This window comes from Equus przewalskii, chromosome 6 (genome assembly GCF_037783145.1).
Source record: "Equus przewalskii isolate Varuska chromosome 6, EquPr2, whole genome shotgun sequence".
Lineage (NCBI taxonomy): Eukaryota > Metazoa > Chordata > Mammalia > Perissodactyla > Equidae > Equus > Equus przewalskii.
Window position 1 is genome coordinate 28,023,693 of NC_091836.1, and position 286,811 is coordinate 28,310,503.

Here is a 286,811-nt window from a genome sequence, read left to right on the forward strand (position 1 = left end):
TGACTGTGCAGAGGTCCGGGTGGGGATAGGAAGGAGTGGGCCACCCCATTTCTCCTACGGCCCAGCCTCGAGATGCATTTCTTCCTCCGTAAGGATGAGCGGAGGAATGCTGGTCCTGTGTTAACTTGGGTATGGCAAAAACATCTTGGGAAAGGAGGCATTCCTTGGATGCTGGCCATCATCCCGTGTGGGTGACTGTCTGAGAAAAACTGAAGATTTTTCAGAAAACTTCCCCAATCTTCACTCAGCTGATATCTTATAGCAACAAGTTGGAAAGCTATCATTGTCTCCATGTTGCAGACACCAACCCAAGGCTTTGGGAGGTCATGTGACTAGCCCGTCACCAGGTAAGATGTTCCAGAGCCAGGACTTCAAACCAGGTCCTCGAATTCCACATCCCGTGCCCTTTCCAGCACACCTGCTCTCTCTTGGAAGCTGCCGGGGACAGGCTCTGGCCATGAGTGGTCCAGCCCTGCTGTGGTCAGTTTCTCGCCCTCCCCTTTCACACAGCCTCTCACGCACGGCCACACGAGTGGCTTGAGGCCTCGAGGATGGTATTTCATTTGGCTCCATCTTGTGCTGGCTGACACCACGCATTTCCTCTGGGGAACTTCTTTTGCTTACCGGATTTCCTCATTTCCCATCCCAGCTCCTAAGGCAGTCAGGTTCCCTGTGGAATCCTGTCTGGAGCCGTGATGGTCCCCGGACAGGCTGGCCAAACCGCAGGGTGACTGTCCTCCAGGACAAGCCTGGTGGTTGAACTGATGTGGGCAGCACGGAAAGGCTCTCTCTGCTTCTGCATTATCTTGCCCTGCTGCCACGGGGCCCGTTATAGACTCCCTCCTGAGTTATTCCCTATTTATTGTTGTTATTACTATTGATCCATCCTCTAAATAGCAGAGACCCCAAGGCTCAATTGAACCCATCAATCACATTGATAATTCCTTTATTTGTAATTTTGTTACTTCTAGACTCTTTGGATGTCTCCCAATACCCTAGAGAGGTGGAGGAACTGGACAAGAGTTCCCCAAGGGAAACTGAGGCACCAAGAGATGGGGAGGTTGGCTAAAGGCCACAGAGCAGAACAGGCCCCAGGCTCCAGACTCTTTGCTCCGTTGCTGAGCTCCTGATGCTCCATCTCCCCTCCCGCTATGGGATACTCTCAGTTTGGTTGAGAATCTTAGCTCAGTGGAAGATTCCCCAGGGCCCAACGAAGAAAGGGCACCCTTAACAACGGGGTGTCAGCCTTCTGTACCTGCCATTCTTCTCCCAAGGCCCTGGAGACCTCAGTCCCACCCATCCCACTTTGTGCTCCAGCCTCAAAGGGATACAGTGAAGAGCTTTTCTATTTTCCTCCATCCCCATCCCCCAGGTATTGAGATCTGCTCTATGAAAGCTGAAAGAATCTTTTTTGTAAATGGAGGGGGGTTTTGGGGGTGGATGTAACATCACAGATGCTTGCCTTTTCCATTCTGAGCATATTGGCAGGAGAAGAGGGATTAAGGTGGTACGTGGGTACCCGAGTTTCCTTATATGCACAGAACAATGTGTCTTCCGGTGGGAGCATAACAACCTCTTTCGGCAGCCAGTGGGGAGCAGTTCTCTTTTCTCAGGGTCCACAGGCTGGCGGCAGTAGCACCCTCCGCACCCTTCTGTCGTGCGGTAGAAGGTGGTGGCGAGTGTGGGCAGTGTTCGTGCTGGTTATTCAGCTCCAAAAGTGTTTATAGTAGCAGCATCCAGGACAGCCTCTATGGGCACGACAACCACCAAGTACACACCTCCTCCCTGACAATACTACCTCATTCTTCCTGAGTCCTGTTGGTGTGGGCTTCAGGGGTGCTCGTGCCCCTTCCCAGCAGCCACACTCTCCCTGTACCCTTCTTTTGACTTCATGGCGAGGCGACCTCACCTGTTGACAGAAGTGAGTGTGAATCAAGCCCCTGTTTCCAATCTTCCAGGCTCATAAAACTTGCCACCTCTGCACGATGGGGTGGTTCATTCCCTATTTCATCTCTGGGGGAGAGCAGGCACAGGTGCTGCTGATGGATGGGAAGTTTAGAAAACAAAGTCTTGGAAATCGATAGAAGAATATACAAGCTATGTATCATGTGAGTGCCTCTTGTCTGCTCTGCAGTAAATCAAAAGTAATGAATGGCCAGCTTCTGCGACCTGGGACCCCGGCCTTTCCCCGAAGGTGGGGTTGGCTTCACGGTTGGTTTTTCATAGTCCGAACAGATGTTTTCTACTTCAGTAGGCCTCAAAATAAGGCCCGATACTGATTTTTTTCTCTTAATATCTCTGCCCCCACCTCAACCCTTTCCCTCTGTAATTTCCATCGCATAGGCACTTGGCACCCCTTGTAGAGGAGCGATCTATTGCAAGATAAGCGGCCTCGGTGGCTTCGCAAATGAACGGCTCATCCCCAGAGCTGTGTTACTGCGATATTAGCAAACTCGGATCCTGCCGCAGTTTGAACACCTCAGTGCCTCCAAGATGATTATCTCTGAGGTTCCTCAGACACGGGCTGTGGGCAGCACTTGGCTAAGGCACAGCTGCTTTGAGGAGATTTGCACGGGAGTTGGAGAAAAGGGGGCAGCCAGGGGGCTGGGGCCACGCTTTCTCCTGGACACCTTCATGCCAGGTATGTGCCTCTGCCTCAGCCATCAGCAGCCTCCACCTGCCTCTGCTCTGCTCCCTTCACCTGCTTGCTCTCACTGAACCCTGCTCTCCCCTGCACCCTCCCCACAGCCCAGCCATAGGGGGCTGTTTTCTCCCCCTCTTCTCTGGGGCTGGAGGCGGTGTGGGGTACTCCTGGCTCCTCCTTGCTCAGCTTCCTGCCAATATCCTGCCTCATTCGTCCTCCTGAAAAATACCCAGATTTGAGTCTAGAGTCAAAAGCTCCACCACCCGCCACCCCTCCGTGCTACAGTCATCTACCTCGGGTCCACCCTCATTTCTTGAGCATTTTGGATCCCAGTGAGTCTCTCCAATTCACCCAGCATAATTAGCGGGGATCCTTCCAACAGCCTGGCCCCTCGGCATTTTGATTTCCTCTCCTCCAATCAGCTGGTCTTCAGCCAGCCCCCCGCCATCCCTCACGGACTTAGCCTGGACTCTGTCATCATCAGCAATTTCCATCTGTCCACAACTTCCACCTCAAGCCGTCCGCTCGCCAGCCCCCATGACTAGTCCCTTCAGTTCACTCCCTCAGCTTTCACCTGCCGGTCCCACTAGGACCTATAATTTGTTGGTCCTAATACCTCTTCACCTTTCTCCCTCATGTCCCAGCCTGCCTCCTAACCCAGCTTCAGTTTCCCAATCAGTCTTCCCAATCATCCCTCGCCCCTCTTTCACTTCCTGTTCATTTAGCAAAACCTCCCACTTTCCCCTCTTGGGTGCCTTCACCTTCGTGAGCAGTGTGGCTGGAGAGGAGCACACTGAGGATGCTGACCGTCTCGCTTAAAATTGATGATCCCTAAACTCGAGTGGGCGTTGGTTGCCAGCTGGCATCATACATCATTTCTCTGGTCCATTCATTCTTGAACTCTCCCAGATGAGCATTTCATACCTTCTCCTTGAACCTCCAGCATCTCCACTGATAACCTTGCTATCTAGTCACTGAAAAGGTGGGAAGAATTGAAGAGAATTTCCACAAACTCCCACCCCCACAACTGCCCTCCCACTGCATCTGCTTTCAAATTCTCTACCTCTCTCTTGTGCTGTGGATGGGCGGTCCCTGCTCCTGGCCAAGGCCAGCGCCCACCAACTGGTGCACCAGATCCCGCCCTCCTCACCTGCTCAGGGACATGACCTGGACCCTCTCCTGCATCATGAGTTTTTCATTCTCTCCTGGTCCCCTCTTATCAGCATGCAAACCTGCTGTTATTTCCCTTATCTTAAAAAAGAAAAAGAAAAGAAAAAACGTTCTGTGCCCCACTTCCTCCTCCAGCTACTTACAGCAACACTCCTTGAAAGAGTGGTCCACCCTCGCTCCCTCCAATTCCTTTCCTCCATCCTCTTCTAAACCACTGAGAGTCTCTGCCTCGGTTCTGCCCTCCCCAGGTGTCCTTGTCAAGTTGTCCTTGCCTTCCATAGTGCTGAATGTGACACGGAGCTCTCGGTCCCGTCCTTCCTGACCCAGCAGCAGCATTTGGCGGTGTTGATCACTCCCTTCTTACGGAAATATTTTGTTCACAAGAAGCCAGGACCCCACAACTTCCTGGTTTTCCTCCTGCCTCCCTGGCTTCTCCCATCTCTTCTGCTGGCTCCCCTTCATCTCACCAACTTCTTGACATTGGAAGCACCTGTGTACCTCTTCTATTTTTCTCTCTACACACAGCCCCTTGGTAATCTCATCCAGATACACAGCTTTAAATTGGCTTTAAATGCATCTATATGGTGACAACTCCAAATTTATATCTCCTTTGAAAGCTAAGGCACATCCTTAACATGTCACTCCCCAACCTAAGCCCTTCGGCGACTCTCCTCTACCTGAGGGATAAAGTACCAAATCCTGAATGGGGCATAAAAGCTCTTTGACGCTCTGCCCCACTCCCTTTATTTTCCACACTTGCAGTCTGGCACTTCCTTGCCCTCCTGTGATCCTCTGATTCTGCAAACACGCCACGCTGCCACGCCCCTCAGCCATCGCACATTGTCGTCCCCGCCAAGGACCGCAACGACTCTCCCTCTCCTCCTTTGCTGGGCTGACTCCCACTTCTTCAGGTCCCAGGGACCTCTGGGATGCTCTTCCTGCCACCCCATCCCAAGGTGAGGGTAGATGTCCCTCCTAACGCTCCAACAGCACCCTGTGCTTAACTCTGCCACAAAAATGACCAACTGCATGTCCACCCACTGGACTGTGGGCTCCTCCAGGGCAGATGCTCTCCCACCACTGTGGCCTCTCAGGGAAAATTCTGCATATTGCCCATCCACCATCCATTCCCTATTCTTTCCTGTAACATAACCCCAGCTGCCTCTTCAGCTTCCTATGGGCAGGAATGGCCATGCCACCAGTCCTGGCCAGTGGGGTGGAGGCCGAGGGCTCCGGGGAAAGCTTTGCCCTCCTAAGATGACCACTGCCACTTCTGTTTTCCTTCCCATGACATGAAGACACAGATGAAGTGGCCATTTGTGACCATAAACAGTAATCCACATGCTAAAGGCAGAGGAGCAGAACAGAAGGAAGCTGGGGCGTCACAGAACCTGTGGGCCTAGACTCTGGATTCTGGTGATGTAGAAACGAACAAACACGCACCTCCCATTAGGCTAACCTCTGGTTATGCTTCTGTGACCCTCTGCTGCACACGATCCTAACTGAAACCAGTCCCAGTGCTGGCAGAGCTCCTGGCACCTGGCAGACGTGATGGTGTGATGAAGGATGGAAAGGACGCCCGCCGTTCTCAAGCCCACGCTGCACTTGCCACCTTCACCTGCACTGCCCTCCCCAGCGCCCCTCTACCACCCCATTCTCCTCTATCAAAAGGAAATTTCTCTCCCAAATCCCAGTGTGAATGCCCCCTTTGTAAGTTGGCACTGGCCCCTTCAATCCTATATACCCCTACGTTTATTAGTGTTTATCATCCATCTGCCATTCAAACCCTGTGACTGGTATTATAGCCATTCACGGTTGATCCTGAACTCCCCCACTTAGAAGGCCCTGGGGAGTAGGTGGATATGTTTATTTCCCTTCCTGCCACACCCCCTACATCCTCCCATCCCATACAGACCCTAAAACACCCCCTTATACATCATAGATAATCAACAAATATTTTTTGGATGAAAGCTATGGCTGCTCAATAGCCCAACCCACCTCTTCAGGGAAGTCATTCTGACCACACCACCCACTTTCCACACCACTCTTCTGGTGACTGGTTCACGTTGCCTTGTCTTGTTTCTGTTGCCTAGAAATCCATTGAAAGCTCAAGTTTGGCAGGAAGCACATCCAAATCCATCTCCACTCTCTCCTCCCCATTCCGGAGATACTGTCAGTACCTTGTCAACAGTGAGGGTAAAGCATGTGCTGATCCAGTGCTTGATTTAGGGCTGAAGCTGCTGATTGCTGCTGGCGTCGGTGGCATAATGCCTGCCTCCCTTTCTCTCTGAAGGCCTTCCAAACATAGAGGGTGCTTTTCAGAGCCTTGCTTCCCAAGACCCCATGCCGAGATTCCAGAAGCACTCCAGGGGGCTGGCTTTTATTTCCTAAAGCAGATTTCCCAGAGCTCATCCAAGTTCTTGGTGACACAGTCTCTTTTAACCCATCGTACCTCCCCCACCTCCTCTCCAAGTCTCTCTTCTCTCGTCTGCTTCCTTTTGGCCCCTTCTTTTCTCAGATGATTTCTAGGTATGAAGGAGCTTCCCATTTGGGAGCAGATTCATTCTAGGAATCTCTGTAGGGGACTCCCCAAAACGCAGTTCAAGACAAACTGAAACCCCAGGGCCTCATCCTTTAGAGCTCAAAGGCAGGACATAGTCACCAGGGAACAGAAGCATTTGCCCAGTGAATTTGTGTAAGAAACTGTACCCTTGATTCTTGGAAATATAAGCCCATAGATGGACTGAGCAGAGTATCTAAGAGATCATTTCGGTCAGGGGCCCAAACTCAGCTGCTGTAGGAACCAGGAAGGTGATGTAAATGAATAATGTGGAGTTCAGATGATAAACAACAACTGACACCCACCGTTAATGTTGGAGATTGTCTGCCTGGGTCCCCCAGAAAGCAGAGCCTGATGGCACAAAGTGATGTGCCATCATTTTGTCAAGGAGGGCAAGAGAAAGGGGCAATGAGAGTGAGGCAGGGAAGGACAGAGAGACAACACGAGGATGCGTTATCAAGCTGACTACCACCCAGGGCTACTTATCGCTCAGTCTTATGGAACCACACCCCAGAAACTGCAAAAATGATCTGTCCAAGGGGAGAAAGAGGGAAGATTTAGCTACCAGCTCCAAGGTCCCATTTGTCAAAGGTTGGCCCACTAAGCACTAACTTCTCTTCCATTCTGGATTGCAAGCTTTGAGTGCCAAAATATATCACTCAAAATCCCATGTCTTGGTGTCAACAGTGTGGGAGGTGAGATGTGTGCAGTAGGCAACACACCACGAGGCAAGGCCTTCTCAGGTAGTACCTGCATGACGCCTGTTGGAGCCCAAGCTCCGTGGAGCTCACCACTGCAGCAGGCAAAGGGGTGGGTCAGGCCAAGGGCATTTGAAATGGTGCCTAAGAGATGTCCACACAGTCTTGCCCTGGCCTGACCCACCTTGACTTTCCATCATACCTGGCACTCGAAATACAAAACAAGGCCTACTTTTACGTGAGCAGAGAACTTCACCTCTTTTCTGAAAGGGGTGGTACAAACACTATCAGTCACGGAGTCCCCTTCAAGATGGTAGCCACATATAATTTTAAAGAGACAAGGCAAAAGGATTAGTGAAACAAGCTACAGTCCTCACTGCTGGGTCTGGTCCCGAGGCTGTAACTTACATTCACCATCTTCTTTCCCCGCCCTCCATCCTAGATTTCCCTCACCCTTGGCCAGCACTTTGGCTGCTCTGTGTTGCTTGCCTTGTGGGAACGGGCCTTTCATCCTTGAAGAGTCTGGGCTCCTAATGGCCTTGCCCTTCCTGAGCCATGGTTATCATTATCAAGAGGCACCAAGAGATGTTCTAGTGAATCTTCTGAGTTCCAGACTTACTTCTCCTGCTCCCATGGTATAGCAAGAACCCTAGCCCCTCATGGTTAATGTCAGGGTTAATAACCTTGCCAACATAATGACTACTTTCTTTACTTGCTGGTCCACTGGCATGAAGAGTCTAGAGTGTCGACGTAGTTGTTGCAACTTCAAGTTCAATGGTACCCTTACTTTGTCCTCTGGCAGAAGCATTCATCACCAGGAACCAGGACCTCTAACCTAGAAGAGCTTAAGTTTACAGGGAAAGGAGGTACAAATTTGTTAAGTGGGTCACTAGGAATAATGGTGAGGGGACTGACTTCTAGCGCTTGATTCCCAGTTCCGTGCATTCTAGCGACTGGGGACACGGCATCATGTTTGGGTCGTTATTTCAGCACATGTACTGCCTCCTAGAGGACAGCACTCCAAGCCTCAGTATATTGTCCCTACGCTGGTGCTTTAGCTTTACAGGACATTTCATCATTCTCTTAGGCGGGCTGCTTCAGGGTGAAGAGGCCCATGATAAGACCGTGGATCCCATGACTATGAGCCTATTGGTACACCTCCTGGGGTGACTTGGGTTTCTTGGTTTGAGACAATGTCATATGGGATATCAGGTATTTTGTACACCCTCAGATGCTGGTACTAGTGGAGGCTCTGTGACAGGGGTGCCAGACCAGAGCAGTGTCAGCTCTGGTAAGGGTGAATTGCTGCCCCTCCCCGGGATGAAGGAATCTGATACAATCCACCTACCACCAAGTGGCTGACTAGTCTCCTCAAGGAATGGTGCCATATGAAGGGCTCAGTGTCAGTCTCTGCTGCTGACAGTTTGCATACTCAGCTGTGGCAGTTGCATGAGTCAGTCTTGGTGAGAGGGAGCCCATGCTGTTGGCTCATGCATAGCCTCCATTCCTGCCATCATTGTCACTCTGCACCTGCACTAGGGTGACTGATGAGAGAGGCTGGCTGAAATCCCCAGGATGAATCATCCTTTCAACCTGATTGGTGAAAACCAACTCTACCATGGATGCTTCTGGTGGCATTAATGGGAGACAAAAGGACCTGCATGCTCTGTGCCCACCACCTTCAGTCCATCCATGTACCTCTTCTCAAGACTTCCTCGTCCCTGATCTTCCAATACTATTCTTTCTAAGTCCCTGACTTAGAAGCCAGGCCACTTGTCACCATCCAGGAGTCCACGTACGTCCACACTTCAGGCCACCTTTTCCTCCATAAGAAGCAGACAACGAAGTGTACCACTCATGGCTCTGCTCACTGTTAGGATTTTCCATCACTACTGATCTTCAGGGCTATTTTCTGTTATCGCCAACATGATGTGCTGGCCTCTTTGTTATCCAGGCCCCAGTTCTTTCTCCCTCTGTTGGTTAGTGATAGGGAGCCCCGCTGAGTCCATAGGTGTGAGGTGAGGGAGAGGGGTTGGTACGATAAAAGTAAATGACATGGGGGTGTGTTTATCTGTGCCTTTTGATCCTCTGTGGGCCTCTTCCTGGATGAGCCATTTCCGCCATACAATGGACTCTGCCCACTTGACTCCATGACTCAGAGGATCTGGTAAGAAGCCAGCCCCGGATGACAAGCTCAGGTCTCACAGTCACTTGCCGCTGGGTGGACTCAGTCTCTATCAGGGCCCAGGATCATACCAAAAGGAGCTTCAGAAGGTAGGGCCGTGTTCCAGAACTCCAGGGACTGTGCACCGCAACCCTCCCCATGAAGCTTTGCCAAAGGCTCCTCCCAGCGTCCTTATCTACCACACATACCTGCAGCGCCCTCTGTCTGCTGGGACACACAATCGCAGGGCCAGGGCAGCTTGCCCCAGAGGCAGAACCCTCTTTTGCTTTGGGCCCCACTCAAAACTGGTAGCTTTTCAAGTCACCCAACACATGGATAGGAGCACTATTCCCAAATGTGCTGTACACTGCCTCAAACACCCACAGGGGTCCACTAAGCCCTGGGCTCTTTCTTAGTGGCCAGAGCTGTGAGATGCAACAATTTGTCTTTTACCTTAGAGGGGATGTCCTGGAATGCTACAGACCACTGGACCCCTGAAAACATCAGCAATGTGGCAGGTCCCTAGATTTTCAAGTGATTATCTCCCACTTCTGGTTCACAAGTGTCTTACTAGAGCGTCCACAGTTTTCCATTTCGTGGTCACCGGGTACGATCTGCGTGGAATCATCACTGTCGTGAATCAGTGTGGTGTTCTGCAGAATTCAAGGGGTCCCTTTGGACTACACTATGACAGAGAGCATGAGAATTAGCATAGCCCCAGGGGAAGACAACAAATGTGTCCCCACCACGTGAAAATGAACTGCTTTTGATCCTCCCTATGGATGAAGAAAAAGGCATTTGCTTGATCAATAGCCTCATACAAATGCCAGAGGCTGCTTGACCTGCTCTAGGAAAATGACCGCATCTGGCACGGAAGCTGCAATCAGGGTTGCCACCTGGTTAAGTCTGCGCTCCTCCGTGGTCATTCCCCATCATCTATTTGGTTTTAGTGGGGCCAGAATGGTGAGCCAAATGAGGATGTGATGGGGAGCACCACCTCTACATGCTCTAAGTTTTTAATGGTGGCACTAATCTCTGCAGTTTCTCCCAGAATGTGGCAATAGTTCTGATTTACTGCCTTGGCTGGGACCAAGCTGGGTAGTTTCAGGGCCTCCCACTTGGCCCATCCTACCCATAATGGCCCTTCATCCACATTCATGGAACCAAATGTGAAGCTTCTGCCAGTTCCTTAGTATATCTATCCCAATTACACACTCAGGGGCTGGGGAAATAACCACAGGGTTGGCCCCTGGATCCACTGCAAGACAGACTTGGACCAAAGGCCCTTTGCCAACTAGGCTCCAGAATCCCCCACACTACCTGGAAGGCCACGATGGCAGGTCAGATCCCTCTTGTCAGTGTCGGGTCAGATCCCGTATCTAACAGCCCTTAAAAATGTGGCGATTGCCCTTCCCTCCATGCGCGGTTGCTCCAGCAAATGGCTGTAGGTCGTTCGGGAAGGGACTGGAGGAATATCTATCATACGAACTTACGGTGGCCTTGGATGGTCCTTTGTCAAGAGGGCCCTCTTCCCTTTCTATCAATGGATGCTGGTCTGTGAACTGACTTAGATCTGGAAACCAAGTGAGGATCTGATGTCATCCTTCTGCTTACCATTCCTTGATATTTAAAAAAAAATTCAAGTGCAGCAACAACCTTTCCAGCTGTCCCTTTTCTCATTCATGGTGGATGAGCTATGGCCAAGTGCTCCTGCAGGTCAAGACACCCCGAGCACCACTCAAGTCTTGCTGCCCATGCTCCCTCTAATGCTAAAGTGCCACCACCTGGCCTCTGCTACTGCACAATCCGATCGTGCCCCTTGGGAACAGGGAGCCCAGTTCCACCGTCAGCCCCAGCCCGCTGGGGCAGTCACCACAGAACTTCTCAAATTGCTTGTGCCTCCCCCCATTATTGCCTTAGTGATGGGGTTCCTCTGGGCACTCCTGGAGAAAACAGCTGTATTCATTTCCTGGGACTGCTATAAAATTCCACAGCTGGATGGCTTAAAGTAACAGAAATTTCTTCTCTCACAATTATGGAAGCCGGAAGTCTGAAGTCAAGGTGTGGCAGGGCCCTGCTCCCTCCGAAGGACCTAGGGGAAGATTCTTCCTGGCCTCTTCCAGCTTCTGGTAGCCTGAGAACTTCCTCGAATTGTGGAAACATAACAAATATCTCCCTCCTCTTCTCTGTGTGTGCTCTCCTCTTCTTGTAAGGATACCATTGTGTTAGGACTCATCCTAATGACCTCGTTTTAACTTGATCACACCTCCAAAGACCCTATTTCCACACAAGGTCACATTCACAAGTCCTGGGAGTTAGGACTTCAACGTATCTTTTTGGGAGACACAACTCAACCTATAAAAATAGTCAACTGGTAAGTTCCCAAGTCCCACAGAGAAAATCCATTCTGAAAAATCTCGCCTTCCAACCCCTTCTTCAGAGCTATGCCGAGGCAGTTCTGGCATTTCTACTCATTTTCTGTAGCCCATTGTCGTGGCCAAGCTCTAGGGAGCCACCCCACCAGACTGTTAGGACCAGCTGGGTCTTAACACTCGATCCTGAGTCTAGGGCGAATGTTTCCAGGTCAATAAATGCCCCCCTCTGTAGCCTCCTTTCCCCACCTCCCTCCTCTACCCAATAGCCCCGAGTCCACGCCCCCTGTGCTTGTCTAGTCCTGGCCGCTCCCACTAGTCGGGACCTGCCATTCCTTCTGTGTGTAAGCTGTTTCCTCCTGGAGCAGGACTGTGGTTTCCAGCTCTGGCTGTAGCGAGACTTGACCTTGGTCGTTGGCCTGGAGGCAACAAATGGGGTGGGGGCGTATTTTGAAAAGAACAGGAATCATCTTGTGAGGCACCTGCCTCAGGTGAAGTCACTGCGTGCTCTCCAGGCCAGGGGAGGCTCTTCCCTCTGTCACAGGAAAGGTGACTGCATTTACTAGCCTGGAGGGTTCAGGACCCTGGAGATCGAAGACTCTCAGGTCACCCACCCATACACCCCCATCCCAGATTTCAAGGTCCCACTCTTGACTTAGTGAGAGCTATCTTTTCCTTTTTCTAAGGCTTTCAAAACACAGTTGACAATGAGTATCCCGCTCCACAATCATATTATCATCACTCCTGTACTGTCTGGATACCACGGCCACTGCTTATCCCGATGTCTCATCTTCCACCTGCACCTCTGCCCAGGATTCCACAGGTGAGAGCTTTAATAATTGTGATGCCTGGGTTATTACCACCCAACTGATCCCCAGCAATGAGGTTCTTGATACCAGAACCCCAGTGAGTACCCCAACTCCAAAATCCTACCTTCAGGGGCTGCCACCTGGGTCCTCTCCTGATACCAGCATCTTCACCTGGGTTTCCAGAAGGCAGAGCCTGAGGCAAAGACCCGTGCGCTCCTCCTTTATTAGGGGATGTAATCGCAGGGAGGAGAGGGAGGCAGGGAGAAGAGAGCTACTATGAGGACACATTACTGAGCTGGCTGCTGCCAAGCGCGACTGATTGCTCAATCTTGCAAGACCATTTCAAGAAGCTATATGTCTCAGGAGCATCTGCTGGGAGGGAGAAAGAGGGAAGAATTTTCCACTAGCTCCCATTTTCCATTGATCAAGGTTTTGCCTCTTGGAGCATTCACTCCCCAGCACCTGTAGGTTGCACACGTGTGAATACTGGTGGGGTTCTGCAGGGTCCACACCTCGACATCAAAAGGGAAGCCCAGGGGCCCACAGCACACAGCGCCGGCATCAAGCACAGCTCTGTCTAGTTTTACCTGCGTGAAGTCAGCGAAGCCCGCCCAGGGCTGGGAGCAGCAAAGACTGGAGACTGAGAACAGATGAGGCTCAGAGGATCTGAGGCGGTACACAAGCAGGGTGATATCGGCAAGGTTGATGGCAAAGTGGAGAGCAGCCATACTCAGCCCCAACAAACTGCTAGATCTGATTTTTTTTCAGGGAAGCTGGTTATCTGAGTTTTCTTTTAAAGTTGACAACAAATTCAGATTTAAAACATGATGTGGGCCAACACTGCACAGACCCAAGAAAACGTTCTGAATATTAACGAAAGGGCCCACCGGTTTGCAATTTTTGATCTACTCGTCTTATGAAACTGGGGCCAGGAGGGGAGAGGGTCTCCTGACTCCCAGACCGGTGTTCCTTTCTTTGCTTTTGGAAGGTACTCACCTTAGCATGCATGGCCTCTAGCAAGATCCCTTGTCTGCCCAGAGGCAGGCATTCCCCTCTCCAGGGTCTAACTGCACAGGGGGGAGGGCATTTTCTGGCAAAGTGAATCCGTTCACCAGGCTGCCCCTCATTGTGACTGCCCTTGACATCGAATGGTGCCAGGTCCTCAGGTCTCAGTGATTCTTGGCCTTGTTGGCCTGGCTAATGAGATGGAACTAGTGGATTCCCGCCATATTGCCAACCTGAGACCAAGGACCCATCAATTCTGCTTCCCCATCGCTGAGGATGCCCCAAGTGACAGATGAAGTGTCCTGGCCATGAATCATCTCCCTTACCTTTCCCCATTGCCCAGCCAACTTCACAGAGCTGGGAAGATGAATGTCTGCAGAATCTCACCTGCTCTCGTGAATAATTTCCCTTTAAAAGAGGCCACTTATCAGTAATTCATTACTCGTCCTTGTTAGCATAAACAAGGCCTGGGAAGTGAGGAGGGGTGCAGAAATGCTGCCCGCTCCTGCTCTTGGCTGCCGCCCCCTCTGCCTCCATCACTCCTCTGTCACATGGGTTGGCCTCCAACCTCAGTTCTGCCTTCCTGCTGTGGAGAAATGCAAAGCCAGGGTCTTAGGGACAGCTGCTCCAGCTGGTGGTACCCACTCTGGCAGATGGCATACAGCTGTCTCTGGTGACATCTGGATGAGCATAATCCTCTCCAATTGACGATTTCCTTTAATCTTGAATTAAATGTCACATGTTGCCTCTTTCTTTTATGGCCCGTATACCCCCCTGTCTGTGTTGTCTATAATACAGAATAAGATATGTCTGGCCAGGGACCACTTCTTGGAAAGCCAATCTTGTCCCTCTGTAGTCTCTGTTTGTCGTTAGGAGAGTGGGGAAGTGACTGGAACAGTACTGAGATGACCCTGGGAAGGAGGAACGTCTGAACATCCGAATGAGAAAGCAAGGACCATGGTAAATGGAGGTGGATCTGGGCTGGTCCTGCTCCTCCTGGGTCCTTCTTGGCCAGGGATATGTGTGGCGCTAGGATGGGTAACTGGAGGTGGTGGTGGTTTCCGCCATACATGACAGAGGTGCGATTCCAGAGGTGCCCTGTAGGGGGAGAACTGGCAGGAAGCAGGGCAGGGGGCCAGATAGGCAGGGAAGACGAAGCAGGAGCAAAGAAGACGAAGAGGACAGCAGATGCACCTTAGTTTGTCCCCTGGTTAGAGGTGGTGGCTAACTGTTTTATGCTGCCACCAGGGGATTGGAAAGAAGGGATTTTTCTCAGGACCTCATTCCTAACATCCAAGTGCTTTTGTCATTTCTCGTATCCAGCAGTACATCATCCCACGATGAACACGGCAGCATCACATAGGCCATTCAAGGACACAACTTTTATAGCTCTCCCATCCACCATCCATTCTCCAGAAGCTATAGGGACATCTTGAAGTCATAAATCTGATCATGTCACCCCCTTGATTTAAACCCTTGAATGGCTTACCATTGCCTTCAGGATCAAGCCCAAAGTCCTGAGCATGGCCTATAGTATGCCCTGGCCTCTACCCACCCTTCACCCTCATCCTGCACCCACTCCCCTTGTTCATGCCACACAGGTCCTCTTTCACCCTCTAGGGAGCCTTCTGCTTCTTCCTACCCCAGGATCTTTGCACTTGCTACTCCCTCTGCCTGGAATGGCCTCCCATCAGATCCCCAACCCCAGCCTCCCATTTAGTTAACTCCTATGTATCTTTCAGGTCCTAGCTTAAGTCTCAGGTCCCCCAAGAAGGCTTTCTTGCCACTCCAGACTAGGTTAGACATGCCATGTTCCCCCGTAGCACCCCGACCTTCCCTTTAGTCAGTGCAGCCAAAATGATTTGCTTAACATCCATTCTCCCCACTAGACCACGTGTCCATGAGATGAGGGACTGCATCCCGTTTGCTGCTCCTTCCGCATTGGTGAGTACGAAGACTGCCACAGAAGGGCCGTTTGTGGAGTAAATTAATGAGGGAGCGAGTGCATGTGAAGGAGTCCCAGGCCCGACCGTTATCTGCATGGAGGGTCTCACTGCAGACTCACGTCTCCCAGGCTCTGCCATCTCCACCTCTGGCTCTCCCTCCACCATTGGAGGTCTCCGTCCTCCACCAAGGCTCTCTCAGCTACAGCCGTCTCTCATCTTTTCTGGTCTCTGGAAGTACAGGGTGCTGGCTCTGATCTCAAGCCCACTTCCTCTTTGGTTTCAGGGTGAAATGGTTCTCGAAAGCCCAGGACCCCCTAGCCTCACTGTCCTCTTCCTCTGGGGAGGATGTCTGACTGGAGCCTCCCCCAGTGGTGTCTCCTCCTCCAGAGCTCCGGGACCTCCAAGCCCCCAGCTTCTACCTACCCTCAAGGAAAGGCCCAGAGCTCACTCTGCCATGGCTGGCTCTGCAGACCTCCGTTTGGGGTCACAGTCTCATCTCAGGCAATGCTAGCATAGATAAAACAATACAGCACATTTGCAAGTTAATTGCTCTGCCATCCTCTGTCTCCAGGAGCCTGAAGTGAGACCCAAATCCAGTATGATTTTAGGGAGGTTTGGAGATGTCTGTCACAGGATGGTAGTGTAATGACTGAAATCCTTGCTGCCCAAAGGCCAGCTGTCCAGTGGTGGAACTTAAAATCCTTTCTTTGGGAACCCTGAGAGCATGTCTGTGACATCATTTGCATAGATTTGCATATCCAATGTTGCCATCTATCCCAGGGTCTGTAACCTCTGGCTGGGGACCAAGCTGGCCAGCAGGCTGGTTTTCTTTGGCCAGCAGCCTGGCAGTCCCCCCAACCCCGGCCATCCTTGCCACGGACACTGCGACTGCATCCTCCAACCCTCATAGTCCCCGCAGGACGGAGGCTCTGCTTCTTGCTCATCGGGAGTCAGCCAGCCAATGCTGCTTCTCAACTGTTCAACCTCTTCTCACAGCTCCCTCCCCACTCGGGGCAGAGTCTGCAGTGGATCCTGCTCCCACTTCCCCCCTCCAGTCCCTTCCCAAGTGGAAGGGGCTTGGGAATCTGGGATTTGTTCATTCATTCATTCAATAGATTTATTGAGCATTTACTAAGTGCTAGGACTGGGGAATATAAAGAAAGCAGAGGGGGCATCCTGAGATGCTGGCTCCCTCACTCACCGTGCCTGGGGACCCAATCACCTGGAGCTGGTTCTTCCCATTGCCCTCACACTACCATCCACTGAGCTGGGCCTGAACTTTCAGCCCTTGGCCCTTCAACGGCTCCACCTTCAGTGACGACCACTGTTGGTGGTACCCTCGACCTCTCCCAGCCGGGTGAGAGCCCTTCTTCTTTGGGGGACAATGTGGGTAGAGCCAGAGGCCACACTCCAATGAGCTTCCTCAGCCTAGCCCCTGCATTTCCTTGGGGCTGAAAGGGGCTTCTCACTCTGGTGGGCAGGTTGGGGTCTCAATAATGGTTTTCCTTTATTGGCTTCTGATCCAAAAATGCAAAAGGCGGACAGCACAGCACAGAGCAAAAAGTGACGCCTGGGTTACATGGATGAAACACAGGGTTAGCGGTGGGAAAGCCAAGTTCCCAACTGGGCCTGCCCTGGAGGACGCCTGGGGGACTCTGGTCACGGCCCAACCTCTGGGAGCAGGACCGTCCTTCTGTCAATTCCCTGGAGGCCAAGACTCCTGAGAACAGTCAAAGGCTTGGGCGGGCCAGAGCAGCTCCTGCTTCCTATTGCACAGAGGTAAGGATTCCTCAGCATCTTTCCTCCCGGGGTCTCGCCTCCTCTGTGCCCTGTTTCTTTGGTGGCTCCTGAGTTCTCCCTATCCTCCAGGCTGGAAGCCTTGCTCTTCTAGGACACTGCTCTCCCCAATATGGCAGCCCGAGTCCAATAAGTTGCCACATCCTGTCCTGTCCTGTCCTGCTGTCTATGCCACCAGACTCGCTGAGGCTGCAGTGACCTCTTGTTGGCCCTATTGCTGCAGCCTCTTGGCCAGTCTCCCTGTCCTTTGATCCAACTTATCCTACAGCCAGATTAAAATTCCTAAAACAGAATCCCATCAGCACCCCTTCATTCAAAACCCTTTAGTGCCTCCCTAAGGCCCATGATATAGTCGCTTATCATTCTTGTGCTGTAGTTTTTTTGGCACCACCTGGCACAGTGCCTGGGACAGGGAATAACAATGATGGCTAATTTTGCAAGTGATTTTGGTATAATTACTATGTGCGCACACTGTTTTAAATGTGTTACCTCATTTAATCCATTCGCCGCCCTGGGAGGTAGCTGCTATTATTACGTTTTACAAATGAGTAAACTAAGGTGCAAAATGAGTAACGGATTTGTCCAAAGTCCCTCAGCGAGTAAGTGGTGGAGCCGGGATTTGAGCTCTTGTGGTCTGACCCCAGAGTCCACACGCTCAGCCACCATGCAGAAATATACCCCTAGATGTATAGTCAATGTCACATGAATCAATAGATGGATTCGTGAACCAGTAAATGAAAAAAATGAGTGAATGAATAAATGATGTTACTCCACACTATAGACGGTACCAGAAAATTGTACTAATGCCTTCGAAAATACTTTTATTCTGCCTTCTGAGTAGGGACAGTATACCACAATGGTTAAGGACATGGGCTATGGAGTCAGACAGACCTGGGTTTGAATCCTGGTGCCACCATTTATTGGCCATGTAGGTCTGGGCACGTGATTTAAGCTCTGCAGGCCTCCATTCTACATCTGAAAGTGGAAATAATAATGGAACTTATTGTGGAGGAAATGAAATCCCATGTAGCCAGGACACCACACAGTGCTTGAAACAGGCAGGACCTCGATACTCAGCCGCCATCATTCCTGCGGGAGGCTGTCCCTTGCTCCCACTGCTCCTGTGGACAGTCTGAGCAGGAAGGTTGAAATGTGCAAAGAGTGATTTGCTCTCTGTTGGCTAGAGAATGGAGGTGTGATGGGCAATAAGGATTGAAGAGGAGGGAACCTGCAAGCTGCAGGTGCACAGAGGGTTGTAGGGAGAGGGGGACCGAGCGAGGTCCAGGACAGGGCTCCGGCTTGGAGGGAGGGTCGATAGGCAGCAGAGAGGAAGTGCCCACCACCCAGTGCACCCCACGCACAAAGAGTGTTCTGCAGAGACAGCTTCACTCTCTCTCCCCTGTTTAAAGATTTTATTTTTTTCCTTTTTCTCCCCAAAGCCCCCCGGTACATAGTTGTATATTCTTTGTTGTGGGTTCCTCCAGTTGTGGCATGTGGGACGCTGCCTCAGCGTGGTTCGACGAGCAGTGTCATGTCCGCGCCCAGGATTCGAACCAACGAAACACTGGGCCGCCTGCAGCGGAGCGCGCGAACCTAACCGCTCGGCCACGGGGCCAGCCCCTCTCTCCCCTGTTTAACAGGAAACACAGTGAGAACTGATGAAGTCATTTTTTAAACCATAAAGCACTGCAAACACATTTGTAATATTTTTCTTCTGTGCCATGGGCAGTGGGGTTTTTCTGTTTTTTTGTTTTTTTCAGATTCTATGCTGTTTAGTGAACACAGACTATCTTCCAAAAAATGTACTTTTGTGGAAGGCTACATTTTCAAATGTAATGCTCTGGTCAAATCTGTAATGGCTATCTTTCTCTACTGATGACTTCTCATTTCAGTGGGTCACTGCCAAAAAAACTCACCCGGAGGCCAGAATCGTCTCTAACAGCAGGTCCGAGACAAGCCCTCCAGGGAAACTACCCAGGAATAAGGATCGGGTCTTCCTCATCTTTTCTCTCCAGGGCCCAGCAGAGTGTCTGGCACAGGTAGGATACTCAGTGACAGCAGAGGGGACTCTGCTTCTGGATCTCTACCACTCCCTATGTGAACTTGGGGAAGTTATTTCCCACCTTTGTGGCTCAGTTTTCTCATCTGTAAAATGAGAATAATCTCAGTAACCTATTTTATAGGGTTATTATGGCAGTTTCTCCCTTCCTCCCTCTCTCCTTCCCTTCCCTTCTCTCTCTCTCTCTCTCTCTGTCTTCAAATTGGGCCCAAACAGTCATTTTTGTAGTAAAAATCCTAGATGTTCATATAGCACTCTGCAGCCCACAAGGCCCTCTCAAATACATTATCTCATTTTTTTCTGAAATAAGGAAATATTAGCATGCCCATCTTTCAGATGAGGAAACTGAGCTCAAAGATTTGTCCAGGAGCATACACTGCTGGTGGGAATGGAGACTGGTGCAGCCTCTGTGGAAAGCAGAATGGAGATTCCTCAAAAAGTTAAGACTAGAAATATCATATGATCCAGCTATTCCACTTTTGGGTATTTATCCAAAGAACACATAAACGTGAATGGTTAAAGATATATGCACCCTCATGTTCACTGCAGCATTATTCACAACAGCCAAGACTAGGAAACAAGTTGAGTGCCCACCAACGGATGAATGGATCAAGAAGATGCAGTATACACACACACAATGGAATACTACTCAGCTATAAAAAGATGATATCTTGCCATTTTCGACAACCTGGATGGACCTTGAGGATATTATGCTGAGCAAAATAAGTCAGGTGGAAAGAGTCAAATACCATATAATTTCACTCATAAGTGGAAGAACAAAACAACAACAACAAACAAATAGACACGTAGAGACAGAGATTGGATTGGTGGTTACCGGAGGGGGAGGGGGAGGGAGAAGGGAGGAAGGGGTGACTGGGTACATGTGTAGGATGACGGATGGTAATTAGTCTTTGGGTGGTGAACATGATGTAAGCTACACAGGAATCCAAATACAATGATGTACACCTGAAATTCATATAATGTTACAAACCAATGCTACTTCAAAAAAAAAAGGTTTGGTCAGGAGCATATAGCTAGTAGTTAGAGGAACTAAGACTCAAACCAGGTTTTCTGACACCAAGTCTAGATTCCTCTGGGTTAAAAGAAACCAGCCCATAGTTCCAAAATAAAAGACGTTTACTCAAGCTGAGTCTAATACAGCTCCCAGATAGCCAGTCACTCCATGTGGAGAGAAATCAGTCAAACTAAGTGTTTGACATCAAAGGAAGCAAACAACCAACTAAGAGGCTGGATTTTCCCTTTTCCTCGGGCTGCTTTTTGTGACAGGGATGGGGGGCAGCCTGTGGAGGCAGGGGCTCCGTCTGATTTCCTCAGGAAAGAGCTATGGGTATGTCTGCAGTGACCTCTGGGGATCTGCTGTCTCCAGGTGCTGGGTTCCCAATGGACCCACGAAGGAAGGGATGTTCACCAAGGGACCTCCCTGTGCCAGGACTATACCCATGTGTGAGCCACTCTCATCACCTTAGTGGCTTTGTAAGGAGTGAAGACCATCACCACTGTTATTTTTTCCCATTTTTAAGATGCATAAACTGCGGCTTGGATTGTTCGAGGTCATGCAGCTAGTAAGTAATGGCACCAAGATTCAAAGGCATAGCTGTCTCATTTAGAAGTCTATTTTCTTTCCACTAAGGCAAATGAGGTGGCATAGGGGACAGCAAAAAGAGATGGGTGGCTTGGGGAGGGGAATTAGGAGAAGAGGGAGGGAGGCACGGGGGCAGAGTATCAGTTTGGAGAGCCATGTTATGTAGAAAACCATTTCCATGTGAGGCAAAAACCCACTCTCCTCTTTGCTTATTCTAGCCTATGTGTTTCCGGCTGCAGGAGCCAGTCTCCAATGATGCCTGCCAGCATTCATGCCCTGGTGTGGCCCCTTCCCATGAATCTGAGCTACCCCGTAATGTGCTTTTGACCCAAAGAATTGTGGTGCAGTGATGCTGTGTGACTTCTGAAGCTGAGTCATAAGCAGTCTTGCAGATTCCTCTGGGCCTCTTGGAGTGCTCACTCTGGGGGAAGCCAGGCTCCATGTAAGTAGTGTGACCACCCTAAGACTGCCACGCTGTGAGGAAGCCCGAGCCAGCTGTGTGGAGAAGCTGTGTGGAACGAGGGAGAAGCCCAGCCAAGTCCCAGTTGTTCCAGCCATCCTGACTGAGGCACCAGACATGGGCATGAGAAACCATCTTGGATGGCCAGCCCCAGCCCGCCTTCAGACGACTCTGGGCCCAGCCTCCATAAAACTGTAACTGTGTGAGGGTACCCAGGCTCCGGTTGAGCCTAGTCAACACACAGAACTGTAAAAAATAATAATAAATTATTGTTTTAAGCCACTGTTTTTGGGGTGAGATGTGATGAACACTTGCCATAAATCTCCATGAATCTGAGCATCTCTCCTGACCTGGAGAAGTTTAAGGATATGCTGAGCCTGGCGTGTCCATATGGCCACTCTACATTCCTCTGCTGGAAATGATCCACTGTGCCGTGAGAACCAGCCCTGAGCAAATGGCCCTGAGTTTGTTTCTTGGTTCCTCCACACTAGATGTGTGACTTTAGACAAGTCAGTGCTCTCTCTAAGCCTTGTTTTTCTCATCTACAAAATTGGGTAGTGGAATTATTGAGCATTGAAGACCCTTCTACTTCTCTGATCTCTTGAGATAACACTCTGTGCCTGAGAAATGAACATGTCACCAGCTGGGTGTGTCCTTTCTTGTTCTGCAGTAGAAAGGAGCCCATCCTGGCTGTTTCTGGCTTTAGAAGGGGCTACGTGGACGCCAGGTATTTCGAGTCACCAAGCAAGTCTGTGAAGGGCCGAGCACGCGAGCTGGGCTCCCAGCTCCACGCTGCCTCTTCAGCCTCCCTTGAGAGTTTTCAGCACTGGAGGGTGAGCACCGGCTGCAAGACCCAAGGAGTCCTGGAATCCCAGCTCTGCCTGAGCAGGAGAAGTTGCCGCCTGCCGAGGAAGAAGGGGACTCCGGAGAGAACCAAGATTCTGGGGCGGCTGTGAAACGTCTGGTGACAATATTTGTGTCTAAAAATACAGCAGCTGAGAACCAGATAATTACAGCCTCTGGAGTCATTCATAATTTGGCGTTTCCCCACCGTACCTGCTCTCTCTCAGTGTTCCTCATCAACAGCCGCAAAGGAGTCGGCTTGCAGGTGGAAAACCCAGGTGGGAGGGCCCAGGACTGGACCTGTAGTCCATCCATCCTTCTGCCTCAGGAGCCCAGCCTGGTACCTGGTATGTAGCTGGCACCTGTGAATAAAATGCAAGAGAGCAAGACTTTCTGGAGTCAGCTGAATACCCCCGCCCATGCATACACAGATGCCCTTGGCCACCTGCCCATCAGGAATCACTCAGACCTGCTGGGACCTTCCAAAGGTCAATGGTGCAGGTGTGACCTCATGATGGGTATTTATTCAGGAGAGATGCTCAGGGCCCAGGCATTATGGTGCTGGCGGGCCTCTCTACTGGGCCTGTGGCAGGTGCTAAAGCTCTGGCCAGCACCTCTGCTGGACTGGGACAGGAGCTAAGCCGGCATCCGGATCCCACACCTCCCTGCTCTGGACCCGCCTCTCTCCCAGGGCCTCTCAGATCACTTGAGTCTCTTCTACCAGGAGGAAGGCCGTGCCTCAAGATTGCGGGAGGGCTGACTGATCTGAGGAGCCCCCAGGCACAGTCCCTGCTGTGCCCCCATTCCTGCCCGAACACTCGCAGTGGACAGGGTCATGGCAAAAGCGGGAGAAGGAATCTCGCATGGGGAATGTCCTCACGCCACTCCAGGAGAAGGGAATTTCTTTTAATGAGGGGGGCATTTTGAAAGTACTAGGCCTAACTAACATTTGGATAGTATATTTCACTTGGCAGGCTGCTGACACATACATGGTGCTGTGTGATTCCCATACTAATTAGACCAAGTAGTGTTTATTATTATGTCCACTTTATAGATAATTAAACCGAGATTTAGAGATGCTAAGTCATTTTCCCAAGGTTACCCAAGTAATGACTAGCCTTGAACTCAAGGCTCAACCTCAGCTCCAGGAATGGTCCAGCTGAGTCAGCAGACCCAGGCACTACCTCCCTTGCCCACATCAGAAGCTAGGATAGCAAGGCCATGGGGGCTCCAGATCGTAGAAAATGCCACACTTGCTATTCCCTCCACACAGCACTGAATTCAACCTAAATCCAGCTCCACTTCGCCCTCTCTGGCTTCTGAAATACATTTTAATCTCACTCTGAGTCTGAATCCATTAGCCTTTGACCCACAAGAAATAAGTCAGAGCCTAAGAGAAAGCAGGCAACAAGAGAATATGCAGGGAGAGAAAAACAGCAGAGTTTTCCAGGGCGGGGGCCATCTGCTTGTTGGTCAGCACCTCCTATGCACCTGGGCCAGATCAGCTAGGGCTCTGAGGGGTCAAGAGAGGCCAGGGCCTCCGGCTGCGAGAGGCCAGGGCCATGGACAAGACCCGACTGCACATCTGTCTCCAACCTGCACCCAGGAGAGCATCGACTCAGAAACAGGCTGTTCCCCACCTTCTTGCTAATCACCGCCGGGCGTGATTGAACACCTTGACATTCTTTAGTGAAAGTTCAGCTCAGCTTCGAGTCGGGGCGCTGCATGAGGAATGAGGTTTCTGTGGGATCCCAGCATCACAGAAATTACAGATGCAAAAGGACGCTGAGGGCAGAGGCAGCCCGTCCCCGGGGGCCGCGCGCAGGTTCTTCTCTGTAGTATACTCCCCCTTATTCCTCCAGTCCAGGCTGCTGTCTCCCCAAAGACCACTCACCGCTGTTTCCCAGAGAAGACATTGTTTATAGAAATGAGACGTCTGTGCCGATCCCTACATGATTTGCTTTGAAATTTATTAATCATTCAAAAGCCGGTGAAGAGGGAAGAAGCAAGAATGTCAAGTCCCCTTGTAGCCAGAGTGCCTGAGCAGGGCGGGGAGGAGAGCTGGAACACCCTGGAGCTGGCTGTAGCTCTGGAGCAGTGTGACACAGTGCAGTCTGACCACCTATTTGCTGTGTAATGTTTGGCAAGATTTTGACCTCTCTGAGCCTCAATTTCCTCATCTGTCAAAATGAGAGCTAATGACGCCTACTCAGAGGGCTGTTGGAAGATCAGAGGAATTAATGCTGGAGGAGCAGCTCACATTGTGGCTGGCCCAACAATTACTCCACAGATTATTATCATCACCACTCTTCCCTCTCCAGATCCATCTCCCAGTCTATAAAAGGGCCAAGCAGGTTCTCTGGCCACTGGGCTTCTTGCACGCAGCATTCCACCAACATCTGCAGAGCCGCTACTGCCTTCACAGTCACAGGGTGATGATGACCAAAACAAACAGGTTACTGTCTGTGGGCTTCCTGGGAAGAGGTGCCAAGAGGCTAATAAGGATGCTCACCATCTGATTCGTTAGTTCTCCTGCACAGGTTGTGACCCTGTGACTCACTGGGGACACAGAGGTCACAGGAACAGGACGGCACTGCAAAGACAGTGTGGGACTCTGGTTGTGCAGCTTCTCCCCCTCTGGTGGCATGACTTCAGCTCCATCTTATCCCACCTGGTTTGCCCCCAGGCCCGAGGTCACTGTATCCCCTAGCTACACCTCTGCTCCTGTCAGCCTGGGAAGGTGCTCTATACACACACACACACACACACCCCTCCCTTCAAATGGCTTCTAAACCAGTCACTCTTACCCTTGCTGCAGATTAGTGGTTCCTACACACGGCTGATGCCCAGCGACACCCAAATCAATTAAGTCTGAACGTCTGAGTGGGACCTGGGCACCAGAATTACTTATATGGCCCCAGGTTGAGAGCCAGTGCTCTAAGCAGATGTGGTTGTGAGGGGGAAAGGGCACTGGACCTCTGCTCTTCACTCCTTTTTGATATCGCTGAACAGCCTCAGTTTCCCTGTCTGGGCAAAGAGGGTCTAATAACTCCCTAAATGGGCTGCACTGAGGTGAACCCAGACTCTGTGATGGCGCTTTGGGAAAGGCCTGCCCAGGCGGGCGGTCTCAGGCCCATGACCCTCTGGGAGGATGTTGGCTGGAGACAAGGCGGTGGGTGCGAATGTTTCCTTGGGGGCTCAGCGCTGAGCGCACCGGGGTTTGCTCTGCCCAAGAGGCACTGGGAGGATCCCCTTGGTAAATGCCCCACTCACCTGTCCATCTCACTCAACAGTCATCCTGGATCTGAACCGCCAGCCCTGACACCTCCCCTCCCCGACCTCCTTGCCTCGTCCTTTCTCTCCTTCTCCTTCCAGGTCTGAGTTCCACTATCTCTGGATGCTGCATTTCCAGTACCTTCTGCCTGATAAACATTTGGCGCCGGCAGGTGTCAGGGTTTGCAAAGGGCCTAGATTAATCACAGTGAGATACACACCTGTCGAGTGTCCGGCCAAGGTCCTTCAAAGAGCCCTGGAGGAGAGCTGGAGAGGTGGGGCTGGTCTGTGGCTGGGGGGCATGCTGAGGATGGGGAGGGGCCAGCGCCCCCAGACCAGCGCATGGAGCCCTCTCTGTGGGCCCAGCCCTGGCCTGGCCTCGCGAGGGGCCACAGGGACAGTATAGAACAGTCCCTGACCTCACCGTGTTTATAACCTATATTGGGAGTGACACACCAGCCTTTAAAGTGCTTGCAAAGCAACACACAGACAAGTGCAAAGTAGTGAATCAGGGTTGAGGAAGGGGGTGAGGAGGAAAAAAGCTCAGGTGAGAAGCAGAGCTGGGGGGGGCGGGTAGGATGAGCCCCAGATATGGAGTAAAACAGGAGGTTATGCCCTATTAGCGGGGAGAGAACAGACAGGGAAGGAAGAGGAGGGGAGGGAGAGGAGGCGAGGGGGAGGAGGGGAGGACACTTTGCATGTAGTAAGGGAAGCACTGTTTTATGAACTTTTATTTCGGTTTTGTGGGGTGTGTGTGTGTGTGTGTGTGTGTGTGTGCTGGGCCCTGATATAAAATTCACTTCTCACTGCGACTTGTGGTCTAAAAAGTCTGTGCATCACAGGAGTCGAGGCTCTGGGTTTGGGATCAGTGCCGTCACTGACTTCAGCCCGTGTGATTTGGGCAAAGGCACTTGACCTTTCAGAAACTCTCTTCAGTGTCAGAAAAATGTGACTGGCATGCCCTGCCCCAGCTCTTTGCCTTCCCAGACTTGCTGTGAGGCTGAAATAAGAGAATACATGTGCAAGTGCTGTGTGTACTGAAAATCCCAAATAAGAATAATCCACTATTATGAGGTGAAGTCAATCAGAAACCTGTGAGGAAGAGGTGAATTTAGATCTGGATTTTGAAGATGATGATGAGATGATGATCTTGTCAACTCACCCCTAGATGGTGCTTGCTATATGCCAGGCACTGTTCTATGATGGAGCAACACATGACTGAGGGCAAGGAGGGGGCCGCTCTCCGTGGCCGGGGCATTGGAATCAAGACAGGTGACAAGAAAGCCTGGTTGCTGGACCAGCAGCACGTGGCAAGTCACACCAAACAGAAATGGTAAGGTTGGCTCCTGGGTGCCCCATGGCACAAGGACACCTACTCTGGTGTATGAATCAGCTACATTTGGGTGTCCCCAGAGTCCCCAGCAGAGATGTATTGAATGTGTCCATCTGGTTTCCTTGGTGCAGGAGAGAGCATAGCAGCCTTGCCTTGAAACATGGTGTTGTCCCTCTGTAAGCGGGGAAGGACCTGTTAGATGTGAATGTGCTTTTATCCAGAGCCTGTGCTGAGATGTGCCAGCCTCTCCTGTCTTCAGAGAAACCAGAGGCCTCGCTCTGGGCAGGGCGGCCCAACCTGTGCCCCAGGAGGCACTCCCGTTCCTAGACAGAAGCCTGTGCCCGCTTCCCACGAGCGTGTGAAGGAGAAATCCCAGACCCCAGCTGGAAGGTTGGGATCAGGGAGCAATTGAAGACTTGCCGCAGGAAATCGGAGCTGCCAATCTCCTAACAATTGGGATTTTTTTACACTATGCATTTCAGGAACGTACGGTAAGTGCTTGGGAACCACAAAGGTCCTCTAAGTGCTCCGTATTACAAGTCAAATCCTGTTACCGCAAGGACCATTGCAATGAGACTTTCTGTATGACAAAAGCAATTTCCATGTCCTAGTCAATGGCCCACTTATTTCAAACAATATTCAATATACTGACAGTGATAGCTCCCTTCTCTGAACCTCAGCTCGCTGATTGTCCGTCCTGCTCAATCTGTAGGGCACGCACGCACCATCTTGTATCTTTCACCATTGTTTGATGCTTAGTATTCTTGCCTTCTCATCTGGATGAAGAAATCCTCCAGGACAGGGCTGGTCCTGCCCTGGGGACCAGCATGCATGGACGTGAAGCCTGCTGGGCCTTCGGTGGTTCCTGCACCAAATGTTTCCTGCTCACCTGATACAGGTGTTGGACCGGGTCTGCGACAGCCTGCCAGGAAGAGGCAGGTCCTGCTCGCAAGGGGCTTACCAGCCAGCAGAGGGAGCAGACAAGTACACTGCCATGGGGATTCAGTGTGAGCAGCCCCTCCTATAATAGACTCCAAGCAGGGGTCCATGCAAGTGGCACCTAACACAGACTGAAGGGGCTCAGGAAGCCTTCCTGGAGGAAGTGACATCTAAAATAAGACTTGAAAGATGAGCAGGAAGTATTCAGGCAGATGGAGGAGGGGATGGTTCAAAGCAATGGTGGGAGCTGGACTAGATTTCCAAGTGGTTGGCTCAGCACTATAGCAAGAGCTCACTTATTGAGTATTTGCCATTTCCGGGCATGAAACAGGCTCTACAGACACCATTTCCTTGAAGCCTCACATCAACCCTGATATCTCCATTCTACAGATGAGGAAACTGAGGGTTTGAGAGGTTAAACATTTTGCTTAATTAATTTGAACAATCTAAGCGTTAGCTGTCATTATTATTATCATGATCACATTTATTACTGTTATCTTCAAACTCCAAGTCTAAATTCACCTCTTCTAGTAAATTAGGTTTCTGATTATCCACATACATGACAAGGTCGCACTGCTAGTAATGGGCAGCGTCAGGATTTGAACCCAGTACGTAACACTCCAGAAGTGAGAGAAAGCACCAAGTCTGGGGTGGGAGGAGGCATGGCTCACTCGGGCCCAGCATGGTGCAGGAATGGGGAGAGAGTGGTGAGGTGAACCGGGCTGGTCAGGGGTGGTCTGAGGCCATGGGAAGATAGCCGTCCAAGTGGTGCAGGTGGGGAAGGACACGCCAGCCTGCGGTTTTAGGAGGATTCCTCCAGCTTCATTATAAAGAATGTATTCCAGGGACACAGCAGGAAGCTGGGAGATGAGTTAGGGGCTGTTTTCTAATCTAAGCAAGAGATGTGGGCAGTGTGGATTCATCGTGTGCATCAAGAAGAGAAAGATGAGACAGAATTTTAGAAGATGGACTGAAAGGGACCGCAGCCATATAGGCTGATGGGGAAGAGAAAGAGGCAGAGGCCACAGGGTGAGGCAGAGAAGGGACCAGTTGTAGAGGCTGGCTCTAGGCGGGTGGGGAGCGCATCTGGAGATCCCACTGTCCATGCGCAAGGGGGCTGGAGAGGCGGGAGGGGCTCTGGTGGTGTGGCGGCTGTTCGGACGGCAGGTGAGGCTTGGAGCCAAGCAACAATGGCCTGATGGTTCTACAGGGGCTGCCCTTTCACCACAGGAGAAGCACCCAGCCCCCTGAGGAGGGTCAGATGCAGCCAGGCGGTCTGGTTTCCAAATAGTAGGGAGGCAGAGGGTTAGGTCCAGAAAAAAAAGACTAACTTGACGACCACGGGCAAGTTGGGGTAGGAAGCGTCAGGTTTGCAACTCATGGTGCACCTGAGCCAGCTGACCTCCTTACTGAGGGCATCAGTGATTCCATCTGGTGGGTGGCAGGGCAGCATCCCTGTCCTGTGTGGTTTTGCTTCCTTCCCCAGGGCCCAGGCCAGAGGTGGGGAAGTGGTGGGCACTTGGCAAACATTGGTCAAGATCAGAGTTCAGCATCATGTTCCAATTCACATCCCCGCCCCAACCTTTTGAAGTCTGTGCTCTTGACACTGTGTAGAGTTTGGAAATCCTAGAAGGAGACAAAGCGCTCGGGGGATGATTCTAAAATAGGTAGTGACGCTCCCCAGCCAATATTTTGTGTGTTGTGGGAAGAGAAATATTTCTAGAGACAGCGACATCAGAATGCAACAGGAAAGCTCCAGAGAATTTAGTGCCTCTGCGTCTCCTCTCTCTCTCATTAGGAGAGAGCAGTGATGTTTTAAATTCTTTAAAGTGGCTCTTCAGTCAAGGAGGAGTTTATAAAAATAATTTCTGCAGCAGGGAGGACAAAGGGTGACAGGCAGCAGCTGGGTGTGGGGTTGAGAGGCCGGAAAGGGAAACCAAGGGTTTGGGGGCAGTTTCTGGGGGGTAAAGAGAGCAGCGCCCTTAACTCCAGAGTTAAGCAGAGGAGGCTCCACCACGTGTAATTGTTGGCTGCTAACAGTCCAGAGCAGGAAGGGGCTCAGAGGGCTGGTCCCTGGGCTGATGGCTGGCCCCTCAAGTCGTAATCAGGGCCGGCACCAGGTATGGTCACTCCTAGTCCATACAGAGGCTCTGCAAGCATGAGGGTGAGGAGAGCCCTCTAGGCACGTGCAGCTCTGCCCTGGGAAGCAAGGCTCAGCAGGCAGGACACAGCCAGATCCCAGGCCCTAAGTGCCCCTTGTCCACGTGTCCTGGGCAGCGGTCCAGGGGAGAGACAGCGATGCATCTGGTGAAGCACTGCAAAGTAGAGCCTGAAAGCAAAACTGGAAATCATGGCAACCCAAGAGGAATGAAGGCATTTGAAATGGAGAAAAGAAAACAGCGTATTTTAAGATACAGAAGCAGAGAAGGCTCCTGATCGGCCAAGGCAATAGAGGGGCATGGGGCATCGGGGGTGGGGAAGGCCATAGCAATCCCTTCCCCATCTAGAGCAGGCTGTCATTGGCCAAGTGCTTTGCCGCGCATAGTCTCACTAAATCTGCACTCATGAACACCTGGTGGAGGGAAGGTTCTAGAAGAAGGAGCCACAACTCAGAGGTCTCAGGACTCTCCCAAGTTTTCTCAACAAGGAAGGGCAGAAATGGGACTCAAACTCGGATCCTCTGACTTCAAACCCAACCCTTTTCTGAGGCAGGCTCAGAATGGCAGATTGTCTACAAAGATGGCCACAAAAATATTTCCCATCCCTGTACATTTCTGCCCCTTCTCCATTGAGGGGTGGAATTTATTTTCCCACTGCTTGAACTGGGCTGCCCCTGTGACTTGCTCTGGCCAAGGGAATGTGGCAGAAGTGACACCCTGCCGGGTCCTGGCGTAGGATCCAGCAGCCATGTAGAGACACTTGGGTTGGACCACTGGCTGCCAACAGATCACGAGGCTCAGTGGGCACATGGAGAGGGAGATGAGCGGCAGCCCTCCAGCCATCCCCAGCACCGGACATGGCAGTGAAGCCATTTTGGATGTTCCAGCCCCAGCTAAGCAAAGCCTCATGAATGAACCAATCTGACACCACGTGGAGTAAGAGTCACCCAGCAGAGTGCAGCTATCCCAGGGAAACACCGAAAATAACGTCACTGTTATTTCTCGCACTGCACTATGTAACCGAGACACCCAATTAGTGCCAGACTCTCCTCTGGGCTCCTGATATTGGAAGGACTTGACCAGTCCATCTTCATGGCTCTAATAACTGAACGACACCAACCAGGATAGACTTATAGCAACTCGGCTGCCATTCACATGTCCTCGTTCACCTAGAGAGGCCCGGCTCCATATCCAGGACTGTGCTGCCTGCCCTTCTCCCTCTATGTCCTGTCATCCACCGGCAATTGGGAATTCCAAGAGGACAGGACAGTGTTCCACTTTGCTTTCTCTCCAGACTTAGGGACGATTCTCTACACATAATGGTTGCTTATTTGTGATGTTGGTCCATCCGTTCGCCTGTCTAACCGGCTGACTATTAGGTTAAAATGCCCAAATCAGATCATTCCACTGATAATCTACTGGAAGAGGCTCTCTAGTGGGTGACTTATTTCAGTGGGATAATTCAGTTTCATTTTATATTTTGTTGCTAGCTGGGAGAGCTTGGTCCAGCTGAGGAGAGCGGGCTTTTCGGCTGTTGCTGTATGTATTGGTCTTTGCTCCATGGAAGCCATCATAGGCAACTCAGAGGTTCCAGAATATACCCCCACCCCCACCCCACCACCCCCTAACTGGCTGTACCTTGTAACGCACACTGTGCCCCAGCTAATAATGTGTTGTTGTATAAATTAATTATGGAATGACTAACGTCAATTTCCCTTTCATCAGGGAAGGCAGAAGGGCTGGGGACCTGGGGCGGAGAGAGGAGGACTGTAAACGGAGCCACATCTTTTCCTTGAAGAGAAAACTCTGCAGGATCTGGGCACTCCCTACATTTCCCCACCTCCAGCCGCCTCCGTGAGCCTCTGCAGGGAGATTTTTCTGAATAATGGAACATTTTCCTGTTTTAATCAGATGCAATTTTGCAAGCAGTTTTTATGATTTAGCAAGTCCATTAAAACTGGCATTTGTTCTGCTCTGACACTCGAAAGGGGCTCCACAGAGCATAAACACTGGAAATTACTTGTAGGGAAAGACAATATTAAAATTCCCCAGCCTGGGCCTGTTGTCTGAGAAATTCTGTTATCAAGCATCATGCCAGCTACCATCAGAGACACTTGAGATATATGCTGCTTCCTCTTTACGCGCTGGCTGGGGGCACTGGAGCTCAGGCAGCAATAAAGACTGGATGTTGTTATCTTTCAGCACTTTTAGCATCAGGAGGCGAGTGAGTCTTAAAGAGAACTCACTGGAAGCACAGGTCACAAAGCGCAAAGTCTCAAGGAAAAGGGTAGGTGACCACATGCATAAGGGTGAGCCTAGAAACCGCTTTCCTGCCCACAGTGAAGGATAGGGTACATGGGTACGTAATTAAGAAGGTCAGCTTATCAATTTCACGTGCAGTCAGTTCTCAATTATCCATGTACTGACAGACGACCGGGTCACATGAGAACTGTAATGAAACTCTCCTGTTTCTCTCTCTGCCTCTCATCAGGGCCTTCTCTCCCCATAGAACCAAACAATAGTAGTAGCAGGTGAGTCTTCCAGGAGAATTTCCACTCTTTTAATCAACGCAGAAACAATGGAAGAAATCACGAAAGGTAAAACTTGGCAGATCGAACCACATAAAATTCAGAATTTATGTGAATAACAAAACTAATAAAATACTTTTGTGAAAAATATTTGCTTCCAACCTATCAGGCCAAGTGTTAATGTTTTAAATAAATAATTGATATATAAATCGAAAGGAACATCCTAAGAGTCAAGATGGGGTGAAGCAGGGTGAGAAGAACAAACGCAACACAGGTAAAGGATGTGAACAGCAACTGACGCCACAAAAAGACTTTTTAAAATGAGCATGTGAGAAAGTGCAACCTGGCTTGTAATTAAAGAAACAAGAAGATGATATTATGTGGACTTCCAGCGACGTGGGGAGGATTGAACATGAGTTTATTTCCTCTCCTTTCCAAATCTCCACCAAAATAAATCTAAAGAATAAAAGAGAGGCATAAACGCTCAAGAACCCAAAGAACAGAAGAGGAGACAGCAGCACACAGAGCATGTTTGACCAATTTCCTAAGACAGAGGGCAGATGGAGGAGAGGTGACTGGTGGAGGAAAGCAAACACTGAGGGTCTGCAGGAGGATAGACAGGGAGCCTAGGGGTTCCCCACACAGCCCCAAAGGCTCTGGAACTAGAGGGCCCTGGGGCTCAGGAACGGGCCAGGAGAGACTCAGGGGCAGATCACAAGCTTTGTGTGCTGGGGAGAAGGATGCAGGGGGTGAGTTATAGTGGCTTCAAGGCTGAGGAAGAAGGGGCAGGACTTTCAGTTCAGAAGTGTGGCGGCCTAGATAAACAGGGTGCATTCCCAGGACAAAGATCCAGAAAGGCAAGAATTCTATAAATGCCTAACTGACCTTTAAAAAAGTAAGAAAATTCACCCAGGAGCCAAACACAAAGAATCTGGAGCAGGAAGCACTGAATCAGCCCTGCAGCGGCTGCACGATTTTGCAGCTTTGGTAACCCAGCGTGTGGGGTTAGTGATCACGTAGGGGCCCAAGGATGAGGTTTGGGCCTTCTGAGGAGCCATGTTGGAACTGAGATCTTTGTGTAGAGCCTTGACCCTCAAATGGTTACATTCCAACCAAAGAATGGGATAGAAAAAGTCCACTGCTAGTCCAGGAAGACGACACAGAAGTTTGTCTGTCTCAGGAAGAGTGGGATAAAGGTCTCACCTGGTTTATTATAATTTATTATAATTATAATTTATAACCATGGACCAACTCCTCATGCAGAATTGGTCTTTGACTTTACAGTAGCTTCGTGGTACAAAAACAAGCAAGTTGATAATTTTATATTGAAAAAGTGGTCCTGGGTTAGTGGGTACATTTCAGCCTCCTAACATAAGCAAACTCAAGATGTCCTTAGACGAACGTGTTCTCACCTTTGTTTGCTCAGGATCCTAGAGATAAAATCCTGTTGAAGACGAATTTACAACCCAATTTAAAAACACATGAAGAGCTTAGGTGGTAAAGAAGGCAGAAAAGGAAAGACAATCACCACAGAAGTCAGGACAATGATTTTCTTTGAAAGGGGAGTGGTTGTGACTGGGAAGGGCATAAAGAGGACTTCTGGGTGCTGGAAATAGTCTATTTCCTGAAATAATTGAAGACATAAAAGAAGGAACTGAAAACATAAAAATCATTAAGAAAACATAAGAGGTAGATTTGACCCCCCCAAAAGTTCTAGAAATGAAATACATAGTTATGGAAGTTAAAAATTCAATGGAAAGCTTAAACAGTATATTAGACATAGCTGAAGAATTAGTGAACAAAAAGTAAATCTTAATAAATTACCCACATTAGTATATATTAGCAACGCAGAATATAAAGAGAGATTAAGAGACATGGAGACAGAATGAGAATGTTCGACACACGTCTAATAGATAAAGAAAGACAGAATAGGGAGACTAAGGACGAGGCACTATTCCAAGAGATAACGACTGAGAATTTGCCAGAATTGGAAAGCTTCATATTTATGAAGAATCCCAAGTAGGACAGATAAAACCAAATGTACACCAAGGAGCATTACTGTGAAATTTCAGAGCACCAAAGGCAAAGAAAGTCTTTGAAGCAAGCAGAGATAAAATACACAGATTACCTAAAAGAACATTTGTAGTGACTCTGGAAAATAGTGGAAAATAGATCTAAAATTCTGAGAGAAAGTAATGGTCAATCTTGAATTTTATACATAGCTAAATCATTTTTTTGAGAGGGAGGGTGAAATAAAGACATTTTCAGATATAAAATGATTGAGAGTTCTTGACTAAAGAGCTTTATTGAAGGTCCTGCTATGAAATAATTGCAAGAAAGCACAGCAAAATCACGGTAAAAAGCATGGCACATGTCAGTAAATTGAAACAAACCTGGCTATTAAAAAAAAAGACCAAACACATAGTAATAATGACAAATTGGGAGTATAAATCAAAGTGGAATTGAAATATGAACAATAGAATATATTAGTTGGGAAAGGGATGATAGGAATTAAAATGAGGAGTTCCGAGATCCTTATTTTGTTTGAGAGGAAAACAGATACACTGATTGACTTCAGATTTTGTATTATTTATAGATGCAAAACATTTAAGGATACACACTTTAAAAAAATAGAAGGTATAACTTCCAAAACTATAGGCAGAATAAGAGATTAATTCTTTACAAGCCTCAATTGTTCCAATAGAAGGCAAGAAAGAAGAAAAATGAAGCAAATAAAAAGCAAGCTGTGGTAGATTGTATTCCCCGAAAATGCCTACAACAATATTTCTAATCCCACATGCTCTTCCATCCTGCCACTCACCACGAAGAGGTAAAGTCTACTATTCCTCCGCTTGAACCTGGGCAGGACCTAGTTACTACCTTGACAAGTAGAATGTGGTGGAAGTAATGCTGTGTGATTTCTGAGGCTGGAGCGTAAAAGGCAATATGGCTTCCACCTGGCACTCTCCCTCTCAAGGTTCTTGCCCTTGGCACTTGGCCACCACATTGTGAGGAACCCCTAACCATATGGAGAGGCTACGTGTAGGTTGTTTGGACCGGCAGTCAGAGCTAAGGGTCAGTAGACAGCCAGCATCAACCCCCAGACATGTAAGTGGGTGAGTCCTGAGATGAGTCCAGCTTCATGTCTTCAGATGAGGCCCCAGACATGGCGGAGCTGCGCCCTGTCCAGTTCGTGACCCACAGAATCTGTGAGCATAATAAATGTCCGCTTTATCCCGCCAAGTTTTGGAAAAATTTGTTATACATATGTAGTAATAGAAATACAGAGTAAGTTAAAAAGCACAAATTAAAATGGGAGCATTAAATCCAATACATAAATAATCATAAAAATGTAAACTGACTAAACTTACTTGTTAAAGATTGTCAGAGTGGATTTTTTTTAAAGCTTTGTGTTGCTTATAAGAAATGAAACTTAAAAGAAAGGACACAGAAAAGTTGAACATAAAAAAATTGAAAAAGTTACGCTAGTCATATACCAATCCAAAGAATGCTAGTGTAGAAGTATTTTGCTGTATATCAATATAGCTTTTATTATTAAGAACAGTGATGGCACTACATAATATTAAAAGGAATCATTTCTAAACCAATTCTAAATCTGCATGAAGCTGATAATATGGCCTTAAAATATGTAAAGTCAAAATTGACGGAATTTTAAGGAGAAATTTACATATCTAAATCGTAAAGACAATTGTAACATTGCTCTCAGCAATTGATAGATTAAGCAGATCAAAATGAGTGAGAACAAAAGGTTTGAAAAATGCAAAGAAGATTGAGCTGCATCTAACAACTGGAGACTGCACATTCTTTTCAAGTACACATGGCACGTCTACAAAAATCAACCACGTACAACGTCCTAAAACAAGTCGCAACAAACACAAAGGAACTAATATCATAAAAACCATGCACTCGAGCCACAGTGTAATTAAGTTAGAAATACATTTTTTAAATCTTTTTAGAATATTCCATACAGTCATAAATTTTAAAACACACTTTTAAATAATTCACGGGTCAAAGAAGAAATAAAAATGGAATATAGAAAACATTTAGTCCTAAAAGATAATAAAAATATGACGTATCAAAACATGTAAGACACAACTACAGTGGTAATTAATGGGAAACATACAGCCTGAAATGCTTAAATCATAAAAGAGAAACATTAAAAAGTTAATAAGCTAAGAGTTCAACTCAGAAAGTTGGAAAAGGGAGACAGGGTGAACCCAAAGAAGGTAGAAAGGAGAAAATAATAAAGATACAGGCAGAAAACAATGAAATAGAAAATGTTATAAGAAAAGAGTTTAATAAAACCAGAACGTGATCCTTTGAAAAGACTAATAAAACAGACAAACCTCTGGCAGGATTGTTGGGGGCAGGGGGCACACAAACAAACAGTGTTAAGATGGAAAAAGGAGAGAGAACTCCAGATGCAGCAGAGAGCTATAAATCATAAGATTAATGTGAATATCTTTTTATAAATATGCTAAAAACCGTAGATAAAATACACAGTTTTCTAGAAAAATACAACTTACTAAAACTTAGAAGAAAATTAAAAATCAGAATGGGTCTATAATGATTAAAGAAATTGAATAAGTAACTGAAAATTTACCAACATCGACAACAATAGCTATGACTAACAAAACATCAGTCTTACGTGGTTTTATAGGGAACTTTTACCAAATAGTCAACAGACAGAGAATCCCAGTCTTATACAAAATGTTCTAAACCAGAGCCTCTCAAACTTAAATGTACAATCAAATCACCTGAATCTTGGTCAAACGAAGATTCCAATCCAGTGGGTCTAGGGTGGGGATTGAGATTCTGTTTCTAACAAGCTCTGAGGTTATGCCAGATACTGACTTCTACAAATCATTGAGATAAAGACAGAGACCCGGTAGAAAACAGGGCAAAAGTTATATACACTGAATCCAGAAAAGAAGCAGCTGGAATGCCAATAACAAGATGCCCAACTTAATTGTTATAAACAAACGCAAACTAAAAGCAAGATACAGTTCACACACGTCAGGTTGACAGATCTGGTTTGCTGACAGTGTGGACTACTGGCAAATGTGTGGAGCAAGGAAAACCTCTAAAGCTACTGATGAGCGGGGGGATAAATTCATTTATCTACTTTGGAGAGCAGTTTGCCAGCATGTGGTGAAGGTGAAGAAGCATAGATGCTAAGACACAGCATATAAGTCTAGAAAAATTTTTGCCTCTGTCCTCGGGGAGAAAAGTACAAGAAAGTTCAGATTAGCACTGTGTGTAACAGGGAGCAATTAGCAACAATCTACATCTCCATTAACAGGAGAATGATGGAATAATTACACATTACATAGCCGTAAGGCTACATGTGCAACATTGATAGACCTCAAAAGAATGTTGAAAGAAGTCATTTGATGATTAATAAGTAGACTTTGATACCTTTATATAGAAATACAAAACATGTAATGCATAAAGTATATCACATTTGTGTAGCAAAGGCATAAAAATATGCACGGGAGTGAAAAATATCAAAGTCAGAACAGTTGTCACAACTGGGGAGAGTAGAAAATAGGATGAGATGGAGTGTGTGTCAACTGAATCTACCACATTTTATTTCTTTAAAAAAAAGATAGGAAGAAAATATAGCAAAATCTTAAGGCTGAATGATTTTACAGAACTGAGGGGATAGATACATAAATATTTTGACATTATCCCCCATACTTTCCAGGATGTTTATAATTAATAATAATAATAATAATAATATAGAAAGCTTATGACAAAGAGAATGAGAGAGGGTATATCAGCCAGTGAGAGGTACCTTTAAATGTCTTAAAGACAGTGGATGTGTGATGGTCACTGCTGAAGCTAGGAAAAGAGGGGCCTCTATTGAGCTGGCAGCCAACCTGCCCAGGGACACAGATTTTCATCTCAGATAGAAGGTACCGCAGAGAGTGGGAGTGATATTTGGAGCTGGAATCAGGGAGGCTGACTGAAAATCCATGTACCAAACCATAGCTGCCTGTCCCCACACTTTGTAATTCCTGAAAGCCAGATTTATACCCCCTAGACAACAAAAATACTTTTAAAGTTTCTTCTAAAAGGAAATTGAATAGCCCTAAAGCCAAGACCCTGCTCTGTTCTGACATTCAGGTGGCTCCCAGTGAAATGGCTGGCTCTCATCCAGTCACCCCAGGATGACGTCCACCAGTCAACCAGTCCTGCCCGTGAACACAAAACTTTTTGTTGTCTTATCCTCACATATGAAAGAATATCCAAGAATCCCAAATACTTGAGATTTAAAAAAAAAAAAAACCCAGAAAAACTGATCCTGGAAGAAGATAATTCAGGAAATAGAAGATAATTGAAAGACAGACTCTAAAAAGACTGTAATTATATCCTTAGAGAAATTAAGAAAATATTGTATACATACAACAAGAACAGGGTGCTATGAAAAAAGAACAATCAAAACACAGAGGGCCTCTTGAAAATTCATTTTTATATATATTTAAGATTTTCTAAATTTAAAAAATGTAATAGAAAGTTAAGAAGATAAGGTCAAGGAAATCTTCCTGCAAGAAAACAAAAAGAAACAGAAAATATGGCAGGAAAAAAAAGACATAGAAGATCAAGTCAGGCTGAGCATCATCTAGTTAAGAGAATCCCAGAAAGAGAACAGAGAAAATAGAGGGAGGGAAAATTTCAGAACAACACTACAAAAGAATTTCGCAGAATTGAATAGAATGTTCAGACTGAATGGTTCTATGGGCTGCTCAAGAAAATGAGCGAAAATTGAGAACCCCAAGGCGAAAGAAAGATGTGTGGGGAGAATGATGACACGGTGGGAGGAGACAGTGACAGCTCGTCTACTAAGAACTGGAATGAGGCTGGCCTCACACTTTTCATCCATAACACTGGATGTGGGAAGACACTGGAGCAAGCCTTCAGAGATCTGAATGAGAATAATTTTCAACCCGGAACCCTAGAATCCTATACTTAATTGAGTAGTACAACAGCAGGGCAAATACATTTGCAGGTACACAGGACTTGGATAATTTATCCTTCATGCATTCTTTCTTAGGAAGTTACTTGAGGATGTGCTTCTGAAAAACAGAATAAATCAAGAGAGAGGACGATATGGGCTGAGGAAAACATCCTCTTGGATCCAACCCAAGAAAGCACTAAGGGGCAATCCTGGGACTGATGGCAGTCCTGGTCATCCAAACAGCAGCCAGTCCAGAGGGGGACGGGACTGAGGTCTCCGGGGAGAGGTTTCCAGGAAAAACAAAAGAGAGGCTTACAGAATGCTTGACGTGATGGAACATTGGAAAATAAAAAATAGAAGGCCTTCTCTTAAGCTAATAATGCAAGACAAAAAGAAAGGAATTAGAAACTCTAGGGAAAAGAAAAAGCCATACAAAAAAGATGTGTGACTAACTTGATGAGGCAGTAAACAAAATTTGTGTAAGCAAGCGATAACCATTTATTTATTATTTATTGATTACTTACTGATTATTACCAAAAATAGTAATAGTGGAAGGATGAGGGAAGGGGAGGTGGGAGTGGTGTAAGAAAGTTAAATACTCAGCCGTCATCACAGGGAATCAGTAGATAAAGTGTAAAGTACATAAATCAAGATGTGTTGGTAAAAACATATTGTTTAGAGATATGAAAGTAATTACCAGAATAAATCAATCGAACAGATAAAAATGGTGATCCCCGAGAAGGAGAAGGACTGAAACTGCTGAAAGCGGATAGAACCAGAGACTTGTATGTTATTATAAGCCTTTTGGTACTTTTGGCTTTTAAATCATTGGTCCCACTTTGGTTTTTAATGGCAGCCTCTTCTTTCGGGTCCTGGCAGGCTTCGAATGCCTCCAGACGGGACAGACTGTATTCTGTTCTGTACGCACAGGGAGCTGTGGGAGGTCTGGGAAGCTAGGAGGGGTGTAGTTGGACCCAGACCCTGGGACAGCAGAGTCCCTCTTGAAACGGGACTTCCAGGGCTGGCCGTGCTGCACCCAGCGTTGGCGTATCCCACGCACAAGCTAACCAAAGCCCTACAGCTACAACAAAGCAGAGGCACTAACTTTTTTAAATCTAATCCTTTACACTTCCTGCATAATCAAAACAATCTTCACAGGAAAAGGTAGAATTTCTGGACTTTACCTCCTCTTGTTTTATGGCCTACTATTGATTTATTTTGAGTTTTGTAAGAGAGTTGGGGGATGGGTCCACCATTATACTTTTTGGTACTTCGAGTCTCCAAAGGTTGTAGTTCACCTCGGCCTCTAGACGAGTCTGGGTCGTGTCTACCTCTTGTCTTCCAAGCCCCATAGTGCCATTAACGAAGCCTAAGATTGTATTGACCTTATCAGCAGGCACACATATCATTCTATGACTCGAGGTGAGCTTGCGGTCAGCTAAGACCTCAGGTGTGTCTCCCCCATTCCACCATTTCATTAAGTGCTATCAAGTCATACCATCACTGTTCTGTTCTTGGTCTTTTGGGGTTTTTTGGCGAGGAAGGTTGGCCTTGAGCTAACATCTGTTGCCAATCTTCCTCTTTTTGCTTGAGGAAGATTGTCACTGAGCTAACGTCTGTGCCCATCTTCCTCTGTTTTGTATGTAGGATGCCACCACAACATGGCTTGATGAGCGGTGTGTAGGTCCGCGCCCAGGATCCAAACCTGTGACCTGAGAACCCCAGGCCGCCGAAGTGGAGTGCGTGAACTTAACCACTACAGCACCGGGCCAGCCCTCACTCTTCTGGTTTTTGCAATTCGTTTTTAAATTCAGGTAAGGGATTATACGTGCTACTGTAAAATCATTCCTTGGTTTCTGTCCTGTGTTATAATCTAGTCAGATAGTTTAAAATCTTGACTCTATCATCTTTCCCTCCCAACCTTAAGTCATCTGTAAATCTGATACACGTGTTTTCTAGGTTTTCATTCCAAATCATTGATAAATATGCTGAACAGGATTGAGTAACAAGTGGTCCTGTGGCACGTGCCTGACACTTCCCTAAAAGTCAAGGGTGGCTAATAGGTTTCCACTGGTATGTCTGCCTGACTGATGGCTAATGGCTGCTTGGCGCCCTATACAGAGGATTCTGAAGCTCCATCTGGATTTGGAGAAAAAGAGTCATACCACTGATTAGGGGTGGGGGTTCGGGCAATGATGGCCTAAATGTCGCAAATCACCATCCCTGCTCCAGAACAGCCTCAAACCTGTTAAACTGCATTATTTGCATTTGTTGCTCAATCTTCTTCAAGTCTACCTTACAGTGCTGTCTGCCAGCCCACATTTCTCCACCTTGTTCAGGAGGCCAGGAGAGGCTTTGTCAGATATATGGCAGAATCGATACACATTATGTCCATAACATTCTCCTTATCTACCAGGCTGGTAATCCCATCAAGAGGAAAATGAGGTGAGTTTGGAACGCTTCATTCTTGGTGAACCCGAGGCAGAGTTCCTAATGACCACTACTTTATTTTCTAAAATTGGGTGCAACATCTTTAGATTGCCTGTCTCCTGGATGTTTTCCCAGCCTCCAGGAGCGCTCCAGGTTTTTAGACAGTGACTCTGACGTCCTATTAGTAAGTTTTCAGCTCCAAAGAAGTAAGTCACTTGACCCTGGAGATGTGAACTGTGAAAGTGTGTAATAACTCCCTTAATGTCTCCGTCTGTATTGATTACTACTTTTGTTGCTATTATACTCATTATAAAAATAATACCTGTCTATTACAGAAAATGTAGAGACTGTGGAAAGATGGAGGGAAGAAAAATCATCCACTATCTCAACTTCTTTTTCCTTGCATGATTTTTTTTGTATTTTTTTTGGAGATTATTTTCTCTACGTGCATATCCTTCTTTTTTTTTTTTCTTAAAGATTGGCACCTGGGCTAACAACTGTTGCCAATCTTTTTTTTTTTTTCCTGCTTTATCTCCCTAAACCCCCCTGCACACAGCTGCCTATCTTAGTTGCATGTCCTTCTAGTTGTGGGATGTGGGACGCCGCCTCAACGTGGCCTGACGAGCGGTGCCATGTCCGCACCCAGGATCCGAACCCTGGGCCGCTGCAGCAGAGCGCGCGAACTTAACCACTCGGCCACAGAGCCGGCCCCCCTTGCATGATTTTTGAGAGTTTGCTTTTGTCGTTTCATACAGCTATGACCATAATGTATGTGCAATTCTGTAGCTGGGCTTTCACATAACATTCTAGCTTAAGAACTGTTCAAGTCAATATTAATTTTTCATCAGCAGAATTTTTAATACCTGCATAATATTCCATCTAGGGGATGTATCATGGTTTATTTAACCATTCCGCTACTACTGTTGGCCACTTAGGCTGTTTCCATCATTTCTCTATTTAAAAAGTCCATTCTGTTACATATTCATTATTTAATAAATGTGGATATGTGGATTATGTGCCAGGCTCTATGGGAGATGCTGGAGAGGCAGAGATGAGCAGAGCCCTCAGGGAGTAAGCAAATAATGACAATGGAAGCAGAGCACCCGAAGAGAAGGAGGCAGTGGGCACCCCCCCTCCCCGTGGGCGAGTTAGGGAAGCCTTCGGAGTAGAGGGAAGTGGGTGCAGGTCACTACAACTGGTAAGGAGCTGAGACTCAAACCTGAGGGAGCTACCGAAGGACTTCCAGCAGCCGTCAGAAGCTCCAGGTGCGTTCCAGCTCTGCTCTTACTAGCTGGTGCCCTTAGGCAAATCACTTAGGTCCTGAGTCTCATTTTCTGTTTTGGGGAAATTAAGGATACTAATTTATCTGCCACCTGCCTTTGTGATGTCATGCTACGGTGAGAATCAAAGGGAGGTAATCAACATGAAAGAGTGTTGTCAACTAGAGAGCCCCATAAAAAATGTGAAGCGCTATAGGTGAGGCTGGATAAATCCTTATGGAATTGAGTTCATTTCTCTCCTTCTCAGAAACCCAGCTGAGAGGGGGTGGGGAAGGGGAGAGAGAGGACAGGGCGCAGGTGGGCAGTGTCTGCTCCTCTTGGCCACCTTTAGTATGGCAACCAGGAGTTAGAGGAAGCTGGTGGAAGCAGGGCAGTGGCGGGGGGGCGGGGGGGGCTCCTTTCCAGGTGCACCTTCCAGGCACAGGCCCTGCCCCACCCACCCTCCCCCAGCCAGGTGTTAGAGCCTACACGTCTGGTCTCTCCCTCTCCTTTCTGATATCTGGGCACAGTTCCTTCGAAGGCTGGCCTTCCTCCTGATCCCCTTCCTAAACGGATTAATTTCACCAGAAGGTATTTGAACTCTTCTGATTTTCTCCGGTCCCAGGGAGTAGCAATTTACATGGGAACCTTGGAATGACACCCAGTGGGAGCCAGTTCTCTTTCTGCCTCAGTGGATCACATGCAATACATGCACTCATGCACACACACACAACACATACCTTGGAAACTTTTTTGAAAAGCATTTATCACTTCACAGGGATTTTTTTTTCTTTTTTCTTTTTTTTTTGTGCTGAGGAAGATTCACCCTGAGCTAGCATCCGTGCCAGTCTTCCTCTATTTTTTAGTATGTGGGCCACCAGCACAGTATGGCCACTAACAAAGCAGTGTAGGTCCACATCCAGGAACCAAACCTGGGCCGCTGAAGTGAAGTGTGCCAAACTTCACCACTAGGCCACTAGGGCTGACCCATAGGGCTTTTTATAGGTATTATCTCATTTGAGCCTCACCACCACCATGAGAGGAGAATAAATGAGATATTATTATCCCATTTCACATAGGAGGAAACAGAGGCTCAGAGTATGGAAATACCCTGTCCAAGAGCGGACAAGGGTTCATAAGCAGAGGTCAGTCTTCCAGCAGGATGCCCTGGGTTTTCTTTGCACCCCTCCAGGCCACATCTGAGCAGACAGGATTAAAGCAGGCAGCCTCAAGCTGGGATAAAAGGATGATGGGAGATGACCCCAGCCCCAGGTCAGCAGCCTCTCCCCAGTGTCTTTCTTCTCCTGTTTCCCAGCCACCTGCCCCAAGGCCTGTGGAAGGCTGGGAAGCCTTGCAGCAACCCCAGAAAGCTGGAAGGGCCAGCTCCCCCTTCTGAGTTGGACTTTGCACGGCCCTAGAAGCTAGCAGATGAAAGGAAACCTTAGAATATTTGATGTGTTGCAACAGTGTAACAGACTCCAAATTGTCTTGGCAAGATCAAACCCCAAGGCTACGCAGGTAATTCCATCCTGAGGAATGTCTGTTGTTTCTTTGTTCTGGTTTTCACCTCTAATTTGAGGCAACAGGATAAATAAGCAAACAAAAGTGTTCATGCAGATCTCAGGGTCTCAGGGAAGGGAAAGCCTGGGGCTCTGACATTCTCTGCGTTTTTGTCCCTAAACTCTTGGAAGCTGCAATTGCCCATTGAGGGGACTTGGGCTGCAGGTGCCAAAAGGACCAGATTGTCTTTGTCCAGCACACAGCCATCCCTGTGGGGTCTGGATTCTGGACAGAAGGACCAGGGATGTTGGTGGAGTGCTGAACCCCACCTCTGCCCGAACTCCCTGCTCTGATTGTTTCAGGGTCAGGGAAGAGCTCCGGAGCCCATCATTCTCTCTCCCCTCCCCCCAGGTGCCCGTGGAAAGGCACCTGGACACACCAAAAGCCCTGGTGTCCTGTCCAGTGCCCCACATTCAAATTCCCTCTTTGCCCCTGTCAAGCTGCAGAGAATTAAAAAAATTACTGTATCCCTCTGTGCTCTACCGTCTGCAAAAGAAAGCAATCCCTTGTTAATAACTGGATCCTTCTTTTGCTGGGACTATTCGTGCTGCTGTCATCGAGCTAAGCTATGGGAGATGCCTGAAAGAAGGTGGGATCTTACCAGAAGAGGGTGGGTAATGTTGCTATCAAAGAAAGAGGGTCTTCCCACAAGAACCCTGCAATTGTGAGGGAGAATTAGGTGCACGCGATGGGCCTGGATATGGAGGATCGTATATGTCTTACCTGGGCTCTGCTAGGTGATGGTCGCTAAAATGGTATCTGCCCCATGGAGGAAAATCCAGAGATATGAAACTCTGGGACCAATGGCGATGGGATAGGGCCTTCAAGCTCTGGTGGATCAGTCACAGCTGGTAAACCAGATGGCCCAGCTGCGTCACATTCTAGAACCATGTTCCTTTTGCTATTCCCTAGCTTCTTGTAAAGTATCATTTAAACCCAGTTCCATCTTTGTCTTCCCTATGGCATGGGGAATAGAGCAGAGGATTCCACCCCTCCCCTGAGACCGAGTGTTGGGAGAGAGCAGGCTAGTGTGAGCAGCAGTCCTACAGAAAGACACCAAAGGGAAGAGGACTCTTAGACACAGAGATAAGACACACGGGCCATCTACCCATTGTAACAAGAAAATCCCTTCCCATAGCCACCTTAAAGGTTCTTGGTCTCATTTTTATTAAAGGAAGATGACACTTCTTTGTAGTAATAAAATGTGTAGAAGTTCATTCAGAATGATTTTGTCCTTGAACAAAGGGACAATGGGAGGTAGACAGCCAGCCATGAGAGATTGCCCTGGTAAACACACTGGTTTTCAAATTCTATGCTAGCAGTAAAAGCCTCTCTTTTTACCAAAATCTGTCATGGGATATCAATATCTAAAACGGATAAAAGTGGAGGGGTGCTGGGTGAAGAGGGAGGTGAGAAAAGCCTTCCCATTTGGACCCTTTCTATTTCTACTCCATCCCAAATTATCCCCTGAGGCACTTCCCCAGAATCCTAGGGATCCCTGACAAGCACTTGATAAGCATTAGTTTTATTCGAACTCCTCATTTATGGATGGAGAAACCCAAGTTCAGAGAAGTGAGGTGACCTGCTCAAGGACACACAGCTGGCTAGTATACAAGTGGGACACCAGCACAAGGATTCCAAAGCAAGCTTCTCAAAAAGTGTGCCATGGACAATGATGTGCTGCCACTGGGCCTCGAAGTTCTACAGACGTGCTGTCAGGGCAGGGGGCTGTTGGAGGCCCTTGCCGAGCTTCCCTGGAGAAGAGTGGCAGTGGAGCAGGGTATGACAGCGTGTGGCATGGCCCCCTTCAGCAGTGACCCCGAGCAACTCCATCATACTCTGCTGCTCTGTGAGGTGCTAAACATGGCCCAGGAGATGCTCCTGTGCCTGGATGTCTACCTGAATTGCTGGCTCAGAACAGGCCACTGCCCCTTAGTTGCTGGAAAACTTTTGGTTCTGGAGGCCTAGCACATGGAACAGAACCCAAGGCGCTGCTGGAAAGGGGTTGGGGTAGAGAGGCTGGGTGGGGTTGCTGGAAGATGCAGCTCCAGGCAGTGGCCCATCTCGCTATCTTCACAAATATCAAACGCTTCTAAACATTTCCAGCTCCTGTGCCCTTTAGTGGCATCCAAGCTCATTGCAGAGTGACTGCTGTGACAATGCCCACACCTGCTGCAAATTAGAGCCTCAGCATCATTTTGCAATACCTGATACGGAAAAGGGATAGCATTCAAGTCCATTAGCGTTATCACGAGATATTTTAACATTACGTTTGTCAATGAAAGAAAAGGAAGGGCTCTTCATCTTTAAACATAATTTCAGTTGCTGTCAGATTTTGAATGTGTGGCTGACTTTCGCACATAAACTTTCTTCTTAATGGAGAGTATCAAGAATTTGAAGAGATCAGTATTAAAAACCCGGAATAAGAATTACACAGAGCCATTTTAAACATAAAACCAGATACAAAAAGTTATGTTCATGGAAACAATATTGTCATCATCTAAAAATTAGAAAATGTTTTCTAACTTCCCAAATCTAAATTCTGTGCAAATTGAAAATTTTAATGTCATCCTTAATGCTTTGCATTTTTATACACTCCTTCAACAAATAGGATCCGAGAGCCTGGCAATATTCTAGCTCCGGGGAATACATCCCTGATCAGACTGACAGAGACCGCCATCCTTGTGGCATTGACATTCTAGTGGAGAGAGGCAAAGAACAAATGATAATATAATAAATTTAGCATGTGAGGTGATAAGTACTATGGAAAAAATTGAGCAGAGTAAAACAGATTAAGAAAATAAGGTGGTCGTGGTAGGCCTTGTTGAGAAGGTGACATTTGGGCAAAGATTTGGAGGAGGTGAGGAAGTAAGCCATGCAGACATCCAGGGACAAGGGCTGTCAGGCAGGGGAAGGGCAAGTGCAGAGGCCGGGAGGCAGAGCAAGCTTGGCATGTTCAAAGAACAGCAAGGAGGCCTCTGCGGCTGGAGAGGCGTGAGCTTGGAAGAGAGTAGTGGAAGATGAGGTCACGGAGGTGTTGGAGACCAGACTTCCAACCAGCTTCAAGGACATTTCAAAAACTTTGCTCTTGACTCTGAATGAATTGGAGTACTATGCAGGGTTTGCAGCAGAAGAGTGACATTATCTGACGCTTTTAAAGGACCACTCTGGCCATTGTAGTGAGAAAAGCCTGAAGGAGTAGAGGTCAGAATAGAGGAACTTGCTAGAAGGCTATTGTAAGAACCCACGGCAGAGGTGTCCGCCGTTTAGAACAAAATGATAGCAGTGAGGGTGGTCAGTCTGTGAATATATTTTTTTTTTTTTTAAAGCTTGGCACCTGAGCTTACAACTGTTGCCAATCTTTTTTTTTTTTTTCCTGCTTTTTCTCCCCAAATTCCCCCAGTACATAGTTGTATATTTTAGTTGTGGGTCCTTCTAGTTGTGGCATGTGGGATGCCGCCTCAGCATGATCTGATGAGCGGTGCCATGACCACACCCAGGATCCAAACCAGCAAAACCCTGGGCCGTCGAAGTGGAGCGCACAAACTCAACCGCTCGGCCACGGGGCCGGCTGTATGAATATATTCTAAAGTTAGAGGCCAGAGGATTTTCTGATGTAGAATATGGACATATATATTACATAATACATATGTAGAGGATGTAGATTATGAAAGAAAGAGTCAAGGATGACTCCAAAGATTTTGACCTGAGCAACTCGAAGGATAAACAAGACGTTGCTGAACTGGGAGAGACTGCAGGCAGAGCAAGCTTTCGGTGATGGTGGGGAGACCAGGTGTGCAGATCGAGATACGCTGTTTTTGAGACATCTATTGTATGTCTAAGTGGAGGTGTCAAGTAGGCAGTTGGATATAGAAGGCTGGAGTTCAGCAGGGTTTTATTTTTATTATAATAATATAACGTAATGGGCTTTCCCCCCAAACCATACGTCATTTCACATATCTATATTTATATCCATATCCATCTTTCTCTTTTTCTCTCTCCCTCTCTCTCAATTCTCTCATTTACCCCAGTGAGTAAAGTGTTATCACTTTCTATGGAAAAGTTTGGGAGTCGTGATCCTAACAGCAAGAGCCTCTGGCCAAGGCAGTCCAGGAGCCCTGAGTTCTAATTTTTGTTTTTTCGTGTCTAGAACTGATACTCAGCTGGTGGACAGTGTCATGGCTGAACCCACTGTTTCTGGCGGCATCTGTTCAGATTGGCCAGAGTCAGAACCTTACCGGTTGTTAACTATTTTGAACTTCACCCCTGCTTGCCCTGGTTGTGGCAGGAAGAGCCCATGATTTGGAGCCAGGAAGACCTGGCTCTGCGTTGCTCAGCCTCTCACCCTCTGTGCGATGGCTGGGAACATTGGCCTGGTTTGCTAGTTCACTGGGTGTTGACTGTCTGGGTTTGGAACCCCCTTTCTGTATTTGGGAACCCATCAAGGGATTCCTCATAGGAGCCAGGATCCACTAAATGTGGCCTTCCCGCTGGCCAGTGAGGGTGTGAGCACATGGCCTACTAACCCTCAGATGACACCACCTTGGAACCTGGATTTTAACATAGGGATATAAAGGCGCAGGAGAAGTTTGAAATGCATTTTAGCAGTAGCCAAACTGACATCCAGTGTCCACTGCGCTCCCCTAACAGACTCTTCCTGGTGTGGTCTTGGCCCTCATTCTGCCACCTGGTTCACACATGTGTTCTAAGCTTCCCATACATTCTGTGAGCTATCAATATCTTTCTCCAAATTTCCTTTTCTGTGTAAGTTAGCTAGAGTCAGCGTTCTTGCTAGCAATCATGAACTCTGATTGATACACTGACCTAGAGCAGGCTACTTGCCTCCTCTGAGTCTCTGGTTTCTCTTATTCTCAGTTATCTCTAAATGGAGATAATATCTATTTCACAGAATAAACGACACAATAAAGTTTCGAGCACCCAGAACAGTACTTGGTAAACAGCAGATACTTCAACAATGTTATTTCCCAATGATGGAGCTCTCTTTCCCTTGGCTGGCCTTGTTGCTTCACCATGGAAGTGGAGCTGACAGAGAATGCTAATTCGTTTCATTCTCTTTAAATCTCTTAAGAGGACAGTAGACTGGTCCATAGGGTCATATGACAGGGGCCTGCTTAAAAGGCTAGCGAATTGGGAAAAGGGCAGTTGAGGGCTTGCTGGCGTCAGGAGTCTCATTAGCTAGTCCACAACTCAGCAGATCACAGTGTATGCGCCCCTGGTTCCTGAGAGTTCTGCAGTGCGGGGATGCGGCCTCATCCATCAGCCCGCAGTGCTAGCACGCAGACAGGAGCGACCACAGAGACGCCTGAGTCAGCCGCCAAGTAGTTAGTTCTGGGATGGAGGCTGAGGCAGAGTGAGGTGTCAGTTCCTCCAGCACCTGGCGTCTCCAAGGCTGTATTAGCAGGGGGCTGTCAATCTCCAGACAGAAAAACAAGAGACAGAAAGGAGAAGAAACAATCAAGGATCAGACGGCAACAAGAGAGAGGGAGCAAGAGGCTGGAGGACTATTTTAAGTAATGTTTGATAAATTACCTGCCTGTCCTGGCCTCCCCATAAAGGAGATGCTGTGGAGTTGATGCTTGCGTTTGACAACTCACCAGAACAGCAAGCAGCAGAGAGAAGACAGACCGGAGCTGAAGGAGGCAGCTGTGCGCTCCCTGAGCAGGGGCCTGGGTAGTGGCCCGTGTCCATTGGTCACAGGTTCACATGTGACCACACATGAGGTACTGCGCACACACACGGAAATGTCTATGCACACAGGGAACACGACGGCAATGCTCAATCTTATGCACAGATACACACAAGGCACACAGGCATGACCAATCCATGCTCCACACACTACACATGTGACCTTGCTCCTCACCAGGTCAAGGATGATGGCAAAATGCATTCATTGGCTAGGGTGCTGTTTCTAGGGAGGCAAGAGAAGACACCCAAAATGTGAGTAGGCGCCTTAATTGACGTGGAGGGGAGAAGGGGCGTTGCAATTTTCCAGAAGTTAGCTGCTCCCTCTTGCATCTTGTCTAGATGTTTGTGCTGCCCTAGGGAACCCCCCAAAGCCTATTTAACAGGGATAATTAATTTAATTAACAGCCCTCTATGAATGTAGTAAGACTGCTATAGTAAGGATGTTTCTAAATAGGATAGCTAGGCCTGGCTGGACGCACAGCTCTGCCCTCTCCTGTGTTTCCTGACATCTAACCCACCCTCGCTGCTTCCCCCAATAGAACTATCTGGCACAGGCTGAGCAGGTCAGATTCTCCATATACAAAATGGGGATTATATTACCTACTTTTGTCTGCTTCACAGGGTTGTTATGAAATTAAGACGAGGGGCCAGCCCCGTGGCGAAGTGGTTAAGTTCAGGAGCTCTGCTTTGGCGGCCCAGGGTTTCGCTGGTTCGGATCCTGGGCACGGACATGGCACCGCTAGTCAAGCCATGCTGAGGCAGCTTTCTACATGCTACAACTAGAGGGACCCACAACTAAAATATACAACTATATTTTATATAAAAGTACCGGGGGCACTTGGGGAGAAAAAGCAGGAAAAAAAAAAAAAAAAGACGAAGAAGAAGATTGGCAACAGTTGTTAGCTCAAGTGCCAATCTTTAAAAAAAAAAAAAGAAAGAAATTAAGATGAAATCATATCCATGAACATGTTTCGCATTTGGTCAGGTATCCTGGGGAACTACAAGTTAACTGTTAAGAGAAGCTGCAGGCAGTCACGCAAATTTGCAAGTCCTCACTTTCTTGTGACTTAGGTAGACTGCCTAACATCTGCTCCTCAGTTTTCTCCACACGTCCCCTACTCTGCCTCGTGTTTTGAGGATCCAGTGAGACCACACACGTAAAGTGCATGCCAGACCAGACTGGTGTGTTGACAATGGGACCTGGAGAACCGGCCCTTCCGCAGGGTGGTACTGGAACTAGCTAGGGAATGGGCTGACAGCTGGGGTGCTAGCACTCTAAGATTGTAGGGGTGCCTGCTGCCCAGCCAAAGTCATGCCCTTCTAGTGGAATATTCCAGAAGTCTAGTGGCAGTTATCTCCTTACCTACTGGAAGGGGTTCAGCGGGGCTATGATATCCCTTTCCTGGACCTCATGTCCAGAAAGGGGAAAGACTGGATATTTCTTCTAGAAATCCCACCAATCCCACTGACTTTACAACCACTCCAGTCTTTATCTTTCCTTCCTTTCCCATGAATCTTGGGGATTCCCTATAAATAAGGTACAGAAGACTCTAGACGTTCTTGAGGAATACAATCTCTAGAGCCTCATGCATGTCCAATTTTCCAATTGCACAACGCCATGAAGTGCTTCCATTTCCTCATCTGTGAAACAGGACAGCGTCAACCTCTTGGGGAAGTTGTGAGAACTCATCAAGAAAAGTCATGCCAGACTGAGAGGGAAGGCAGGGCTTCAGCTGAGCCGAGGGGCTCAGGCTGCTCACCAGCCTCACAGCACTTTCCTGCCTCGGCAAAAGGACAAAAGGCTCCATGTGGAGGGCCTTTGGGGACACTCACAAACGGCTGAAATGGAAATGTTAAATCCAGGAATGCCATCTGGAATTCCCTTATGACAAGTAACCCAATTGGAATCAGGGGCCTTGACTGGAACAGGGCTCAACTCCAAAATGTGATGTCGTCCACAAGGTCATCTCCCTGGACTAGGAATCGAATGTGCCCTCTGAGACTTCTGGCCTCCCTTGGCTTTGCTGATTGAGCACCCTTGGCCAACAAGATTGAGAACTGTGCAATGGGAATGCCCTGGGCAGGTGAATGAAATGATGTGTAAGAGGCGCCAGGAGCCCAGACCAGTTTTTCTGGGCCTCGTCCAGCGCAGGAGAGCAGGGCAACTGAGAGGCTGTGGCCGACATGTGGTGGGGAGGGCTGGGGAGGAAGGGAAGAATGTGCTGAGCTGTTCCAGCCTCCTCAGAGCTGTGGCAGCCAGATGTGGGGCCTGGCCAGGGGTCCCTCCTATTCTCTTCTCCAAGCCCTGCCTATAGGGATGTCTCTGTGAGCTGAGGTCAGGGAGAGGAGACGACCCGAGTCACCAAGAAGACAGTAGAAACACTTCCTTTTATCTCGGATCCACTTGCTTTCTTGCCTGGGGGCGGGGGGGGGGGGGGGGGCGGGCGGAACGGGGAGTCGGGGGAAGGGGACGGTCCAAGCATTTGTTCTTTCCTGAAATGCCTGTTGAGATCAATGTGCAGGCAGGCCTGGAGGGGAGCCGTGTAATGGGAACATTGTCTTCCAAGTCGCAAGCTCTCTCCCAGGACTCCAGAAGGCCAGCCGTGGCTGCCTGCCCAGCGAGAGCCTCGCACAGACTTCTACAGTTTTGTTGGGATTTTCATCATCAGTATCAACTTGCTCCTCATCTAGCGGTCACGTAAATCTCCAATCTGACTGGGAAGGAATGTGCTGCGGTGGGAAGGACACTGAGCTTGGGGCAGGAATCCCAGGTTCTAGTCCCCCTCAGCCACTAACCCGCCGTGGAGGGACTCCTCCTCTGTAAAATGGAATGAGCACTGCCTGCTACGCTTGCTTCATGGGCTCAAATGAGACAGTGCAAAATCACCTTGAATGAGGGTAGAAGACACTGAGCCCCTGCTCTGGGCAGGGTGTGTCCCCCACCGACGGAGCACTTTACACATGTTCTTTCATCAGCCCCCTTTGGCCGCCCTGCAGGTAGCTGGTTTCATCTCCATTTTACGGAGGAGTCGATGTCTTGGAGGGGTTAAATAATACGCTCCAGGTCTCCCAGCAACTAAATGGTGAAGCTAAATGGTGCCCTGGACCCACAGCACCAGCACCACATGGGAGCGTGTAAGAAAGGCAGACTCTCAGGCCCCACAGGCGATCCATGAGTCAGTCTGCATTTGAACAACATCCCAAGCTACCTGCTCTATGGCACGTCAATTTTTTCCCAAGTGTTCAAATGCAAGCCCAAATAGAAGGCATTATGAATACTATAATAATGGTAATAATAACTTCTGGACAAACTCACCCTCCAGAAGGATTTCTTGGGATCAAATCCTACTTTCCACGGCAATTGCTCAGGAAGTCAGAAGCCACAGGCCCAACCAGGCTGCCCCGCAGGATGTGTTCTGCGGGGCAGCCTGGACAGCTGTACACGGCCCCACCCTGAGCCTGGGGCCGCTTCTCCTTCCTGGAAGTGAGGCGAAGAGATCCTGCCTCATTAGTTCTGGAACTTGCTTCCCCAGCCGGGAAGGACGCTGGAGTTCCTCGGGCCTAGGCGACTTTGGAGTGGCTTTCCTCCCCACTTACCCGGGGGCCCCCCACCGCGCGGTGACTGGCTGCAGCCGGCCTTGCGCAGGAAACGCTCCGCCAGGGCACCCTGGTAAGGGACTTGAGGTGGGCGCAGGCGCGCGGCACGCTGTCGAGCTGCAGCTTTGGCCTGGCGTGCACCCCTCTCGGGAGCTTGCCAGCCGTTTACCTCCACCACGGACTTGGAGCCAAAATTAATGGAGTCTCCTGGGGGCCCTCAAAGCTGTCCACCCACCCAAACACTCTGGCTCACTGTTGTTCAACAGATAACCAGTAGGGGGTGGTCCTTGGCTCATCCTCCCTTCCAGCCGCCTTCCTGCACCTCCCTCCAGCCCGGCCGACTGGGCTGCTCCCAGGAAGAAGCCAGCGGGGACTGGAGAAGAAGGCTCCTTCTGCTGTTTGGTGCCGGGGGTGTCTGCACTGAGGGACAGTGACCAAAGAGCACCACAGAGGCCAAGGTTTAGCTAGGGGGCTGGGGCACCTGAACCTCTCCCACCTGAAGCTGGCTCCCCAGGAGTCCGGGCCAGGTAGATTAATCCATGGTGGCAGTGTAGCCCAGTGGTTAAGTGTTGAACCACTGGAGTGACACCAGGATTCAAGTGTAGGTGTTAGCAGTTAACCTCTCTGAGCCTCAGTTTCCCTATCTGTAAAATGGAGATAATAATGCTCAATAGTACCTACCTCATATCATGAGGATTTAATGAGATAAAGAATGTTAAGAATTTAGCAAACGCTTGACAAATAGTAAGCACTTAATAAATCATAGCTGTCATTCAGTAGTCCTGACCCTGCTACAGAGCATACAAGTTAAAAAGAAACTTAAAAATAGAGAAAAAGCTTTTAAACAGGAGCCAAAGTGTATAGTCATTCATTCAAAAATGTTTGAGACCCTACTGAGCGTGGGGCATTGGAAAGATGATGAGACACAAAATGTGGCCCTGCCTCGAGTTCTCTCAGAGGGGAGGGGGACCGGTGGGCCACATGCTTAGACTACAGGGTGACAAGTCGTGCCATGCCTGGTGACTTGAGGAAGGGTTCTTGGGGGAGGTGACGCCAGAACTGAGTCTTAGAAGATGAGTAAATGAAGCCACGAGGGACTGGTGGAGCAAGGCGGGAAGGAGGAGTGTCACAGGAAGGCGGTGGAGGGCACGCGCACAGGAGTGTGGGAGCGCTTGGCACCCAGGGGACGGCAAGCAGCTCTGGTGCCTGGAGCCCCAGGAAGGCGGCGACAGGGTAGGGCCAGGTCGTGAAGGACCTGCTGTGTCTGCACGAGTTAGGACTTTACCCAGAGTGCCTGGTGCCCAGCAGGTACTCGATAAATATTTACTGTCGCTGAAGAAAAGATCATGTTAAGCCTCTGAAGGATTGTATGCCAGGGCATCACGTGGTCATTTGTCAGTTCAGAGAGCTCTTCTGGGCGGCAGGGAGAGAGGCTGGCTGGAAGGGGACCTGTGCTGGAAGCCCATGCATGAGTCCAGGAGAGTGCCAATGGGTGGGGGGGTGAGCGCACAGGGGCCTGGTGGGCGGGGTGCTGCCATTCCCAAGAGATGGACACGTGGAGCGGGAGGAACCAGCACAGAGGAACAGCGTGGTGGGACCGGTGGGGTCAAACAAGACAGGTCTAACACACAGTCGTGGAGACACAGAAGAACACCAGAACACCAACTTGATAGAGAAGAGACAGCAGGTGGCTGCAGGTCTGTTCCCCGGGGGAGAAGGGGGAGCAAGCCAAGGTGGGCTGTTGGGTGGGGAGCAGGCTAGTGGGAAAGGCAGATTTGCGGACAACTCGGGAATGTCCAGAATAGAAGAAGGACCATTGAGGGAAACACAGACCAGGGCAGGAAGGACTCCCTCGTGTCTGTGGAGTCCTGGAGGGCGTGCAGACTCCCCCAGGGTTCAGCTTCTGGGCCTCTCTTGATAATCCTTCATCCATTCAGCACTTCCCCTGGGTCAGGCGCTGGGCAGAGACCGAGGAAGCAGAAGCGGAGAGGAAACGCCAGGGCCCCTGCTCTGCAGGCACTCCTGGGCCAGGAATGTCAATGGAGCAAATTATAGGTATGCCCCCGAGTTATAGAAGGAAAGACTGAGTCTGTGACTAGTGCAGAGAGCTAGTTTGCGGACAGCTGCAGCTCAAAACTCAACTCGGTGTTTTGTTGATAAATGTGGCAAGGCTTTCACTATACCGTTCCACGTCCCTGGAGGAGGCCCCCACAGAGCAAATTTGTGCTGGCCAGACCCTCCCGGAGGTCACCAAGTGGCCAGACATCCAGTGACAGAGCGCCGAGGGGAGGACAGAGGACGTCATGATGTGGGAGCGGGAGGGCCGTGGGCAGTGGAGGATCGGCCTCCTGTCCAGAGGCAATTACCTTGCCGGGACAGCAGCTTGTATGAATTCAAATTCAAAACCCGTTTGATGGTGCGAGGTTGCATTTCATCCTCAAGTCTTCCGGTAGAGGACTTTTGCCTCCTAACAGCTCCCTGGAGTCCCCCTGCCCTTCAGGAAGTCCTTGATTTCCTCCATAATGATCCCCAGAACAGTTTGAAACCCATTCCCAGGGGACAGCAGCAAGTGAGGGAAACGTGGCACCACCGGCCCCTCCTCCATGTTTGGCACAGTGGAGGGAAATCCAGCAGGAGAGGCTTCAGTGCCTCAGCCCCGTGGCAAGCATGTTTTTCACATGGCTGGGATGGACCAGCACATGCCCTCTCCATCCTCCCAGGCCCAGACAGGCGCCACGAGCAAAAGGAGGGCCAGGTCCCTCCCACCCACAGTTAGTCAGAGAATGAGGGGGCTGAGTGGGAGGTTGAGATGCTATGAGACCAGAGCTGGGGAGGACTGAGCACCAGACAGAAGTGGGGGGGTCCTTCATCTCTATCTTCTGCTCCTGCCTTCGTCTCCACTCCACCCAAGAGACCCCGAGTGGACACTGACTGCCGTATAGGTCCATGATTCATTCCTGAGATGACAGAGCCCAGTGGGGGAGGAGCTTTGTAATTCTTTATGTTTCTGGTGCAGGAGCCAGAGTCCCCCGAGGGAGTCCCAGGAGGCCAGGGAGGATGAGCTCTTCTTCTTGTAGACATCCCCTGGGTCATTGTCCCTCTGAGGGAAAGGATGGGCACTGCTGCTCCCTCCAGAGAGTGGGGTCAGAAGGAGAGAGATCGTTCCATCTAGTGCAACAAACACTTGTTCATTCATTCATCACTCCTTTGACAATTACTTAGCACTGACTCTGTGCCTGGCACTGGGTTAGCCTATGGGAGAGAACAGAACAGGCATGGCCCTGCCCTCAGGAAGCTTGCAGTTCGCGTTATTGCACACCTGCTCTGTGCACTTCTTGGAGCTGGGCAGTAGGGGGGATCCTGGGATGAGTATGATAGAATTCCTGCCCTGGCAAACATGCAGCCCCATAGCAGGCTGGTATATATGGCCCAGCTGCCAGCGTGGACCTGGAGAGGCCGTGCCCACAGCACATGGAAGCCTCTATGTTCTGAAAGGGAAGGGTCCACGCAGCCTCCCTCAGCCACTTCTTTTCTTCCAATACCAATGCAATGTATTTCTTCCAATACATCAAGATGATCTTCCTGATATCAGACCGGAACCTTTCTAGCCATATTTTGAAATAGTACACTGCTATTTTTTATTGCAATGGCAGTCCTGCTTCCTCCAGGGAACTTCCGTTTATGGGTGTATACTGAGGAAAGGGTGCCAGGACTGGGGGCTGGAAGGTGGCCCTGGGGCTGTCACTCAGCTCCACCATCTGGAGTATGACCGTGGGGCGGCACTTCACCTCTCCAGGCCTTTGTTTCTCCATGGGGACAATGACACCAAGCATATGTGCCACACAGGGTTGTGAGAACCTCATAAGTTAATAGACGCAGAGTAATAGCAATAATGGTAATATCTGACATTTAATGAGTGCTTGCTGGATACCAAGCTCTGGACAAAGGGCTTTGCTTGTGTTCTCTCGGACTTCTCTGCCGAGGCTTGGAAAGGCTAACTAATTTCCCAAGATCACACAGGTGGGAAGTAGCAAGTCCCAGATTTGAACCCAGGTCAGTTCCAGAGTCAGAGTCACAAACATGACCCAGCACCAGCCCTCATCAAAGCTCTTCACGGAATTGAAAAGGGACTGAAAGCTGCATGCGATGATGACTCTCCTCGGAAAGCAAAGTCGTGCGTGGAAACGCTTCAGTCAAGGAGTTCCAAAGCCCAGCCTCCTCTTCCCTCACCTCGTCCATCCGTCCCAGGCGGATGGCGGCCCCTCCCACACTCCTCTGGCCTCTCCCCATTCCCTCCCCTGCTGGGGGCGGGACGCCCAGGACAGCCACGCTGTTGTCACAAGAGTCATTTATTTTAATAAAAGTTAAATCCCCTCAGCTACATTGCCACCCACAAACCATCAATATTTCAGGACTATTGCTCAGCCCAGGGTGGCAGAGATGGCCCCCTTCGTGTCTGAGCAGCGGCTTCCAGTTAAAAGTTCACTGCAGAAAATTTGATGCCTAATAAATTCGAGTCTTCCCTGCTTTAAATCATTTTTAAACCTCGATTGCCGCAGAAAATATAATTAGTAACAACTGGTCATTTGTACCAGAGAAGTCTCATTAAAACGATTCCATGCTGGAAAGGCAGGTGGGAGGGGGAGGCAGGAGGGTGGTGGGGGTGGTGTAGGCAGGCACCGAAGGATCGGGAGGCCTGAGGAAGGCTTGGAAAGGGCTGGGGGATGCTCTTAATTACAGATTGATTATTTCTGGTGATTGAGCACAGAATATAATCAACTCGACATTTCCAGACTGGACCAGAACGGGTGGGGACAGGCAGGATGACAAGGATTGAGGAATCTTCCAGATCTTCTGTTCTAAGCTGAGCAGCTGGCTAAGGGGTGGGCCTGCGGGTGGGTTGGAGGGGCACGAGTGGAGGGCCACGAGGCCTCCCCCATCGGACTTCTGGCTAGCCCCTGGCCCGGGGAGGTGGCTGCAGAGTTTCCCAGGGGCTGTCGAGCTGTTTACCCCATCCATACAGGAGAGCGACTGCACTCTTATTGGGGCTGTGGTCAGTTACCAGGAGGACTTGAAATCAAAGATTGGAATCCCAGCTCTGACCCTTGGGAGATGGTCCCTGTGGGGAATGACTCACCTAAAGCACCCAGTTTCCTAGTGACTGAAGTGGGCATTGTCCCACCCCCCAGCCCTGTGGGGCCTCGGGGAGGATCGCCTGAGATGCTATATATGGAAATTACCTTACCTGGCATAGAACAGGTTGGGGAAAATCGGTCCAGTCTGAATTTCCTGACAAAGAAGTTGTCAAGAAATTGAAAAGCAGTTGCCAGAGTGAAATTTTCTTCCTGGGAGAATGCTAAGAACAAGAGAGATGCTGCTCTCCCAGGGAAGGTGTGTGTGTAGGGGGGTGGAGGGGGCCTGGGTGGTCCTTCTCTGAGGCAGGGGTGGGGTTTCGGCCTCCCAGGGAACCAGCTGGGTGGGCTGCACGGTCACTGCTCTGGAGCCAGTGTTGGGCTCTGGTGTGTTCGTGGGTTGGCATCTTCACTTGCCAGAGGCTGCCCCTGGGATTTTCACCCTCTTCCATCACCTCTCCAGGAACCTTCGGTAGGTGCTAGAGACAGCCACAGGCCTCTGTCCTCTCTGCTTGCCTGGGAGGCGGCCGAGGAATCCCGCCTGGGAGAGCAGAAGGAGAAGCTGAACCAGCCTCCCTGTCCCAGTGCTCAGCTCCAAGCCTGCTGAGACAGTGCCTTGAGCTCCTGCCCTTCCTTGTCCCAGCATCTCTGCTCTCCAGCCCAGCCTCTGTGGTGGAGTCCAGCGTAGCCCAGGGTACCCCCTCTGGTTTCTTAGGCTTCACCTCTCATCTCAAGGTCAGCTCAGCTCAGTTCTTGGGGATCTTGACCAGGGAATTCCTTGCTCCCTCCTGATTCTGAGGAGCCCCTACTGGAAGGAGTTCAGGGCTGCTGCCTTGTGATGGGAACTGTAGAGAATATGGGCAGTGTCTTAGTCCATTCAGGCTGCTATAGCAAAATGCTATAGACTGGGAGCTGAAACAACACCCATTTACTTCTCACAGTTCCAGAGGCTGAGCAGTCCGAGATTAAGGTGCTGGCAGATTTGGTTCTTGGTGAGGGCTCTCTCCTTGGCTTATGGACGGCCGCCTTCTCGCTGGGTCCTCACATGGTGGAGATAGAGAGAGCGCTCTGGTCTCTTCCTCTTCTAAAAAGGGCACTAATCTCATTAAGGGGCTCCATCCTCATGACCTCATGTAAACCTAATTACCTCCTAATCCTAATGCCATTACATCAGGGGTTAGGGCCTCAACATATGAATGGGGGGAGCAAAAATGTTCAGCCCATAACAGGTAGTCTTGGTCATCCTTGCAGGGTTCTGGGGAGCAGGTGAAACTGAATCCCAGGGGACAGTAGCTTTCACAACTCCAGGCCCCCGCAGCAGATGATCAATCCCCTTGCAAGGGAGGCCTCTCCTCCCCCACTGTCTGTGAGGCCACAGAACATGGGAAGACAGCGTGTGGTCATGCACATAAGCACCGGTGTGCACACAGCTGCACATGTCCTGTATCCTCCGGAAGTTTCCTGAGGGCAGAGCCACAATTTCTTTCTACTCCCTGACCCTAACCCCCATCCTGCCTACCCACAACAAGACCAACACACTGGGGACAAAGATCTTCCCAGGCACCCTTAGCTGAGACATTCTGTGGCACTCTAGGTTTGAGATTGCTACTTCCAGCTGTGTGGCCTTGAGTAGGTCAATCAACCTCTCTGGGGCTCAGCTTCCACTTCTAAAATTTGAGATGATAATGGTAATAACTGTTCTGCATACTTAAGGAGGACGAAAGATGTGCAAGGTGGGGTTATTATGATCGTGTTCATCATAAACCATATTCCTGATGGTCCAGGGTTGTGGGGGGAGCATGGGAGAGGGAAAGTATCCTCTTAGTTAGAGCTCTTGCCTCAGATTTCTTCAGCCTTCCCTGAGGCGTGGGGGAGGAGGTGTCTAGGGGTCTCGCCTCCCGCACGCAGCCCCCAAACTTGGATCTGTGATTGGCCAGGCAGCCCAGCCCCCACGAGCTGGACAGGTTCAGGGTGGGTGCCGTGGGTGGATGGGCAGCCAGGAGCCCCCATGAGGAGGCAGGAGTGCCCAGAAGGGCACCTGTGTGCGTGTTGGTGGGATTGTGGGTGGCTCTGCAGGCAAAGGCCTCCATTTCTCCAAAATAGCTCGGCAGCGCAGCAGTGGCGGGGACAAACCAGTGTGTACAGTCCAGGGTGGGCTGCCACCTGAGGGTTGCCGGGGAAACCATGGCTGCAGAAGCCCCCAACCATTTGCCTCTTCACCATGGAGACAGCGAGATGGAGGCAGCAAGGGGAACAGAACAGGTGGCCCCCACCACGGGCTTCGGGAACCACAGCGGCCCCCGCGCCTATCACTGGGGGAGGCAGCGACTTTGGGATCAATTTTCCGATTACAAAGCCATGTTCAAATGTCAAGTCCTTCTCTCCTGCTTGTGGCCCCCACCCCATTTCGTCAATCTATCCCCCTCCTCTCTCCTGTTGCTGGCTTGTATTTCATGTTAGCGCAAGGCTGATCTTCGAAGAATGAAATTTGGCAGCAAGTGAATGCCTAATATGACCTCATCCTGTCTGGTGTTTTCGGGAAAGGGCGCCTCCTGAAAGGCGGGGGAGGTAGAGGGTGGGGTGCACGGGGTGACTGCACGCCGCTCTCTAGATTTAAACAGGCCTCCTACCCAGGCAAAGGGGTGTGGGGCTCTTCTCCTCAGTCAGACCCCTGGAGCCCAGCTCATTACCCTCTCTAAGGAAGACCATTAGCGTGGGCCAACTCTGGCAGTTTCCAGAAAACTCTTCACACTTCTCTTGTAGCACCAGCGTGTGGGTTCCCTTCCGGGCCTTCTGGGGTACCGGGAGGTGGCAAGTTAAAAACGGGGCTAGGAGGGCTCTGCCGAGGTCATCCTACCCAGGGCCGCTCTCCAGACAGGCCTCCCTGCAGGGTCTAGGACAAATGGCTGCCTTCTCCAGGGCCCACCAACCCTCTCTCGCTGCAGTGTCAGCCCTGCCTCTGGGAGTCTGGGCTCATCGGAGAGGGAGAGAGGTGCTCAGCATCTCCTCAAAAAAGATGCTCAGGCCTGTGGAGGAAGAATGACCTTTCAGTCTTCTCCTGTCCCTGCCCTTTACATTGGGCTTTTCCCATTTCCCAGGCCCTTACGACTTCATTTGTTTTTGATTGTTTATCTGTATCATGAGTCAGGGGTTACTTCTCCAGGTAAGCAGACAATTGAAAGCCACTGACTCTTAGAACTCACCAACTTATAGGGAACAGTTCCCCTCATCCACTCCTCAAGCCCTGACCTCTCAGCTGTCACCACACCCAGCCACCCCCTCCTCCTGCACAGGCTACCCCCAGTTCAGTTCCTCACCACACCAACGTCCATACCCCTTCCCCTCCTACTCTGGGCACCAGGTTGGCTTGGCAGCCAGTATACCTTGCCCACTGCCCCCACTCCACCCCATCCCGGCCATCTGTCCAACTCTTAGGCTCTCTGACTTGTCTCTGCCTGTTTGATGTTCGAGCCGTCGGCTGTGACAATCATATCTGATCATTAATAATGCAATAATGGAATAGTGACTGGAGAGACACTTGGATAATCAGCTAGCACAGGCTCATTAGTGGTACAGAACAATCACAGCGATGTAATAACAGATCCCAGGAAATTTCAATTAAACCTGGAACTTTGTTAGGGTTTCATTTTATTTTCAGCACAGCAAAGGACAGCGTAATTGCAATCAACTAAAGCCAATGCAAATCTCTTCCAAAGAGACCCCTTCCCCTGGGTCTGCCAGGGAATTAAGTCTCGCTCTTCCTGAGCTCCTGCCTGTCTTAATTCTGAGCCATTTAATGATCTCCTTCTCTGCCCTGAAGAATGTTCCGCTGGCGTCTCTGGCTCCTCTTAACGACAGGATCATTCTGGCTTCTGGCCACAATGATAAAGATGATGAGGCTAAGAATTAGCATTCACTGAGAGCTCAACTTGTGCCAGGCACTGTGCTGAGCCCCTTACACGGGTACCTGCGCCTAACCCTCACTGCAACCTACAGAGGTACTGATTAACATTATCATCGTCTTACCTGTGAGCTCACTGAGTCTCACAGTGAGGAAGACGCTCCGGGTAATACATCTTGTCAATTTCAGGGGCGCAACCAGAACTCTAAGCCGGACCTGCCCAGGTCCGAAGCCCACCATTGTTGCTCACACTGGCTCTCTCTCCTCCTCTCCCTTCTTCCTTCTTTCTCTCTTTCTCCCTGTCTCTCTCCTTTCTCTCTCTCTCTCTCCCTGGATTAGGTACCGGGGGAGCCTAGAAAGTGCTAAAGAGGGATGGGGTAACCCATGTCATATCCTTGGTCTCCAGTCTAGGGTGGGCAGCTGGGGAGACATTTAAAGAAAAGTTTTCCTGAATCTTGCCCCCAAATCAAACCACCTAATCAGAATCTCTCAGGATAGGGCCCAGGCATCTATATATATTTTTTAAGCTCCTTGGGTATTTTTGAAGTCACTGTGCTTAAAACCTTGCCCAGTGCTTCTCTGGGCCATTGGCCCAGCCCTGCACCCCTTGGGTCTGAAAGAGAAAGGGAATCAGAACAAGGCTCCTTCTGAGACGGTATGTGCTGACTCTCCCATCTATGGTCTATGACCTCAGCTCTGGCTTCGATTTCCTCATCCCCGATGTGGAGCATTGACCCAGGTGGTCCCTACTATGCGACTTGATCAGAGGTTTCCTAAAATGGACAACGCCTTGTCTCAAGTCCATGATTTGCCACAGGCTTGTGGGGGAGATAATTTAGAGCCAGGACTACCTTTTCAGAATCCCTTAAGTCACTGTTTGTCTAAAGTCAAATCACATTATTTCATACTCGCCTTTAAATTGACTCACTTCATTTCCTTAAATGTTTTTAAAAACTTAATTTTAGGGGCTGGCCCGGTGGTGTAGTGGTTGAGCTCGCTCATTCCACTTCAGTGGCCTGGGGTTCGTGGGTTCAGATCCCAGGTGCGAACATATACATACACACCACTCATCAAGCCATGCAGTGGCAGCATTCCACATACAAATAGAGGAAGATGGGCATAGATGTTCGCTCAGGGCCAATCTGCTTCACCAAAAAAAAAAAAAAAAAAAAGCAACAACAACAACAAAAAACAGCTAAATTTTACATCATTATCAAATATGGAAGACTATATTTCCTGCCACAAACCAAAGGTAACCATAAAAATGTTACCATCTAAATTCATCTCCTACATCTTCAAGGCTGTGCAGACTGCACTGGCTCAGATCCTCTTGCCCAGTCAGCTCGTCCTTTCCTCAAGTGGGATCTTGATGGCTAACAGCCCCTGGTGGAAGTGCAGACCCACACGGCTCCCTCCCATGGGGAAGAAACAGGGGGTCTAAGTCTTGAAGGGTCGAGCTGTCTCTTCAGTCTCATTGTTTGGGGAGCTTGTCCCTCTTGTGAGACTGAGTTCTAAATCTATAGCATCGCCCTTCTGAACCTCAGTTTTGACACCTGCAAAGTGGGTGTCAGGAGACAGAAGGCACAACTTGGGCTTGATTGTGGTGGGCGCTTGCTCCTACTTCCTCCACTCTTCTCATCACAGGGGCAGGGGCAGAACCGACCGATGGAGTGGGGGAGAAGTCAGATGACCACGTGGTGATCAGAGGGACTTTAGGAAGGTTCTTGGACTTCAGGGTGGCAACCTCTCCAAACTCACATGAGACACCGGATCTGCCACCGTGGACAGCTCAGAGCTCCGGGTTTAGGGACCACTTAGACCATATGGGCCTCATTTCCTCATTTGTAAACACTTGTTAAACCTCAGCTAGGCGCTAAAAGGACTATCACCCAGCCCTGCCCTCATGGAGCTCCACTGCAGCCAGAGGGCAGACACATGAACAAATGTGTATGCGGCACTGTGCTAGGTGCTGACGCCAACAGGGTGAGCCCAGGGCAGGAAGGGAGGCACTCAGCGCATGCTCCCTCCCCAGATTCCCTCCTTTCGCCCCTCAACCCAGACGGTGCCTGCACCTGTCCTGCATAAAAGGTGAGCACTCGGTCGCGTCCACTTGGGGTCCATTTATGAGTGGTAGCTCGTCTACAGGCTAAGAGCACAGGCTTCGGGCCTGGCCCTGACTTAAGATTTGTGTCACTCATGGCAAAGTATTAACCTTTCTCAGCTTCAGTTTCCTTATCTGCGAAATAGGAACCGTGTAAGGACTGCGTGAGATGGTGTCTGCAAAGTGCTTGGCAGAGAGTGTGAGAGAGTTAGCCCTCCAAAAACATCACTTGTAGTTACTCTTTTTTCAAGTAGGAATTCTAGTTTGGGAATGGGACACACTTGGAGGCAAATGCCAGCTCTACACCTCGCTGTGCATACAAACTTTGAGCCTGTGTTCTCCTCCATAAGGGGGATGATAGTGGCCTCTCAGGCAAGGATATGGATGCAAGGTCCCTAATGCTGCCCACCCCCATCCACTGCCTGGGTCTGAGGGGAGGCCACATGCCCAGCCAGCACAGGGCAAGTCCAGGCTGAAGGTTCAGGGTTCACCCGTATGCCCCCAATTCCCCTCACCCCGCCCAGAGTGGCCCCTCTGAGGTGCTCTTGCTTTTTTGATGATCAGTCTCATCATCATCCTGAGCCCCAAGTCACAGAGAAGACAGACCCATCCCCCACTGCCAGATCACAGCTGGCCACCCAGTGTGGACAACATTGCTGCTGACCATGACAAGGAGCATGTGCGGTCCAGAGACTGGGGAAGCTGCCCCAGTGAGGTCAGGGTGAAAGGCTGTGGGAGGGAGAGGACGGGAAAAGGAAAGAGAAAAATACCCCTCCCTTCTCCTTTTCTTGAACCTCATTCTCTCCCTGCTCATCTAAATCCTCACCAGCTCCTTGAAACTCCTCCAGCGGCAGCCATGGCACAGAGGAGAGATCCAAAACTTCTCGAAGAAGACATGCATTTGAGTTCTATTTCTGCCATTGCCAGGTGAACTTGGGCCTCCCTACTCAGAGTTGCTTTATCTATAAAGGGGATGGCAATGCTCTCCTCCGAGGGTCACCGGGAGGAGCAAATGAGAGGTTTGCAGAGGGGCAGGTTTCTATTCTTCTGCCCTTCCTCCTCTTGGAACCCACAGCTTTTCAGAAGCTGCAAGATTTTTCATCTACTCTTTCCTCCCACCTCTAAGCTCCTCCCTGCCTCCCAGGCCAGGACACCCTCTCCACCACCACCTGGGTGATGCAGAAGCCCATATTTTCAAGTGTCGTGAGTTCCTGAAACATTAGGACATTGACGATGTAATTAATCATCCCTTCTCTGGGCTCAGGCCAGCGCAGACCTGAAGGCCCCTTTCTCAACCACTGGAGAAGGAGGAGGTGATTCCTGCCCCGGGAACGCTTACATCTGAGCACAGAAATGAAGACGTGATGCCTCGGAAGGGCTCGCCGTCCTGCCCCCTGCTCCTGGGCCAGGAGATGCCCTCTCCTGACCCCATTAGAGCTGACATCTTTACCACCTGGCATTTCTGGCCAGAAGCTGGCCAGTCCTCAGCCCACTCTTCAACACCCTGCACTCCATACAAATAAGAATGTGTTTGAAGCAAAAATCCTTCAGCAATTACCTGCAGAAACGGGATGGAGGACGCTGGGGGCAGAAAGGGGAATTTATTTATTTGTGCTGTGAGTTTTTAAATTGTCCTTCTGTAGATAGAGGCATCTCTCCAGCAGCTCAGCCCCAGATCACGGCAGCTAATCTGCATCCGGCGGATGAAAATAGCCTCCAAACCAGATGGAGACCCAGAGCACACCAGGAGCGCAGAACCGGTTCTGAGCGCTGAGAGTGGGGACTTAAACAGAGTCACATGAAGCCTTCTTGGGATTTTCTAGGGTGAGAGGGAGTAGAGAAGGGGACAGGACTGCCACGACTAGGAAGGTGCAGGGAGGAGAGAGGCGGAAGCTAAGAAAGGGAAGCGAGAGTTCACTCCGGCATTTTCCCTGTAATTTTCTTCAAAGCCTTGAGTGGGAGCAATCTTCCAGGCGGTCAGGGTGTTTGCGCATCTGTCGTGCTCGGACGGGAGCAGGAGGATGGAGGTTTTGCATGTTTCCCAGAGACAGCAGGGTGCCGTGGAAAAGGCATGGGCTCTGAGGCCAGACCTGGTTCCGTACTACCCATGGGAACTTTGGATGGCGTAACTTGCTCCCTTGAGCCTCAGTTTCTTGCTCTGTAAAGTGTACTTATGATATTTACCTCTTAGGGCTTTGCTGAGGCTTCATTAAGATAAGGAATGTGAAGTGCTGTGCTGTGGACTGAATGTTTGTGTGTCCCCAAATTCGTATGTTGAAATCCTAACCCCCAATGCAATGATACTGGAAGATTAGGCCATAAGGGCAGAGCCCTCAGGAACGAGATTAGTGTCCTTATAAAAGAGACCCCAGAGAGCTCTCTTGCCCCTTCTTGTCCCTTGCTGTGCTGAGGACACAGCAAGATGGCTGTCTAGGAACCAAGAAGGGAGCCCTCGCCAGACACCGAATCTGCTGGCATTTTAATCTTGAACTTCTCAGCCTCTGTAACTGTGAGAAATAAATGTCTATTGTTTATAAGCCACCCAGTCTATGGCATTTTTATTATAGTAGCCTGAATGGACTGCACACTGGCCTGGTACCTGGCACTTTGAGAACTAGACAAATGTTCGCCCTCTACCCCTACACCTCTTCCCTGAGTCCACCTCGGGGAAGGGTGTTTAGGGGGATGGTGGAACTTTGCCTGTAGAAGAAGAGGTTCCGTTTGGGTCCCCACACAGTCTTGACACAAATTTCATTCTTCTCTGGACCAGCCTAGCCCATCCCGGAGCTCCAGTGTGGTTTGGGGCTGACAAACAGCTGCTCACTTCCAGGTTCAGAGTCCTCTAGAGGGAAGGGCCCTGTCTGTTTTGCTCACACTGTATTCGCAGGGCCAAGCACAGTGCCTGGCACATAGTGGGTACTCAGAAAACACCTGCTGAGGGAAAGACTGAGCGAATGAGCGGTTACAGAAGAGGAGTGTTGCCGTGAGTGCAGACTCTGACCACAGCCAACAACGAACTTTGGAACAAGGGAAGTGACTCTTACATGGCGTTGCAAATGCCAAATGCTCCCGTCCCCAGCTGCCCCAGCCCCAGGTCTGTGTAAGTCCCTGGCTTAGGGGGTCACTCAGAAATGAACACGAGCCAGCCTGTGCTGTCTGAGGCTGTGTCAATCTGCTCTCCTCAGCAAGACCACAGGTCCTGAATGGTGAAGGAGCCGATCTTCAACCTCTGGAACCACCTCCGCTGAACACAGGCAGGTCCCCGGGGCAGGGGCTGAGGGCTAGGGAGGGGCTCCACTGGCGCCTGCAATCTTGGTTTGCTGCCTGACCTAGGGCTTCCCCTGGCCACCTGCGGCTCCCATAGACCCTGGGGAGTTGACCTTCCATTTCCCCAGTCCTCAGGATGAGGAAGTGAAAAGAGGAAGGGACCCCAAGCCATTTACTTCCCTAGAAAATGCTCTCATGTGAGTGCTCACATTTAACATGAGTTGGGCCAGTGAGAACAAATGGGAAACGAAGGGGGCTGGGAGCTCAGGAGGAGAAAGTGCAGGGCGAGGGGTGGAGGCCTCTGGGCACTGCAGCAGACCGGCCCCACACCATCTCATGTCACCCTCCCCGCTGGATGAAACTGTCAGCCTGAGGACACAGGGCCAAGCCCATCCGGGTGCTTTCTGCTCTACTGCTCCACCTCCTGACCAGGCACGGGGAAGGGAAGCTGGAAAAGTCAGCAAGTCCTGATCCGGGCAAAGTCCATTTTCTACTATATGCTCCAAGGTCTGTATCATCCAGAATTTCTCCAATGAATGAGTCACTTTGAAAGGCAGGAACACAAAATTAGGGGAAATGTCTTAATTGAAACACCCCTGCCTGCAGCAAACTTAATCCCTAGGTTGGGGATAATTCTGAAGGTCTACCCCAGAGAACACAGCGTGGGAATCACCTGGTGTGCGGGTCTGCGTTACTCCTGCAACGGAGCTCCTAGAAAGCTGGGTAGCCTTGGGAAGCTCTAATCCTGGGGGCCCAGCACCAGCCTGGCAGGTATTTGATAGGGGTCCAGGCAGGAAAATGGCAGGGAGGGTGGGTGAAAGCCAGGTGCTGCCTCAGGAGGCACAGGGTTCCTGCTGGTCCTCGGAGGGCCCCCAAACCCAGCTCCTTCTCCTTCCGCCATCCTCTCCACTTGTCCACATCCAGCCCGGCTGTCCACACCCTGTGCATCCTGAAGCAGCTGCCCTCTCAGCCCTGACCTGGCCTCTGGCTCACATGTTTAACCGCAGCCAATCCCCTGCGACATTCTGGACTCAATGAACTTCCGAGTTGCCGCAGCTGCCTTTGATGCCAGCAGTTCAGCAGAGAAAATCGATACCATTAATGGAGAAAATCTGGGCTGTGATGTGGTGATTTGGAATGGGCCTGGTGACCATGTCACTGCTTGCCCCCCTGCTAGGGATGGAGCGGGGATGAGCCCTGTCAGGGAGCCAGGAGGGCAGGCAGGCCCTCAGGGGGCTCCCAGGCCGGGACTGTGTCAGGGTCTGAGATCAGAGTGACAACCTGAAAAGGCACAGAAAGCTAGAAGGGAGAGCCTAAGTCAGTGCAGCACAGTTTAAGGTGTGCTTGGGAAGGGAGAGAGGACAGAAGAGAGGAGACGGCAGAGGCTGGTTGTCAGCAAGAATTCGAGGAGGAGCTACGGGAGGACATTGGCATTGAACAGCCCAGGGAAAGGAGCACGAGATGCACGGAGAGCTGGTGAGCAAGCTGATGTGGCTTCAGCAGATTCCGTGCTGATGAGCAACGAGGCTGGATGAGGAGTCTGAAATGGATGGAATCTCAGCATGGGGCATGTTGGGGTCAACTGGTGAAGAGGAACCTGAGCAACACACCGCAGCCCTGGGAGAAAGAGCAACACGGAGGGAACCCCCACGTGGTCCTGTCTCACCCTGCGGTGCCTGCTTATTACACTCTGCATTCGGCTGATGTGTTCAGTCGCTGCCTCCCACCCAGGGGCAGGACCAGGGCATGGGCTCGGTCAATATTTGCATTGGCACCAACTGGCTCTGTTTTGCTAGGCACTGTGTTTCTGTCTCCCTGCTCCCTCCGCTTTGGTGCTTAACGTGACATGGTGGTGACAAGGCCAGCAAATAGCTCTGGTATCCGTTTTAATGCTGAGTAGCAGCCTGTACTGAACCAGCTCCTTCCCCGGCCCGCTGGCTGTGCACCGTGGGGTTCCAGGGCCTCCCGCTGCTCTGGGCTCCTCTGAGGCCAGCACCCCACAGGCTTCTCAGCCGTCCAGCCCTCCCTGTGGGCTCAGGGCTGGCACACAACTGCTCACCTTCACAGTCTCCTGGTTCCCAGGTTAGACTCAAGGAGCCCACGGTGGGAGGGAGCCTGTGATTTCTGCAGACAGGGACGAGGCCTGCACAGGGAGGCATGGCCTTGCCCTATGCCTGCTCTGGGCCTGACATTGGGAAGTGACTGCCCCTCCTGGCTCCCGGTTTCCTCACTTCTAGGGGATGGGGTGGTAACACTTGCCACCTCACAGGACTCCACGGAATCCTCCAGTGAGAAAACAGATGTGAAAATACCACACGAGGTTCTAGATATATGCAGTTTTTAATGCCACGTGGACACAATTTGCTTGGCTTCTTAGTCAGACTGCACCATATGGGAGCTGCTGCCTACGGGCCAGGATGACCGGATGCTCTGTGAGAGGCACCTCTGATCCCGAGGGCATTTATGGGCCAGGGTAGGGGGTAGGGCAGGTTCAGAGTGAAGTCACGGGAGGAAACATCACACATGTACACAGAAATGTGTGAAATTGCTCTGTGGCCCCCTCCATCCCTGAGGGTGAAGTTTCACAGCTCCTCCTTGGACAAACAGATGCTGGGGCTCTGCCCGGTGATCCCCTGGGACAGCAGACACCGGGATCTTGGTTGGAGGCTGGTGTCTAAGTCAAGGGGGGCTGGTGATGTGCTGTGTCCTTGGCCTCGTCGGGGGCAGGGGGCAGCAGGTTGGGAGGAAACGGTCCCTGCACTATTAGGAGAACAGGGTCCCTCTGCCTCTCCTCAGGCCCTCAGACATTAGGGGCAGACTCCCCTGTGGGGTGTGGACAGCCTCGACCCAGCCACAGTCCAAACCAGGAGCACCCACGTGTGTCCCCTCCTGGCACTCTGCAGGCCGACCAGCTCACACCTGGGAGAGGCGAGGTGCGAGCTCAGGGTGCTGGCACACCCTGACAGCAGCCCTGAAGAACAAGTCTGAGTAGGGAAATGATCCCCATCCTTCCTTGTTCTCCCATTCCAGTTGCAGTTGGCCCCTCGCTAAGAAGCAGGAACCACTGCCGCCATGTTGGGGGAGGGAGGGAGCAGGTGTTCCCAGGCCTGGAGCCAGCGAGCTGATCTCAGAGGGGGCAGGGCAGGAGAGTTCATGCCAAGGAGACTCACTGGGTGCAAGTCTCAGCAGGGCTATTTGCTCAACAGCCTGGAACAAGCAGTCCCAGCCTCCTCCCCAGCTCTGACCCAGGAGAGCTCCCTTGGGGTTCCCACCCAACCCCCCCCCCCAACACCTACTCTTTCTAGTGACCCAGGGCTCAGGGTCAAGCAACGGCCAGAGAGCAGCAGCTCCATATAGCACACTCATGTCAGATGTCCCCGCAGTGGCAGAGGCAGCCTCTACCCAGCCTCTGATAGCCTCCTCCTGTCTCGAGGCCTCTCTTGCTGCCTGTCCCTCAGGGTCCTGGGCTGGGCTCCACAGGGGCCAAGTGGTCAGCTGAGCAGTCAGGGGCCAAGACGACGGACTCCATGCAGTGCTACCTAGGAGACGTGACTCCTGAAAGAGTGGGAGGGCCTCTCGGGACTGGTGACAGCAGCAAGACTAGACGAGGGGCCAGCTGGAGCTACCATAGCCCCGGCCAGGGCTGCCCAGCTCATTCTCCCAGGAGCTGTAAAGTCACAGAGGGAGCACTGGCCTCAGGTCAAGAAACCTCATCTGCTACTTGGAGCTGCATGACCTTGGAGCTGCAAATTCTGGAATCTCTCCAAGCCTCAGTTTCCTCATCTGGAAAGGGGGCATGCGGAATCTATTTCCCAGATTCACTGTGAGCGCAAACAATCGCCCACATAGAGAGCGTGTAGCAAGGTGTGCGGCTCCTGGTAGGCACCGTGCTCCTCCTCTTTGCTCATCCCCTCTTCCTTTCTAGATTTCAATGTGCTGAGCTGTAAAAGGGAGAAGTGAATTAAAATGGTTTCTATTGTATCTATGACCACCATCTCCAACCCCTAAGGCATATTTTAAAATTTCTAGTGACTCAGCGAAGCTGGCACACACACTCTGTAAAACACCCCTTCCCCATATACACACACGACGACACAGCAGGCACGCTGACTCTGTGTCGCAAAAGAGAATTTCAATCCTGGGTTACAAATGCCCTGTGAATATGGTATTCATAGGTTTTCAAGAACAGTCCTGATTTATGCCTGCTTGTCATCCACGCTGGGACATTTTTAGAATGAAAGTGTTGCCAGGACAACGTGTATAAACCAGGAATGCCCTGGGAATCCTATGAATACTCACTGGGGCCTCGATCTCTTAGGGTAAAGACGCTGTCTGACCCACGCCCCTGCCTGGGATGCTAATGGCTCTGGTCTCTGCTGTGGGAAGTCTCCTGAAACCCTAGGCGGGTCCCTGGATTCTCCTCTGAGCATCGCAGACCCTCTGCTTCTTCCCTCTTCACAACAAACTGCTGTCCTGTCATCACCTAATTGTTTCTCTGCCTTTCACATTCACCGCGAGCAACTCAGTCATCGCAACCCCCATACCCAACACTGCCCGGCATAGAGTAGATGCTCAATAAATGGGTTAGGGAAGAAAGAACAGATGAATGCCCAACTAGAAGAGGAAAACCAGGCAGCAGGGAGGGGGTTAACGCAGCTCCCCGTGGAAGCTGGAAGAAGTCAGCCTAGCAATAAAGAAGGCTGTTGTTTCCTACCCGGGCAAGCCAGAGCAGGCTTCTGTGCGCTGCCTTCCATCCCCCACGCACACATTTGTGTGAATGGCACCTGAGTGGTTGGCCAGGGAGCTGACATCTTCATGCCCACAGGTGACGGGCTGAGAGGACAGCCAGTGCTTTGTTGAAAGGCTTTCAGAGTCCGAGGCTCTGCCCCTGGAAGAGGAAAGGCGATTCAGAACCCTGCTGGGACGCTCCCTCCCACTCCAGACAGGGCCCAACCGGGCCACACTGTCCACAGTGGGTCCCCTGTGCACTCGAGCAGGCTGCCTGGGTGCTGTCACTTGTCACTTGACAATGGAGAAGGATGTTTCTCTATTTTCCAGCTCAGATGAGCTTTCGAAGATGCTATCTGGCTGTGATATAAATCCATTGAGAAAGCCCTGGAGGGAGCCCTTGCAAAGCCCTAAATTGGACACTAAAAACAGATAAAAGCTGATGGTTTAAAGGCTTTATGTGAGCTCCATTTGGGGGAAGGAATGAAAACAGGGATTTAGTTTGTCCTCTCCCACCAACACACTTAGGGCAGCTGTGGCCTGAGATTTTAAATCTTTTGTGTCCTGTTGCATGGAGCCCAGTGGCCAATGAGCCCCTGCTGGAGGGGAGGGCCTGGAGCTGAACGGCCTCAAAGGGCCTGCTCCCAGGGCCTCTCCACCACCACCATCCCACAACCTTGCTCGGACGACAGCCAAGCCCAGGGCCCAGCCTAAGAGCTGCCAGGGATTACCAAGGTCCAGGTAAGCGACTTGTCCTTAGGGCGAGCTGGTCAAGTCTGCACCCGCCACTTGTGGAGCCCCAGGCCCTCATCTCCCTGGGCCGAGTCAGGCAGGGGCACGTTAATGAAGACAGTGCTGTGGCCTGCCTGGACAGCGCCTTCTCACACACCTCTGTCTTTCTTGGCTGCCTCCCTGCAGCCAGCAAACCTGGAATTTAGGAAGATAGAAGGGCCAAAATGAAAATTCCAAGAGGGTTTTGGCCCCACACAGAGCATACAGTGCGACCTGGAGGGACCAGGGGCAACGGCAATCCTGCAGCCCTTCTCTGGGGTAAGCAATGAAAGAGCAGCTATTCCAATCAAAAGGATAGGCCATCACTTCTCAAGACGTTGCCATGCAGGGGGAAGGGGTCATGTTAATCTTAGTCTAACTCAGTGGTTCCCAAACTACACGTTAGAATAGAATACACGTTAGGAAGCTTTTAAAAATCCCACTGTCCAGGCCATACCCCAGACCACTTAAATCAGGATCTCAGGGGTGAGACTGGGGCATCAACGGTTTTCTAAGCTCCCAGGTGGTTCCAAGGCACAGCCAAAGTGGCGAACCACTGTTCTAATTGGCTAGACCTACTGCCAAACATGTAGAGGCTGGGGGTCAAGGACTCTCATTTTTCTCAAGACCCTCCTTGAGGAGGCCCTCAAGCTCTCTCCTGCCTTCACCCCTACCCTTTAATTTAGATCTGAAGTCGGGGTACTCGAAGGATAACCAGTGATGAAGGTGAAGTTGAGAATGCTACTGTTTCTTTCCCCAGGCACGGTGAGCCTGACCCTGGTATGGTCTGCATCAGGACTTGCAGGGTATGGAAGCAGCCCACGGGGGTCTGGGATCATGTCAGATCTAGAAGGATGTTGGCAGTCATACAGGTCATACAGTCATACAGTCATACAGGAGCATCCCTCCAATTTTACACATGAAGACACAAAGGAGCGTGGGGTGTGACCCAACTAGGGTCACTGAGCCCTGGTCTGAGTCCTGGGCCCTATCCTTTCTGTAATAATGCCTATCTTGGGGCTTCCAGATCTGTAGGACTTCCAGCTCTGCCACTGAGTGGTGGGGGCCTGAGGCAGTAAAACCTTCTGGCTTCTGGCAGCTTCTCCCTGAATGCATTCCTCAAGACAGAGAGGAGAGGAGGTGTTACGGCACTGAGTTGAACAGACCTGGTCTTGAATCTTGGCCCTGCCGTTTAGAAGCTGTGTGACTTTGAAGACCCTTTTAGCCTCTCCGAGCTTCTGTTTTACCTGTCTACAGGATGAGGGTACTAATAACTATCACACAAAATTGTTAGGCAAAGATTAAGTGAAATAATGTGTCTAAAGTACCTGAGCCATACTAAGAGTTTAGCAAAAGTTACTTTCCACTCCTCCCTTCCCTCCTTCTAATCTTGTCCTAGAATTCAGATGATGCTTCCTGCAGATAGAATCACTGCCCTTGACCCCTGGATGATGCACTGTCCTGGGTCAATTTGTCTCCAAAGTGATAGGATGGGAGCTTAAGGACCTTGCTCTGTCCCCAAGAGAATTCCTTGGGTTATAGCTGATAGGGCAGGTCAAGTTCTTTCAAGTTTCGCAGGAACATTCCTGGGAGGTCAAGCCTCTGAGCAGAAGGTTCAGAGTTCCCGGCCGGTGCCTTCAGCCCCAGATGTGGCATCCTGCATGGCCACTGACCTAACTGACCTGAAATTAAATGAAATAATTAATTAACTAAGTCATCAACAAGTGCCAACTGAGTGCCTGCTCTGGGAGTGGCAGGACAGACATGGCTGCTGCTCTCATGGAGCCTCCAGGTGAAGACAGACCTTAGACAAGTAGTTTCAGTCGGGAGGTACGTGCTATGATAGGGGAAGAGAGGGACCTTTGGGAGCACTAATCAAGAGACCTTACCCAGGCTAGGGGGAGGCCAGGAGAACTTCCTGGAGGAGGTGATCGCTAGGCTGAGAACCGAAGGATCAGTAGGAATTGTTTATGAGAATTTCCAGGGGGCCGTATGATCCTCTAGGAAAGGGGAAGAACAAACATATGGTGACGATGGCAGGTGAGAGAGAACCTTGTGCCTTTGAATGGCTGATGAGCTGTTGAGAGATGAACAAGCAGGAGCCAGATCGTGAAAGACCTTCAGGCCCAGTGGTTCTCAAATCTGAGCATGCGTCAGAGTCACCAAGAAGGCTTGTCAAGCACAGGCTGTGGGGCCTCTCCCAGAGTGTCTGATTCAGCAGTTCTGGGGTGAGACCCACTGTGTGGCCTGAGAATGTGCATTTCTCACAGCTCCCAGGGGATGCTGATCTGCTGGTCCCTGCGCTGCTCGGTTCTCGGCCAAGTTAAGTAGTGAAGACCTTACTCGAAGAGAAAGGAGAGTAATGGAGCATTTTCAGCTGAGAAGTACTCAGAAGTGCCTTTCAGAGATCCCCCGGGCTGCAATGAAAGAAGGATTATTGTGAAATGAGTGGGTGCCTGCTGGGAGCTGCTGGGCCCCCAGTGTCTCCTGTTGCTCCCCATTGCATCAGGATAGACTCTCAGCTCAGAACGCTTCTGCGCTCATTCGAGAGCGAGCACTCTGTGGGAAGACAATTCTCCATAGGCCTCTCACATTTCTGCACGTCTTGCTATTAACTGACTTTGTTATGAACCATCTTCTCAAGAATGTTTGTATAGTGAACAGCCTTGAAGAAGAGATGGTGTCTCTCCAGAGCCATGGAAAAGTTAGGTTAGTGTAAATAAGGTAAATAAGTACTAGGGATGTGATGTGCAACATGGTGACCCTAGTTAGCACTGCTGTATGATATGCAGGAAAGCTTTTAAGAGAGTAGATCATAAGAGGTCTCATTACAAGGAGAAAATTTTTTTATTATATCTATATGAGATGATGGATATTAACTGAACCTACTATATAATCATTGCTCAAGATATGTAAATCAAACCATCATGTTGTACACCTTAAACTTACACAGTGATGTATGTCAATTATTTCTCAATAACACTGGAGAAAAAAGATAACGTCTCCTCTAGGGCACAGGTCAACAGGCTTACTTCCCATCGTAAAAGATTCAGGTTCCCTAAGTCAGGATTCCTCTCCAGCAGAGCAATCTACGGCATGTGCAGGTGTCACCTGGCCCTCTTCCAGTCACCCTGTGGGGCTGGGGGACCACACAAATGCTGACACTCTGGCTTCTTCAGTTGCTGTGGGTCATGACCTTTGTCTCTGACCCACAAGTCTCGTGTACTCTGCCAGCACCCAGGAAACTGGCAGACTAACTCGTTAGCTGGCAGGTAGGGTAAAGTACCAGATCCTTCACAGTTCTCCACACCCTCCCCCCCTCTGCCTCCTTCAGTGGCCTCTCCTTATGGCTGCACCAGCGCAGCCTCCAATTGGCGTTCTGGAGGATCCAGCTCTCACAGGCTCCTCACCAGCGCTTTGCACCAGTGTTTTCTGCATCCACCCTCCACGTTCGTCTGCAGGTGGGTTTTCTCTCGAAGCCTCCCATCCCCAGGAATCCAGTGCTCAGCGGCGGCAGTAGCATTTTTCCTCCGACTTGGGCTTTTACAGATGGTTGGGTACCGACACATCCATCCTTGTATTTGACCTTTCCGACAACACTGTGGAGGAGGGCTGCTTTCGTCCCCATTCTGCGGACTGGGAAACTGAGATGCTCAGATACCGAGACTCATCGTTAGCAGGGCAGGACCAGCTCCAAATCCTGTACTTTTTTCACGACACCACAGTTGCCACTCCTTTTCTGTTTTAATGTCGACCTGAGCCAAGAGTAATTAGGTAGGTAAGGGCTGATGGAAGAAAAAAAAGAAAAAGAAGAAAATCCTACAAAGCCAAAGCCAAAGCGAAATGGCTCGGGAATTATATTAGCGTTAATAATTGAGGGCTGACTGCTGGTACATTTAAACATTTGCAGGCCTAGCTTTTACCACAGCTGGGAACAAGAGTGCGGCCTCATCACTTGCCCTTACACAAGGATGTGGTTCTAGGTAGCCGGTTTTTCCCTTTTAACAGCCCTGGAGGAGAAGCTGCACTTCCAGGGTGGTGGAGGGCAGGCTGCAGGCTCACTCCGGGCAGCCTGGTTTGTTTTTGAATTGTAGATTGCCTGGTTTGATTGGAAAGTCAGAAGTCTAGCCAGGCCCCCTGCAGACCTATTTATGTGGAGCTGGTCTCCTCTCTGAGACTGAATAAACATCAGAAACTACCCAGCCTGTCATCAAAGCAGGTGCCAATTTCAAGCTAACGCGAACACTTTGGGGGCGCCGCAACGCGGACCAGCCCCCGCCCCGCCCCGCGTGCTCTCAGAATTTCCTTTTCCTGCTTCCAGTCTGCGTCTAGCCACATGAAACGTTCAGCATCTGCCTCCTCCTCAGGTCCTGTTAAGCCCCATCCCTTCTTTCTCCTCCACCACTTCCATTTCATCTCTAAACGATCTAATACTAATGTTCTCGTCATTACAGTGTTCTGAGGAAAAGAACGGGTTTTGTCCACAGAGAGAGGGAGTGGAGAAATTAATATAATATTTGTTGGGGATTGATTTCGAGCTGTAATCCCTGCTGCCAGAGAGACCCATCTGTTTAAAACTATCAGACACTAATTACCCAGAGCTCGAACACAATAGCAGGATTGAGGAGCGATGTCCTGATACTCCCACACACACTTGCAATTTAGCATTGTTATTTATTAAGGGAAAAAAAATCTCTTAGTGAAGATGGATCTCCCATCCACTTGACTGGCAGAGGTTCCCAGAGGATGGAGCACAGCAGGGAAGCAGCCTGTGGAATTTCTTGATCAAAGACTGCCAGGAATTGCATTCCTCTGGATACAAAGGCCAAATGCATTCCGAATTCTTTTCCTGTCACCTCTCCACCTCTGTCGGACTCCCCACCAAACCACCTCTTTGGTGACTGGTAATACAGATACCATCATCCTCGGTGGGGGGGGGGGGGGGGGGACCGGGGTTGAAACCGCTGACTCATCTTTGAGCGTTCTCTTTCTTTCATCCTCCAGAAATCAGGTGCCAGGTCCTACGAAGCCTGTTTCTACCACTTCTCCCACATCTGACTCTGCGCCTTTACTTTCAAGGCTAACACCCAAGTACTTGGACAAGAGTCCAAGTCAGAGGTGTCCAACTCCGGTCTCTGTCTCCTTCTAACCTTTGTTAAGCTTCACTGCTACAGTGATTCCTGCCACTGAGAAAGCAGGAGGAGGAGGAGGGAAATAAGAGAGGGAGATCAGCAGCAGCATAGCTAATTAAGCCAATCACCTATTCAAAAACCCTCAGCGGCCCCCAGGCCACCAAATAATGGGATATTAACACCCTCCAATGCCTCAAGGCATTTCCAGTCTTCCTTCTTCCTACTCTTCATCCTGCAAATGTATAATCTGGAAGAAGTGGACTGCTCTATTCTCCACATTCCTGTAGACTTTCTGTGTCTTCTCCTTCGTTGAGTTCATTCTTACTATAGAAATGCCTGCCCCAGCTCCCTGCACCCTTTCCTCCGTCAGGCCCTTCCCTATTCCACAGCCACATCTCTCTCCCTTCTCTTCTCAGCCACTGTGGTGTTTTATTTGGACCATGCTTTACAGCACCTATCATTTGCCTAATAGTTGTATTTGTGTCCCTGTCATTGGTCCTAGTGGACCAAACACTCCTTGAGTTGGTAGCCAATATTTATGGAACTCCTGTTCTGTAGCAGAGACTGAGTAAGGCATGGGGAAGTCGTAGTAAATGAAACAGACACGGTTCTTTCACGAACAGTACAGTCTGATGGGATGACAGACAGTAAATTTGCCACGAACGTAGCATTTATGAGAGCACAAACTGCTACTAAGGAGGAGTTGCAGGTGCTGGTAGGGAGACGTAACTAAGTCCCCAGTTGGGCTTGGGGAATGTTTCTGAAAAAGCAATGTTTATTGTAGGGATTGTCTAGACAAAGAAAAGAGAAGAACATTTTAGTTTCTATTTTTTATCTAGAAGAAAAACATGTATTAAGGCCCTTCAGAGATCACACACAAGTTCTAGAAAGCTTCCCCTAGAAGCAGTGTAGAGGACGGATGCTATGGGAGGTTTTAACAAAAAAAAAAAAGGGATGAGAATGGGAACAGGGCAGCGAGACTGGAAACTGGGCACCCAGTTAGGAGGCTATGGAAATAGTTCAGATATGAGGCAATAATGACCTAAACTAGGCTGGAAAGGAGGGATCAAATTTCAGAGACGGTAAGGAAAGAGAATCGCCAGAACTTAAAATTTCCCATTGGCTGTTGGCGGAAGAAGGGGAAAAGTCTGGCAGCTCTCAGGGTTCTAGGTTCTGAGTGACAGCAAGGCCCCTAACTGGAGAGGCTGTGTGAGGAGCAAGAGCGAATCTGAGGTAGGTCACGCGAGCTCCAGTTTGGAGACACTGAGTCTGAGGAACTGGAGATGTTAGGGGGAAACGTCCCGCCCTTTCATAGGGCATCCCATGGTATTACTGTAACAGCTTTGTTGAGGTACAACTGACATACAATAAACTGAACATATTTAATATGTACGGTTTGATAACTTTTGACATATCTGCACCTTTGAAACCATCACCACAATCAAAATAGTGAACATATCCCCCACCCCAGAAGGTTCCTCCTGCCTCACTCTAACTCCTTCCCACCCTCCCCGCCTGTCCTCCTAGGCAACCACTGACCTATCTTCTGTCACTATAGATTAGTTTGTGTTGTCTAGAGTTTTATGTAAATGAAAGTGTACAGTATATATTCATTTTTGTGTGGCTTCTTTCATCCAGCATAATTACCTTGAGACTCATCCACGTTGTTGCATGTGTCATTAATTCATTCCTTTTTATTAATGAGTAGTATTCCATCAGCTGGATATACCACAATTTGTTCATCTAGTCACTTGTTTGATGGACATTTGGATTGAGTCCAGTTCGGCACTATTAAGAATAAAGCTGCTATAAACATTTGTATACAAACCTGTCACCTGATGAAAAACCATATATTTCCTTTTCTCTTGAGTAAATATCCAGAGTGGAATGACTGGGTCGTATGCATGGTTCCAATATGGCAGTGCGATTCTGGCACTAACCATCTGAGTTCATGCAGACTCCACAGATTAAGTCCCTAGTACCCAATAAGACTGTTCTCACTTCACATGCCAGCTACAAGTTTGGGGATCCCCAGGCCACCTGCACTTCTGACCAACTGGTGGCAAATTCAGAGGTTCTTACAATTTCCTCAGGTTTGATAATTCACTAGACCAACTCACAGAACTCTGGAAAGCACTATACTTCCAATTAGAATTTCTGATAAAGGATACAGTCGGGACCAGCCAAATGAAGGGATACATGGAGCAATGTCTGGGAGGGTCCCCAGTACAAAGCCTCCATGACTTCTCTTTCCACAATCAGGACATGTCGCCCTCCTGGCACATCAATGTGTTTACCAACCAAGAGGCTCCACTGAGCTTTGGTGCCCAGAGTTTTTACGGGGGTTTCGTTACGTAGGCATGATTGATCGAATCATTGGCCATGTGACTGCACTCAATCTCCAAATACCCTCCCCTCTCCGGAGGAGGTCTGGCCAATATCACCTGGCTCAAATCCCAACCCTCCAATCACATGGTTTCTCTCTCCAGCATGACCGGCCCCCTCCTGAGTCATCGCCTTAGCATAAACTCAGGTGTGGTCCAAGGGCCCCCGTGAATAACAAAGGCACTCCTTCCAAGAGTTTAGAAGCTCCCTCCCAGAAACCAGGGACAAAGATCAGTCAGTCAAATTCTTTGTTACGCAACAATGGTGTTTTATAGTCAATAAATCTTTGTTAAATATATTAATGACTAAATTAATAAATGAATGACTAGGAATAAATCTTTTCAGTTACTTACGAATGAAAACCATCTCAAACTAATTATGCAAAATCTTGGCTTGCAAAGTGGAAAATAACTAAGAGTGTTCAAAGAATGAAGAGCTCCAGGTGTCCAATAGTCAGGAGCCAGAACCAGGGCCGTCAGAAATCTGCCCCTCACCAGCATATCTCATTTCTGTTTGTCTATTTCATCTACAGAAAGGATTTTTTTTCCTGTTTCGATGGGTAAGATAGCCTTCAACTGCCCTGATTCATAGCTTTATTTTTTTTCTTTTAGCACAAATATGTAAATTTCAGGGAAGAATTCTAAATTGGTCCTATTTGGATCGTATGCTCAATTGTTGGGCCAATCACTGTCACATGGGAGGAGATGACTGTCCAGGCCTGGATCACATGCCTGTCCCTGTGGCCCGCTGTTGTGATTGACAGGCCAATTAAAATCATGGGGACTGGTAGGTCCCCAAAGGAAGAGAGGATGAATAAACACCAGAAATCTACTACCCTCCATGTCTACGCAATGTTTTAAAGTTTAGAAAAGGTTTCACATATATTATCTGGTGTCATCCTGCCAGTGGCCCTGTGAAGTAGGGTTGCATTTCATGGATAAGGAAATGAGGTTTGGTGAGATGAAAGGTTCAACTGAAAAAATGTTAGAAATGACTAGGACTTGATCTTTGAATGGTGAGTCTGGGAAAATATGCCCAGTTTGCACTTCAGAGTCCAGGCGAAAACTTTTCATATTCTTTTATCAACTATTCTGCCACATATTAACACACCAGGGGATACCGCAGTAAACTAGACAACGCTGTGTCTTACGGAGCTTACATTGTAGGGGGAAACAGACGATAAATAAGCTGATTTCAGCTAGCAGTGCGATGAAGAAAACAAAACGCATGAGCAGGATGGGGCATTTTGCGTCAGTGCCCAGGGAAGGCCTCTCTGGGGAGAGGTCGAGGGTGCTTAGAGCTCATGAATTCCATTCCTCCTTCCAGCCTCCTCGGCAAGGATGCCAACGGCCGACCCCCAGCCCACCCAGAACACCCACACAGCCTTGAGATCTCCTTTTCTATCTCCGCAATGATGAGTTTGCCAGGTCTGAAATGTGGAGGAAACCAGAAGAACAAACGAGGAAACACACAAACTGCAGCTTGAATTATTTAAATGTAACTAAGGGCGCTCTTTCAGACTCCAACACGGAAATCATGGATTCTCTTTGACAGTAGGATCTGTTTTCCCCTGGCTAGAGTGGTCCCGCAAGGACCTTGTGTGGTCTTTCCAGGGGCAAAAGTGTTGAACTAACCAAGGTCTGTTCCAGCTGTAACCTTTGAAGCTGTGATGAAAACCAAGCTCATTTCTGGCTCTTGATCTGAAAGGAACATAAAGAGAGCAGCAACCCTTTTCCTTTGGGAAGCCAGCCCTGTCTTCCAGGTAGTCAGGAAGCCATGTAATGTGTCCACGTCAGAACCAATGACTCCTCCGGGAGACTATCAAATTAAGACCCTTCAATCGGAAAGCCTAATGCTATTGATTAAAGAGCCGACACCAAAATCAGAATTCCCCTGGCCCTGAAGCTGACAGATTTACGTTCTCCCTGTCTCTAAATTTTGAGCTAGTGTACACTTGGCACCACTAGGAATTCAGGACTCAGACAATAAGCAGAGCCCCCTATCCTTTTCCTGGAAGATTTCTGCCTTAGCTTCAGTGAGAAGTGCAGAACTGGTCCTGATTCTAGGCCCTATGACTTGGGCTGTGTGGCCTGGTGTCACCCATGTTTATGAATATTAACTAATGTCACATGCCAGGCGTGCCAGAGCTGGGCACACTGAAGATACTCATTGCCCAGTTGAAAGAATCAATGACATATGTCATAATTTCACAGTCTCTGCAGGTTTGGCCCTCTTTGCATGGAGGCAAACACCACGGAAAGCAATTGAAATTGACTTGCCAGTCTGAACAATTTAACATCAAGTCTTCCCTTCTTCTCGACTGCCTATATAGCTCTTGTGTCGCCTTCAACGGCACAGTTCAAATGTCATTTCTTGCGTAACACTTTCCCTTAGTCCCCAAGCACAGCCACTGGGTCCCATGGCACTCTGCACATATACCGCACTTATCACATGGTATTGTAACATGTAAATGTGGGCATTTGTCCTCCCCAAGACTGAGAGTGCCTTGGGAAGAAGGACCATGCTTTCCTCTCACAGTCTCTCCTGTGCTTTGCCCAGTGCCTGGCTGAGGCTATAAAGTCAGAAAGTGTTTGTTAAATGAATAATTCAATGAACAGATGAATGGGCTACTTAAGCAGACCAGGGCCTTTCCTCACTTTGAAATCTCTATGACCGTGAAATCTGAATCAACGATGGAGATGAGATGCAGTGAGATGAGTAAAGCCATGATGAGATAGGGACACCCGGCCCTCAACACCTAACCTGCCAGGCCAACCCTGGAGATCAGGGGAGTGAGAGACCGCACAGCCAGATTGGTCACCTCTAAAGGCAAACTCTTCTAAAACTACGATGGGCGGGATTCAGGTTAGAGCAATTCATTCCCACCAGAAGACCCCAGACGTGGGGGAACATGGAAGACAGATAAGAGAATCTCCTTTTCTGAAGTTCTTAAGAGGAAATCACTTCTTCCACACCACCATACCTCCTCGACCCACGTAGAGTGGCTGTGGGACGATCCTGCGTGGAGACAAGGGGAAAGAGACTGGGATCTCCATCGGCCAGAGGATTATGGGAATATCCTAGCATTCTGTTGCCAGGATACTGGGCAGACCATCAGAGATGGCATAGAGGCTTCTCTGAGCCCCCATTCCAGGCACAGCAGCATCAGTAATTAAAGCTCAATCCTTCCTGACATCAGCAGAAGCAAGAGTAACTGGAGAGGCCTCCCTGGAGGGAGGCGAGGCGGGGGCTGCTGGCTGTGGTCCTCCCCTCCCGGTTGGTGTGAGGCAAAGCCAGGTGCAGGAAGCAGCTGAATCAAACGATGTCATGGGGGTGGGAGGAGGGAAGGGACGGTTGTGAGACGAAGGAAATGCTCATTCTGACAAAAGAAAATCAAAGCCCTAAATGATCCCGCGGGGAGGAAAGGTGAGCGAGAGGGAAATGAAATGGAAAACACCAACAAATTGGAAGTCAGGCACAGAGGTGGAGGGAAGGAATTGGAAAGTTCTCAAGCAGGGAGACAGCGCCCCAAAGGGCTGGGCTTTCTGGCGAGGACCTGAGATCCAGCAGGTCTGCCTTGCTGCTGCTGCTCCAGCAAAGGGGTGGCCCAGCTGAGGCAGCTCCCGGCCTGGAATTCTTCCTGTTCTTCTACGCAGAAGTCAACTTAGCAGACCTGGTCACCTCAAAAGACTGGTTGATTCTCTTGTCAATAGGAATCTCCTGGTAAGGTGAAGGGCCGCCTGGGTATCCTTGGAAATATTTCTTATCTTAACTTCAGCGAAAGCACTGGTGGCCAGACACATCTGTACACGTGGACAAAGAAGACAGAATGCAGGCTGTTCCCTATCTAAAGGGTCCACTGTCCTTTGAGAGTCCCCCAGGGCCTCTGCAATTTGAAAGAGAAAAGGAGCATTCTTGCTAAAAGTACGTTTTCCTAGGCACAGGGCTCCTCTCACAGAGCCCTCCTTACCTTCCAGAGGCACCTGTAACTTCCCTAACTCACCTCTCTAACCTCCTCTTACCCTCAGCAGGCCTTTCCGCTCCCCCTGGCTTTCAGCCTCCTCATGTGACTGAATCTCTGGCTTTCCCCTCTCACCATTCGGAAGGGCCTTCCTCTTCCTCTTGCTCTCAGCTTCCTCCTGCATGGTGACCCAGCTTCCCCCCAAAGCCTTGGCACCGGTCACCAGGGCATTTCTTCCACCACTTGCACTTTCTTCACTGCACTTCTCTGGCGTCCTTGGTGAATGTCATTAAGTCTCTCTCTCCAGTTTCTTCCAGCCTGTCTTAATCTGAGAGCCCTGTAGAGCCAGCGCGAGTCTTTCTTCTTCTGAACCCCTCCCTAAGTCCAGGGCTCTGGGCAGAGCGAGTGCTCCACCAGCCGACTGACTGGCTCCCTGGGGTCTGAACATCGCCAGCCAGACAAGGTTTGCAGGGCTGAATGACCTGGGGCAGAAGTTATGATGTCACTTTTGTAAACCAACATGCTGGTTCAGAGCTGTGCATGTTGCCTACTGAATCCCCCAGAAGGAAGAAGTCTGAATTGAGCTGGATTTCAAATGTTCATTTCCAATCAAAGGGACTTAAAACTACGCCTGAGAGGAGCCGTTTCAGGAAGCAGGGCTGTTCTCCTGGAGGAGAGAAGCCTCGGGTTTACATGATGGCCACCTTCCAGTGGGAGCCAGGCTGTCAGGGAGCAGAGACATTAGCCTCCATCTTCGCACTCCTTGGGGGTAGAGCGAGAGCTGGTGATATCAACCCTACGAAAAGCCATAGAACAATCCAGGCAGCCCTGAGCCTTAAGCCACACTGAGCTCCCTGCTGCTAGAAGGATATAAGTGGAGTGATGACCAACTTGGAGAAGAGACTTAAGCATCGCAGTCACTGTATAATATAGCTACATGATAATATAGAATAACAGTAACTAATAAGTAGAACTAAGAAGTAACTAACTAGCAGAAGTAACTAATTACTATAGAAGGACAATGGCTTCAAACAGGAAGGGACTTCAAAGGCCTCCAGGAACAAGTGTCCTAATCATGGCATCATCAATTCTGGAGCGAGCTTCAGAGTCATTTTCTATAATCTCCCTGTCCCCAGGTGGCCCGGTCCAGTAGTGAGTTTATCGCCAGCATGGGAATTTCCGCTGGAGCCAGCTGGAATTGCTACAGGGCTGCAGCTGGAGGTGGTGGAGGGCTCTGTGGTGGCAGGTGGAGAGAAGAGGAGCTCTCTGGGCTGCCATCAAGCTGGGGAAACCTTGCTGAGGGCTCCACCATCCGCTGCAGCTTGATAACAGTGTGCAGACATACTCTCCGTGCTGGAGGGAGAGAGACTGGAGGGAGCTCCGCTCAGTTGGAGGCTGTGAAACAAGTGTCGGTTTCATTGTTGAGCTGCCGCCAGCTGCTGACAAGGGCGGGGTTTGCAGACACATGGAACGTATGGAGGGATGAAAGTCGCTCTGACAAACACACACACTCGCAGAGTTTCCTGTGCTTAAGCTGTTTGGAAGCTCCTGTCATATGCACCTCGAGCAAAGAGAAAGGAAGCGAGCGGGGACTGACGGCTGCCGATGGAAGTTGGGCATGTTTCCCCAACGCTGGCACTGCTCTGTACAATTCTCCTCCTTCATTACGGAAGCTTCCTTTCAAAATAATTGGGGAGTGGCGTGACTCACGATCGCAGTGCCTTCACTCCCCGAAGAGCAAGATGCTAGTGGCCTCGCTGTAGAGTGGCTGCTGAGAATGGCCTCTCAGCAGGGATATTCCCAGGCCCCCCTGGGGCTGCCTGTGCTGGCTGATGGGGGCAAGCACCTTGGGATGCCAACCTCTGAGCCTAGGAAGCATCTGGTGGGCTTCTCTCTTTCTGTGCAGGTGGTTGGTGTCCTGTGGGCAGGAGCATGGGACCTCAGAGCAGGCACAAGTCAGATTGTCCTCCTGATGATAGAACAAGAAGATTAACGGGGCCAGGATCCCATTACAGGAGAGTCTGTGATGCAGGTTAACTCCTGCTGGTTAATCCTTCAAACTTTGCTCTGCTGTCACCTCCTCGACCTCTCAGCCCACCAGATGCCGCCTCTGGGTCCTCATCGTCCCGGCTTATCTCCATCTCTGATTATCACAGTGTGCAGTCTATGTCTGTTGACTTTTCTACGTCACCCTGGAGATTCCGAGATCATCCAGGATCCTCTCCAGGGTTTGTTAAACCGACTGAGTCTGTGCCTGAGATTACAAATCGCACAAGAGTAGGGCGGGCTGGGACTGGGGTGAGCAAGTGAGGCTCCCAGGGTGCAAAATGCAAGAAGGCCCCCACCCTGGGGCTCCTGTAAGCCCAGGGTGGCACCTGAGAATGAATGCCTCCCAGAAAGGCCTTCAAATGCCAGGGTGAGCTCTCTCTGCTCCTGGCCTTGGGGCGTGGAAAAGGAAAAAGTGTCACTTCTTGAGAACCAATCACGCAGTGGCACTGTATTATTTCATTTACTCCCCAAAGTGGTCCTATAAAATAGATACTGACACCCTCATAGTACACATGAAGAAACGGAGGCTTGGTGCAGCTTTGTACCTTGCTGATGGTCCCAGAACTAACGTTATAGAGGCAGACTCCAGTCTCACATCTTCCTCATGCTGAGTCCTTGCTGTTTGCATTATACCCACTGCCTCCGGCAACCATGCGGCTGCTGTCCCAGGCTGGGTAAGAACAGCTTGGAAGGGGCACTCTCTGGGGCTTTAGAGGTCCACGCGAACCCCAAGGGGACAGAGGCCTCACTACTCTGCACAGGAAGAGGGCATGTTGCTCTGGCCAGTGCCCCCAAATCCTGACTCAGGAGGTCTGGCAGGGGCCTGGGGATCTCTGTGTTTACCAAGCTCCCCAGGTGATTCCCATGCACAGCCTGGAGGTGAAGCCCACTGCACCTCACAAAGCCCCCTTCCCAGCCCCTTGCAGCATCTCACCACTCCGGATCAGGCAGTCCTCCCTTAGGTCTCCCCTAATCCACCGGCCTTGCGAGCAAACCCCTCCTGTCTCACCCAGGCTTCCGTGGAGACCCCCTGCAGGAGCTTCCTGCCCGGGGCTGTACAGGCTGCCAAATTGTGCTGCTGCTCCAGTGGGAGCCCAGGGGAGCAGTCTGTCTCGCCTGTTGCCGCAGGCTGTAGAAGTGGCCCTGAGAGGGGCCTGGTGCTACTGGGCTCTGCACAGACTCAGAGACAGCAGAGCATCAGGCAATGATGGAGGTCTTTGTCAGCAGCCCTCCTAGGCCTGGATGGTTCAGCATCCCTCCACCCTTGTGGCTCCCGCCTTTACTTCCGCGCTCCCTTTCCACAGGGCGTCACCACTGAGGACCAACCAAACGGGGAATAACTGGATGCACAGAGGAAAACCCTCACGGGGCAGGCACCCAGGGCAGCCTGAGAAGGCCTCGTGCGCCCCCACAAGCAGAGCCCCGGCAGTGGCAGAGCCCACGCCGCCAGGGCACCCAGCCACGCTCCAGGTTTCCAGAGTGGAGAAGAAAGGATCCAGCGCTCCGGATGGATGCCAGGGTGGTGAGATCAGCAGGTGGCCCAGCTTGGAGCCAACCTGTCTACCCTGATGGGGAGACCAGAGGCCCACCCAGGAAACAGGGCTCAGGAGAGGATTTTCCCATCCCTTCCAGCTGCCACCACCCTCATTACTTCTCGCCTGACCTAAGTCCTCAGGTAACAGCCTTCAATGGGGGCAAGGCAGCCTCCAGCCCCAACTACAAAGCTGTGCATGTTTACCTTCCCAAGCAAGGCTCCAGCCAGGGACGCTCCCTGCCCACACCCCTGCGCCTATTGAATTGAGGACAAGCCCCTCCGCCTGGCCTTCCTGGGCGTCCCTGATTTGGCCCTGCCTTCTTATCCCACCTTGTCTGTTCCCAGACCTCCTGGGGAATTCTCTGCTGCTCCTCCCACACACTCCCCATTTCCCCATCTCCCGCCCACCCCCCTGCCCATGTCAGCCCCCATGCCCACCTCCCCTTGGTTCTAGTCTGCATCTGCCAACATCTGACTTATCTTCAAGATCCATTTCAAGTGCTGCGTCCTCTTCCCCTTCTCTTATCCCCTAAACTTTTGATCTCCTGGAGCCATTTGCCCGGGGCTCCCCACAACATTTTCATCACTCGCTACACCCCCTCCCCAAATAATCCGCAAATTCCTTGAGGATGGAAACCCTACTGTCCTCGTTGTTGCCCTCCCCCTGTGCCCACCTGACCCCCACCCTCCCCATAGCTCCTCCAACACACAGGAAGTCGTTAATAAACCTTAGTGGGATGAATTCAGACATGGAACGGTCCCTGGGTTCAGGACGCTGCAGGAGGCTCTTTCTTCAGCTGGTCTTTGTAGACAGGAAGTTCTGCCCTGTAGCCACCCTCATTCCACCCTGCTTGTTCTTCGTTTCCGTCCCTCGGTGGAGATGGAAAGCAGTGGGTTACCTTCACCTAAATAATGACCCTTCTTGGGCTTTAGAGCTGTTATTAAATCACCTTTGAGACTCTTTTCTTCTTCAGGCTGAATAATCCCAGTTCTTTTCATCTTCCCCTGCCCTGTAATTAGCTTGGCGACACTTCTGAATTCTCTCCAATCTCTCCACACCCACTACCCAGACTCAAGGCACTTAAGAGGGGAACAGAGGGAACTGAGCTGAGGGCCTACTATGTGCCAGGGACAACCCCCCCCACACCGACACACACCAAGCTTAATCTTCCCAGCAACCAGGGAGGTAGCTGCTCTGTGCCCCATTTTACAGATTAGGAAACAGAGGCTCGATATGGTTGACAGGGTTTCTCCATCTAGGCACTATTAACATTTTGGGCCAGATAACTCTTTGTTGTGGGGCTTTCCTGTGCACTGTAAGACGTTTAGCAGCATCCCTGGCCTCTACCCGCTTAATGCCAATAGCAAAGGCATCCTCCCAATTATGAGATAACCAAAAACATCTCCGGACATTACCAAATGTCCTCTGGGGGCAAAATCACCCCCAGCTGAAAACCAGTGGGTTAGGAGAACTTACCAGAGATCACTCAACTCCTAAGGAACAGAGACTAAACTCAGATCTGTCAACTTAAAAGAGTTTTCTTTCTACTACCTCCGTACAACCTCCTAAGACAGAGTCTCAGCTGGGAAAATAATCACAGGATGTCATTATGTTTTCTACTTTATCACTCTACCCCAACACTACATCCTCTATATGCGTCACTGGAATCAACTAATAGATTACTCTGCTCCACGCCTAACCCCACGCTCTCCAAGTTTACCCCCACTCCATTTGAAAGCATCAGCTTGGGTCCACTGTGACTACAGGAAATTTTTTTAATGTTCAATTGATTTCTTAGTATCTCTAATTCCAGACCTACTGCAGAGACACAGGCACCTAGCAGAAGAGGAAATAGAAAATGCATTCTTCTCCTCCAAGAGCAAATGGCCTAACCCGGGAGCTGGATATACACAGGAGCAGTTCCAAGACTTACTAAGAAGCGCACAGACTATTCTTGCACCAGCCTAAGCAGGCTGTCGGAAAGTAGGAACACCAAGTCCACTGAGCAGTTGTTTAGACCCACGACGCCAAGCAGTCAGTAGAAGTCAGCTGAGACCAGCCTTTGGAACAGCGAAGACGCTGCCGTAAACCAAACCAGACGAATATTGCGGACTGCAAATGTTGACGGGGACACGCAGGCTGACGGGAGGGACTCAGAGTGATGGAACCAGGTGTCTGCGTGCTGCATTTGCTATTTCTGTGCTCCAGACCATCCCGGGGACCACGTTCTGCTCTGAGGCAGGCTTTCCACTGCCGGTTTCACCTCTTCAGTTTCCGGTGCCAAGGCTGGGGGAAAAATACCAGGTTTGGACATGGTGAACTTTTTCACTTATTCTCATGGGCATTCATCTGGAGCCACACTGGGGCTTATTGCAGTATTTACACTTCTCTCCGTCAAAATCGGACCTACTTTCTGAGACCCATTTAAATGCTGCCTGCAGCCTTCTCTCCTTCAAACCCCACCACCCACACTCCTCGGGCCAAATCAGCCTGCCCAGCTTACCCAAAGACACTCTGCAATTTCCCAGGGACGTTCCTTTTTCTCATTCATTCTTTCAACCTGTATCTCTTGAGAAGCTGCTCTGTGCCAGGCAGTACTCTAGGCCCTGGGGACACAGTGGCTTACAAAACAGACAGAACCCCTCCCCTCATTCTTGGGGAGAGAAGCTGACACTCTGGTGTTATTAGTTCTACCTGAATACTTTGGCCTCACACACTCCACCTTAAACTTTAAAAACCCAGCCCTTCCTTCAGCCATAGGTCTGACCTTGGCTCCTCCACGAAGCCCTCCCCTTTCATCCCAAACGGCATCACCCTCCTTCCAGACTTCTGTTGCCTGGACTCAGTGATCCATGCATTTGGCACGTATCGGACACTGCCTTTCATTATCTTTGTGTGGCTGTCCCATCTCCCAGCTATCATATAAGATCCCCAGAGGGCAGGAAATATGTCTGTTTTACCTCTGTAGTCCTGCAGCACCCAGCAGAGTGTCTGGCATGGAGAAAGAAAAACAGCATATTAGAAAAATAAAAATAATGACTAGTATTGACTGCACGCTTATAAAGGACCAACCGTTGTTCTAAGTACTTAATAGGTATCAGCTCATTTGGTCCAGACAACAGGCCCATGGGGTTGGTTGGCGCTCGCTCAGGGGCAGGACACAGGTGGAGGTGGCTATGGCAGCAGCAGGACTGATGCTATCGTGTGCCAGGAAGAGCAGAGCAGGCGGTTACAGAACGTGAGCCTTGGAGCAGGACCTGGATTGGAGTCCTGGCTCCATCACTTACCAGCTAGGTGGCCTTGGGCAAGTGACTTCTCTTCCCTTGGTTTCTGTTTCCTTTACTATGAGCTGGGGATAATCATAGCACGCGTGTAATAGAAGTGTGTGACAATGATATGAACTAGTGCAGATAGCACACCTCCAGCACAGTGACGGACACACTGGAAACATCAACACGTGGTGCCTACATTCATCATCATCATTGTTATTATTATTATCCCCCTTCCAAGAATCGCCCACACCTGCTTCCTGTCCCATTCTGCCCCAGCTCCCCGGCCCCCACCCAACCCCCGCACACACACCTCCTTTCTCATCCTCAACAGAACGAGCGGAGGAAAACTTGAGTGCAATACACCGAGAAGAGACTCTTGAGTTGCTGCCTCATTCCTCCTCTTCCAACAAATAAGCCCTGAAACAAATAGATGCAGTCGTCATGACTCATTTATAATAACCCAGGCCCTTGGGAGCAGAGCGGGGTGGAAGCCCTGCTTGGCTGTTGACAGAGCATCAAGGACTCAGATACAGGAATCCAAGGGGACAGCTCGGGAAGCCAGGCACAAGTGAGACGCTTCATCATCTCTTCCTCAGCTACTGCAGGGGTCAGCTAAGAGACCGGACACTGCTGTAAAAAACAACAACAAAAAAAAGACGCCAGTGGGCTCAAAATGTGGGCATGAAAAGGTTCTCCGGGGGGAAACAGCTCTGTTTATGTCAGCTTTTGACACTCACGGCTCGGCATCCACAGCACACGACCTTTGGTCAGTTGCTGTTTTGCAGGGTACCAAGTGCTAAAGCCTCCACATTTCTCCTACTTCTGCCGCAGTGGGCCCTAGGGCAGCCTCCTTCTCCCTGGCTTCCATCTGTGCATCCCTCCATTTCTGCCTGCAGCACTGAAGCATCAATTATACGCTCCAATGATGTGATTATACATATTTTCACTAGTTAGTAATAATTCTTACTACTCATCCTGCCATCCTATTGGAGGACCTCAGAGAGCATTCAGGAAGATAACTTGCAGCTTTGACACCCAAGAAGGAATGAGCAAGTCCTATAGAACTTCTGGGATGAAAGGGAAACTGAGGTACCACACAGTACCTCTTCCAAGTGTGTGATACAGGTGACCAGTGAATCTAAGACTTGACTTTGTCTTGGTGGATTATTTACCCAAACATATGGGCCTGCGGATGGTGCCGCTGCCTGGAGAGGTGGCAGGAAGAAGAAAATATTTTAGCCCAAAGGGTGGTACTTTTGTAGGTGTTAAACTGGCTGTCATTAAGGTTGAAAGTTCCTTTTATTTACAGAAATCTGAATTTTTTGGTTGCATCCCCTACTGTGTCCTCCTCTCTTGAGACTTATTAACATGCTACAAAGAAGTTACTTGGTAATCTGGACAAGAGCATTGCTCTATTTCCCAGAGTTACACATCAGAGTGGGATGGCCCTGGGAGGCCACCTGGTCCAGCTGACTCATTTTTCAGAGGCAGAGGCTGGAAGCTGAGAATCAATAAAAACTACAAGTATACCCCAACAATGGGTCCATTGTCAACCTTAGTCATCAAAACAATACTGAGAGGTAAATTTTACTATCCTCATTTTACAAAAGAAATCGGGGTTTGTTCTTTTATTTTTGAGGGAGATTAGCCCTGAGCTAACTACTGCCAATCCTCCCCTTTTTGCTGAGGAAGACTGGCCCTGAGCTAACATCCGTGCCCATCTTCCTCTACTTCATATGTGGGACACCTACCACAGCATGGCTTGCCAAGCAGTGCCATGTCCGCACTCGGGATCCTAACCAGCGAACCCAGGGCTGCTGAAGTGAAACGTGTGCACTTAACCGATGCGCCACGGGGCCAGCCCCAGACATCGGGGTTTTAAGAGTGACTTGCCCAAGGTCACACTGCTTATAAGTGACAGAGCTGTGACTAAACCTGGTTTCCAGTACATTCCAAAACCAATGCCCTTTTCACTGTGTCATGTTGATAATACGGTCAATTAGCAGCAGAAGACTCCAGCACTTGGGTGCATATGACAAATCTGTGAGCTCTTGGAATAGAAAACAAGGCAAGCTGACAAAGAGAACAAGACATTCCATCCTTAAGCTGAGTCTTCCCAAAGCCAAATTCACTTTGATTGGTGCAGTCAGACAGCAGTCCTAGTCAATGAGAAAAAGAAATCAATCAGAGCAGTTTTCAGGCTGAATGGACTGGTCAGTGGATGGACCTGAGCAGTTCAGGTCCAACAGTTAATCCAGGCTGAGCAAAAGCCATGGTGGCGGCAGGTTGAGTGATGTCAGGATTCTAATCCGCACGCCCTGCAGCAGGAACCTCAGAGAACTGGGTCCAGCCACCAGCATGCATGGACCAACCCCTGCTGCCCAGCTGCACGAGTCCATGACCACCAGGGAGAGTGGCACATTGGTACCTCGGCCCTCCCATCACAATGGAGAGATCAAGGGTCATGACCTTTTCATATTGACTCTGGGGTCAAGGGCAGAGCTGGCTTCAGTGGACTTGAAGAGTCCAAGCAGGCTCAGAACTTATGCCTGGAAATAAGCGAACTTAACAAATCTGCCACTCTCCCTGTCAACCATCCACCCCACAGGTGTCTGCCCAGCAGGGGAGCCCAACAGAGAAGCAGCCACCAGCCACGCAATGAACCGTTCCCATCCCAGAAATAAGTCTGAGTCCTGCCTGAAACTTGCCCCTGCTGCTTTGTTCTAAGACAGTGACAAAATCCCAGCATTCCAGTTTCAGCTAAGAGACTGGATGTGAGCTCTCCTCCCTCTCATACCTACAGCTTTTTATCAGCCCTTTTCTTGGAACTGATTTGCTATACATACTGCGGATTAATTTTCTGTATAATCTTCTATTGCCTCTATTAGCGGTTGAGAGAGTTGGTATTAAGATGCTATTATGTACAAAAAGATATACAAATGGCCAATAAGTACATGAAAAGATGTTCAACATCATTAGTCATCAGGGAAATGCAAATTAAAACCACAATTAGATACCACTACACACCCATTAGAGTGGCTAAAATCTAAAAGAACGAAATTCCGAGTATTGGGAGGATGTACAGCACACCATGTGCACTGTATGAGCCATGAAGCGGACTCTCCTCCATGACTGGCGGGAGGAGAAAATGGTGCAGCAACCACTTTGGGAAAACAGGCAGTTTCTTAACTTGTTCAACACACAGTTACCATAGACCCAGCAATTCCACTTCTAGGTATTTACCTAAGAGAAATGAAAACGTGTCTACACAAAGACCTGTACATGTACGTTCATGCAGATTTATTTGTAATACCCCAAACTGGAAACAACCCAAATGCCCATCAAGAAAGCAAATCAGTGGTTGTTTGGGACCAGGAGTGGTGGGGAGATGGATGAGGAAGGAGCGCAAGGGAACCCTGGGGGTCATGGAAATGTTGACATCCTGATTGTGGTGGTGGTTACAGGAAGGTAAACATTTGTCAAAATTCACTGAGCTCTACATACTTAAAAAGTCTCTAAATTATACCTCAATAAAGTTGGGAAAAGACCGTGTATAAGATTATTATGAACAACCTTAATTTTGGATTTAAATGACATCTTGAAGTTACTAACGTTTGAATCTAACTCAAACTTACAATAAAAAGAACAAATATCAAATAAATGTTCCAAGAAGAACACACACGCACACATACATACACACACATCCACATCCACACACACACAAAGATGCTGTTACAATGACTCTGTCCCGGGGGCCCAGGAATACCCGAAAGCTGCCCCTAAGATTCCTTAAAGAGATGGAACGTGTACAAAGGAGGAGAACAAGACAAAGACATATTTTTTTATCTACCATAGCTTTGTTCCCAAACCCTACTGCAAAATAATAAGCTAGACTGGACCATATGGAAGGTTCTATTTGCTAGGCCAGGTGGCCTTGAGTGGTATAGTCACACGAGCCCCAACCCTGCTCCTGATCTCAATGCTTGAACCCAGGTCTCTGAACCTGCCCTTCCCATGTAAGTGCCAGCGACCAGCCCCAGAAGAAAAGGAGCCAGAAAGGGGCATTCACGCATCTAAGTTTATTTCACTCCCTCCGGCACCCTCCACTGTCACATGCAGACTAATCCATGCTCAGTAAGTCCTTAATCAAAAGCAGGGTTCACAAATTCAAATTCCTACACGGGCCTACCAGGTAAGGTAAAGAAATGGGTGAAGTGAGCCCCCTGTGAGACAAGAAGGAGTGGTGGGGACTGGGTGGATCCAGAAAAACGTTAAGTGAAAAGAGAACCATTCTTCAGAGCCAGCCCATTGTTGGCATGTAGAAATGTAGGACCAGTGTTGTCAGGCCTTCTGATTTTCAAGAGAAGCCAAAAATTCAGACTTCTATGTGAACTGTCTCCGTTTTAAATATTGGCAACAAATTTCTAAAATTTTAAACGTGATATGGGCCAAAAAAACACATGCTCACGCCAAAGCAGGGACAAGCCACCATCCCAGAGGCTACCACTCCCATGGGGCAAGGAGCATGGCAGGACCCAGGGGCTATATTCCCCACTGAACGGATTCGGTTTAACCTCCCAGTTGAGGCATACATCCTCTATTCAGCATTCCCAGCAGGCTGTTTTCCATCCCATCCTTAAAACCTCCAGAGACTGAGAGATTGACCATTCCATCAATGGATGGTGCCCTCTCCTCTACCCCTTCAGCTGGCTCTGGCCATTCCTTCAGCAGTCAGCCAAGATGTTACCTACTCCAGGAAGCTTTCCCAGATCCCCAGCACCCAGACTGGATACTCCTCATGTGCTTCCACAGCCCCTAGACTTCCCTATCTCAATACTTCCACACCACATTACTTATCTGTCTGCCCACTGGCCAAGAGTTCTGGGGCTGCGTGAGGGGGCAGTATATCCAGTAATTAACACACACAACTGGTATATTGGCTAGCCTTTTATAATTGCAAGTGATAAAAATCCATCAGACTAGCTTAAGTAAAAAGGAAATGAATTCTCCATACAAGTGAGCAGGAAGGCATTAGGCTGGGTTCAGGCATGACTAAATCAGGGGTTCACACAATGTCAGCCATACTCAATCTTGCTCCACCTCCCACTTCTCCTCTCCTCTGCACGTTGAGCTCCATCTCAACATCCATGTGGTAGCAAGATGGTGGTCAAAGAGAGACTATCCATCGTTACGTCCATATACATCATTCTTATCCCCCTTGTAGGGATGAGGAAACGGAGACACGATGGTGTTAAGTAACTTGCTCCAACCACACAGCCATGAGGTGAAGGAGGGTGGAAACAAAGGAAACACTCTGGCTCCAGAACCCATGCATCAGACACTATAGAATTTCCCCCCTCCAGATGTGCCTTTTCCTCGGTCATGTCCACATGTGGCCTCTTACGGTCAGGCAACCTTTGTCTAAATGATATACTTAACACTCTCTTCCTGCCCACTGTAACATCAACAGTATACAATAGTGGAGAGAGAACAGAGTAAGTGCAACAAAAAAGAGAACGGGAAGCAACTGACGCAGAGAGTCCCAGCCCACAGCACAGGCCACTCCGGTGCCTGGCAGAGAGTGAGTCTCTTTGTCCTTCAGTGTGTTTCTGAGAGCTCTCTCTCGCCCACTGCCCTCCATGGCCACGTTTGAGATGGGCACTGGCAAGATGCAAGCTCTAGAAAGTAGCTCTCTGCTTAATGAGGAAGTGGGGACCTGAGGACTGCCTTAGATGATGGCGTCTTACATAGATTATTTGCTAGATTGGGTGTTGCTCTTGTAGAGTAATTTTCTCGGGTTTTTAGTAGGCTGTTTATGTTTGTTTCTGGTCTGCTCCTTGGTTAGCACCTGAAGCCAGAAATCTCACTGTGAATGTGCAACCTGGCCAGTGCTCTGCCCATCCCCCCACCCCCCCACCCCCCCACCCCCCCCACCCCCCGCCGGCTTCCTGGCCTCCACCTCTCAAGGTCATTTGACATAATGGCCTGGGGATGGAAGGGGATTACTTGGCTCCTTGGCCCCAGCTACATCCCCTTCATTGAGCAGGCATTCATCACGGGAGGTGACTGGGAAGGGCCTAGGGGACCAGCGTGTTCCCAGGTCCCAATTTGATTTCTGCAGTTTCCCACTGTTCTGTCTTTACTCACACTAATTTTAGGCTGGGAAAGATAATTTAGCCTTGCAACCCTGTAGGCCTCCACAGTTCTGCATTCTCAACTGTTCTGGATTTCAGGTCACAGGCAGGAAGTAGCTGTCTTAGTCAAGCCTAATGTGCCTGTCCTCTGCTTTTTAGCAAGCCAGCTTCAGCCTAAGCTTGCCGCTTTCCAATAGGACCTTACTGAAGGTCACTTCTGTGTAACAAGGACTCAAACCTTTCCGCCCAGGGTGCATGAGTCATCACTGCCCCCCATCCCACGTCCACTCAGTGTGGTCTGTCACCTGCACATCCCCACTCCTGGAACTAACATCCATGTCAGTTTTCTTTAAAAGTAACAAAAACAAAACTATTCTAAGTGAAAAGAAATGTGTTGGCTCATAGATCTGGAAATCCGGGGTCTGGCTCCAGGCACAGCTGGATTCAAGGCCTCGAACAACGCCATCAGGACATGGCCTCCCTGCCTCCTAGGTCTGCTCTCTTCTGCATTTTGGTTTGTCTCTAGTTCCCTGTGATTAGCAACATGGTTGCCCACAGTTCCAGGCTATATCCTCACCAGTTAATGTCTAGCAGGTTAAAGTCAGAGCTTTTCTTCTCCGACAGTCAAACAAAAACCCCAAGTCCACTCTGCTTGATCCAGACTTGTCATGTGTCCATTCTTGAATGAATTACATTGCCCTGGAGAGGCAGTGCTCTGACTGGCCAGGCTGGACCATATGCCCACCCTTGGACGGGGAGTCAATACTCCCTAAAGGAAATAGAATGAGGACAGGGGATTTCTTCAGAAAGAAACGAGGGCACAACTACCTCCTACAGGAGGAGGGGAGGCTGGGCACTGAAACAGCAGAAGTCCATTCAGCTGATGCTCGGTATATATCCATCCTGTGAATGAACAAATGGGTGTGTGACCTTCTGAACATGAGTGGGAAAATATTCTGGAAAGAAATGATGTGTTTTTTCTCTTCTACTTAAGGGAGTTTGAGTCAGCAGAAAACCACTGTGCTTGCTGAGAACCTGTTTGCATTAACAGTGGATTCCTAATTATCCACATGTGGCAGATTCTCTCTGCATTATCCAGGTCGTGGGATTAACCCTAGGCCGGAGCCCCTGGCACTGCAGGGTTCCAAGCAGAACCCACGCGGCCAAACTAAATGCCTTGGAAGCTCCCTTCATTCAACAAGGCCTTGCCCCGTTGCTATAGAATGAATTGTGTCCTCCCAAAATTCGTATGTGGGAGCCCTGCCCCCAATGTGACTGTATTCAGAGACAGGACCTTTACGGAAGTGATTAAGGTTAAATGAAGCCATAAGGGTGGGGCCCCCATGCAGCAGGATTAGTGTCCTTATAAGAAGAAGAAGAGACGCAGAGGTGCACACACCAAGGAGCGACCGTGTGAGCCCACAGTGAGAAGGCGACCATCTGTGAGCCAGGAAGAGAGTCCTCACCGGCAACCGAATCCTGCCGGCACCTTGATCTCGGACTTCCTGGCCTCAGAAGTGTGAGAGATAAATGCCTGTTACCTAAGCCTCCCAGTCTATGGTATTCTGTGATAGGAGCCCAATATGACTCCCATATTCCAGCCCTCAGGCAGCGTGCGCTCAGGGAGTGTAAGCCATCTTAACACCTGCCCAAGCAAAGCAGCCCTGGGAAAGCAAGTCCACTTTTGGCAGGAGGAGGCAGGGAGCAGGAGACCAGAAAAGTCCTCCAGAGCCAGACCTGAGTGGTTGGATGTGCACCACCACGCGCGTGAGGACACACCTCGTTCAGGTTTGGGATTATGTGCCTTGCCGTCTCCAGCCCGTGGCGTGGATACTCGGGACCTGCCAGTCCTGGCAGGGCCGTCACACTACAGAACCTGACATAACCTCAAGGGTATGTGGACTAACTGCGGCTGTCTGTGAACCTCTTCCAAATGCATTCAGGGGCCGTCTTGGGTTGGGGTCCCTAGAAATGGATCCTGAGAAAAAGAAACATGGGTAAGTTATTAATTAGGAGACTGCTACCTGGAGAAACTAATCAGGTGGGGGGGCAGCTAGAACAGGGAAGGGGAAGGAACCTAGACAGGGTGTGATTTCAAGGGAAGTCCCAGCCTCAGCCTGATCCCATGGAAAGCTCTGGAGTGTAAATTACACAACAGAGGTTGTTTCCCATTTTGAGGCAAAGGTGCTGAGCTTTCGTACCCCCGCCCCGGAAGTGGAGGGGGAAGATGAGGGGAGTTGTCGATTCCCAGGCACGCCCAGGGGAGGTGGCTCCAGGAGCCCCAAAGCAATCCTCTGATGGCTGCCTGTGCAAGCTGAGAGCAGTGAAGCACACGAACAGAGGCGTGGGAGCACAGAAGCCATACGAGGGGACCTAGTCAGGGCAGCACCTGTGTCCCCCACCAATGCAAAAACATGGAGATTCTCCAGCACAGAAAGAAGTTGAGGCTTCCAGTTCCCAGGGTCCTAACTTTGACATATTTTCTTCTGGTTCCCCACCTCACTCCCTTCCTGATCTGCGATCTTTCCTTGTTTCCATCTCTCCAGACTGCTGCAGGCTGGGGACAGGGGTGACTTTTGCCGGAAACTACCCTCCCACGCCTCACCACCAGCCCAGGACCCTGCAGGCCAGCAGGGCACAGCGTCCTGATTTCCCCTGGGATGTGCTGTCCTGCCACCACTTCTCTCAACAGATGGATTATGGCGAGTTCGCTCTTATATCAATCACGTCACAAATCATTAAGCATATTGACACAGAGTGGAGTCGGCCTGTGCACCCGCAAAGGGGCGGGCGTTTTTTCCACCACTGAGAGGGGAAGTACCAGTGCCCTGTCCTCAGTCATCGAGAGTCCCACCCACTCCAGGGGCCCCGGGCAAGTGCCCGCACGCTCCTCCTTAGGCCCACAGGGTAGCAGAGCTCATGGTGATTTATTCACATCTCTGCAGGGGCCCTCCCACCAGCCACAACTTTGCTCAGCTGGTCCTCAGAAGCCAGAGATGGGAGGGTCTGCCGAAGGGCAGCCCAGCTCTGGGTTCATCCAGTAGCAAAAGCTGGTTGAATGTATAGTGAGGGACCCAACATGTGTAGACTGGGCCCCACCTTCAAGGAGCCCACGAGTCCCTCCAAGGTCGTCTCCAAGCCCCGCGTCTGGGCAGGACCACACTGTCTGACAGCAGGAGAATGTCAGCGCTTTCTAACACTACCCCACAATCCTCACAGAAACCCCATGCAGTTCGTATTTTTATTGGCATCATATAGAGGAGGCCAAGAAAAGTCCAAGGTCACACAGCCAGAAGGTAGCAGCGGCTGGGTGTCAAACCCAGGTCTGTCTGGCTGTACAGTCAGTACTGTTAATCACCAACTGTATTCTTTGCCTTTCAGCTGAGGTTCCCTCTCTGCAATCCTGTTAAACACAAGCGCTTTCTGATTCCTGAATTAATTCCCTCTATTTGTAACCTAGACCCACTACCCCTCTCTCTTCCGGAATCCACCTTCGTAATAAGCTTTGTTTACTAGGGGACAGATTTTTGCTCGACCCACTGCCTTTCTTTTTCCAGATACACTTTTAATGTTTGTTTTGAGCACACATGCAGGAAGAAGGAAGAGGAGAGGTGAGGAGGGGAGAGAAGAGGAAAGGATGATGAACAATGCCCCCCTTAAAGATGTCTTAGTTCCCAGAACCTGTGAATTGCTACCTTACACGGTAAAAGGGACTTTGCAAACATGGCTAAATTAAAGATCTTGAAATGGGAAATTATCCTGGATTATTAGGGTAGACCCAGCTTAACCACAAGGGTCCTTGTAAGAGGGAGGCAGGAGAGTAACGATGGAAGCAGAGGTCAGAGAGAGAGCCTTGAAGATGCTACGCTGCTGGCTTTGAAGATGGAGGAAGGGACCACAAGCCAAGGAGGGAAGAGGCCTCTAGAAGCTGGAAAAGGCAAGGAAATGGATTGTCTTGTCAGCACCTCCAGAAGGAATGTAGCTCTGCTGACCCCTTCACTTTAGCCCAGTGAGACTGATTTTGGCCGTCTTGACCTCCAGAACTATAAGAGAATAAGTCTGTGTTGTTTTAAGCCACTTGGCTTGTGGTCATTCATTACAGCAGCCACAGGAAACGAACACATGAGGTTAAACAAGAATATCACGCACACATTTAGCAACCTACTCTGGTGGCGAATTTCCACAGAATCATACAATCTGGGTGCTGAACAGAGTCCTCAGCGATCTCCCAGCCCCACTTCCCCGTTTTACACGGGACTAAACTGTAGTGTTGACAGTCCCTCGTGCCTCAGCGTCTTCATCCATAAAATGGGCTTATTGATGGCCACCGCTCAGGAGTTCACGAGCAGTTAATAAAAGACTCTCTGTCACCTCAAGAGCTATGAAAATATAAGCTATTGTCATAAGAGAAAGAAGCCGCAAGAGGTTAAGATTGCCCCAGGTCACACGTCTAGCTGGCAACAGAGCCAGGCCCCTGACCCCAGGCTCAGTTAATCCTTTCCAGTCTCCACACTTAACAATCCCTTCCATCAGCCAACCAACAGGTACTTGTTGAGGTAGGAGCCTGGAGCAGAAAGGAATGGGAAAAGCTCCTCAAAACATTGCCAAGAGTCCCCTAGAACCAGCTCCCAGGAGCCTTGGCCCTCCTTAGCTGAGCTTGACCTTGCGGGCGTGTGCAACTATTGCGGTCCTGGGCAGGCTCACAGCGGACCCACAAGCAGAGTATTACACACGGACACACACATGCACAAGCACATGCACCTGCCCAGACACACAGTCCTCCCCACCCCCCGCCGTGACTCAAATAATCCCCCCAAATCGTCTCTCCCTCCTCCTCCGGGAAGTCTCCCCAGAGAGATAGAGGAGAGCCATCTGCTGCTCAGCCCTTCCTTCCTGGACAGGACACTGCCATGCCCCTGAAACGCACTTGCTGTGCTGTGCTGCCTGTCCTCCGCATGGGGCTTTGGGGGATTGGGAACCAAGGCCTAAGTCCATGGTGTCCCCTTGGCACAGAACCCATCCAGCACCCTGTGCAAATTAGGATCCACTTACACAAACCTGAGAGTGACTCCTCCTTAGATTCTGTCCCCAAGGTACCTCGCTTGCCTCACCCTAGCCCAGGCCTGTTGGATGGTGTGTGAGCATGTCCCTGTCATCTTGCTGTCCGTCAAGTCCTTCGCCCCAGTTGCCCCAGCTCCACCCTTCCCCTGACCCCTCCCACGCACAGCCTCCCATCCGTCACTCCAACTCCCCTACCCTACGTGGAGCTGACTTCACTGATATGTGAAGCCCCAGACGACCCTCCCTGACGGCCTCCTGTGACTCCAGGGGCTCAGGGTCCAGGCAGAATCCCACTGCTCCTGCAGAAGCCACCACAGAAAAAGAATTGTGTTGTGATTTTCAAAGGAAATTGAAATCCCCTCTTTACTGCTTTCTAAATGAACCTTATAATTTTTCCCTGTCTACAACATCCCTGCGTGTTGCCTCCTCTGTGTCTGTGTGTGTGTTCATGTGTGTAAGAGAGAGAGAGTGTGTGAGCTCGGTGCCAGCGAGCAGCCAGGCTGGGCATGCTCCCCGGGCAGATCAGATGAAGGACCATCACCCTGACAGGGTTGAGTGTGTGCTCCGTGGAGAGGAGCCACAGCCACACAAAGCAGCCTTTCCCCACTCCGCTCCTGGTTCCTCAGGTTGGAGCCTCTGAAGCAGAAATGGCTTGACTGAGTCTGGTTGGGGATGGGACTAGCGGAGCCTGTGAGAGGAGCATCAGGGCGGGAGCGGGCAGAAGGGCAGCCCAGGGAGGGGGGCAGCAGAGAGCTCTGGAAAGCAATGGGGTGTGGTTGAATGGTAGGAGAGAGGTCTTGGGAGGCCGAGAACAGAAAGTGGGCCTAGCAGAAAAGTCACAGAAGGAACTAGCAGAGAAGCACAGGGGCTGGGGCGGGAAGGGGGAGGAGGAGCCAGGCCAGGGCAGCGTGGGTGATGGGCACACTGACTGCACAGCAGCGCCAGGCCCTCCAGAAACCCCTGAGCCTCCGCAGGCCTAGCTGCTCATCAGAGAGGGTGGGAAATCAGGGAGCCCTTCCTGGGTCAGTGGGGACAGGGGGAGGTGAGTCCAGGCCGCAGATGAGCGGGGCCATCCCTGAGCTGTGAGCAGCCAGGTATCTCCAGGCATCCTGCGCCCTCTGGGGGCAGTGGTCTTGGATGTTTGGGCTGTAAGTCGGCAGAACGTTGAGTGAGGCTTTTTCTGTTACTCCAGAGTAGGCAACCAGGACCCAAAGCTGAACAAAAGAAGCATCAAGATGCCGTATCCTAAAACAACAGATCTTAGATCCTTCCTCAGGGCTTACTAATAGGCTGACCCACTGACCCAAAGGCCGCTGCTCCTCCTCCTGTGAGAGGCGTGAATCACAGGCCTGGGGGAGGGGACAATGGCTACTCCTCTTCTGTTAAAAAAGGCACGGGAGGGGGCGGTGCTTCCCTCTCCGGATGCCGCATTTTGGGTAGGGCTTGCAGCTCCAAGAGACTCAGAGATTGGGAAAGGCTGCAAGAAGGGGACTCTGGCATCACTCTGGCAGGAGGTCATCTCTTCAGGCAGCAGACTTGCTGAGCTGCCCACACTTACCTGTGCAGGAGAATGGAAATTGGAGGTGGCAGGGTAGAGTGAGGGACAGGAGAGCGGCCTGCACACTCATTATGTGATGTGGCAAGGATGGATGAGCCCTCCCTGGGTCAAGGGACACCGTAGAAGGTCATGGATTAAGCGACCTTGCTGATTGTCCCCCAAGAGGGCAGCCTGCCAGGCAAGGGGATCCCCCAGTAAGCGGGGCCAGGGGCATAAAAGGATTTAGAAAAGATGAGCTGGAATAGATCTCCCCCTTTGGAGAACTCATGGGTGGTGAATCAACATCAGCCAGAGAAGCAGCAACGCCCAACAGGGAGGACCTCAAAGTCCTAGGTCAGTACTGGGTACAAGGCACATGTCCCTCCCCTCCCTTTTCTCACCTCCACACCAGGGAGCCACCAGAGGAACAGAGAGTGCGCATGCCAGAAGGAAGCTGTCTCCCCCGGGGTGGGGGGTAGGGGGAGTAAAGAGCAGACCACCTCCCCCTACCCCAGGCCCAGGGCCACAGGCCCTGAGGAAAAGTGAGTCTCAATCAGATGCAAGATTTGGAGTCTTAAGCTTGATTTATTTAACAACCAAAAAGAAGTTATAGAATCTGCCCAAGATGTTGTCAAGGAACAGAAAAGGGAGATTCAACACAGCTCTGTTGAAAACAGTGACTTCAGAAAAATGCTCGAAATAAATATTTCATGTTTATGCCAAACAGAATTGAGCCTGAACGAGTTTACAGTAACGTGAGGGACAGACTCCTGCAGACGAGCTCAGCCGTGCACGTGTGGGAGGGGGAGTGTGTTATGAGGAGAAACACGAATGGTAAACAAGGAAACCAGAATCCCAAGGAAATCCTACTGGTGGGGTCGAGGCTCCCACGTAGGAGACCCTAAGGGTTGCTCAGGAGCTGAGACCGTCCAGTCCTCCAGCCACTGGACACAGGAGAGCTTGGTGGTCGGGATTCAACTGGCCTTTTCTCAACCCCCCAGCTTCTCTTTTGCATCCGTAATGGGGGCTTCTGACCCGCTGGCCGAGAGTGGACTCGGGATCCTCCTGCTCTCCATGCAGGCTTCCGCTTCCGTGTCTGGACTCACTGTCTCATGCTTCCTGGTTCAACTTCTCAAGAAGGAGAAGCTGATTGGCCCAGCCCTCCCAGTTTGGGCAGAGTCTTTTAAGCCAGCCCTTATAGGCCACCGAACAGTTGTGGCCAGGAAGCGAGGCGTTGCGCCCGTGATATAAAACATGGCCTCTGGGGCTGCCCCTTCAGCAGGGGCCTGGGGCACAATTTCTCTTAGAAAAAGCTCTGAGCCAGGCAGGCCCCAGGATTGGCACATCTCGCACAAACGAGGAGACTCCTCCACTCTGTCTCAAGGCTTCAGTGATGATGAACGAAGGATTAGACAGGGATTACGAGGAATCTGTCAACAACAGCCTGTCAAATCCCATCTATGGGCTCAGGACAACACTGTGAGGCCGGTAAGTCAGGCAGCACGGGGAAGGGGGAAGAGGTTGAAGGAGGATGGTCCCCGCCCTCCGATGAGGGGGCAGATTGGGTCACACACAGACTTGGTGCCCCGTGTGTGGCAGATACTCCAGGAGCTGCCAGAGCTGCAGGGAGGACCCAGGGCGGCTCCCTCCCTCCCACATCATGGCTCCCCCATGCAGGGCTGGTACTTCCCCACGGCCAGGACACTGGAGGGTCTTCAGGTCCTTGCTCACTGCCTTTCACCTGACCCTCCAGCAGACCAGCTCACGCCATGACCAGGTGATCTCTCCCAAACCCGCCAGCACCCCCTTCAGAGCACCCCGAACCTCCCAGGCCTGCTCGAGGGGCACTTGGCTCTTTCCCAGCCCCTCCAACAGCCACTCAATACTCCAGGTCCCTTTGTGGCCCACCTTTGCATCTTAATTTTGTTCTCTTATTTACATATCCATCTAACTGAGTTCCTTGAAGACGAGGATCTCAGCACATTCATCTCTATATTCTGGCCCCTGGTGGCTCAAAAAAGCTCTGTGAGATGAATGATTGACTAAGTGAGGGCTGAAGCTGTCTGGGAAAGCTTCACTGAAGATATGCAGCTCGAAGAGGGAGAAGAGTCGATCAGTAGAACTAGGAAAGGGGAGGCCTTCACAGGGAACAACATGGACAAGGGCAGGGAGGTGGGAATGGGGGCCTGAGGAGGGATGAGGGAGTCCCGGGGCGATCAGTCCACGGACCCGATGAGAGGGAGAACACAGGCGAGTCATGTCCCCCTACACCCTCGTTCCCTGACCCACCCACCCCTCTCCCACCCTCTGCCATCTCCTCCATCAGCCACTGGGTTCCTACCTCCTGCCCCCCACCCCAAGTCCTCCCTGAGGCTGCTGTCTTGATCCTGCCTCGGATTTCCTGAAAACCCAGGATGGATCAAGCTGGTCCATATCAGCACTGATGCTGGGAGACTTTCCAAGGGAGCCTGAGCTCTGATGGCTGGAGCAAGGCTGCAGAGTGATCGGTGTCCTTATCTAGACGGCATCAGGATGGCCTCTGCCAGGAACATGCTGGGAAACCATCTCCTCCTTACACTGTCCTTCCAAGTTCTGGGGAAGCTGGAAGTCCTGTCCTCCCCTGGTGGTCCTCACTGCTCCTGAGACCTCCAGTGTCATTCTGGAGTCTTCTTTGAAGCCAATGGTGGAGGGCTCACCTCATCCAAGGCCCCTTTACTCCATCAGGCAAACCAATTTTGTCACTGTCCTCAAAGAAAAAAAGCCCGGAGACCTCAGAGAGATTTTTGCAAACTCCCATTTCTCCCTCCCGTTCCTTCTTGGGGGATATTTCATGAGGTTTTTCCATAATTCTCAGTTCTCAGACTCTGTCTTCTGGCCCAGCCAGGCATCCAGGGACTCACCAGAGTGAGAGTGGGAAGATGCCCATTGCCTGGGCTCAGACTAGATGCTACGGGCTTGGCAGCATCATCTCATTTAACCCATCAGTAGGAGATCTCATTCCCCCAGGCAGCCTTCTGAACTCTGGATGGCTTCCTAAAGGAAGTCCTAGGACTTCAGAGGTTTAAAGAAAGCTTCCGTCTCCCCTGGTACCCTCCTCACTGCCCATCCCCCGGGCCGCTTTCCAGATCACCAGCTCCCCTGGCTGTGGGCAGAATCACCTGCGGAGATGTTTGGGTAATGAGATGCCCAGGTCCACCTCTACAGACGGGCTTGGGTAAGTCTGGGCTTGGCCAAACACCGCAAAGGTTGAGAACCTCTGTTATGGCAGGCCCAAGAAAACTACCATTGGACAGATGAGGACCAAGGATCGGAGAGGAGAAATGACTCACCCCAGGACCCCCGGAAGAGGAGGCTGGCCTAGAGGCTGCTCCTCCTGGCTTCTTATCCTGCGCTTCTCCACAGCGGCTCAGCAAACGTCCTGTCTCCACACCAGCTTGCCTGTCAGCCCACAGTGGAGAGGTAAAATGGCCAGCTGGTTCGCTGGCACCCTCTTCCCTCTGCTGCCTGCCCCCTCACCCCCTCCCTATTGGGCCCCCTCTCCTCATCTGGCCTCAGCCTCCTGCTGCAGACCAGAACAGAATGGTGGTTCCCGTTTCAATAGCAGCCTTTACGAACTGCATGTAAATGCTCACCTGCTGGGCTCACCACAGACCCTGAACTGCTAGGAGAGAGGAGCTCTATCTGATTCTCTGAATCCCAGGGCCCAGCACAGGCCCTTAGTCTTCTAGGGCAATTTGCTTTTTAAGGGCAATACTTAACCCAAAGGCATAACGTGTTAATGGTGGGGTTTCGACGCTTCTCAAGTCACCACTTTTTAGGGTTCTGCGTGTTCCAGGAGGGGCTCCTCCTTGTTCTCCCCTGTTGACCACACCAGCCCGATGTGCCCTGAGACCTCTTCACTCCCCTTTGACGGCTCCCCAGGCCTCCTCCCTTCTTCCTTGTGGCTCCCAGTGGTTCTCCCTGACTGAGGAGCCAGCTCCCCTGCCAGCTGAACACAAAACCGGGGCTCCACACGTTTGTGACTCCGCGGAATGTGGATTTCCAGGTTTCAGAAGAAGCTGGGGGACCTGACAGTCTTATTCCGCTGCTTCTCCAGGTCTTTGCCAGGCCAGTGGTCCCCTCTGGCTGGGGTCTCAAGGATTCTTCCCGGGGCGGAGGGAACAAAACTTCCGGGGGTTTGAACCGATGAGTATATTGGTACATCTCACTGGCTGCCTCCTTCCTTCTGCATATAATCTCACAGGCCATCGAGCTTCCTGAGATGAGAGGGGCATTGTTCCAGAGACAGTGGTGAGCAGGCAGCTGGTGTCAGAAGGCTTTGCATGATCTTCTGTAACCTGGCCATGCCACCTCCTCACAGGAGCTGGACTGGTGAGAAAGAGAGGGGCCGGTGGCCAGGAGAGGGACGGCTGCTCTGATCCCAGCTACACCAAATAGAAAAGGCTGTAGAAATGTTCTCCAAGTGATTGATTCCAAGGAAAGATGCTGGAGAGAAAGGGAAAGGGCAGAGCCACTTGCTGGCCATGCTCTGCCGTGTGAGCCACACGGAATCGTGCAGGGCCCAGAGCCCCATGGTGCCTACTTATCAAATACCCCTCATTCCCCACACCCGTGGTGACCCTAAGATGGCTCTCTGGCCCCCTCCCTCCTCTGCTTCTCAGGGGTCCTTGGAGTCTTCCTGCCCTACCTGACCCCCCACCGAGAGCCTTTGGGATTCCAGGACCTGGAAACCTCATGCTCCTGGATCTTCACGAAATGCCCAGCCAGGTTCCCCAAGAACCACGACTGATGAGCTCCCTTCCACATCACGGCTTCTACTCCTTCCCAGAACCCCAAGGCAGGTTATTATCCCCTTAGACCACTGAGGCTCAGAGCAGCTAAGAAACTTGCCCAAGGTCAATGCAAGAAGCAGAGCCAGGAATCCAGTCCCTGTCTGTCTGCGTTTCCACCCCGCCATCTGCCTCCTTGTGTCCAGAGATCCACCCAGAAGCCAGCTCTGGCCCAGCTCCCTCCGCGTCCTCCTCCAGGCTCCTGATGCCTCAAGGTGAGGGTTGGAGGCCAGGGGACAAGTCACCTTAAATCTTTTCCAGAGCAAGATGGGGCAGGAACCAAGCAAACATGAAGTGTCTAGATGACAAAAACTGGAGACATTTTTCATAAGACCTGAGAAATGTTGGGGTTCATCTCTTGGGTTAAATAGTTCTGGTCAGGAACCTAACTTTTTTTTTCCTCTCAACTTTTTACCAGGAAAAAATTTTATACATACAGGAAAGCTCCACAAATAATACAATAATAGCCCATATGCCCACAATCTACATTCTAGAATTAACATTTTCTCAGATTTGCTTCATCTGTGTGTTTTTCTAGACCGCTTGCGAGTGAGTTGCAGACACTGAGACATTACACTCCTGAATACTTCAGCCTGTGTCTCTTAAAAAGGACTTCTCCTTCTCGGCCAAAATGCCGTTACTGCCTCTAAGAAAAATTAACAATTTCCTCATATCCAGTCAATAATCAAATTTCCACAATTGTTCCAGAAATGTCTTTTATAGTTATATTTTAATAGTAGACTCCAAAGGTCAAACATTGCATTTGGTTGTTATGTCTGTTTAGTCTTTGTTTATCTAAAATAGTACCCCCACTGTCTTTTGTCATGCTGTTGATTTCTTGAAGTGGTTGAGCTGATGGTCTTGTAAAATGTCCCACTGTTTTTTATCTTATCTGATCATTTCCCTGTGGCACTATTTAACTTGTTGCTTTACTCTCTGTATTTCCTGTAAACTGCATGTTAGATCCTGAGCTTGATTAGATTCGAGTTAAAGATTTTTGGTCAGAAAACATCTGTGGTAGCAGCTTCTAAGATGGCCCGCAATGGTCCCCATCTCCTGGTGTTCAAACCCTTGTGTAGTCCCCTCTCCTTGAGTGTGGGCTGGACTTTGTGACTCACTTCTAGTAAATAGAATATGGCAAAAGTAATGGGATGCCACCTCTGAGATTAGGTTATCAAAAAACTGTGGGTTGCTGTTGTGGGTGTTCTCTCTCGATTTCTGTTGGATCGCCCGTCCTGGGGGAAGCTAGATGCCATGTCATGAGGCAGCCCCATGGAGGGGTCCACGTGTCAAGGCGTTGAGGCCTGCCAAGAACCATGTGAGTGAGCTTGGAAGTGGATCTCCCCACCCCACCCCATTAAGCCTTCAGATGAGAATGCAGCCCCAGCTGACAGCTTGACGGCAACTTCATGAGAGACCTCGAGCCAGAGGCACCGAGCTAAAACGTTCCTGGATTCCTAACCCACAGAAATGGTGATTAAATAAATATTTATTTTAGGCCACTAAGTTTGGATGTATTTTGTTTCCTACTGCAATGGAATAGATTGTGTGCCCCCCACCCATTCATATATTGAAGCCCTAACCCCTAATGTGATTGTATTTGGAGATAGGATCTTTAGGAAGTAATTAAAATTGAATGAGGTCATAAGGGCAGGGCATTATAAGAAGAAAAAGAGGAGAGAGATGGTTCTCTTTCTTTCCTCACCAGTGTGAGGATACAGCAAGAATGTGGCCATCTCCAAGCCAGGAGGAGAGCTCTCACCAAAGACCAAATCAGCTGGCACCTTGATCTTGGACTTCCAGCCTCCACAACTGTAAGAAATAAATTTCTGCTGTTTAAGCTGCCCAGTCTATAGTATTCTGTTATGGCAGTCCCAGCAGACTAATACATAAGCCAATGGACAATTAACACAACTTCATAGGCGATGCTGTCAACTTCATGTTTCATCACGTCAGAAGACACGTAATACCAGGTTGTCCCACTAGTTTTTATCACTTGGTTAAGGTGGCCCCTGCCAGATCTGGCCTTTGAAAAGGTTCATTTTGCCTTTTTACAATCCCCAAGTAATCTGTGGGACAATACCTTGACTCCCTGGAATATCTTGTTCTTCAACATTAGCACCTGATGAAGTTAACATTTTTTGATGATCTTTGCCTGAGTCAGTTATTTCTTTGAACATTGCAAAATGATGTGGGTTTTTTTTACGCTTTTGGGTGAGGAAGATTGGCCCTGAGCTAACATCTGTTGCCAATCTTCCTCTTTTTTTTTTCCTCCCCAAAGCCCCAGTACATAGTTGTATATCCTAGTTGTAAGTCATTCTAGTTCTTCTATGTGGGAAGCTGCCACAGCATGGCTTGATGAGCAGTGTATAGGTCCATGCCCAGGATCCAAACCAGCAAACCCCAGGCCACCAAAGCAGAGTGCACAAACTTAACCACTCAGCCACAAGGCCAGCCACAATTTTTCTAATTCTATCATTCTTTCTATAGTCATTGGCTAGTGTTCTTCACAAAGAAGAGTTTTCCCTCATCAACAGGAATTAACTACAATTCCTCCTAAAAAGGCTGAGGAAATGCTTAATTCCTTCTTTTTAATTACTAATTTCCTGAATAAAGAATTGGTTTATTTGACAAGATCCAACACCCATTCATGATAAAAGCTCTCAATAAAATGGGTATAGAAGGAAAATAGCTCAACATAATAAAGGCCATATACGACAAACCCACTGCCAACATCATACTCAATGGGGAAAAACTGAAGGCCATCCCTCTGAGAACAGGAACAAGAAAAGGGTGCCCACTCTCACCTCTCTTATTCAACACAGTACTGGAGGTTTTGGCCAGAGCAATTAGGCAAGAAAAAGAAATAAAAGGAATCCAAATAGGCAATGAAGAAGTGAAACTCTCACTCTTTGCAGACAACATGATTTTACATATAGAAAATCCTACAGAATCCATCAGAAAACTATTAGAAATAATCAACTACAGCAAAGTTGCAGGATACAAAGTCAATGTACAAAAATCAGGGGCATTTCTATACTTTAATAATGAACTAACAGAACAAGAATTCAAGAATACAACCCCATTTACAATCGCAACCAAAAGAACAAAATATCTAGGAATAAATTTAACCAAGGAAGTGAAAGACCTATACAAGGAAAACCATAAGACATTACTGAAAAAAATCAATAAGGACATAAAGAAATGGAAAGATATTCCATGTACATGGATTGGAAGAATAAACATAGTTAAAATGTCCATACTACCTAAAGCAATCTACAGATTCAATGCAATTCCAATCAGAATCCCAATGACATTCTTCACAGAAATAGAGCAAAGAATCTTAAAATTCCTATGGGGCAACAAATACCCCGAATAGCCAAAGCAATCCTGAGAAATAAGAACAAAGCTGGTGGCACTGCAATCCTTGACTTCAAAACATAGCTTTGTGATATGTGATATGTACCATGGTACTGGTACAAAAACAGGCACACAGATCAATGGAACAGAACTGAAAGCCCAGAAACAAAACCACACATCTACAGACAACTAATCTTCAACAAAGGAGCCAAGAACATACAATGGAGAAAGGAAAGCCTCTTCAATAAATGGTGCTGGGAAAACTGGACAGCCACATGCAAAAGAATGAAAGTAGATCATTGTCTTTCTCCATACGCAAAAATGACTTAAAATGGATCAAAGACTTGAAGGTAAGACCTGAAACCATAAAACTTCTGGAAGAAAATATAGGCAGTATGCTCTTTGACCTCAGCCTTAAAAGGATCTTTACAAATATGATGTCCACTCAGACAAGGGAAACAAAAGAAAAAATAAACAAGTGGGACTTCATCAGACTAAAGAGCTTCTGGAAAGCAAAGGAAACCAAGATCAAAATGAAAAAACAATCCACCAACTGGGAGAAAATATTTGCAAATCATATATCTGATAAGGGGTTAACTCTATAATATATAAAGAACTCACACAAATGAACTACAAAAAAATAAACAACCTAATCAAAAAGTGGGCAGAAGATATGAACAGACATTTTTCCAAAGAAGACATACAGATGGCCAATAGGCACATGAAAAGATGCTCAACATCACTAATCATCAGGGAGATGCAAGTCAAAACTACACTAAGATATCATCTTACACCCGTTAAAATGGCTATAATCACTAAGACAAAAAATAGCAAATGTTGGAGGGGTTGTTGAGAAAGAGAATCCTCATCCACTGCTGGTGGGAATGCAAACTGGTGCGGCCACTTTGGAAAACAGTATGGATATTTCTCAAAAAATTAAAAATAGAATTACCATATGACCCAGCAATCCCACTACTGGGTATTTATCCAAAGAACTTGAAAACAACAACACAAAGAGACTTATGCTACCCTATGTTCCTTGCAGCATTATTCACAATGGCCAAGATGTGGAAGCAACTTAACTGTCCAACAACTGATGATTGGATAAAGATGTGGAATATATATACAATGGAATACTACTCAGCCATAAAAAAGACATAATCATTCCATTTGCAACCACATGGATGGACCTTGAGGGCATCATGTTAAGTGAAATAAGCCAGAGAGAGAAAGACAAACACCATATGATTTCATTCATATGTGGAATATTAACAAACTTACGGACAAAGAGAATAATTTAGTGGTTACCAGGGAAAAGGGGGGTGGAGGGTGGACACAAGGGGTGCAGGGGAAAATTTATATGGTTTTTGACAAATGTTAATGTGCAACTGAATTTTCACAATGTTGTAAACTATTTAGACTACAATAAAAAAAATTTTTTTAAAGAATTGGTTCAATAGCTACCTCCAGTGATGGTAAATGAGTTTCTCTCTCTCTCTCATCTCATACTCAACTCCAAAATTGTATTTATTTATCTATTTGCTTATCTATCTGTCTATCACCATACTCTGATGGATGTCTATTTGTTCAATGTTTTACCATCAGTAGTACTCATTGTTCTTTTCAATGCTCCGATTGTCCCAGATTTTGCCAGTGGGAGCCCTTCCAAGGAGAGAAGCCTGACTTTAAATTTCAGGTCCCTAAGAAATGGTTTGCACAGGTGGCTCTCTCCAGCCATCCACTCACAATTCTTAGAAATCCCTGTTAGACACCAGGGGTGGGGAGGTGAAGGGAAAGAATAGTAGGACAAAATGGGCAGGGGTTGCTTAAGCACTTGCTCTATTTAGGGAATGAGGTGTACTGGAAAAAGTACAAACTGGGCACCCAGACCCCTGAGTTCTGGTCCTAGTGGCCTTACCAATTTGCTGTGTGGCATAAAGACCAGTGACCCTCTTCCCTGTGCCTCAGGACGCAAGTTTGCCTGGAGGAGCTGCTCCGTATAGGGACAGTGAAAGGCAGAAGTCACTGCAGACACGTATGATGGCATCACTAGGGCCAGTGACCCAGAAACCAAGTACCAACAAGAGGACAGGGAGGTGGAGAAGAAGGGACCAGGTGTTTGAAATGTCTTCCCCACAGCAGAGGCTTAATTGGGAGAACATTGTAAAAGCCTCTGCATATCATCATGGAGGGAGGAAGAAATTGGTCTGAGAAAGCCACCAGCCTCCCCAGAGGAGGCAGGAGATGGTGAGCTCAGGTTCCTCTGATCCATTCCAGCCTCTGGGATGCCGGGACTTCAGGCCTGCAGCCCATCTCTACAGCCCAGAGGGGATAAAATTAACAAGCACATCTGAATTGTGTGGAGGGAAAACTGACTTTGATGTCCGCACAACGCTCAGTGCCCAGGTCATGCCCACTCTCCGCTGGAACAGGCTGAAGAGAGCTAAGTTCTGAGCTCACATCCTAGGCCTCTCGCTGCCTGAATCTATTCCCACCTCTGACTTGATCTCCCTAAAACGCAATGAGTGAGTTTAAAGGCCTGATCAATGAAAATCATTACAGTTGCTTTCTCCTGAGACTCTTGATATTATTGCTTTGCAAGAAGGCTGTCTGGGCCTCCACCAAAAATAATAACATGACCTGGGCCCAGTCTGGGAGTCACCGGAGGCTCCTTACATGTGGTTGCTCCCATTCTTTCCCTTCTGCTCGGGCTCAGCTCTCCTCCCCTACCAATTCCCCTTCCCCAACCCTTTTGTTCTCCCTTTAAGACTGGATGTCAAAGTTCTGCAAAAGCCCATAAGTTAAAAAGTAGAGGGCAAGCATTTCACGTCTCTGTTACAGACACGATGAAGCTGCATCTCCGTGAGGTACTTTTCTCAAGGCCCACAGAGGAGCAGAGAACGGGCAATGCGTGAAAGCCTCCGAGAAACCCAGGAAGCAACAGAGACGCTAGGTATTGTTATACCATCAGCTCTTCCCAGCAAAGGGGCCTGCACCTGGGGGTGGGAGCTGTGTGTGTGTGTCCGGCCAAGGCTTGGCCTGTTGTGTCTGTCCCGTGGATGTTCACAGCAACTGTTTAGCAACAACAGGTCAAAACCACTGTAGGAAAAACATGTGTCACCCAGACCTCTCTTGGCTCTCTCTGGTGACTGGGAGAAACATTTCCCTGCACACACTCTCCTTTTAACACACACATAAACACATGTCTCTGTCCTCTCACGGGTGAACCCTCTTATATCTACTCTCTCTCTCATAACCATCACTCACGCAGGAAGAAAACAGCTGGCACTGCCCCCTTGTCCCCTGCCAGGCCCTCACTCGACCTGAGGAAGTCAGGCTGACTTCTCAGACTGGCCAGCACTTGCCAGGCGCTGTGCTGCTGCATTTCACGCAGCTGATGCTCAGCTGTTGCGGCCTCATTGCTCTGCCTCTCGTCCTTCACCAGACTCCCGGCAAACACTCCTGCTTTCTATTCAGTTCAACAGACATTACTTAGATTTACCTACTTTATCCAGACCCTAACGTATGCCAGGAATATGAAGATAAATAAAGCATCTTTATAAAGGAGCTTAAAATATAATAGGGAACATATAGATCAATGGAATCAAGTTGACAGTCCAGAGACAGACCCTCACATCTACAGCCAATTGATCTTCAACAGGGTGACAAGACAATTCAATGAAGAAAGAACAATCCTTTCAACAAATGGTATGGGAACAACTGGATATCCACCGTGAATAAAGTCAGATTACTACCTCAGACTACATACAAAAATTAACTCAAAATGAATCCAAGACCGAACTGAAAGAGCTAAAACTATAAAACTCTTAGAAGAAATACAGGAATAAATCCTCATGACCTTGGATTAGACAATGGTTTCTTTTCTTTTTTATTGAGGTCATAATAGTTTACAACATTGTGAAATTTCAGTTGTACATTATTGTTTGTCAGTCACCATGTAAGTGTGCCCCTTCACCCTTTGTGCCCAACCCCTAAACCCCTTCCCCCTGGTACCCACTGAACTGTTCTCTTTAGACAATGGTTTCTTAGTTAGCATAAACAACAGAAGAAAAAGAAAGATAAATTAGACATTATTACAATGAAAAACTTTTGTGCTTCAAAGGACACCATCAAGAAAAGACAAAGACACCCACAGAATAGAAGAAAATCTTTGCAAATCATATATCTAATAAGGGACTTGTATATAGAATATACAAAGAGCTATCACAAGTCAATAATAAAAAGACAAATAATCCAACTTAAAAATGGGCAAAGGATACAAATAGACAGTTCTTCAAAGAAAATATACACTTGGCAAATAAGCATATGAAAAGATGCTCAACCTCTTTAGTCATGAGGGAAATGCAAATCAAACCATAGTGTGGATCAATTTCACACCCACTAGGATGGTTATAATAAAAAAAACAGATAATTACAAGTATTTGTAAGGATGTGGAGAAATTGCAACCCTCATGCATTGCTGGTGGGAATGTAAAATGGTGCAGTCATTTTGCAAAACAGTCTGGCAATTCATCAAATGGTTAAACACAGTTATCATACGATCTAGTAATTCCACTTGTAGGTACATATGCAAGAGAAATTAAAGTGTATGTCCAAAAAAAATTGCAAAGAAACGTTCGTGGTAGCATTATTCACAATAACCAAAAGGTATAAACAACCCAAATGTCCATCAACTGATGAATGCACAAATAAAATGTGGGATGGCCATACAATGGGATATTATTCAGTAATAAAAAGTAATTAAGTATTGATATATGTTATGACATGGATAAACCTTGAGAATATTATGCTAAGTGAAAGAAGCCAGTTACAAAGGACTATATACTGTATGAGTCCATTTAAATGAGATGTCCAGGAAAGGCAAATCTACAGAGACAGAAAGCAGTTTACTGATTACCTAGACCTGGAAGAGTAAGCAGGGTGGAGATGGGCAGTAACATCTGAGAGTATGGAGTTTCTTTTGGAGGTCACGAAAATGTTCTAAAATCAGTTGTAGTGATGATTGCACAACTGTGCAAATACACTAAAAATCACTGAATTGTATACTTTAAATGGGTGAATTGTATAGCATGTGAATTATATCACAAGCTGCTAAAAAATATAACATGGGGATTTTTGATTCTGCAAAGATAGAGTAGATATAGATGTACTTCTCTCTATTCTTCTCACCAAGTACAACTGAAAACCCTGGGCATTATACATAAAACAAACGTGAGAAGACTATGAAAGATGAAGAGAAGACAGACTTGCTAGAGAGCTCAGGACCCAAGGATTGATACTGTAGTGAGTTCTCTAGTTTTTCTTTTTGCCTTATCTAACCCAGACTTGGAGATGAAGAAACTGACAATCTAGAAACACAAATGGCTACAGACAAAACAACAACAAAAGCCTTTTAGACAATAACTGCTCTACTCCAAATACCACAGAAAAAACTATAGTCCCACACACACTTATGCCAGCAAAAGCTGAGTGGGAAAACTAGACTTCCACCCTTGCAAGACTATAACAAGGTGCTCCAACGCCCCTGCTGGGGTTCTGCCAGAGAAGACCGGGTAGGAAGCTGAGACTTTCATCCCACCAGCCAGCAACAACCCCTCAACCACCAGCAGCATGCAATGTCAGTGGAGATGACACGAGGGGCCTGGACTTCCACTCCACCCAGCAGCAACGAGGTGCCCCTCCCCTTCTGTGCTAGAGGAGGTGTACTGGAGAGTCAGGACTTTCACCATTGCCCACTGGTAACAAGGCCATACACACCGTGGTGTTGATGAAGACCGTGTGGGGATATGGAAATCCCATCCCCACTCAGCAGTAACAAGGAGCCTCTCCCCACCGCCTAAATCAGATGTCAACAAAGGCTGAGTGGGGCACCTGGACTTCTACCTCCACGTGGCAGTAACAGAGAAACAGAAGGTTTAAATAAGAGCCGGAATCTTATAATGTGAAGATAGCTAGGTTTCAATTGAAAATCACTTGTTATATCAAGAACCAGGGTGATCTCAAACCAAATGAAAAGATATAATCAATAAACGCCAACACCAAGATGATAGAGATGCTAGAATTATCGGACAAATATTTTAAAGTAGCCATAACAAAAATGCTTCTGTGGGGGCTGGCCCATGGCCTAGTGGTTAAGTTCAGTGTGCTCTGCTTTGGCAGCCTGGGTTCACTTCCCAGGGGTGGACCTACACCCCTTGGCAGTGATGATGCTGTGGCAGCAACCCATATAGAAAATGGAGGAAGATTGGCACAGATGTTAGCTTAGGGAGAATCTTCCTCAAGCCAAAAAAAAGAGGAAGATTGGCAACAAATGTTATCTTAGGGTGAAACTTGATCAGCAAAAAAATTTTTAAAAGCTTCAGTAAGCAATTACAAACACACATGAAACAAGTGAAAAATAAAAAGTTTCAATAAAGAAATAGAAGATATAAAAAAATAACCAAATGGAATTTTTTTTTTGAGGAAGATTAGGCCTGAGCTAACATCTGCTGCCAATCCTCCTCTTTTTTGCTGAGGAAGACTGGCCCTGAGCTAACACCCATGCCCATCTTCCTCTACTTTATATGTGAGATGCCTACCACAGCATGGCTTGCCAAGTGGTGCCATGTCCACACCCGGGATCCGAACCGGGGAACCCTGGGCCGCCAAAGCGGAACATGTAAAACTTGACCACTGCACCACCAGGCCAGCCCCAAATGGAAATTTTCAACAGAGAAATACAATAACCAAAATAAAAAGTTCAGTGGATAGGCTCAATAGTAGAATGGAAGGACAAAGGAAAGAATCAGTGAACTGGAAGATAGAAATTTGAAATCATCTATTATGGATAACAGAGAAAATAGATTAAAACAAAAAATGAAAAGAGCCTCAGAGACCTGTGGGACTATAACAAAAGATCTAAAGTTTATGTCATTGGAGTCCCAGAAGGAAAGCAGAAAGAGGACAGGGCTGAAAAGTACTGGAAGAAATAATGGCTAAAATCTTCCCAAATTTAGCAAGAGATATCAACCTACAGATTTAAGAAGCTGAGTGATTCCCAAACAGGATAAACTCAAAGAAATCCATGCAGACACATCATAGTTAAATTTCTGAAAACTAAAGACAAAGAAAAATTCTTGAAAGCATCTAAAAAAAAAAAATGACATTTTATCTATAGGGTAAAACCATTTAAATTAAAGCAGAATTCTCATCAAAAACTACAGAGGCCAGAAGGAAGTGGCACAATATTTTTCAAGTGCCAAAAGAATTGTAACCCAGAATCCTATAGGCAGCAAAGCCATCCTTCAGGAATGAAGGGGAAATCAAGACATTCTCAGATGAAGGAAAACTAAGAGAATTTCTCACCAGCAGAACTACCCTAAAAGAATGGCTAAAAGAAGTTCTCTAAACAGAAAGGAAATGATGAAGAAGGAAAAGGAAGGAAGGAAGGAAGAAAGAATATGATAAGTAAAAACATGAGTAGACCCAGTAGGCTTTCCTTTTTCTCTTGAGTTTTCTAAATTATGCTTTAGCTCGAAGCAAAAATTATAACACTGTCTTATGTGGTTCTACGTGTATACAAAGAAAATATTTAAGACAATTTATTATAAATGGGAGAGGGTAAAGCAATGTGAATATACATTTATAGAACATTCCACCCAACAACAACAGAAAATGCATTTTTTTTCCACTGCTCACAGAATATAGACCAAGATAGACCATATCCTAGGCCATAAGACAAAATTAACAGAATCAAACAGAACATAATTTAAGAAAATTGAAATCATACAGAGTGCGCTTTCCAACAACAATGGAATCAAAATAGAAATCAACAAAAGAAAGATAACAGGAAAATCGCCAAACACTTGGAAACAAAACAACACTTCTAAATAATAAAAGGAGCCTCAAGGCAAAGTTTACAAGTACATTGAACTGAATGAAAATGAAAATACAATATATAAACATCTGTGAGATGCACCCAAAGCAGTATTGGGGAGGGCGGGATTTATAACACTAAAATGCATACCTTAGTAAAGAGGAAAAGTCTAAAATCAATAGTCTAAGCTCACACCTCAAGAATCTAGAAAAAGGAAAGCAAAATAAAACTAAAACAAGAAGAAGGAAGGAAATAATACCTATAGGAGAAGAAATGAATAACAATAAAAAGAGAAAAATAATAGACAAAATCAATGAAACGATGAGCAAACGCTTTGAAAAAGTCAATAAAAGTGATAAACCTCTAGCAAGACTGTCAAATAAAAACAGAGCAATCACAAATTACCAACATCAGGAATGAAACAGGAGATACCACTGCAGATTCTGCATGAAAAGGATATTGAGTACTATGAACAACTCTATACACATAAATTTGACAACTTAGAATGCACCGATTCCTTGAAAAACACAAACTACCACTACTCACCCAATATGAAGTAGAATTTCATTTGAATGGCCCTGCAACTACTAAGAAAATTGAATCCATAATTTTAAAACTCCTAAGAAAGAAATCTCTAGGCCCAGATGGCTTCACTGGAGAATTCCAACAAATGTTTAAAGAAGAATTAATACCACTAATATACAATCTCTTCCAGAAAATGGATTAGAGGGGAATACTTCCCAATTATTTTTTGAAGCTAGTGTTACCCTGCTACTAAAACCAGACAAAAACCATACAAAAAATAGAAAACTGTTGGGGCCACCTCAGTGGCATAGTGGTTAAGTTCGCATGCTCTACTTCAGCAGCCCAAGGTTTGTGGGTTCAGATCCTGGGCGCGGACCTACACATTGCTCATCAAGCCATGCTGTGGCGGCATCCGACATACAAAATAGAGGAAGACTGGCATAGATGTTAGCTCTGTGACAATCTTCCTCACACACACCAAAAACCGTAGAAAACTGTAGACCAACATAGATGTAAGAATAGAGATGTAACACCCTTAACAAAATATTAGCAAATAGGATTCAGTAATATATAAAATGAATTATACGCTATACCACAAATGGGGTATATTCTAGAGGGGCAAAGCTGGTTCAATGATTGAAAATTGATCAATGTAATCTACCATATTAACAAGCTGAAAAAGAAAAGTCAGGTGATCATATCAATCAATGCAGAAAAAGAACCTGATAAAATTCAATATTCATTAATGATTAAAAAAACACCTCTCGGAAAAGTAGGAATAGAGGAGAACTTCCTCAACTTGATAAAGAACATCTATAAAAAACCTACATCTGACATTATACTTAATCACAGAAGACTGAATGCTTTCTCCTTAAAACTGGGAACTAGGCAAGGATCTCTACTCGTGAGAACAGAGATTCAACGCAGTGCTGGAAGAGCTAGCCAGTGCAACAAGGCAAGAAAAGGAAATAAAAGAATAAGATCAGAAAGAAAGAAATAAAGCGTCCCTATTAGCAGGTGACCTGATTATCTATGTAGAAAGTCCCAAGGAATCCATAAAAAAGAAAAAAACCCTGGAACTAATAAATGAGTTTAGCGATGTCACAGGATACAAGATAAACATACCAAAAAAATCGATTGTATTTCTATATACTAGCAATGCACATGCAGACATCAAAATTAAAAATACAATACTATTTACAATCACTCAAAAAATTACTGACCTGTAAATGTAACAAAATATGCACGGGACTTGTATGCTGAAAACTACACAAGACTGATGAAAGAAACAAAGGTCTCGGGGCCGGCCCCATGGCTGAGGGGTTGAGTTCGAGTGTTCCGCTTCAGTGGCCCAGGGTTTCGCCGATTCGGATCCTGGGCGAGGACATGGCACCACTCATCAGGCCATGCTGAGGCGGCGTCCCACACAGCACACCCAGGAGGACCTGCAACTAGAATATACAACTATGTACTGGGGGGCTTTGGGGAGAAGAAGAAGGAAAAAGAAAGAAAAAAAGAAAGAAATCAAAGGTCTAAATAAATGGAAAGACATACCACATTCATGGACCAGGAGACAACACAGTAAAGATTTCAATTCTCCCCCAAAACAATTTTGAAAAAGAATAAAACAGGAAGAATCAGTCTACTCACTTTTGAGGTTTACCATATAGCTACAGTAATCAGGACCATGCAATATCAGCAGGGGGACAGACATACAGATCAATGGAACAGGATAGAAAACCCAGAATTACACAGAGATCCCCAACTGATTTTGACAAAAAGGTGAAAGCAATTAAATTGAGGAAAAATAACCTTTCAAAAAGTGGTACTACAGGGGCCAGCCCAATGGTGCAGCAGTTAAGCACACATGTTCTGTGTCTCGGCAGCCCGGGTTTCGCGGGTTCAGATCCCAGGCGCGGACATGGCACCGCTTGGCAAGCCATGCTGTGGCAGGCGTCCCACGTATAAAGTAGAGCAATATGGACACAGATGTTAGCTCAGGGCCAGGCTTCCTCAGCAAAAAGAGGAGGATTGGCAGCAGATGTTAGCTCAGGGCTAATCTTCCTCAAAAAAAAAAAAGTGGTACTAGAGCAAATGTCATCCATAGGCGAAAAAGTGAACTTTGACCTAAGTCTCACACCTTGGACAAAAATCAATTTAAATATACCATGGACTTAAGATAAAATGTGAAAATATAAACTTAGAAAATATCACAGAAGGAAATCTTTAGGACCTATGGCTAAGCAGAGATCTTAGACTTGATACAAAAATCGCAGCTCATAAAAAGAAAAATTGATAAAATGAACTTCATCAAACTTAAGAATTTTTGTTCCATGAAAGAAGCTGTCAAGAGGAAGAAAAGACAAGCTACAGAGTGGGAGAAAATATTTGCAAATATATACTGTCAGATATCCCACATATTTGACAGAGGACTGCTATCCAGACTTAGAAAGAATTCTCAAAACTCAACAGCAAACAAACAATCCCATTAGAAAATGGGCAAAGACATGAAGAGACATTTCACCAGAGCAGATGGACAGATGGCAGGTGAGCACATGAGAAGATGGTCGACATCATGAGCCCTTAGGAAAACACAAATTAGAACCGATAACAACCACTACACACCTATCAGAATGGCTAAAATAAAAAATAGTCATAATACCAAATGAGTACAAGAATACAGAGAAACTGGATCACTCATACGTTGCCGGTGGGATTGTGAAATGATATCACCACTCTGGAAAACAGTTTGGCAACTTTGGAAAAAAATTAAAAATGCAATTATCACATGACCTAGCAAGTGCACTCCTGGGCGTTTATCTCAGAGAAATAAAGATTTACGTCCACACAAACACTTGTACACTTGTTATAGCGGCTTTATTCATAATAGCCCCAAACAGGAAACAACCCAAGTGTCCTCCAACCTGTGAAAGTTAACTAAAGGGTGGTATATCCATACCAGGGAACACCACTCAACAGGAGAAAGCAACAATCTGTGGGTACACGCGACAACCTGGAGAATTATGCTGAGTGACGAAAGCCAATCCCCAAAATTTACATATTGTGTGATTCCATTTGTATGACATTCTTGAAATGACAAAATTCTAGAAATGGAGAACAGATCAGTGGTTGCCAGGGGTTAAAGACGGGGTAGAGATGGGAAGGAAGTGGATGTGTCTACACAAAGGCATTGTAAGGGATATTTGTGGTGATGAAAATGTTCTGTCTCCCTGGTGTAATATTGCACTGTAGTTTTCTGAGATGTTACTGTCGGGGGAACCTGGATAAAGGATACAAGGGCACATGGGTTCTTTCTGTGTTATTTCTTACAACTGCATGCGAATCTACAATTACCTCAAAATAAAAAGGTTAATCTTTTTAAAAATCCCGTGCTATTTATAGTGTCATAGTGCAAGCTCCAGAAGATAAAATGGGCTTTTAAAAAAAGTGTAAAGTATATGTATATGTGTATACATATTATACCTATTATACAAATACATATACCCATATTATTTATGCGTGTACATGTGTACCCACATACACAGAGAGAAGAATGCTCAGGCTTTTGCAAGAATGTGTTTGAGACCCTTTGGTGAGCCCAAAGGAGAAAAAGTAGAAAACCATTATGGGGAAGATTGTCTGGACTTAGGGCTTAGTAAGATCTCAGCCCCCTGACGTCCCTGAAGAGGGTGTCACATGCACCAACTCCAGTCAACACACAATGTCCCCGTTCCCTCCCTTCTGCTTCACCCCGCCCCCTTTGTCATAGGCCTTCACTCCCTAAGCCACTAGAGAACTCTATTAGTTAGGATAATTAACGGTAGCTGCTAGAACAAACAACCCCCAAGTCTCAGTATCTTCAGGTAATAAGAATTAATTTCTGCTCACAACATGTATTCAGGATGTGCCCTATTGGACAGCTCTCCCGGGAGGGTCTCCTCTTAGCAGCGCTATGGACCTATGCTGCCTCCATCTTGTGGCTTTAAGGTCACCCCAGCACTATCCAGGCATTTCTGCTATAAGGACCTTTCTTAGTTGGCCCTACCCATGGTTCCCACCATAAAAGCACCAATATCCACATCAAAGATGCAATCTCTTGACTCTCCCCACCACCCATCTTGGACGTGCCAGAGCAGAGCTGGCTCCTTCAAAAAGCAGGGAGAGGGCCCCACACTGCACCTGTGTCCTGTACTCTGTTACCCAGGCCTGAGGCAGCTCAGCCTTTATCCAAATTCTCCAACATGCCCATGGCAACAGCTCTTCCAGCTTTGGGCCTCCATCCTCTCCCCATCCGAGCTCCCACTCCCACTATCCCGTGCCTCCCTCAGCCTCCCTTGAAGACTCACAAAAAAATAACGTCTTTCCTCCTCTATTAGCATAAAAGCAAAAAGCTTGGGGATATCACTTCCAGAAGATTAACACCCTGAGCGGCCCAAGCCCTCCAAAGATGCAAGCATGAGCTCTGCACCCCAGCCAGGGGTGGCCTGGGAGCCCTGCTCCAGGTCATAGTGATGCAATGGATGCAAACAGGGTAAGAGAGGAGTGGACTGTTGTGGGAGGGCATCTAAAGGCTCTGGCTCAGACATCTTGTGCTTACGCTCCCATAGCTGGAGCCCTCCAGCTGCCAGGAGCATATATGGATTCGGGGATTGGAAGAGAAATCTAGACCAGAGTACTCTATATATCTTATATGTGATAGGAGACAGATTCCGCTGCTGTTGCAAAACCCAAAATAGCAGTGGCTTGAATAAGCTGAGGTTTCATTCTCTCCCATAAGCATAAGCAATCCGAGGCTGATGCAGAACTTGAAGGGGTCAGGGCCCAAGCTCCTCCTGTCTTGTGTGTGCATAGTTCGAGATGACTCACCACCATCTGCATTCTAGCCAGCAGAAAGGAGGCATCAGGCAGGGGAGGGCGAGCCCCTGCCCTTTAGGGGCGTAACCCGGGAGACGCACACACCACTTCTGCTCACATCCCAGAAACTAGTCAGAGGCTATATCAGCCTGAAAAGGAAGCTGAAGAATATAGTTATTATTCCCGGCAGCCATGTGCACAGTTAATTTCTACTACTATGGAAGAAGGGGAAAGAGGATATTCTGGGATGGCTAGGAACCTCTGCCACACAACCCATCAGTAAACTATTTTTAAGCACATATCCCCAATAACATATGAGAATTTGTTCGTACTTAATATGTACGTCAATTTATATTTTAAAAGCTTGTAAAGCTTATTTTCTCCCCTAGTTTTTAGGTAAAAATGAAAACAATATTTCCTTCTTATACCTCAAGACATCATCTGGCGCACACAGCCCTTGGAGACTGATAGTCTCCAGTGAGGATGTCGGTTTATAAATCAACAGCAAATAGCAGTGGCTGAAGCTCTAGAGTTGGACAAGACACCCAAGGAGAGCATACGGAGGGAGATGAAAGCAGCAAGGACGGAATATTGGGAAACATCAACATTTCAGAGCTGGGCAGAGACAAAAGAAGCAGGAATGACCTAAGAAACTGAGCAGGAGTCATTGGGAGATGGGAGGAGCAATGGGATATGGTGGTCCTAAGGAAATCTGGGAGAAGAGAGTTTCAGGAAAAGTCACATATGACAAGGACTGAAGAGGGGCCATGGATTTGCCCATGTGAAAGTCATTGTTAACCAGGGTGAGAAAGGAGAAAATTAGGATGAATAGGGAACAAAGGATTAAATAGTACATTGGGTTCTATGTACTAGAAAAGAGCGATCTTATTGAGGAGGGGAGCTGCATGATGGAAAAGAGGAAGACTGGCTCCTGCATTTGAGTGAAAAGTGGATTCGAGAGGTCAGAGCCTGAAGTCTGGAGGCTCACTAGGATGTAAACCCAGACTAGGTTGACGAGAGTAGAAATGGCTTCAAATGAAATACATGGCTAAGGAGAAATGGAAATGACCCAGTGACCAACTTGATAGGAGACTCATGGAGAAGGAAGAGAGAATTGACCTCAAGGTTTTAGCCCTGGAAGCTGAGAGAATGGAAGCGCCATTGAGACCATAAACTGGTGAGGTTCAGGTGGGTAAATGCACGTCTGGGGGCACAGTCCAGGAAAGCTTCCTGGAGAAGTTGCTCTGAGAATGCGAATCCCAAAGTGTCTAGTCTTCCATCGCGAGTTCCTCCCACACATGCAGGAAGACAAACTCTCAAGTTAGAGCTCCTCAATCCCTTTCCCCACAGCGCCAAGGATCTCTTCATGACTGGATGATGTCCTGGAGACGTCGGACCAGCCAAGTCGACTTTAACGTGGTGCCCGGGGGCTATGAGGTTGTCACTGAGGGCAATGAGAGCTGCTCCTTGCCATGCAGGGTCAGGCTCCCTGAGGTGGCCAGCAGCAAGGGCCCTCCCAGCTGGCAGTGAGCAGGACATATCAGGGCCACGGTGTAGCTCGTCTGCGAGGCAACCACACACACAGTTTTAGGAGCTAGGACAGAGGTCAGCACTTGCCAGAACCACCCTCAGCCACGAGCATGGCCTTCATCTCTTGCCCACTCCCATCATCAAGAAATGGGTCTGAGGAAGAAGAATGTAGTGCATCTCTGTAAGCACTTGAGGAAGGAGAATGCCATTCTCAACAGCAACAGTGTGTGTCCCCAGGAATGACCCTCCACCGTGCTCTACCCACAGGGGCCTCCCTGTGGGATTCTGGTCCACTTGGTTTATTGGCTACAGTGAAGCGGGGCTGTCCCTCAGAGCCCTCCCTGGAGATGCTCTATGGCTGATTCTTTCGCAGGCCCCTCGTGGGTTGGGTGGAGGTTGGATTGCAGGACAAGAAAGATGAAAGGAAATCGGGAAATGCTCACTTGGACCTGGATGAATCTGGGCACCATGAGGCAGGAATATGGTTCTTGCAGCTCGCCCGGACCCATGTCTCAGGCCAGACCTGATGCTCCAGGTCCAGAAACTTCTGTGGGACCACAAGAGCTGGGGGAGCCCACCCTTAGGGGTCAAGAGGCTCTTAGGCTTCTCTTGAAGTGGTTCACACTAGAGACACTAATTGCGGAGATCCACCCATGTTCTCCCTGGGAATAAAGACTACTGATCTGGCTGCCTCTGAACTGACACTTCTTCCATCAAATTATTTGTTTATTTATTTATTTGTTTATTTTTGCTTGAGGAAGATTGCCCCTGAGCTAACATCTGTGCCAATCTTCCTCTATTTTGTATGTGGGACACCACCACAGCATGGCTTCACAAACAGTGTGTAGGTCCACACCTGGGATCCAAACCACAAACCCCGGGCCACCGAAGCGGAGCACGCGAACTTAACTGCTATGCCACTGGGCCAGCCCCCTCCATCAAACTATTTTAAAGATAAAATAGGAAACTATGAATTTCATAAGAAGGGCTGAGCAAGTCCTGATATTTGGGCTAAATAATACTAAAAGCTTCAAAGAGTAAATAGCTACGCATATGGTGCCCTGGATAAACTTGTGGGGCTGATCCTGGTATTCTTGGGCATCTCAGAGGGTAGAATTCACTTAACACTTAGTGAGCATTTGCTGTGCACCAGGCCCACCCTCTGAGTCTTGAAGGATGAAGAAGAGTAAAGGAATGTGTGGAAGGTGTTTCAGACAGAAGGAATAGCATGTCCGAGGAACCAAGGGAGAACAAACATTCAACGTCAGCGGGGTTAAACATGTGGTCAAATTCTACATCCGTCTGGCCACAGCAGAGGGAGGGAGGAGAGCGGTAATCCCACTGCTGGAGAAGCCAGCTTTAGCCAGGTCATGACATTCTTATGTGGTGGAGAGCTTGGGTTTTATCCAGAGGGCAATGGGCAGCCATTGAAATATTTTAAGTAGAGACGAGACATGATGAGATTTGTTTTAGAAATGTGGTGGGGTGGTTTGCTAAGAATGTAATGTGGCCTGTTGAATAGCCTATTGAGAGGCTAGCTGTATCTTGCTTTCTCCATCGTAGGCTCCTTGGTAAAGAATGAGAGGTATTTCCACCCCCCTTCCTCCTCACTCCCACCCCAGGAGGGAAGCCAAGCCATCGTATCCTTGAGGCCTGGGCTTTCGTCACCCACAGGTAAAGAACTGACAATATTCTTGTGTGTTTTAAAGCAAAAAAAGAGAAGTTGCCAGGCCAGTCTGTCTCTTTGTTTCAGAAGGCCTGGGTCCAGCCAGGGAATGTCAGGGTTGTACTGAGGATTGAGGAAAGAACTGAACTCAGAGAAGTTATGGGATATGTGGGGGCTTCCTGAGGTCCCTAGGACTTGGTGACTCGTTGGTTATGGAGGTAAAAAGAGGATGGAATCAAAACCATCTCCCAGAATTCCAGCAGGACTAATGGGAAGATGGTCGGTAGGACGAGACACTGAGTGGAGGAGAGGCCGCGTTTAGCTCTTAAGAAGAGCAGAGAGATCTGAGCAGCAAATAGCTGTGACCACAGAGCTTGGATTCCCACTCCAGCTTGGAACTAACAACCCTGGTGGGGGAAGAAATCTCATGGTTACCCTGCTACCCATGGCCTGGTGGCCTCTCCTGCCCAGGAGCTGACTGGTGGGAGGATCTCCAGGGCTGGTGCTGAAGGCAGCTGACCACTCTTTGCACTGATGGGAAACACGCAGAGTGAGCACCAACCTGGGACTCAGGAGGCCTGGCCCAGCCACAAAGTATGGTGTGAGATGGAACCCATCTCATGGGTTCTCAGCCTCTTTTCCCTCGTTGGTAAAAGAAGTGCTTAGGAACTGATGTTCTGCATGGCTCCTTCTGGCCTGCACATTCTGTGAGGCTGCGAGGACCCCCTCGAGTGCCAGACAGAGCAGAATGCATTGTCACAGCACAGTGACAGGAGTACAGAGCAGCCTGGGAAGCAGCCAGAGTCCCCCTGGGGGTCATCAGGGAAGGATTCCCTGAGAGGAGGCTTGGAGCCTGGCTGTGCGCCCCTGGGTTGTAAGCAGACTGAGGGCAGCAGCTGTTCTCTCCACTGCCTCACCATCACCTCCTCTGCTGGGGGTAGGACCACTGCCTGACAAGGGGCAGGGCACAGTGGACACTGGTTCCTCCTTACTGACTGGCCCAGAAAGCAGACCAGCGCTACCACCCCAAACTCCTCGTTCACAGCCCTCTCTCTTCAGCTGCACAGTGCTGCTTCCCATGTGCTTCCCCAGCTTCTCAGGGATGCCTTTACAAAAACAAGGCACTTGCACAGGCTGAGGCTCATTTTCCACTCCCTTTCTCCTGGCAATTCTCCTCTCCCTCCCTACTCTCTATTACCCACAAGTCTTTGCTTTTCTGATTGCTAAATTCATCTTTCCTGATTACCTTCCCCTGGGACTGGACTCCCTTGAGAGAAAAGAGACTACCTGACCAGTGGCCTGATGCTCTGGAGGGACGGGAAGGGAAGTAGTTAAGGGCAGGAGAAATGTAACTAACTTTATTGAGCAAACTGCTAACAACCAGGCTTTACCATCCCCACACATAGGATAGACCTACGAGGGATTGTTATCCCCATTTTACAGATGAGGAAACTGAGCCTCAGAGAGTGAAATAACTTGCCCCAGATCACAAAAGCAGTATGTAGGTGTGGGGGACTGGTCTTGGCCACGCCAAGATATGTCTCTTTGTCATGAGGATTATTGGGCTGGTTGCTTTTGATAAACTGGGACAGGGAAGGAGGCTCTGAGAAGTGGAACTTGCTTGCCCTTTGTTAAGAGACATTTACATTGTAGAGGAAATCTCCATCTGTAAAGGTCTCTCCCTCTCTGTACCAGGAAGAAGAGGGGGATGACTTTATCTCCAGAAACTCTTAATCAATACCAAAGGCAAGGACTTAAATCTGCATAATAATCTTATTCCTGTTTCTAGTAACCTCCTGTAACTGACTCCCCCCCACCCCCAACATCCTCTTTTGTCGTTAGCTGAAGATGATATTTAAGGTGGGGGCTTCAGCCATTTTGGCAAGTTGCTCAGTTTGCCTGAGCCTCTCCCATGTATACATGTTATAAAGCTTTGTTTAATTTTCTCCTGCTATTCTGTCTCATGTGAATTTAATTTGTTCTCCGGCCAGACAAACCCAGAGAGGGTAGAGGAAATGTCTTCCTCCCCTACGTAGGGGAGGAAAAAACATTTTCCTCTACCCATCTTAGGTGCTCCAGCTGGGGCCCTGTCATTAGACTGACCCAAGACAGATTGACAAGAGAAAAACAAACCAATGTATTAATATGTACACCTGCACGTGCACATGGGAGCAGCGAATGATGAGTAATGATGAGTAACCCTAAAGGGTGGTCAGAACTTGACCTTGTATACCATCTTAGGCTAAACAAAAGAAAGGGGGCTTCTGGGCAGGGGAGGCAAGCTACAGGAAGGTGACCAGGAAAAGTAGGGTAAACAAGGGTTGTTTAGTAAGATTTGTTATGCGGATTTCAGTCAGTCCCTTCTCCTTTCATAAGAGCCGTTAGGCATCTCCTCTCCTGCTACAGGCAGAGACACTTTACAAATGGAAATTTCCTTTATAGAAGTAAATTTCCTTTACAAAAGGAAAACCTGTTGCCTGTTTTTAGAGCTTTTCCTGTGCCTGCTGATTCTCAATGGCCTTTAACTCTAAATAATCTATATGCCAAAGAGGCATATTTCTGCGGGAGTGAGGGAGTCAGAATTTAAGACCAACTATCCTTGGCTTGCTTTGTGTTCCCCCTCCAGTCTCTCAAAAAGTATTTATTGACCATCTCCTTTGTACCAAACACTGTACCATGTGCCCGGGAGTCAAAGATGAATGAAGCCATGTGTGGCCTTGCAGTCTAGAAGGAGACAGACACAGAAACAAATAGGGTGATGGATGAGTGGCCCACAGAGGAACATACATTGTCCCCTGGGGACCTCAGAGCAGGACAAGCTAAGCAAGGCTTCCCAGGGGAGGTGACATCCAGGGGGTCCCAGAGGATGAGTTGCAGTCCACTAGGCAGAGAGGAGGTGAGCACATGTGAAGGCACCTGGCCCTGAAAGCATGTGGCGCTATTGCCTAAGTGGGTGGAACGTCTCTGTACCTCTTGAGCAGGAATGCTTCCCGCCAGCACCCAAGGATGCCAGGACCAGTGTGAAGGTCAGGGTGATGCCCATCTGCCCCTGGCCCTTTCCCAAGGGGACCAGGGCTGGAGATTTGCCCCAAAGCCTGGCTTCCTGAGGGATGGCTCCGTCAGTGTGCAAGGCCTTCCTGACAGCCGCAGCCCCCCTCCCTCGGCCGGATCGTCAGTTTAGCTAAGCGGCTGGATCCCTTTGGGTTTGATACCATCTAATTGGTTGTGGCTAATCCCATATTAACTCTCCCTGCAGAAGCTAGAGGGCCTCTCCCCACCCTCCATCACATCCCAGCCCCTACAGAAGCTTCTGTTATCATGTTTATGAGCCTCCACAACCACAGACAGGCAAATTTGCATATAAATAACCTGCCAGTACAGGAGGCTGCAAGAGGCACCTGGTAACGACTCTGTTTATTACTCTGGAGAGAGAAGGGGAGCAAGAAGGCCCCGTGCGCTGGGTGGCCCAGCCAGACGGCTACATTTCCACCCACTGATTAGCTGAGAAAGAGTCAATGACCCTCACAGTGCAGACGAGGAACACATGTAAAGCCTCCGGTAACCTTCCTTTGGGAGACCCGAGACCATGCAGACCTGAGAGTCGTAGGACCCATCATTGTCCCCAGTGCTGGTCCTGCCTGAACATTCATCCAGGTGGCCAGGTATGGTTCTGGGTTTGGTGCAGCTGGGGGATGTGAAGTAAAGCAACATGGGTCATGTCCTCAAAGAACTGTGCATTGCAGAGGGCATGTCACAGACCTGGGGGGAAGCACTGACAGGGCCAAACAGTGAGATGAGGGCTGTGCAAGGTGGGTGCAGACTGGAGGTGCTGGAGAAAAGCCTTCGCCCTGAGAAGGCTTCCAGGGGAGGGGCATTTGGGCTAATCCTTGAAGGGTAGACCTTGCCTGGGTGGAGAGCAGAGGAGGAAACATTCCAGGCCAGAGGGAATGAGGCGAGCAAAGCCACGTTAAATGAATGCCTCATTGAGTGGGCTCTCTGGAGGGCAAGAGAGTAGGGAGATAAATTGTAAGAGCAGCAGGAGGTATGGCAGGAAGGGCAGCCCTGAGTCAGCCGGTAGGGTCCCCACATGACTGAGCATGGTTTCATCTCCTGGACCTCAAAGGTTTGTGAAGACAAGAGTGACATCAGTGGGGGCAGCTCTGTGGGCTACAGCTATAGTTGCTAAAACCTCCAGTAAAATATAGGGTGGCCTAATGGTTGCCCAAGAAGGCAGGGAGGGTCTGACATCTAGTAACACACCAGCGAGGTTTAATTCAGAAAGGAGGCCACACCCCAGAGAATGGGAAACCGGAGGTCAGTGGGAGTCTGGAGTCCTGCGGGAGTCATGGGTGAGGAGGACCGACTCGAAAGACAGGGAATCCATGGTTGGAAAGGCAAAGCAAGGGGACTGTTGGGAAAATAGAACTAGAAAAAAAAATCTTCTCCCAACCCAGAAAACCTCACCACAGAGGTAGTAGGGACAGAAAACAGTTTTCTTATTGAATACGCACTGAACCAGCCTGTGATGCTCTTCACAGGGAACCCACCAAGGGACTGCAAAGACGAGAATCTCACTCTCTTAAACAGTGAAGAAGAGGAAAGCCTTTTCCCTCTGGCCTCCTAGGTTCAACGGCTGGGGCCTGAGGATCTTAATGATAGAAGACAGATTAACAGGAAAAAACAGTTTTAATTACATACGCACACGGGAGTTCAAAAGAAAAATGTGACTCAAAGAGGCAGCCAGAATTTAAGGGCTTATATACCATCTTAGGCTAGACAAAGGAAAAGGGGTTTGGGGCATGTGGCGGAGGGAGGGAAGCTATGGGCAGGTGACCAGGAGAAGTATGGTGAACAAGGCTTGTTTAGTAAGGTTTGTTATGCAGATTTAAGTCTGCGCATTCTCCTTGACAAGAGCTGTTAACACTCTCCTCTTCTGCTACAGGAGAGAAGACACTTTTACAAGTGGAAATTTCCTTCATCATCGTAAATTTCCTAGACAAAAAGGAAACCTAGGCTCTGTTTTTAGAGTTTTTCTTGCATCTGTTGTTCCTCAATGGCTGTCCCCTCAAAATAATCTGTATGCCAAAGGGGTAAATTTTGGGGTGGCATAGTCTGGTCTCCTTTAATAGCCAACCAGATACAACCCATTACATACATACTCTTTGTTTATACATCAAGATAAACAAGAACTAGTCCTCAAGTAAGAGGTCTTGACAGCACCATTTGTCACACATAGCTCATCCTGCCTTTCCCTGGTAACTGGTGTGACCATCTGCATTAGCTTATTGGCTTCATCCAGAGGAAAAGGAGACTCCCGTAACTTATGACCGGGAGCAAGGCACTCCCCAAAGTTTGGCTGCTACCCTTGCACAGGAACTGGGAAAGAGAGGTGCTCTCTCTCTTGATGTTTGCATTTCAGAAAGATGACTCAGGTCCTTGAGGAAATGCCTGAGTTGTGAGACTGGTAAGAGACTTAATTGAGCCATTTGCAAAGGACAAAGAAAGAAATTCTAGAAGAAAAGGAAGAGGGGAAAGAAATCTCCTCCCTTATTTTCAGCAGAGAGAATTAAGCCTCTTATTTCAATTTATATTCGCCCTTCCAGGACCCATAGGCTTAAAAGTGACTGGGTCCTCATGGGAAAGCACCGACTGCTTTTCGGACCTGTGCAATCCCGCCTGCGCCTGTGTTAGCCGGGTGGACAAGTCAACTCTCCTCCCTCAGTTGGTTTTCTTATCTTTGAAATGAGGATTATAATTGCTACCTCATAAGGTCGTGAGGAATAAAGGAGGTAATATTCTAAAGTCCCCTGGAGCCCCATGGGCACTCTGAAATATTCATCTTCAAAATTAAAGTGTATAATATCACGAGGATTGGAAGAGTAGGATGAAGAAGAGTTCACCACATCCCCAAATGCTAAATCTGGGGGTTCCTATAACACCTCCATCAGATGGTTTGGGGCAGATCAGAGGGGAACCCTCCTCTGAGCAGCTGGGAACAAATTCAGGGAGCTCGTTTCCCTAAGAGGTGCCACCGTCTGAAAATGCAATGGGTTCGAGAAGGGTTTAGGACACTCCTGAATGCTGGCTCTGAACAGGCTGTTGGGGAAGTGGCAGGTGTCGGGGCATCACCCTAACTCTGAGGTTGACAGTATGCCTTTCCCATGAAGCAGTCCTGGTGACGCTGTCACAGGCAGGCTCTGGCCCGATAGACGTCTCTTGGTGTGGATTTACAGGATAATTCTTCTATTTCTGTGCTCCAGATCTCACGGGCCCCCCAAATCCCACAGAATGACAGGCTGAATTTGCAGGGGTGCCGTATCTACTGCTCCCTTGCCATTTCTGCCAAAAAGCAGGACTGTTCAAACTCCCTCCCCGCCACAGGGCACCTGCCCACGTGTGCTCCAGAATGGCCGCCTCCCTTGAGATGAGGGAAGGAGCGCACAACACAGAGAGCCACAGTGACCAAATTTCACGTCCCTCTGCACTCTCCAGTCCCCCCTCCTGCACCTCTGGGGGATGCCTTCCTGTTGCCTCTGCAACTGGATTCCCAGGAAGGTGCCTGTGGGCCCCAGCTGCCATCTTGGGGAGCTAATGATGGCATATGTTCTTAAGATTGCTCTGTTTCTCCCAAGGGCAGATGGCACAGCCCCAAGTTGGGGCTACCAAAGTTAGAGGGAAGTAGTGTCCTACAGTGAAACCACACTCCTTGGGGTCTTGAGTGTTTCAGGCTGGGGAGAAGTTGAGAAGAGGGATGGGCCATAGTGCCTGGAAGCTTCCAGGGTTTTCCCAGTTTGCTTTGGTGAGGTCATCCCACCTTGGCTGGCACCTGAGGAGAGTCTGGAGGCTGAAACAAGGAGAGCTCCCTCTCCCAATCCTCCCATCTTCCCATTACCCTTACCTCCTGTGCTCTCCCAGAGCCAGAAAGCGGCTAGGATGGACGCAGCCAAGCACACTGGGTGGTAAAATCTGATGTGAGGGAGGGCAGGTGGGGAAAGAGACCAGTGAGAGTGACAGCTGGAAGTAGATTTTCATCTGGGGTGGCTGAGGTGGGGAAGGGGGGCTGGTGGAGCAGATGGTAGGATCAGGGCAGGGTGATGAGGGTGACAGAGCCCACAGGACGGGCTAGAGCAGAGCTAAGCCGGGCGCTGGGGGATGATGGAACGGCGGCTCGGGAGGGATTGAAGCGGGAGACAAAGGATTTGCTGCAGAGCCCACAGCCCTGATGGAGCCCAGGGAAGCTTTGATGCGGGAGATAGCCGGCTCGGGCACCGGGCGGGGGCGGAGGGGTGATTTAGCACCTAGGAAAGCAGGGCAGGCAGGACCCGTGCCTGGGGGACGCACCCGCGGGCTGCGCCCATCCATCCCCCGCTGGAGCCGGGACGAGGAGGGAGGGGCGGCGCTCGGAGAAGCGCAGGGCTGGCTCTGGAGACAGCCCGCAAGCACATTTGCCCGCAGCATTCAAACACATTACAGGGCAGCTCTTCTCTGGGAAGAGGAAGCGAGGTTCACACAGAACATAATGAATCGGCTGAAATAAACAGATAATTAGTTCCAGACAGCATCAGCTGTTCAGAGAGCGCGCTGAGCAGGGCGGCGGGCCGGCGGGCACCTCCCCGGCTGCGGGACACAGCCCTTTCCCGGGCGCAGGGGCCACCCGGCCCAGCCCCAAAGGGAGTCGCAGAGCCAGCGTCTCAGGACAGGAGCCCACCCTGACGCTTCTCCTTAGGTGTCTGGACAGCCCCCAGGGCCACCGTTGAGAGGCCTGGCTGCATCAGGGAAACAGCAAGGCGTGTGGAAACAGCACGAGAGGGATTTAGTCCAGGCCCTGTCACTGCCACCTGAGACACCTTCAGTGGCCTCTCTGACTGCCAGTTTTCACAACTGAAAAAGGAGATAAAACCAAACTGACGCTTGCCTGGACTGCTTCTAGGGTTTTCTGAGAATCAAATGAGAAAATGTTATAGCACAAACCCTGGGAATTCTTGTCCATTAGGCACTAAGCTCCATGGAGGGAGGGGGTCCGTTTGGGTCATTCTGCACCCCCTGCATTGAACCTACTGCCTGGCACAAGTATTTGTTGAATAAATGTGGGCTATTCACAACCCAAGTGGTACTCTGGGTCCTTTGCTGGTAGAGTGAGCCCAAGAAAGTTGGGGGTCCAACCTAGGGGTATTGGGTTGTGACACTGCCCTAAAACTAACCCCAAATGATGTTTAGATTGGCCGTCATTTTGAATTAACCATAGCTCTGCTGCCTGGAAGACAGAGAATGGGGAGTTTGATGGAGAGGGGTGGGCCATGAAATCCATTGCCCCTCCTTGGTCCAGGAGCCCCTGTGTCAGGAGCAGAGCTAGGCTCCTCCCCCCGGAGCTCCCTGTCTCCTGTCCCTCTTCAGCTTTCTGATTCAGAAGCAGAGATGGGGAGAGTCAGAGTCACTTTATGACTTCATGTGCTATTCAGCCTGATATTTGGAGGCCCCACAATGTATCACTCATCTTGAGCAGCATACACATTCCCCATTAATTATAATTTAGATACAGCTACGAGTTAAATGGCAGTTGACTAGTTGACATGTTTTGTAGACATGTAATCAAACGTTTATTAATTTTGATTTTGCAGTTTTCTTTTGGCATCCTGGGGCCAATTGGTTCTTCAGGTCTCCAACCCTTCTGGAGGTTCTCGCAAAGTTCAGAGGACCCAGGCACCGAAGCAGCTGGGGAAACGAGGGGAAGTCGGGGTGTCAGGACCCCCCATGCTCTCTGAGAGAGGGGAGAAGCAGCCTGGCCTGTGGCTCCAGCACTTTCCCAGGAAATAGAAGACATGTGTCTGTGCCCAGAAACAGTCACTATATGCTGTGTGATCTTAGGCAAGCTGTGGGACTTGTCTGGGCTCCAACTTGGAAGCCCTTGGACTAGGGCTTAAGAAACAGGGATGGAGGCTGCAGTGGGAGGACAGTCACCAAGGCTTCGTTTCCCCAAATCAGACGATGTGACTGACACCTGCTCTGGGGGCTCAGGGCGGGGTGATCTGGACACCTGGGAGACAAGCTGAGGGCATGCTTGGTTCCCCTGGGAGGCAGAGACCCTTTGCCACGTGGAGTGAGCTAGCCCTGCTCCCCTGTACTCCCTGCAGACCCAGAAGGGTCCAGTCAGACCCCAGCCCTGTTAGAACAGCTCCCAATTCCTCAAAAGACAACACTTATTCAGAGCTCATTGCAAACCAGGCACTGCTCTAAGCATTTTAAGTATATTAATTAACATGTTTAATTCTCACAACAACCCTGAGACGTGGGCACTATTATCATCCCTATTTTACAGATGAAGAAACTGAGGCACAAGATGAGAAGCAACTTGCTCAGGGTCATGCAGCTATAAAGCAGCTGTTTCTCCTTTCAAGGAGCTGACGATTTAAGCATAAACGTGAATCGAGCTCCCACTACACACCCACCATGTACTCAGTCCTGTGGGAGATAAGAAAGAAGATAAGACGTTGATCCTGCCTTTCAAGGAGTCTAACTGGGAAAGTAAGACAACCAACCTCTAAATCCACGAGGCAGGGACCCATCTGCCTGATCACCACCCATTGCCAATGCCGGCATGGTACCCTCAATAAATAGCTGTTGAATGTTTTGTTGGAACAGATATATGTATTCATTTCCCATTGCTGATGTAACAAGTTATTACAACTCAAGTGGTTTAAAACAACACAATTTTGTCATCTTGCATTTCTGGAGGTCAGAAGTTCAAAGGGTCTCGCTGAGCTAAAATCAAGGTGTTGGCAGGCTGCATTCCTTCTGGAAGCTCCAAGGGAGAGTTTTGTTCCCTTTTCCACCTTCTAGAAGCTGCCTACATCTCTCTGGCTTGTAGCCGCTTCCTCCATCTCCAAAGCCAGCAGCACGGCATCTTCAAATCTCTGACTCTGACCCTAACTCTCCTGACTCAGCCTTTCCCTTGAAAGGACCCTTGTGATGACATTGGGCCCACCTGGAAAATTCCAGATTATCTTCCCATCTCACAGTCAGCTGATTAGCAACCTTAATTCTATCTGCAACCATAATTCCCCTTGCCATGTAATATAATGTATACCTAGGTTCTGGCATTTAGGACATGGACATCTTTGGTGGGGTGGGGGTGCGTGGGTATTATTCTACTTACCACAATAGGGTTATGACTGTGGCAAATTCACTTCTCTGACCCTTGGTCTCTTCCTCTAAACTAGGGATAATTCCATTTCTCCAAATGTTCCAACAGGTCTGAAATATCAGCATCACCCATAATCTCTCCCTCAGCCTTCATTTCCAGTCCTTCATCTCCATGTCCATTTTATCTCTCAAATGACTCCCAGATCTTTCTCTCTATTTCTGCTAACAAGTCCCAGATCACCGCTCAATAGCTGCATGGCTGGCCAACTGAAATGACCTGCGAACCCGTCTCCCAGCATCTACTCCAGCCCTCCTTAACCTCTTCCATGACTGATAAGGCCACTTCTCCAACACAGCCTCGTGCCATCTCCCACTCACTCTCCCCATCACTAACAGAATCCCAGGCACACTGGCCTAAATATGTGTGTTCCTCCAACTCACCTTGTTCCCCCCTTAGAGATTTTGCTCTTGCTGCTCCCTCTTATCCTGGCTCTATATGGGACTGGTTTCTTCTCTTCCTTCAAGTTTCGTTCAACTGGCACCACCTCACAGGGGCCTTCCCTGAATGCCCTTTCGTGTGACCCTGACCAGTCGTTTTCTACAGGTATTACCCCTCTCCTTGTCAGTTTGGGCGCACAGGGCCTGGGAAGGCTGGGGCTCCAGCAATGCATTGTCTTCTTTCTAACACTAAACGTGTGTGGTTTTTCCACAGCACAACCAATTCTGTAATTCTCTGACACCAACGGGGTGTCCTACAATCCCTTCCTGTCCTGACCCTGACTGCCCGGAGCTAGCGTCAGACCCCGCAGGTTTCAGGGGTCAGTCCCACGAAACTCCTCCCACTTCAAATGCCAGTCACAAGTGCTGGGGGCCACCAGTACTTCTGACTGACCGGCCATAAATCGGGGGTTCTCACAAACTCTTGTCAAGTGCAACGGTTCAGGGGAATGACTCACAGAACTCAGGAAAACAGTTTACTTCTTATCCCCAGTTGATTACAAAGGTCACAACTCAGGAACAGCCAAAAGGAAGAGATCCCTAGGGCTAGGTATGTGGGAAGGGGTGGGGTGGCACAATTTCCCTGCCCTCTCCAGGTGTGCCACCCTCCCAGCACATCCATATGTTCACCAACCCAGGAGCTCTGCAAACCCTGTGAGGGAGGGTTTTTATGGCGCTTTCACTACATAGACGTGATTGATTAAATCATTGGCCGTTGGTGATTGAACTCAATCTCCAGCCCCTTCCCCTCCCTGGAGGTCATAGGATGGGGCTGAAAGTGCTAACCTGCTAATCATGGCTTGGTCTTTCCAGCAACCAGTCCCCATTCTGAAGCCATCTAGTTGTTTGTGTCCCATCCCCCCATCCACCTGTCCCCCATCCATTAGTCATCCCCCGTCGCTGCCCTCCCAACTAGAGTCATCCAGTTAGCAGCTAAAAGACACTCTTAGCACTCAGGAGATTCCAAGGGTTTTAGGAGCTCTTTTAAGAGCTCGTGAAGTTTAGCAGGCTCCTAGGCTTCTAGGTTTAGGAGCCAGGAACCGGGGACAAAGACCAGTTATGTCTTGTTTTGTTTTTTTGAGGAAGATTAGCTCCGAGCTAACGTCTGCTGCCACTCCTCCTCTTTTTGCTGAGGAAGACTGGCCCTGAATGAACATCCATGCCCATCTTCCTCTACTTTATATATGGGACACCTACCACAGCATGGCTTGACAAGAAGAGCATAGGTCCACACCCAGGATCTGAACTGGCAAACCCCGGGCCACCGAAGCGGAACGTGCGAATTTAACCACTGCACCACTGGGCAGGCCCCCAGATAGATATTTTTGATTATACCACAGCAACTTGCAGTGTCACCCTGTAGTCCTTAGAGAGAGGACCAAGTGTGGGCTAAGCTTGGGTTTCTCAAAGATCCCCCCAATGCACACCTGTGGGCCACCCGGCAGACCCCAGGGTTCCTTCTCATGGGATGTTCTTCAGGGCATCCCCATCCTGCACATCGCCTGGGTAATCAGGCCCAAAGAAAAAGACCTAGAAAGACACAAAAGAGGACAAAGATACTCTCCCATCTTCTCTGAGCCCCTTCACTGGGGATCCAGGCATCTGTCCCCCTCCATTTCCCAGGCTGAATGTTTGTGTCTTGAAAGGAGGACCCACCCCCTCTTTGGGTTGCCCAGATGCAGTTTTTCTAGGAGCTCACCTGGTCTGAGCTGGATAGATTCATGATGAGGACTTCTCTTCCTCCTCCTCCACACAAGCTTGTAAGCATCCCTTCTCCCCAGAGGGTGGAGAGGCCAGAGCAAGCTTCTGGGAGCAGGTAGACAGAGACATGAAAACAAACTTGGCCCTTGGTGACTTTCCTCTCTGGATTTTATAAGCCAGTGCAGTTTCTGAGTGAAATCAGATCCACGTGGTCCTGATTCATTTGCACACTCGGAAAGGGTTTGTGCGTAAGAGATGGAGATCCCAGAGGCTCCTTTTAGTTGATTAACAAATCCCTTTCAAGCTTGTATTTTTTCATTAGAAAGCAAAAGTTGCTGTTCCCAAACCACGCACATACTCACAGGCACACACGTATCCATCCCACTGGTCTGTATACCTCTCCGAGCCCTGCAGACTGGACTATCCCCATGAACCAAGAGTAGGGGACACTTTCCCATCTTCTCCACTTGGCACCTGCTGGGAAACAGCCAATGAAAGGAGTCTCGGAAGAGCTTGCCAGAACCAGGAGGAAGCAGGCAAAGTGTTTCTCCTGCCCAAGGAAGCTAGCACCCCTGCAGTCTCCTATTTCAGAAGGACAGCCATGGCTCCAGGCCCACCTCTTGAGTCCGGGCTTAATTTTGGTTTTGGTGGAAGGGCTCTGGGCTAAGAATAAAGATCCAAAGGGGATGACAGAGCCCTGAGACAAGTCATTGGTTTCCTATCTTCTCTGCTGGGCAGGACCTTCCAGAGGCATCGAGGACAGCCCTTCTGACATGATGCTAGACACAGCACGAGGCAGATAGAGAAGAAATGGAGTCCAGAGAGCTGAATTGTGGCCCCAGCTCCTCAGTTATTGGCTGTGTGACCTTGGTCACGTCACTTGACCAATGAGCCTCATCTCTTTGCTTGTACAATGAGTGTAATGAAATCTGATACTTTATAGGAACAAGTGAGACTGGATGTGAAAATGTTTTTTAACCTGCCAACTCCTGCGGAAAGATGAGATGTTAGGGGCAGCTGTCTTGGAGGGTGTCAGTAACAGTCCTGTTTGCAAAGGTTTTCAGGCCAGAGGATACTGCTGTTTCCCCCAGGAACGGCCGCCATTGTTGTAACTGGTTGGGAAGCCCTTCCTAGCACCAACCTGAATTGCCTCTGAAACAACTCCCATTTGATGTCATAAGTGGACCTGCGCATGTTTTCCTCTGACGATCCAGTTGTTCTTCCTGTTTTGTGTGCACGTCCTCCATGCACATCCCACTATAGGAAGATGATCTTGGTGAGGACGAGGAAGGCAGGATTCTGGCAGATTCTGCCTGCTGAGTCCTGGGCAGCACAGAGCTTTGAGCAGCACAGCACCTCCATTGCCCAAAAGTCACGGAGTGAAGTCAGACCGCCGGAAGGGTCTCTCCACTTTTCTCATCACAAGGAAAGTAATTTGAGCAGCTCTGACTGTTTTTTAAATCAATGGGTATGAAAATCCACCCGAACTTGGGTTAGGAAATGTGTCATTTTCATCCGTGAAATTTGCACCCACTGACCTCATATCCTCCCTGAAGATGGAGAGCTTCCTTACCTCCCCCCTCCAATTTAATCTGCATCTGATACGCTGGCAGACCTCAGACCCATCTGCATCTCTTGGAGCCACTTCCTTCCACTTAGGAGTAAATGACGGTTCCAGGGGGCCGGGCTGATGAGAACAGCACCCACCCCAGTGGGCGGCATGCCTCTCCTGCCCTCTCAGGACCTCGCCCAGCAAACACAGATCTGCAGCCCGCCTCTGCCTGTATCCACAGTTCAATCACACAACCCCATGTGAGCACAAAAACGGATTTTCTCTCCTAATGACTCCCTTAACTGAGCTGACAGCTGCCCTCCCTCAGGGCCCCGTGGTAAGAGTACCAGAGAAGAATGACCCCTCGCCTCAGTGCCCCTCTGCCCCGTCTCTCCTCCATCTCTTTGAAGCATAGGTGCCCAGATGAACACATTCCTTGGATGTGCCCGAGCCTGGGAGGAAGAGAGAGGAGGCTGAGCAGCAGGGAGTGGGCTTCCTGGTCCCCATGGGGCTCTCTCTCTCCTGCCAGCTCCATCTCAGTTCCATGAACCTTGCTCTGCTCTGCACGCGCTGTGCTAATGGACTGGGAGGACAGCTCTCCTCGCTTGCCTGCTGAGGGGAGGGGCTGCCACTTGTTGCCAACCTCGGCATTGGCACGGGTGCTGGGAATGCAGGGCTCAGGACCCACGCAGGCCCTGGCTTGTGGCCTGGCTCCCCCTGCTGCCTGACTGCAGGAAGAAGGAAGCAGCTCCCACCCCGACCCACCAGGGCCACATGACGGGCATCTGTGATGCTGACAGTGCTGGAGGGAAAGTTCCTCAGGTTCGCTCTCCCCTCCACCGATCCTCAGAGCTCCCCCTCCACAGCCGGGGACACTCAATCATGTAAACTTCCTAAGTGCAGTAAAAGGGTCTGTGACTAAGAATCCCTTTTATTTTAATAAATCTCCCACTCCTGCTGTTGGATCTCATAGTTCATTCATATGCTTTCGAGGAAGAGGAGGCTGCATGGTGAGGCTGCGCTGAAGCCAGGGGAGAAGCCACTTGGCAAGGTCAGACGCACGGGCACGAGCAGTGTGGAGACCCACCCCCATGGGTGCTCCATGGCTGTACCTTGTTTGCAATGCCCTGAGCTGGAGATTTCTTCTTGCCACATTTCGCTGTGCCATATCTCAGAGTGGGACTAGACACCATCTTATTAACCGAGCCAGGATCATAGACTAGAGGACTGGAGTCCAGAGCAGAACGGGCTGAGGCTGGGCCCACGCCGTCTCCTGTTTAGAACCACATGACCTGGTTGGACATCGGGGTGGGCACCTGACAAGGGCAGCCAATTCTTAGGCTGACCAAAGGCCTGCGAACTGGCAGGTGTGGAAATCAGTTAGATCAACCCATCTGGCTCTCTCTCTCTACAGAAAAGGAAAGAAGAAAGCCACTGGCAGGAGAAGGGAGAAGCCACTGAAGAAGTGGCAGATGAGTCCTGTTGACGGTGGAGTCTGAAGGGAAGAAGCACAAACACTGGCTGTGAGGCCCCAGAGTACCACACCCTGAGAGCTACCTGGACCCCCACCTCTCCCCTCTCCCTGCTTCCTGTCTAATCCCCCTGAGTCCCCATGCCACAGCTCCTATCCTGGGATGTCATCATGAATGTCCTCACAGTAAACCTCCATGTTCCAGGCAGGCTCTGGATAAGCAGAGGAAGCCGTGTAGGGTTCCCTAAATTCACCTGATTAAAAGTCACATGAGCATTTTGTTCAACCTACAAACTCGTGGGTTCCAACCCAGACCACTGAGTCAGAGTCTCTAGGATGGAACAGGACACAATACCAAAAAGGGAGCTGCACAAATTTCTTATTGCCTCCATTCTGCCCAGCCCCAAAGCAAGATGTTCCAACAGCTGGAGCAGTTTCTTGCAGGATGGATATGACATCAGTGACCCTTCCAGACCATGAATTAACTGCTGCTGGGCTACCATCTTCAGGGGTAGAAAAGGGGGAAGTCACACTTCTGCATTAACCCTGGTTGTCCCCAAATATTCATTTTCCCCTTCTTCTGTGGTAATAGAGTTTTTAGCTGGACACATAGCAGCCCAAAATAAAGAATACATTTTCCAGCCTCCCTTGCAGCTAGATGTGGCCATGTGACTAGGTTGTGGCCAATGGGATGTGAGCAAAAGTAATGTATGCAAATTACAGCTCAAGGCTTATGGAAAAGATGCCTGCCCTTCCTTTCCCCATCTTCCCTTCCCACTGCTTGGAATGCAGATCTGATGATGAGGCCTCCTGGACCACACGAACAAGGGTGTATCAGTCAGGGTTCTCCACAGAAACAGAACCAATAAGATGTGTGTGTGAATATATATATACACACAGACACATATATATATATATACACAGATATATACATATATGTGTATGTGTGTATATGTGCATATATAACATATATTATGTTACATATGTATATATTACACATTTATTTATATGTATTTATACACACACACACATACATATAAAGAGACTTATTATAAGGAATTGACTCACACAATTATGGAGGTTGACAATCTCAAGATCTGCAGTCAGCAAACTGGAGACCCAGGAGAGCCGATGGCGTAAATCCAGTCCACAGGCTGGCAACTACGAGGCCCAGGAAGAGCGGATGTTTCACTTCAAGTCTGAAGGTAGGAAAAGATCAATGTCCCAGCTTAACGACTGTCAGGCAGGAGGAATTCCCTCTTATTCGGGACAGGGTCAGCCTTTCTGTTCTAGTCAGGCCTTCAACTGGTTGGATGAGGCCCACCCACATGAAGGAGAGCCATCTGCTTTACACAGTCTATTGATTTAAACACTAAACTCATCCAAAAGCACCCTCACAGAAACACCCAGAATAACATTTGATCGAATATCTGGGCACCCTATGGCCCAGTGAGGTTGACACATAAAATTAACCATCACAAACGGCAACTCCAGGGATGGCAGAGCGACGGGGTGGAGGGGCCTGGGTTTCTACACCGTGGAGCTGCTGTCCCAGCCCTTGTAGGAGAAAGATATAAACCATTTTGGATGAGCGACTATTACTTTGGATTTTGTTGTAACACTACTGCAGCCGAACCTATATCTTAATACAGGGTCGTGGTGCAATTGCCACCCAGGAGGTATGTTCAACACAGCTGTCCCACTTTACAGCAAGGCTCAGCCCCCTCTAGAAGGTTCGCCTGCGTCCCTCCCATCCATCAGAGCAGGCCCTGCTCTTCACAGGTCCTTGCTCCTCGAGGTGGGACATCAGAAGCAGGAGTTGCCTCCCATTGGCGTGTTCAGCGGCATCCTACTGTATTCCACACTGAGTGGATTTTTTTTTTAAATCTTTTCCTCTATTCAACAAAGCTATTTTCAGTAATAATCGTAAAATAAAACAAATAATAATAATGGCCAGAAAAGAAACACAAGCAGTGAATATGTTCTTTTATTGAACCGCATATATATGATCATTCCAATAAAAAATAAAAAATAATATTTTAGGTAAATAATTTCCTAGTAATTAATAAGTGGATTTCAATAAAACCCAACGTTTGCAAATGGCAAAGTTTAGGCAATACTAAATTGCACGAATGATGTTGTATTTCATCTTTCGGAATCATTCTTTAGCTTGAAAACAATTAACAATTAATACTTTTAAAAGATTAATAAAATTAAATTTTAAAGATATTATTTAAGCAAAATATTTCACAGACAAACTAAAATTTGCACCAAAACATTACACTTCACAGCTTGTACCTTGTTTTGTTGTTTTAAATTTCAAACGCAAATAAAAATTCCAAGTGGTCACATGGAAAGAGGGAATTGAAGTAACCCAAAATCTGCTGCTGGTTTAAAACTGCTGTGCTGTCACGTTGATGGAGAGTGTGCTGTTTAAACGCAGGAATATGTGGAACCCCAGGGGCTGGTGACAAACTCCACCTGAAGCAAACTCAATGCCAAATAGTTATGAGCTGACTTGTGAAACTGAGTCCACGTGTGTCAGGCGGCACGTGAGCAACTGGAAATTCTCCAGATTGACTTCCACGTGCATACAATGTTGATTAAAGAATAACTAATCAAACTGTTCTAATTGGAAGCTCACATATATATTTTTATTGAGATATAATCGACGTAAAATTTAGTGGATTAGTTTTTGGTATATAACGTAATGATTTGATATATGTATATATTGTGAAACGATTACCAGAATAAGTTTAGTCAACATCCATCAGTAGACACAAGTACAAATGTTATTTTCTTGTGATGCGAACTTTTCAGATCTACTCTCTTAGCAACTTACAAATAGGCACTACAGTGTGGTTAACTACAGACACCATGTTGTACGTTACAGCCCCAGGACTTATTTATCTTATACCAGGAAGTTTGTACTTTTTGACAATCTTCACCCGTTTTGCCCTCCAATCTGCTCTCTGTTTCTATGAGTTTGGTGTTTTTAGATTCCACATATAAGTGAGATCACACAGTATTTGTCTGTCTCTGTCTGAGTTATTTCACTTAGCATAATGCCCTCAAGGTCCATCCATGTTGTCGCAAGTGGCAGGATTTTCTTCTTTTTTTAATGGGGGAATACTAGTGCAATTTGTGTGTGTGTGTTTATATATATATATTTATTTATTTATTTATTTTATATATATATTTATTTTATATATATAAATATATATATATATAAATACATCTTTCTTCATCAGTTAACCTATTGATGGGCACTTAGGTTGCTTCCACATCTCGGCCATTGTAAATAATGCCGCAATGCACTTGAGGGTGCACATACCTTTTCGAGATAGTGATTTTGTTTCCTTTGGAAAAATACTTAGAAGTGAGATTGCTGGATCATATGATAGTTCTATTTTTAATTTTTTGAGGAACCTCTGCACTGTTTCACACAGTGGCTGCGCCACTTTACATTCCCACCACCAGTGCACAAGTGTTCTCTTTTCTCCACATCATTGCCAACATGTTACTTCTTGTCTTTTTGATAATAGCCATTCTAAGAGGTGCGAGGTGATATCTCATTGTGGTTTTGATGTGGTTTCCTTGATGATAAGTGATGTTGAGCACGTTTTCATGTACCTGTTGGCCATCTGTGTGTCTTCTTTGGAAAAATGTCTATTCAGATCCTCTGCCCATTTTTTAATTGGATTGTCCTTTTGCTATTCAGTTGTATGAGTTCTTTATATATTTTGGAAACTAACCCCTTATAAGATATAAGATTTGCAAATATTTTCTCCCATTCAGTAGGTTGTCTTTTCATTTTGTTGATGGCTTCCTTTGCTGTGCAGAAACGTTTTAGTTTGATGTAGTCCCACTGTTTGTTTTCGCTTGTGTTGCTTCTGCTTTTGCTGTCAAATCCAAAAACTCATCACCAAGACCAATGTTAAGGAGCTTACCCCCTATGTTTTTTCTGGTCTTACATCCAAGTCTTTGAAGGGAAGTTTTATGGTTTCAGGTCTCGCAGTCAAGTCTTTAATCCATTTTGAGTTGATTTTTGTATATGGTGTAATACAGGAGTCCAATTTCATTCTTTTGCATGTGACTGTCCAGTTTTCCCAACACCATTTATTGAGGATCTTATCCTTTCCCCATTATATATTCTTGGCTCCTTTGTCATAAATTAATTGACCACATATGCATGGATTTATTTCCGGACTCTCTATTCTGTTCCATTGATCTATGTGTCTGTTTTTATGCCAATACCATACTGCTTTGATTACTGCAGCTTTGGAACATAGTTTGAAGTCCGGGATTGTGATGCCTCCAGCTGTTTTCTTTTTTCTCAAGATTGCTTTGGCTATTCTGAAGCCTATATAAATATTATTAACACTCAACAGTAACTGTCTCAATTATTGAGAACTTAGACCAACAAAAGACTTTTCAGGGAGTGTTTTATCACTGATATCTAGAATTTCCAGTGCACAGTGATAATAGAAAGCCCTCTGACTTTTAGTTGGTGTTAGTATTTCTAAATTCTCTGCAGACAGCATACACCCTACTGCCTGTGTCTGGGCTGCCACCACCAGTGTCCCACCCTACCAAGCCACAGCTTTTTGCCCTTAGGTCCCCTCATTAGATGTGGGCCTAATTATTTTTGGCTCAGCTATGTTACCTTCCTCAGGAAGACAAAGTTTGGGCACATGAGAATTGAAAACACTCTAATTTTCAGGTCTTGCCAACCAAAACACATTTGTCATTTGTGCTTTATTTTAAATTATAGTACTTGTATTTTATGAACGGGCTGATGGTTAATTGCCCTTCTTTATTAACCAAGATGAATAACCACAGCAACATGCTTTAGAAGTGACGGTACATACTCTGTCTCCAGTAAAAGCATGAGTGAGTTCTTATTGGAAACTAAAGAGCCTTGGGAGGGCCAGAGCCTTAATCTGGCTGAGGAGCCCAGAGGGGCTGGGGGGAGGGGCACAGGAGGGCAGGAAGCTGTGGAGAAGGGGCAGGGTCCCTGGACATGGAGCTCAGGAGACGACAGGGGACCAGCAAGAAGTCCAGCATCAAAGAAGCCAATCATTCTTAAGAAGAAAAGCTACGGTTTAGCTTTTTTGGTTTTCTTTAATATTTCTCTTTTCATCTCCCAAACAACCCTGCAAGATGAGCTCACGGAGTTGTTCCTATTTGTCTAAGTTCTCTTGGCAAGGATGGTAGGATTTGAACCCCCAGCCTTGCCCCATCACCATACTGGCTCCGACACTGGCTCTTACACTGTCCTGTAGTGCAGCCTGGGCACTGAGACTCAGAGGTGGTCTCCAGGGGCTGGACTCAGAGGTGGTCTCCAGGAACTAGACTCAGAGTGGTCTCCAGGCCCTGGGCACCTGAACAGGGTCATGGAAAGAGTGAGGCTGGCATGAGCAGCTCACTACGTGTGCCACGCCAAGCATGAGATTTGGGCACCTGCTGCAGCAAGTACCCAGTTCTCAGAATTGGGGGACAAGTCAGGGCCTCATTGCCAGCAAGCACAACTTGAAGCAGAGTCCCTGAGCACCCAGATAGGAATATTAATTCCTTCTGCCTGGGGTCAGGATCAGTCAGAGAGGGAGCAAAGCACACCCAAACACCGAGAAGGGGCAGCGAGGGAAAGGAGGGATGTTGAGGCCTGAGACCAGCCCGTCGATGGTCACATGGAGTCTGTTGTCTCAAGAACATTGGCGTGAGCTCTGGAACCACACACAGTGGGGTGAGGCCCCAGGGGCAACAACCTTGTGTCCTCTTAAGAAGGCCCCTCCTCCAGGGATTTGGAACTGGGGAGGAAAAGAGGATAGACCCCTTCTAGGTGAATTTCAAATCATGGAACACCTTAGAAGAGACATTTTTTCCAGTTTTATTGAGAAATAATTGACATCCATCACTGTATAAGTTTCAGGTGTCCGGCACGATGCTTTGATTTGCATATATTGTGAAAAGATTACCACAATAGATTCAGCTAGCGAATACATTTTTTGAAGACTAACAAGGCCAAATGCCTAGAATTTCTTTGTTTCTGGCAAGAGCACCTAAAAGGGCTCCGGGATTTTTCACCATTGGCCTCACTCTGAGCAGCAGCAGCGTTTGATTCATTCGACAAATATCTGTCGAGGGCCTGCTTCGTGCCAGCACGATTCCAGGCTTGGATAATTAGCAGGGAACAAAACGGAGAAATCCCTGCCTTCCTAGAGCTCAATTCCAATGGGAGAGAGAGACAATAATCAGACAAATAAACAGCTAAAGATGGGAGTGAAAAGCGCTATGAAGACAGCTAAGCCAGGGTAAGAAAGTGGGTGGCAACAGCGGTGTTATTTTCATAGGGAGGTCAGGGAGGGTCTCTGTGAGGAGGGGACACAGCAGCCAAGTACTCCATTTCCTACCTCCCTAACTTAGGGTGTCAGGCCCCCTGGAGCCCGTGACCACAGGCCCTGATCTGAGCACCTGTTACTAGGGGTGATGAGCAAAAGGAGACATCTGTGAACCCTGGGGCTTGACTGTCTCTGAGTTCAGAGGCACATTGTGGGGAGAAGGGACAGTGAAGAGACAGCCACTGCCTTCAAGGGGATGGGGCGAGCACATGAGAAAGGGCAAAAGGCATGCACACAGAAGCACAGGAACGAACGCAAATTAACATGATGCCGGCTGACCAGATGTCAGGCAGGCTGCATGGGGCGGGGGGAGATCAGTGGTCTCTACAGTGATTCTCTACACAAGTGCCACCTGAATGCCACAGGCTCCCCCAGCCCAGATGTACCAAGGTGGTCTCACCCACCTTAATGACTGAGTCTCGAGGCTCCAAGTTCCCAGCTGTGTGGGAGCAGGAAGTGCAGTCTTTCAGGGAGTCAGGGCTCCCATATATTCCTGAGACTCTTCAGGGAAGTGCCCTGCGGGCATGAGCCACTCTAGCCTTGTTCTCTACTCCCACCACCCAAGTCCCAGGCCAGCAGCATCTCAGAAGTATCACTTCTAGGACTCGATTCTATTGCCAGTGTCTTGCCACTGTCAAGCCCATTACCACCGTCGTGAAGCCCAAAGTCAGTAACTGGGAACGCTGCCAATGATTTTGCCACCACTGGGAAAGCTGAAACTCGATACTGTCACCCTTGCAAAGTGAAGGGGGAAATGCCCACAGCACAGAGAGTAATACAAAGGTTCTCCCTCAAATGGCATCCAGTTAGTCAAGCAGCTCTTCCACTCCCCTGGCCGGGTCGAGGGGAGCCTGCACCCAGGCCCCCATCCGGTGGCCACACCAGAGCTGTCACAGTCCAGGACAGGTGCGGCTCTAATGAGCCGCCCCTCGCTTCTACTCCAATGGCAACTCTGATTTTGCAAAGAAGTCACCCCTCTCACTCCATCACACAGCAGGGATTTCTGACCAGCCGCCCGTTACAGATATTTCAGTTCATGGGCAGGCATAGCCCCTTTATCTCAAGCCACACGCATGTCGCCAAGGGGCTAGGTCAGGAAGATGGGGTGCCTCAACAGTCCTCTATGAAGGGTGGGGCCGGTGGGTTCTTTTTGAGTACCTCTGTCCTTCTCCCATGTTATCTGCTTTCCTTTGGGTCTCATCCCTCCCACTTCTCCCTCCAGCCCTACATCCATCAAACGTGTTTGTGTCTGGGCCCCCACAGCAGACAAGGTTTGTCTTTCAACCCCAGAAAGCTCCCTGGCCCTTACGTAAATCAGTGCATCCATGTGGCAGGGGGACTGCCGGACAGCTCCAGTTGTCAGAAACACCCAACCCCAAAATGGGGGGCGGTGGGACTGAGTCCCAGCTTTTGACAAGATGCTCAGAATGTCCTGCTGCACGTATGTGCTTTTAGCCAGCAAAGATGAAGGTTTCTACAGTGAGTGTTATCATCTTGAAAAATAAAAGACCTTTATAGGCAATTGGTTGAATATACTCTGATACATACATGCAGTACTACGCAGCTGCAAATTAAAAAAAAAAAAAAAAGAGGAAATCACTATGAACAGAAATGGAGTGATTTCCAGATCTTATTGACTGAAAAAGGTAAAGTGCAAAAAAGCATATATGGTGCGCTATCTTTTGTGTAAGAAATAAGGTAAAATAAGAAAATGTACATGTATCAGCTTATGATTACAAAAAGAAGCACAGGAAGGATAAATAAGAAAATAGAGAAGTTAGTTAGCTGCAAAGAGTGGGAAGGAATGGTGCTATAGACTGAATATTTGTGTCCCCCTAGAATTCATATGTTGAAACCCAATCCCCAAGGTGATGGTATTAGGAAGTAGGGCCTTGGGAGGTGATTAGGTCATGAGGGTGGAGCCTTCTTCAATGGGATTAGTGCCCTTAGAAAGGAGGCCCAGAGAGCTCTCTTGCCCTTTCTGCCATATAAGGGCACAGCAAAAAGACTATAGTCTATGAACCAGGAAGCAGGCTCTCACCAGACACCAAATCTGCTGGGGCCTTGATCTTGGACTTCCCTTCCTCCAGAACTGTGAGAAATAAATTTCTGTTATTTATAAGCCACTCAGTCTGTGGTATTTTGTTACAGTAGTCCAAACAGACTGAGACAGAAATTGGTACCAAGAAGTGGGGTGCTGCTGTAACAAATATCCAAAAATGTGGAACTGGCTTTGGAACCGGGTAACGGGCAGAGGCTGTAAGAGTTTGAAGAGCATGCTAGAAAAAGCCTACATTGCCCTGAGTGGACCATTAAAGGCAATTCTTTTGAGAGCTCAGAAAAAAAAAGAGGAGAGCTGTAGAGAAAGCCTCAATCTTCTTAGAGAATACCTAAGAAATCACGCACAGAATGTTGGTAGAAATAAGGATGGTAAAGGTCATTCGGATGAGGTCCCAGATGGAAATAAAGAACATATTCCTGGACAATAAAGAAAAGGAGATCCTTGTTACAAAGTAGCAAAGAACTTGGCTGAATTGTCTTCATGTCCCAGCATTTTGTGGAAGGTGGAACTTGTGAGCAAGGAAACTTGATGTTTGGCTGAGGAAATATCTAAGCAAAGTGTTGAAGGAATGGCCTAGTTGCTCTTGACTGTTTATAGAGAAATACAAGAAGAGAGAAATGATTTAAAGACAGAATTGTTGGTGCAGCCATTGTGGAAAACGGTATGGAGCTTCCCAAAAAAATTAAAAATAGAACTGCCATATGATCCAGAAACTCCACTTCTGGGTATTTCCCCAAAGGAAACAAAATCACTCACTCAAAAAGATATCTACAGCCCCATGTTCATTGCAGCATTATTTACAATGTCCAAGACATGGAAGCAACTAAGTGTCCATCAACAGACAAATGCATAACAAAAATGTGACATATATATATCTGCATATTATGACAGTGGTCCCACAAGAGTGGTACTATATAGCCCAGGTGTGTAGTAGGCTATACCATCTAGGTTTGCGTAAATACACTCTACGATGTTCACACAGTGATAAAAGTACCTCACAATGCATTTCTCAGAACCAATCCCTGTCATTAAGCAACGCATAACTGGATACACACACACAATGGAATGTTATTCAGAAGGAAATCCTGCCATTCGCAGCAACACATAGACCTTGAGGGCGTTATGCTAAGTGAAGTAAGCCAGACAGAGAGACAAATACTGTGTGATCTCACATATACGTGGAATCTAAAAAAAACCCCAAAAAACAAAACACCAAACTCACAGATACTGAGAACAGATTGCTGGTTATCAGAGGTACAAACGTCCAGTTGTAAGACAAGTCCTGAGGATGTAATGTACAGCATGGTGACTATAGTTAATATACCGTGTTGCATATTGGAAAGTTGCTAAGAGAGTAGATCTTAAAAATCTCATCATAAGAAAAGAAATGTGTAACTATATATGGTGATGGATGTTAAATAAACTTATTCTGGTAATCATTTCACTATATATATATGAAAATATATATCAAATCATTACGCTGTATACCTAAAACGAATACACTGTTCTATATCAATTATAATTAAAAAACACAAAATTGTTAACCAAAAGGTAAGCAGAATTCAAAAATTTGGAATATTCTTAGCCCATCCATATTGAAAAGAATGAGAAGGCCTGTTAGAGAAAGAACACTAAAGGTGTGGCCAAATGACCATTTGATAAGGAGATCAATCAGCTTAAGACAATGGAAGAAGGAACCCTAACCCCTAAGGCGATTTAGGCCCTGGTGCAGCTCAGCCTAGTGGCTGCACCTCTTGAGGGCACCCCCTGCAAACTGTGGCAGCTTCCCTGTGGCACCGTTTGGTCTGCATACTGAGTACACGAGCTGTGGGGGTGTGGGTTTCTTCACCTAGATTTCTAAGGCACCTGGCAGAGCCACAGGTTCGGAATCCCATCGCAGGAGAGCCATCCTATGGGAGCAGGGCCCAGACAGAGAACCACTGCAGGGGCAGGGTCACTGCAGAGAGCCCCCACAAGGGCAATGCCCAGTGGAGCAGTGGGGCAGGGCCACCCAGAACATGGCACCCACAAAGTTGCAGGGGCAGGACCCCTGCCCCAGTGTGTACAATAGATGGGACCTCTGCCCCAGTGGGCCTGGAGGGCAGAACACTGAGTCAAAGAAGAATGTTCTGTGCCTTAAGGTTTAACGTTGTTTGCCCTGCTGCATTTTGGATTCGCTCAGGACCTGTCACCCCTTCCTTCTTTCCTTCCTTTCAGAATGGGAAAATGTATCCTGTGCCTGTCCCATTTTATTTTGGAAGCAACACATAACTTGATGGCTTCACAGGTTCACAGCTGGACAGCAATTTGCCTCAGGATGAACCATATCTGGAGTTTCACCCATGTTGGACATAGACAATGTTTAGATGAGACTTTGGACTTGAACCTTCAGTTGATGCTGGAATAAGTTAAGACTTTTGGAGCTGTTGGGATGGGATGAATGTATTTCACACATGAGAAAGACATGAATTTGTGGGTGTCAGGGGTAGAATGCTATACAGTGAATATTTATGTCCCCCAACATTCATGCGTTGAAATGTAATCTCCAATGTGATGGTATTAGGAGGTAGGGCCTTTGGGGTGATTAGGTCATGAGGGTGGAGCCCTCACAAATGGGATTAGTGCTCTAAAAGAAGAGACTCTGAGAGATCTCTTTTCCCCTTCTGCCATGTGAGGTTACAGCAAAAAGAAGGCCATCAATGCACCAGTAAGCAGGCCATCATCAAACTAGAATCTGCCAGCATCTTCATCTTGGACTTCCCAGCCTCCAGAAATGAGAGAAATATATTTCTGTTGTTTATAAGCCACCCAGTCTATGGTATTCTGTTATAGCAGCTTGAACAGACTGGGACAAATGGGGTAGAAAGGATATGGGAAGAAGTGGTACTTCTCTGAGTGTATCTTTTTTTTTAATATTTTTGACTTTTGTAAGCACATCAATAGCCTACAAATTCCAAAAATAAATTAAATTAATAAGAATAGGGAAAGAGTAAAGACAGAAAGCATGCACATGTAGAACCTACGTGCACATCCATGCATACGTACATATACGTATGTGGGGGGGTATATATGCATATGCATATTTTTATGTATGTATATTTGTATATACCTGCATGTATTTTCTAGCTCTAACCACTGAAAGGGCCAAGCAACAAAGATACTTGAATAGCAATGAGCACAACTAGCCTCCAGATCTTGGTCTCCAATATCATTTCCCACTAGCAGAAACCAGGACGACTCAAAGAAGTGGCTGATTCCGGGACTGGAGCAGAGAAGGTAGGTATAAGACAAGACCGGAATATCTTATTATGCCATAAAGTAAGAAACTGCTCAAAGAATGTGACATGTGGGGCATGTCACAGAAGAGAGGAACCACCTTGAAGGGGCTCCCACTGGCCCAATCTGGGACAATTTGGACACCAAAATAATAACTAGAATAATGAATTATAAACCACTGACTATGTAGGAATCCAGGAGTCCATATCCATAATAAATGCATATTTGGATAGATAGTTGGCTTCCTCCCAAGATATCCACCCGCCTTCTGCAAATCCTGTCAGAACCCCTTCACAGCTCCTGCCAGTCATCTCTCGAGGAGGTGATGAGTTCTGTAATTCTATTTCCATGAGTCTACCACTCAGCCTTTGAAACTCCACTCAAGAGTCAGCCTCTTCATTGCTCCCCTTGCCCCAGAGTCCCCTCCCCAGAGTCAGAGCGGCCCCTCATTTGTTCTCCCAGCATTCAATACACATATTCACTTCAGAACTGATTGCATAGATGGTCATTATTTCCCATTTGTTTCTGTTTGTTGCCCTAAAGGGCAGGCTCAAGTATTGTTCCTCTGACCCCCAGCCCCAAGCTCTGAGCCTGGCTCTGAATGTTTGATGAATAAATGACTGTGGGGCTGAATGAAACCGCCTCTTATTTGACCTAAACTCACCTCAATCAAGTCTCAAAGTGAGCCTTTCATCGTGGAATTGGAATTAAGGAGGATTAAATTTAACACTATCCCGCAGGCCAGCCTACCTCTCTGGCTCCTTCCCTTTCTTCCAGGGGAAGCAGATGAAGGCAGAGTACAGGCCTTAGGGAGGGAGTGTGGGGTTTCTCCTAACACGCTGGGAAGAGCTTCCTGTGGACAGCGGTCTGGAGGGGAGGGCGGCAATCCCGCTGACGCTGACGCATAGGAGCAACAACGTGGCCCCAGTTCAGGGGGTGGGGTGGACAGAGGAGTAGAAGTCTGAGGGGGCCAGCAGGAAACTCGACTGAGTCACGGGTTCCACATGAGTTCAAGGCTCAGCCCTTAGGGAAATGAGGATTTTTGTGGAGTGACATTTAACACAGTGTAGGCCCAACCCCCTCCCCCACGTAAGTAGCCCAGAAAATAACAAAGCAAGGGGTCTTGTGCACCCATTTCAGGAAATCTGGTGATATCTACCTTCCTGATTCACCACGCTCCGGAGACTGGAGCTATGATCTCCCCAGCACCACTCTGCACAGAGTGAGAGGCGATGGAACTTCCAAATAAACCCCTGGATTTGAGACAAGTCTGAAATCTTATTTGAAGGGATTTGCTTTCAATTTCATTTTTTTAAATGCATTTTTAATAACAAGCCTATTCAATCAAAAGAGGGTATTTGACTGCTTGGAACAGCAGCGGGATCTTCCTCAATGTAATTTGGATGCTTTCCTAAACCCACTTCCTTTGATTCTGCCAGCTCAGATCTCTCCTCAGTCAGTAACTCACAAAGCCTTGTTGTCAGTGGTGTGGAATAAATTCAGTTAGGAGCGTCCCTAAATACATCTCCAGACCCATCCCTATAAAGCAGGAGAGTAAGTTCCTATTCACCAGCAAATGACATTATGCAGGTGTGTTAAATGTCAGAGAGGGGAGGGACCCTGGGTCATATGGGCCCAGCCCCTCTCATGGTGTTGAGATCCACATGGCCAATTTGCTGGACCACCCACAGAGACTGAAAGGTACCACCTCAAGTGGTGGATCTGTCCTTCCCCTTATAGAGCAGAAGGCTGGACAGGGGGCCACGGCCTTGGGGCATATCACCAACATTCCTGGTCTTCTGGATCATGGAAGAAGCAATGAGGAGCACTCGGGTCTGATGGGTGGGTCCCCGGGCCTCTTGAATTAAGACTCCCAAGGAAACCAGGGAGACGAAAGGTGCTGCTAACCTCTGGAGTTGGGATGTTCCAGTGGGAATGGCGGTCAGCCTAAGATCGAAGAGCTGGAGTCCCTGGACCTTGAACAGATCTGAGGTAGACACAGGGTGGTTCCCCTCAGATTCCTCCAGTTCAGAGGAGAGAGTTGTCATCTAGACCTGCGCGGCCAAGCAGCAGCCCTGGGGGAGGCTCTGCATGGCAGAGTGGAGACACACCACCAGCGACAGGAGATGGCTGTAGGGCACCAGAGCACAAAGAGAAGCCGCAGGGCTTGGATGAATGTGACCAGGGCAGGAGCCTGGATATCAGATCTGGCTGGGGTTGGCGCCCTAAAGTCAGGGTGAGGATACGAGGCAGGGGTCTTACCTAGACTGGGCCACGTCAGCCTCTGTACCTTCCCTCATTGGTGCAAATTTCTGACACATTCAATTCCCTGTTTTCCTAGCAACGTTCCAATCCTAGCAGAGTTTAATCTGGTAATCACACAGACCTTCTTCAGTCCAGTGACCAGGAAAGAGTAAGGGTCTAATCTAAGCTGACGACGTCGAAAATTCAATATATTCTCAACCCAGCAGCCAGTGGGATCACATAAGAGCCTGTGGAGTGTATCCCTCCTCTGTCAAATCTCCCCGTAGCTCCCAGTGCACCTAGGAAACCCTGTTGGGGGCTGCAAAGCCCAGTGTGCTCCGGCTCCCTGTTCCTTCCCAGACTGCGTCCCCTGAGTTTCTCCCCTTCATCACCCGCTCCAGCCATGCAGGCCATCCTCCCCCACTCGCCCCACTTTCCTCAAGCCCACGGGCTCCGTGATCACTCTTCCCAAGGCCTGGATCTTCCCCCAGATACGCCCGCGGCTCTCGCCCTCACTCCTTCAGTCCTTCACTGAAGCATCCTCTTCTCAGAAAGGCCCGCCTGACCACCTTATTTTAAATTGCAACACCCACCCTCCCTAGGCCCCTCCCCTAATGTAGACCTTATCACCATCAGACACTCTAAGTATTTAAATGATCTGCTTATTACCTGGCTCCCCGAATAGAAAGTAAAGCTCTCTTAGGGTTGGTATTTTGTCTGTTCCACTCACCACTCACTCATGAGGACCTAGAGTAGTGCCTGGCGTGTGTAAATACTCCCGAAAGATGTGTGGAAGGAATGAAGGTGAAGAAGGTGAAGACTACTGGCCCCCAGCTTGACCCGCTCTGTCACCCAGGCCCCAAATCCGAGCGCCTTCTAACGGGGCTCCTCCTCCAGGTTTGCTTGGCTTAGCTCCCGGCTCCTGACTTCCCTAGTTGCCTTCCGCCCTCTCCCATCGCCCCACTCAACTTAGTCCCACACCCCTGACAATAGAGGGGCCAAGACATGGGGGCCTAACCTAGCATTTCCCACAGCCGCGGATCCACCTGTCTCCATAACAACCTTCCTTGATTTGGAGACTCTTAATTAGCTCTCCAATCTCTCACAGCCTCTCTTTCAAGCAAAGCAATCCCAATATCTTAGAGAGAAAGAAAATTCTGTATTAATGTATTCAGGCAAAGAAGCCGTTGATTTGGCCCAAACAGGTGATCCTATAACCACAGGGGAAGCCACCTCCAACAGGAGGCTTGATGGGACCGGCAGGATTCCTTCTCAGCGCTGGGCCTGCCTCAGAGCCCTCAGCTATGGGCAAGCCTCGCCAAGTCTCCTCCCCAAGACTCATCACCGAGCCCGCACGAATAGCCCCCTTTTTGAGCCGGCTCCCTAAGCCGAAGGAACGTATGCTTTCAGAATCTTAACATATGCAAAGACCCAAAAGAGAAATCCAATAGACACAAGTCCCGTTCTGCCAAGGCAATTCTTTCAAAGCTCACCGACGTTCACACCCAGAGCTGGTGTCTGAACAGCCCCCCACACACAGGGATTTCTCAGAGCAATCAAGCAAAACAGAAACACCGGCCATCTGTCTCTTGACATTTTCAAGGAAGGGGCACCCATCACTGGAAAGACACATTAAGGCGGGTTTCACGTCTAAGATGCACCACACCAAGCTGTCGGAGCAGATCTTTCGAGAGGCCTTCCCTCCGACGCCCTGAGCGTGAAGCAGGCAGATGTCCCACACACCAGCCAGCCCCCTCCACCTCCAGAGGCCACGGCAGTTCTGGAAACCCGCAGGGGGAGGAGGCTGGCAAGAATGCTGACCAGGGAGGAGAAATCCCCGCCGAGTAACGTCCCCAATCACTCTGGGCCAAATTCAGTTGACGTGAAGCACTTTTCAAAACCAATTTCTGCGTAAGTGGTGGAGAAAATAAGATCACCCCGAACATATGGAGGAAAGAAAGGAGCAGCTCACGAGTGCAGAGATGGGTCCTCGTCCACCCCTCCGGCGAGGCGAGCCAGGACGAGGCTCATTCCTCACACACCTTCTCGCAGAGGCATCGGCTTGGACAATGACTTGTGTGGGTCGTCATGACAATGAAATTGAAACTGGGATAAACAATAGCCACTCAGCCGGCAGCCTAACCTCAGAGCTGACCTGTCATTACCAGCGCCGCTGCCTGGGCCCGGCACTGACACCAGGAGATGAGCATCTCTGGGGCGGGCTTTCATAACAGGTGGCTAAACATGAGGCTGGAAACCAACCAAGTTTTTTGCCCCTTCTTGAGCTAAACTAGGGAACTGCACGGCATCCTATGAGAGGTCCCCAGAGCTTGTGGAGGGACAACAAAGCACAGAAAGTTAATGTAATGGACCCAAAGACCCACGGCATGCCAGCAGAAAAGGCTAAGAACTGGCACCCCATCCTAAGTTCAAACTCCTCAGAAGTCATCGCTCACTGGGGGTGGCACTTCTAAAGCTCAACAGGGCTCCCTGGCATTCCTCACCAAATGGACCAATGCGAAATTGAATCATTGTCTCTGTTAGAACTTGAAAATCCTTTGCAGTTCCAAGACAGATGCAAAGGCACAGATCCTGTGACACTCTGTCCCCCCTCCCCTCCATCTCTGCTCGCCTCAGCCTCGCAGCCTCCGCCTCCAGCCACATCTGCAGGAGCTGAGCACCAGGAAAGAGAATAGAATATGCCCCAAAGGGCTCAACTTGGCTTTTAAAAATGGTATTGTTATTTATATTTAATAGCTTCAGAAAAAGCTGCAAATCCTACGGCATGGCAGAAATGTAAATGATAACTGATTGTTATTCTTACAGAAACTTAGAATTCAAAAGTTTAATCATCCTCATTAGCATAATTTGGGCGACTTCAGTCCATAACCTCACCCTAGAGTTGATTATTTATGGCGCCCTGAACAGAAGTCGAGAATTAACTTTGATTTAATGTAGCAATTCCATCCCCAATATAATTCATAATGCAGATACGTTTGTCAAAAATAAATCAGGCTTCTTTGCCCATCTCAGAACAGGAAACCGAGAAAAGAATAGAAAGAGAATCCCTAATCTTTGGTTTCCTCAGTTGTGCTGGCTCTCCCTGCCCCTCGTCAAGTCTGTGCCTGCCTGTGGACCGGCGCTGCAGCAGGCTGAGAGCGGCCATGTGCAGAGAGATTCCTGGATCAAGACAGACCGGCCAGGAGGGATTGGGGTTCCCCCGGGAGGGGCAGCTTGCTTCTTCTGGGGGTTTTATCCAAGTAAGCAGCTTTCTAACAAGATGGAATGAGAAAAATTATTACAGGGAGCTAGTCTGGTGGAAGGGCTGCGTGTGGAGGGCATTGTCTAACACCCTGCACGTGTCTGAGGTTTGTCAGTTCACAGTTTGCTTTCGCCCACATGACCACGTTCAGTCCTCACGAGGATAGATGGGGCCGATGCAGACTGAGGCCCAGGAAAGTTAGGCAACTTGTCCACATCCCACGGCTTGTAAATGGCAGTGCTGACCCTGGAATCCTGGTCTCCTGGCTCCACATGCAGTGCTTTCCATCTGTCAGCAGGTGGTAGGAAAGGTGCCCCGGCTAAGCCATCTGTCTCTTGGCCGAGGAAAGCAGAGTCCTTATGGACTCCATCAAGGGCTTGGGGTGACAATGGGAGACAATGCTCTCAGAGCAGGCAAGAGAAATCCTCACTTCATGGCCAACTTGCCAGTTTCCAAGAGCTCAGAAGGGGCATTTATTACTCCTGCAGGAAAAACCCAGAAAATGTAGGTTCCCCACATTTAAGGCAAAAAGCACCATCAGGAACTTCCCAAGATGATGGGGTCATAGTCACACTGGGATCCTCTTTACCCACCTTCACATAAACTTCCCTCTGAGAAGTACCAAGCTCTCTGCCAAGGAAGAAATATCTTTTCATGGGCAGCACAAGGAGCCAGACTGGGGTGGCCATGCAGACTCCTCTTCCGTGCTAATTCTCTGTCTGGACTGCTAAAGCCGCCCAGGCGTGCCAAGTTTTAGTGGCAACAGGTTTGCCTGCCAGTAACCAGCATCCTCTGCCTCCTCCTGCAGCACCTACAGGCGAGGCAATGCCAGCTCTCCCTTCTCGATGCCAGGCAGAACGGATGCCGTCTCACAATGGGCAGCAGAGCGGCCAACAGCCAGAGCCTTGCCCAGTGGCTGGCAGGAAAGCGACCAAATTCCGACTATGCTGTTTGGCTCTTTGGCTTCTGCTATGGAAAAGAACTGGCTGAGAAGAGGTAAAAGCTGTTGGCAAAATATAAAGTTTGGGTTCTCTTGGTCCCTACTCAGCAGGAATCATCATGAGCTGGCCTGGCTTGTGTGTGCGTGTGTGTGTTTGTCCTCACGCTGAATCACATATTTTTAACAATTATAAAATTAAGACAAAACCAGGCCAAAAGGTTCATTGTGAAAGAGAAAACACCCAGACCTGGATAATTTGTGACCAATTTTAGATTGGGTCACCGTGATGCCACAACAATGAATTGATTCATCCAATTAGAACAACCAAGTGGTTCGTCCAATTCAAACAACCACCTTATCCCATCAATGGAAAATAAATGTCAGTTGTTAGAACCTTTATTGACCAAACACTCCAGGAGTTGGCTGAATTGATGTTTTACCAACTGAAGGTTGTGATGCTATGTAGATACAGTGTTGGACTCACCTCTTCCAGGGTGTTACTTTGCTGAAAGAAAGGCCTCTCCTGCTTCTATTTCTGAATATGCAATGTTAATAATAACAATAATGCATACATGGCTACATCTGCTATGAGCCAGCACTCTAATGTGTACTTCACCTACTTTCTTTCAAGTAATCCTCGCAACCTCATGAATTCACTATTCTTATCATCCTGACTTTAGAGATGAGAAAAGGTTCCGAGCAGTTAAGTAACTTGCCCAAGGTCACACAGCTAGTAAATGCCAGATCCAAGGCCCAGACCCAGATCTATCCAGTTTTCCTCTTTATACTTGCTCACATTTATGCAGTTGTCTCCCCAACTAGATTGTAATGTCCATGACAGAAGGGACCTGGATTCCCTCATCTGAAACAGCGCTAGCATACAGGCACAGAATAGACCATCAATAAATATCTATTGAATAAGTGAGTGATTGAATGAATGAATGAATCAGCCCCACCATAATGGTGTCATGAAACCAAACAGCTCCATATCCACTCTCTGACCTGAAGCCAGCATAGAGTAGCCAAGGAGGGGCATCCGGATGTGGTACTCCCAGAGGGCAGGGGTGAGGCGTGCCCACAGGTTCTACTGTTCAGAGACTGCCTGCCTTCCTGTCTCCTGTCTATTTACTTTTCCCCACCCCAGTGCACGTTTCCCATCAGTCATATGTCTGCTGATAGGCCCCTGTGCTGGGAACGCCCTGTGCCTCTCAGCACCCATCCTCATGGCACAGCCATCCGTGCTGCCTCTTGCCTAACAGCCGTCGGAGCCAGGCAGTGGGCGGCCTCGGCAATCTTGGCAATCCAGCCGGGCGAGTTTCCACCTGAACTTTGTCTCTACCGGTGACTGGATGGAGGAGCCGGAAAGGAGATCTGGGCAAAGGAAAGTGTCTTCGCATTTCTGATTCCCAACCATACAGGGCCGGGAGACAGGGCTATGCTAAGGGTGGTGGGGAAACACCAACGAGAATATACAGTCTTTGGGCAGACAGGAGCTCAGGTCTCCCCTCCATCCCCTTGCTTCCAGGAACACCTGCACGCAACTCACCTGGGACAGACCTGTTCTTCCACGGCCCCCAGACAGGAAGCTTCTCTGATGTCACATCTGATCCGCCCCCTTGAGAAGTGCGGCCCCCTCCCTCGGACAATGCCTTGAGGGTGGAGAAGTCCAGCAGTGTGATGATTCCGTCCAGGGCTCAGGACGGAGCAGGCACCGCTTCCCACCCAGCCTCTCAAACACACATGTGTGGCTGTGTCATTTCCAAATACCCTGGCCCTGCTTCTGTCCTGCTCCTTGCTCCTCTCCTAGGACGTGAGACACTGAATAAATGAGGAGGGGGCTTGACCCCTCCCTTGGCAAGGAAAGGAACGTACCAGAGATGAGTAGTGGGGAGACAGCTTACAAGACAAACACCTGGGGCTTGCAAAACACATCCTCTCTGACAAAGCATTTTCTCCTTTGAGCCTCACAGCTGTGAGATGAGCGATCCTGAGTTAAGTCTGCATTACAGGTGAGAAAACGGAGGCCGCACAGGTGGTTCTAAGCCGCCTCATCTCTCCTTATCACTCAGGTTCTAGGTCCCTGGAGAGCAGGAAGGGGAAAACCGTGGTGCTAAGAGGCCATACTGATAGCAGCATTGCCACTTGGTGGAAGGTCATGTGTCACTCAGTCTGCCCTCCTCCTGCTCTGAGGGCCGGGACAGGTGAAGGGCCTGTGATGGTTAACTTTATAAGGTGCCCTGACATTTGATCGAATATTATTCTAGATGTGTCTCTGCAGGTGTTTCTGGAGGAGAGTAACTTCTGAGTCAGTAGACTGAGTAAATCCGATTGTCCTCTCTAGTATGGGTGGGCCTCATCCAATCTGTTGAAGGCCTGAATAGAACAAAAAGGCTGAGTAAGAGTGAACTCCCACTGCCTGACCGCTTGAGCTGGGGCATTGGTTCTGTCCTGCCTTTGGACCTGAACTGAAACATCAGTCTTCCTGGGTCTTAAGCCCACGAGCTTTCAGACTGGAACTGTACCACCTGCTCCCCTGGGTCCAGCTCGCTGATGGCAGGTCTCGGGATTTGCCAGCCTCCATGATCACGTGAGCCAATTCCTTGTAATAAATCTCTTTCTGTATCTGTATATCTACATCTCTATATATTGGTTCTGTTTCTCTGGAGAATCCTGACTCCTACAGGGCCCCAGACAGGCTCTGGCTAGGGAGATGAGCTGGAAAGCCGGGCCGAGCTGGGGCAGGCAGGCCTCCCATCCCGGTGTCATCCCAGAAAGGAAGTGCTCGCCGCTCTCTTCACAGACTCCCCTCAGAAGTTGCCCTTTCTCCCCCAAAGCATTTTGTCAAAAATACTTATTGATGCTCCCCTGTGGCAGCACTATTTTTGGAGTCTGGGTACAGCAGCGAATGAGACAGAGATGCCCACCCTCATGACACTCAGCTTCCATTGCAAACGTAATAGTGAAATTAGACAGTATATTATAAGGTGAGAAATAGGACGAAAAAAATTAAAAATTGATCGGGGTAAGGGAGTTTGGGTGTGTGGGGGGGAGGCAGGTGATGGTGTTGACCAGGTAATCAAGGAAGGCATCAGTGGGGGGGTGAGATTTGAGTGGACTTGAAGGAGGTGAAGGAGTGAGCCAAGCTGATATTTGGAGGAACGGCCAGCGCAAAGGCCCTAAGAGGAGAGAGGCCTATGAGCACAAGAAATTGCAGAGCTGGCACAGTGAGAGTAAAGAAGGGCAGGGCGGCAGGAGATGCGGATGAGGTAGCAGGAGGCTGGATCACACAGAGCCATGGTAGAGACGTGAGGAGGGCGCTGTGGCAGGGCTCCTGGCAGAGGAGGACGTGGTCTGATGGAGGTTGTAAAAGGATCCCTCTGGCTGTCTGTTGAGAACAGTCTGGAGAGGGGGAAGGATAGAAGCAGGGAGACCAGTAAGGGGGCTTTTGTCAAAACCCAGGCCAGAGATGACGGTGGCCCCCCAAGTGGTGTCCGTGGTCAGATTCCAGATGGAGTCAGGAAACAGGTGGAGGCAGCTCCCAGAGCAGAGCAGGCAAGTTCCAGGGTCTTGAGTCCTTCTGTTCTCTGCCCAGGGACATGCCCTAAGGACACCATCTCCCCTGGGCCCTAGGGAGCAATGGCTGGTTAAGCTAGGAATAGTCTTTCTGTGGAGGGGTCTGGGGAGGATGATGAGAAGGCCAAGTTCTAGCCTCTTCTCCAACATCTGGAGCAGCCACTAAGGGCTGATGACACCACACAAGTCCTAGAGCTGGGGTGGGGGGCAAAAAGGAAGGGGTAACGGTCTCTCCCACGAGTAGAGACAGCGGTGTGCTGGTAAATGTTCAACAACTGACTCTCTGGGAAAAAAATTGTGTGTGTATGTGTATGTGTGTGTGATTTTACTGATATAAAGGATGTGTTGTATATATTTTTCAAATAATCATAAAATATACAATACCCTTTTTTGTAAATTCCATATAGCCAATTGGTTCTCCCAGAATGCTTCTGTTGATTTTTGCAGAACTCTTTGATCTGTAGCCAACCTATGGTTCCAATGGACAAATGAGTGTTGCTCCCACACGCATGTCAGTGGATATTTGCATTTACATTAATGGGTAAAAGGAAGTGAGACAACCAAGACGTTTGTTGGAACTTCTTCCATTTGTCAGTGATGGGAGTGACTTCTTTGCTGCATCAGATAATAGTTTTCAATTACTGCAAGAAAATTTCCTCAATTTTTTCTGCTATTTACAATGGAATAGCTACACATACAAGACACTTTTAAGTTTAATCTGCATTATTAAGATTTTCTCCATCACTGTTTTAAGTCTAAACAAATAACAAAACAATAAATGGATTCCTGATTTACAGTATTTGCCAATTTCCATGTTGTGAATTCCCCTACTCTGGTTGATTTCAAGCTACCAAGGGGACATTATCGCAAGTGGATTTGAGAAGAGTTGCTTAACGGTGAGCCATTACACAGAATTTCCAACATACAGATAAATCTATGTAAATAACCTCAAGAGCATACGTAACAATAACATGTAGTGAAATAACTAAGTAAAAAGTTTTGAGTATTTGTCACCTTTGTGTTTAATATAACTTACTTAATTGTAAGTTTATATAATTTAATTTTTAATAATGGCTGTGTTTATCAACAAGCTTCACAAAATCACTGAAAGTTTGATAATCGACTCGCATGAGCCGAGACAAGCCAACTCTAGCACGCCACTGACAGTGTGGTACTTTCACAGACACCACCCATCTCCCCAGCTGTGAGATCCAGTGGCTGCCTATACCCAAAAATGGGGAAACTGAGGCACAGAGGGTGAAGTGAGTTGCCCAAGGCACCTGGCAGCTGATGTCCTAGAGCGAGGGTGGCTTCAGGGAAGTGTGTCTGGCATGGGGTAAGGGGAGGGTGGTGGAAATCTGAGAGAGCCAGAGGAAGTTTCATCCAAGGGCAGGAGGGCTGTAGAGGTTGTGGGTGTGAGGGACATTTAAGCCCATGCCCCATCGCCATCACTGGCTCCGCCAGCCTGCCTGGGCCAGCCTCTCAGAATGGGATCTTGGTGGGTCTTCATGTGGAGGCAGCCACACCCAAGTTGCATAGCTGTGGCTGGTTAACAAATTAGCTTCAAATCATACGTCAGTCAATGTAAACAAGTTTGTCCACAGGATGGAAGATGTGCCAGTGCCAGCCTCCTCGGCTGGGCTTGCCCAGAGTCAGCACAGGGGGATCAGGCCAGGGGGAGTCAGGCGGAGTGTCTGGCCCCATTGGCCCAATGCACTAGTGTTCATTGTCCCAGAACTTAGGGAAGGACCAAGAGAGGGGTTGAGAGGCAGGAGCAGGCGACCCAGAGATCACAGTGCCATTCAGGACTTATTCTCCCCCCGGCACAGCCCCTTGTCCCCTTAAGTCCTCAGGGTCCTGCTTCAGTTCCCCAAGTTCCTTCTCTACTCAGCATGCCTCCAAGATGCCCACTTGCTCCTCTGGGTCCCAGAAAAGAGAGTTATGGTAGCAAAGCCAGGCCCTCCCAGCCTCCCCAGGCCCACCCACGTCCTGGACACAGAGGGAGGAGCAGCACGCAGTCCTGAACAACCAGGGAGGCCGAGCCGTGGCCTTGGGTGTGGTCACTCTGAATTCGGTGCAGCTCAGAAGCTCAGGGCAGAGAGGCCTCCGAAGGTTCTGGATGCTGTGAAGGGCCAGGGCGGCAGGGAGTACAGCCCACACGACAGCACAGAGAGTGGCCACACTCCAGCTTCTGTGCACAGCGGGGAGAACCCACCCAGCCCACAGCTGCCTTTTCTGAATCCATTAGCTGTGTGACCTTGGGCAAGTTAAAGAACCTCTCTAAGTTTCTGTTTTCTCCATGTTAAAAAAAAATGTGTTAATGATACGGTGAATTCTCGGCTTTCATAAATGTACTATTTGGCTGATTGTTGTTGTTGTTAACCATTCAACGATCTGCCTGTTTGCCTGGGGAGCACTGACTTGCAGACCCTCTTGGCCTTCCCAGAAGTCCTGGTCTCTCCTGCTTCACCAGCCCTGATGAAAGCTTGGCACGAAGGATCCTATGTTGGCTTCTAGCCTCCTGTCCCCGACTCCTCAGTCCAGAAGCTAGCTACCCCTGGATTTTCCTTCCCAGTAGGACTCAGAATCTGGGTTGCTATAGCTTGCGATTTGCGGTTGGTGGTAAAACACCAGGACTTCCTCACGGGGGTCTGCGTGGCCCTGAGTGGTGCCGCTCTGTCCGCTGTCCTGGTGTCCAGGATTTAACAATCCTGGGGACGGGGGAACACTCGGGCTAGGGCGTTTCACAGACCGAGGCTCCGAGCTGACTCTGCCAGCGAACGCAAGCAAGTGACTTGCCTTCCTGCCTCCAGGTCGCCTTTCTGCCTTTTTCATAAAGGGCATCAGGGAAGATGACCTGGGACGACAGAGGTTGCACCTGCCCAGGGCAGAGGGAGCTCCTCTGTCCTGCTTTCCCCTACCTGCCCGCCGACCCTCAAATTTTCCAGCCACTCGTGACAGCTCAGCATGAGCTCCTCAGCCCCAGAAAGGAGCTGAAATTAGGGCCCAAGCCTTGGGCAACTCGGGGAGGGGAGAGCCAGTGGAAGGAGAGCGGCAGCCTTCGGAGAGGCAGGGGTGAGAAGGCAGAGGAAGGGAGGCGGAGACCAGAGTGGGAAGGTGGGAGGGGGCAGAAGCGCTGACACAGCACTCACCTGCAGTTCTGCCATAAATCACTCTCCTGAGCTCCTGGGAGCCCTCCCCGAGGGAGGGAGGAGAAGCAGAAACCCCAGATCCTAAGCCAGAACATTCCTCTGGAGGGCTGGGGACCTTGGGCAGCTCTCTGTTCTTGCTAGGGGCCTCAGTTTACCCCACTGCAAAATGGGGAGCACTAACCCCTCCTCTTAGGTCCTGTGCAGAGACTGATTATATCCCCAGGTGCAGTGAGGACCCCCTGCAGAGGTGCTGGATCAGCAACAGGAGCGTTGTCAGTAATTACCATTCCTAACAGTAGTAGTTAAAAAAAAAGCCACACGGAGCTCAGGAAGGTGCCTGCTCTGGGGTGTGGAGTAATAACTAATGTTTACGTAGAACCTCACAGCAGGAAAACTAGTCATGTATGTTTTTCTCATTGATTCCCACAACAATGGAGTAATGCAGGTAAGGCGGAGAGCTTTCCCCTGTCCCATTAGCCAGGAATTTCCAGTTCAAAGAGGCAAGGAGCTGCCCCAGGCCACGGAACCAGGTGGTTGGGAGAAAGGAACCTAAAACCTCATGATTCTAGACCCACCCTCTCCCTTTCCACTGCCTGCCCCTTAAGAACCAGGAAACATCCCAATCCTGGGAGGGTGGGCTGTCACAGGACTTTGGGGTCCTAGTCTGGCTCCCAAATGTGCCACTTCCAGTGGAGTGGCCTCAGCTACTTCCCTGCCATAACGGAGGTGATCAAACCCCGAGGGTGGTTGGGACACTTTAGGAGAGGTCATGGGTTCAAAGGGCTTAGCCAAGCTCCTAGCACAGAATAAGTGTTCAATTAACGTCAGCAATTGGGTTTATCATTCCTGAGATTTCAGGAAAGGGAGGAGCTCTGCCCCTGGTTTGCTTGCCACTCTAGAGGCCAAGAGATAGGAACGGTGACCCCCTAATTCTCTCCCAGTTTAAGGGGTCCAGGAAGTCATTTCTATGGCCTTTCTCATTTTCCCCTGGAGTCCCCTCCCCAGGGGCTTCCGAGCCCACAACAGCTGGCATCACAGTCAGAGGACATCACCAAGGTGATGGGTGTCTTGAGCTGAAGCAGAGGGAAGCAGGGACCTAGACCCTGGAAGTTAAGAGGCTTCTGCTCTGACCTTGGGCTTAGAGCTGACCTGAGCCCAAGGCAGGCACAGGACAGAAGATTGGCTTCCCCCCAAAGCCATGATTTGGGAGGAAGCTTAGGGCAGTACCTGGAGCACGGGCTCCAGATCCCACTGATCTGAAACCTAGCTCTGCCTCAGTTTCCTCCACTGTAAAGTGGGGTTATAACAGCCATAGTGGGGACTGAATGTGGTTATGTGGGTAGTGTTCCCCTCCCTTCACTCATGGTGGAGGCCTCAATGCGGCCCAGGATGCCAGACCACTAGGCAGACCTACCTGCAGACCTGGCTTCCCCTGTGTGTGACTGTCTTGGGCTAGCCTGCCCTGGGATGAGACCCCCCCCCCCATGGGTGGGACTGCTGAGTGGGAGCGCAGACCACAGGAGCATTCGGGGCCTCTCCCACTTCTTCAGAGCATGGCAGCTGCCTGTCTTCCAGGACGTACCCACCCAGCTGCCGCTGCGGACCCTCAGAGACTGCCAGGCTCCCTTGATGGCTGCCTGGGTGCCCTGACCCTCCTCCGGGGTCCCCGTGGCCCCCGTGGCCCCCATGCCCCACATGGGAATCACACAGCCTCCTCCTGCCATCCTCACCCCTGTGGTGGGCCAGCCAGTCAGGTGGCGCGTCCCGAAGCGCCGAGGGCCCCACATTAAGTGGTTCACTTAGCCCGGGCTCCGTGTTTTGATTTTGCCCAGCTGCGTCTGTGTGCATTTAGATTAATCCTGTGAGCCAGCGGTCGCAGGGCGACCTGCTATTTATCAACAGTGCCTGCGCGATTCCCGTTTGATACGCCGCCACCCTCCCTGGGCGGAGAAGCCTCCAGTCTCCTTCCTCCCCACAGGAGCGGGGAGGGACGGAGGCGCCCATGGAAGGGGCTGCTGCAGCCACCCACCCTGGGCGTTGCACAGACACGCCCCCCAGCCTATATGGCCTCTTCCCCCTCAGCACCTATCCAGCACTCCGCTTTCATCACCAGGCCTTTGATCTGCAGCATCTGAAGTCTAGAAGGCTCCAGGATCATGGGTGTGGCTGCTCTAAAGCCAGCAGGAGGCAAGGTGCTCTGAACGATATTCAAAGACCCATCCCTGACTCGATTTTCTCACCTGTAAGACGGGGTGAATGATACCCATCCTGCTTATGCATAAGGTTTTCCTGAAGGGGAAATGGGAGTATCTGTGGACGGCACTTGGCCAGGTGTCAGCCCTGCTGCGTTGTCAGGTGCAAGGCAGGAGGGGAGTGCAGTGGGCATCATTGGAGGCAGGGTCCCATTCTGCCCCTCTCAGTTATGTGCCCTTTGGGGAGTCACCAAGACACATGGCCTCTCTGTTTCTTCCCCTGTAAACCGAGCACAGTAACCCGTGTCCCATCTACTCACAGGGTGGATGCAAAGACCGACACAGATCAGCTTCCCCCATCATTTGAACTCTCTCCAGGTGCTTTGAACACAGCATCTGATTTCACACTGGGCAACCCAGTGAGGGAGAAACTGCCACCCCAGACTACTGATAAGGAGCCTGCCATCAGAGAGGTCCACCTCCTCCAAACTTGTGCTCCCACCACCCGTGCTCCACCCGAGGGGACTCTGCTTGGGTGGAGTTCTGTCCCTCTGTGCCAGGTCATATCGGTGGTGTGATGGCCTCCGTCTGGAGGTAGACGGGAGGGCAGGGTCGCTGCTTCTTGGAGCTACAGGCACCTCATCAGAACCCCAACTCCCCCACCCCAACACTGACCAGCCTCACCCGCCAGAGGATCTGAGGGCTGTCGGAGGTCACCAGGTCAGCACCCCTCCCTGACCCCTCCCAGGAGCGCGCCTGCCTGAGCAGCACCTCTGCCCCTGGTGTCGCTCCAGGTTGCATCCACCCATCCACCCCGTGGGAAATCCTCCTGGGCAAGGTCACCTCGTGATCTCCACTAGCGAATCCCCAGTCTCTGTCTCTACCCCTACCTTGCCCCTCAGCCTCAGATTTTTTTCTATGGGTTTATTTCTCTTTTTTTAACAGCTTTATTGAGATACAACTCACGTACTGTAAAATTCACCTGTTTAAAGTGTACAATTCAGCGATTTTTCATATATTCACAAACCCTTGTGACCATCACTACAGCTTAGTTTAGAACATTTTCATCATCTCAGGAAGAAACCCATACCCTTAACCATCCCCCCTGTGTTCCTCCAGCCCTACCCTGTCCCTAAGCAACTGCTAATCTACTTTCTGTCTCTACAGATTTGCTTATTCTGGACATTTGTAGGAACAGAATTATATCATCTGTGATCGACTTCTTTCACTTAGCCTAATGTTTCCAAGGTTCATCCACGTTGTAGCCTGTGTCAGCACTTCATTCCTTTCTATGGCTGAGCAGTAATATTGCATGGATAGACCACCTTTTGTTTATCTATTTGTCAGTTGGTGAACAACTGGGTTTTTCCACCTTTTGGCTATTATGAGTCACGCTGCTTTAACATCAGCATACTAGTTTTTCTGTGTGTGTCTGTGTGTTTTCAATTCTCTTGGGTATATACCTAGGAGTGGTATTGGTGGGTCATATTCTAACTCAGTATTTAACGATTTGAGGAACTGCCAGACTGTTTTCCAAAGTGGCTGCACCATCTTTCCTTCCCACCAACAGTGTGGTTTCTCCACCTCCTCGACAACACTTGTTATTGTCTGTCTTTTTGATTATCACCATCCTACTGGGTGTGAAGTAGTCTCTCATCGTGGTTTGGATTTGCATTTCTCTGATAACTAGTGATGGTGACCATCTTTTCATTTGTTTATTGGCCATGTGTATATCTTCATTGGAGAAATACATATTCAGATACTTTGCCCATTTTTTAATTGGGTTATTTGTCTTTTTATTATTGCATTGTAAGTGTTCTTTATATATTCTAGATATAATCCCTTGGCCTCAGATTTGAAGAGCTAACTGGGCCTAGCCTTATAGTCCAGGGGGAGGACCACAGGCTTTGGAATGAGACCGACTTGGGTTCAAATCCCGACTCAGACTGAGCAGTGGGGAGTTTATTGAACTCATCTATAAAATAGAGGTGCTAGCCCCTGCACAATTACACATGCACACGCTTGTGTTTAGCTGGTGCTAGGCACGGGGCTGAGACTCTACAGTCTCCCCACCGTGACAGGTAAGGAACTGTTATCATTCTTGTTTTGCAGGTGCGGCAACTGAGGCACAGAGAACTTGCCACAGACGATGGAGTAGTAAGTGGCAGAGCTGGGAGTTGACCACACATCTGTGAGATTCTAGAGCTGAGAGCCACATGGTATATTGCCTTCCTAAGGTAGACAATCAATGTGTGTTGAATGAATGAATGAATGAATGCCTTCACTGATGGGGACCTCACTACCTATAGTAGCAGTCTGTGCTACTATTTGATACTTCTAGTTAGTGCAAAGTCCTCTCTTTCATTGAGTAAAACTTGCCCAGCCCTCATCATAACTCCCTCCTATTGGCCCTGGCTCTTCCTCCAGTGGACTCCTGATACCCAGGGGCTTGGCTCACCTCTCACTGCTGACTCCAACCCTGGGAGGTCCCCTCCGCTCACACTCGCACACTCATGCATAAGCCCCAGCCCTGCCCACTGGACCCCATGGCTGAGTCTGGGGAGGGACCACCTCCCACTGGGCTATCCAGCTCTCCCACTGGATGCAGAGAGAGCCAGATCCCCCTCCCAGGGACCAGGGGCTGAGGCCTCCACAGAGACATCCGGCCCTTGTCAATGGTGATGAGGGAGCCATGGATACTGGCTTTGTGACCGCCGTCAACCACCAGGTCAGGCGATGGCAGAGCAGGACCCTGGTAGGAGTGGGAGGTGCCTGTGGCTGGCCGCCAGGAGGGGTGCACAGAGAGGAGATGCCCATCCGAGCAATCTCACGTTTGGTTAGCTTTGTGAGCGACAGTGCTTCAGAGCTGACCCATTGTGGCCCCAGGGCTGACCTGACTAGAGGGCCGGGAGACCCAGTCTCAGGCTGTGAGGCCCAGACAGCACTTGGGGGGCCACAAGCGGGCTTCAGTGCATGAGCCTCCCCCACCCCGCCTGAGGAGCACAATCAGCCTGCCGTGCAGTCAGGCAGGAGAGAGCACCTGAGCCCCACAGCCAGCCCCTCCAGACAAGGTGCCAGCTCGGCCTCTGTCTCCAGGAAGGGGTTCCAGAGCGGGGGTAGGGGGCGCCTTCTGCCTGCCCTCGAGAATTCAGGCTGGGTGGGACAGCTGAGACTGCTCCCTTCTGCCTCCGAGACTGAGACTCCCAACAATCCAGGGCCAGGGCCTCCAGCTGTGATCTGGATGCAGAGGGAGCTCCCCGTGATAGGGGAGAATCTAGGGCCATTAGGTCCAACAGTACCTGCAAGTCAGCGTTACAGTGAGAGCCTGGTTTGGGGGTCAGGGGGACCAGGCTTGAATCCTCCCTCTGCAAGTTTCTTCGCTGCCCTGGCCTCAGTTTGCATTTCTGTAAAATGGGGGCAGTGACGCTTACCTTGCAGAGTTGTTATAAGGATTAAATGAGTCAAGCCAATCCCAAAAGGGTACATACACCATGACTCCATTTATTTGACATTCTTGAAACAACAAAACGATAGAAATGCAGAACAAACCAGTGGTTGCCAGGGGTCAGGCGAGAGGGAGGAGCGGGGAGGTGATGGTGCCGCAGAAGAGCAGCAGGGAAGATGCTCGTGGTGATGGAAATGCCCTGCACCTTGTGATATGGTGCGAAGTGGTCCCACTGCAGGAAACTGGGTCAAGGGCATGGGATCTCTCTGTATTATTTCTTACAGTTGCTTGTGAATCTACAATTGTCTCAAAAATAAAAAGTTTAATTTTTTAAAAAGAGAGTTATTTCACGTCTGATGGAGAGTAAGCAATCTACAACATCAGCTATCCGCGCTCCCCATCCCCGAGCTCCTCTGTGAGTGGGTGTCGCCTGGGAATCAGCATCACTTAAAGCTGTCACAGCACATGGGGGGAGGCAGGTGAGAAGCGCCTGACTCTCTGTCTGGCATCTTTGATTTGTGCGCCTGCCGTGAGTGCTTATAAATGCGCGAGTGAGAGTTGGCGAGTGAATGAATGAATGACTATTACAGCAAATGAACTATTGACCTCTCAGGAAATGAAATGGGCTTAAAGCAAGAGATACCTGAGACGGACACAGGACGCATCTTGCAGCTCCCAGACTGGCCAGTCCAGGTGCCTGCGTCCCTGCCTCGTCTCGTCCCCCCGGGTTGCATCACGGGGTGTGTCGAGGGACAGGCTGCATGCCCGCGAGGACAGCACTGTGACGCACTTTAATTAGTGCAAGAGTAAATTACTCGGATGTGGAAAAGCCGACTTCCCCGACGGCGTGGGAAAATGGAAGCCTAGCATTTTCAATTTAAGGTTTAGTTAGATAATGCCTATTGGTGCCAGTAGATTACAAAGTGGATATTAAATCCTGCAGGATTTGGAATCGGAGCATATAAGTAGAATCCATAAGTAGGGGGACGCAGCCGGAAGGAGCTGGCCTGCTGCTGTCCTCAGCTAAGGAGAAAGCAAGAAAGCAACTCTATGAAGAAGCAGCCGGCACAGCTCTGGGTCCTAAAGCTTCCACCAATGACAAGGGCTCCCAGAAGGCAAGGGGCTGGTGATCACTGAGATCCCAAGGGCTGGGATGGCTTTCCTTACCAGCTCCCTGAGCAAATTCCTCCCATGTTCCAGATGGGAGCTCCAGGGCCCAACAGCACCCCAACCTTGCAGCCATGCTTCCATCTCATCTGGCCCTTCCTTCTCTTATCCATCCTGTCAACTCCTACACTAACTTCAAAACGGCTCAAGCATCTCCTGCTCCAGGAAGCTCCCGAACTACCAGCTTGGATTCCTCGTGAGCCCAAGGACCTGGGCTTCCAGGGCACTGCAGTCACCATCGGTTACTATCAGCACGGACTTACCCCACTTCCCCCCGACTCTCTGAAGGGAGTGACGTGACTTTCTCCCCTCCACCCCGCTCCCGGGCACATGGGGTACTCAACAAACACGCGCTGCACAACCAGGGCTTTACGCTAAATATGTATTGCTCTTTGAACAGCAGAAGCATTTTCGATATGCGATGCATTCACAGCTTTGGAGACCCTACAGGTGCAAAAGGATTAGGGCCACAGGCCCCCTCTGCCCTGCCTTGCAGCACCAGCTCCTCCTGGGCAGCCTGTCTCCCGTGTGTCCTCCAGGCAGACGTGTGCACGCATCTCCCCCTTTCTTAACAAAACAGCAGAACACGCTCCACGTTCCTCCCCCTTCACTAGCTTCACTTCACAACCTTTCTTGGGGACTGTTCCTTATCATTGCACAGAGGATGTCCTCATGTTCCCAGTCATCTTTGAACTAGGCCCTGCAGCTTCAAGACGGGGAGTCTTGGGGCTGGGGGTGGGGGCTGCGGGCTGCGAAGATGGACTCCTGGATCCCCTTTTACCCCCAGATTGGCGTGAGGATGATGAGGAGCCTTGGGCCGGCCTGTGTGGCTGACCCGGACCAGCAGACTCAGGAGCGTGGACCCAGTGCCTGGAAGCCAGGAGCTGAGCCAGGGGATGGCGGTGGGGACCATCACCGCCTTCCCTGAGGCCTGGATGACGTCTCTGGCAGGCCCAGCATGAAGGCTTGGGCTCAGTGGAGAAAGAGGATATAGAAGCTTATTAGTTTAAGCAGGATGAGATGTGTAAATTAATTACCCCAGCCACCCGTGCATGTAGCAGCCGGCCCATGCGCCGGGGGAGGAACATTAGCCTCCATCCTTCTTGCGGTTTGGCTCCAATGCCAGATGCAGCCAGAGGACCCGTGGCTGCATGCCCACATGATGAAGGGGGGCCCAGCTCGCCCCCAGGAGCCAGAGCTGGGTGGTCTCGAGGGATGAGCAGGCCCCTCCCAGGAATGGCAATGTTGGATTCTGCCACCAGCAGCAGCAAAAGCAAGGGTCAGAGGGAGGGGAAGGGCCTGCCCTCTGCCTGGTCCCCACACTCCTTCCCTGAGCACCTGTTTATCGGGTGACACAGGGGGCCAGGCACTGACCTTCTATTTAATCTTAAAAAACCCCATGGTCTCTGTTATTAGCCCTATTTCACAGATGAGAAAACAGGACCACGAGGAATGAATGACTTGTTCTATTGGTAGAGTCAGGCTTCAGGTGCAGGGCAGCACGCTGCCTTCCACAAGAGTAGACAGGCAAGCAGCCATCTCCGGGATCGGGTCGTCCACATGAGCCTTCCCCACTTCCACGCCTCATGGCAGAAGTCCCTCCTCCATACGTAGCCCTCCCTCTCCCATTAGCTCCCCCTGCAGCTAGGACCTGCTCTCCCACCGGCCTCCCTGCCCACGGGCCCTCTGCTTTTAGCCATTCCCCAGACTGCCCCATCCTTCTGTTCTTCTTGCCTCCGTGTCTTTGCTTGTTCCTGCCCCTGGAATGCCGCCAGCATCTCTGCTTGCCACAGTTGGCCCCACGGTCCACGTCTCCAGCCTCCGTCATTGCTCACCTGGACCTCCACTCTTGCTTCACCCCCGTCCATTCCAGAGCCCTCCTCTTAGAGCACCAATCTCCTCACTCACCCTCCTGCGGAGGCGGCTGCTGCACTTCCAGTAAAACCCTGACTCCTTACGTGGTGCTGTGTGGTCAGACCCTGCCACCCCTCGGCTGTCCGTCGTCCCCTCCTCACTACCCTCCAGCGGGGCTGGCCTCTGACCTTCTCACACCAGCAGAACTCACTCTCGAGAGCAGGTCCCTCTGTGTGGATCTCGTCACCTCCAGGTCTTCTCGTCCCCAATCTCAGCACAGCCCTGCTCTCCGCGGGGAGAGCCCAGGTCCCTGAGTCCACCCCCTTCACCATGCGTTGTGCTGGCGTGGCACTCACACTGTCTGCATCAGCCCACGGCTTCATCAGTGACTTAGCCTCTGTAAGTTCCATGAAGAGGAGCGACCTGCGCCTCCTGGATGCCCCGTGCTTGGATCTGGGTGGGCCGTGACCACTTGGCATGAACGGAGGAGCCCCCTCCGGTTCTGCCGGCACTGAAATCCTGGCTCCCTCCCTCCCTTCTGCAGGACGGCTGTGTTCCTCTCACCTGGGCTGCACAGTGGACTCAATCTTGGGCTTCAGCTCAGCTAGCCTGGTTCCCTGCTCTAGGCAGATGCCCACCGAAGCCACCAAAGACCCACAACCTCATCTCTCGAGGAACAACTGTGAGTCCTTTTCAGTGACGGACTCTCGAAGGCTATGCCTTCCACCGACAGCTCCACCTTCTGCAGGTCACCAGTCAGCAATGGGGTGAGCAGTCCATTGAGGGTTTCAACGTGAGGATGGGACCAATCTCAGAGAAACGCGGTTTGCTCCCCAGCCAACCACAAGGCCGGGGGCAAAAACGATCAGTCCACTTGGGATTGAGTTCTTAATAACCAAGGGCTAGCCAAAGACCTCCCTTTCCTCCCTCTCCTGGCCTCTGTCCTCCCCGGAGAGCCTTGGGGACCCAGGGCCTTGTCCTCATCCCCTGGTTCCCCTCCCCCACTGCCGTATCCTCTCACAAGGGGGTCTAGATTCCCAGGGTCCTGGTCCCACTCCCTCCTCCTTGCCGTTGCCTCTTCTTAGCCTCAGCCTTGGTAAGGTGATGAATTAGGACCCAGGAGTTGGCACATCCACCCAGCAATTAGTGCTTATCTCCCTTGTTTATGTGGCTGAACAACGGCTCATTTTCAAACTCAATAGTCACTACTCAGAAAGATAAAACCAGGCAGGGCTCTTGGGAGGCGATCTGAGGGTTTGGCGGGAAAACGAGGATCAGTGCGCTGGGCCCACACCTTCGCCTCCAAGCACCGCCCCCTCTGGATAGTCACTCCCAAGCCCCCAGTTTTACCCTTCTGACCTCCCCGCATAGGCCCTTAGGAGGAAGGTATACATTTCCCAGTCCGCAGGTGGGAATCTGAGGATGGCCGAAGTCAGGGGGCTCTGAGTTTGCAGCCCTCAGTTGCCCCTCACCCTCGATTTCCAGGACTCTGGCTTTCCATCTCACACTTCCGATGGTGGTCTGCCTTTTAGGGTCCCGCACCATCAGGGGCTGCAGAACTGAACCGGACGTCCCACCAGCCCCTCCCTCAGACCCCACCCCCAGAGAGAACCCAAGGGCGGTAGCGCCCATACGGAGGGGACCCTCCCACGCCCTACCCTGCAGCCCTAGGCCAGGTAGGGCCGGGTTTGGTGGCGCGATCAGCATGCCCATCCTTCCTGCTCGCTGGGGGACCGCCGTCTGGAGTCAGACGTTCTACGGCCCAGGACTACAAGGTCTCGTTAGCCTCTGCAGAAGGGAGGGGACAAAGGGGCTCCCGTTGGGGGAGGGCTGCCTGAGTGAGTCCTGACCGCTGGATCAGGAGAAGGGAGGGAGGGAGGGAGGCTCAGGGAACAGTAACCGCGGGGAAATGCTGCCACCTGCTGGTCATGTCTCCGAAGTGCAGGGAGCCCTGGAGCTGGTTCTGCCGCTAGAAAAAAGAGGGGCCCCCCTGCTGGTCCCTCCCGTGCAAGGTTAAAAAGGTTAAAAAGACAGGAAAATCAAGCTTGGTCCCAGGTTAGGATATTGTTGTTGTTGTTGTTGTTGATTTGACAACAATAGTAACATTATCTTGTCTCAATTATTGAGAGCTCGCGCTTCATGCACACTGTTTTGTTGTTCCCAAGTACCCTTGAAGAAGCCCGTTAACTTCCTGGAGGCTGGGTAACTTGCCTGAGGTCTCACAGCTGACGAGTGATGCGGTCAGGATCCTGACTCAGGCAGTCTGGCTGCAGACTCTGTACTCTAGACTCAGAAGCCCTGGTCTTGGTTCCCCACACCATGCAACGCCCCAGATGCCCCCTCACTGGACGTCTCCACGACTCCCCTTGTTTCCTTCACCCTCCACTCCCACCACCTCTCCCCCCAGATACTGCTTCTTAGCCCCCAAGGCCTGTCTGCACGCTGCACTGTTCTAAGAAAACAAACAGAATCACCCCTGGTATCAGGGAGGCCATCCTCTGGTGGGTCCTGAAGATGCAGGCCAGGGCAGAGCTCAAAGGCGTCTGAGCCCACAGCCTCCCCGCTCTGAACAGGATGGCGTCTCCTTGGGAAGGGCCCGGGCCCCGACAGTCAGTCAGGGTCTAAATGTGGGGTGGGGGGGCTGGCCCCGTGGCTGAGTGGTTAAGTTCGCATGCTCCGCTGCAGGCGGCCCAGTGTTTCGTTAGTTCGAATCCTGGGCGCAGACATGGCATTGCTCATCAGACCACGCTGAGGCAGCGTCCCACATGCCGCAACTAGAAGAACCCACAACGAAGAATACACAACTATGTACCGGGGGGGCTTTGGGGAGAAAAAGGAAAAAATAAAATCTTTAAAAAATAAATAAATAAATAAAGGTGGGGTGGGGCAGCTGGGCTGGGTGAGGGGAGCCTTGGGGATTTGAGAGTCCAGTCCTCCAGCCTCCTGGCTCTCAATCTAGTCCTGATCACAGAGCCCCAACCTGAGGCCAAGCTCAATTTTCCAGTCCCTTCCAGTCCCCCTCGCTGTGGTCTCTATTGCACAGATTATTAGAGCTGGGAAAGGACCTCAGGAATGTTCCAGTGGAAACACCTTTTGTAGACTGGAAGGTCAAGACCAGAGAAGTCAAGCAGCTTGCCCAGACCACACAGCCCAAAGTGACAGAGCCAGGAAGAGAACTCCCAACTCACCTGGCCAGGACTTCCTGTGGAGCCCCAGTTCTGCCTCCCTCCTCCAGCCCAGACCCCAGCGAGTCCTCCCCCCAGCTGTCAGCGGGCTACCCACGCACCCAGAATCACCGAAGGCCCAGAGCTGGGTACGGACAGGAGCAGGGGGAGCCTGGACCAGGACTTGGCTGGGCCTGAGAGGAACAAGAATGGAAATGCAGTCTTGTCTCTCCTTTCTCTCTCTTCTGGGGAGAGATGCTTCCTTCCCGCTCCCTCCCTCCCTTCCCTCAGCCTCTGGGGCTGCAATAGTCCTGAGTGTTCCCTCATGCTGGGAGGGGAGGCATTCTAAGAAGCAGGAAGAGAGGATTCCCCTGATTGCTTTCTGATCACAGCTCAACAGTAATGGGACTGGGGAGGATGATGGGGGGAGCATGATGCTCCGGGGACGTCCCCACCCAGGCCCCAGCAGAGGCCCAGGGCCTCCCAACACTGCTGCCCTTCTGTCCCCCCCACGCTGCAGGTGTCAGCTCCCGTGAGGTCCTGGCCTAGGACAGGCAGGGGCCCACCTGCCCCATGGCTTTGGGCCCTGTGAATTCAGCTGGACCTGGCGAGCTTGGGGGAGGGCTCCAAATGTGGGGAGCCAGGGCCTTTCTCAGAGAATTGGAGCATCCCTGGAGGCCAGGAGAGTGGCCTTCCCTACCATCACAGCCACAGTGACTGATAGTCCTAAAGGTCAGGAGGCTACAGAGGAGCGGGTGCCCACTGAGGTGGGCCTGCGGGGGCTGTCACTCCTCAGAGGGCATTGCTTATAGAACCAGTACCCAGGCAGGGGGCTGCAGGGAGCAGCCAACCCCAGGGACACTGCACATGCAGGTCCCAAGGGAGGGCACTGTGGTGTCGGCACATGGCGGTCCCACTGGTGGTCGTCTCTCCTGACAGAGCCTGAAGTCCTCCACCTGCGCCCTGGGGCCCCTTGACCTCTTCTCCTTTCTCACCCTCCTTCCCCTCCGTCTCACCCTTCTTGTCCGTTTCTCTCTTCCATTTTCTGATTCCCAGGAGCCCCCTTCTGGGAAGCCAGGCTGCTGGCTGACACCCTAAAGCTCCCTAGCCCAGCAGGGCAGGGAGAGGAGGGGGCTGCACCACCCCCCCCCGATGATGGAGCAGCAGTCAGCTCCTTTGGGTACTTTTCCTAGGTTGGGGGAGAAGGTTGTTGCCCTGGTGTCATTTGGCCCCTAGTGGGGAGCAGAGCAAGGAGGGACAGTGAGAATGGAAGGTCCTGGGGGGCCTGGCCAAATCAGGGGAAAGGACATGATTTTCTTGCGTCCTCTTTCCCTCCCTACCAAGTCATGCTTCCTCCTGTCTTGCTTGCTTCTTCCAGGAAGCCTTCCCTGACTGCCCCTGCCCAGGCCTCTCTGGGCTCCCAGGGACTGGAAGGCCTCATCTCCATCCTCCGTGCCCCAAGCTCAGGGGGGGCACTGCCCTCAGGAGTCGGGCTGTCCTGCCAGGCCTCAGCTGGAGGCTCCCGCCCAGGAAGCCCCTCCCACGACTACTGCCCTCAGGGCTGAAGCCTCTGGTCAGCCTCCACTCCAGCCTGCACCTAGTCACTCCTGGGTCCTGCTCCCCTCTGGGGACTCCTGGGTAAGCTGGCCAGGGGGTCTGAGCACTCACAGCCCTCGGGGTAGTCAACATATCCCCAGGACCCCACGCACTGTCCTCCCTCTGCTCGTTGTTAACTGAGGCCTGCTCAGAAAGGCCCAGTCTCCTGCACTGCACCTGAGGGACTCAGATGGGGGTGGGAGGGGTGGGAGGGGTGGGAGGGAGACCCAAAGGAGCCACGCCTTCTGAAGGAAAGAGGGATGAGGACCACATACTCAGCAGAGGCGGGAAAAGCGTGTTCAGAAGAACTGCCGCCAGTCCCCCCGGTGACCTCAGGGAAACGCTTGTTCAATACACAAGAAGTGGGTCATCAGTGGTTTATTCAGGAGGGGAAAGCCCAAGCTGAATGTCTCCCTCCCTCCTCCCCTCCCTCGCTCCCCCAGCCCTGCAAGCTGGCCCCTCCCCAGAGCCCCCATAGGCCCTCCAGGGGCGGTGAGAGGAGGGATGAGCCCACCTCGCTGCTCCTGGTGGGGTCTGCTCTCTGGGCCCTGGGCCCCGTGACACCATGTGACATGGGGAATAGTCAGAGGGAAGAAGACGACTGATGGGGGCAGTGGACGAGGGTGAGGGGCAGCGTGTAGGGTACCCTTGTAAATAGTACCGGCAGTTACCAGCCCAGCCACTTTCACCGGCCGGCTCAGTTCCCATCACCAGGGAGGACACAATGATAAAACTAAAGAAACTCTATAGGTAATGCTATAAGTAAATTCTATAGGTAAATTCTATAGGTATTCCCCTTAGGGTAGCTGGGCCAGTAGCTATTTTCATGGGTGGATCCTATCCTGTCAAGGAATTGCTTATCTCAGCAGGTAGAAGAGAAGAATTTCTTGGCTAAGACCATCCTGCCAGCCAGGAGAGCCCATCCTCAGGGATCACAGACTCCAAGGGGATGTGGTAAGACCCAAGGCCGGGCAGGATGATGCCAAGACACAGAGAGGTTTCCCTCTGGGGTGGCCAAGGGCTGGGGGCTCTGCCAGGCTGGGCATTGGGAGATGGGACCAGAGCAAGCACCTAGGACCAGTCTTCTCTTGATGGGGCCAGGCCGCTGGGAAGAAGGTGGGCCCATGCAGAGGGGGATGGCAGCTCTCTTGGCCAGACACACACTGACCATGTTCACAGGGCAAGGGACCTTGGAGAGAAATGGCCAACAGGCCTGAAGACAGCAGAGGCGTGGACAGGACAGGCAGGCTGGTACCACAAACATCCCATGTAAGAGGAGGGGGTGTTGGGTTAGGGGAGAGAAGCCCACCTATTTCCATCACTGCCATGGTTGACCTCTGAACACAGGAAAGATGGTGACCGTCAGAAGTCACAAAGCAGGAAGGGGCCCGGATGGAGCCTGGCTAGTTGGGGAGGGGGGGAGGCCAGGCTGGCCCTGAGGGGGCTGCAGAGGGCTGGGGGCGGGAGGCGCAGGGCCGGGCTCCATCCCACCCCGCTGGGACAGTAGCAAGAGCAGCAGGATGAGCTGGGGAGGGCAGGGCTGGCGGTGCCTCCTTCTGCCTGCTGGACTCACGGGGCCTCGTTGGACCCGATCCCACTGCCTTTGTTGACGTAGAATGGCCGGTAGTGAGACTGCGGAGAAATGAGGGCAGTCAGGGAGAGCAGATGGCCGTTGAGCCTCCTCGCCAGACCCAGCCGATCCTGGCCTCCCCCAGGAAGCAGCAGTGGTCTGAACCCCAACAGTTTTGGCAGCCTATGGCCTAACTTGCAAGCTCTATCTACCCTTTGATGCGGGTTGGGCCCCAAGGTTATCCGAGTGTCCAGGGTTCAAATCCTCACTAGAGTTCATTCCATCAGCCAGTTGGTGAGCTTGAACTTCAGCCCCTCGTCACTCTTTCTCTCCACGGCCCAGGAGGGTCCTCCCAGCACCACCACAGCGCCATTTCCACAGTGCTTTCTACCCTACAGACCACACAGCACTGGTACGAGTGCTTTACACGGAGGGCTCATCCAAGTTTTACAACCACTCAGTTAGGTGGGTCACTGTTAGCAGACCTGTTTTACAGATGAACAAACCAAGGCACAGAGAGGTTAAGCAACTTGCTCAAGTTCACCCAGCTGGTAAGTAGAGGGGCCAGGATTCGAGCTCCAGCTGTCTGGCTCCTGAGTACACCCCCAACCCCAGCCGCACGTCTCCACACCTCTTCTTGAGTCTCAAGGACTTCAAGTGTCTGCTTCTGCTCTCTCTCTGCATAATTCTCCCTGGCAGAGAGGGAACAGAGAGGGCAACCAACTGCCCCAGCCCAATGCAGACATGGGCTCGCCAACCCCAGTCCCTCTGCATCTCCCATCCTGGCCCCCTCCTCAAAATACAGGGAGCATCTCTGAGGACAGAGCTGGTGACGACTTTCCCGTTGGCTCCGTGTGTTACATCTCACAGCAATTTCATGAAATCAGCACTCCCCTCCTCCCAGTCACTTCCTCAGGGCCCTGGAAATGGCCCCCCAGGCTGAAAGGGAAGAGCACATTTTAGCTGCTGCTTGCCCACGTGAGCACGTCATTCACTAGAGGGTCTCCGGAGGTTGTCTTTGTCCCTGGGCTGGGCCAGAGACTGAGCCCACCTCACACCCCACTGATCCCAGGACAGGAGACGCCAAGGGGGTCCCCAGCCCCTGCCCTTGGCCATGCCTGCCTGGAAACTTGTACCGACTGGTAGCTCCTGGCCTCCGTCTGGTCCAGAGCAGGACTCGGGGCCCTGTGGAATGCAGGGCTGAGGGTCCTCAGCTCAGACCTCAGTTAAATCATCTACTAAACAAAGGGAGGGACAGGACCCAGGGAGGGCAAAGACAGCCAAAGTCACACAGTGCTCAGCCACAGAGCAGGCCCTGGACAGGTCTCCCGGCCCCCAGCTCCAGCCTGGACCCCAAAGTCAATAAGGCAAAGCGAACAGACCTAGAAATGGCTGAAGCCTTTCTGTCAGGAAGGCTGGGTCAATAAAACGGATCACAGGTCAGTGAATGGTGCTGTCTTGTTAGGAACCCTGAGTGGTGGGTGGGCAGGAACAGAACCCATGGCATCCAGGCAGGGTGCTCCCCCACCTCCTAGCTCTGTCCCCTCCCTGGTTCAGGGTCACAGCATGTGAGAGTCGGAAGAGCTATGAAATCATACGGGCCATCCAACTCATGTTACAGATGGGGAAACTGAGCACCGAGGAAGAATGACTCACACGAGGTCACACGGCAAGTTGGTGAGAGGGCTGGGCCAGGCCTCAGGCATCCTGACCCTCAGGCTAGCCCTCTTTGCACACTAGCACCTGCCTCCCTCCCTCCAGCGCTGGGTGCTAACTGGGGCCACCAGAACCCTGCCTTGCCGGGTGGCTCAAGGTGACAATGAGCCTTCTCTGCTGGGACCCAGGCTGGGAGGGTGGGAAAGTATGTGGCAGGGAGGGGAAGGACCAAGTCCGGGAACAGAAACTTTCTTTTTTCTCCCCATTTCTGCTTTCTGCAGTCCTGCTGTTGCAATGCCCCTGGGCTCCACTCCAAATTACACACACAGTCACTTAGCTCCCATCGCCGGCAAATTAAAGATGCTCTCCAATTAAACCAGCCCCAGCCACTCTTTGTGGCCCAGAGCAAACCACCTCTCCAGGCTGTGACCTCCGAGTGCAAAGACAGCAGGGTGTCGGGGACTCCAGCCCCCGTCCCCAGCAGAGGCTGCCCACATCCCAGGGGAGCTGGCTGTCCCCTGCAGCGGGGCCTGGCCTGAGCCTTTGGGAGAGACACACTCGGGGAGGTGGAGGCACAGCATGAGAAGGACAGCCCCCAATGGCTGCGGTCTCAGGCAGGGGTCAGGTCTACAGAGTATTAGGGATCACCTCATCTCAGCACTGCATCAAAAAAATGAAGAAACAGAGTCCCAAAGAGAGATCTGCCTCACCCAGCAGCCAGCAGGTGGCCTGGACCCCAAGGCCATGCTTCGTCCTGTGTGGCTCTTCGATGTCCCTGGCTCAGGGTCATTAGATAGCAAACCCTAAATATATCTGTTTCAAACTTTGCAGCCTCTGCCTTACCCACGCTCTAATCCCAAGGACCTCTCTGCTGTCAGAGGTGGATAACTGGCCCAGGGGAGCGGGACCCACCTCTAGAACGCCCATCCCCTGGACTAAGCATCTTTCACTCCCAGAGATGGTGGGGACCAAGCCATCGTTCAACAAGCATAGGCACCCAAGGACCTTTTGCCAAATAAAAAAACAGGGCTGCCCACTTTACAGATTAGAAAGCTGAGGCCCAGAAAGTGTGTGTCACCCAGGTCCCCTGCCTATAAGCCTCTACTACCCTTATGCTGAAAGCAGGTATTCAGGCCACCGCTGCCTCCTCCTCCACCCCATGGCCCAGAGGTATTACCAGCCTCCCACAGGCCCCGGGCAAGTGATGACCGGTTACCTCTAGGGAGCCCCATGCAGTGCCCATTCTGGACATGCTCGTGCCTGTGGCAGGCTCTCCTGGCAGTCCCTCACTCACCAGCAAAGTCTGCTTTCCGGACTTCCAGGTCTGGGGCTGGGCCTTGGGGCTCTGGCTCCGCATGAGGGAGGGGTAGCCTGCCGAGACAAGAGGCTCCCGTTGGTGGGAGTGTGGACTGGTGGCCAGGGGTCCCAGAGCCAGGGAAGCACAGATGCCATCTCCAGAGTGCCCACCAAGCTCCATCCAGCCCATGACCAATGGCAGCCACCCCTGAAGAGGCGTGCAGCAGCCCGGGGCCGCAATGGAAAATCCTGCAGGGGCTGGCCGAAAGGAGGGGGCAACAAGGCAGACAGAAAGAGGAGGAAGAGGCCAGGTGAGCTGGGCCAGGCAGCGGGGGAGTCTCACCCCCAAATCCAGGCTAGGATCAAATCACTGTGTGGGGATTTCCCCCCACACCCCACTCCTCTTCCCATGGCCCAGGATGGCCACTTCACACACACAGCCTGCCAGGATTTCCACCAGCAGGCACTCACTCCAACTCTCCCAAGCTGCGTGGACTATGTTCCCGACTTACTGGCCCCACTCAGGCCAAGCGCTGTGCACGTCGTCTCACTGAGCCCCCAGCCCGGTTCTGTGAGCTCAGCCATTTGCCCTGAGCTGCGCAGCGAATAAGCAGCGGTGGGAATTTGAACCTAGGTTTTACTGGATGCCAAAACCAGCCTCACGTCCCTCCTGCCCCTCTCTGCTGCCTCAGCCCTGCTTCCCCAGCAGGAGGCTGCGGCTCAGAGACAGGCAGTAGTTTGCCTTGTGGCTGCGGGCCAGGGTTAAGGCACCAAGCCCAAGGGGCCCAGAGCATGTGGGTGCCATTTGGGTCTGGGCCTAGAGGTGCTGGTCCAGGGCCCACCTCCCTGCCTCCCCCCTCAGCCCAGCGGGATCTGTAAGGAGCTCTGGTCCACAGAACTGTGAAGAGCACTCTTGGTGTCAGCCATCGGCCTGCAGGGACCGGCAGTGGTGCCTGGGAAGGAACAGGCTGTGACCTGGGCTGGAGCAGCTGGAGAAATAAACAGGGTCTGTCCGTGGCTGGGGCAGCCGGGAGGCCTGTCCTGGCCTGCTCTAAGGGAGGAGGAGCTGGGCAGGCCCAGAAGTCACCTGGCAGCACTGCCAGGCTGCCAGGTAGGCTGGCCCTCCCCAGGGTCGGCACTTAGCAAGGGGGCAGAGACAGAGCAGAGAAGCCAGGTCTGTCCCTGCATCTGGGGGTGGGGTAATCTTGGAAAGAGAGGGTTCAGAGGGTCTTGAGTGGGGGACTGAGAGGGGGGAGTTCAGGTCTGACTTCTCAGATCTCAGAAAGAAGATCCCATGCCAGCCACGAGAGAGGAGAAGATGGGGATGGGTAGGGCTGTGGGCCAGGAGGCCAGCCTTGTGCAGCAGGCAGAAGTCCAGGAGGAGGGGGAGCTAGGGATGGGGGGCCATGCTTCCCTCTTCCAGGGGGCTCTGGGGAAGAGGGACCAGGACACCTTGGAAGTGGCAGAGAGCCCCACAGGATGTCCCACCTGCCCCATTGTGGGAGAGAAAAGGGGAAGGGGAAACTGGCAGGTACCAGGATTATTTTTAAACAGCCCACTGCCGTCCAGTGGTTTGGAAAACTCTGTGGTGGCCTGTCCCAAGGTGGTGAACTGATAGGGGACTTTCCCAGTGCCTGCTGGGAGAGAAAGAGGCATTAGCAGCTGGTGCTGATCCCAGGAGGGGCCAGAGGGAGTCACAGCTCACCCTGGGGCGCTGTGGCCCACCCCGCCCTGCGCATACCCTGCCTCCCTCCAGGACTGTAGAAGGAGGGGCAGGTGGACCGGTCCTCACAGGCGGGGTTCTCCTTGCACACAGGAGGCCCCTGCCCACAACCCCCAACCCGAGGCCATCCCCAGCAGATCTGGGGAGCTGATCTGCGTGAAGGTGACAAGGGGTGTCCGTGTGCTATGTCACCCCACAGTGTATTTGAGGAGGGCTCTCCTAGGACAAAGCCTTCCAAGGGGAGGCCGTGCAGGCCGATGAGGAGAGACTAGACGTGTGAAAGGTCCCATCACGCCTGAGGGTGGCCGTCTTCCCTGCCCGTGGCCTTTGATCCAGGCTTGACCAGAGAGCAGGGAAGGATGCACTAGAAGCCAGACAGGCCGAGGTGAGTCCCAGAGCGGCCCAGGCCTGGCTCAAGGAGAGGACGTCCCTGAGGGTCCTGCAGGCTCGGACCCTCCAGTCATATTCCCTTCTCCTTCACCTTGCTGGTCCTTCCAAGCACCCCTGCCCTGGTGTAGGCTGGATCCCAGCCTGGCAGGGACAGCTGGCCTATGAAGACGCCCTCTGAGGCTATGGCATGAGGGTGCCTGCCTTGCGCAGCCCCGTTTCTGCTCCCTCCCTTGACCCCGCCCAAACTGTTTATCCTTTCCTCCAGGCCAGATGTCAGACTGACAGGCTTCCTCCCACTGCAGCCCCCTGGAGCTGTCCCCAGGACACTGCAGAAGAGACATGAGGGCCCCAGGCCCCACTGTAAGCTGGGGTCGGGCTCCAGCCTGCCCCTCAGGATGACCCCACCCCCGGGGGCAGGAAGCATTGACTGCTCAGCTTCGTCAAAGATTTCCCTGGAGCAGGGTCAGACTCATGGGCACTTGGACCTCATCTAGCCTCGCCTTTCCCCGTGGGGCGCCGCGGGACTCTGGCTCTGCGGGATGTTGATGGGTGCTACGCGGCCACAGGGTTCTAGAATCAACCTAGGCTGGGAGTCTCTGGGTAAACAGTTAAATAAACTTTCTGCAGTAGGAAGACGTGGAAGTTAAGCCCAACAAAAGCACCCCGGGGATGTCCAGGGTCGGGGGGTGTAGAGGGTGTGGCGTGTCCCCACCTCCCTGACGACATCCTCAAGGACCGGTGGTGAAGCCCTGAGACACAGCAATGTGGCCCAGCCCTCAGCACAGCAAAGATGGGTGGAGGCAGCTCCCCAGCTCTCAGGCCAGGGCTCTGTCCCATGCAAGGTGGGGAACTGGTGAGGGAGAGGGCAGAGACCCACACAGGGCCTGGGGAGTGAAAGGAGAAGCAGGCAGGGTGGGGAGAGCTCACCTTTCAGGGAGAAGGAGGAGCTGCCCTGGACGGCGGGCAGGTCATCAGAGTTCTGAATGGTGGAGGAATATTCCCAGACACGGGAGGTGTAGTTGCCTGGCAGGGCAGAGAAAGGGGCGTCAGGCCTCGGCAGCCAGGCATGGGGGACGGAGGGCAGGACTCGGCCATTTCTGTGACTCTCCAGCCCCCGCCACATCTCAAGTGGGATGCTGCTGTGCCCCAGTCAGGCCTCCTGCCATCAAAGTTGTCCTACTGAACTATACAGTGTCATCCTGTCCCGGGCCTACTAAAGGCCCACTGTCCTCAGATTAAGGTACAATGTCCTTAACAGGGCCCACAGCTCTTTCATGAGCTGCTCCCCCGACCCTCTCCACCGGCTCCACTTCCTGGATTCACCGCTCTTCCCTCCTCTCCATCGCTAAACATGCCGACCAGGCTGCTCTCTGAGCTCCTTACACACACCAGGCTCTCTCTTGCCCCAGGCCTTTTGCACGGACCAGGTCCTCTGCCAAGCATCCCCCACCTGCTCTCCCATCCTTAGCAAATGCACATGCTGGGTCTTCAGGTGTCAGCTTCCATGTCATCTCCTCCAAGTCTGTGTGTGCCTCAGCCCCATGCCCCTCATCACCCTGCAGCCCTGTCCCCCGGGTTGTAACTGCATGTTTAATTGTCTGTCTGCCCCACTGGGCTCTATGGGGACAGTGGGTACGCACGTCTGGCCCGATATCACACCCCGGGCCTGGCACCACGCCTGGTTCCTGGAAGGTGCTCATCATACGGTTGGTGGATGAATTAAACAGCAAATGAACAAGTTCAATGCAAACATGTGCTCAAACTTGAGGACAGAGGCAGCTGATACAGCTCCTGAAATTCTGTTTGCCAAGTTGAACAGGCCAACAAATGTCCGTTGGCAAGATGTCCCTGCAGTCTAGAGGGAAAGAGGCAGTGGCGAGGGTATAGACGGAACGGCAGGGGCATCACCAGGTCATTCGAGTGGGGGGCTTCAGAGCTCCCGTGGATGAGGCACCCTCCCTGGGCCCTCCCTCTCAGCAGGCTGGGAGTGCTGGGGGCTCTCCTGAGTTAAGCTCCACAGCAGAGCCCACCAGGCCCGGGTATCCTCTCCCACCGCTGCCTGAAGCGAGGGCTGGGGGCTGACCTTTGGGTCAGCGGTCAGAGATGGCTGGGGCTGCCAGTGTGAGTCCCTCACACAGGGATCTCGGGAAGGTTCTGCAGCAAGGCCCTCCATGAACAGATCCACGAGGGCTCCAAGGGGCCCTATGCCTGGCCCTTTCATTCATTCATTTGTCCGCTCGTTCTTTCTTTCAACATGTGTTTCCTGAGCACCTCCTCATTCTTCTGGGCCCTGGGGCTGCAGCAATGGACAGGACAGACCCAGCTCCCACCCTCATGGAGCTCACAGTCTACCACACCTGTGGGCCCAGCCTGGATGTAGGGGACTGGGTACTGCCCTGCCCGCAGGACCCCTGACCTTCCAGATCGCCAGGGGCCTTGTCCTCGCTGAAGAGCCCCCCACCCCCTTCCTCACCTCTTCAGACCTCCCGGTGCTGTGTCTGAGGCTGGGGCTCTGGTGGAGCTGTCCCGGTCCCCTCCCTCCCTGCACATGGCTGCATGCACCCAAGAGACTTCCAGAATCTGGGCTCTTTGAGCACATGGCCTTGCCCTCAGTACAATGGTGCCCTCTGCACACCGAGCGGAGGGGACCCTGAACTCGGCAGCTCTCCCTGGGGAAGCCACGTCTCCACCCCCAAGTCCTCCTGGATTTCCAGCAATGGCCCCATTTCACATCACACCATTCTTTCCATTTCAGCCAAACTAGCTGCTTTAACCACGGTATGACTTTTCAGTGCAGAAGTCCACAGATCAGTAAAGATTCCCTGTGGGTCCTCATGTCTGATACTTGCTGGGGGATGTCTCCACACCTAACCCCCTGCCTCATCCTTCAGGCAGAAGAGCTTAGGGAACTCACAGATTTCTAAGGATGCTAAACTCTCTGGCTGCCTTTCCTCAGCCTAGCTAACAATGTCACATACACTCACACAACACACACACACACCCCACACAGGTGCACACACCACATACACCCCCCCACAGGTACACACATGAACATACACAACACACACACACCACCAGGCAGGTGCACACATACACCACACACATGCACACACATCAACATGCACACACACAAACCTGTACACATACATGCACATGTGCACATGGACCACACAGTTTAAGCTCAGTAAGACCCTTCCCACCTGTCTCTGGGTCCCCAAGTCCATCCAGCTCCCCAGATTCACTACACACTGGTGAGTCCAGCCCCCCTCATCCACGGCCCAGCCCTGGTCCCCACCCCAAGCCCCATGTCCTGCCTGCACGGCCTCCGCATGCGCCTGCCCATCCTTAAGCTGACCCATCCTCCTACCTTTGGTGCCATAGAGGTTGCTGAAGTTCTTCTGGTTGGTCTCCTTGGAGAGGCGGCTGGGGGACCCCGGCTGGTACGACGTCCTGGCCCCACCTGTGAAGCAGACCAGGAGGGACCATCATCACAGAGGGGTGGGTCTAGTTCAACTCAGGGGCCTGTGGCCTCTGACTTGAGGGGTGCTACGCAGGGCTCCTTGCCCCTAAACAGCTCCCACTGACTGTCACAGGGCCCGGATTCCACCACTAGCACGGCATCTTTGCATCTAGTATAAGGCCATCATCCACGTTAGGACACTCTTGAGAGACAAAGGGATGCTGTTAGTAACGATCCTGAGAGCACCGGGTATAAGCCCGGAGGGGCCTGGACAAACTATGACTGTATCGCCACCCTACTCAGGGGGCTTGGAGTGTCACCAGAGGCTGGAAGAGCCAACGCTTCCCTCCTGAGCCAGTCCCTGTGTGACTGAGAACCCAGAGGCTGGGATATGCGGTGTCTGTGAGGAACGAGGGCCATGGCAAATATGGTGGGCAGAGGCACTGGGCCTTTGGCCGAGTGAGGGCTGCCACTTGAAGAAGCCTGGTGAGCTGGTGCCCATGAACACTGCCCAGGCGCCTCCCCCCAGGGATGAGAGCCTTCCACTGCACGGGTGCTGCCCCCCAGGGATGGGAGGTTTATGCTGCACAGGCGCTTCCCTCCCCCCATTCAGGTTCTCACAACAATCTTGGGAGGAATGCAGAGGGGGATCAATACCCCCACTTTACAGGTGGAGAAAATGCCCTCCCCACGTGTGTCGGGGTCCTCCTGTCAGCTCTTCTCCTCCCCGCCTCACCAGCCCCCTTTCCATTCTGGCCCACCTGGGCCAGCAGCTGCTGGTCCTTCCTCTAAGCCTTTGTGCCTGGGGTTCTTCTCACTCGGGGTTCCTCTGTCCATCACAGCCACGCTCTCTTTACCGAGCATGCCGCCCCTCTGTCAGGGAGCCTGGAAACTAACCTCTCCTGAGAAGCCTTTGCCAATCCCGCTGATCCCAAAGCTCCAGACCCAGGCCCGTGGCCCTTGGGGGCCTTGTTCCCTGATCTCCTTGCTGACTCTCCTTGGCCTTCCCTGGCCTCTACCCAGAGCCCAGGAGCTCCCAGAGGGCAGGTGCCTCTCCTCCCATCCCCAGCGCAGGGGCAGGGACGCCGGATGAACCTGTTTCTCCCATGTGCAAATGTCATAGACTGACTCACGGTGATGGAGCTGGAGGCTCTCCTCGCATAGCATTTGAGTCCAACCTCCTCTCTTCTCAGATGGGGACACTGAGGGGGCAGTGGCCAGCCCAAGGTCACCAGGCCCTGGCTCTGGGAGTGACATCTTGGCAGGTCTGTGCTCTTTCCTCCACCCCCATTGCCGCCCAGTCCCCCTCCTCACAGCCTGCAGTGGAGTCACGCTGCCCTCCATCTTCTCCAGAGCAGGGGAGCCAAGCAGGGGCCAGTCGTGTGTTGATGCCACATCAGGGCCTGGCCCTCAGGGGACAGGGAGAGCCATCAGGGACGGGGCCTGGGGCAGGGGGTGCTTGGGGCGCTGGTTAATGCAGCTCATCCTCTTCCAGAACTAGGCCCAAAGGGCAGTTCCCTGGGGAGGGAGGGGGCAGGACTGGCAGCTGGAGCCTGGCCCACACCAGGAATGCGGGGCAGGGGGCCTTGGGCGCCTCCACAGGAGCCCAGGCGTTGTTCTCACGCTGGGTGGGGCGGCAGAGGTGCCTCTCCGCTGAGCTCACCTCTCCAAATCCCCTAAGCCCCTCCCACGGTGGACGAGTCTGAGGTGTGTGGATCAGCGCTGAGGGCCTCAAGGCGCCCCCTCGCCAGCCAGCCCGCCTGCCTTCCCCACCCCCATGTCTCCTTGCTCCTCCCTACCCACTCTTCCCCTGACACCCTCCCCAACACACGCACACACACACACCCTCTATCCAGTGTCCGGTGCACCTGGCACACCCACCCTTATGTAACGGGCATTGTTGTGGCTTGTTGCTGGTGCTCAAGAATGTGACAGCCTCCCACAGGACAAGGACAGGCAAGCGCTGGTCTCTACCCCGACCCAGGCCGGCACCCCCGCTGGCTGGGACTCTCCAGGGCTGGAGAGGAAGGACAGAGGGGCCAGGCTGCATGGCACAGCCCCCTTCCCCTCCCCCCCAGGAAGGGAGTGGTGAGGAAATTCAGAACACCAGCAGGCTGGCTGTCTGTCTCCCTCCCTGCCCTTGAGGAACAGAAGGGTTCTGGAGGAGCCAGCCCTCCCACAGGACGACAGAAACCCAAGCAGAAGCAAAACACAGCTGGGGCGGGCGGAGGGAGCGGGTCAGAGCGGCAGCCAGAGCGCCTCTGGAAGGAAAGAGAAGGAGGGGTGGGCTGGAGGCCAGGAGGGCACTGCCTGTGTCACAGGGGAGGGAAGCCTCTGAGGAGCAGCGTGCTGGATAATTTGTCGTCCAAACCAGGACACTTCTGAGAGCGAAAGGAGGAGCTGTTATGATTACACGGGGACAACAGGTACATGCCAGGACTTTTCCAGGCAGACCGAGGGTGGTCACTCGCCCACGGGAGGCTGGCCGAGTCTCTCACGGACCGTGCACCCCAGCGCAGGCTGCTCTCCCTTACCCTTGGGCGTGAGGTACATGGAGTATCTCTTCATGGTGTCTGGAGCACTCCACTCACTCGTGTAGCTGTTGGTGTAGTTGTTCATGTAGCGGTGGTCACCCCCTGGGCAGGAGAGAGGTGGGGTCAGCAGAGGAGCAGGTGGGGAGGAGAAGCTGGCCCACTGGGGCATCCCTGGGCTTGGGTGAGTCAGCCCATAGCCCTCTGTCCCAGGAAGAGGCAAGGTCCCGCAACCTCAGAATAGGTAACATCCCGCTCAGCATCCTGTCTTCTCCTGAGGGGCAGAGAGGGGCAGTGAGCTATCACCCTCCCTTGGACTGACCCCTGCGAGTAAGACCGTGTGCACAGCACTTTGCAGTTTACAAGGTCCACTGAGAGCCGTTTCTTGCTTGATGTGTACATCAGCCCTTGGGCTGGTGTGAAGAGGCTTGTGTGACAGATAAGGAAATTGAGCTCAGGAGGTGAGTGAAGTCACCTGCCTAATGTCACATGGCCAATAAGGACAGAGTTGGAGTTTGAGCCCTCGTCCCCACTTCCCGGCTCCATCCCAGACACTGCTGGCAGCCCAAGGGGGTGGAATGAGGTCCCAGCCTTGGCCTCCACTGAGCAGAGGTGTGCAAAGGGGAGAGAGCTCCTAGCGAGGGGCACCGACTCTCCCTGCGCCCACCAGGGGATCCCCAAACCCAAACAAATCTCTGGCTCCATGCTGCCTTCCCCCACTGCCCTCCACACTGTTCCTTTCTCTTGCTACTTCCCCGTCTCCTACCTTCGCTCTGCCCTTCCCTCTCCCTCTCTCCCGGGCAGGAGGAGGAATGAGCGGCTCAGACCCTCATCCTTCATCTCCATCACCTGTGCCCAGTGGGCCCCTGGCCCGCAGCAGGCACTCCATGACTAACAAACGTCCCCCTAGGGGTTGGCCAGCCCCCTCCCCCAGGATGAAGGTGGTCTGGTGCCTCTCAACCCAGCGGCCTTTGATGGCGGGAATGAGTCCCTGGTCTGGTAGGCAGGCCAGCACCAGGAAGGAGAGGATGGTCATTCCAAGGTCTGACTCACTGGTTACACCTCCCCCACCTCCTACAGCCAGACACACTCCCAGCAACAACACAGCAGTGACAAAAAACCAATGCGGAGGCCCAGGGCCCCAGGCACAGGTGTAGGGCCGCTGACATCAACAGCACCCACCCCTGCTCCGGGCGGCCACCTCCCTGCACACCTTGTATGGGACGCAGGGCCAGATCTGCACAGAGGCCACGGCCAACACAATCCTGACCTAGAAATGGCATAGTCGGTGGGCAGCAGGCAGGGGTCCCCGTGAGGCTAATAGGCCACGCAAGCAAAGTCAGGGCCATCCTCATAGGTCTGGCAGGCCTCAGCTGAGGGGCTTCCCCACCAGGTTTGTACTCAAGGGACCATGATCATCACACTCCCAGTCCCTCCACACGGCCAGCAGCAGCCACAGCTTCTCCGACGAGAAAACGTGGGAGGTTGACTAGCAGAGTGTTTAACTCAGCTGCACCCCTGCCTGGCTGCATGCCCTCTGAAAAGCTACTTCTCTGAGCCTCAGCCTTCTCATCTGTGAAATGCGATACATCCTGCAGAGAAAAGAAGAGACTGGAAGTGAAGAGGTCACACAAAGCCTCAATCACTGTCAGCCGTCACCATCAGCATCCTGGCCATTGTCATCACGAGGAGTTCAGCATCCGAGTGCCACTTGAAGCCAAATGGCACTGGCTGAAATAACTTATCAGTCCTCAGGTGTGATGGAATGTCACCCAGTTTCACAGGGACACTTTCAGGTTTCACCATCAGCAAGATACACAGATGCGCCCCTGAACCCCAGTACTTCTGCACACTATTACCCTTTTCTCATCCCCAAAGAATCACATGCTCTATTCGGAGAGCAAAGACAGGGGGGCACTTCCTTTGGGTTGTTGGGGCTTGAAATCATTAATCAGGCTGTGTCCACAAGGCCCCCTGTTGGGCCTGGGCCACGGGGTGGGGCCTTGGGGAAAGTGTCCAGGCTTCAGGCCCTGAAGGGACTTGGCTGGGACTGGTGGAAAAGGACTTAATGGGGTAGTTTCTCAGCTTAGGAGGCTTTCTGCGAGATGACTCAGTTGGCCTCTTCGAGGGACAGTGTGCCTCAGGAGAGAAGCTGACTTTGGGGGAGCTGGTGAGTCACCGAGCCACGCCTTGCCCCACCGTCCCCAGCCCAGCCCACCAGGCTGAGTCCAGCCTCTGGGCTCAGTGCTGGATGCTCCCTGCCCTGGCGGCCCCTTGTAATAGCGGCACAACTTTGGCAGCAAGTTCAAGGAGGGCTACAATCCCTGGATCCTAGTCCAAACAGCTTAGGTGGAATGGATGGCTGGGAACAAAGAGATGCTAGCTGGATGGATGCCAGCCTGCATCAGGCAGCAGGAATTGACCTGGGAGAAAAAAGCCCATGGCCCTGGGGCCCACCCACGAGAGACCTACCGTTCTCCATGTGGTTCCTCTCGATGAAGTTACGGCTCAGGTCAGCCTTGCACATCTTCTCAACGTGGCGCATGCACACATTGAGCAGGTCATCCTTGAAGTTGCCGAGGGACTGCCCCAGGCCCTCCCCCTCCAGCAGAACATGATAGGTGGGCAGGGGCGGGGGGAGGGAGTAACTGCTCATCAATGCACCGAATTCCTGCCAAGAAAGAAGCCATTCACTTCCGGGGTCTTTAGGAGCTATGGGGACCCTTCTCTGCAGGGGGCTCTCACAGTCCAGCTGGAAGGCTCGGCACTGGGAGCCAGAGAAGCTGGGTCTAGCAGCTCTGCTATGAACTAGCCCCAATTTTCCTCACTGGGCGCTAGTTTCTTCTTCTGTAAAATGAAAGGGTTTGACAAAATCCACTAGATGCTAACATCCCTGATAGCACTAGTAGTCAGATGTATGATTCCACAGTTTCCACCTCTGAAACTGGACACCTCATGCGTACCTCACAGGGGTTTATGAGAGTGACACAAGCTGCAAAGTCTTTCAGAGGGAAAGCACGAAGGAAATGCAAGAAAGTACTAGAGTGTTCTGGGTCAGTCATGGTGGTATCTCCAGCTTTACGTGCTCACTCAGTCCTGCTGCCTCTACACTTTAGCACTTCTCACTTCCCTTCCACCTCACTAGAGAACCCCTCCTCCCCCTCAAGTCCTTACAGACCTTCAAGACCCAGTTCAGATCCCACCTCGTCCATAAAGCTGTCTGTGATTACTCTAGGCTGCTTGCCCTTCTCAGAGCTTCCACAGGCACTTATCTCCTAAACCATATGCTTTGTCATTTAATTACACACTCTTCTATATTGTTCTCTAATTGTACTGTCTTATCTTCCCAGTTGGATTGCAGCTCCTTGGGGGCAAAAACCATGTCTTATACGTCCCTATTCTCCACAGCACCTAATAGAGTACTGGGCACATAGTATCCGAAACACTCTAGCAGATGGAAGGATGGGTGGATGAATACAGACAGACAAGATCAAGGACAAGTATGCAGCACTTATCCATCACTTGCCATCACTAATCAATCACAGAACTCTTTCCTACTGAGTCTGGAGCACTGTTAGTACATATCTTCTAAAGTTGGTACGAGGTGATATTTGTGTACAGGTAGGAAAATGGCTTGGATGGAAAAATTAAATGGGTAGGGGGAATGGAGCTTGGATGAATGGATGGATGGATGGATGAATGATGGATGGTGGATGGATAAGTGGATAGACAAATGAATGCAGTATGAGGGTCTGAGAAAGCAGATGGAAGGATTGAGGGGTTGAATGGCAGAGTTGTTTCTTGTTACCTGCAGAAACAGCACCGAGTCGCTGATGCTGTGCAGCTGCTCCCTAGTCTGCTTGTCCTCATGCAGCACCTTGGCCCTCTCATCCAGAGCATCCACAATCACCTTCACCTGATCCACAGCATCCTGCTCCCGCTGCTCCAGTGCAGCCTTGATTTCCTCCTTTTGCTTCTCCAGGTCCCGCACCAGGTCCCGGAAGTTCTGCTCCAGGACATCCTTCTCACTGGTGGTGAAGTTCTGGGTCCAGAGTGAGAGGACAGAGGAAGGAGGGTTTCAGGAATTAAAAACCCTCTCTAGTGGGGAGGATCTTTAGGTTCCCAACACAGAACCAGGGCATTTCTACTGCTCCAACCCAGCAAGCCTGTTTGGTCAAGAATCTCATTCACAGGCGCTGAGGGATACCATCTATTGATAGAGACAGCCAGGTTGTTTTACATCCCACCCCTCATTACCCATCTGTGGCTCCTCCCCCTTGGCAGGTTGACATGAGCCATCATTGTACCCTTGGGCAACTGCATGGGCCCAGAAGTTCCCCCATGAGTCAGATTGTGCTCACTGATATCTCAACCAGAACCAAACATCATTCAGAAAGTGAATTGACGGGCTGCTTATGCAGCCAGGATCAAGAGTTAATGATTTCAGACTGTGGTTTGCAATTACTCAAACCATGGCAGACAAGTAAAGGAGAAAGGCCATGTGTTTGGAGGCTGGATAGTGTGGTAGGCAGAGCAGACATCGGAGGACATTGGAAGACATGTTGGAGGCCAGGTCGGTCTAGGGTCTTTATTTGCTGGGATAATGTAAGATGAGCATAAGGTGATGGGCAAGATCCCACCTGGATGCCTGGCCCAGACATAGAAGGCAAATTCTGGGAATGCCAGAGAGGGTGGGAGAATCCAGAAGAAAACAAGTGTGGGATGTAAACGTAGGCCTGAGGCCGCCACCAAGATCCAAGGCCTGCCTCCTCCCAGGCGGGACAGGTGGGGGTCGGAGCACAGCACAGGAGAGGCCTGGAGGCTGCTCACCTTAATACGGTCCTTCTCCTTCTGCCACTTCTCAGCTTCATCCTCAACCTCAATGATCTTGAGCTGCAGCTGCTCCTTTTGCAGTGACAGCTCCGTCTGCAAAGAAGGAGCCGGGGTTGGAGGAGAAGTCAGGAGGAAGAGGTGGAGGAGGACCAGAGAATCAGGGACTGGGCCCATCGAGGGGGCAAACTCCACCAGGTCCCCCCATTCATCCCTTCAGCCCTTCACTCAGCAAACACTCGTCGGGACTTCGGAAGTGCCAGGCACCATGCCAGTCACCAAGGATTCAGCAATAGGTCAAACTCAGGCCTCTGGGGCTGGACGTTTCAGCCGTGTCTTTATAAAGACTAATCCTCTGCAGGGCCCCCACCCAACATGAGCAGGAAAGAAGCTCGTTTATGGGGTTCCCACTCTTTCCAATGGACCTGGGGCCACTGGGGAGAGGGAGGGAAGCTGCTGCCTCTTTCAGGCTTTGGGGAGAAAGGGGACCCAGCCCAGCACAGCCCAGCCCAGCCCAGGGAGTGTCCCGTGGCAGTAACAGTGTGCTGCGTTTCTATGGCATGACGTGGGGCCTGTGTTGCAAGCAGGAGCCGGGCTGCCGCCAGCGGAGACTCTGTCTGGGCAGGCACAGCTATAAACCTGTTTATGGGAAAGGGAACGCAGTCTGCAGTTTGGACAAGACCGGGACTTTTATTCAGGGCCCCTGGGGCAGGAGAGGAGCTAGTGAGCACGGCAGTGGAGGATGGAGGAGAGATGAGAAGCAGAGATTCCAGGGACCCCCGTTCATGGGGAGGATGTGGGCTGTTGGGGTCTAGGATGGGTTTGGAAGAGGATATATCAGGAGCGCACTGGTACGTGAGCTCTCGTATCCATACTTTCCTTCCACTTGGGGAAATGCCCCTCTCCAAAAAGCAGCTACCACAGAGACAAAGGGGGAGCGGTGAAGCTAAGGCCAGTCCAAGTCAGCTGAGCCAAGAGGCACCCCTTGTTCTGCTGGGCTCCCCGCTAGAGCTCTCAAAGCACCTTCCAGCTTGGAAGACAGAGGGTTGATCTCCACCTGACAGGCAGGAAGACCGAGGCATCCCAGAAGGCCTTGGAGGGCTCCAGGTGTCCCCATTATGCCAGGTTTGGAACACAGCGTCCCACCCCTTTCTCCAGCCATCTCTTTGAGGAACCCACAATAAGAGTCAAGATGTGGAAGCCACAAACCACTAAGAATGTGAGCTCCACCAGCAAGGAGTCCTGAGCAGCTAGGCACAGGCTTCACCACGTCACACCTCCTGAATGCTCCACCAGGCCAAGGGGCGTGCTGTGGGGTCCCTGCTGCAGACACCCAGGGGAATGGATTCATGGTGGAGACAGCTTCCCAGGTTTTCTTGGAAAAGGTGCCCAGAGGGCTGGGGAGCTGGTGGAGAAGGTGGGGCAGGCCTGAGGCAGGGGCTGCAGGGCCCCCAACAGGAAGCCCTGATGCCACCCCTGCCCCTCTGCCCATACTCCTGGGCGCTCCAGCAAGCAGACTCTAAGTTCTCAGTAAGCATCTGCCCTGCCAGTAGTGAGCTGGAAATCCCACAGCCCGGAAAATGCTGTCACCAGAGATGGAAAATAGTTGTCAAGAAGAGAGGAATGAAAGGAGATGAGGATGAAGATTTCGCCTGGTCTCTGAAAAAAGGCTGGGAAGGAGCCAGCTGCCAAGAGACACAATAGTGGGAGGGTGGAGAGCACAAGGCCCCACAGTGGACGGTGGAAGCTCAACCCTCACCCTCTCCGAGGATGCAGAGCCCGAGAGCCCAGAACACAGAGGTTGGAGGAGCCAGAACCCTGAGAACCTGGCCTGGTAGGTGGATCTGAGCAGTGAGGAAAGACCAAGAGGCTGGGCAGTGGGTCTGAGCAGGGCAATTTCCCATCCCTGGAGAGCTCCTGTGCTAGACCCAAGGTCAAGGTGTCCACTGGAGGCCTCCCTCCCACTGCAGCCAAGACTTACTAACTCAGCTTAGGGATGAGGAATCGGCACTTGGGTTTCTCACCCCCAGAACAAGGTCTGATGGACAGGAAAGCAGAGGACAAAAACACATTCACTCTCACTCCAGGCCTGGGGGTGGGAGGAAGGCAGCTCTTCCATGAAATGAGCATGAGGGATCCAGGAGGGAGCCCACCCGGAGCACAGGACTAGGAGTCCAGAGGTTTGAATCTAGTTACCACCACGTCCAGGCAGGTGGCCTTATTTAACTTCTCTGTGCCTCAGTTTCTCCATGTTTCAGGGAGGTCGTAAGAGGACCACCTTCCATGGAGGCCGTGGGATGAACTGGGATCAGGGAAGTGAAGCTCTCAGAAAGTGCCTGGCCCAGAGAAAGCACTGACCAGTGGTCCCAGCATCACCGCTGTGTGGGGCACCTTCCGTGGCCAGGGCGCCATGCTGGATGCTCTCGCTCTCACCAGGCTCTGAGGGTGAGTGCAGTGTGGCGAGCAGGTCAGCAGGGCATAGGCGAGTGAGGGGAGTGGGCAGTGTGACCAGGCGAGGTCTTGGTGGTATTCAGTGGTGAGGACGGCATACACCGTTGTGTTGGGGTCCAGGCACACTGTGTACACCATCAGGATCCAGAGTGAACCGTGCACAGAGAGGCCAGGAGGTGAAGACATTAGACTGAAGATACAAAATAGAGGCTTAGGTGGTGGATAATGGAAGCCTGGAGGATACTGGGGGGAACAGAAGGGAGGTAGGAATCAGCGGGTGGGGGTGGGCTATCCACCAGGGAGTGGGAGAAGGCCACCAGAGAAGACGAAGGCCAGCGGAGTGGAGGGGAGTGAGCAGAAGTGCTTGGAGGGACCTGCTGGGCACCTGCACGTGAGGAAAGGTCTTATCCAGAGGAGCATGGATGCGCTGGCCAAGAGAGGAAGAAGGCTTTGCGTGCAGAGGAAGGAGAATCCAGTGGGGTAGAACAGTGAGGAGCTTAGGCCAAGGGCAGAGGGAGTCAGCCCCTGGGAGTCCATCCTGTGTGAGGAAGAGGGGAGGGGTGGGGGGCTAGCTGAGGTGTGGAGAGGAGAGCCAGAGGCCTCAGCCAGTGCCCTGCGAGGGAAAGAGAGAGCAGCGGCTGATCCAGAAACGTGCGAGGGCAGGAGCTGTCTGCAGCAGTGGGCGGGAGACTCAGTCAGGACGCAGGCGAGACTGGTCTCCTTACTTCTCTGGGGTGCTAGGGAAGTCGGACACAGGCTGGGAGGGGACCTTGCTCCCACAGCACACCTTGCAAGACCAGACCTGCAGGACACAGCAGGATCTTGGAAGGGACCTCAGACTGGGAACTCTGTGCTGCTGGAGCAGTCCCGTCTCACCTCTGGGAGGAGGAGGGTTTGGGGTGAGACCTCGGGGGATGTATCTGGCATCTGTTTAACCCTCAGCAATCTTTCCCTGCTAGAGAAAGCAGGCAATAGGAAACAATATGACACAGGAAAGCTCCAAAGACACTGGGTTCTCCTGGAACACTAGGAGATGGTGAGACACCAACTTGTATTATTGAGCATCCTTCATGTGCCAGGCTTGTCTCCTTTTATCTTATCTATAAAGCCCCCTGCGGAGGGAGTGGTGTTACCTCCATTTTACAGATGCAGAAACCAAGGCCTAGCAGGACCACGTAGTTCGCCTGAGTTCTCACGGTTAGAAAGTGGTGCCGCCAGGATGCAAGAGCAGGACACAGATCCTAAGACGTGGCCTCTAGGCTATTCTCTGCCTCTTCTGGGACATTGTCTGTCCCCTTCACTCCTGCTAACCTAAGTGCAGCCGGGCTCCCTCCACCTCACAGATGGTGCAATTGGTGATCCCGCCTCCAGCTATACTGCCCCATACCCTCCTCCGCCCCTGAGGCCCCGCTTTCTCTCTCCCTCCTCCCTTGGAATGTGATAAATGCCCAATAAAAGCCCCTGCCGTCTGATCAGGGCTCAGCTCCCCACAGCTCCACCCTTGTCTCCACCTCCCTGCTGTCTTCCTCCTCCTTGTCTCATTCCCTCCACCCTGCCCAGGCCTGTCCCTAAATGCCTCCTTTGTTCCCTTCTCCCACACTCCTCTGGGCCCCTCTCGCTCTGATGCCTGGGACGGGCCCTGCAGAGGCCACCCGGCCTTGAAATCCTTCCGGCCTTAGGGGAGCAGAGCTTTCCCTGAGAGCAGAGGGGTGGCACAGCAGCTGATGGTGTCCCCGCGTGGACTGGGCGTTCAGGTGCAGACACACCTGAGCACTCACCTGGACGTGTGTACCTGCCCCCAGGGAAGGGGAGATGGGGCTGTGGTCTTCCTCTAGCCTGAATTAACCACATGGGCCGCTGGCTGTGACATTTTCCAAATGAGCCAGTTAATTGCCAAATTTGTACTTTCAGACAAATGGTAATTACCTGGATAAGAATCTGAAAAGCTGGATAGATTTCCCCATTTCCATTCAGATGTCAAGCAGCCCCGTATTAGTCTCCTTGAGTGGGGCTTACCATTCGTCTGCTCCTCCAGGTGTCGGGACAGGGGAGGGGTGAGATGGGGCAAGAAGAACATCACTAAGGCCATCTCCAGACCAGCCGTGGGCCATTGAGGGAGTCACCCCACCTCCTTGGGCTTCAGTTTCCCCGTGGTGAAGTTGGATTAGATCTCTGATTCCCAGCCTGGCTACGCATTAGCATCCCCAAGGGAGACTGAAAAATAGAGATGCCAGGCCCCGACCTCCTGAATCACAACCTCCAGGGGTAAGGCCCATGAATCTGTGCCTTAGCAATTCACCAGACGATTCAGGTCAGAGGATGCTGTTAGGAGCCACTGGACTCAGTGACCCCAAGGAGAGCCTGCCGACCCTATGCAAGCAAAGTATAAAATGGTGGACAGGAAACGGCCTGGGCTGCGCCCACATAAGAGTCTGAATCCCAGCACCATAACTTTGGGTAAGTGTCTTGGCATCCTTGAGCCGATTTCTTCATCTAGAAAGCAGGTGCAGTAACCCCCACCCGAGGGACTGCTGTCAGGAGTCACCACATAAACGCCGAGCCCCATGCCTGTGCATAGATGCGCAGCAGGAAGACTGCCGTATCTCCTGCCCTCCTGCCTGTCACTCTGCTTCCCTGCTGCCTGTCCCTAAACCTCTTTTATTGTTGCTTCCTCGTCCACACCCACAGAGGTCACCAACCTCCTTTCTCACCCACCCTGTCCCAGAGCAGGAGTTCCCCCCAAGGACCTCTGGGGAGAGTGGTCCCAGCCTCCTCCATCACACCTCAGGCCTTTAGCCCAGCTCCTCCGCCTGACCCCTGTCATCACTCTCTGCCCAAAGAGCTTTCCTGCCCAGACCAGCACACTCCCAAAGCTCGAGGACCAATGACTGCCCATGCCCAGCGGGCTGACGGCTGAGCCTTCATGGAAGAATTGGGCAATGAGATGAGAAGCAAAGGCATGGGGCATATGAGAGAAATGAACAGAACCAAGTGACAGTCAGGAGAGTGGCCCAGGCACCAAGTCTCAGCCGTGCTGATGGGCCAGGAGCTCACACCTCCAGAGCAATGCTCAGGCAGAGTGCTCCCCCACACCTGCCTCGCCGTGCTGCCAACCCAGAGCCCAGCCTGGACCCACGACAGGGCAGGGCCACCTGTGGGTGCAGAAGCCAGGCAGGCCACCCCAGAGCCGACAGCCATCAGCCTGGAGTCGTCCTCCATCCTGTCCCAATGCAGCAGGTGGCTGGGGATAGATAGAGGGAGGAGCCATGAGACACAGAAAAGGATGGATGTGTACATTGTAACCTCATCAGCCTAAGCCAGTCTGGAAAATGTCCAGAGACAGAGGGATGGACCAGAGGACATCTGGGGGACCCCTTTTGACATCTGGAGTGGAATTGGAAACACTCCGACCTCGGGTCCACCAGAGGAAGGACTGTCGTGCTGCCATCCCAAGTGACCTTTCTCCAACACTGCCTCCGCTCGGAGTCTACAGGTAGAGCTGAGGCCCAGGAGAGGAGCACCCACAGCTCTGCATGTCGTCTACAGCCTCACGTAGCTAATCAAGACAGGTCTGCGATGACCTCAACTGGGCCTTCACCAACCTGCCCGCAGAACAGGTTCTAGACAGGGCTCCTTGCAGAAAGGCGTGTGTGGGCCGATGTTTGGGTCTGCAGGGGATGCCTCCAGAGGATGCCAGGATTGACAGGCTCGTTCAGTTTGATCCATCAACCCACTAACCCTGCTCTGTGCCAGTGTCCTCATGTCCGACATTTTGGCAGGGCCAGGCCTAGACAAACTGCTCTGCTCCAGCTCAGTCTCCTGGCTGCTTGGCACCACTCCTCCCTCCCTATCCTATCCTGGTGCACACGCGCACACACACACACACACACACGCATGCACATGCACTGCATGAAGCTCCCCCCTTTAAAGTCACTCCTGTGGGTCAGACCTTTCCCCTGAGAGCTCCTATAAAGCACACCTATGCTGAACCCCTTCCCCTAAGTTGCTCTCAAACATTGGAAGAGAACTTAGGGACCTTTCCCCAAGCTCTCTGACCTTGGACGGGCCTCTTCCTTTCTCTGGGCCAGTGTCCCCATCCTCAAGGCGAGTGAGGGGACTGATTGCTTGCCAACACTCCCTCTGGGCTGGCGCTCTGTCCTCTACGATTTGCTGTTTCCTCACAGCTGCTGCTGCGTCACTGGGTGGATGCTCCCCGGGCTTGTTTGTGTGTCTGAGCTCTGCCTCCTGACCTACATCGGGAGCCTTCAAGAGCGAGGACAGTGACTTTAGTGCCACAGCGGCCCCCAGGGCCAGAGCATGAACTCGGAGGTCCTGGTGCCTCCAGAGAGGGCTCGCTGGGACCTTCCTGTCCTCCAGAGGCCTCAGGCTTTTCTTAAGTTGTGATATCTTTAGACATAATTTGGGGCCAAACCCTACGTATAAAACAGATAAACAAGAGTGTGTGTTGCTTGTAGTAGGGGTGAGAACATGCAGCCCCTGCTTTCTTGGTACCAGTCTGCCACTTCCTCATCCCTGAGGCCTCACAGACCTTTCCAAGAATCTTAGGACTCCATGGGGCAGTTTAAAACCACCAGTCTAGTCCAACCCCTTGCTTTCACATATAGGGAAACCGAGGCTGAGAGGGTGAAGGCACTTGTCCATAGACTTACAACTAGTTAGAGGCAAAAACTCAGACTGAAACTCGGTGGGCTCTCCTAGGACCCAGCCTGAAGCTCTGCAGTTTCTTGGTTGGGATGGAGGAAGATGACTGCCCCTTGTTCCGTTTTGCTTTCCCAAGCAAGCTCCTGAAGGATGGGCTCCACGGCCCCTGCCCCTTCTCCATCTCCCAGTCTGAAGCTTGAAGCCAGGCTAGGGCTGGGGAGTGGGGGGAACTAGGAACACCCTCTTCCAGGGCCAACTGAGGCTTCTGAAAGGAGCTTTGAGTCTGTTCTCATCTCACACTCGTCCCTCTTTGCCCAGGGGTGTGGGTGAGTGAATGGAGCAGGGAGAGAATAATCCACAAACTCCTGGTGAGGAAGGCAGAGCAGAGGAGCAGCCCTGGGCTGCCCTTTTCCAAGGGTGCAGAAGCTCTTGAGGAAGGTGGAAGCCCCTGCACTGACCACCAGGAAGTCTCAGGCGGCGGGAGGCAGCCCATGGCAGGGAGCCACGTTGCTGTCAGGGAGAGCGGGCCCAGCATCTGTGGGGTGAGGGGCAGCAGCCCCCGCAAGCCTTTAGCCCAGAACACCACACTCGCAAGCCTTCACACGCCTCAGCTCCTCCCATAGAGGTACAGACATAATCACATGTACACAGCTCGTGCCAACTCACTTACGTATCCCATACAGATATATGCAAACATCCATAGACACACACAAACACCCACATGCATATAAAACACACACACATATATACGTCTACCCCACCCACACACAAACCCCAGCCCTCACCAGTAGCACAGGCACGTCCACATAGAACCACACACTCAAGGCTCACAGGCCCAGCTGAGAGAAGGACAAAGGAGGCCACTGGGGGAGTCAAAAGGCTGGCTGGGGGATCAGACAGGACAACGAGAAGCCACTGACTGCAAAGGCAAACTCTGAAGCCAGAAAAAAAGGACACTGAAGTACTCCCCAAAATGCTTTCATCCTTACCCGTGACCCATTCCCCAGGGCCAGTCCCACTCAGGTGGGGAGAATTCTCTCTCCCACAAATAGAAACGTGAGGAAACACCCTAACGGCGCAGAGCCCGGGACTGAGTGCTGATTCCCTGATCTGACCTGAATTTATCCTGTGGCCTTATCAAGCCCCCAGTTTGCTCCTCTAGGAAATGCGCCTGTCTCCGGAGTCCTTAGAGCATTGGGGGAGCTGCCTCTGACCCCCAGCCTGGGGGTGTGGAAGGGAAAGAAATGTTTTCTTAAAGAACCAGGGAGAGCAGAGACTTAAGCCCCAAACCCCAGGAAGACTCGGGGGAGAAGATCAGGGTGGAGGGAGGAGAGGTCTGGAGGGGCAGCGAGGGGCCCCAGCAAGTTACCTCCTTCTCCGCCTTGGCCTCCTCCACAGTCACGGTGCTGTGGTTCTTGTGCTCCTGGAACATGCAGAGGTAGCAGATGCAGGTCTGGTCCGTCTGGCAGAAGAGCTCCATGGTCTTGCCGTGGAGGGGGCACTTGCGGGCCTCGAAGTCCCGGATGGGCTCGAGCAGCTGGTGGTCGCGGAAGGCAGCGCCCTCCAGGTGGGGCTTGAGGTGCAGGTCGCAGAAGGAGGCCTGGCACACCAGGCAGGACTTGACGGCCTTCTGCTTGTTGCCGATGCAGGAGTCACACAGGACCTCCTCGGAGCCCGCCTTGGAGCGCAGGAGGCTGCCAGGGTCGGCCCGGGGGTAGCTGTTCCTCCGCATCTCCCCGGGCTCCACGATGGACACCGTGGGCTTCCGGGGCTCCGAGAAGATGGACTTGCGCAGCTCCCCCTTCTCGGCAAAGGTGACAGGCGGTTTCTTGGCCGCCCCCAGCTGGAGCCCAGCGTAGGGTGACCTCCTGCCTTCCCCAGAGTCCATGCTGAAGTAATTGGAGCCCTTCTCATCCACGGACTCGACAAACTGGATGATGGGCCGTCGCCACTCGTTCCCCAAGAACAGGGAGCCTTTTCCCTCACCTGGCCTCAGGGGGCTCCCCAGGCTCTTGCCCTCGGCCGTCTCCCCGCCGTGCCCATTGATGGTCTTGGCATCTTTGCCATCAGCCTTGGCTCCATTCTCCAGGCCACCGGTGGGGCCCATTGGGCTGCGGGCATCCCTGGCTTCTGGGCTGGCCCCGTTGCTCCTGGAGGCATCTGCAGCTTCCATCGCGGGTCACTTGGCTGCCTGTTTCGGGCTCCCTGGGACTGTGGGGCGACCTCTCGGGAGGGCGTCTCAGCGGGGAGTGGGACAGCCAGCCAGCGAGCCTGGAGACACACCTATAGGGAACAGGGAGGAGGAGGCAGAGGAGGAGCCGAGAGGAGGGGCAGCGGGTGCTAGCCTGACACAACGGGCCTGGGCTGGGGAGAAGCCGGCGAGCCAGCAGAGCAGCTCATTACACAGGGGCCACGCCCTGCACCTTAAAACCCAACCTGATTTTTTAAAGTGTTTTTTCTCTCCCCCAGTTTAATTGTTTTCCACAGCTCAGCAACCAGTTGGACTGCTTCCTTCTGACTCACTTTCCTCTCATGGTGGGAAGCCTCTGTCCTCACAGGTGGGTTGGCTTCACTGAGCCCGGCTGCCCCTGGGGCCCGATGGTGAGGTGTCCACAGAGGCCCACCGGACAGAGTGCCATTAATCGTGTCACACAAGCCAAATAGCCTCATAATTTGTGGGCCTGGGTTTCCGAGGAGAGATCCCTCACCCTGGGTCAGGGGAGTTGCTTCTCACCTTAAGGGGAAGGATGGGTTCCGTCTGATTTGTATTTTAGGATTTGGAGTGAAGTGGCTACTGATTATTTATTACTGAATCCTATTATTGATTCTTATCACTGAACCCTACTTGCCAACTTCCAGGCACTGTCCTAGGTACATTCGTATATGAGCTCACCTACTCCTCACGACAACCTATTCAGTTACCCCTATTCAATAGGTGAGAAACTGAAGCTCCAAGAAAATAACTCACAGGCCTGAGTCAAGTGGCAGAGCTGAGATTTAAACCCAAGGCCTCTGAGATGCAAAAGTTCCTTCTTCAGCTAGGGTGTCCCTGAATTATGTCAGCGAAAGATGGCTTCTGAACATCACGCCTGTCCCAGCGACTCTGACGCGACGCAGACAGACCTTACATGATCACTATCAGAGCAGTTCAGAACCTGCCTGGATCCAAAGGACAGAGAAATAGTAATGAGGGAATGCAAGCAATGCCCAGCCAGGTGGCTGGATCCTCAGTGCCCAGACACTTGACTTTCATGTCTCCATTGTAGGTTTGCTGTGTGACTCAGAAAAAACTTGCCCACCCTCTCTGGGCCTGGCCACAGGCAATAACCTCCAAAGAGAGGCCAGTGAGGTGTGGAACTCAGGTAATCTAGAAGTGAGCTGTCGGAGTATGACTATCATAAAATAGACACCTCAGGGAGAAAAGTGAGAACCACTACTCCAGCTGCTCCCTCTCCCTGACCACCTGCAGGAACACTGGGGACCCTCAGCTCTCGCCAGGACATGCCACCTTGTCACTTCTGGGCTGCGACCCACTGCCATGGTCCTGGGAACCCAACACTCCCATCGAGTAAAGGGCTGTGCCTCTCCCAGCCTGGGCTGGACAGGGCAGAGCGGAAGGTGGGTGTGGCTCAGGCAGCAGGTTCTGGGCTGCATGTAGGGGAGTGGGTTTCCCTTCTTCCCCCTGAATCCAGGTCAGGCCCCAGGAGCCCCCGCCCCTTTGGCTCACCAGGCTGAACAGCTAATCCCTTGCAATAACAGCCCCTGGGAACAAGAGCAGAGACGAGCTCGAGCTCGGTTCACAAAGCAGCCAGAGTTTTAAGAGGAGGTGTGGGTGGAGAGTGCTGGTTTCCTGATGGGGACTCCCTCTTACCTGATGTCTCTGTTCACAGGCCCCACAGGAGCCCCCTCTTGTTTGAACTCACGGGTAAGTTGGCTAAGAGCTCATGAGGCCTTCTGAGCTCCTGTCAAGGGGAAACTTTCCTCAAAAAGTCAAGCCCAATCCCACCAGGCTCTTGCCCAAATCACAGAGAAAGAGGGAGAGAAAGAGAATTCCTGTCCTGGTCCGCAGGATGGGGACACGCCCCTCCCTCTTCCCCTGATAGAGTCTCCCAAACCCTGTGAGAACAGGTGATGAGGAGAAAAGAATAGGGAGGGCAAGAAGAAGCAGAGGAGGAAAACCGAGGGCTTCTGGTTATGGATCCAACCTCAATGCTGGCTGAGCCAGCTGCACTGGGAGGCCTCTGCTAGTCCCTGGAGTTCACGCACCTGTCTTCTGGAAGTCTGGGGAAAGATTCTGAGCCTTGGGAATAGGCCAACACAGAGCAGATGCTCAGAAAACCTTTGTGGATGGACAGATGGATGGATGAGTGGGTAGATGTGTGCAAGAAATAAAAGTTAGATGGATCCAAATGGAAAAATGGATGAATGGATGGGTAAAAGATGCGTGGATGATGGGTGAGTGGGTGAAGGGATGATGGATGAATGAATGGGTAGGTAGCTGGTAAACTGGATAAAATAATTTTTAAAAAGGAAGGGGAAAAGGGAGGAAGGGAGGGAGGAAGGAAGATAGGTGGGAAGGAGAGAGAGAAGAGGAAGGAAGAGAAAGGAAGGGAGGAGACAGACAGGTAGTAGGTAGGTAAGGGTGCTGATAAAAGTTCAGCAACTGGCTCTTCAAGGGTGAAAGCACTGGTTTGTAGTGTTTGTCAATTTCTCCCACCCTGGCCAGTTTCAAGCTACCAATGCAAGGTGTGCTGGGAAGAGACGCACACGATCGGCGCTCCTGAGCCCGTGTGAGCCAGCTCTGGCACGTCGTGGAGGATGGTGGGTGGTTGAGGTGGATGAATAGATTGTAGAAGGGAGACTAGAAAGACGGATGCTGGAGAATGCCACTCTCAGTTGTGCTGAGGAAAGAGAGCAGGTTCAAGGGATCTCAAGGCAATGGAAGACAAGGCGGATTTACCTCTTCCACGGGGCTTTCCCTCTGACCCAGCACACAGCGATCGCTCCCTCCTCTGAACCCCTGTAACATCCCTGTCTGTCCTACTCAGGCATTTAGCTCAGACCACCCGATGTTATTGATTACGCATTCATTCACACAGATTTCTCGAGCGTCCTTTCAAGTGCCAGGCTCCAAACAAGGGGCAGATCCCACAGACAGGAACAAGTCCCAGATCGTGCCATTGGGAGCTCACGGTCCAGTCAGAAAACAGACAGTGAGGCAATCCTTTGAATTTGGCGTGAACAATAAATGAGAGAAATACATGAGAGGGGCTTGGGCTGCCCAGAGGAGGGAGAGCCCAGGATGTGCTGAGAGAGACCTGTCTCTCCAGCCCGGCCGAGCGTGGCTCACTTCCTGTGCACAGAAGCATCCTCCCTGGCCAGACAGAGGCAACATTTGATTTGACTCAGCAGGTGTTTATTCGGTTGAATTCACAGTTGATGCTGGTTGACTGGTCTTTTGATCCTCCTGGACAGGGGCCCCAGACTCATCCCTCCCATGGGCGGCTGCTCCTTCGAAATGCCTGGTGCACAGTAGACTTTCCGGGGGATCCCCAGAATCCAAGGGCTGAAATGACCTCAGGGGAAGAAGCTAAAGAAACAACTCTCCTTCCAGGACTGACTCCAGCCCTCGCACCACTACCCTGAGCCCACCAGCCCTGGGGCTGAACTAAAGAGGAAAGGATTCCTACCCTGCAGAGCACCGAGGTCTGGGGTGGCCCTGAGAACCATTCATGGGAAAGTGATCGGCCCCAGAGCTCACCCCAACTCCTCACTCCAGCTCTGCCGTCCATGTCCATCAAAGGGGCTAGCTACCCTCAACCCCGTCTGCTGGGGTCCAGCCCCTCTCCAACCCCAAATCCAGTTGCACAGGTTCCACAAAAGGGCATTTCCTGGCGGCCCGCAGAGCCTACGTGTCACGTGCAAACTGGCAAAAAGCCCCCAAAGGCTGTCATATCCACCACTGTGGCTGAGGGGTCCTGGAAGCAGAAGAACCGCTTCATTTTTAAAGGACTTGAAAGAACGGGATCCTTTGAACTTCCTCAGTCACTCATCTCCCATCTTATCCAGTTCTCCCACTGGTCTAGCTTAAAGCCTTCCTGTTGCAACATTTCCCCCTATGCCAGGGGAAGGTGGGATTTGACTGGCTGCCAGCAACACCCCATCCCTCGCAAGGTTTAGCAGGTAAGAAGAGCTGGCAGATGTGGCTTCTAGAAAAGGACTCTTAGGAAGCAGGAGTGAATTCTGCCTCTTCAGACTAGGCATACCCTGCCAGCCAGCCCCCATGGGGTGCCTTCCTCCCACATGCATCTATCAGTCAACCCCAAGCGTCCTCCCAGGCTTCCTTCACGAGGCATTTCAAAGCCAGTCCCCTCCTGGAAGATGCCCTTGATTCAGCGGGTGGAGCCGCCTCACCCCCAACTGCTGAGGCCTGGCACACCTGAAGCCCTCACCAACCACCTTCCGATGAAAAAGGAGAAACTCCCCTGGCTTCCTTGGAATCCCAGGGTTGGGAGGGAGCAGTCAGCTGGTCCACTCCCTGCCTCTGAGCAAGACTGTATCTAGAACGGCTTCTAAAAGATCTGAAAGGAAAAAGATTTCACGATCTCTCTCAGCCATTCAGTCTCAAGCTTTAGGACTGTTCGCTGCAGGAAGTTCTTTGAGTCTAACTTAAACACTCTATAAATGATGGAGTTGGAGTTGAGGAACTGAGCATCTGGCCCTGCAAAGGACTTGATAAGGAGCAACCTTCTCCGGAGGGGAGGGCTCTTCCAGTCTTAGTGCTTGCACGGTTCGGTTGACTCCTTGGCGTCTCGGTCCTTTAGGAGTGCCTCCAGTCAGAGACAGCAGCAAGAAGGCTGTGGTGGTTCAAAACTTTATGGCAACAATAAGATTTCTGAAGTGGAATTTTCTCATTTCTGCTATCCAAATACTACAGAGTTTATGCTGAAATTGGAGGGGTTTTGATTACATATTAAGAAGAACTCTCTAGATTGAGCAGTACTGTTTCTGCTACTATGAATTCCCTTCTTGGAAGAACTTTTTAAAAAGGACCGATTTCCACCTCCTAGAATGTTTCCGGCCCCTCCCTGGGAGGGCGATGGAAGAGAAAGGAAAAAATATTGGTAGCACATCTCCAGTGGGCCGTGGTCCCAGCTCTGGGGCACAGAGAAAATAAGGTGCAGTCCCTAACCCTAAGGGACTGGGTCCCCCCAGATTCAAGTAACAGTCCTCTTACTCCCGCTGCGGGCACTGCCCTTTGCTCCTTCCAAGACTTCTGCCCCCAAAAGACACTGAATCTTACCTGTAGCTCTCAAGGGAGCAGAAGCAAGGCCAGGCTTCCCCAGAGGAAGGGGGTCAGGTCCGGATCTGACGGGATAACACTGACCTATGATGCTTTGTAAGGGGGAGGCCCACAGAGGGCTCTGCCATCCCCAAGTCCCTGGCTTGGCACCTTCCCAACACTTGCCTAGGACTCCAGACAAAATGCCACCGGATCAGGCTGACTTCTCCCCAAGGCTCCCCATTAACACCCATAAAGGAGGGTGTGACATTAGCTTTGTGTGTCAACTCTGCTGAGCTCTAATACTCAGTCATTTAATCAAACAGTAATCCAGGTGTTGCTGCGAAGTTATTTTGTAGATGTGGTTAACATTACAGCCAGTTGACTCTGAGTAAAGGAGATTACCCTCTATAATGCGGTTGGGCCTCATCAAATGAGTTGAAAGGCCTTAAGAGTAAAAACTGACGTTTCCCAGAGCAGAAGAAATTTGGCCTCGAATCTGTACCATCCAGCCCGAGTTCCTGCCAGCCTGCCCTCCAGATGTTGCCTTACCAGCCCCAACAACTGCATGAGCCAATTCCTTGAAACAAATCTCTGGGTATAAACATACACCCTTTTGGTTCTGTTTCTGTGCAGAATCCTGACCGATTCCTGCTGCAGCCCGGCTCTGGCCTCCCCGGAGCTCTGCCAGACTTTTTCGGTGAGAGAGTGGAACTGGCTCTGTGGGTGCCCCTGGATTGGGGTGACAGTATCAGGCGGTGGGGGGTGGGGTGAGTGGAGGAGCCCTAGGACTCAGTTGCTGTGTGAATTTGGGCAAGTTACTTAATCTCTCTGAGCCAGGTTCCTTGCCTACAAAAGGAGGCTAAACATAGTTCCCTGGCAGGCTGTTGAGGGATCAAGGAAGCGGCGATGGGGAAAAGGCCTGGACAGGCCCAGCTCAGAGAATGGCCCAACACGCTTCTGTTGACTCCATCACTTTCTTTACTCTGTTAGAGGAGGGATGGGACATGGGGAGGGGAACGGGCTGGGCTCCCTTCCCATTGCTGCAGCTGGGTGGGGCAAGGCCACCCTCTGCTCTTGGCTCTCCTCCACCAAGGCACCTTCCAGCTCTAGAATTCTGTGATTAGAGGCTTGCATCCTAAAATACGGAGAAGGGCAGTGAGAATCATAAGACTCGGAAAACAGAACCTGAGAGGAAAAGTCTAAAGGCAGCAGGATTCTTTAGCCAGGAGAAGGGGTGGCGTAAGAGGGTTATTTGACCAGTTTCTCTCCACCTCTCTAGAGGAGAAAATCCAAGGAAACAGGCTAACAGCGCAGCTAGAGGACTGACTGAAGTTAGACAGCAGGTGTGTGCCCCGCCAGACACAACACCTCCTCCTTTAGAAGCCTTTGGGGGGCGTGATTTGCAGACCTGCCTTGGGATAGGAAATGGACTGGATGACCTCTAGGTCTCCTCCTTGCTGTTTGCAATCTAGAAACTGATTTCACCAGACCGTGGAAGATAGGAGGAAGGAAAAAACACTGCGAGCAGACTGAACAGGTGTGGCGGGGGGCCGGGCAGCACTCCCCCGCCCAGCCCGTGGGGAGGCCCGGAGGTTATGAGGGCGAGCAGCTTGAGCCCCACGGAGCAGAGAGGGGGGCATGACCGGGAGAAGCCCGGGCTCTGGGCTTGCTCCTGAGACCTCTGAAGGCCCTTACTTCCACATCCCTTCCACTCAGACTGAACGTGAACCTGCCCGGTTCAGGCAGTGCTCATATCTCAGGGAGACATCAAGGAAAATGAGATGTGCTTCTTACCCTGAGGCTGCAGGAGGTAGCTGTCTCTCCCGAGGAGCATGCAGACCTGGCCTGTTCCCTCTCAGACCCCTCCTTCCTCCTCTTCGTCAGCAGAATAACAATGCCATGTACTACATTTTATTGAAGGCATACTGTCTACCAAGCACATTACATAAATCATCCCTAATCCCCCAATTCTCCCTGGTACATGGTACATGGTACAGGTAAGGAAACAGGAAACAGAGGCCCAGAGAGGAGAAGCAACTTCCCCAAAGTCACACAGCAGAGCTGGAACTCAGCCCTGTGCCGTCCATCCATGCCATCCGAACTTCACTAGCAACCAGTCAGATAACATTATCCCCATCCTACTGATGAGGAAATTAAGACTGAAAAGTTGAGCAACCTGTCCTCAGTCACTCAACCGTTCATCAGTGAAGCCAGGTATCCCGGCTCCCAAACCTGAACATTTCTCCCACTAAGTGAGGGTGGTGGAGGGCACCCCCCTCACTCTCTCATCCCCGGGGATGGAAGGAGTAAACCCCAGTGAAGGAGTAGGTCCCTGTGGGTGGTATGTCACCTGTCCATTGGACAGAACAGTAACAATAAATAGCATTATTGTCATTATGCATTTAGCACGCACCAGGCACTATGCTAAACGTCACAAGGATTACCTCCCTCAGTCCTCCCGTAATCTTACGAGGTGGGTACTGCCGTTCTCCCCACGTTACAAGGGAGGAAACAGACACCGAGAGGTTAAGGAACTTGCTCAAGGTCACAAGGTTAATAAGTAGCAGAACTGGGTTTTGAACTCCGTATAAAGTAACTCCAGAACCCTCCTTCTAATCCCTTAAACTATGCTGGTCATTTTTTCCTTCTGAGCAGAGCATGCTAACTGATTTTAGAGTCTGACAGCTACCTTTCGATGTCTCTAAAAATTCTTTCCACATCTTCCATGTTTTTCCAGTCTTGGCTCCTGGAAAGTTCTTCCACAGCCTGTCTCATCACCCCATGGCCACCCCTGCCCCCAGCCTGGCTCAGAGATGGGAGGTCCCTCCCCAGGAGAGGGCTGTGAGGTCAGAATCTGCTCTCCCGGCCCTGCCGAGGCCGGACTCCCTGGGTATGGCCTCACCCGTGGGCACAGCCGGGCCCAGAACCTGAACCAGAGCCAGACCCAGATCCCTGACCAGAACTAGAGCCACAACCAGAACTAGACCCGGCCCCAGAGCCAGAGTCAGACCCAGAGCCAGAACCAGAGCCAGATCCAGCCCAGAGCCCGATCCAGCCCCAGAGTCAGAAGCTGAACCAGAGCCAGACCCAGACCAAGAGTCAGAACCAGAGCCAGAGCCAGAGCCAGACCCAGCCCCAGCCCCAGCCCCAGCCCCAGCCCCAGCCCCAGAGCCACAACCACAACCAGAGCCAGAGCCAGAGCCCTCCCTGAAAGGCAAAAGGGGCAGAGGAGGCTGCCTAACCCCACCGAGGCAGAAGGCGTGAGTCACATGAAGGAGACAAGCCAGCTCCGCCTGAGTCACTGCCCAGCCTGCGGGCTCTGGGGAGGGAGGACCGGTGGGGGAGGAAGAAGGAAACCGAGAGGGGCACTCAGGCACCAGCTGGGCGCCATCCTACCCAAACCCTGTGCAGCCCAGAGGAGGCCGGCCCCGCCCACCTTGGGGTCGCCCTGATCCCCCCTGGGGGAGGGGTGCACAGGGAGGCTGGGCATGGCAGCTTCTGGCAGGGGAGCTCTTGGGCTCTCCAGGCCTGATCTGCTGGGTAGACCCACCCCTCACACCCAGAGTCTAACCAGACTGAACCTCCTGCAGTTCCCAGAGGCCCCGCCAATGAGCACTCACCCCGGGGCTGTTTCACATGCTTCTCCTTTGCCACTCCACCCACCTTGGGTCTTAGCTTCTTTGGCGTTTCCTCCAAGCATCACCCCCTCACCCCAATCCAGGCTGAGTGACCCCTCCCTGTGCCCTCCCAGCTCCTCCTAGTGCCTTAGTAGCTGCCCTGGTCACACTGCACTGTAACCATCTGTTACTCCACTTCCATCACCAGGCCGTGAGTCCAGGTCACCTCTGCGGCCACAGTGTCTCACATGGTGCCCAGCACACAGTGGGTGCAGGATAAATACCTGTTGAGAAAATAGATGTGTGAAACAGAACAAGAGAGAGAGCAGACTGTAGGCATCTTGTGGGTCCTGCCCCAAGGCCCAAGGTTTCCGGAGCAGTGCCAGGCGCTCAGCCGACAACAAATCAGGGTACAACGGCTGAGATGCCAACAGCAACTGTGAGGCAGTTACCCCAGCAGAAGGCAGGGTGGGGCAGGGTGGCTCCAGAAAGCACGGGGGCCAGGCTGCAGGGCTGGGAAGTCAGCTCAAATTTCCCTCGAATCTGACAGTTTTCAGGGAAGCCAGGTAGAGGAGACATGTCAGAGCAAAGGCAGCCTGTCCAGCCTGTTACAGTGCTGACACTTAGACGGCAATGCAGAGGAGCAGACTGCCTCCTCCCGCAGGCAACATCAGGGAGCAGAGCTGGGGTAGCAAGAGAGGAGGAGAGAGATGTGAAGCGGTGCCTTCCATAACCTCCCCAAAGCAGGGTGCTTACGTGCAGCCACAGCTTCAAGATGACACCCTAGTTTTTGATTTGCATTTCCCTAATCATTAGTGATGTTGAACATCTTTTCATGTGCCTGTTGGCCATCTGTATATCTTCTTTAAAAATAAGTCTCTAGGGGGCCAGCCCAGTGGCATAGTGGTTAAGTTTACGAGCTCCACCCCAGGGGCTGGGGTTCACTGGTTCGGATCCTGGGCATGGACTTATGCACCACTTGTCAAGCCATGCCGTGGTGGCATCCCACATAGAAGAACTAGAAGGACTTACAACTAGGATATAAAACTATGTACTGGGGCTTTGGGGAGAAATAAAAATAAAAGTCAATCTGTTCATATCTTCTACCCATTTTTTGATTGGGTTATTCATTTTTTTGTTGTTGAGTTGTATGAGTTCTTTATATATTTTGGATGTTAACCCCTTATCAGATACATGAATTGCAAATATTTTCTCCCAGTTAGTGGGTTGTCTTTTTGTTTTGTTGATGGTTTCCTTTGCCATGCAGAAGCTTTTAGTTTGAGGTAGTCCTATTTGTTTATTTTTCTTTTGTTTGCCTTTCCTTGCCTTGCCTTGAGGAGAGATGATATTTGAAAAGATGCTGCCAAGACCAATGTCAAAGGACGTACTGCTTGTTTTCTTCTAGGAGTTTTATGGTTTCACATCTTACATTTGAAGTCTGTAATCCATTTTGAGTTCATCTTTGTGTATGGTATGAGATAATGCTCTACTTTCATTCTTTTGCATGTGGCTGTCCAGTTTTTCCAGCACCATTTCTTGAAGAGACTTTCCTTTCTCCATTGTATGTTCTTGGCTCCTTTGTCGGAAATTTGGCGGTTACCAGAGGGGGAGTGGGTGGGGGAGGGTGAAAGGTACAGTGAGGGATGGCAGCTAGAGTATTGGGGGTGAACACAACACAGTCTATACAGAAGTCGAAATATAATGATGTACACCTGAAATCTATATAACCTTATAAACCAGTGTAACCTCAATTTAAAAAAGAAAGACAGAAAGAAATGGTTAAAAAAAAAAAAAAGATAACGCCCTGACTCAGACCTCAGCCACCAGAGGCACTGAGCAGAAAGGACGATGGAGCCGGGAGGGAAGGGGGCTCGCCAGGCAGGTGGAAAGGAGAATGAAAAGAGAGCTGCAGGAAGGATGAAGCAGAGCGAGAAGGCGACACAGCGAGAACTAGAGCGAGCGAGCGAGCGACAGGAAGAGGGGGGCGGATCAAATGGAGAAAGCGCACGTCAAAATGTATCTCCCAGCCTGCAAAACCCTCTCCCCAACATTGTCTCTCATGAAAGCAAACAGCTCCGTGAGGTATAATTATCCTTTTCTTTCCTTTTATTTTATTTCACTTTTTATTACAGAAAACTTCAAAAATACACAAAGTAAACATAATAGGATAATTTAAACCCTCATGTACCCATCACCGGGCTTCAACAATAATCACGCTGCGCCGTACTCCTTTCACTAGATTTTCACCCACTCAATTTGGATTATTCCTTGACATTACTATTTTTTAGGAAAATTTACGTACTTGAAAATGTACAAATATTAGCTGTATAATGTTGATAAATGTTTAGATCCAAGTTACTCACATCTCTATTATAGTACAGTAAATTACTATCTCACCAGAAAATTCTCTCATGTTCCTTTGCAGTCCATCCCATCACCCACCTCCATCCCAAACTCATCAAATTTCTAACTGTGGATTTGTTTTGCTTTCTCTAGAACTTCACGCACAACACAATACGTCCTCTTGAGCGTCTTGCTTCTTTCTCTCAGCAAGTTGCTGTTGAGATCCGTCTATCCTGATGCTTATGTAAGTAGTTTCTTTTAAACTGCTGACTAGTGTTCCAGAGAGTGAATGTGTCAGAATCTGTCTAGTGATTCTTCTCCTGTTGATGAGCATTTGGGCTGTTGGCGGCAAATGACTATTGTAAATAAAGCTTCCATGAACATTTGTTTCTGTGGACATATGTTTTCATTTCTCTTGGATAAATACCTAGGAGTGGAATCAGCTAGTCAAAGAGTAGGGGCAGGCTTAACTTTATCAGAACCTGTCAAAACTTTTTCCTGAGTCATCACACTGTTTTGCATTCCCACCAGCCGAGTGTGTATTCCAGTTGCTCTACAGTCTTGTCAACATTTTGTTGTTGTCAGGCTTTTAAAATTTAGTCCTTCTAGTCAGTGTAGCCAGTGTGCAGTGGTCGTAATTCGCATTGCTGTATTGACTAATGATGGCAGCAATGTTTCATGTGCTTATTGGCATGCTCTTGTCTTCTTCCGTGAAGTGTCTGTTCAAGTGTTTTGCCCACTTTTAATGCAGTTGCTTCTCTTTTTGTTATTGAATCATAGGAGTTCTTTATATATTCTGGTAACAAGTTCTCTGTCAGATACATGTTTTCTGAATATTTTCTCCAAATCTGTGGCCTGCCTATTAATTTTCTTAATGGTATCCTTTTATCAGATTTACTAAGGCACAATTTACATAAGATCCACCAATTTTAAGGGTACAGTTCAATGAGTTTTTGACAAATGTGTACAGTCATGTAGCCACCATAAAAAGCATTATATAGAACATTTCCATCACTGCACAAAGTTCTCTTGTGCTCCTCTGTTTTGAACTCCACACCCCCAGCTCCTGGAAATCACTGATCTGCTTTCTGGAACTACAGTTTGCTTTTCTGGAATTTGGTATGAATAGAATCTTGCAGTACGTAATCTTTTACATCTGGCTTCTCTCACTTAGCATAACGTGGAGATTCATCCATGTCGTTGCCTGTATAAGCTGTTCCCTATTATTGATGAATAGTATTCCATTGTATGAATCTCCCACAATTTATCCATTCGCCACTTGATGAATATTTGCATATTTCCATTTGCAGCTAATATAGATAAAGCTGTTATGAATATTTATGTAAACATCTTTGTGCGTTTATTTTTATTTCCCCTGGGTAAATGGCTAGGAGCAGTTTTTCGGGTCATATAATATGTGTAACTCTATAAGCAGCTATCGAACAGTTTTCCAAAGTGGCTATGCCATTTTGCATTCCCACCAACTCACAGGACTTCCAGTTGCTCCTCTTCCGCGAACACACTGTATAATCAGCCTTTATACATCTTAGGCATTCTAGTGGTTGTATAGTGCTGTCTCAGTGTGATTTTAATTTGTGTTTATCTAGTGACTAATGATGCTGAGCTTCTTTTCATGTGCTTATTTGCCAATTGTTTACATTTATTGGCGAAACGTCTCTCCAAATCTTTTGCCCAGTTTTTAATCAGGTTATTTGTCTTCTTCTTGAGTGGGAAGAGTGGTTTTTTAATATTCTGGATCCAAGTCCTATAGGATAGGTTAGATACATGTTTTGCAAATATTTTCTATCCCATTGTGGCTTGTCTTTTCATTTTCTTAGCTATTTCTTTTAAAAAGCAAAAGGTTTTCATTTTGATGAAGTCCAATATATTGATTTTTTTTTTTCTTGTAGGGGGTCATGCTTTCTTTCTGTGTCTTATCTAAAAAATCTTGGCTAACCCAGGTCACAAAGATTTTAGGTCTTTAACGCACCATTTCAAGTTAATTGTTTTTTTATGGTACAAGACAAGGGTCTTTTGTTGTTATTATTATTTAGACATCCAATTGTTTCAGCACCAATTGTTGAAAAGACTGTTAATTTCCTCCACTGAATTACCTTGGCACTTCTGTGAAAAATCAATTAACCATGTAGGTATAACTCTATTTCTGAACTCTCTATTCTGTTTTACTGATCTAAATGTCTATTCCATACCATAATATACTGACTTAATTACTGTAATTTTATTGTAAGTCTTGAAACCAGGTAGTAATTCCTCCAAATTTCTTCCTTGTTTTTCAGAACTTTTTTAGCTGTTGTAGCCCTTAGCATTTCTATATGAATTTTAGAATCAGCTTGGCAATTTCTCAAAAAACTTGCTGAGCTTTTGACTGGCAGTACAGTAAATCTGTAGATCACTTTGGGGAGAATTGACATCTTAACAATGTCACGTCTTCTGGTCCATGAACATGGCATATCTCTGTTTTTTTAGATTTTCTTTAATTTCTCCCAGCAGCATTTTGTGGTTTTCAATGTACTTTATAAGTTTTGCTAATTTGTCCCTAAATATTTCACATTTTTATGCTATTGTAAATGTTATTTTTAATATAAATTCCCAGTTGTTAGTTTCTAGTATATAGAAATACAAATAATTTTTGTATATTGAACTTGTATTCTGCAACGTTAAACTCACATATTAGTTCTAGTACCTTAGCTTTTTTGTAGATTTCTTAAGATTTTCCAGATAGACAATCATGTTGGCTATAAATTTAAAAAATTTTGAATCTTCCCTTCAAAACAACATGCCTTTTATTTCTTCCTTTTTTTTTTTTTTTGGTATTATTGCATTGGCTAGGACCTCCAGTACACTGTTGAACAGAAATAGTTAAAACAGGGGGTTGGGGATGGGGGAAATGGGTGAAGGTAGTCAAAAGGTACAAACTTCCAGCTACAGTATGAATAAATTGGGAGTGTGATGTACAGCTTGGTGACTATACTTGATAATACTGTACTGCATATTTGAAAATTGCTAAAAATAATCTTAAAAGTTCTTATCACAAGAAAAAAGTTATAACAATGTGAGGTGATGGATGTTAATTAAACATTGTGGTGATCATTTTGCAATATATACATTTATCAAATCATTGTGTGGTACACCTTAAACTAAAACAATGTTGTATGTCAATCGTATCCCAATAAAACTAGGCGGGAATATAGTTAGAACAGACTTCCTTGCCTTGTTCCTGATCTGAGAGGGAAAACATTGAGTCTCTCACCAGTAAGTATGACGTTAGCTGTAGGGTTTTTGTAGATGTCCATTTTCCAGGTTATGTAAGTTCCCTTCTGTTGCTAGTTTGCCAAGATTTTATCATGAATCTATGTTGAATTTTGTCAAAAACTTCCTCTGCATCAATTGACATGATCATATTTTTTTCTTTTAAGACTTTTTACATGATGCGTTGGCTTCCTATTTAGTTTCCTATTGCTGTTGTAACAAATTTACTGGCTTAAAAACAAACAAATTGATTATCTTACCATTCTGGAGGTCTGAAGTCCAAAATGGGTCTCCCCAGGCTAAAGTCAAGATGTCAACAGGACTGCATTTCTTCTGGATGCTCCAGGAGAGAGTCCATTTTCTTGCCTTTTCCAGCTTCTAGCAGCTCCCCACATTCCTTGCATCATGGCCTCTTTCCATCTTCAGTGCCAGCAACGGCATCCCTTGGATCTCTGCCTGCATCATCACACCTCCTTCTCTGACTCTGACTTGCCGGTTTCTCTCTTCCACATTAAGAACCCTTGTGGTTACACTGGATCCAGCCACATAATTCAGAATCTCCTCATCTCAAAATCCTTAACTTACTCACATCTGCAAAATCTCGTCTGCTACGTAAAGTGGCACATTCTCAGGCTCTGGGATTAGAAAATGGATATTCTACCTACCACATGTGATAAGTATAGGATGACTTTTGCATATTAAAACAACCTTGAATTCCTGGGATAAAGGCTATTTTTGGCTATGGTTTATTATCCTTTTTATATACCGCTGAATTTTCTTTGCTAAAATTTTAAGTATTTCTGTATCTGTGTTCTGGTTTTGTTTTTTTTTTTTTTTTTGAGGAAGATTAACCCTGAGCTAACATCTGCTGCCAATCCTCTTTTTGCTGAGGAAGGCTGGCCCTGAGCTAACATCCGTGCCCATCTTCCTCTAATTTATATGTGGGACACCTGCCACAGCATGACTTGGCAAGCGGTGCCATGTCCGCACCTGGGATCCGAACTGGCGAACCCCTGGCCGCCGAAGCAGAACATGTGCACTTAACTGCTGCACCACCAGGCCGGCCCCGGTCTGTATCTGTGTTCTTGTGGGATGGTGGTTTGTAGTTTTGGCACCTTTCTTTTTTCCCCTTATAATGTCTTTGGTTTGGGTATCTAGGTAATGCTGACCTCCTAAAATAAGTTTGGAAATATTCCCCAAAAACGGTTTTTGTAGAATTGCTGTTGTTTTTTCCTTAAATGTTTAGTGGAATCACTGGTCTACCCGAACTGGCTTGTACTGACTTATAAGAGTCTATTGTTGGGGGCTGGCCCCGTGGCAGAGTGGTTAAGTTCTCACGCTCCGATTCGGTGGCCCAGGGTTTCCTGGTCACTGGTTGGGATCCTGGGAGCAGACATGGCACCGCTCGTCAGGCCATGCTGAGACAGCATCCCACATGCCACAACTAGAAGGACCCACAACTAAAATATACAGCTATGTACTGGGTGGGTTTGGGGAGAAAAAGCAGAAGAAAAAAAAAAAAGAGGATTGGCAAGAGACGTTAGTTCAGGTGCCAATCTTTAAAAACAAACAAACAAACAAACAAATCTATTGTTAAATTTTTAAGAATTTTGTGAACCAGTTGTCAAACTCAGCCGTTATTAAAAATTAAATAAATTTCACTTAAAACAAAGGTAATAAATACTGAATAAGTACTCATCACTTCTTAAATATTTTTGCTACATTTTATTAATATCAGTGTTCTTGAGGATATTTATGACTATCTTATCTGTATAGCTCCATGATCAGTGATGTCACATTGGTAATGTCACATTGGCAAATACTACAGCCCAGGGGCATTTTTTCCTGCTCTGGAGAGGCAGGTGTAAAACATTTACAGCATACCAAAGAGTTGAATTCACTAGTGAAGCCATCTGGTCCTGGAGTTTTCTTTATAAGAAGGTTTTTTTTAAAACTATGACTTCAATTTATTTAATAGATACAGGGATATTTGAGTTATTTCTTATTGTGTGACCTTTGTAGTTCATGTTTCAAGGAATACGTCCATTTCATCGAACTTGCCAAGTTTATTGGCATATAGTTATTTATAATATTCCCTTAGGTTTTTTAAATAGCTATAGGATCTGTGAGGACATCCTGTCTTTCATTCCTGATATGGGTCATTTGCATTTTCCCTCTATTTTCCTGATCAGTCAAGCTAGAGTTTTATCAATTGTATTGATCTTTCTGTGGTGTGAGCCCTACAATGAAGGCCTGATATTATGTGCTGCCTTGACGTCTAGTGAAGTCAGGAGGGCTTCATCTGGCCTTACCCCCTGTTCCCCTCCCCTCTACTCTTGTGGATAAGGTCCTCTATCCAAATAACCCACTTTATCAAGAGAACCAGGTGCAGTTTTTGCTTATTTCTGAATAGCAGGTTTCAGTTTCCCTGCCAGCCCATGGAATTATTCAAACATGCCAATCACATCCTGGGAACTGTGGGGCACCTCATTTTCTTGGTACCACAAACCCTGCCTCCCAACAGCCCCTGGTTATTCACTCTGTTCCCAAGTGCAACCCCTACGTGGCCCCGCATGGCATGCAGTGTCCTCCTCCCCTGGCTGTGAGCATACGTGACTAATAAACTCCTATCAATTGCATCCATCTGGTACCAGGTGTTGTGTGTTCCCCCATCCCCCTTAACTGAAGGCCACAATCCCTCCCTCACCAACTCAGCGAATAGGAGGCAATCAAAATACTTTGCAAAGAATAACCTCTGGGTTTCTTGGATTTTTATCTCCTTTTATTTCACTGATTTCTGCTCTCGTCTTTCCTATTTCCTTCATGGAGTTTAATTGGATTTAATTTTTTCTTCTTTTTCTAGTTTCATTTGGTAGAAGTTCAGATGATTGATTTGAGGACATTTTTTTCTAGCATAAGCATTTAATGCTGCATATTTATATCTAAGCACTGTTTTAGGTGCATCCCACAATTTTTGATACGTTGTATGTGTGCATTTTTTATTCAGTTCAAACATTTTCTAATTATCATTTTGATTTGATTTATGTGGAAGCCTATTGCCTAATTTTCAAATATTTGGGAGATTTTTTAGATATGTGTTGGTTATCGATTTCTACTTTTATTTCATTTTGGTCAGAGAACATACTTCGTATGATTTCAAACTTCTTAAACATACTGAGACTGGTTTTATGGCCCAGAATGTGGTCTAACTTGGTAAATCTTCCCCGTATGCTTGAAAAGAATGTGTATTTTGCTGTTGTTGGGTGGGATGCTCTACAGATGTCAACTAGATCAAATTGATTGCTGCTGTTGTGCAAGTTTTCTATACCCTTACTGATATTCGATTTGTTCTATCAGTTGCTGAGAGAGGAGAGTTGAAAACTATGACTATAATTGTGAATTTATCTGTTTCTTCTTTCAGGTCTATCAGTTTTTGCTTTATATAGTTTTAAATGCTGTTATTAAATGTATAAACATATAGGATTGTTATGTCCTATTGGTTATTTGATCCCTTTTTCATTATGAAACATTTCTTTTTCTTCCTGGTAATATTCCTTGCTATGAAGTCTACTTTGACCCATATTAATATAGCCAGCCCAGATTTCTTTTGATTAGAGTTTGCATGGCAAATATCTTCCCATTCTTTTACTTTTGATCTCTCTGTGTATTTATATTTAGTGCATGTCTTGTAAATAGCATGTAGCTGAGTCTTGCTTTTTTATCCAACTTGACAATCTCTGCCATTTAACTGGAGTGTTTAGACCATTTAGATTTAATGTAATTATCACTATTGCTGGGTACAAACCTACCCCTTGCTATTTGCTTTTTATTAGTCCCATTTGTTCTGTGCTCATTTTGTCCCTTTTTTCTGCCTTCTTTGGGATTAATCAGATTTTTGAGGATTTCTTTTTAATCTCCACAAGTGGCACATCAGCTTTTCTCTTTATTTTATTTTCAGTGGCTGTTCTAGACTTTATAATGTATTATTTTCAGTGCTCTTCATTCCATTTTGTAGATCCAAATTTCCATCTAGAATGATTTTCCTTCTGCCTAAGACTTTCCTTTAAATTTCTTTGCAATGCAGTTCTGCTGACAATGAATTCTTTCATATTCTGTTTGTCTGAAAAGCCTTCATTTCATCTTCATTTTTAAAAGATACTTCACTTGGTATAGAATTCTAGGATGCAGGCATTTTTTTTTTATTTATTTGTTTTTTCTTGCAGTACTTTAAAGATGTCACTCTCTTGTCTCCTGACTTATGTATTTTCGATGAGAAGTCTGCTGCCATTCTTATCTTTGTTCTCTGTACACAATTTGTCTTTTTTCTCTGCCTGCTTTGAGATTTTCTCTTATTACAGGTTTTCAGAAATTTGATTATAACGTGCCTTGATGTAGTTTTCTTTATTTTTATTCTAATTGGGTTTGTTGAGCTTTTTGGATCTGTGGGTTTAGACTTTTTAGCAAATTTGAGAACATTTTAGCCACGAATTTTTCAAACACTATTTTTCTGTCTCTCTCCCCCTTTCTCTCCCTATGAGACTCCAATTAAATGTATATTAGACTGATGGACATTGTTCCACATATCATTGAATCTCTGTTCATTTTTTTCCCAGTATTTTTCTCTCTATCCTTCATTTTGGATAGTTTATGGATTTGGATCATCAAGTTCATTGATCCTTTTTTCTGCAGTGTCTAATCTACTATTAGTCCCTTCCAATGTATTTTTTTACTTCAAATATATATTTCCATCTCTAGAAGTTCCACTTTGGTGTTTTTATATTATCCATTTCTCCCACATTATGTTCATGTTTTCCTCTACCTTCTTGAACCTATGAAGCATATTTATAATAGCTCTTCTAATATACATTAGCTAATTTTATTGTATTTGTTTTTCTATTGGTTGATTTAGCTCCTAATAGGGGTCATAGTTTTCTAATTCGTTATATGCTTGGAAATTTTTTTTTTAAAGATTTTTTTTTTCCTTTTTCTCCCCAAAGACCCCCAATACATAGTTGTATATTCTTCGTTGTGGGTCCTTCTAGTTGTGGCATGTGGGACGCTGCCTCAGTGTGGTTTGATGAACAGTGCCATGTCCACGCCCAGGATTCAAACCCACGGAACACTGGGCCACCTGCAGCGGAGCACGTGAACTTAACCACTCAGCCACAGGGCCAGCCCTGGAAATTTTTATTAAATGCTGGGTGTTGTAAATTTTATGTGTTGGGTGCTAGATTGTATTGTGTCCATTTTCATAGTGTTGGACCTTATTCTGGTGCACTAAGTGACTTTTAATCAGTTGGAGCCTCTCAAACCACGTGTTTAAGCTTCTTTAAAGTGGGTCCACAGCAGCCTTCAGACTAGATAGCTCCACTCCTAAGGCAACACCCTTCTCAGCATTCTACCCAATGTCCCATGGATTCTAAGGTCTCTCAATTCTGGTGGTGGGAATACAAGTTCCAAGTTCAGTGTGGGTTCCAGAAATTGTTTTGCTCACTCCTTTCTGGTCATCGTTTCCCCAGCTTTGAGTCATTTCTTCTCACATATTGTAGATAATAGCCAGTCAAAGACTCAGGGGACACCTCTGCAGATCACAGAAAGAGCTCTGTCTCTTTCTGTGTCGCTTCCTCCTCTTTGGTACCCTGCCTGCAAGTTCAGCACCCTGGCTTCCCTGAGCTCCAGCCCCTTCCTCCTCAATTCATTGAGACCACCGGGCTCGGTTTGGCCTCTCTCTCCCTGTTCTGTGACCTGGAAACTGCCTCCAGGCAATAAGCTGAGGTATTTGCAAGGCTCACTTCATTTGTTTCCCTTCTCTCAAGGATCACAGCCTCGTCCTAACTGTTGCCTAATATCTGGAAAACAGTGTATCACATATTTTGTGCAGTGTTTTAGTCAGTGATGATGGAACAGTAAATCTGGTTCCTGTTACTCCACCATGCTAAAAGCAGAAGTGTTTATTGATGAGCAAAGCTTATTTTTTATTTTAGTGAAGACTAATTTATCATTTTTTTCTTTTATGGTTATTGACTTCTGAGTCTTGTTTAAGATGTCTTTGTCTACCTCTGGGTCTCAAAAATATTCTCTCCCATGCTTGTTTAAAAAAAAATTTATGGTTTTATCTGCTATATTTAGGTCTATGATCCAACCCTAATTTTTTGAAATACGGTATAAAGTTCAGGAGAGAAGTCTCATTTTTTTTCCTGGATAAAGATGTCCAGCTGTTTCAGTGCCGTTTGTTGAAAGAGTTTCTGTTTTCCATAGAATTGCTTTGATACGTCTGTCCAAAATCAATTAATTATGTGAGTGCAAGTCTATCGCTAGAATCTCTGTTGTATTTCATTGATCTATATGTCTATCCTTATGTCAATGCAACACTATCTTGATTACTGTAGCTGTATAGTCTTAAAGTATTCTGTTATAAATTCTTCAGCTTTGTTTTTCTTTTTTCTATTTTGGTCCTTTAAACTTCCATAAAAATTTCAGAATAAACCTATAAAATGCTACCAGCAAAGCATTCTAGGATTATGATTGGAATTACATTACATCTACAGATTAATTTGACAAGAATTACGTCTTATCAATGTTGAGTCCTCCAATTCATAAATATTGTATATCCCTACATTTATCTAGGTCTTCCTTAATCTCATCCAACAATGTTTTATAATTTTCAGTGCACAGTTCTTGCATATCTTCTGTTAAAAACTTTTCTAAGTATTTTGTTATTTATAATACTGTTGTAATTGGAATTTTTTTCAAATCATTTGCTGCTAGTATGTAGAAATATAATTCATATGTATATATTTACCTTGTGTCCTGCAACCTTGCTAAATTCACTTATTAGTTCTAGTAAGGTTTTCATCCACATAAACCATCACATCATCTGTGAAAACATACTGTTTTATTTCTTCCTTGCCAATATTTGTCTTTTATTTCTTTTTCTTGCTTTGTCACAATGACTATGATCTCCAGTACAAAGCTGAACAGTGGTGAAAGTAGACATCCTTGCCTTTTTCTTGATTTTATGGGGAAAATATTCAGTCTTTTGCCAGTAAGGATGATTTTAGCTATAGGTTTCATATAATGCCCTTTATCAGATTGAGAAAGTTTCTTGTTTTCCTAGTTTTCTGAGAGTTTTTATCATAAATGGGTGAAATTTTGTTAAATGCTTTTAGTGCATTTATTGAGATAATCATATGAATTTTCTTCTTTATTCTGTAAATCAAGCGGATTATAATAACTGATTTACAAATATGAAATGGAACAAAACCTATATAGTCGGACATGTGATACATTTTACATACTATTGGATCCAACTTGTGAATATTTTTGTAAAGATTTTTGTATATATATTTATGAGAGATATTGGACTATAATTTTCTTTTCTTGTCTTTGTCAAATTTTGGTCTCACAGTTATGTTGGACCCATTTAAAGAGTTAAGTGTTCCTTCTTACTACATTTTCTGAGAGACTTTGTGTATTTCTTCCCTAAATGTTTGATAAACTCACTAGTGAAACCATCTGGGCCTGGAATTTCCTTTGTAGAGAGGTTCTATACAACAAATTCAATGTAAGCAATAGATATAGGACTATTTTTACTTTCTAACTCATTTTATGTCTGTTTTTGTAGGTTGTGTTTTACAATTTGTCCATTTCATGTAGGTGGTCAAATTTATTGGCATAAAGTTGTTCATAATATTCCCTTGTCATTCTTTTGACATTCTGTAGACTCTGTGGTGATATTCCCTCTATAAGTCCACATACTTGGAATTGATATTTTTTCTTTTTCTTGATCTGTCTTGCTGGAAATTTATCAAATTTATTAATATTTTCCCCAAAAAAACAACTTTTGATTTCATTATTTTTCTTTATCATTTGTTTTCTATTTTACTGATTCTGCTCTTTATTATTTCCTTCTTTCTCCTTATTTTCAGTTTAATTTCCTCCTCTCTTTCTTGCTTTTGAAGGTGAAAACTTAGATGATTGATTTTAAGCCATTCTTCTCAGCTAGTAGAAGAATTTAAAACTGTAAATGTTTGCTTAAGTACTGCATTGGCTGCATCCCACAAATTTTATATGTTGTATTTTCATTATTATTTAGTTCAAAATACTTTTTAATTTCCCTTTTAGTTTTTACTTTAACCTCTGAGTGATTTAAAGCTGTATTATTTAATTTACAATTATTTGGAAATTTTCTAAATATCTTATTGATTTCTATATTAATTCCATTTTGGTCAGAAAACATACTCTATAATTTTTCAATCTTTTGACATTTAATGGAGACTTGTTATTTTGTCTAGCATATGATCTATCTTGGTGAATGTTCTGTGTGCACTTGGGGAAAAAAAGTGTATCCAGCAATTGTTGTGTGTAGTATTCTGTAAATGTCAATTCAATCAAGGGAGTCAATAGTGTCATTCAGATCTTCCATATTCCAACTGAATTTTTGTCCTGTTACTCCAACAATTACTGAGAAAGGGGTGATAAAATCTGCCAGTTATGATTGTGAATTTGTCTCTTTCTCTCTTTTGTTCTGTCAGTTTTTGCTTCATGTATTTTGAAGCTCTGTTATTAGATTTTAGTACAGATTATAATTATTATGCTTTCTTAATGTATTGATCCTTTTATCATTATGAAATGTCCCATTTATTTCTGGTAATACTGTTTGTCTTGAGGTCTATCTTGTCCCGTATTAATATAGTCACTCCAGCTTTCTTATGAGTTGTGTTTGAATGGTGTACCAATCAGAGTTCTAACAGAAATGGAGCCTACTGGAGATCTACATGTATAGCAATATCTATCTTTATCTGTCTACCTATTTATCTATATCAAGAGAGATTGATTTATCTGTATCAAGAGAGATTTATCTATATCTAGAGAGATTGAGAGAGATTTATTTCAAGCAATTGGTTTATATTATTGTGGGGGCTGGAGAGTCTGAAATCTGTTGGGTGGGGCAGCCCAGTGGTCTGGAAACTCTCAGGCAGGATCTGAAGCTGTAGTTCATGGACAGAATTTCTTCTTCCTCTGGGAAACATTAATTTTGCTCCTAAGGCAGTTGATTACATAAAGCCCACCCAGATTATGGAGGATAATCTACTTAAAGTCATCTGACTGTAGATGTTAACCACATCTATAAAATACCTACAGGGAAATACCTGGATTAGTGTTTAATTGAATAACTGGGCACTTTAGCCTAGTGAAACTGACACACAAAGCTAACTATCACAAATGGTAGACCTTCTACTTTCAAACTGTTTTTATCTTTGTATTTAAAGTACCTCTCATAATCAGCACATACCTGGATCCTACTTCTTTGTCCAGTTGGACAGTCTATATCATTTAATTAAAGTGTTTAATTCATCAATTTTATCAACAATTCATCAAACAATGTTTGATGTAACTATTGATAGATGTGAGTGTAGGTCTGTCACTTCCTATTTGTTTCATCTGGTTTCTTGTTCATTTGTTCTTCCTTTCCTGACTTCTTTGAAATTAATCAAACATCTTCTAACATTTTATTTTGATTCTTCTATTAGTTTTTGGCTATATTTCTTTGCATCTTTAGGGGTTGTTCCAAGTATTACAATATGCATCTTTAACTTACTACCACATACTTAGAGTTAATATTGTACTGCTTCAGTTAAAATATAGGAATCTTGCAATTAAATAGTTCCATTTATATGTATCTCCATACTTTGCACTGCTTTTATCATATATATTAGTCTACATATATCAAAACCCCCAATACACTATAATTTTTGCTTTAAATAATCATGTGTCTTTCAAAGAATTTAAGAGAAGAAAGGAAAAAGTACATATAGTCTTTTATATTTACCCACACTCCTATCATGTCTGATGACCTTTCTTTTCCCTGTAAATCTAAGTTACCATCTGGTGTCATTTCCCTTCATCCTGAAAGACTTCCTTTCATATTTCTTGTCGTGTAGGCGAGATGATAATGAATTCTCTTGGTTTGTATCTTAAAATTTATTTTCTTTTTGTCTTCGTTGTTGAAGGCAGTTTTGCTGAATATAGAATTCTGAGTTGGCAGGTTTTTGATGGTTTTTTCCTTTCAGCATTTTGAAAATGCTGCTCGATGGTGCCCTGGCCGTCATCCTTTATGAGAAGTTGGCCATACTGTGTCATTGTTCCTTTCTGGATTCTTTTGGTACATTCTCTTTACCTTTAATTTTACCGGTTTGATTATCACGTGACTAGGTGTGGTTTTTCTATTATTTCTATGTATTATTATCTTGCTCATGGTTCACTGAGCTTCTTGGATCTCTAAGTTGATGTCTTTCACTAAATTTGTCAAGTTTTGAGCCATTTTTTCTTCAATGTTTCTCTGACCCATTCTCTCTCTCCTCTTCTTCCTGGACTCCAGGTGCATTCGTCTTAGACTACTTGATGTCCCATAAACCTCTGAGGTGCTCTTCATTTTTCTTTAATATTTTTCTCTTTGCCCTTCAGATAGAATAATTTCCATTGGTCTATCTACAAGTTCACTAACTCTGTTTTCTGCCATCTCCAATCTGCTGTAAGCCCATTCAGTAAACGTTTTATTTCAGTTTTTGTAACTTTCACCTCTAGAATTTCCACTTGGTTCTTTTATTATAGTGTTTATTTTTCTGCTAAGATTTCCAATTTGTTCACTCATCATCTACATATTTTCCTTTAATTTCTCAAACATACTTATAACAGCTGCTTTAAAATCATTGTCTGCTAATTCCAACATCTGAATCATCTCAGGGTTGGGGGGTCAATAAACTGCTTTTTTTTTTTTTTTGAGGAAGATTAGCTGTGAGCTAACTACTGCCAATCCTCCTCTTTTTGCTGAGGAAGACTGGCCCTGAGCTAACATCCATGCCCATCTTCCTCTACCTCATATGTGGGATGCCTACCACAGCATGGCATACCAAGTGGTGCCATGTCCGCACCCAGGATCCGAACTGGCAAACCCCAGACCACCAAAAGCGGAACATTCAAACTTAACCACTGCACCACCGAGCCAGCCCCTAAACTGCTTTTTAAAATTGAGTATGGGTCATGTTTTCCTGTTTCTTTGCATGTCTACTAAGTTCTGATTAGATACTGAACATTTTGTATAATATGTTATAGTGACTGTGGATTCTGTTATATTTCTTTGAAGGATAATTTTTATTATAGCTGTCACTTAACTTGGCTGGACTCAAAATCCAAACTCTGGGGGCTGGCCTCATGTCCAAGTGGTTAAAGTTCTGTGCACTCCACTTCAGCAGCCCAGGTTTATGGGTTCAGATCTTGGGCGTGGACCTACTCCACTCATCAGCCATGCTGTGGACGCATCCCACATATGAAAAATAGAGGAAGATTGGCACAGATGTTAGCTCAGGGTGAATCTTCCTCACCAAAAAAAAAAATCCAAACTCTGCCTCCTAGATGCTGAGCAACGTCTGAAATCTTTACTCTGTTTTTTCAGCTTCTAGCTAAGACTTGAGCAGGTTTTATATAGAGATTTGGGGGTTCGCCCTCTCTGCAGTTCCCTCCCTTCCAGGCCCCTGTCAATTTTTCTGGTTGCTCTGCCCTGACACCTCAAACTACTAAGGCTGCAGATTCTACCACTGGATCCACATGGGTATTAGGGTATCCCCTCAGAAAATGGCTGCAAATTCGCAAGTCTCACTCCTTGCAGTTCAGTTTTCTAAGGGTAGATGCCCTTTCAGTTTCTGTCTGCTTTTGGTCATTCTCCAATGTCTTTTTTTCTAATTAATTAATTTATTTATCTTTTGAGGAAGATTAGCCCTGAGCTAACTACTGCCAGTCCTCCTCTTTTTGCTGAGGAAGACTGGCCCTGAGCTAACATCCGTGCTCATCTTCCTCTACTTTATATGTAGGACGCCTACCACAGCATGGCTTGCCAAGCAGTGCCACGTCCACACTCGGGATCCAAACCGGCAAACCCCAGGCCACCGAGAAGCGGAATGAGCAAACTTAACTGCTGTGCCACCAGGCCAGCCCCTCTCCAATGTCTTTTAATAATTGGGTTTTTTTAAATACTTTGTCCAGATTTTATAATTGTTATCTGCTCATAGTGCCTGCTTGGGCGGGTGGATGGGAGGGAGTCCTACAAAGCTATTCTTTCATTACTGGAAGCTAGAACTTTATTATCCCTTTTACACAGTGGGAAACTGAGGCCCAGAGAACTGATGTGACCGGTGCAAAGTCTTGTGGCTAGTAATCCAGTTCAGTATCCAAGTCTTCCCATAGTTGATTGATGAGAGCTTCCCCCGGTTTTTTTCTCTTTTGAAATGCCTCCATCTCCCTTCCTCTTCTTACCCTACAAACAGCTTTACTCCGGATGTCGTGTGAGGTGTGAACACTTCCCTGACTGTCCATTCATGAATTGCACTCGTCTTTTTCTTCAGCTCTCAGTACAACCTGGGCTTGACAGTGGCTGTTGGCCACAAAGATGCTGGATGAGACCAGTGGTGGTGACGGGAGTGCTGCCAGCAGCACTGTGGACATAGCAGGTACTTGTTCACCACTGAGTACTGGGGAGGCAGAGAGAGGTCCTGCCAACAGTATTGCTGAGTTTAGTCCTGAGTCTGCCATGTAATAGTTACAAGATTGATACAAGTCCAGTCATCTCTCTGAACTTCGGCTTCCTATGTGTGTAGTTGAATGATAATTCACTGTATTGTGGCATTATTCTGAAGATCAGATAGACGAGTACATATACTTTGTAAATTGTAAAGTTCCCAAATAGGAGTTCTCCTGGTCATTGTCAGTGCATGGTGAGGATGTCAGATGGAGAACCAGCCACATGGATAGGGTGGTTGTCACCAGCAATTGGGGCAGAGGGAAGCCTCAAGGGTTAACCCTCCGAGAGTGAAACTGCATAGGAAACCCCACACAGGAAGGGCTTAGAGCTGACCTAAGAGATTGAAGCTGAAAAGACTTGGAAACTTCCGAGTTCAGCCTCAGTAACCAGGGGTACAGGGAGAGGTAGGACTGAACTGTGATCATAACTAGAAATAAAAAGCCCAGTGGTCTGAGGGGTGGGCTGTTTGGAGAAAGACTGTAGTAATCAGAAAGTGATGGAGTGGCAGGAAGGCAGAAAAAGAAGAGGCAGAGAGTTTCCATGAGATCCAGGAATTCCTGGGGGACACCTGTCGTTCATCTCCTGGGGGAGAACGGGCATTTCAGGCACCAGGGAGGTGTGTTCTGCTGGAGGACAGGGGGACTTCACTGAGCCCACTAAGGACTTCCCAGTGACACTTTCACAATGATGGATGAACCATCATGTGCTCTGAAAACAAGCCCACTGAGAAACCTGAAGACTTAATGAGCGCTCCTGAGAAGCACCATATTTGGCAGACCCAAACATTGCACTTTGACATTCATTACAGTCGTAGCTAGCGTTCCCAGCACAGGCACTGTTCTCTGTGTGTGTGTGTGTATCCTCAATATCTGGGTCTGCCAAACATGGTGTGGGGCTCTCTCACAACAACCCTGTGAGAGCCTTATATACTTCATTGACATTATGCCTTCTTTTTCAATCTCCTGTAAATTGGTTTATCATTAATTAGCTCCCCAGAGATGGATGGCCTCAGGGTGTACTGACAGAATCAAGCTTCAGGATCTGAAAGCAGTGGATGGACTACAAATTGTGGTGATCCCACACACACATAAACACAGTAGGTCCTACTCCCTTTTGAGGGCCTGACGTGGGGTCCAGCCAGGCACCCGACTGGACATGTCTACCTTGGCCGTGGGCATGGTGATGGTGCTTAAGGTCATAGCCTACTGATGATGTTTCAAATCTGGACTGAGCCTCAGGACATGCACACCCTAGGGTGGGGGGAGGGGGCCTGTGGGAAGGGAGGGGTCTCCATGCCACCAAACGATGACTTGAGGTGGCTACAGGGCATGAGGACGAGCTGGCGAAGGGATGAATCCCACAACGTGTGTAATTCACTGGATTTTGCATTTGTGTGACCCTGTCCGCATCACCACCCTGGACTTCTCAGGGTTTCCTGCTGCTCTCCCCCAGTGACTCTGGCTCCCTCCAATTCATTCTCCATGCAGCAGCCAGAGGGATCTTTCCGAAACATACATTGGATCTTGTGGCCTCCCTTCTCCACATGCCTGCCCAACCTGAATCTCTTCAGTGGCTTCCCACTGCTCTCAGGATAAAGACCCAGCCCTGAAGGTGGTCCAAAGCCCTGCAAAGCCTGGCCCAGCCATTGTATCCCCAGAGCTTAGCACGCAGCAGGTGCTTACTGAATGGCTGACTTCCTTGGGCCACTCAACAACTCTGAGTGCCGCTCTAACACCTCCTTAGTTTGTGATGCAAATCAAATTAATAACTCAAGTGAAACTGCTCCCTAAAGCCATAAAGCGCTACAGCAGTGGTCCTCCTTGGTGAAGCGAAATGTAGGCAGGATGGAAGCCAAGGAGCAAGCAGAGGTGCGCGGACGGGCGCGGAGGCACGGACGCCCCCGCGTGGCGAGGCCGGGCCGGCGCGGCGGCGGATGTGGGAGCGGTGGGAAGCCGGTGGCGCCCCGGCTCTCAGCGCTGCGGTGCCTGCCCTGGCTCGCTCGGCTTTGATGGCTGCTCCCGCCCCCCTACAAAAGTCTGTTTCATCCCCAACGTTGGGACAGGCTTTATATCTGCCCTCGGGCTCCCCGCAGCCAGCGAATGGGGGACCTGAGCTGGTGCCTAGTGAGCATCTGGGGGTGGCAGGGGCCTGAGCTCTAGGACTTTCTGTCTGGCACCCCAGGAGTTGGGGGGCAGGGGGAAGGACCAACGTGAGCGAGGAGGCAGAGGACTGATCTCAAATCCCCCCTCCAGCCAGGTCACAGGAGGGCTAAAGATGGCTCTTACTGTCAGTGGAGATCCAGCTAGTATTTGCTGGTGGAATGCTCTGTGTGGGCTCTGTGCAGGGCCCCATTCATGAAGTATCTTGTTTCTGTCTCTGGGTCTGCTTCCCTGTCCCTAGGTCCTGTCCCCTCTTTGCAGGCAGGTAGGTGTTGTATTAATTCATTTCCCACCCCAAACTCCAACCACTGCCTGGCACAGAGCAGAATTCCAAAGGCTTGCTGAATGAGCAAATGCGCTCATTTAATGCTCACAAGTACCCTCTGTGGCGGGCCTTGATTATTTTCATTTTCCTGACGAGGAATCTGGGGCCCAGGGAGGTCACCTGCCCAGGATCATGCAGCTAGGAGTGAACAGGCACAGAGGAGCAGGAAGGATAAAATGAGCTGTTCACAGGAGAGTCCCTGAGCTTCATGGGCTTTAACTAGCCAGCTCCAGGGCAGAGCCCACCCTCACAGAGACGCTGACCCCACAGAGTCCCCAAGTGCTTCCGTGCAGCATTGGCTGACTGTGCCTGGTGCCCGAGGAGCGTAATGGCAGCTGTTGAAGCAGCACCTGCTCTTCTGAGCTCCCGGAAGGATTCAGAGACTGCATGAGCTCCTGTCCAATCGCTCCTTTTTCACAATACTGCACAGAGACAGTGATGCCATGGCATGGTGCCCTGAGGGAAAGTGAGGGGCCGCTTCCAGGCAGCAGCTATGGCCAGAGGAGGGGGCAGCAGACGCCCCAGGAACCCTGGGACCTTCTGGAGGATTGGGCAGGGGAGATCTCTATCTTAACACACCTGTAACCCCTTCTTGGCACACCAGCGTGCCACAGGTGGGAAGTCTGCTCTCAGGAAGGTGGGTCTGTAACAACCTCTAGCCCGTCTGTGCAAGAGTGCTCAGACTCTCACAGGGAGCCTGTGACGCCGCCAGGTCTCCCCTCCTCACAGCCTGCCGCCATCTCCCGAAGCCCCCACTGCCCACCAGGATCTGGAGCCTCCTTCCCTGCCCCCACCTTCCCTCTACAGACCTCACGACCCCACTTTCTGTCCAGCCCAGCCGTCCTATCCCTTATGCAGGTGTAATGGTGACAGGTATGGGCTGTAGAGTCAGACTGCCTGTGATCAATTCCTGGCTCCACCATCTTCCAAATGGGTGACCTTGGGCCAGTTCCTTCATTTCTCTGTGCCTCAGTTTCCTCATCTGTAAAATGGAAGCAGTAATAGCTTGCCCTCAGAGGGTGGTTGTGAGGGATGTGGGCACACTGTTGCTGGCACAAGGGATATGCACAATGAATGTTAGCTCCTGTTACTATGACCCAGCTCCCCCCACAACCCACACAGCCAGTAACCTCACCCTCCCCCAAAATAAGGCAGTCAGCTCTCAGCCCAAATCAGTGCCCTCAGGAAGCCTGAGGTGCAGGAGCATGGGCAGAGCAGACAAGATCTTGGGAGAGGCCCACGGGCTGCACCAAGTTGGCACCCAGGACAGCTGGGATTTGGCCTGGACATTTAAGAGCCAAGGACTAAGGGATGTCTATGTTGCCCGCTGTGTTCATGATGTCCATCAGGACAGCAGAGTCAGGCACTGGCCGATGGGACTAGCCTCTGCGGTGGTCATCTGAGCACCCCAGGAAGCAGTCTATCTCCTTCCTTTACCTGCTACCACTGAACTTGGCCAAGGCAGAGGGATTTCTGTGCTACCGCGGGACCATCTTCCCCGCAGTAAGTCTCTTCTGGTACCCGACTACCATCCCCCTGCTGTTGTTAGCTCGGTCGTGGGGCTCCAGCCTGAGAGGTGATGAGGACTGGATCCTCACGCTCCTCCCTGCCCTTGGCCCAGGGAAGGTGGTGGTAAAGCTGAGGAGACAGGAGGTCTTGTTGGACACCAGAGGCAACACAAGAGGAGAGGGCAGTTGGGGGACTCAGGGGCCTGCTGGCCCTTCCTCTGGGGTCAGGAGCCTGGCAAGGGAAGCAGACACCCAGACCGATGCCCTGTAGCTCAGCCTGACTAGCTCCAGGAGTGACCCATCAGCGTGGGCACCTGGCATACTGTGGTCACGAACTGGAATGCCTTATCCATAACAGACATTCACGAACATGCCTACTCTCAGACCAGCCCTGCCACTGTCCCAGCAGCGGGAGGCAGGGAAACAGCTGGGGCCTGCACTCCTGGATGCTGGCCTGGGGGCCTGGCCTCCTGAGGCCAGCTCTAGCATCTTCCGAGGTGAGGTCCCACCCTGTTTCTTAGGGACAGGATCTGAGCCCAGCCAGGCCACACCATGCCCGGGGCCTTGAACCGAAGCAGGCACTGGCCACTGGCTGCCTATTCTGCCCAGCTGGCCCCAGCAGGGCTGTCCCTCTCAGGGGCGAAGGGGGAAGACAGGGGTGGTGGCAGGGCAGCTCTCCTGAGCACAGCCCAGGCCCCAGGGTGGCTCACAGATGTGCGAGGCTATATCCTTCACAGTCCCCTCAGGACCCTCCTTGGGGATCCAAGAACAGTGGGGAGGAAACTCGGTGAGCAGGCAGCCCCATTAGGCACTCACTGCAGCCATCCACTCAGAACGGGGAGGGCCTGGAGGAAGGCCGAAGCAGGGGGCACATTTGAGAGGACCTGGAGGAATGAAATCACCCCACGCACCCAGGCCGTAGCACGGAGATAAGGCAGTCTGAGCCATGCCTGAGCTCAGAGACGGAGGAAACAGTCCCACAGTGCCCCCTCGGCTCTGCCTCTGCCGGTGAGGCCTTGCTGGGGTCTCTCGGATTCCCCAAGCCTGTGATCTCTTTAAAATGGAAGGCAGACACCCGCATCTGTTCCAGGTGCTGGTCCTGGAGGGATGTAGGGGGAGAGGCAGAGAAGGGAAACAGGAGAGCCAGAACCTCTTCCTACCTCCCCCTCTGCCTCATTGGCCGGAGCTAGGCGGCCAGAAAACCAGGTGTGGCCGATCAGCTCTCTCCTGCCCCACCTGAGGTGAGATCCAACTCACACCTTCTCCATCTCAGGAATGACCATGGTCCTGAGGTGGGAACAGTCCCAACTCGGCTGCTTCTTGTGGGGGAGAGCGGCAGATCCCTGGACTCAGTCCCTGCTGTGTCGGTCCTTACGAGCTTTGTGACATGGGCAGGAGGTGAGCCCTCTACGAGTGGCCAACCTTAGTTTGGCTCTTACTACGTGCCAGACCTTGGGATGGCACTTTGCCCCCACCCCTGCAACAACTCTAAGTATCCCATTTCACAGGTGAGAACACTGAGGTTCCAGAGGTCATGTGAGTTGCCCAGGTCACACAGCTAGTGAGTGGCAGAGCCAGAAGGTGGACAGGGCCACTGTTCCTCCCTGAAGAAGGCGCTGGAATAGCTACATCCCAGAGCTGTGTGAGGAGCAAACCAGATCGCACACTGCCCAACACAGGTGAACTCAAATAAGGCTCGTTCCTGTTTGGCCCCATCACCTTTCCGAGGGAACCAGGCTGTGGTTCCTCGTTCTCACCACAGGGTGTCTCCATGCCCCTGCTCAACCAGCCACCCCAGGGCCCTGGTGACCTTTGACACGGCCCTTCCTGGGTCTGGCCTAAATCCTTCCCGCTACTATTTAGCAGATTTCGTCCTGTTTTGTCTTCAGGGGACACAGGCCCCGAATTTTGGCGAGCTTTAGGCCTGTCACCACCCCACACCTGTTGGGTTGGGCTGGGTGGCCTGGAGCAGAAGGAGTCCCTTTCCATGTGGGCCCACATCCTGTGGAGCCCTGCAGGTTTATGACCTCCTCAAGTTCCCTCACCACCTCTGTCTCGTCAGGAGTTTCAGTCAGCAACTCAGTCCCCTGAGAGTCACGGTATGAGGAGCTTTTAGGAAGTCCTGCACCCTCCCATGGTGGGCCTTGACCGGCCTAGAGAGAGGCTCATGCCACCTGCTCCCGGGACCCCTCCCCAGTCTGGCAGACTAACTGGGGATCTGGGCCTTGCTTCCTAGTCTCCACAACCCGCGTTCTCCTGAACGTCTCCCTACAAGGGTTATTAGAAGAGGCATAATTACTTCCTTTTGAAAGACTAAATGAGACTATGGAGGTGAAAACCATTTTGTAAGCTCTTTGTTGTAATATAAACGTTGGTTACCAAACAGGGAAACTGAAGCCCCACAAGGGTAAATGACTTTCCCAAATGCACACGGCAAGTCAGTGGTGGCCCCAGAAGAGGTGCTCAGGCCTCCTGATCCCAACCTAGTGATTTTCCTAAGAAATCACAGTCGGCTTTGGAATGGCCTCCTCTGTGTCCCCCTAGTCCAGGGTGTTGAAAGGGCAGCAGGACAGAGATCCTGGGGAGATAGAAGCCAAGAATGAAGGGGTTAAAGGGGCCTGGAGCCAAGATGGCTGAAGGCTGTTAACACACCAGTAGGAGAGGAGGAGGCCAGGGAGGGGCCTGGCTTTGATTAGGTCCCAAGGCCATCTGGAGAATCAGACTCCGGAGATTGGTTGGTTTTATGGGGGGCAGATGGCATGAATTATAGGGGCTTTAATGGGGCAGCAGGGCTCTCCCCACAGTGCCTTTGAAATGGCTTGGGGTGGAGGCCTCTTCACCAGCAGCCGGAACCAATCACATCCACTCCAGCTCCGGCTGTGCCTTCCTGCCCCTAGTACAGGACCCCCTCTCCACATGCTGCACGAAAACCACCCCCTGAGGAGTCTGGGAGGATGTGTCATCAGCCGATGCAGAGAGAGACCCGCTGTTCTCTCTCCAGCGGCCACATCAGGATGTGGTACCAGCCTGAAGCCACCATCTGTTGGACGCACCAGCACGTGGCCCAGCGAATCATGAACAGCCAGCTTACCCCCAAGCTAACTGCAGGACCCTGCACAGTCATCAAACCGCATCATTGATGGTAAGGAGCTTGAAGACCATTCTGTCCAAATGCTTCTACAGACGCCCAAGTCCACGCAGCTAACAACTCGGTGCTGGACTTGAACCCTAGACTCCCAACTCTTGAAACTTTTCATGACCACACTCCGTCACACAGCCTCTCTGGGTCCCAGTCTCCTCACCTGACCAACAATACCTGTTTGGCCCCCCTCACAGCTGAAAAGGAAGGAAACGTTGGCTGCAAAAGACTCTGAAAAGTTGAATCCACCACGAAAATGATGGCAGCATTATTGCACTTTGGTAAACAAAGCTGGGAAGCCGTGGAGTGCCCTGGGAGTCGACTAGCTAGTGGCTCTGCTTTGTGGGGGAGCCCAGCTGACACCCGCTGGCCCTCACAGTCCCTCTTCAATGTGGCTCTGCTTCGGGGATCAAGTAGTACTCAGCCACAGCAAGCATCATTAGGAGGATGGACCATTCTGGAAAAAGAAAAAAGAAAACAAACCCCACCGCTCTTTCTGCATGCCAAAGCCAAATAGAGATGATTTCTCAATCACCCCTTGGGGGGCTTAGCCCACCCTGGCGTCACATTCCTGGATGGAGTAGAGGAGGGGTGGAGAGCTGACAACCAATTCTCCCACCACTTCGGATACAATCTTGGCTAGCCAGAAAACCCCCTGAGCAATGTCTATCAATTTGAGGTACTGACATGGCAATTCCTCTTCTGGAAATTTACCCCTCAGTTATATTTGCACAGATGTGTGTATATAAGGCTGTCCGTTGCAGCTTTGTAATAAAACAACCTGAATATCTATCATTAGGGCACGGGGTAAATAAATTACGGTGTATCTATATCATATAATACCAGGCAAAGAATGAAGCAGATATAGATGTGTACGTAAATGAATGTATGTGCATATAAATGAACTAGATTTATATGAAGATCTCTAAGATATATTGTTAAGAGCAAGTCATGTATGGAAGAGTGTGTATAATATGTTCCTGTTGATGGCCAAAAAAAGAGAGATGCATATAAAGCATAGAAAATTTCTGAATGATACACAAAAATCTGTTAATAGCAGTTACCTCCAGGTTGGGAGACAGGTGGCCTGCAGTAAAAGGGGACTTACTTTTCATTATATTCCTATTTTAGCACTTGTATATGTGCTTTTTTAGTTAAATGAAGAACAAAAAAAGTTAGTCTAGAAAAAAACTGCTTGGGCTCAGCAGCATTTCTCAACTCTGTCCACCTTCCAACTTCCGAAGTCTTACCCCTGCTTCCTCCCCAGCCAGCTCTGACCCACCCCAGTCTAGAAGCCGGGTTCCACCACAGCCAGAGCCTTGGGGGCGGCTGCCCTTCATTCTGTGAGGACCAAGGCCTCCCTTTCATGCCCAGCTGCAAGAAGCATACAGGGACCTCAAATGCGTGGAGGAGGGAAATTGCCCCAGGTGGGAGCCCTGTGAGCAAGCAAAGGGGCTTGGTTTCCCATGAAGCATGTGGAAGGAGTGGCAGTTAAACACCGAGCTTCAAAGAGTCTAGGATTTTAAAAAATCGCTTTTGGGGAATATGCAGCTTTTATTGGAGGTGTCAGACATTAACAAGAGTTCTGGATCTTTCCCAGCCTGAAGAGCACTCTCTCCTTCTCCACCCCCACTAGTTCCAGCAACCAGCTAGCCCCCCTTTGATGAATCAAGGGAAGCTGAAACTTCAAGGGGTATTCCTGTCTCAGTCCTCAGCCCACCTCCTCCCCCTTCCACTTCTAGACGAACGTGTGGAAGCTGAGAGGATCCAAGGGGAGTGGGAACCCAAGGGAAGGGCTTGGGAGCATGTTCAGGCAGAGGCAAAAAATGGCCAGCCTTGCTTACCTGCTCCTTTGGAAAAGGTTTCATGGCCAGTGATTAGGAATTCTAGGGCCTGCCCTATGCCAGTTGGGATGAAACGCTCAACACACAATTCCTCTTCTGGTAAGTGATCATGCTCTTAGATATTTTGAGATCCTTAAACGGAAGGAGTTGTGGGAGCTCCATTTTGTCCAAATATGACATTACATATGAGCCTTTCTTGGCCACGTGTTAAATGCCAGTTAATTTCCTGGCCTTGGAGTATTCCTAGTGAGCTTGAAAGGTAAGCGGCATGCCCAAAATAGAGGGGCATCTTCTAATACACCTGGAGCCAAGAACATGCTCCAAAAGTTTTGTGGAATGAATTATGCATTCAAGTATGCATGACTGCATGACCTGTTTTACCTTAATCTTTATTTACAACATGAAGACAGTAGAGTAGACATTAGAAATTAGACATAGACATTAGACATGTAGATCAGACATTAGAAATTACTCCTGTTGTTTAGGCATTGGAACCCCTGAAAAGAATATACCATTAGTTCTTAAAGGAAAGGATCCCTGTCTTACTCATCTTTCAATAAATGATGGATGGGTGGGTGGATGGGTGGGTGGATGGGTGGATGGATGGACAGGTGGGAGGATGGATGGATGAGTAAATGAGTGGAGGGATGTGTAGTATCATGATCCCTGGAGATATAGAAAGAGTAAGACAACCATATATCAAGAGTTAGTCAAGGGGCCGGCCCCGTGGCCGATTGGTTAAGTTTGCACACTCCGCTTTGGCTCCCCAGGGTTTCGCCGGTTTGGATCCTGGGTGTGGACATGGCATCACTCATCAAGTCATGCTGAGGAGGCGTCCCACATAGCACAGCCAGAGGCACTCACGACTAGAATATATAACTATGGACTGGGGGGCTTTAGGGAGAAGAAGAAGAAAGGGGGAAAAAAACAGTCAGTTCTGCCAAAGGCAGGAGGGGGGACAAGATGACCTACTGAGTCTGTTTCCAATCCAAGTATCTACAGCCAGACTGAGTATTCAGGAACATTTGTATCTAGACCTTGAGCCTACGGTGTTACTCAGGTTTCTCAAAACTTGTTCCTTGCTCGCCTGTGAAGAGTCATCAAGGAATTCAGCCTCTTCATGGAATGCTTGGGTGAGTGGGGTCACCTCCACCACTACTGGCCCTCGGATCCCTCTTCTGCTGCCGGTGATAATGGTAACGCCACTTGGTAACCCAGCAGGAGCCAGTTCTCCTCCAGTCCCATCTCAGCAAAATCCCCTACAAGAAAATGGGGAATGAAATCTGTCCTTTGCTGAATGCCTTCTTCCCAGAGAGGTCAAACATAGGAACTAAAATGGACACATGCAAAGTTTATTTGTTCATTTTACTCAAGGATGAGTTACCTCTTAACAGCAATGCAACGTTGGGGGAAAGTTAACTCGTTCACTTCCAAGTACCAACAAAGAAAGGAGGCCCGGCAGATGCTGGCCTCAAGACCGAGTTCTGTCCGCTTCCCCTCCAGACCTCTGTGTCTCTCTCCCCAATTTCCCATCCTTTTCCTAAAGGCCTTTCCTTCAAGTGCCCTGAGCCAGTGTCCCCACTCCTCCCCTCCGCACAGAAAGCCCCCTTACTTATGGCCAGATGCTCATGGAGACTCTCCTCTGGACAGTAGTTGCTAGCCCAGGAGAGCAGCGGTGGGCTCCCTGCCTCCGCTCGGTCTCCCCTGGGCAGCTGTGTGTCCTCATTAGCCAGGAAGCAAGCATGTCTCCCGTGATGGGGAGTGCTCATTTTTTACCCAGAGCCAACACAGTCTGGTCTCGTACAAGGAAGGGCTATTTCTCCTCTTAGCTTGTCTTTGACCCTGCCCCTTATAAAACAATAACCCCAGCATTAATTCATCTAAGAAGGCATCACTTTTTCCTGAGCTTGGCTTACAGGTGGAGCGTCACCACATCAGTTAAGTACTCTCAGCATCTGGAATGACTCTAATTAGATTTGTTGTAATTCCTAATATCCCCTTGATGAAAGGAGGAGGGGCCGCCAGGTAGTTCGTTCTGTCATAATAAGACTTATCATTGAGAATGTCCATTCAACAGATCCTGTCTTTGGCAGAGGTATGGAGAGTACGTTCTCCTGATACGGCTATCAGGATGCTAGGGGTGGGGCCGGCCCCACGGCCTAGTGGTTAAGTTCACGCACTCCACTTCTGCAGCCCGGGGCTTCACTGGCCCAGATCCTGGGCGCAGACATGGCACCACTGATCAGCCTGTGCTGAGGCAGTGTCCCTCATAGCACAGCCAGAGGCACTCACAACTAGAATATACAACCACAAACTGGGGGGCTTTGGGGAGAAGAAGAAGAACAAGAAGATTGGCAACAGATGTTAGCTCAGGCGCCAAGCTTCAAAAACAAAAAGAACGCTAGGAGAGGATGAGTCCAAATATTCCTTATTCCCCTGGTTGACATTTATGAATGACTTGACCTTTTATAGTTTACCAAGCATGTTAATGCACATTATGTCTTCTCATCCAACTCCAGGGAGGTTGATAGTATTATTATCCCCATCGTACAGTTAAGGAAACTGAAGTTCAGAGACTCACCCAAGGTCATATGATCGGAAAAGGCTGAGCCAAGCCTAGAACACAGGCCCCCAGACCCTCCTACTTCTCCACTTTACTCTTTTTAAAATTTTTATATTTCCACCTAGAAGTCACCATTGGAGCCAAGACTGCTCCTATCCCAGGGGAGAGTTATAACACCACATCCCTCTTCCTGAGACAGGGCTCTAGATGCTGGGTGTCCTGAGGCTGCAGGGAGACAAATGCCAGCATTTCTGCTCCTCTAAGGCCTGGAAAGAAAGCATGCCATGAACAAAGACAGCCCATTATATAGTCTAAAGGGGAGAGAGAGAAGAGGAATGAGGAGAGAGGGACAGAAGGAAAGAGGGAAGGAGGGAGGGAGAGAGGAGGGAAGGGAGGAAAAGGAAGAGGGGAGAGGGAAGAGAGCCAGTAAACAGTCCTCTAAAGATTTCTGGGAAATCACACACACTTGAATGCACAAACCACACATGCACACGCGCACACACCACACATCTGTATGAGGGTGTGATGGAAAAAGCGTGGGCTTCGGAGCCAGGTGGACCTGGTTCGTTTCCCAAGCTCTAACGTTACTGGCTGTGAGTCTGTAAGTCATCACCAAATCTTTCTAAGTCTCTGTTTTATCATCTGCAAAATGTGGGAATTTATGCCTATCCAAAGACTGCAAAAAACTCAAGAAAAACATTGAACCAGAGGCTGGAGGAGATGGGGAATAGAGGAATCTGAGCAGAGGGAGATGGGGAGGCCCTAATGGGAAAGTGTTGGAGAACCTCAGATAAGGATCTAAGAAGTGATATTGAAGAAACCATTCTGGAGAATTCACAAACCCCAGAAGAAAGTTCAAATTCTTTTCTCCTTACAATTTTGATACTGAGCCCAGCTGCCCTCCCTCTTAAGGATCCTTTCCATCCATCACCGCCCTAATGTGTCCTCTAGACTTGGCGAGAGGACTCTCCCAGCTGCCTCTCTTCGGCCATGCCTCCTCTCTCCCCACCCCCAGCTCCTGTGCCAGAACCAAAGCCCACCCACCACGGAGGGGCAAACCTGAGACAGACCTGGGCTTCCTGGCCCCTGCTGGACCTCTACGTGCAGCACACTACAGAGACAGCAGCCGAGAGAAGGGAGGCTCACACGTAGGGAGGCTAATGGCAGGACTCGGTGGGGTCAAGCTGAAATGAAGACTTGGAAAGGTCCAGGGTGGAGAGAGGGCCAGGCCCATTGCATTCACTTTGCTGGCCAGTGCAAAGGCCAAGGGCAAAAGCGAGAGTCAGATACTGAGGATATTGAGCAGATCAGATTGGCTGTGTCCAGAGCCATGCTCAAGGACAAAGGGAGATGGAGATGGTGGCTGAGGCCTGGAAGGCACCAAGGGCCAGAAAGGCGAGCCTGGCACTGATGAGATGGATGGTCTGCAGCCACAGGAGTCCCTGGACATCAACCCAGTGGACTGAGTCACTGAGTCAGCAACCCAAGCTGGAGGCGTGGAGAGGGCCATTGGGCTGGAACAGGCTTCTTCAGAAACAAGTGGGGGCGGTGGGCTGGGTATGAGGGAAACCGAGGCAGGCACGTCAGGTGGCCCTGTGAGAAGCTTAGGCAGTAGCAGGCCAGCACTGTCACACAGTTCCCAGGGAAGAATGCCCAGGGCAGCTTTGATCCCTGCAGCGTGGGGCATCATCACGGGGGCGGCAGCCTTCTGTCCAGGGAGCCAGCCCCTCTCTCCAGCTGCCTCATTAAAATGGACCCTCCCTCTCCCCACTCTTCCTTGTGCAACATCCTGGATTTTCCTCTGCCCCTGACTTCCCCACGACACCCCACCCTCACACTCCCTCTCTTATTCCAGCCTGCTGAGGTCAACGGCCCAGCCTTTCTCCACCCTGAGTCAGCAAGCAGGCAAGCAGCTTCATCTAAGCCTAGAAGGGCCGGGAGGGACACCCTTGGAAGGTTTCTCCTTCACAGCCTGGGCTCTCCTCCTGGCTATGTGACCTGGAACATTCCAGGTCATCTCTCTGTGCTTCGTTCCTGGAGGGAAGAGAAGACGGCTCCTGCCAGTCCCTATGCTCTGCCATTCTTCTCTCCCTTGCAATATTAGTAGGGCTGGGATCTCCTGCATTCCAGACCCTGAGTTGAGGAGCCCACGAGGCGATTGAAGTTGCGAGAGATTAAAGAGATTGCCCAAGATCGCACAGCTGGATTTAGAACTCTGATCTGTTCATCTCGGGCTGGTACACAAGCGCCTCAGCAATCGTTGGTTGATTTGCACAGTTGAATACTCTAACAGTAAAGGGCTGGAGAAACTCAATGGGGTCAGCTGGCTGAACCAGCTCAGGATCCCCAAGGCCTGGGGCCTTAGGAATGTTTCCCCCTGGAGGGACTATCTCCCCACAGCTGGCCGAGCCTATGAGCCTATGGCAACTGCTATGCACTCCCCCGTTCCCACTCTCTCCCCCTTGAAAAAGCACAAGCCATGTGGATTCCCACCAGCAACAATGCTGGGAGGGGGCATCCACTGTACTGTCTTCTGGGAAATTCCAGCCCTGCACACACATCCTCCAAGTCCTCATGAAGGACCTTGATCCCTGCTCTGTGGAGGGACGGGCAAGGGCAAATCAGCCCAGCTCTTGCCTCCTTCTACAACAGGCCCTGCAGCCCAGAGCCTGGGGCTGTGAGCCTGGGCTCCCTGACCAGAGTCAAGGCCTCATTCAGGGGAAAGTTGCCTCCACCAGGCTTGGGCCCCAGCTTTCTCCTGTTAATTGAGATAATGACCCAACTCCAAGAGCTGCTTCAGCTTGAAAGGGGCTTTGAGATGCTGGGATGAAAGGCGCTGGGTTGAGTACAAAGCACAGGGCAAGCTGTCCTGGGAGTGGGAGGCCTGGCCCGGGGCCTTCCCCGGCCCCCATGCTGAGTCACTTCCTCCCTCCTGGCTGGATTTTGCCTCTGTAACCCAGAGACACTGAACCCTCCTTTCAGGACGGCGTCTTGGGGGATGTTCCCAGAGAGCGTGTGCAGGATGCAGGCCTGGCATCAACCTCGACTCACCACCAAAGGGCCCCAAGCCGGGAGGGGAGGGAGGTGTGTTGGCCTTGATGCTGTGGGGCGGATGCTACCACGCATTTATAGCTTCATGACTCTCCTCTTAACTTGTCTGGGAGAGCGACGACTCAGGGATGAGCATCCCTCTGTTACACTTGAAGAAACTGAGGACCAAAGAGGTGGGAGATTTCCCAAGGTCTCACAGCCCACCCGAGGAGAGAGCAGATCCGAAGCCTCTGGCTCCCCACATCCTTCCCCCAGAGGGCAGCCAGCCCCCCATTACTCATTCCTTTAAACACGAGGCTCTCATAGGAGCTTCACAGGACTGCACTGCACTTTGTATTACCAGGGCTCTGAGGGAAGCACCAATACTAGCTTTGCCTTCAAGGAATTGCTCGACTAGTGTCTCTTTACTGGTCATAAAGTAAAGGGTGAAGGAAAAAAAAAACAGTTGAACAAGGGAGTGAAGTCTTCTGGAAGGTCAGCGTGGAGAGGTGACAGCTGCCAAGGAAAGATTCCCACGATGGCCTCTGCCAATGGATTAGAACCGAGAAGTCATCCAAGCAAGGCTGCTCCTGCTGGTCTTCAGGTGCCCTCCTTGAGACCGAGCTCCCCAGACCGTGCTGCTGGGGTTCCCTGCACCTGGTGGACCTCAATTTCTCCCTCCTGAGGGACAAGGGTTCCCATTCGGTGTGCCTACCAGTAGGTAGCAGTTCACAAGGCCCACTCTGAGCCAGTCCTGTGCTCAGAGAAACAAGGCAGGGTTCCCACCCTCACAGTAAAGCCGCCCAGTCTGACGGGGACGTGATCCCAGGCAGAAGGAAGGACGTCCAGGCCACGTGCTGTGGGGGCCACAGAAGGAAGGACCCACCAACTGAAGGCCCAGGAGGTTACATGCTTGTGCTTTGGAACCGAGACCTCCCCCTTTCCGCTGTTTAAGCATCTGCCCCCAATTCAAGGCCGCTCCGTAAACTAACTAGACCTAGATGGACCCAAATCAAGCTCTAAGCAGGTTCTTCCCCTGGGAGCTTTCTCATCCCTGGAAACCCAAAAAGGGTAATAGCACGAGTCACCCTTGGGAGCAAGTTCTCAGACATGAAGTCTCTGAGCAGCCCTGGCCCAGAGGGTGCACTCAGGATGGGGCACTGTTACTTCACTTCTGGGACTTTCAAATCCACGCTTGTTAGAAAGCAGTGGGAAGCGTTTGTGTGAACCGTGAAGAACCCTTCTAAAGCAAAGGCGGTTAAAGCCGCAGGTGTGGCTGGGGAAGGCCTTTACGAGAGGCTTACTGCGCTCAGCTGTGGCGGCGGCTTGGGTGGAGCCTGGCCTGAGGCGGGGGCTCCCTGTCCAGACCTCTCAGGTTTCCGCTCAGCGTGGGCAGCTCTGGAGGCTGCGGGGAGGGTACAGAACGGAGGAGGAGCGTGAGGAGCCTGTCCCTATTTTCCTGGGCACGGGGCTCACTCCTGGCACTAGTCCTTCCTGGGGCCCCAGCTCCAGCTTGTTAGTTTTAACTGGAACAATTTCCTTTGAACTCAGCTTGAATTAGCATCACCATGGCGATGGATCAGAGTTTTCACAAGTCGACCTGGTCTTCACCCCTCAAGCAATTAGTTCGGAGGAGAAAAGTAGGAGGAGGAGGAGGAAGAAGAGGTGGGGAAGATAAAAGGGTGGCATGGGGGATGGGAGGGAGCAGGGAGGAATGGAACTGGAGAGAAGGAGGAGGGGACAGTAGGGGTGGAGGGGATGGCTGCCAGATGAGGAGGGGGAGACGGGAAGAACTGGAGGGAGGAGGGAGAAGAAGAGAAGGAGGGTCATTCTGACCTGCTGGCTTAGCCTAGGCACGCAGGGGGCACAGTACCCCCCTCCATGGCCCCACCTATGGGGAAGGGAGAGAAGCATGAGGACCGAGCAGCAGCCTTCCACAGGTAGCCTGGGAGGAAAGGTCCACTGTTCACACTTTCTCAGGGGAGACCCAGCAGCCCAACGCCACAAGGTCACTCCCAGGCAGCAAGCTCACCTTCAGCCCCTCCCTCCTGCAGGGACCAGGCTGGTAAGAGCTGAGAATAAGGAGGGGTCTGAGAACTGAAGAGGGGTGGCAGGTCCCCTATTTACTTGCCCCATGACCTTGGGCCAGCCGCCAGCCTCTGTAAAATGGCAGCAGGAGGGAGGGTCAGGTGAGGGGGGCTGCCCTGGCCCAGACTCCACAGTGGTCTCTGTGGGGTCACTGCTTGTCACCTCTTTGACTTGTCTGGGGGCTTCAGGATGGCAGGACTAGGTCTTAGTCACGGCTGATTCCCAACCTGCCACAGCACCTGACACACAGTGGGCAGGCAAGAAGCAGTTTTCAAATGAATTAACAAATGAACTATTGTTATCTTTTTTAATGAGTGGTAACAATGGAGAAAGGGGAAGAGCAAACCAGAATCTTCCAGAATTTAATGGAGTTGAGGATCACTCTTTCTCCAAGACTCTGTCCGTCCCCACCTCCTCCAGGAGGCCCTTGGATCACCTGCCACCTCTCCAGGCTCCTCACCCCCCGGGACCCTGCCATCATCTGTCACCAGGTGGGGCCTCAGGGGCTCACTGCTCCTTCTCCCCAGCAAGGTGTGGCTCTTGTTCCCGGCTCCTGGAATGAGCTCCAAGTTGATGCTCTAAAAGTGTTTGCGAATACATGAACCTGAGTATTTAAGGAATGCCTGGACCCTCATTCAGCTGTGTCCGGCGCAGGGCCAGGTGTCAGGCTTTCAGAGGCCAGTAAGGGCAGCCCCTGGGAGAAACAAATGTGTAAAAAGGACTGGCAGCAGCATGCCAAGTGAAAAGCAGGCTGCAGTCAAGGGGAGGGAGGGCATCCCACCTTTGCTCACGTCTGTTCTACAAAGAACTCAGGAGGAGAGTGTTTCCTAGACCCTTAAGGGCACAGAGTATTTAAAGAAAGAGAAACAGCGACTGTGTATGCTCAAAGGGAGTCAGATGGTGGGGGAAAGGCTCACAGGCAAGAGGCGGTGGTGTGTTCTATCAAAGGCTGTGTGGGACCTTCTAAAGGGACCTTGAAGGAAGGACCCAGGTTTGGTGTACAGCGAGAATACACGTATTGTCTTAGTGCCAAGAGTTGCTCACCTGTTTCTGCTTTTGTGATTTCTCTGTCTCCCCTGGGTCGCACTGTGCCCCACCTGGCACTGTGATGAGCGACATGAGCTGTGTGGGTCTGCACTAGTGCACGACTTCTTAGCTGGCGGATGTCACGTTAAGTATTAGAAAGTTGCCTAATTTCTCAAGATCTCCGGGTCTTCACCTGTGAATTGGGGATGATGATGGACCCGGGCCCATCTGGTTATGGTGAGGATTAAATGAGGCCGGCATTCGAAGAGCTCCGCACGTCGCCCACTGTGTACGTGAGCTCATCCGGCATTGGCCAGATCGCCTGGCATCCCTTTGAGTCTTGTTTCCCCCTGTGTAAAATGGAAGTCAAATCCTTTCTCCACACCTACATTTCATCCACCTGCTCCTCTCCCTGCAAACAAATGAGCAAGCTCTATCCGGGCGACATCATCCTTCGTCCGTCCCAAGAATTCCCCTTCCTTTCCCTCTCTCCCCCCATCTCTCGCCCTTTGGGTCCCTTTGCATTTCTCCTCTTGCTCTTACAACCCTGTCTCCAGCCCTCACCACTCCTCCTCCTTCTCTTTTCCCAACTCCTGCCTCTCTGTCTCTCCCTCCCCTTTCCTCCTCTGCTGCTCATTATAAAAAAGAAATCTTTCTAAATACGCCAAAAATGCACTGATCCCCCAAGGACCCCAGTCTAGCACAAAGGGCTGGTTCTTTCTGGCGGCTCCATGTGGCCTCCTTCTTGCCCACTGCCTTTGAATCGTGGCCTCATTCACATGACTGGAAGGGCTAACTGGGGATTTTCCCATGTGGCTGGGTGGGGAGGAGGCTGGGAGGGCCCCAAGTTGGATGAAGAAGGGTGGAAACAAGCAGCTTAGAATCTTCCCAAAGTTTGGTTTATCCTCAGGGGGGAAAACAACTGCTTCCTGGATACCATGAATAACTCCTTGAAACCTGGAGAATTCTATCAGATTTGCAAGAAGGATTCAGGTTAGAAATCAGGAAGACTGTGCAGACCAGGGAGGCCACCATGTGGAATGTTCGCTCTAGAGCACAGGCAGAGTTGGCCTTCTTCTTGGGAGGGGTTTGGAGGCAAAGGAGGGGCTCCGGGAACCCTGGGGTACCCTCTGCATGGGAGCACTCTGGGATTCTTCAGGGATTGGAGTGCTCTGGGCACTCCTCCCCTCCCACAGTGCTCTCTGCCCAGTCCCTGGTCCACAGGAGCACTGACCTAGAGGTGAGCGGCTCCTCCCCTCCAAAGCTGGGATGACCTTTCTCCAGCTGAGTCCAGAAAGAAACGCGTGTGATGCATTCAGGGCTGGGGGAAGGGAGACTGGGACAGAGGAGGGGAGCATCCGAGGGCTTTCAGTCCCAAAGGAATCCAGCCTTCTCACAGGGGCTCAGGGACAGGCACCCGGGGGAGCTAGCGCAGGACCCCAGAGGGCTCTCCCCTGGGCTGTGGCGTTGCCCAGCCCTCACGTCCTCCCTGGATTTCTGAATTTCCCACTCTGCTCCCTGCATTTTCCAACAGCCTCCCCTCCCTTCCCACCCCACCCCACCCCACCCCACAGCAGCTGGGTGGCTGGAAGTCAGCGGTGTTCCTGAGTTAATCAAAAACTTCTGTACTTTGCCCTTGAATAGAGGCCATGTTCCTTTGTCCCAGGGCAATGGGGTCAGCTTGCTCTTCTCTGGCTTAAATAATGTTCAAAGAGTAAAGGGGGCTCGGGGGGGTGGGGGGGCTGGGGTGGAGAGGAAATCAATGTTTATCAAGAACTCCTGCTGTTATCAGGCACTGGGCTGGGTGCTCAGCAGACACCGACCTCACAACTGTCTTACTAGGGGCTGGGGGGGGGGGGTGTCTCTATTTTGCATTTAAGAGAACTGAGCTGCAAACCCTTAAAGAAGTTTGTCTCAGACCTCATATATTTGAAATGAAGGATGGAGAATGCATGGAGGCTTCCAGTGGCGTTTTGAGGGGGTTTCTAACCTATGATTTGGTTAGAAAGTTCCGTGATTGTCCGTAGAGGAAGCACAGACAGCTGAGGTCAGCCGTGATGTTCTAGCTGGGCAGGAAGAGTGAGGGCCTGTGTATAGCCTGGACTCGTGCAGGGCCCCAGGGAGAAGGTGCACAAGGCTGGACGTTCCTTTGGACCCAGAGGCCACCCAAGATGGCCTTGTGTACAGATGGAGGGGGTTAGAGAGCATCCCAGGCCCAGGACTCCCCCTCCAAGAGCCCTAGAGAATCCTGGTGTGGCCCAAGAAAATCAGGAGTTTGCGACACTTTGCTGGAGAGGCAAAGTTCATAGGTCTTGTCCCCATGTGGGGCAGGCATGGCCCTAAAATGGGTGCCCAGCAAAGCAAGGGGGCGCTTAGGGAGCACAGTTCTGCCCTCGCTGCATCCACACCTGCTCCCCTGGCCACCCTCTCACTGGGCATCCTGCCAGTGGGTGGGGTCAGCTGGCCCTGCCTCCTTCCTGGGTCCCAGGAAATGTCAGTTCTTTTTGCTTCCTTCCACTTTCTACTTCCCACTTGCCCTCTCCCACTTACTCTGCCTGCTCCACCCCACCCCCCACCCCCCATCTGCCCTGAAAAGCAAATTCCTATCCTGGTCAGGAAGCTTTGCTGGAATCTGGGAGGCCTGGCTAAGGGAGAAGAGGCAGCAACTGCAGATCCAAGAACAGGCCTGAAGGAATGAAGGAGGCAGAAGGAGGGTCAGCACTGGGAACAGATGAGTTCCTGGCAGGCAGAGGAGGGGAGGGCTGGTGAGATGACTGGCCCCAGAATCCACGAGGCTTCTGGAGAGATGTGGGGTGCAGGAACAGAAGAGGCAGGTCAGGATAGGGGGTACTCAGGTCCCTGCCCTGCAGAGAGGGCACATGGCGGGGTGGAGGCTGGGCTGGGGGGCGGGCTGGGGAGGCACGTCCACCTATACCAGCCCACACTCCCAGCTCAGCCCACCAGGTTGTCTGGTTTAGGCTGCAATGGGAAGCAAAAGCAGAGAAGAGGGGCCGAGCCAGGGGGAGACTGAAAAGTCAGCAGCAGACAGGCAGCCCTGGGCTGCCCCAGGCATGGAGACCACTCTAACTCAGGGCCCGCACCCTCTCCAGGCCTGTGTCTGAGAACAGGCTGAAGCCCCAGCAGCAGGGCTGGCTGGCCGCCTTCCACCGCCAGCCCGGGTTAACCCTTGCACAGCTGGACATCTCCTCCTGTTTCAGCCCCCTCTCTCGCACAGCCAGCCACAGTTCCTAGCATCCCAGCACATGGTGGCCTTCCTCTGCCTGCCCAGCCAGCTCCTGGAGCACTGACCCCTCCCTTGTCCCCAGTTTCTCCACACGAGCAGGCCCTGCCTCCAATACTCCCAGAGAGCCTGAGCACTAGTCAGCCCTAAAGAAACAGACATAGAAGGTCCAGAGTGTTAGGACAGACAGGTCTTAGCTGTCCTCCAGTCCCCCTCCTCCTTTCCAAGGAGACAACGGAGGCCCAGGGCCACATGGATGCTGAGGGCAGCTCAGGATCACCTGATGAGGAGGACATCCAGGGTGCTCAGGGCCAAAAAGGAGGTGAGGGGCAGCCTCTGTCAGAGAAAGGGCAGAGGATGGGGAGGGACAGGGCCATTCCTAGGCTCAGGAGTACCCAGTTCTCCCAGGGGAGGGCAGGCTAGTCCTGTTACCTGAAAGGGCAAGTGTTGCCTGAGGTTAGGTGTGGAGCCCCAACTGGTTCAGGGTGGGTTTCTGCAGGTGGCTGGAAGTGAGTCACACCTTCTGTGTGCATTGCATGTCCTTGTGTGGATGTGCTGAGTCAGTGTGTTGTCCTGTGTGTCTGAGGAGGTAGGCATTACACATGTGTGAGAGGCACAGGTGCCAGCCCTGTGTGTGCAAGTGGGCCTCTATATCTTGAGGAGCCATACTTAAGATTGTGGTCAGGATGTGCCGGCACACCCGTGTGCTTGTGCGTCTTTGTCCTGCCTCTCTATGTCCCACTGAAATCAAGTGTGTGCAAGGGTATGTCTGCAATTGTGGGTGTGTGTGGACAGGGACCAGCAAAGGGCTAGGAACAGGGACACAAACTCACTCTGCTGTGATGGTTGTGCGGAGATGAGGAGGCACCAACGTGCTCCGAATCCCAGCAAACTCCAGCTCCTGAGTTTCCAGCTGTCCCAGCTAAACTGCGCACAGATGTGTGCTGCTTTGCTGCAGCCATAAACAGACCTCCCAGGATTTTTCCAGAGGAAACGCAGAAATATTTTGGTGTCTGCTCTGGGCAGTAGGATAGAGAGTGGGGATGGGGCTTGAGGATCGGGCTCCAAAACGGAGGGACCGCAAGTCAAAGGGAAGCTGAAGAGGCAAGAGCATCCCCAGAAGGCCAGTAGGGGGCCCTGATGGCTTCCAGCTGTGGGGTCCTCAACAGGGCCCCAGCCACCATCTGGGAGAGTGAAGCCCAGTTGCCAGGGATGCAACTGGCTCTGACTGCTGCTCCACCTCTCCCCAGGCCCCTCTCCTGAGGGTACAGGGTCCCTCAGAGGGACAAGGACCCCATTGCCTTCCAGGAGGACACACCAACACATGGCCAAACCCTTACGCCACAGCGGCACACCAGGGGATGCACCACACACACGTGCACTACAGCCACCACGGCACCGTCACCCACACACTTCACCACACACTCACCCTCACCACTAGTCACACACGCGCACGTGCACACATGCTCCCTCGCATTTCCTATGCCAGTATTTCAGAACATCTGAAACCACACACAGACACCACACAAACACCCCCACCGCACACAGACTGTAAACCACATGCTCTGGCACCATACACGCCCACCCCCACAAACACAGCCATCCCACACACCCAGCCCCAACTCTTCAGCAAAGTACAGATACCAGGGAAAATTTCCTCCACCCCCATACACAATTCCAGACCTTTCCAAGCCAAGGAATAGGCATGATACTGTTCTTAGGCTCCTCATCAAAGCAAACTATTTAAAGGTTTAAAAGAATTTGACTTGTTCCTGTCCCAGGATTACCTGGGTTGGGTAAGCGCCCGCTCCCCGGGGGATGAAATCCCCGCTTCAACTATGCCCCTCGCTGGCCCTCTCTAGGGCAAAGCAGTGGCTCTCTCTTGGCCCGTGACCCCGGGGCCGGGCCCCGTGTGCTCTCTGCCCTCTGAGGGAGGAGAGACCTTTGCACATCTGCCCAGCAAACTCTCGTGGAGCAGTTGCTCTGTGCCTGGCATGTACCCGGCAGGTAGGGGGCATGGGGCTGAAGGAGATGCGTTCTCCACCCTCAGAGAGCTTACAGCTCAGCATCAGGGTGGGAGGTGGGCTGTACGAACGCCACTATACGTCCTGCCAGGAAGGGGGATAAAGTCCAGAGATGGGGGAGAGCACTGCCAGCCCCAAATGGCTTCCTGGAGGAGTGGCGCGGGGACTGGCCTTGACTCACGGCAGCATTTACCTGTGCAGGCTGTGGGGGTGGGGCGAAGAATTGAGGCTCGCTCCCACCCCACAGAACTCTCTAGCATATCACCCTGTTTTATTGTATTCATAGCACTTACCCGAATTCACCTTGCTTATTTAAATATGGGTTTTTGTCTCTACCCCTATAATGTAAGTTAAGTGAAAACAAGTCCACTGCACTTAGAATGGGGTCTGGTCCTCTTAAATCGTGGAAGGAAAGGAGAAAGGGAGCGAGAGAGCTTCATGGGCCAGGGCACAGGGACACGGAGGTCAGTGAGGTAGGAGGAAGATGGTGGTGGGCCTTGAAGGCCAGGCTGAGGAAGATGGGCCCTAAAAATTCCCCTAATGCGGAGCCATTAGGTTTGCGAGAGGGCACTGCTGTGCACCGAGCCCCTGCACCAGCCACAGGGAGTGCAAAACTCTTTTGACTGTGGGGCCTCTGTGTCTCAGAGGCAGCCAATTGATAGATAAACTCTGTATAGTAACAAGATTCAAGTGTCTGACCTTTAGCTTTATAGGTTCATATAAGAACCTATTATAGCATTATAGCTTATATTATAGGGGCAGGACAGACAAAAACAGTCAAATAAGATGAACTCACATAAGTCTTCTCTCCCTAGCTTCACCCTCAGACCAACCAACAGGAAGCAATCCTAGATGGAGACAGGTGATGATACGAAAGGCTTGTCCTTGAGGAAACACATTTATATGGAGCAGCCACGGCGTCGCCTTTGTCTAGAGCACCCTGGAGGAGTGTGGGCACAATAGGCCGGAGGCGAAAGTGCCTTAATCAGTTATCCTCTCCCAGGAGCCCCCTTCCACCCTTTGGAGGGTGACCAGGCCAATGCCCAGGGTCTCACTGTTGCTGGAGAACAGCTCATGCGACTTTAGGGCCAAAGAGGTAGGCAGGGACTGAGAGAGACTCCTGAGAGCTACCCACCCCTTTCCCGAGCCCAGCCGGCAAGATGAATGCCTTGCCGAGGTTTCACTTTCAACTTTCTCCCCTTGGAGGGAGGTTTTATCTCGGCCATCACCACCCAGGAAGGCCTGGAAGCACAGCGGGGTGCTCCATGGCATCTGCAGCATTTCAGCCTGCTGCACGCTTGTGCTGAGCTCCGGCTAAGGCCCCACCGTCCCAGCTGGAGACATCTGAAGACTCCCAGCCCTGGGGTTGAAAGCTCCAGGACTGCGCGGAGGGGCTGCACAGTCCGCAGAGCCCTGGTGCCCGGCCGGGAGGAGGGATCTTTGGGTTCTGGTCTTGACTTCCTGGGACCCCTGTGGAGCAGGGGATCCTGTTGGAGCCAGGTCGAGTCAGATGGCTCAGGCTCCTGGGGGAAGGGGCAGAGCAGCAGGAGGGACCCCACCCAGACAGACAGAGCAGTGGGGTTGGCACAAGCTCTGGACTCTGACATGTGGCATTTCAGCCCCGACTCTGCCACTGACCAGCTCTGCTACCTTGGGCTAGTCAGTTCTGCGCCACAGTTTCTCATCTCTAAGACGGAGACAGTTATCAGCACTCTGCCCTCTTCAGAGCGATGCCGCGGGGATCGATGAGACGAGAGAATAAAGGAGTTTGAGCTGCACACATGAGGCAGATGAGGCCATTCCCTCTTCCCTGCAGCCCAGGATGTGACAGCAGGAGGGACTAGAAAGGCCCTGCACTCAGGAGTAATTCGGAGGCTCCTGTTTCTCCACAAGGGTCCGGGGTCTGAGTCCCAGCTCCCCTGCTCACGAGCTAGGGAACCTTGACCCAGACATCTCAGCTCTCTGGGTCTTTGTTGCCTCTTAATCTTTAAACTGGGAGAGGAAGAGCTGGGACTAAATGATTGCCAACCTCTGCATTTGGTCCCTGGTCCCTCCAACGCAGATTCCAAGGTCTGAATTCCCCCTGCTATCCTCTCTTACTCTCAGCCAAAGGGCGACTGGGGTAGAGGGCACGGGGCTCCTGGTGAACGCGCCCGCTGGCAGGCAGCTGAGAACGGCTGCAGATGGGGACAGAGGACAGGACTCACCAAGTGCCAGGGATGGCAAAGGACCCAAAATGAGCCTACAACCACTCCTTATATCACATGGGCAAGAGATGGGGCCTTGGAGATGCCAAAGGGGGAGGCTCCTTTGTTCTGCGGCTCCTTGTGCTATCTGTCTGTCCTTTCATTCCATCTTCCATTTTCATTCACTCGCCTGTGCCTGCTGTAAATATTGATAAAGCCGTTACAGCACGTCAGGCACCGTCCTGGGTGTTGGGAATACAGAATTGAGTAAGTTCACAGCCTCATGGGGGCCAACGAGAGATATAAACAGACGGTTCCCACCCAGATTGAGCAGTGCTGGGAGAGCAGCCTGCGCTGGGGGCCGCCGGGCACGGAGGAGGGCCTGCGCCCAGCCGCGTGGGACAGCTCCTTCCTCAGACCTCTCACTCAGCTTGCGGAGACGATGGGAAAATACAGACGTTGCTTGGTGCCCAACAGCTTAGAGGGTGGTAAAGAAAAAAAATGCCCGAGAGAAAGGTTACGGGGTAGGATAATTAATGTTTTGCTAAGGAGGAAAATATTACTGTGTGTTGCTCAGCATGCAAACACCTCAACTAACAAAATGGCTGGGAGAAAACAAGTGGAACTGCAGGATTTTTCTCACAAAGATTAAAAGAAAAGAAAAAGACAGCAGTCACAGACATACCTCCTCCCGTGGCTGAAAGAATGTTCCCCGCCAGGTGAGGAAAGCAAGGCCCAGCGCTGGGAAGGGCCCAGCTGCCGCTCCTTCCTGGACGAAGGCCGGCCCAGCACACAAACCCCGCACCCCAGCCCCTGGCCCACTGCCATTTCATGTTAAGGCTCTCCTCTCAGTGTCTGAGGCCCGGGAAGCTGCTGTACACACTGCTTGACCATTGTAAGGAAGAAGAGATTTCTAATTCCAGAGGGTGCATCCAGCAGGTGTTACTGGCAGACATCTGCCTCCTAACCCGGAGAGTCCCATCTTCAAGGGAAGGTCGCATTGTCTACAGCTCCTGTTCACAGTGGAAGGACCTGGATAATAGGAGGAGAGAAAAGAGTTATTTTTGTTTCTACTTATGTGAACTGTAAATATGTGTTCAGAATCTCTAGGTGACAGGATGGGCCCAGAGGAGCCACTTTCCCAAATGATGCCAAAGTTGACAGGAGCTGCCAATTAGCGCCAAGAAAATCCACCAGAACAAAGGTGGTGCTTCTCTTCCCCAGGTGTGATTCCAGGGCCACTGCCCGTCTAGGGGAGGGCTCTAGAATTAGGTTCCCCTCTACAACCTAGGTCTGGGTCTGGGCCTCAAGACACACATGTTCAGGAAGAAACCTCTTCCCATTGTGGTCTCCAGATTGCTCGGGGGCTGGGGCCTGAGGGCAAATCTAGAAGATGGGCCTGTTGCTGCAGCACCAAGTTGCTGACCTTGACCACCCCACCCCCCCCACCCCGTTTATTCCCTGGCTACAGCCAGTCTGGCCCCAGAGTCCAGGCAGGGACAAATCCTCAGTTGTGTGGGGACCAGGGAGCATCATACAGCCAGAGGAGTCGGGGCCTCCTCACCCTTCACTGGGACAGGATTGGGCTGAGTCCTGTCAACCAGCTTGGGCATGGGGACCCCTCTTTGTGTGCCCGGGGGAGATGCGGAACCAGCAGTCCCCCCCATGCAGGGCCAGTGGGGAGAGGCCTCCGGGTTTGCAATGTGGCTGCCACTGGCAGGGGCTGGCAGTGTTTGCGGCTCTGGCTCTGCAGACTGTGGTCAGCCTAAGGGCTTCCCCCACCAGAGCCGCCTACTGCCCTCTTGGCCATCAAAGACTGTCACATGCAGCCACTGTCCTCCCCTTGCTTCCCACCCCCACTTGCACCTGGGGTATGAACGCCCCTCTCATGGGTATTTACATCCCTGCTTGAACACGATACACAGGTCTTCAGCCAGCCAGCTCTTTTCCACTGTAGACCCCGCAGGTCAGGGTCAGGTACTCCTCCACGCTCCATACAGCGGGCAGGGTGTACTCTCAGTGTCAACATGGATCTGGGCTAGAGTCCCAGCTTCTCCTGATAATATTTGGTCTTGACAAATTCTCTAACCCTTCCCTCAACAATAAAATACCGAAAAATATTTGTTTCACAGATTTGTCAAATTAAATGAGACAGCCTCCTCTTGATGTGAGCTCCCTTCTCGTTCTGCCCTAAGTTCCTAGGAAACGACTCTAAGAGACTTGTATGCCTTTACTCGGGTGCTCCTGAGAGGAACCCCGTGAGGGGAGTGAAGGAAGCAGGGTGGGTAGAGGGAGAAGTTGGGCTTTAATGCAGTTACAACCAAGGCCTCGGTTAACCCCATGGGGAGCTCTGGCGCTGGGGTGGCCCTGCAGAGATGTCCCACACTGAGGCAAGGGCCTGGGCCTTGTACCCCACATCAGCCTGTCATTGGATGCAAGCTATCCCAGCCCCACCTCAGGAGGAGCATGCCCTTGGGCAATGCAGCTCCCTCCTGCTGAGGGCAATTCTGCAGGGACAGGCTCTAAGCCTCCCCAGCCAGCACGAGGCAGCTGGGGCAATGAGTGCCTCCATCCCTAGGGGACTCTGGGCTGGGCACACCAGCACCCACTACTACTACAACCTCTCTCCTCCTACCCCAAACCTAAGTTAACTTAAAAGGAAATTCACCACTTATTTTACCCTCAAAACAAGTGTATTCCAGAGGAGCCAAATGAATTGCATCTCAGCATGTGCATGCTATGAACTATAAGCAAATCCGGAAAACAAAGGAGAGGAGGAGTTGCTTTTACAGAGGAAAAGGGGGCGTACAGAGGGGCTGTTTTAGCCTTCTTTTCCTTTTTTTTTTCTTTCTGGTGAGCAGAGATTGGCCCTGAGCCAACATCTTTTATCGATCTTCCTCTTTTTTCTTTTTTTCTTTGTCCCCAAAGCCCCAGTACATAGTTGTATATCCTCATTCTAGTTCTTCTGCATGGGATGCCGCCACAGCATGGCTTGATGAGTGGTACATAGGTCCATGCCCAGGATCCAAACCGGAGAAGCCCAGGCCCCAAAGAGGAGCACAGGAACATAACCACGAGGCAACAGGCCGGCCCCAAAGAGGAGCTGTTCTAAATGAAAGTCCATTGGGAGAAAGTAACAGTTCTGGACTACACGGCTTCCCATTGCCTGAGCCGTGGCGTTTCTCATTGGCTGGGCTGTTGCCGGGTGGGGAGAGAAATCTTCCTTCAGTAGTAAAGTAGTTTTCCTTCCTGTTGGGGATGCAAGTGTCCATCTCTACGTATCTGGAGTAATCGATGATGTGTGATAGGGCATGAGAGCTCCTCCCACAGGCCTTCCCAACTCCAATTTGGTTCAGGTTTCTTTTATTAATTTCCACATCTAATACCAGTTTCCAAGAAGTGAGTTAAATTCACCCTAGTAGAGAGTCCGACTGGGAATGAGAAGGCTGTCATTCCAGTTTGGGCCCAAACTCTTGCTTAGATGCGTAGCTTTGGACAAGTTCTTGAATTTCTTTTACCCTCAGTTTTCTCATTTTTAAATAGGATATAATAACTTCTCTGCCTTCCTTGAGGGGTTGTGGAGAGGATAAAATGCCATAATGCAAACTGTGAAGTGCTCCGAAATCTGTGGCATTATTGTAACATGGTAACTGCACATCATAAATTCAGTCAGTCCTAACTCCAGTTATTCTTTCTTGTGCCCCCGTAAGTTTACTCCTTCCTATCAGGCTGCATGTCCTTTTGTGAAGTGAGGAAAATGGATCACCACAGCCACGGCCCACCCAGGGGGCATTGGAACGCTCTGCCCCAAGGCCCCATGAGAAAGCTGCTGCTTACAGGACCAGAAGTGGGTTGGGTGTGCAGGCCACAGGGGCCTGAGGCCCTGGACACTGCCCTTTGGCGGGGTTAGGGCTGGGGGGAGGTGTTTGAACTCAGGGCTGGCTTTTCCAAGGGGTTAAAGAACAGTGTTGGGGTACCCAGATGGCAGATGCGGCGCACTGGGGTGCTTCCTTTGAGTGCCCCGTTTGTTAGTGAACCATGTCCTGGTGGTAAAGCAGGTGGCCCTCCTGGCCTGTTCCCCACCCCCACCCCTGCCCCTTACACAGTCTCAGCTGCCACATTCATCCATCATCAGCCTCCCTTCCTGGGAGTGAGATGTGCCCCAGAAGCATCTTGTAAATCAGCGGGGCTGCCTCTACCCCTACTGTCCCTCTGGCCCTCCACAGAGCTGAATCTTATTTTCTCCCCCGAGCCCAGCTGTGGGCATCATTTCTGGGTACTTCAGAAGCCTGGTTACATTGCTTTTCCTTTCAACTAACCGTGCTGGACTCCTCTGCCTAGATTATTTCACCCAATTTAATTCCTGCTTTTTTTTCCTCTCCTCACCCCCTTTTTCTCTAAGTCTTTTTGGTGGGAGGAGTCAGGGGGCCCTCAAAGGAAACAATTTCCAATACCGGTCCCCTCTGTGGCTGAGGAGCTGGTTAAAGGCACAGAATCGGGCTTCCACGGAGGCTCCCCTACCAGGTCTTTGCACAACTCTGAGTGCTGGCCTCTGAGGGTCCCAGATGACTGGGAAGTCTGCACGCCAGCTTCTTGGAGTCTGCGGAAGCCCACCATTTGCTTCAGCAGCAGATCTGCAATGGTAGAGGAAAGGAAGCCTGAATTCTGTCAAGACTACTCTAGCCAACAGCAGCAGCATCACTGGAGAGCTTGTTAGAAACACAAATTTTTGAGCCCCACCTCAGACCTGCTGAAACAGAACTCCAGGGGGGTGGGGGTGAGGATGGGGGGACTCCAACACCTGTAATTTAACAGGCCCTCCAGGTGATTCTGATGCACAGTAACAAAGAACATGCAGGAACTCCCCTTCATTCAACCTTCAGGGAGCATGGATGGCCTTGACCCTCAGAACAGGCCAGCACCAGCACCACTGCCACCAGGTCTAAAGAGCAAAGGTGGGTGTGGCCTCCCAACAGAGGGTTCCAGTTTCCCAGAGCAGGTGGTGAGGAGGGAGTCCAGAAGGAGCCCAGGGGAAGGTTCTGGAATGTAGTCCATCATTCATAGGGACCTAGAGACCTGGACCTCAAGGCAGAGGGTGGGTGCTTCTAGTGCACTCAGCACTATCCACCCCAGAGTCAGCCTCCTACAACTGCCTCCTTTCCAGGAAAAAACCCCAAGCCCTGGAAAGCTAAGTCACTGGCCTAAGGTCCCTCAGAAAATTAGCGGCTGAGCCCAGACTCAGGCAGAAGAGAATTGATCTGAAAGAAAATCCCAGCTTCTGGGGTTCCAGGGATTTGTTGATTCACTTAGTCATTTGACAAACAGCACCTACAGACTGCCAGACAGTGTCACCTGTTCATCTAACCAAGCCTGTGAGGTAGGGGTGATCCTCTGCACTTTTCCAGTGGAGGGAAATTGAGGCTTCTAAAGGTGAAATTAAAATCACTCTCCCAAGGTCCACAGCTTGGCAGCAAGCAGCAGAGTCAGGATTTGAATCCAGGCAGCCAACTGGAAGCCCAGAGTTTGACCCACAGCTGATTTCTTTGGTGAAAAAGTCCTAATGGCCACTGCCCACAGCTCCTACTGTCCCTGGGAAAACTCATGAACCGAGACACGTGCCCCACAGTTCCCCCAGGGACGTGGGCCAATTCTGCTCCCAGCACCAGCCGAGAACGTACAGAAAGGGCAGAGGAGAAGCAGCTATGGGGAGGCCTTTGGCTGTGACCTTACACTTCACTGGGCTGAGGGCCTGTCTCAGGACCCCCTCTCCCTGCTCTCCACCCCCAGTGCCGCCCAGCCTCGGGCAGGGCCCCACCATTAGTTCCAGACACCACGTCTCCTCTATTTATGGGTTTTTTTCTTTGCTTCTGCGGTTCTCCCTGGATGAATGCCCCCTTTCCCGGGATTTACAGCATCCTCCTGCGGTGGGGTTGATGTCACTTTAATGAGAGTTACAGCTGCCTTCAACTGTGACTACTGCATTCCAATTTACTGCCTGGCCTCCGGGAGCCCAGCAGGACTGCTCTCTGGCAGGGAGGGGTGGCTGAGCTCCCTGGCCGGGGTTGGGGTGGAGGCAGGAGAGCTGTGGTCTCCGCCTCCTGCCTGCAGACAGCCGGCCCCAGCTCTGAACTAGGGCTCCAGGCTCCTGGCGGACCCTGAGCAACATGGAAAAGGAAGAATGAGGGCCACAGGGCAGGGTGTGTGTGCAGGTTTTACCCCAACACCATAGGTTTGGGAAAAAGAGATTGCTCAGCTTTCCCAACGCCTTCTCCTCCATCCACCCCCGTGAGAACCAAAGCTCTGAACTGGAGGACCGAGGGCAGAGGAAGGTGGAGGCATTCACAGACAGCCTGTTGTTCCCTAGTTGAATCCAGATGTGGACGGCCCGGTGGGGGAGGGAGGGAGGGGCTCTGGAGGCGCCTGGAGGGAGGAGGGGAGAGGGGGAAGGGAACTGGGAAAGCAGAGCTCCCAGCAGCAGTGAGACCCGGAGATGCCCTGGAATCATTTCTGGATTTCAGTGCCCTCTGATTGGGGTCTAAAAGCATCACCCCAACTGGCCTCCATTGTCTCTAGTTAATAACTGTGAGGCGATGTTGCCAGTGGCTCTGGCACCTACGGAAAAACTGCCACTGTTTGTAGAGCACTTATCAAGGACTTCTTACTCTGCAGCCAAGGCCTCCAGCTCTGTGAACTTTTCCCTCTGCCCAGCACCTCTGCTACAGGGCCAACTGTGGAGGCAAATGCCTGGCCCTGTCCAAGAGACCGGCGTGTTGGGTTGGGGTCCAGGGCATTGAACACAGAACTTCATTTAAACATCACATCAAGCCGATGAGATAGGAATTATTATGTTCATTTTAGTGACTAGGAACTGAGGCTCTAAATCTTAGAGGTTGAGTCACATGTCCAAGGCCACACAGCTAGAAAGTGGCAGAGCCACAATTCAGACCTGGGGCTGTCTGATTCCACTGCCCATGCTGTACTACCCATTTTGAAGCAACAGCATTTGCCCATCTTTAAGCAAGCCAGAAATTTTGGGGGACACTGATACCATCAAATGCCCAGGGACCCCCTCAGTTTCTAGAAATCTGAGGTCAGCTCAAAGTTGCCCCAAAGTCACGCTAGAGACAGACTCCCAGGGGCAAGACCTTGGCAGTGTGTCTATAACCCCCGACACTACTCCCCAGCTTCTTCCTCCCCTGTGCCCTCCTGGGAGGTGGGAGTCCTCTCTCCAGTAGCTGTGGAGAGAGAGGCTAGCGCTGTCCAGGAGGGCACAGGATGTCGATTCCCCTAGAGGCCGTTGCCCCTGGAGAGAGGAAGGGCCTGTCCCTGCCCTGGCCCACCTCCCTGTTGCCATGATCAGGTTCAAAGGCACGGTGGGGAGAGGGGTCCGAGGGTGCAGCAGCATAGCCATCTCCTTCTGCCAGTCCCTCTGTGGGACCCAACATACAGCGACTACCTGGCCCTGGGCAAGAGGCTATGCCAGGGGTGGGGACGGAGGGCTGTGGGTGCAGGAGGCCCTGGAGAGGGAGCAGGAGCTCAGACTTTGGAGTCAGATGGCCTGGGTGTGGCCCTGGTTGTGCTGCATTGGCTGTGACCTCGGACAGAATGCTGTGCCTCACTGTGGGTCTCTGTAAAGTGGGGGGAGCCGTGGTTCCTATCTCCTGGAGTGCAGTGGGTGTTAAGTGGGGTGCCATATTTAAAGCCTTTGTCCAGTGCCTGCTACATAGTGAGTGCTCACGAAATGTTAGCTCTTCATTGTTCTGGATTCCACTTGCCATGCCATTGCCGATTCTGGCCTTAGTCTCCTTATGCTTACCATGGGTAGAAAGATCCTTTTGGAGGAAACCATTCAGTTTCCCCAGGTCTACCCAAACCTCTCATTCCAGGGACCCAAGGGACCAGAGAGGTATTAATTAGCAAAGCCTCAGGACAGGCCCAGGCGTTGAGGGAGCCTTGTTGATGTTAATTGGTACTATCAGGTCTTTGCCCAGTCAGGATGGAGCAGTGCAGGCTGTGACAGCGTCTCTGCCCTTGGGGCTCACAATCTGGCCAAGACTGCACCCCTAGAGCAGCTCTGGTGGGTGGATGGGCAGGCAGCTCCTCCCCTCCCTCACCCTCACAGGACGCAGGGGGTGAGTCAGGGGAGCGGGAGGGATGGGGCTACCATCTCCCACGAAAGGGTCAGGACCATGTTCTTAGCCCAACCAACACTCTGAGTGCAACCACAATGCGGGCACTTCACGGCATACAATGCCAAAGGCTGTGAAAAACGCCGGTTTCTAGCAATGGTTCTCAATTTATTTAATGAGCCCAGGGAGCCTGTTAAAATGCACGGTTCCAGGCAGTGCTCTCAGGGGTTGAAGTCCAGGGATCTGTATTTTTAACAAGCACCCAGGGATTCCAATGAGGGTGGTCTGCAGGATGGTACTTTAAAGAACACTGATCTGAGGTTTGTATGTCCAATATTAGTGCAAAGCCAGGCACACAGTAGGTATACAATAATGCTGATTGATGGAATAAACGAATGAGCGAGTGAGTGAACAGAATAGAAAGCCACTGAATGGTTCTGTAGGGTCTGAGCAAAAGATGTGCCTTCCTCCAGGGATTCCCTCTGTCAGAGAAGAGGGGGGCCCTTCCTCCCGGGTTCACTCCCTTTTATGGTTGGGACCAGACTTTTCCTACTGAAATTGAAAGTTGCTAAGTTCTAAGGGAAGTTCTAGTCCATGCAGAAGTCCCTCTCCCACCTCAAATCTATCCAGAGAGGTCAGGGATCCCTGAGGATTCTATTTCCAGAAAAATGCGAATACACGCAAGTGTTTAGGTGTAATTTCCAGAGTTCTGGACCCTGAAGCTACTCGTGGTTAAGGATGCCTGCTGGGGTGTCCTTTGATCTGTGAGTCATTGTTAATAGCAGGGAGCTGGACAAAGGTGAGAGAAGGATCAGGAGGAGGGTCTGAGCAGAAGGGTGAGGGGCCAGGGCAGGAAGCCAAGGTTTGGTTGGGTTTCTTAGGGAGAGCTGAGGGGCAGCTAGGGCAGCAGGGTCAGAGTTGGGGGTCTGAGGGATACGGGACAGGAAGCGGCTCAGGAGACCCAAGAATGTCCCACTTGTTCCAGCGCCCAGAGGACAGGGCACAGGGAGGGGAGGAAAGGTTTTACTAAACTCCATTTGGAGCTAACTGTGTATCACATCACATTCAGTCCTAGTTATAACCCACGGCAGTAGGAGTTAGCACACCCTTTCTACACGGGAGTGAGCAGAGGCCACTCGTGGGGGGAGGGGTTCCGTTGGCCCAGTTTCCCACAGCCCGTAAATGGCAGAGCCAAGATTTCAACACTAGGCCTAACAAACCCCAAAGCCAGGATCCCCCCTCAAATACGGGGCTGGGAAAATCTCAAACTCTGCCAACCTACTCCCTCCCAGGGGACAGCTTCTGCCATCTGTCCTCCTTGATGCCGCTGACGGCCCTTTCGCAGGTTCTGTTTTGTTATTTGCAGGACATGAGACGGAAGTTCCGAATGGGTGGTGAGAAGCATGTTCCCTCCCCTCCGCCCTCTCCCAGATGGCCTTGACCAGGACCCCCATCCCACCCCATCCTACCCAAGGACTTGGGTTTGAAAGCTGCCCTAGTCTGCTCTGACTTATTCAAGGGCATGGCGGCAACCACAAGAACGGAGATGACTTTTCAGGTCCCCAACTTCCAGGAGGAAGCAAAAAGTTAAAAAAAAACATAACTAAGACCTAGTCTCTATGTAGATGAGACATATGGGGACATTTAGGAGGGACAGACAGTGGGCAGAGCCTGAAGCCCACGACCCTGGAGTTAGACCTGGGCTCTAGGTCCCACCTCACTCCTTTCTGGTGTGACCTTGGGCAACTACATTCACTTCTCTGAGCTCAATTTCTTCGCCTATCAAGTGAGTAATAACACCTGCCTCCCAGAGACATTATAAGAATTAAGTGAGGAAATGAGTCCAAAATTCCCAGGCTCGCAGTCAGCAATGGACGGATGGTCACACAGCCTCTCACCACTTCATTTTTAATAAGTGAGATATTTGGAGGAAGTAATTTGAAATTCCAAATAGGAGACATATAAAATGAGAAATAATTTTTAAAAGTTGGGAATTGATTGAATCATCTTCTTTTCTCATCTATAAAATGGAAATCATAATACTACCCACCTCAAAGGGTTGTTCGGCATTTGATGAGAATTCATGAAAAGCCTACAAAATTCTCCAGCAGAATATTAGCACGCATACGTGATGCCTATTATTGATCATACTCTTCTGATTTGCAAAGGGACACTATACGCAGGTGAGAGAAACTGTCCACACTGAGGAAAAGGTGGAAAGATTAAATTCAAGTCAAAAGAGATTTGTGTTATACATTAGAAAGAACTTTCTAGTTGAAAGCTGGCTAAGATCCCATACTTGCACAACAGTCAATAAGTCCCCTAAGGACATTATGGGGTCCTTTCCCTTCACAGCCGTTAAAAGAGAGATGGAATATTGTGTCTCAGCGGCTGCTAGATATGTCCCTGGCTGGAGGCATGAATTACAGCTTTTTATTGTTTATATTATGTTGATTCATATTAGAGTCATATTCCTATCTCCTCTTAAGTCTTTCCTATAAGATCGTATAGGAGAAAATTAATAACAAAGGAATGATTAGAATGAACTCTCAACTGTCTACACCATGGCATGCTCTGTAACTATTAAGAATAACATAGGAACTGTGTTATATGTGTATATGGAAATACATATAGGAAATAATCTGGGAAAAGCAGAACTGGGAACACAGAGCCTGCAATGAAAACTTCATAAAAGCCACAATGCTCAGAAGACAATTTGGAATAAATATGGATCAGGTTTTATTTTCTCTCAAATAGCCTAAGGCTATTACATGCATTAATATATATATAATGGGATGAATAGGTGAAGCACAGGGGATTTTTAGGGCAGCGAATATACTCTGTGTGATACTATAGTGATAGATACATGTCATTATGCATTGTCAAAACCCAGAGAACATACCACAGAAAGCGTGAACCTTAACGTAAACTATGGACTCAGTGTGATAATGATGTGTCAGTGCAGGTTTATGGATTGTAACAAAGGCACCACTCTGGTCCAGGATGTTGATAGTGGGGAAGGCTGTGCATGTATGCGGGCAGGGACTATATGAGAATTCCATACTTTCTACTCATTTTTGTTCTGAACCTAAAATTGCTATTAAAAATTGTCTATTAAAATTCTTTTTAAAGCTCTATTGAGATGATAATCAAAAATGCACTAGGTATATATATTGTTATCATATTGTTTTCTCATTGTTTTCCCATGGTATATCTCTCCATCTGTTCAGAAAAATAAAATAAATCTTAAAAACAAAAGTCATGGGGCTGGCTCCATGGCGTAGTGGTTGAGTTCAGCACACTCCACTTCAGCAGCCTGGGTTCACGGGTTTGGGTCCCTGGCACATACCTACACCACTCATCAGTCATGCTGTGGCAACAATCCACATATAAAGTGGAGGAAGACTGGCAGAGATATTGGCTCAGAGCTAATCTTCCTCAGCAAAAAAAAAAAAAAAAGGTCATGACAGTGATGGTGGTTCTGAGATCCCCAGTTTGGGAGAGGGGGTGTTCCCTTCTCTGCTAGATAAGGGAGATATGACTCCCGGTTCTGGCCTCAACTGGGACCTGACCCTCCCTTTCGGGGTAATGCTAGGCTGTTCCTCGACTCTGTCTATGCCTGGATGATACCATCAGCCTGATAGCAGCAGACCCGCAGCAGCTGCAACAGGAAAAGCTGATGCCTCTGGTCAGAAATGGCCCCCGTCCAGGTCCAGCTCGCTCATACTCAGCTCCCTGAGGAGAAGGCAGGACTTCTCATCCCAAGCCATAACACATACATTCATTTCATAAGAGCAGTAAAAAGCTAGGCTAAAAATCCAACTGATTTTTTTTTTTTTTTAGTAATACATTTTCTCAGGGCTTTGCATAAAGGAAAGGATATTTACCCATGGAAAACATAATAAACACAAGGCACACAACCCTGCTGGTTCCCCTCCTCTTGATGCAAACACAGTAAGGTCTCTGCTGGAGCTGAGGTCGCAGCTCCATAGAGTAGGGTAAGGTCTCCGAGGGAGTGCGCTGCTGATGGAATCGCCGGGGTCTGAGGGGACAGGATGCTCTCAGGGATGCACATCTGTGGGTCCCAGGGTCTACAGTATACTCTGTACCTTTTGTGGTTTTCCAAGGGTAGGGAGCACCCCTGACATCGGCAAATGGCCTGAGGTCTTCTGTTTTGATGAGGTGGCCCAGGCTGCTACCCAGAGGGCCCTGTTCTCTATGCACCACATGACCCGTAAGATTCTTGATGGCAGGGACTGTGTCTCAGATTCTTTTCCCCACAGCACAGGGCCAGGGGCACAGGGCTAGAGAAAACCTTATTACTGAGCATCCTGTGTGTACAAGGCTCGAGGGCTCGAGGTAGATACAAAGAGAAGCCAGATGGAGGCCCCTCTGCCCCCAGCAATGAAAAGGAGACCCTGTGTGGTGTGGCAGGGGGAAGCTAGGCCTCGCTTCAGTATGCTAGGCTTCAAATCTGAGCAGCACCACGAACAGCAGGCCTCAGTTCTTTTGTGCCTTCCGGTTCAAACACAAATGCTGTGAAATCATTACAACAAAAGGCAGAGAGTGAAAAGTCCCTGAAGAGCCAGCAGAAAAGTCATCTAAGGGCATCTCCAGGCTTCCCAATGTCAAGTCACGGTGCCACCCAACCGGCCAGGCCAAAACAAAGGAGCGGTTCTTGACGCCTCCCTCTCACTCACCCCCAAGTCCAAAGAAATATCAAATCTTACTTCCAAATCCTACTTCCAAGATGCAGCCGAAGTCCAAGACCTCTCTAGGTTCCTGCTGCCACCACCTGGTCCAAGGCACCCTTCTGCCTCATGCAGACTGCTATGATCCACTTCCAGAGGGATCTTTTGACAGTACAAGTTGCATCATGTCACCCTCTGATATATTACCTTTCAGCCACTGCCTATTGCTCTTAGGAAAACAAAACCCAGCCCACGTCCTAACACCACCTACAAGGCCCTGCACTGCTTCGCCCCTCCCAAACTCTGCTACATCGTTTCCAGCAGTCCTCCCTCATCCTGCCTCAGGTACTTGGCGAAGTTTCTGGAGAGCCCGCCAGATGGAGGCCCCTTACACAAGCTGTTCCCTTTGCCTGGAACTTCGTTTTTGCTGATCAAGCCTGATTCATCTCTTTAGTCGGCCTAGACATTACTGCCATTTTGAGGTCACCCGGTCTAGGCTAGAGTTTCTCTAATTCTCCATGGTACCAGTTATGACAATTGTAATTTAAATATTTATTTTTGCACTTAGTTTTTGTTTGTTTGTTTTGGGGGTTTTTTTGTTTTTTGTTTTTTTGAGGAAGATTAGTAGCCCTGAGCTAACTGCTGCCAGTCCTCCTCTTTTTGCGGAGGAAGACTGGCCCTAAGCTAACATCCATGCCCATCTTCCTCTACTTTATATGTGGGATGCCTACCACAGCATGGCTTGCCAAGCAGTGCCATGTCCACACCCGGGATCCGAATTGGCAAATCCCGGGCCTCTGAAGCAGAACGTGTGAACTCAACCACTGTGCCAGTGGGCCGGCCTCTGCATTTATTTTTTTGTAATGTCTATAGTCCCCTTGTAGCAGAATAAGGAATGGCTGTGCCTGCCTTGTTCCACCACTGTAACTACAGCACCTAGCACAGAGTCTGACTCTAGATGACTAATTGACTGACTAACTGACCAACTGGAGGAGTGGATGAATGAATGAATGTGTGTCCAGGTAGGGGAGCAGGAAAGGCCTCCTGGAAGAACTGGGATGGAGAAGATGGTTATATTCGGGAATTTGAAGAGTCGCTCGCCTGGAATCAATGAGCTGGCAAATACCTATTGCAGTTCTGATTACTCAAGCTTCCTTTTCCTTCCTAAAAGGCATTGATTGATGGATCCAGCCCAGTTCTACCTAAGCTTCCCCTCTGCCAGGATTTCTGCCTGGGGAGAATGGCTGCTCACCCAGCAGTCCCAGCCTCTCTTCCTTTTCCACTCTCCCTCCCGGCCCGCTGCCTCTCCAGTCCACTTTCCCACCACACCCTTGGATTAATGTAATTGAGTAATCGTGTGATGCTGTAAAACTAATTGGCACTTCTGCTTGGGCAATGAAGTGACCGGAGCTTTGCAGTTGGCTTGAGAGGCAGAGGAGAGCACCGCCACCCCATCCCCAGTTCCCCCTCACACTCAAGGCACAAGTAGTCAGCTCCATCTGCAAGGGTCCAGGAATGGAGGGCTGTAACACAACCCAAGCCAGATACAAGCCACGGAAAGAAAGGGGAAGAAAAGTCTTCCCACTTCCCACTGTAGCGAAGACAAGCTCCCTATCGAATTCTCCCCATCTCCGGATAGGGGACATTGGCTCAGTTTCCCTTTGGGGCCTTCTGCGGGACTTTGTCAGCACTTGTCTTCTTGGTCACAGACTGCGAGATGGCGTGGCATCTCTCTTTCTGCCAAATCGAGGCACACTAAGACAGAAAAGCGGAGGGGAGGGGCCTCCCAGGTTTGGCCGCCCACTTCCCCATTTCAGGGGCCTCAAGCAGCGTGAAACTGGCAGACTTGAAGAGAACAAAGAGGAAAAGTGTTCCTGAATGTGGATGCGTGTATGTGTGTGCGGAGGGTGGGCCAGGGGAGGAGGGAGCATGTGTAGGTCACGCAGGGATTTAATATTGGATACAACGGGAGAGAATTAGCAGTATTAAATAATAATAGCCAGTATTTATGGGGTCTTCACTATGTGCCAAACACATTGTGAAGTGTCTTGTACACAATGTTGCATTTAATTTTCCAAACAACCCAGCAAGGGAAGCATTTATGTGCCCACTTCACAGATGAAGAAATCGGCTCGCTGAATCACACAGCTCTGGAGTGGCCATGCTCCAGGATTGAGGTCGCCATGCCCTGGCTCTGAACCACGACTCCCAACTGCTCTCCTAGGGCTGGAGATCAGAAAGGAAGGGAAATTGGTTTATGGCATGGCAGAGGGCTTGAGATCAGACACAAAGACCGTCCTGACAATGAGGGCTGCTTGGTTGCAGTGAGCATGATTAGGCTTGTTAAGGCTCTTCCTCTGAGGGCCTTCACATGGAAGATGAATGGACGCTTCTATGCCTGGCTGGTTGAAGGGAAGCACTCCATGTTCCCAGCATGGGGCTGGCCGGTTTGAATTGACGGCCTCCCTGGGGTACAAGATTGTCACACATGAAACCATTGACAGCCTCCCTGGGGTACAAAATTGCCACACGCAAAACCGTTAGATGACAGGAGAAGATAACACAGGATGTGTGCCCAAATGGGGCTGGAAGAAAGCAAGGGCCACAGGCACGTAGATGCTACTGTGGTTAAAAGCAAGGGCTCTCTGGTCAGGCGGATTTGTGTTTGAGCCCCTGCCGGCTCTCCTATGTGTATGGCCTTGGTACCTTACTTAACCTCTCTAAGCCTCAGTTTCCTAGTCAATAAAAAGAGGCTAATAATAGAAGCTCCTTTGGAGGGTTGCCATGAAAATTAAATAAGATGATACATATAAAGGGCTTGGCACAGAACTTGGACATAGGATACAATGGAGGTAGCTGCCGTAATAATTGCTATTGTCAGAGTCCAGAGGCGGGAGAGAGCCGTACAGAGTGGAGCTGTAGGTCAGTAGCTGAGAAAGTCTTCCTGGGAAACTCGAGTTTTGTCCTGGATCTTGAAGAGCTCCTCAGGTACAGTCCAAAGGGAGGGACGGGGACAGAGGCAGGGTTCACATGGTGGAGTGAGACTTCAAATTCTCTATCTTAGAAGAAAAATCCAGTTTGATCTGGGGTTGAACTAAAGAAGGAAGTTGATTACGGGGTAGAGGTGGTGGAAAGAGATGGGGTCTTCCATCCTTGTTTCCAAACCCAGAATTTGAAGAGAGACAAAGACAGCCTCAGAGACCCTAACAAAGAAACTGGACACACAGGGCATCTTTGCTTATTTCTCCTGGGATCTCTCTGGGGGGAAGGGGGACGGGACCTGAAACGGGGCAAGTCAGGAAATGTGGGTGAGGCCCTAATGATTGTGTGGGCTGATTCACGGGAAGACCTAGCTTCAAGGCTGGATTGAGATGAGTATCCTGTCAGGCACGAGGCCAGTTTTGAGACCTGGGCATCTCTCTTCTTCAGTTCTGCCAGCTCGGGGGGGGGGGGGGGGGGACCTAGAGGAGCAGTCTTTGCGCTAATCCGTCATTCTCTGACAGCTTGCCTTATCTCCCTGATGGGAAGATAAACTCCTCAGGGGCCAGGATGGTTCCCCAGGAAAGATGCTGTTTGTTTTAGATCCTCTAGGGTTAACCCTCTGTCAAGTACTTACTCTCCACCCTTATATCAAGCATCACCTGGGCCCTTGTTAAAAATGCAAATACTCCAGCCTTTTCCCTGGGGAGTCTGACTAGCGTTAGGGACCCAGGTGTCTGTGGTTTTCACAAGCACCCAGGTGATTCTTTCGGTAAGGCAAATTTGGAAAACACTGAGCTGGGTAAGCTCTTGAATCCCTTTCAGTCCTAAACTCACAAAGCAGAGTGTGGTAGGAAGAGCCCTGGTTGGTAGTAAGCAGACAGGTTCTAGGCCTGACCCTGCAGTTCAAGGGTACCTAGCTCTGCTACTGGTGCCCTCACAATGCCTGGGTACCTGGGGTGAGCATTTCGGGTGCTGATAAGAACGCTGTTCTGGGAAAAACCTAGAAGGGAAGGAGACTACAGAGCAGAGGAGAGTATTCACCCATGTGCAGCCCAGCTCTTGGAAAGAACAGGGGACCCAGAATAAACAAGTGAAATGGACATCGGGGAACAATAGGTTCCCAGCATTGTCCCCCTGGGGCTTTCTCTTCCCTGGGATTGGCACAACTTGTAGGTCTCAGCAACTCCCACCATACACAAGGGGACACTTAGGCCCAAACAATTTTTAAAACGTGTCCAAAGCACACAACTAAGCCGAGGAAATAGGAATCCAGATCCCACCACCTCCATTGTTCATTGTTGAGGTGCATGGAAACACAGGCATGTTTTCTTGGGGCTTGGGGGAGAGCTTCTGATGGTCAAGCGAGTGTCCTGAGTCCCTGGACATTCTCCAGAATGGCCTGGAATCTCACATTTCCTTGATTTGCTCAGCCTGTTACTGGGAGAGAGAGAATGGGGGTCTGGGGAGATGGGCAGGACCCAGGAAATACCTTGAATGGGGAAGTGAGGGAGGCTAGACTGAAAAGAAAAGCTGCAGGGGCCGTGTCTAGAGAGGCGGCCTGACTTATCAAGATCTCACACCTGAGGGATGTCAAAGCAGGGGGAGAACTCCAGCTCCTCTTTCCCCACCCAGGGCAGCCAAAAGGCTGGGTGCCAGGTGAGATCTGATTTTGCAGAAGCTTTTTAGAAATTCGCTGTGTCAGAGAAACTAAAAGACCAAACAAAACCCCTAAAACACAAGCCCGATTATTTCATCCACGTGGCACAAGAACAAGCCAAAAAAGGGGGGTGGGGGGGAGGTGAAGAGTTACCCGTCCCGCCCCTGCTGGGAGGAAGGGATTTTCCAGAGAGCCAACTCCTGACACAGCCCGGTCGCTGACGGGACGCGGCAGGGAGGGAGGGAGGTTGAGAAAGTCCTTTTCCCACAAAGCCGCTGGCCCCGCGGTCCCCTCTCCCCGCCCCCGCCCGGGCCACCGCGGGCCCTTTAAGGGCGGAGAGGTGCGCGGTCTCTTTAAGGCAGGTCCTGGTGGTTTCTGTTTTCTGAAGGAAGTGACGGGGGGTGGGATTGAATGAAAAGTGCCAAACAGGCTCGGCGCGCCGGAGTCTGGGGCCGCGGATCCGCGGCGCTGGGCCGGCGGGCGGGGGGCCCGGAGCGCCGCGTCCGCCTCGGAGCCGCCGGGGGGCGCGCCGCGGAACGCAGCCCACGTGCGTCCGCGCCACGTCGCGGGGCCCCGCGGCCGAGCTCCCCGGGGAGCCGCTCCCGGGCGCCCCGAACTAGCCACCAACTTCGGGCGAAGTTTGGCAGCGCCTCTCCCCGCCCGCACGCGGCGCGCCGTGGCCGCGGAGCGCGGCGGCCCCCGGGGATGCGCCCGCCCGGCGGCTGCGAGGTCCCCACGGCGCGCCTCGCGCTGCTGCTGCTGCTGCCGCTGCTCGTACCGCTGCTGGGGGCGGGCGCGCCGGCCGAGCTGCGGGTCCGCGTGCGGCTGCCCGACGGCCAGGTGACCGAGGAGAGCCTGCAGGCGGACAGCGACGCCGATAGCATCAGCCTCGAGCTGCGCAAGCCCGACGGCACCCTCGTCTCCTTCACCGCCGACTTCAAGAAGGTGAGGCACCCCGCTCGCCCTGGGGGACCCCCAAGCCTGAGTGCCCCGGGGTCCCGGTCGCATCGAGGCCTGCAGACGGCACACTGGGGCCCAGAGGGACGCGAGTTAGCCAGGGTCACGCCGGACTCCTCTGCCCCTCTTTGCCCCGCTCCCCAGCGCCCAGCCCCGGCCCCTTCATTCTCGCCGAGGAACGGCCCCGCTGCTCCGGCGACTCCCCGCTCCAGCCTTTCTTTCCTCTCTTGCCCTGAGTGCCCAGGCCCCTTCTCACGCCCTGCCCAGCTCTCCCAGGCCGTCCTGGGGCTGACCCTCCAAAAGAGTCAGTGTTCATACCCCTAGACTCCCTGCTTGGAGTAATTTCTGCGTGCTTTGGTGGGAAAAATCGTGGGCTAGGAATCAGAGGTCCTGGCTTCTGGCTGTGTGATCCAGGGCAAGTCCTTTCCTTCTCTGAGCCTCATTCCTCACCTCTGTACAGGACAGTGAGGTGTACAGTGAGGCCTCCCAGCCCTGACATCGTGGAGTCTGTGAGCCACCTCTCCCTGTTTCACTTTCCTGGGCTAGAGAAGGGAGGGTTCCTGGGCAGAGCTGATCGTCCTGGGGCCTCTCAAGCCGAGGAGAAGCCATGTCTCCTCTTTGGTCTGAAAGTCTGCAAAGCTTGAAGCAGAAGGACCTGGGGAGAGGTTCCAGATGAGGTCCCCTTTCTCTGGGAGAGGTGCCACCCCTTACCCTGCTTGGCAGGAGGGCTGGCCAACCCCCACGTTTGGCCCAGATCGCAGGGAAGAGGGGGCAGAGACCAGCCTCTTCTCAGCGTGTGTGTATGTTGTGGAGGGAACCAGGTGAGTGGGGGCCCCCAAGATGGGGAGAGTAGGGGGAATGGAGGTGCTGGGGGTTTATCAGGAAATGAGCCTGGAAGGGCAGTGAGTGACTAACAGTGACCCAGCAGCAGGAATCCTGGAGAGAAAGAGGGCATGGGAGGTGTAGGTACTAAGAGAGTCTTCTGATCTCTTACACAGGGCACCCCCACACCCCACCCCACCCTACCCTACCCTACCCCTCAAGCCCCTTTCCTGATGGAAAGAGTCTGTGAGGCTCTGTCTCTGAGAGAGTGAAGAGGGGAGGCCGATTAGATAGTTGGGCAGCTGCAGAAGCCCAGGGCTGTGGACCCTGCCTGAGCCACCTCTCTCCTCCCTCTTCGGGACTGGCAGCTAGAGAGGAGAGGCGGGAACCTTTGGGGAGTCAGCTAGGGCCCCAGCATATCTGCCATAGTAGCATGCCGGGGTACAGTGGACAGTGGAGGTGGGCCTTCCTGCTGATCTGTCCCAGGGCTGCTGAGTTGTCAGGGACATGGGCGGACCCGTTAGGGGGTGGGTGAGTGGTCTCAGTTGGGAAGACTTTGTGGCCCTTCCTTACTCAGCAGGCCCAAGCCGCGTTTTCAGATTCAGGCAGGGGCAGGTGAGTTTGTGTGTGGAGAGAGGAAAGCTGACAAGGGCCACAGCGCCTCCCGGCTCCCCACCTAAACTCCGAGGGAATTTTGTCAAGTGTATTCTATTCCAGGAAAATCCAAATTAGTGGCTGGACCCCTCAGGAGGCTGGGATCCAATCTGCCCCTCAACCTTCCCGTGAAGCCCTTTGTCCTTGAGAGTGGAGCCTCAGACCAGCCTGTGGGTCTCCCACTTTCCTGCCCACTGTTCTGTGGCTGTGCTGGAACCCTGGAGACATGCTGCCTCTGGGACCTCTCCAGGAGTGAAAGAGGCAGCCGGTAGGGCTAAGCTTTTATAGCCTCTGGCTGCAGCCTGAACTCTTTTATTGCTCTACCCTGAGAGCAAGGAGAGGGGAGAGCCCAGGGGGCAGTGGGTAGAGGACTGAGGGTTTAGTGGGCGCTGACTGCCCAGTTAGAGACTCCGTTTGGAGCTGATCCCAAGAGCCTCGTTTTAATCCTCCAAGTGGTTTGAACCTCCACCCAGATTCCCGAAGTTTCAGGTTAGCCTCTGACCCAGAAGCTGGCATTTCACACCCGCCCCTGGCATCTCCAGTTTCATCAGCAAGGGAGGGAATTGGGAGTGGAAGGCGCCGAAACGGAACCACCTCTCCAAGGTCCCCACCAAGTCCAGGTTTCTCCATTAGCCAGGGGCGGGTGGAGTTGGGGAATGCTGCCAGTGGGGTGGAATAGCCTTCACCCCCACCTCAATCCACTGTCTACACTGGCCAAATCAGCTCTTCTACATGAATCCTTCTGGGGTGGATCACCTCTCTCGCTGCCCCCCTCAGCGAGACTTGGGGCCCAGTCTCCCCTGCCCTGTCTACGTTGGTCCCTGCAGTTTGGTGATTGCCTTATAGTCTTTGGCAGATTTCCACAAGAAGCCTCTATCTAGAGTAGTAACTTTTTCCTATAGGAAAAAGGCTGGACGTGGTGTTCCTTTTGTTTCATGTACCAAATCCGTTTTGGGTGGTTTGGGAAAAGTCCCTAGTCCGCTTGGGAAGAGTGACTTTTGCCATTTTATCACCTTTGGGAGACAGTCCAGACTGAAATGAGACAGACCTGGTTTAACCTTGGGCAAGCTCCTTGATCTTCACAGGCCTTCATTTCTTCATCAGTAAAGTGGGGGTAATAAGGATACCAACCCCATGGATGCTGTGAGAACTAAACGGCATAAGGCAGGAGCAGGGCTCACTGTGCTGAGTACTCAAGAAACAGAAGCCACGCACGTTCACAATTGTGGCTCACATCGCGTTTCAGCATGGACCCTTCCTGCTCAACTTGGACTCAAAAAGGTTGAGTGAGGGACCCAAAGTCAGCACTGAGCCTAGAGGAGCCCCGAGTTCCTCATCATGACCTTCTCTTTGAAGCTCCACGTATTAGAGTTCTCCAGCAAAATAGACAATGGGGTAGTCATGCATCGCTTGACGACGGGGACACGTTCTGTGCATCCTTAGGGAATTTCATCCTTGTGCAAACATTCACAGAGTGCAGTTACACAAACCTAGATGGCGCAGCCTACCACACAGCTAGGCTATATGCTACTAATCTCATGGGACCACAGTCATGTATGTGGTCCGTCCTTGACCGAAACATTGTTATGTGGCACATGACTGTAGCTACAGATATCTGGAAAGAGATTTTTATCATGAGGGATGGGCTCAACGGTTGTGGGGCTGAGAAGTCCCACAGTCTGTCATCTGCAAGCTGGAGGCCCAGGAGAGCCGGTGGTGTAGTTCCAGTCTGAGTCCAAAGGCCTGAGAACCAGGAACAGCGAGGTCTGAGAAGAGGAAGAAGACGGATGTCCGCGCTCAAGCAGAGCACAAATTCGCACTTCCTCGGCCTTTTTGTTCACACCCTCAACAGGCTGGATGCTGCCCACTCACAGAGGTGAGGGCACTCTTAGTCTATCCATTCAAGTGCTAATCTCTTCTGGAGGCACCCTCACAGACACACCCAGAAATAATATTTCACCGGCTCTCTGGGCATCCCTCAGCACAGTCAAGTTGATGCATAAAATGAACCATCACACTCCAAAACTGCCAGCCAGCCCCTCAGAGCAAGGAGCAGTCATCCTTGTGCTGCCGGCCTCCCCAGGGCAGCAATGATTCCTCTTGTGCTGGCGGCATCCCAGGCTTCTGTCTGGCCCATTTCACCCCCACCCAGGCCCCCTCTCGGGCTCCTCCCACCCTCTCTGTTTGCCCCTGCCACCAGGCAGGGTCCTGACGTGGGCTGGCTCTCCCCACGCTGCCACGCTGGACCTGAAGCCAGTGAAGCAGTAACAGTAACCAGCCTGCTGGGGGACACCCAGCCTGGAGCCCACGCGAGGCTTATAAACTGCCCAAGTAGCTTGGAGCTGACCAATGGTCACCATGCGGTACTGCAGACTCTGCCCAAAGGCTGCTAACCATCAGGCCGATGCAGCCGCAGATCTAAAAGAAGTGCCATAGCTCAGTGGCTCCCAAACGTTGCTGCCCATTAGAATCACCTGGGGAGCTTTAGAAAATCCCGATGCCCGGGCTGCTCTCCGAATGTCTGGGACTGGGAGCCAGGCAGCAGTATTTTTAAAGAGCTCCTGGTGATTCCAATGGGCAGCAAAGTTTGGGAACCGCTGGCATAGCTGCTCCAGGCAATGGGAAGGGACTTGGAGGAGGGACCAGATTGGACTGTTAAATGAAGGGAGAGCCCGAACTCAGTCACGTATTTGAAACCTGTCGTTCCACAATGACCCTGATGTGTTTTAAGCAGCGTATAGACGTTAGTTCTAATGCTGCGTGCTCTCATACAAGAAGTCTAATTCATACTACACTCCCAATAGGCAATGCTCTTCTTTAGAACCCAAATCCTATATGCATCCTGATTCACGGAGGGTATCCAATAGCGGGCACGTCACCATCCCCAGTCTCTAACTTGGCTTGTTGTCTAACAGCCCTCTTGGTCCCCCTCCCCCAGGCTGGAGTCCCTGTCCCAGTTTTCTTTCCGTCCCCCAGTCTGATTGTCCAAACGCTGGGGGAGGGGATGAGTCATGGTTCCAGGCAGTGTGGTTTGGTGCTGACCGGATGGGCAGGGTGTGGCTGAAAGATACCAGAAAGTCATGTGCAAGTGCATCGAGGAGGTGGGTGCCACAGGGCCGAGGGTAGAGGGGGTGGAGGAGGGAGCCACAGACTCCAAAAGTGTGGAGGGAGGGGATCGTGACGGGGCTACGGGCTGGAGCCAAGGTAAGGGGAGCCGGATGGCAGTGTAAGTCAGCTCAAGGTTATTCCACAAAACTCAGGGAGATGGGAACCTGAGCCCTGCCCTGGCACCGATGGGTGAGTGGGAGCCAGAGGAAGGAGCAGTCCAGAGAGCACCAGAGTCCCTGCCTTGGGGGTTCCTGGTCTGCGGGTCGGGGGAGCAACATAGGAAGCTGCATGGTTGAGATGCAGTCAGTGAAGATGTGGAATGTGCAGCTGACCGCGTCGCTGCCTGAGGCTGTTTATTCTACTGGGTATCACACCACATGGATGTCAGACAGGAGGGGCTTGGGGCCCGGTCTCCCCTGCCCTGTCTACGTTGGTCCCTGCAGTTTGGTGATTGGTGGAGGCGTGTGATGGGTAGGGTGTCTTCTTGGGGAGCAGAAGGCAGTAGAGGTGCTTTCAGGGGAGGCCCAGACCTTTTCAGAGTCCAGAGCATTTCCTCACTGGAGTTTATGAGAAGTCACCAGAAGGAAGGACCCGGCTCGTGTCCGTGGGGCCCTGAGGTCTAACAGCAGTCCTTCTGCCGTGTCTGAGGAATTCCTGCCTGGATCCGGGGTCAGCCGCCCTGCCCAGGGTACAGACGTGCTCCCCGGAGCTTGGCTAGCATCTCCCACCCTGAACACCTATGTCCAGGTGGAGTCCGAGCCAAAGATCCCAGATGGGGCAGAGAAGACTGCCACCTGGGGACAAGTGCGTGGGCTGCCAGAAAGAAGGTGAGGGGAGGTCGAAGTGGGGTTCTTCCCAAATAGGCTTCCCAAGGCACAGAGAGGTGGTGGTGGCGGGAAAACTCAGGACAGACTCCTGTCACATAGGAAGACAGGGTCCACCTTGAGGTAAGAATTGCGCGTCTCTGGATCTCAGGCACGGAGAGTCGCTCAGCTCCCATGCTGGGGGTTGCTTCCTCACGGCTGGCCTCTTTGATCCACACTGCCACGTCATCAGGCGGAGGTCGCATGCATTTTGCAGATGTGCACACTGAGGCTGAGAGCTCTGAAGAGACTGTGACAAGATCAGGTAGCTGAGGATCCAGAATAGGATCCAGGGATCCTTCCAGTCTATTCCACTGCCAGGGCTGCTGCGGCATATAAATAAATGGGCTCCTTCCAGAAGGCTGAAGAAACCCCAGTAGGGGAGAGGAAAGGGAAGGAGGAGGCTGGAAAAATCCTTGGTGCGTAGGAACAGATCTTGGGCTCTCCTCTGTCCAGTCTTGGGCTGGGCCCCTTCCCGCCAAGCTCATAACCCTGTGAATTTTAAGTATTGACCCCTTGGCAGCTTTGAGCCTGAGACTGTTCCCCACCCCCCACCACCCCTGAGACGGTGGGTGGGGTGAGGGGACCGTTTTTAAAAGATCCCACAGATACTATGGAGCACTCACTGTGTACATTTTCTGCCCTTTACCTGCTGTGTGACTTGACAAGTCACTTAACCTCTCTGAGCCCCAGGCTCAGACATGACATGAGCAACAGGGACAATAGTATGATGCTCACAGGCGTGTTGTGAGAGGTGAGTAAGAGGCCTTTGCAGAGCAGAGGCCAGCGAAGGCATGTGAGAAGTGGGGAAGTGGTGCCAGCCAGGCCCTGCGCGGGTCCCTCCCCCTCAGCTCTCCTTCCTCAGCTGTTAAGCAGACTGTTTCCGCTCCTTTTTTCCCCACTCTAGGGACCAGAGTATCATTAGGAGCCTCTGTCCTGTAAGTTGGCAAGTGCTTAAGTGG

General features: G+C 50.3%; 2 protein-coding genes and 3 long non-coding RNA genes across 9 annotated transcripts in view; 2 read left to right on the plus strand and 3 right to left on the minus strand.

Annotated features, from left to right (window-relative positions):
- Window positions 1–18,552: 18,552 nt before the first annotated feature.
- Window positions 18,553–24,104, minus strand: LOC139084287 (uncharacterized). The gene is made up of 3 exons (XR_011541667.1): window positions 23,771–24,104; window positions 22,344–22,492; window positions 18,553–18,794 (listed from the first exon to the last, which is right to left on the minus strand). It is a non-coding gene; the product is annotated as an uncharacterized lncRNA (long non-coding RNA).
- A 41,723-nt stretch (window positions 24,105–65,827) lies between these two features.
- Window positions 65,828–67,571, plus strand: LOC139083867 (uncharacterized). Its single transcript, XR_011540892.1, has 2 exons — window positions 65,828–65,957; window positions 66,295–67,571. It is a non-coding gene; the product is annotated as an uncharacterized lncRNA (long non-coding RNA).
- Window positions 67,572–90,615: 23,044 nt separating this feature from the next.
- Window positions 90,616–160,918, minus strand: LOC103546850 (uncharacterized). 2 transcript variants are annotated; one of them, XR_011540893.1, is made up of 6 exons: window positions 160,820–160,918; window positions 145,933–146,063; window positions 122,676–122,903; window positions 92,441–92,547; window positions 91,819–91,849; window positions 90,616–91,144 (listed from the first exon to the last, which is right to left on the minus strand). It is a non-coding gene; the product is annotated as an uncharacterized lncRNA (long non-coding RNA). The 2 variants fall into 2 exon arrangements; XR_543788.2 differs by lacking the exons at window positions 122,676–122,903; window positions 145,933–146,063; window positions 160,820–160,918 and having other exon boundaries at window positions 92,441–94,545.
- A 14,529-nt stretch (window positions 160,919–175,447) lies between these two features.
- On the minus strand, window positions 175,448–224,869 carry TRIM29 (tripartite motif containing 29). 4 transcript variants are annotated; one of them, XM_070623317.1, is made up of 10 exons: window positions 224,537–224,869; window positions 209,131–210,044; window positions 200,649–200,744; window positions 199,627–199,860; window positions 198,291–198,489; window positions 195,822–195,923; window positions 193,195–193,287; window positions 190,755–190,850; window positions 187,713–187,789; window positions 175,448–184,824 (listed from the first exon to the last, which is right to left on the minus strand). In XM_070623317.1, exons 2-10 carry the CDS (start codon window positions 209,932–209,934, stop codon window positions 184,762–184,764), a joined length of 1,764 nt encoding a protein of 587 aa, XP_070479418.1. In that variant the 5' UTR covers window positions 209,935–210,044; window positions 224,537–224,869; the 3' UTR covers window positions 175,448–184,761. The 4 variants fall into 4 exon arrangements, with proteins under 4 accessions (XP_070479418.1, XP_070479417.1, XP_070479415.1 ...); XM_070623316.1 differs by lacking the exon at window positions 224,537–224,869 and adding an exon at window positions 215,065–215,251; XM_070623314.1 differs by lacking the exon at window positions 224,537–224,869 and adding an exon at window positions 189,250–189,351 and having other exon boundaries at window positions 183,556–184,824; window positions 209,131–210,132.
- A 54,875-nt stretch (window positions 224,870–279,744) lies between these two features.
- Window positions 279,745–286,811, plus strand: part of OAF (out at first homolog) — a 17,429-nt gene continuing 10,362 nt past the window's right edge. Inside the window, exon 1 of the mRNA XM_008513739.2 lies at window positions 279,745–280,390. Coding sequence (XP_008511961.2) covers window positions 279,857–280,390 — 534 coding nt within the window. The 5' untranslated portion in view covers window positions 279,745–279,856. The remainder of the gene's footprint in view (window positions 280,391–286,811) is intronic.

Coding starts and splice junctions, on each gene's coding strand:
- TRIM29 (XM_070623314.1), bottom strand. CDS start 209,934: ATGGAAGCTGCAGATGCCTCCAGGAGCAACGGGGCCAGCCCAGAAGCC. Junction 199,861..200,648: donor AGGAGAAGGACCGTATTAAG/GTGAGCAGCCTC, acceptor CTCTGGACCCAG/AACTTCACCACCAGTGAGAA. Junction 187,790..189,249: donor GCTGTTTAAAAATAATCCTG/GTACCTGCCAGT, acceptor TTGTCTCGGCAG/GCTACCCCTCCCTCATGCGG.